The sequence below is a fragment of the Tauraco erythrolophus genome, chromosome 2, assembly GCF_009769465.1.
Source record: "Tauraco erythrolophus isolate bTauEry1 chromosome 2, bTauEry1.pri, whole genome shotgun sequence".
Lineage (NCBI taxonomy): Eukaryota > Metazoa > Chordata > Aves > Musophagiformes > Musophagidae > Tauraco > Tauraco erythrolophus.
The window spans coordinates 42,531,105-42,805,670 of record NC_141466.1 but is presented as its reverse complement, the minus strand read 5'-3'; the positions used below and the strand labels follow the sequence as shown (position 1 = coordinate 42,805,670).

Genomic DNA, 274,566 nt, shown 5'->3' with positions numbered 1-274,566 from the left:
TTGCAAGACGTTATCACTCCAGCTGTCCATTTCTGCCCTCTCGTGAGACAATTGCTAACTTAGCACTAAGTGGCAAAACCAGCATGCCCACAAATATTTTGATCATATTCACTAAATGTACTTCTTTTTCTAGTTTTGGTTTTACTTGTGACTTAGAACTAAAGTGAAAAAGGAAGGGATTGATTCTGTTCTGCAAATTTTTGGGAGGCTGATACAGCTATGAAATTGGAAATAATTTGTTTATATCACATTTCTCATTCTCTCTCTATGGGTATGAACATACAACTTCTTATCATGCTCCTGCCTTGAACCTTCCCATTTGTTCTGAAATGAACTGGTTTGTCAGCCCAGTATTTCAATCCTGCTGTGTCTTCTATACCTTCAGAAGCACACAAATAAACCGTTTAATCCTTTAAATACCATGGAAGTGTTTCTGCTTGCACTTTTGCTACGCTTTATTATCTTTGCCATATAATACTTGCTTATTCAAACTCTTTGCAACCATATTTCCTTCCCAATCCCTAAGCAAAAGTGTAATGCAACGACCATTCATCCCATCTTTTTGTGTTAGGTTATTAGCACTGAGATGTTTGCAATCACAATATGTTGGCTACTCATCTTGTTAGGACTTGAGAGACATGAAACATCTCACTGCCAAAGCAGGTCTCCGCTATACATTTTGATAAACTGCTAATAAACGTGTTTTTATAAATGTAACCATACGTTCTGAGTAGCTGGTAAATACAATAAAATATAGCTGCATGTTGGTGTCTTTCAGATGCTGGTATGTCATCCAGAACAGCTGCCTTCTAAAAAAGTTCTTTGCTTAGACATAGCTGGATCAGTCAAACCACAACATTTCCCCAATAGTATTATACACCAAATAGCAAAGACTCTGAGATATAGGGCTGGTCCAGTGAAAGTATATACTTCTGCTGATGCCTTTTATGTGTGTCCCTTGAGAGATATTAAAACCATATTCAGAATCCCATTGCTGTGCTAGGGTTGACCATGGTCTTAGATATTCCAGAATATCAAGGTGAAAGAGCTCACAGCAGAGCATGGCAGGAAATTAAACCAGTTCTCCAAGACCTAACAGGCTCAAGTAAAGAATTGCTAATGGCCACTCATTCTTCCTTAGCATGTAATACACAAGAATGTCACTGACCCCATTTGAAACTTCTGCATCCGTTCACAACCCTTACAGCACAACTATCTGCTAACATTCATTTTTCTCTTTAGAAATTGAGTGGAATGAGGATGGGATCAACCCAGGTGGTGGTGAAGTTAGCAGGTCCCAGCCAGCCAATTCCACACAATTTCCATGCTGTAAGTGTCCCAATGAGTTCAGCAATGATTCAGCAGCTGGGCACGTGTCAGTGCTCATATGCTTGAAATGGAAACATCATCACCTGCAAAAGTCCTTGCAGCACAGTGTTTATGCTCTCACTCCTGCCAGGTGGGAAGTGAGACAAAAGCAGTGGCTACATCTGGTAGCCAGTTTACAGTGCAGCTGTGTCCTGGGGCAGCAGCTGAGCTCTGAAGCAAAAAAAGCAGATATAAAACCACTGGATATGGAAGATGTGTAGAAAGTAAAGGGAAGGTTGGACACAAGACAGCCCAAAAGACCACAGAAAATACACAAGAAAAACTGGCACAAAAGCATAATATATGATCTTTCCAATGCAGGCAGCGACCATTCATGACCTGACCTTGCAAGTATATATTGAACTGGCTTTAATCTACTCTAGCAGATAATCTGGCACTGCACAGATATGGCATAACTGCTTTTATCATTAGACTTCAAAACTATGTGTAAAATCAAATAAACCCTATGTTCTCAAACCTGCAAGCTTTATAAATTCATATTAAAATTCCACCAGAAATAAAGACTGTCTTGCTTTAACAGAACACTGTGGATTAACTTTCGTTGAGATTCATACTTATTAAAAATTATAACATGAGAAAGAGCTTTTGCTTTTATATCTTTTTTCAAATATCAACTTGAGAGCTTTTTCACTGACTAACAAACTGTGTATATATATATATGTATATACATACACACACAAATATATATATATACATGGTAATCTTCTGATGCTATGGGAATTTCAGCATACTAACAAAACAATAGGAAACAGGCCTGGAAAGGACCTCAGAAGGTCATGCAGTCTTTCCCTCTACTGCAGTGAAGGATCTTAGAAGGCGGACTTCGGCCTCTTCAAAGACCTGATGGGCAAAGTGCCATGGGAGGCAGCCCTGGAGGGACAAGGGGCCCAGGAAAGTTGGCCCACATTCAAGGAGCACCTCCTCCAAGCTCAGCAGAGGTGCATCCCGATGAAGAACAAGTCAGGCAAAAAGACCAGGAATCCGCGTGGATGAGCAAGGAGCTCCTGGACCAACTGAAAATGAAGAGGATAGCCTATAGAGGGTGGAAGCAGAGACAGATAGCCTGGGAGGAATACAGAGAAGCTGTACGAGTGACCAGGGATCAGGTGAGGAAGGACAAAGCCCTGAAGGAATTGAATTTGGCAAGGGATATAAAAAGCAATAAGAAATGCTTCTATAGGTATGTAGGGGACAAAAGGAAGTCCAAGGAGAATGTAGGCCCCCTCCGGAAGGATACTGGTGCTCTGGTTACCCGCGACATAGAGAAGGCTGAGTTACTCAATGAATTTTTTGCCTCAGTCTTCACTGATAAAGCCTCTTGTCTTACCGCCCAAGCTGTGGAAAGAACTAACAGGGACTGTGAGGATGAGCCACCGCCCACTGTACTTGAAGAGCAGGTTCAGGAACATCTGAGGAACTTGAAGGTGCACAAGTCCATGGGACCTGATGAGATCCATCCGCGGGTCCTGAAGGAACTGGCGGATGAAGTTGCCAAGCCACTGGCCATTGTATTTGAGAAGTCGTGGCGGTCTGGCGAGGTCCCCGATGACTGGAAGAGAGGGAACATAACCCCCATTTTTAAAAAGGGGAACAAGGAGGACCCGGGCAACTACAGGCCGGTCAGCCTCACCTCTGTGCCTGGCAAGGTCATGGAGCAGATTCTCCTGGGAACCATGCTAAGGCACATGGAGAGCAAGGAGGTGGTGGGTGACAGCCAACATGGCTTCACCAAAGGCAGATCGTGCCTGACCAACTTGGTGGCCTTTTATGATGGGGTGACAGCATCGGTGGACAAGGGTCGACCAACGGATATCATCTACCTGGACTTGTGCAAAGCTTTTGACACTGTCCCGCACGACATTCTTCTCTCTAAACTAGAGAGGCATGGGTTTGATGGCTGGACCACTCGGTGGATAAGGAATTGGCTCAATGGCCGCACTCAGAGAGTAGTGGTCAACGGCTCGATGTCCAAGTGGAGACCGGTCACGAGTGGCGTCCCTCAGGGGTCCGTGTTGGGCCCGGCCCTCTTCAACATCTTTGTCGGTGACGTGGACAGTGGCATGGAGTGCACCCTCAGCAAGTTCGCCGATGACACCAAGCTGTGTGGTACCGTCGACACGCTGGAAGGGAGAGATGCCATCCAGAGGGAGCTCGACAGGCTGGAGAGGTGGGCCCGTGTCAACCTCATGAAGTTCAACCAGGCCAAATGCAAGGTCCTACATCTGGGTCGTGGCAATCCCAGGCACAAGTACAGACTGGGTGGTGAATGGATCGAGAGCAGCCCTGAGGAGAAGGACTTGGGAGTACTGGTGGACAAGAAGCTCAATATGAGCCGGCAATGTGCTCTTGCGGCCCAGAAGGCCAACCGCATCCTGGGCTGCATCAAGAGGAGCGTGGCCAGCAGGTCGAGGGAGGTGATTCTCCCCCTCTACTCTGCCCTCGTGAGACCTCACCTGGAGTACTGCGTCCAGTTCTGGAGCCCCCAACATAAGAAGGACATGGACCAGTTGGAGAGGGTCCAGAGGAGGGCCACGAAGATGATAAGAGGGCTGGAGCACCTTTCCTATGAGGACAGGCTGAAAGAGTTGGGGCTGTTCAGCCTGGAGAAGAGGAGGCTCCGGGGTGACCTTATAGCGGTCTTCCAGTACCTCAAGGGGGCCTACAAGAAAGATGGGGAGAGGCTGTTCAGGAGGGCCTGTTGTGATAGGACAAGGGGTAATGGTTTTAAAATAGAGGGAGGTAGATTCAGGTTGGATATTAGGAAAAATTTTTTACCATGAGAGTTGTAGAACACTGGAACAGGTTGCCCAGAGAGGTGGTGGATGCTCCATCTCTGGAGACGTTCAAGGCCAGGTTGGACGAGGCCCTGAGCAACCTGATCTAGTTGGAGATCAGATATCCCTGTTCCTTGCAGGGGGGTTGGACTAGATGACCTTTGAAGGTCCCTTCCAGCCCTAATCATTCTATGATTCTATGATTCTATGATCAACTTTCTCACACTTGACTTGAGGATACTGATGGATGAAAAGCTGGATATGACCAGGCAATGTACATTTGCAGCCCAGAAAGCCAACCATATCCTGGGCTGCATCCAAAGAAGTGTGGCCAGCACGTCAAGGGAGGTGATTCTGCCCCACTACTCTGCTCTTGTGAGATCCCACCTGCAGTACTGCGTTCAGTTCTGAGGTCCCCAACAGAAGAAGGACATAGAGCTGTTGGAGTGGGTCCAGAGGAGCGCCACAAAAATCATCAGAGGGCTGGAACACCTCTCCTATGAAGCAAGGCTGAGAGAGTTGGAGTTGTTCAGCCTGAAGAACAGAAGGCTCTGGGGAGCCCTTATTGTAAACTTTCAATACTTAGCACGACCTGTTGCAATCAGACAAGGGGTTACAGTTTTAAACTAAAAGAGGATAGATTCAGATACAAGGAAGAAATTTTTTACAATGAGGGTGGTGAACTAGAATAGGTTGCCAGAGAGGTGGTAGATGCCCCATTCCTGGAAACATTCAAGGTAAAGATGGATGGGACTCTGAGCAACCTGATCTAGTTGAAGATGTCCCTGCTTATTGTAGAGGATATTGGACTAGATGACCTTTAAAAGTCACTTCCAACCAAAACTATGATTCTGTAAGAAACAATAGAACAACAGCTAAAAGAAGGGCCTGTGTTGATGGCAAAGGACAAAACTGACAGCAATCAAACTGGAAAAGACTGAGGAATGTGTTTTTGTCAAGATCAGAGGGCCCATGGTCTGCTAACAGGAGGATGGCTATAAAGATACACCATATTGCATATATCATTCCTGTTTCTTTTATCCTAACAGGAAAGCAGACTGTAACCTTAAATATACCTCGAATGAGGAAACAATTACAATAGGCAACACATTGTCTAAGATTCATGGAAAGTGAAATTAAGTCTGAAACAGAAGAATCACCCTAAAATAATTTTCATTGCTAAACGGTATTGAAGAGCAGTCCAAAAACCTGTTATCATCAGTAAAGAAGAAGTCAGGAGACACAGTAAGGAATCAACAACCAATACTCTTTTTCATCCACATAACACACAGATGATTATTGCTAGATCACTTGGACATACATATTTCTGTGCTTGTATGTGGGTACCTAGGGCTGACTGAAATCAGTTTTGTTTAAAATAATTTTCTGTAAGTTCTCACATTGAGGTTTTCTACATAAATCTCCCACAAAGCTGAGGAAAAAGGGTTGTTCACATTGAAGTGGTTGTAAATGGTCCCCAAAGAGAGACTAGCTAAAATTAAATGTATAATCACTTGAGAACAGAACTTAAGAAATTTGTTCTTTCTGTGAGTGCCTTGACTACAGGGCAAGAGAGTTGTAGTACTGACTAAATTATTTCTTGATAAGTGAATCACTATTATCTCTTTTGTTAGCTATGTTTTCGACAGTAGGGCTAGAGCTTTGATTGAATTTGAAGGATCTCAAAGCTTTACGTGGAGTTAGGCATATCTAGAGCAAGGTTTTCAGATCAGATCCCTCTGAAGTCTTAACAGCTTTTGGCTAGGTTTTGGATCCTAGTATAGCAAAGTTGGAAGTCAAGCACTGAGCTGCTTGAACTGGGACAGTGCAGAAATAAAAACCCTGAGTACCAAGGAAGCAATCAGGATGACTTGCTGAAATGAACCACTTAACAGCCACCACATGAAGGTTTTTGATGTATGACTGCACTGAGCATGAGATTGAGACACCTAAATTCAAGTGTTAGAGGTATCTAAGCTGTGTAACGGTTTTATTTGCTAGTAAGGTCATAGCCTTAATGTCTCCTTTACAAGGAACTGAACTGCTTTTTATATCCCAACTGTGTTGATTAGATTTCTGTCAACTATGATGGGACTGTAGGCATGTTTGTATGTGTCTAAACACAAAAATCTAAATTTAAGGTTCTTAATGTCTAGCCAAGTATCACTGTCATGCATATGTCTTGCTCTAGATGCCATTGGTTTTTCTTTGTATATGCCTCTAAATCACATTTCTCCAACAGTTTTTTTATGAATGTCCCTCTATTTTTCATGATTGACATTTTTACTGTGACCAATTTGTGATATTTCTTTGTTCAAATAACAGCAGTAAATATTGTTGACTCATTCTTAAATTATATATTTCTTAAATTATATATTTCTTGAATTAAAGTTTCATTTTGTGTAATAGAACTCTGACACAGTTAAAAAATGGCATATTCGTAACTGCTCCAGTTGTTTGGTAGTATCTATGCGTAGCTTAACAGGATACCATACTCTAGGTTAATGTTTCCTCTAAATTTAACAATGGACAGGCTACGTGACATGAAATTCAGTATATCTGGAGCAATTACGTACTGTTTAGCTTCCATAAATTTTCCATTATTTACAGATAACGTGCCATGGAAAAATGTTCATATATTTCTATTGCAACAGATCAGATTGCACTTTTTATAGTGAGAGTAAACTCTTGTTCGTGGAAGTCTTGACAACAATGATATCTGAAATCTCTTGTTTAGTCACATAGCAACATTCATATCAAAAGGTAAAGTAAATTTTCCTCACATTTAGCTGCTGATAAGTTCAGTGCAGTCAATAAAATACTTCTGGTTTCCAAATAATGAGAATAAATCTACTCTTTTTTTCATGCTATCCGTGTTTGTCAGCTTACTATGACTATACAGTTGTTAGAGCACAAGTAGAAATCAAGACTTTGGGGTTCTATTAAAAGTTCTTTGCTGACTGTTCAGACCTGTGCAGTCTCTTAACTTCCATTTCTGTTTTTGTTTGTGTATGATGTTTATCGTATAATCCAGAATCTTGTACACGAAAACAAATTTTAAGAAATGTTGTAGATGTCACAATGTTGCTTTTTAAATCTATTTTATCCATATTAAACATCACTAAGGTGTTCATCTTTGAATGAAGTCCAGATTATTCTTTCTGCTGTTGTACACAAACACCTTGCAAAACTTCATTTTGGTTGTGTTTATGTTTGCCCTGATCTGGGTCACTTAACAGAGCTCCAGGAAGAAGCATCTGCTCTGCTCCCTCCCAGTAGATACGATGGGAAGCCCAGGAAAGAATGCTGCGCAGGTAGTGCAGGAGGAGCAGTCCCATAGGAACGCCTCCTCCCACACAGGCACCCCTCCTTCATCCTCTCAAACGGAGCTGGAACCTGTGGAGTTTTACAGAGGTCTTAGCCTCCTTCCACCCACTCACCTTTGACAGAGCTGAACATGTCTTCTTTGCTGATCCGAGCAATGTTTTATTTCTTTCAGGTTACATCCAAAACACATATGTCTAAGTGTGACCATCTGGCCATGGTGCAGTGCATAGACAAATTTTAAAGTCTTGTCATTAATTTTTCATGTCTGTCAGGAGAAGCGTGATGTAAAAAACAGCTATGGAAAATGTAAGATGAGTGGCATAACATGAAACTTTTTTTTCTTGATTGTGGTAACAGATTTGGGATATCCCGTTGCTATTTAATTCTGTCAAAAACGTCAAAAGTCACCATATAAATTATCCTCAGGATAGATTGTCATTAGCCTAAGGGCTGAAGTGATTCTTTCTCTGTTTTGATACATCAGTATCTGTTAATGTTTCATACCTCCCTACAATGATTTTTGAAATATGTGATTTTTTTAAAAAAATGCAGATTTTATCTTCTGCTTATGTAAATTGATTTTAGTGGGTTTTTTTTTTTCATTTTGCCTAATACAACAGCTGAAAGTGTTACTTTGCAAAGTTGTTGCAAAACATACAATATATTAAAACAGAAATCTAAGCCTGACTCTCTCAGTTTAAAAATACCCTGTTGTCTTTTCTCTCCGCACCAGTTCATAATTACATTATAAAAATCAAATTATTTCATTATTTTTTCTCTCCCCTATGTTCTGTTGATTAAGGTGTTCTCACATAAAAGGGGAATACCACTCCAGATCCTGACGTATTAAAATGAAAATTTGAATATACATGTTTTTCTTCTCACATAAGTGCCCCGACTATTGTATTTTTGGAGGGAACGTGTATATCCACGTGGACTGTACAAGTCTTTATTGTGCATTAGAAATTGTGTGAGAGCGTCCTCTAAACTGATACAGTAAGAGAAGATAGCTGGGAAGATGTCTGATTTGCAATTCTGTCAGAAGATAGTTTTCAGTGTAGGTCCCCAAGCAATGACATCGAGCGTAAGGTGGCAGAAGCACCTTAGTGGCAGAAATTCACACAGTACATGAATTTCAGGATTATGTGTCTGCAAAGTTGAGGAAGTTGGCATTACCTGAGGGAAAGACTTTTGCATTAAGCATCTTTTGGTATTAGACATCTGCCCCAGATAATGGAGAGAACAGTCATCTTCCCACCTTGCAGGGATTGTGGGGAAGTAAATGCCTTAAAAATTGCAAGGCTCTGGGACCAAAAGATAAATAGTCTTTCACGTAGCTTTCTAGGATAACACACTATGTTCAGGACCTATGAGAAAATGCTTAGTCTAAACAGATGGACAATGCAAAATCGTGGGGTGGAAAATCTACAGATGGCACAGAAATATTTTGAGGAATGATGCCAACATTTTCAAGTTTAAATCCTCAGAAGCCATACATACAGTGAAAGAAGCATCTTGTCTGAAAGAAGCTGCTCAGAAGTGTCGGCTCCACCAACACAGATTGCCCCTGGTTATTTATTTCAGGTTTAATTCTAGTTTTAGGACTTAAGTGAGCATTCAAGCTTGAAAATGCTCATCTGTTGCTCACTATAATGCTCCAAATCAGGAATAAAGTAGGTCAAGCAAGTCATGCCGTGAAATATTCACATAGTAGTTGCTCATAGAGTCAGACTCCCAGGTATCACAAACACTTTTCATTATCTAAGGAGGCATTAGAGCATCAAGCACTTGTTACACATGGGCATCAACTGATTGCTTTGGACAAAAATTCGTCCCTGGAAAAGAGCAAACATGACAGTCCGTGTGAAAACAATCAAAAGATGTTATAACAAGATTCTCTCTCTCTTCTTTTTTCCTCTTCTTTCACTCTCTTTAGTTTATCTTTTCTATTTTGCTTACTCCGTTTTCTAATCTCATTTAACCTCCTTGAGAAATTGTATTCCCAAGCAAGCCTCCTATTTCCCTAATCCTCACTCAGTAACTCCTACAGTGGTGTGAATCAGGTTTTGGAATCAGTGTACTGAAATCGTCCTGTGATTGACAAGTCAATGGATCAACTGTATTCAGATTTCTGAAGGCGATATTTCCTATCTCTGACTGACAGAATGAGCTCAGGATGGGTGATTTCAACCTCCTCTCATTTTTTCTTCTTGTAACCGAGCCTAGATTTTTTTTTTTTAACTTGACACCTCCTAAGATTAAAATTTCTCATTTCTCTTCCTTTCCTTTTCCTGTCTTCTTTCCCAAGTGATGTCTTCCCAACCTTATCTCTTAGCTCTGTTTTTTTACCTTCTATAAGAAAAAGAACAAATTAACTTACACTACTTCTTCACTGGTTTTATTTGTATTTAAGAAATAAAGCTGTCTGATGGTACAAGGAAGGACTTTTTTACTTGAATACAATCACACATTTTTAGAAATTGATGACAAAGAATGATACAGTATTTCACTATATTAGTTTATATAGTTCACAAGACAATGTTATACACTTCAGACAACGTATCAAAACGTGGTTGTATGTATACTATATATACACACTATACACATACACATATACACATATATGTGTGGAAGGACAGGCAGGTGTATGCATGTGTGTGGATATAAATTACCATTTTTAAAAAAAGACTCAAAATATAAACTGGAAACCAGACACAGAAACACATAAAGCCCCCAAATGGCTGAACTTTTACTTTCCAAAAAAGCAACTGGTTTATGATTAATTCCTGCATTTACTAAAATAGAATAGAGTGGTTATTAATTTCCACCCATAAATGAATGCCTTTAAGGCTTTTTTTTTTTTCTGTGCAGATCAAGTATCAGTACATTCATTCTTTTTGAAAATAAAGTTATGAATATCAAGAAGATTTCAATATTTTACTAAATTTGGAGCAGTTTTGCAGTTGCTGAGAGTAAATTCCATGTATTTTCAGTAGAAGTTTTCCTGGAGAGTTGTGGATTCAGTCACAGTGTTTCCAGTGTCTTACCATGATAGACAGAGTACATTCCAGTCATAAATAAAGCCATGTAATTAAATCCATGACATTTCTTAAACGATGGCATATTTGAAAGGCATTTAATTTACTATGCAAAAGCATCCAATGTGAACATATGATCCTTGAAATGAACTCCCGAAGTATATTTGGACACAGGTAATAATATCGCTGTGTGGAAATAACTAAATTTTCTAAATGTTGCACCTTCTATTTTAAAGCTATTGTCAGCATGTTTAGAACAGCTACATGTCAGAAAGTTATTTAAAGGAGGATGACAAATCAACAATGTGTAATTCAGAAGGGAACCAGAATACCGTTGAGTTTGGAAACCAAGAGAAGAAAGTGTCTCTTCCCCACCAATCTTTGCCTCATTCATGATTGCTACACAACATCAGTACTCCTGTTTCTTGGCAGTAAGATATATTTTTATGGAACAGTTAGTTGAAATGGCATTTTCGTCTTTCACTGACTTAACGATGATGAAAGAATTGCAAACGTAAAACTATTCATGTAGTAGATATTGAAAAAATTACTTCATCATTTTTCTGAATCCTCTGTGGGTCTTGAGCAAGCAAGTCAGAGGATGGCTTTAGAAACTGCCTGTATAGCGCACATAGGATATGTATTCTCTTGATGGAGGAAATCCAGGAGGAACAGCAGAGCTGACATTTGACACACACTGGTTATTAAACTACATCTCAGAGAGCGTACCAGAAGTGGACTTGACAGCCATGTCACCGTTAATAAAGATGAACTGCAATAGCTGCTGTACTTAGTAACTATACTGGAAAGAAAGTTAATTATTAAGATTACATGGAAGACAATTCCATTTGCCAATAGGTCCTGCCCATGGGTCAGGACAATCCCAAACACAAGTACAGGCTGGGCGGAGAATGGCTTGAGAGCAGCCCTGAGGAAAAGCACTTGGGAGTGCTGGTGGATGAGAAGCTCAACATGAGCCGGCAATGTGCGCTGGCAGCCCAGAAAGCCAACCGTATCCTGGGCTGCATCCAAAGAAGTGTGGCCAGCAGGTCGAGGGAGGTGATTCTGCCCCTCTACTCTGCTCTCATGAGACCTCATCTGGAATACTGCATTCAGCTCTGGGCTCCCCAACAGAAGAAGGACATGGAGCTGTTGGAATGGGTCCAGAGGAGGGCCACGAAGATGATCCGAGGGCTGGAGCACCTCTCCTATGAAGAAAGGCTGAGAGAGTTGGGGCTGTTTAGTCTGGAAAAGAGAAGGCTCCGGGAGATCTTATAGCAGCCTTCCAGTACTTAAAAGGGGGCCTACAGGAAAGCTGGAGAGGGACTTTTTACAAGGGCATGTAGTGACAAGACAAGGGGCAATGGCTTTAAACTGAAAAAGGGTAGATTTTGATTTGATATAAGGAACAAATTTTTTACAATGAGTGTGGTGAGGCACTGGAACAGGTTGCCAAGAGGGAGTGTGGATGCCCCATCCCTGGAAGTGCTCAAGGCCAGGTTGGAAGAGGCTTTGAGCAACCTGATACAGTAGAAGGCATCCCTGCCCATGGCAGGAGGGTTAGAACTAGATGATCTTTGAGATCCTTTTCAACCCTAACCATTCTATGATTCTATGATCACTTTCATTTTGATGTGGAGTCAAAAGAAAAACAAGTCGATTTTTTCCTAATTGAAATTCTCTTGAAACAAGTCTTTAAATTTCAAGAACTCAAGTTGTGTGATCACTAGAAGTAATCAGAAAACCCTGCCAGAGATCCATCATAATATTAAATTCTGCTGAAACTTCATGAAAATGAAATCCAGGGAGTGGAGCATCTCCCTTATGAGGAAAGGCTGAGGGAGCTGGGTCTCTTTAGCTTCGAGAAGAGGACACTGAGGGGGGACCTCATTAATGTTTATAAATATGGAAAGGGTGACTGTCATGAGGATGGAGCCAGGCTCTTCTCAGTGGCATCCAATGATAGGACAAGGGGAAATGGATATAAGCTGGAACATAGGAGGTTCTGCTTAAACATGAGGAAGAACTTCTTTCCAGTAAGGGTAACAGAACACTGGAACAGGCTGCCCAGAGAGGTTGTGGAGTCTCCTTCTCTGTGGATGTTCAAAACCAGCCTGGACGCGTTCTTGTGTGATCTGATCTAGGTGGTCCTGCTGAGGCAGGGGGATTGGACTAGATGATCCTTTGAGGTCCCTTCCAATTCCTAACATTCTGTGATTCTGTGATTCTGTGAAAATGTATACATCCAAGAAATATTCTAGCCATGGCAAACCTGGATATTTCAACATCTTTCCATTTTATTGAAAGTAGTTATTGTAATTATGTAGAAAACTAACATGAATGCTACCACTTTTCTCTTACAACAGTGCAAGCAAGTTATTAGTAACATGAATCCAGTTTTGACACTTCCAAAGGAAATTGGTTAAAACAGATAGAAAACAAATGCAATCGAAAACAGAGATATTTTGTGATCATTCTTCACAGGTTAATTTAGATCTCTGTGTTCAAATGCATATTTACTTCAATGAAGGGTAAGTTTCAAAAGATAGGGTTTCTCCTTTTGTGCCCTTAAAACTGCACTGAAGAAGAAACCTTGATACAGGAGACTGTCAACAGGATAAAGTAAATTAATATTTTAAAAATTATTCAAGTAGACTATATTTTCACTATGGCCCATATTCTTGGGATAAACTAGAGAAAGGAAGGACATGACCACTATGCCAAACCATGATCTCACTGAAAAGTACCTAATCCAATGTTGCCAGAGTGTCTGACGAGAAGCAGCTAGGTCTCACTCTTTTCTTCTCCCCATCAACATTCCTCTTTCTATTTTATTAAATGCAGCATGAAGAGCAAAACCAGAGTTCTCATAGTCATGCTGTGAAAGGTAAGGCAACTTTCATTCTTCTACATCTAGAGGAACTCCAAGTCAATCATACTTTCTAGGAGATTTTCTGTTACTGCATAATCTTGACTCAGCATTCTCATGTTAGTTAGATTTTTAAAAATAGAATATTAATATAAAGGGTTGTTGATTAAAATTTGCATAAAAATAGCCACTGATCAGCTGGTTCCAAGTGATTTAGTTATTTTGTATTAATTAAGTTTCATAATCTGGGGCAATTACACTTCTTATCCATGAGAAATATTTGACTTCTGCCAGTCAACTGGGTTGGATTCTCTTTTATACTGGATTTTCTTCTGGCTTACATCTTTTTGAAAATCATTTATATTTATGCTTGCAAATAAGAACTGCATTTAAAATGCAATTTCTTTTTATTTCTTTTATCACTCTCTTTGCAAAGATAGAGGTGGTTACCCCCATTGCTAAAAAGAAGATACTAAGTTAAATGACATTACAGCTGGTAAATATGCAACATCTGAACTCACGCACTTCTAAATGCTTCTCCTCTGTTAAAGACCATTCACCAAGAACCCAACTCAACAGCAACTGAAGTCAATATAAATATGCAGTTTTCACCTACTATTGGATCAAGATAGGAAGGTGAACACTGACAATATTGTTCTATAGAAATAACATTAAAACCTCCCAAAATACAGGTAAGTAGGTAAGTAAAGAAAATCTCACTGAAGCAGGAAATAAAAGAGCACTAATGATTTTGCCTGTATACTAGGCAAACTGAATTTGTTTGAGATATATCTGTACTGAAAGGGACATTTGAGGCCAACTCAGGATATATGGTCACTTCATATAAAGTCTTCTGCAACACATTTCTAACCCTTAACAGAAGGATATAAGGTCTAATGGCAGAGGTGAAGAATTTACCAAAAGACAAAATGCTTGGGTCATTCCCAGAGACTGAATTAACAGCTAGCAGGAAGAAAACATATCACTTAGATCTAATATCTAAAGTATATTTCAAAATAATTTTAATATTTGCAAATGTTTTTCTACAATAGCTATGAACAAATTATCTACTTAAAATGTGTTATTTATAAATGTCATTTAAGTATTCATTATTCTTTCTTGAAGAAAACAATGAAAAATTCTTTTGTCTTTTCCATTTAGATGTGTGATGAAAAATTAATACAAAAAACATTCTAAATTATTATTTTAGAAGGTCATTATTAAGATTATATTTGTTTAAAAAAATAAGGAATTAAAAGGTCTTTGACTAGAGCCTGTCAAGAACCTTTTCAAATCAGTGGGAAGGAAGACAGTATCTTTCTGGATTTCTATTCAGATAATGCTTCCTTGAAATTAAAGTTATTATTTTCTTTGAAACATATAACAGTAATTCATATGTGAATAAATTGTACAAGTCTGAGGAAATATTTCAGCTATTTAAACACATTATGGTCATTCTGTAAAACTCACACTTTAAGTGACTGTAAGTAGCAGGTAAGCATTATCTGTAGCACATAATACACAATTACTGGGGATCGATATCTTCAAAAGAAAGTCAATTTGTTAACTTTGTTTTAATGTTTTCCATAAAATTTATTTATAAAATCAGTTTTGCATATTTATTTGTAAAGCCATACAGTAACATGTATCACTTCTCAATATTCTACCAGTATTATTTCATTAAGTGACTATGTTATTTCAAAAAATTAACCATTTTCAGAAGAATATGGGTGATGCAGAAGGGGAGCTAAAGCCTCTTATCCTTGTATATTCCTTCAGAAAAAGAAGCTAACTCCATACAACTCTCCCCTTAGAGTTCATAGAATCCTTGACAGAAGCCAGTAATGCCTATAATGCCTATAATGCCAAGCATTTCACAATATGCCTAAAATTTTTATCAGTTCCTGAAATGACTAATTACACAAGAGTGTAATACGTTTTCTGTGCATTTTTCCTACTATTAAAGCAACATGATTTTAAAATAAATTAGTGTTTGCATGAGACCTGAAGTGGACTAATAAGTTTACTAGCAAAGAAAATAGACTGGATTTTTCTGTGAGAAACTAGTAAGTCACAATTTGAAGAAAGGATCTAAGAAAAGTAAGACAGCTGCTGCTATGACAAAAAGCCACTGCATTATATATGCATGAAAGCTTTGACTTAGCTCCAGATACATACAAAGTTCAACATACCATCTGAATACTTCTGACTTCCAGATTAGTAAGAAAATAAAGGCAACAAAACCAGGATAAGAGTCATCCTAGTCTTGCTGACACTGTTGTGTTTGCTACAGCAGAAGTAAGGCAAAAGTCAGAGTCCTGATTATAATTCTCCATTTAAATAGATTTTTTTTCAATGGAATTTGCCTAGAGAGAAAAGACACTCATAGATGCCTACCTGCTTACTTTAGTGTGCAAAAGGAAAAAAGAAGGAAAAATATGCTTAATTTATCATAATTTGTAAATTTTTTTCAAGTTCAAACTCATGACTGTGCTGTCCTCCTCTTTATTGACATACAATTAAGTATTATCTTCTTATCTGACTTGGAAGTTAAAAGTAGAATAGAAACTGTCCTAACAGTGTTAATTCCATGTAACTTCATTAGAGTTAGTGCTCTCGTCTCATTTGCCCCAGTTCTGTATTTTCTTCCATGGCACTGAAATAACTGCTTATTTACACAATAAAAGTGCAAAAGATCTCTGGTCCTTTGGCATGGAATTGTTCTTTTATGAACACCACTGGATTTCATTCTACAAGATACATATCCACTTCTCCATTTGCTTTAGCTAAGGGAACGATCTGGTTTTGGAAAATAAAAAAGATCTGATGTAAATTAAATTGCTTGTCTGGGATTTCTGTTTGTCGGGATGCACCTAATTGATGGCAAGCTGGAAAACTGTACTGGTTTTGGCTGGGATAAAGTTAATTTTCTTCATAGTAGCTAGTATGGGGCTATGTTTTCGATTTGTGCTGAAAACAGTGTTGATAACACAGCAATGTTTTCATTAGTGCTAATATAGAGTTGTCGTGGTTTTTTTTAGGACTGAGGGTCGAGACAAGAACCGAAAGGGAGCACCCACCAAACATGGTCTCGGGCAAAACATGACTCAGGCTTACTTCTTAAAACGAAATAATTTATTAACAGTTACAAGAGACACAAGGAAACAAGAAAACCGGTTACTTGAGAGGAAAAAGAGAAAACAAGGCCCGATCTTAAAACAACACCTCCCCACCCCCTATTTTCCTTTCGTTCCTGGCTCTGTCTTCCCCCCAGCGGCGCAGGGAGACAGGGAATGGGGGAGTACAGGTCAGTTCATCCATGTTGTTCACTGCCGCTCCTTTCTTAAAGGAGGAGGAGTCTTTACACCATTTTTCCCTTGCTTCGGTGGATCCCCTACTCACAAAGAAAAAGTCCCCAAACTTTTCCAAAGTAAGTCCTGCCCGCAGGATTGCAATCCTCCCCATGGATCGCACCAGTTCGGGCTTTACCAGTCTCGGCCTCTTAGGGAGCTGCTGCCACTCGCGTCGGCGTGGGTCGTCCCACGGTCTCCAGATGCCTCCACGACCTCGTCGTGCATTCCATGCCCCATTATCAACAGTACCTGGTCGCGCATCCCCTGCTCCACGACCTCTCCTGGGCTCAGGCATCTCCTTCCCGACGTGGGTTTCTCCACGGGCCACGAGTGGGTCGCTGCTCCGCCGAGTACACCCTGGCTGCAGGGGGGCCGCCTGCCATCTCACACCGATTTGCAAGGGAAGCCTCAGCTCCAGTACACCTCCTCCTGCTCCATCTTTGCTGACCCGGTCGCTGTGGTTGTCTTCTCTTAGATATTAATCCTCTCTGGGGGAGCTCGGCCCGGCGGGCACCCCGGGAGCGGGGCGCTTACCGAGTCCCCCATGTGGCTCCCCCGGCGCCATCTTGAGCACATGGCGCCGGCCCGGGCCCGAGCGGCCGCTCGGCCGGGAGCCGGGAGCGAGGGCAGCGCCCTCCTGCTCTCTCCTCGCTCCTGAGCAAAAAGCCCTTTCCCGCCCCTTTGTCCCAACTTAAATAGGGCAATTCGCAGAGGCGCCAATTTGGCTCAACCTCCCCCGGGGGGGATGGGACTCAGATCTGGTGGCACAGGGAGCAAATCCCCTCCCCTGCCACCAGAACACCCCCCCACACATCAAACTATCACAAGAGTCAAGGTCTCTTCTGCTTCTCACATCACCCCACCAGTGAGTAGGCTGGGGGTGCACAAGTAGCTGGGAGGGGACACAGCTGGGACAGCTGACCCCAATCGACCAAAGGGATATTCCATACCCTATGACGTCATGCTCAGCATATGAAGCAGGGGGAAAAAGAAGGAAGAGGGGACATTCAGAGTGATGGTATTTGTCTTCCCAAGTAACCATTATACGTGATAGTGCACTGCTTTCCTGGAGATAGCTGAACACCTGCTGCCGATGGAAAGTGGTGAATGAATTACTTGGTTTGCTTGCTTGCATGGCATATGCTTTCCTTATTAAACTGTCTTTATCTCAACCCATGAGTTTTCTCACTTTTACTCTACTGGTTCTCCCCTTCCATCCCACTGAGTGGGCAGTGAGCAAGCAGCTGTGTGAGGCTTAATTGCCATCCAGGGTTAAACCACAACAAAAACGAACCAGGCGTCCTCCTAGAAAAACTGCCAGAGTGTGTCTAGAAAAGCAACTGGACCTAGAAATACTTGCTAAATACTTAACGATGCAAAAAAGCCATATTTCATTACCTAATTTTCAGTTGTTCATTATTCACTACTTCTATATTAGACACTATGTTTTTCTTAACCGAAGAAATTATTTAAAACACTTTTTATTTTGACATTATTTTGATATCACTATCACACTGGTAGTTCTTTTACAAAAATGAAATTATTTTGGACTTGTACTGTTGTAATTCAGAGCAGAATGAGGCCCTTAGAATTACTGGAAGGGCAGGTGGCTGAGATAACCATAGCAGGTACTTTCCAGTAGAAGAAGTTGGATATGTTATTTTAACCTTGCCCAACAATAGTTGATTAAGATGACATTTTCCATATTGGAAATCTGACTGAGCCTGGAAACTTTTAGAAAACATTACCAATAACATTTTGATTATTTGCGAGAAGAAAATAAGGAAAAATAGGTTGTTTTCTACATATTTTTTAAAAAAAACGAGATCTTTTCTTGGCAATATTGTAGCCCCATCTCACTCTTCCACTGTCTTCTCCTCCTCCATACTTTGTGCCCCAGTTTTGAGCATTCCAAGGATGGGCCTGTCACTGACCTTGTGAAATACCACCTTAAATGGCCACATTATAAAGCTTTCAAGTGCCGCTCACACACACCCATAGGCACCTGTGAGATTTAACAGTCAAAATCCTTAGAAATTCCGTACTCACTTAACACATTAAAGCTTTACAAGGCTTGCAGTGATGAGTAGGCTGTTCCTGCGCCATCTCCATAAAGTGAATGACTGAGCTCATTACACAGTTTTGGAAATGTTTCCCTTTCCTGGCTGTCCCCAGCTGCTCTACCTCGCAGAGTTTCTGGTACAAGAAGTGAAAACTGCAACCACATAGTCTAATTTTTAAGTATTAGGCACTCAGACTGCAACAGTTGTCAGAGGGACCTCTGCTCTAGACATATGAATTGCTAAAAATACTATCTTATTTGAAAAATGAGGCCTCGGCCTTACCAGTTAGACACATGAAATTAATGGATCCTGTTGACCTTAACCTCTCCATACTTCAGCTTCCTACAAATCAAACAGGGATAAAATAGTCCATTATTTCACATGGGCATTGGGAAAATAAATTAATGCATTTTTGTGGTGATTTCAGATGCAAGTGATATATTTCATAGAAAAATCTGTGAGAAAGGTAGTGGATTCAGAGAAGAATTTAAATACCATGCACTGTTAGCTGTAATGAATTAGGCAATATTTTAAATATGTGCTTCTATATCCTAATAAATAGGCACGTGGATGCGAAATTAAGGTTGCAGAAGCATTTTTCGTTCTGGCACTTCCAAACTTTTTAGTGCTTGGTTTCTCAACCTTGCACTTTAATGTTTGTGCATATGTTTGCAGTCTTCAAAACAGTGAATTTTTCTGCAGTAGCACTTTAAGCCTGTAGTTAGTGGCAAATTCTACAGCCTCTGAATGGAAAAGGACTTATTTCTGTCTGCCACGATTGTTTCTCCTTATAATTGTTATTAATTACTGTTGACTGTATTTTGCTCTTACAGTCTTTTTTCTCACTGTACGCCTAGCCTCGCACTGTTGTAACTCTCGTGAGAGTCGAAGAGTCACTTCAGAAACCCTCCCTTGTTGTGCTGCAACATGCTCGCTGCTGTGTAGTTGTGCTACCTGAGCACAGAGCTCTGTTTGTAAACATGTTAATCTTTCAGTTGCTAACCATCATGAAAAATAAATTACCAATACACTAGTGGAGCAAGGGTGCACTGCCAGGCTTTTGCCTACAGGCTATGAAATCGGTAAATGAACAGCAGAACAGACAACAGTTTACCATTTCTTGTCCTGTGTCACCTCTAAGGGACATTTTTACTGACCAGTTTGTTTCAGCATCACTTAACTTTGAGGAAGGTTAGAAATTTCAGTCTTGTGTTACATGTCAATACACTTAATAACATTTTTAACTGTTGCCAGCTAAAATAAGCTACATAATTATGTCCTTGATGTTAAATCTAGAGATGTGAAGGGAGTTAGCAGGAAGAGATTTTCTACTTTGTGTTACCACTGGCATACTTTTACAGGTGTCTCTCAATTAATAAAAGAACAGATTTACTTGCTAAGAAAGTGCCATATTTACATAAATATTGTGCGAGGAAAGTCACAGCTTGACATTTTAACTAGAATTTGAATAAAGTGAAAATTGTAGTATCCAATAGCTTGGAGTTAATAGCAAAGACAACATGCCTATACATTCATTCCAATACCATGGTTAAGTCCAACATGGAAAAACACCAAGAGAAATAGGTGCTGTGGCAAATTTTGCACATGCTCAGAAAGGAGACTCGAACTGTTGTTTTGTTTGTATGCTGTTCAAGCAGGCAGATTTCTAGAAACAGTCTTTTAAAAAAGAACATAGACAAAAAGGCTGAGTCTGGACATTGTGACAGCCAAGCAGGTCACCAAGAAAACAGCAACCCGACTAATGTAAAACAGAAATAATCCTGAAGATGAAAACTAAACAAAAAAAAAATCAGGGATCTAGCTGAAGCAGTCATTTAAATCCTAAGGAAAAAAAAAAACCACAACAAAAAACAAAAATCAAACAACAGGTTATACAAAACGATTTCTCTAATAGAGGTCACTATAAACCCAGATCAACAAAGACTAAAATAGAAGCAAGAGAAATTCACCGTAGCAAACCCATTTTACACAGTAAAAGTCCTTTATCTCAGTGATAAACTAAAAGCATGCAGGAGAAAATCATACAAAAGAACAACTGCAGTATTTGGCGTAATATATCAAAGTTAAGTCTGGAATACTATTCAAATTTTAATAACTTTAAAGATCACAAATGTAAAGAGAACATACAATTTTTGATGAATCCTGAGATCAGCATAATTGAGTGTACCAAATACAATATGTAGGTTAGAAGCATCCCAAAACTCCAGTCAGAAACAGAATCTGTACAAAAAACATGAGATCATGATCACCATTCTAAGCACTGCAGTATGAGCAAGATACAGACTGAACTTGTTCAATTCATTGGAGCTTTTACAAAATAAAAATGTTGGGGTTTTTTCATTACATTTGTTGCACTGCTGCAAGTTTATCCATAACGAAGGTTCTACAAATTATGAGTGTTATACCATTCAAATACATGTGTAGGGGTTAATTAGACAGAGCAAGCTGCTAGGGACCAAATACAACATCACTGTTCCATACATATCACATAAAAGTACAGTTTTTGAACATTACAGCCTAAACTTAATAAAAGCTAAAATTCAGTTAACTGTGCACTGCGTTGCGGTTCCTATGTTATATTAATAATGGCAGTACGTTTTAAGCTTTCCTACAAAATACATAGAGATCTAGTTGCTTTACAGTCAGAAGAGAGTTTGTGTCTAACATTTCAAGTAGCATTAAAAAAAAAAAAACGTTCTATCTTGTGTCCTTTTAAATGCTCCATCAGAATCCCCAAAAGACAAAAATTACAGGAGCTTTTAAAATATACTGAAAGATAGCAGGACCATGCAGTCAGAATTGTTCTCTATAAATTCAATGTAAATGCTAGACATGCTGTGGCAGGTCTGACTTGATCCCAATTCTAGTCTGCCTGTACTTTTCCAAACCTTCCTCCAGAGATCCAAACTGTTTCCTTTTGTCACAATATTATCCAAAACCTGTTTCTCCTATACCTTTTTCTATTCACTATCTGTATCAGATAACGATTGTGATTCCCTCAAGTCATTGTAATAATGTTTGCAACTTCAAATAACTGCCATCAGTTTTGTATAACACCAGAAAAGCTAAGTAGACAGGATGGACACAAAGAATTCTGAAAGGTCAAGCTCTAAAGCCAGGTTCTAGAGAACCTTTTTGTCATCTCTGCAGTTTTCAAAAGATGGTGAGAATTAAATTTGAATAAGCTTTGTCACATGCTTTCTTAACTTCTCCTGATTTACATACTTAAAACACAAAATTGATTACAAATTGGTGATGAGTTTCACTGAGATAACTCAAGCTGATCGGGACTAAAGGAACTAGTACACACTATGTATGTATATATGCATTAGGATTTATTTATTCTGTTTGTATATATGAAAGCAGGTCGTTCAGATTAAGACTTCTGAAACACTGACATACCATTTCCCTTTCACAAAGAGTGATTTGGACCTGAAAAATGGTGGAAAAAAAAGTTCTTATGCCTTCACTAATCCTTTACTAAGAATACTGTATATTTCACTACGGGTTTTCATTGATGTAAAAGATCATTTGAGTTTGTATACATATCCATCTATCTACATAAGTCGTTTCTTATCAAATGGTTCTCAAATCCTGCCGCTTTCAAATCACGTCATGAAAATCAATAAATTATGAACAGATATTGAACAATGTGGATCCAGCTGATCCAGCTGCTAGGAATTGTGGAAATTGTAATCAATTAAACAATTAGTCAGCTACCTTGAAGTTAAGGCCCTTCCTACAAAAGGTGGGCCATTTCCTTCTGGCTGTGGGAGAAGTGACAACCTGCTTTAGAGCCACAGCCTGAAGCCTTCTTCTGGTGAGTAACATCTGGCGACCCTGGTGTGATAACAAAGAGAAAAATAAAGAGACCCTAAAAGAGACCCTGCTAGTGCCGGAGCCTGAGCCACAGCCAGAAGAACCGGAGCCAGAGCAAGGATTCCTTCAACGAAGATGGTAAAGCTACCCTGAAAGAGGGAAGTGAGAATTCTACTGAATTAACTGGGTCTCTGCTCACCATGAAGTTCTAAAAATTAGTAAACAAAAAAGGGGGAATTGTGGATTCAGCTGATCCAGCTGCTAGGAATTGTGGCTGCTAGGAATTGTGGAAATTGTAATCAATTAATCAGCTACCTTGAAGTTAAGGCCCTCCCTACAAAAGGTGGGCCATTTCCTCCTGGCTGTGGGAGAAGTGACAACCTGCTTTAGAGCTGCAGCCTGAAGCCTTCTTCTGGTGAGCAACAGAACAACTCTGTAACAAACAAGAAATTACTATGAGGTTTAGACCTGCTAAGGATTTGATATCTTAAAATCAGTGATGTAGTCATAAAAGCAAGGATATGTTGGTCGATGAGAAGCTCAACATGAGCCAGCAATGTGTGCTTGCAGCCCAGAAAGCCAGCCATGTTCTGGGCTGCATCCAAAGAAGTGTGGCCAGCAGGTCGAGGGAGGTGATTCTGCTCCTCTACTCTGCTCTCGTGAGACCCCACCTGAAATACTGCATTCAGCTCTGGAGTCCCCAACACAAGAAGGACATGGAGCTGCTGGAGCGAGTCCAGAGGAGGGCCATGAAGATGATCCGAGGGCTGGAGCACCTCTGCTATGAAGACAGGCTGAGAGAGTTGAAGTTCTTCAGCCTGGAGAACAGAAGGCTCCAGGGACACATTCTAGCAGCCTTTCAGTACTTTAAGCGGGCCTACAAGAAAGCTGGAGAGGGACTTTTTGCAAGGGCATGTAGTGATAGAACAAGGGGTAACGGCTTTAAACTGAAAGAAGGTAGACTCAGATTAGATCTAAGGAAGAAATTCTTCACTCGGGGTGGTGAGGCACTGAAACAGGTTGTCCAGAGAAGTTGTGGATGACCCATCCCTGGAAGCGTTCAAGGTCTGGTTGGATGAGGCTTTGAGCAACGTGGTCCAGTGGAAGATGTCCCTGCCCATGGCAGAGGGGGTTGGAGCTAAATGATCTTTGAGGTCCTTTCCAACACAAACCACTATGATTCTATGACACTCAAAGACAACTAAAAAAATTGACAAGACAGACTCCTTTTGAAACCTTTGAAAATCTGAGGTATGATCATTAAGCAGAGCAGCATTTGTTTTTCTATCATGCATTAACGATTTAGCCAATCAGATTAGAAGACAGTAACAACAGGAAAAAAGCAAGAGTTTTAGTAACAACACACAAATCTCATTACTTTGATTACTGTAAAGATACTTAAACATAGTACAGAACTAACAGCAAGGTACATAAGTGAGAATGATTGTAAAGAGCACTGGACCAACTCAGCTCATAGGGTAACATAGATTTGTAGAATGTGCTTCTAAGCAACAAACTTCAGAAACAGATTCCCGAAGAAATTCCTATCCCGTTCTTATCTTTTTCTATAATTGTTGTCTATTTACATCTTACTGACTCAAGTTCTAAGGTCCTGTCTCAGTAAGCTCTGATCTCAAGAGAAAATCTTCGATGAATTATCTGCACAAAATCTCCTTTGATTCTTCTAAATTAATTCAAGGAACTAGCACGCACAGTCTACTCCTTCAGCTACTCAACAGCTTATTAAAATTATGCTAGTCTTAAAATATGTCAGTATTTGCTTTTCCCTCGGCATACAAATGATTCTTCCTCAGCCTTATCCAGAGGCATGAAGATCTTGCATAGTACTAAGGAAGAGCAATACAACACATGTACAAGCACTGGTACATGAAAGCTAACTTTAAGCTAACTTGGGCAACAAGTTCATAAGCTGTCAGTACTTCACTTCAGTGCACTTAAAGGCCAGTAGGAAGACTTGCATCTGATTACGGACACTGAGTCCAAAACACAGTCTTTGGATTCTATGCTTTTTCCAGCCCCTAGCAAAGGTTTGGAGGTCTTTGCTATACATCACTGACCTGCATTAGCATTTAAGCATGTAGACAGCATAAATAGATGAAAAAATTGCTGAGTTGTTTAGAATACTTTCTGTATTTGTAGCTTCAGGATGTTAAACAAAATATTAGATTTCCCTTCACCAAAGAACAAAGATGAAAGTTAGTTTCAACGAGGCACTTTTACACACAGATAGTTTTTTTTCTTTTAGTATAACCACAGGCGATTAAAAAATCTCAATAAGAAAGTTAGCTAATTAATCTAGCCTTGTTACTAGACAATGGCAAAAGGTGACTGGCAATTATTAACTGGAAGTTGTCCGTACTTGTTTTATATTTTAAAAGTACTATATAAGCCCCATCATTCTTAAATGTCCTTTTGCAGAAATTGAGAAGCTATCATGTTCTTAACTATATTTTCCTAATCATATCCACAAAAGTGTTAAAAACAGTAACGACTCTGGTACTGACTCACTCTCCATTGCCTCCAAAGACATTTGTGTTGAATGAGTACAAACAGCAGGTTTAAAAGATATTTTACCCATGAACTGAGCAGAAATGCATTGCTTCTAATTCCAATTCCAGGAGGTTGTAAATAAAAACTGCAAATGCCTTTTCCGTAATTTTAAGAGGGGGAATTAAACATGTCCTACTGTTATTTTGTTGGTATGTTCAAATAAGAGGCAAGTACCTAGCCAAATTTGAAGAAGAGTTTCAACTGATTTAAAAAAAAATCTTTAAAAAATCTAAAAATACATATATCTTAATATCTATTACTGTAACATCTATTTGGCAAAAGCAGGTGGTGCATTGGGTTGCAGGTTTCTGTCCTAGTAATAGAATCTAATAGCTTGGTAGGAGCTCATATTGACATTAAGTCAATTTTTTCCTAGCTAGTATTTCTACAGTGTTCTATCCCAGTGCATCCAAAACGAGAGAAAAAGCTTTTATCTTTCTCTTTTTTTTTTCTTCTTAAAAGCCAGCATTTTCCAGGTAATAATTCCAGGCCAAACTGCTCCAAACCAAACAAACACCATGGGTCTTAGTGGCAAATGCGCTAGAGCAGAATTTTTTTCTAGAAAGTTTTGAAATGATACCTCCCTTGCAAATAGTAAGTAAGATCGGAAATTTGAGGTTCCCCACTCCCTCCTGCAGTGTTTTCTTTTTACCTAGAACAAAAGAAAGGAGAACGAGAAAAATAATATCTGAGACGCTCATTTGCAGGCACATGCAGACCTGCTTAGAACTGTACTGTATTTTCTAAAATTGCAAGGTCTTTGGAAGACATGTTTTTTCCCTTAATGCATCTACCTGTCCCATCCACATCCCTGCTCTCTCCTCAAAACAACTCAGTATTGTTAACAACCACCTTTGGGCTTTCTCTTGTAAACTGCGTATATTTTCTGGTGAACAGCCTGTCCTATTGACTAACTTCACATTGCTAAAATGAAAGGCCAAAAAGCTTTACTCAGCTTTGCTTTACTCAAATAAAAGGGCTTTTTAACATAACCTGGTTTATTTTTATATGTAAGAAGAGATAAATCACATGAAGCGGGGCCTGTGTCTGGTAGACTTCAGTCCCCAAATACCAGTAGTATTACAATCATAAAAATAGGGTTTTGTAGGAGCCATCCTAATTTAGCTAAAGTATTGCTCTCCTGACACTGTCATTACATGAACACAAAGGCCTTCCTATTCTCAGCTCCCACTTGCAGTTTATAAATAGCTGTGGTGTTCTGCGCAAAAACAGGTTGCAAACAAGATGGAAGGAATCAGTAGTGGGAAATAACCTCCCTTTTTGCTGGGGTCTTATCATTGTTTGTGCTGCTGCAATGACCAGAGTCAAAGCACTCGAGTGCCCTGTGTGCTTTAGAAATAAACAATGTCCTTTTTATCTTCTTCAGGATTTTGTGGAAATTATTGATAAATCAGTATTAAAGTGGAGTTCAGTAATGGTGTGTTGATCAAAAGAATAGTTGAGATTAAAAATAATTTTCCTTATTTTTTTTCTACACTACTGCTTCACGTTTCTTCAGGTAACATTTCTGCCTGGCACTGACACAGGAAGAGAAATCTTGGTGGGATGAGGGCAAAGGAGCACACATCACTATGGCTATTAGGAGGTACCCAGAGCACTCAATGGCAAAAGCAGTACAAAGAGGACCTCTCAGCTACAGCTGTCAGCCCATAGCCCATGTGATCTGGTCTGCATGAGGAAAGGCGCTATCAAATTAGACTTTGCCTGACCAAGATCTGTGGGACAAAGAACAATTTGTATAGGAAGCAATGATCTTAAAAATCCCAATAGAAAAATGTTGGACTTCTGTCAGAAAACTCAATGTAGTTTCTATCAGGTCTGCTCCTAAGAATACAGTTTGCTCCTGTGCCCTTCCTGCCCCTGGTATTTTCAGCGGGAAAGCCTTAGCTTAAAACCACATTGCATCCTCTATTCAAAGAAGATCTGAAAAGGGACCCAATAAAAATACTTAAACACTTGTAGGTTTCAAAACTGAGGATTTGGAATCGGTATGACATATATAGCAGAGAGCAGTATGTAAGTGACTTAGAATGACAACACTAAAATTTGACACCCTCCTGCCCAGACAATAAAAAATGCCAAGGACAGTGACATGTCTGAAATCCATCCTCTACAGAAATGTTGCATGTAATACCAGACAACAGTAAGACATTCCTTTCCACTCGTGATCCACAGTCATGAATTCTTGCTTGACAGTAGGCTGGATCCAGATTTATTCCTTTCCTTCTAGACTGCAATGGAATGGTTTCTTCATAACTGCTTTGAGGTTAACACGCTGCTAAGGGAAGGACCGCCTTGGGCTTAAAATTTGTCTTCAATCTCAAACTCATGTTTCCTATTTTCTAGAGAATTTTCTAATTGACATGCCGTCTGTAGGCAGTAAACAAGGTTCAAGAAAGAATTATAACACGTTTTAAAAGCAGGCAGAGAGGAAATTTATGAACTTATGAACTAGTCAGCCAACTGCAATTCTCAGAAAAACACTGCAATAAACAACCAAACAATTTGAAGGTCTTTTAGGGATAACCAAAGAGATTTGTAAGGAATCCCCTGCATTAAACCAATTTCATCTCCTTCTAAACCAGACAATAGGCCTTGTGGGTAGCAGATAAGCAGAAAAGATCACATGTAATAACTTGCAAAAAGTTTTTTGATACTTCCATGACACTATATTTCAAGCATCAAAGAAAAATACATTGATGATGATGAAATTAAAGTAAGATGGGTGCAAAAGCACTCAGGAAACTATTTTAACTATCTTTTAAAAGAAAATATAAAATGAATAGTTCTTTGTCCAAAGGGAGGGATGATTGAGTATAACATCACAGAAATTTTCCTTACATCTGGTACTACTCAATATTGTGTAATCAGTAAATTAGATTATCAAATAAAAGAGTAACTTATTACAGCTGTATTTTATATTAGGTTTTGGAAAGTACATAAGTAGATTGAATGACAGAATTAGAATCTGGATGCTTGAACAAATTGGAGAAAAGATCAATGCAATAGAAAAAGAAGACAAGTTCAAAGCATTATTCTGTTTAACGGTTACCAACAGTACAATTGTAAGGTGACTAGGCAGAATTTCTTCAAAAAAGAATCTGGGAGTCACCATGGTTCATAAGTCAAGGTGAAGAAACACTGTCTTACTACTGTGAAAAAATAAGCTATACTGGGATACATAAACAACAGCGTTGCAGACAATGCAATGTGAAGTAGCATTTCTACTCTCACAGACATGGTGAGATGCTTGAATTGAGTACTGCATCCTGTTCCGGGCATCTAAGTTCAAGAACGGAGTTGGACCAACTGGAGCAGGATAAGAGGCAAAATATGTATTCTGGAGCAAAAGACTGAAGGAACTGGGTTTGCTTAATTTCAGAAGAAACCTAAACCTATAGAATTCCAGAAATTATTCAGGTGGACAGTTTATTAATTGCTCTATAAAATGACCAAAGCTGTGTCTGACACGTTGTGAAGTATTAGGTTCCTTCCATTGTCCTCCTTCTGAGTGAGAAAACCCAAAATGAAAAGATTTTCTTTGGGGTGACATGTCACCCATATCTAAGACTGCAAGGATATTATTGCTACTGGATTGTCTCTTTTTTTTCCTGCTTACCATGTCTGGATTTCATAAATAACCCCATTATTAGCAACATAAAGTCAGCACAAAATGCACAGAAGAACACAGCTAAAGCAGACATTCCAGACCTCGAAACAGTAAATGCAAATGAAAACCGATCTGGAAAAAAAAATGTAGTAAGTTTAAAATTAAACATAAACTAGGGAAAAAAATAATATTTAAAATATTTAATTATATCTGGGAATACATTTTAAAACATCTGGTTTAGCCCTTATAAGCTAGAGGAATATTCATTGAAAATCAAGGCATGTGTGCAGCAGGCACATCATCTGGTTTTTAACCAGATGACTAACTACTACCAACAGGAAGGAGGGCATTAGCAAAGTCTTCCTTATGCTGTTTAGTTCAGCAGAACTTTGACACAGAGCCATTAAAAACATTAGTTTAAATATTAATACATAATTTAAACTTTTTAAAAATTACATTTCATATTTAGAATGGCCTTAAATCAAAAATCAGAAGTTACCATATATTTTGTCCAATTAGCAGAAAAAACTGTTTACTTAAATAAGGAAACTTTATTTTGGATTACTGGACTTCTTCCCAAATTACAGGGAGATCTCAGACATTACTAATCAACAAACATCATTTTTTACAGGCATCAAAATGTGTGGAGAATGATGCTTCCTAAGGTCTGCATTTCATGCTAAAAGACATGACAAACGTAAACTCCCTGTTCAAAATAATATCTGAAATCTTTTATTTCAACACCATGTACAATTTAAACCATATTTTTAAATAAATATTTAAAGACTGAGCTATTGCACCTTCTAGATAAGCAGGAGAAGACAAGGATCCAATTTGGCTGAATGCTCTCACCAGAAGGCAGTATCCAGAATCCAAATTCCTCTTTTTGTGTCACACTAACTAAAGTTATGTCCATAGTTCAGGTGAAGTGTATTCACAGCACAGAGACCCTATGCATTAACCCTACAGTCTAGAGTTTTGTCCCTTCTGAATTGACATTAATCTCATTGCCAGCCTTTTAGTGTTCAGTCTTGTATCAAGCTGAATTGCTTAAAATATGTTTGAAATACACTATACCTCCTTGCTCTTTTAAATCTAGCAATAAGAAATAAATTACTAGTTGTTAATGCACTATCCTGGAATGTTTGAGGCTTCTGTTTAAATCATTATCCAGAAATAAACAGACTCAACTTAAAATCCTGTTTCTTTAATCACTGGCCTATCCTGGACCATCCTGGACCACCGATGATGTTGCTCCACTTTGGATATAAAGCATAAATAATCAGTGAGTCAGAGACCAAAAGAGTAAGAAGGTAGACGCTTAACTAATAGGTACAGGACATGTGTTCCAGCAAAGGTTTTTACATCTTGTTAGAGAGTGGAAGAGCAACAGAAGAGATCAAGAGGCCCTAGTCACCCACTAAATACTAGAGATGCAGTACAGTCTGAGGATTAAGGGACTCTTCTAAGAGATGCAGGCTCAGATCCCAGAAGATGTAAGACAGGATTAATTTTACGTTCTTGTAGTCCTTAACAAGTGCCCTGACCCTGCAGCATTAGGCCAATATCATGACATGGTTGTATATGGTAACCATGCGAGGCCCTTCATTTATTTTGTTTTTCTTAAAAGTGTATAAATCATTTCAGGCCTAATGCCCCTATTAATGCTGTAAAAATGAAATTATGATGGTTTCTGTTCCTTATGGTTTCTAAATGCTTTCAAAGTAAGGATAACAAAGAACTGAAATAGACGTCTAAGAGGTCGTAGTATCCCAAATATTGAAGCACAGTCAGGACAGATTAGAAAAGCATTTGCAGGAGTGACATGCACTGCTCCATAACTCTTTGGGACAGGAAAATGGACTGGGTATTTCCTAAGGTTCACAGCTAGCTCCATTTTTCTCTGATCTTCTATCCTTCATAAGGGATCAGGCTGGTTTTAACCTTAGCAAAAGCAGTAATTTCTCCCACAGGCTTAAAGATTACAAGTTCATTTGAAATATAAGAAATTTAGATTCAACTGCATAATTTGGAATATGGACATATTTTTTTAGAGCCTGCAAGTACCCTATCTGTCATTTGAACTCGATATTCTAAAAATAGTATCACTGTTTAACTTCAGGATGAAGAGTTAAGAGAATGTATTGAAATCTTGCAGAAGAAAGGTAGAAAATCATGTCCTGTGCAATAGTACATACGTTGTGTCAACTGACTGAACATATTTATCAATAGTCACATTTGACTGTGCTGCAATTCTGTTGGTTTTCACAAGGTAAGTGGACTAAGGTCTACTTGGCACATAGCACAACTCAAAGTAAAACATCAGGCAGAGTATGGGAACAGACACCAATGACTCAGAAATATGCTTTCCTGTGACTCAGAACTAAGCCAGACACCTAGCATGATTTCAGATATTGATGGGGTAATTTTTTCAGATGAGTGATACAGTAAAGCCATTGTTAAGGAGAATGCACGTCACTCTAGATTGGCAAGACTTGGAGTGTCACTTTTGGCATGACACCCAACCCCACATAAATGCTACAGTTTCAACAAAACACAAAGGTGGTTTATTTTCTTCCTATCACAAGTTATTGGGGAGACTTATGATGCAAAGAAGCAGCATCACTTCAGTATGGTTATTGTTTGCATATCACTATATTAAACGCTACACGCGGTAAGCATTAGATGTATGCAGAATGTTACAATGTAATTTTAGAATTTTCCCTTTACTTTTAGATTTATTTTTTGCTTGAGACATTATCTACTATTATAGTCAAAAAGGAAAAATCTTTTTAATATTTATGGCCACTAATTTAAAATATTACATGTAGTTTGACTCACTGAATGTGTACAGTTTAACATGAATAAATAGTAACACAAAGCTAAGGAGTAGTACAAATACGACTATAATTAGACAGATGTGGAAATACCAGAATTAAATATCAGAAGCTGTGTGCTATTGAATAGTCTAACATTTCTTGTCAATCCTATAATTTCACCAATTTAAAAAATTAGGCATTTGAATACCAAGGACTCATATGGAATGGAGGGAGACTGCCTCTTTAGGAAGGGGGATTCGCCCTCTATGTAAGAGAGCAGCTGGAGTTCATGAAGCTCTGCCTGGGAATGGATGAGGAGCCAAATGAGAGTTTAGGGGTTGGAGCATCTCTCATGTGAGGACAGGCTAAGAGAGCTGGGATTGTTCGGCCTGGAGATGAAAAGACTCAGAGGGATCTCATCAATGCCTATAAATACCTGAAGGGAGGGGATAAAGAAAACGGAGCCAGACTCTTTTCAGTGGTGCCCAGCGACAGGACCAGAGGAAATGGGCACAAAGTGAAAACACAGGAGGTTCTGTCTGAACATCAGGAAACACGTGTTTACTCTGAGGGTGACTGAGCACTGGCACAAGTTGCCCAGAAAGGTTGTTGAGTCTCCATCCTTGGAAATATTTAAAAGCCATCTAGACAAGGATCTGGGCAACTGGCTCTAGGTGGCCTTGCTTGAGCAAGATGACCTCCAGAGGTCTGTTCTAACCTCAACCACTTTGTGATTCTGTGACATACTATGGAGGAGTTTCTATAACCATCCACCTTAAGGTGCCCACAGGGGATGGACAGGATTCATGTTACCTCATGTGAACAGTTTGAAATATAGATGCTTACTCTAATTGTTCCTTCTTTCAATACAGTCAAGAGAATACTGCTGAAAAGCAACTTATCCCGTCTTAAACACTTATTTCAGAACAGGATTAATGATCCTCTAGAAGGGCTTCTGTCTCTCTCCCTGAATGAGGAAGCCTAGACCACTAACTCACATTTGACACCTAACTCACGATGGCAAAAGTTAAGTGGGATATATCCTACTACAGCAGGTTTCTAAATAAAGTGCAGCTCAAAGTTAGGTGACTGTTTTTCCACTTAAGGGAAATTGTTCTGATTTAGCTTGAGCTAAATGTCTGAATTTGTGTGAATACTAATTCATAAATTTGCTGCTTTTCAAGTCAGTCCTCTGATTAGTTTTCTGTACTTATCATTTTGTTTCCTGTTTTACATTATATCTTATATAACGCAACACCAGATTAATGAAATTTCTTGTAATTCACTCTCTTAAGGCAATGACAGCTACTTCGAAGACAACATTTTACACCATTATTGCCATATAATAACATGGCAGAAGAGAGACCATAAGGAAATCATATAAATACATAGACAGGAACAGACAGCTCAGGTCAGGGGAACTAGGTAAAGACAGTACAGAAGAAATACAGAGCATAAAGGAGAGGAAAATCAACTGATCTCTAAGACTAAATATAAAACTAAATTCCTGACCATTCAGGAGAGGGAAATAAAGTAATACATTTTCATCTCTGCTTCTAAGGTTGAAAACTGCAATCCTTGAAGAATGTTCTTGAGAAGATTGAGGCAGCCTGGTGCACAAGATACAGGACTGAGATCGCAGGAATAAAGCAAAAATAAATATGTAGCATTGTGGCAAATAAGGTGAAGAAAACAGTATTGTTACTACTCTTGGGCCCTATAATGCCAGCAGAAAAAAAAGCAGAAGGAAAGATTGTCAAACACAGACGAGTGAAAATACTTAAAATAAAAGAACTTGCACTGCAAGTAGCGAAAGTAGTATACAAAAATAGTTAAGATGCTACATAATTGTAATAATGAAGAATGCATGTTGCTTTAGTTTCTAGAGAATAAATGTATTTGAGTGAGGCACTGTGGAAACAAGAAAATTAGAAGTAGGAATCTTTTTCTTTTTTTTAATACTCATGACTGATGGATAAGGAGATAAATGAAAACATTAATTTGTTTCAAGCAGTATTATCTTCACAGTGCTACACAGACTGAAATGTACTTACAAATTGACTGGAGTAGCCATTTACTTTGCAGATAATTTTTTTCACCTGCAGGCTGTACTGATAGCTCTTTTTCTTAACTAATGAGCATTTTCAGTAAGTTTTTTAGAGGCCATAGTATGTTTTAAAAATGTTTTACTTTTTAAAATATTACTTTCATGATTATGTTCAAGAACTTTTGCCATGTTCAAGAACTTTTGCTCCCATGTTTGCCTATTTTCTTTCTTGTTTTGATTGCAGCCTGACTAAAGAAAGTCAGCCTCATCCCCCAAGACTTGGTCAAGTTACTTAAGTTTTATTGCTCTCCTCTACATCTTTTGTCTGCTGCATGTCCCAGTGAGCTGTGCTGAGAATCCTACTGATTCCATTCTTAGTCTCCTAATTCTTCTCATGTTTTGAACACGAATCCATAATACCTAACTAAAAGTGTGAATTCCCTTATGCTGGAACCATCTAAAGCTGAGAATCCCCAAGTAATTATTGCCTTGGAAAACGTGACTTATGCTCTGAGATAATTTAGATGCTTTTGAAAAGTAATCTTTTAAACTAAAGGCCAACCTCCAAAGGCAAAACTTACCTTTTTCTCAGCTCTTAATCAGGGATGAAGTCATATTTATTTGTTTCCAAAACTAGTTTCATACGTGAGAATGTGCCTGAACAAAGCAGAGTAAAAACTGAATAAAAGCTTCAGGATATTTTCTGAAAGAAGTCTAAAACAGGGTATCTGTTGTTCTTTCCTAAATTAGGATAATGAAAGCACACAAAAACGGAAAATAGCATAGCAAAAAAAAAAAAAAAAAACAACAACGAAATACAAGCAGTATTTATGGCCAGTTATATTCACAATGGTACCTTCAAAAAGAGTCACGACTCCCACATTACCTTTCACTGTATTTTGGTCAATCCAGAGAGAGATGGGTAGCTTTTATCTTGTACAAACAATGCTTGGTTCTGAAAGCTTCTGTTCAAATCTAGACTTACTGACTCACTAACAGGCTGAGAGGCTTCAGAGAACGCATGGTTCACAGAGCTCCTTATGAGCCTAACAATACAGACAGCAGAGGTTTTCAGGCTTTTATTTGCATCCACTGAGCAGCATAACGTGCTCATTTTCAGAAGTTACCTCCAAAGTTCGTAGCATTCATTCTTAGGAACAATGTCTGTACAGCTCTGATATCACATTTCCCAGACTTTTGAAAATGTCTCCAGACTGTTTCTTGCTCACTTACAAATGATCAAATAAAATTAAATCTTGAAATGTATCTTTATGCTCAGACATTAGAAGTTTTGGAATCTTATGATGTTTTCTACAATGGAGTTTATTTAAAAACTGGAATTCCTAATAAAATGACAAGCTACAAGAAAGACATGAGTAAAATTTAGAATTTGGTTTCTTTAGAAAGTATACTGAGTCGGCTCCTAAGCTTTAGCTATTCTAAAGTACTGCAGAAAATTTTTTATTATTAATTTTACATTCACCTTGTCTGTATCTTAAGAATTTTCTTCTACTTACTAAGAGGACTTTGCATGGAGTTTCTTTTGCTGTAGTGTAATCTTTCAAAAGAATCTGAGGGAGACTCTGCAGGAAATATTGACTCTACTTGCATCTCGAAGAGCTACTTCACCTTCTTCTGTCATTGCAAATATTGTTAGATTTTCTGAGTTACTTGTGTTCTATTTAGTAAGACTTACTCAATACCTTTCTCCTCTTTTTCCTCTCTTCCAAAGGCCAGCTTCAAGGAGGCAAGTCTCATTATATATGTTTACTCACAGTGGGTATGTCCACAAGACAGAGTATTTTCATATCTAGTAAGGCAACCGTAAACCAAACTAGCTCTGATTATCTATAATTCCATAAACTGAGTATATCCTGAATACTCACTAGTGCACTTGCTTACTCCAGTGGTTATAAAGGTATATCCCGGTTTACCTAGTGCCCTTCTGAGTGCTGTGTCTCTAAGAACAAAGCAAATGGATTATTTTTCCTTTATGGCTCTAAGAACAATAGTTATTTTAGCTTGCTACCACTCACACATACAGTACTTCCAGCCTTTATAGTTCTTAATATTCTCCATTTGCATCAGAGTCACATTAAATGTGCTGCCCTCAATTCTAAGTGTTTATGTTATGGAGACATCTGTGTGATGCTTGATGCCTTTTGGACAATACTAGAACGCGAGAAGATGCTGAAAATCAAAGAAATTACTACCATAATATTTTCACAACAACTGGACAGCCATGGAAACTGCTGCAATTGTTACTCTGTCCCCAGGTATACGCTAGTGTTTCAGGGAGGAATTGTGCAACGGGAACATTTACACACAGATAGGGAATAGTTGCAGTGGCTCTGTTTTGCATCTAAACAGATGCAGAAACAAATGCGTCCCACTCTTCTTGGTGTGGAGATGCTAACTCTCATTATTATAAAAACCTACTCATGTGGCATCAGAAATATGTTGAAGTAATAGCTAGATTCAGAAAACAGGATTATTGCTGAGATGCATATGCCTACATCTTGCATTGCTGAGAACACACATGAACACGTCGACTGCAACAGTATTACATCCCCTGGTTTTTGGCTTGATGGCAGGTTCAGAACTACTAGTTGGAAAAATTTAAAAAGATGCATGGCACTAGGGGTACAAAGGAGGCCTTTCCGCATAAAGAAACTTGGACAAGCAAACTACAAAGTATTCAGTCATCATATTCTCAATAGGGTACAAGTCCCTGCTATTAGTTTGGTATGGATTACTTTGGTCAACAGTCTTACATGACAGTAATATTCTCACTGTGCAAGCCCTGGGAGAAGACATTTTAATCACACACATAGCAAAGGCTGGGGCAGAGTTCATCTGGCAGATTGAAAGCAAAATAGCATATGGCCTACCCTACCATTTGAACATCAATGTTGCAAAAAGTGCACGTTTATCAATAGTCTGATACATTCCACCCACTGCAAGACCAAATGGAAGTCCTTTTTTATAACAATGACTTAGCATATTTTTGCCAGTTTACTCAACCAAAGGCAGAGGAAATTAGGGATCCAAAATAATCTCACCATCGGATCATAGTTCTCAGATGCTCTCCTGTTTAAAACGTAATAGAAAAGCCACTAAAATTTTTTTAGGAAGTATAGAAAACTAGTAATCTTTTCCCTGTATTGGCTTACAGCTTCCATCTTGATTTTTAAATATATATGATTTTCTCCATTTAAAGTAATACTAGTTGATCTCTCTGTGTTTGTGGTCTTTGGATCATAAGATTACACATATTTTGTTTTGGTGATGTGCTTTTCCTGTTAAATTCAAAATTTTAGAAGTATGAATACAGGTATATATTTTCTAATACACTGACAACTATTGAACTATACACAAAAGAAATGTTCACTAAGCAAAAAAGCAACAGAAGGACATGTATTATCTAATAAGAAAATATCTTAATTTATATTTTCTATGACATATTCTAAATCTCCTATAACAATTTTTTCATAGAATAGAATAATTTCTGTTGCAAGCGACCTACAATGATCACCTAGTCCAATTGCCTGACCAATTCAGGGCTGACCAGAAGTTAAAATATGTTAATAAAGGCATTGTCCAAATGCCCCTTAAACACTGACAAGCTTGAGACATCGACCACCTCTCTAGGAAGCCCGTTCCAATGTTTAATCACCCTCTCGGTAAAGAAATGCTTCCTAATGCGCAGTTTAAACCTCCCCTGGTGCAACTTTGAACCATTCCCATGTGTCCTGTCACTAGATACCAGGGAGAAGAGCTCAGCACCTTCCTCTCCACTTCCCCTCCTCGGGAAGCTGCAGAGGCTGCATCAATGCTAAATACATGAGGATAATCACCTCTTTTGACCGGCTGGTTATGGTGTTTGAAGCACCCCAGGATGCAGTTTGCCCTCTTGGCTGCCAGGACACACTGCTGACTCCTGTTGAGCCTGCTGTGCACCAGCACCCCCAGGTCCCTTTCTGCAGGGCCGCCCTCCAGCCACTCCTCTCGCCATTTATACTTGTGCCCAGCACTACTCCATCATAGGTGCATAATCCGGTTTGTATTACAGCATGGAACAGAACTACAAGAGAGCTTCTGTCACCAGCTTTGGCTTCCATCTTTCAATTTTTAATTCAAATCTCGGAATTAAAATCAAAGGCAACAATCTTCAACAATAATGAAATTCCAACCATAAATGACAAGACAAATTTTGAGTCTAGTGACAGTACAGCATATCAGTTGACAGAAGAATACAGCAAGTTATACAAGCAGATCTGTGAAGTTTTCTTGTCTCGACAATTCGTTATTTTGCTGCACAAAAAAAAAAAAAAAAAAACAAAGAAAAATCAATGAACATTACTCCCTAGCAACGGAGGGGAAAACGTCAGGAGCAGTGCTGAGAGGATGTTGAACAGGCAATGAGTGACTGATAGAAGGAAAGAATAAGGTGAAGTCTGGGAACTTTTCTACAGATGTCTTTTAATCTACATAAACCTGGAATACTGAAAGCTCATGGTAGTTCTGCAAAAAACTCCACATTCCTGCCATCTCAACAGACTGCGCAAAGAGACTGCTGTTTAGTTCTGGCTGCAGCACTAACAGCACAAGGCAATAAAATCTGTGGTTAACATTTTAGACCAAAAACACAAATGAATTTTCACAGTCATCCAAAAAACTTTTCAAAAGGGAATAGTTATGAGTCCTTGTGTAATTGCCATATGCTCTTGTAATTGTCACTAAAATGTCAAAGATATTATTATTAAAGTACTAGTTTAGCACTTTTGATGGGTAGCATTGTTGAAAGACAGTAACAAGAAAAAAAAAAATCCGTTTTGTAACAGTAGCTGTATAGGACCTTTACGCCACAATTTCCTACATACACAATCATAGTAGATATGGAAAGCACTATTAGCTCCAAAGTCTCTGTTCGTTGTCCCTATGGCTAGACTCTCATTCACCTTCTAACATGTCTGGAGAAAATATTCCCAGGCTGTCAGCTTGAACAGCTTGCTGAGATAAGTGTCACGATACATCTAGAATGTCAGATCATTGGACTTTTCCAAAACGAGTGTTTGCAGAAAACCTAACTTAAATGAAATCAAAAAGGTTCAGCTTTCCTAACATGTAGGCTTAATCTATTTCAATACGAATAAATTATCAGAGATAATATCATCAGAGATAACACATTATCAGAGTTCCAGAAAGAAACTGAAATGACCTTCTGTTTCAAAACCAGAAGCAGTTTTAGGAGCTGAAAATGGAAATCAACTTTCATTATCACTAAAGCATATAGACAAGATCTAGCCCAAGATCATGATTCTGTTCCAGAAACCTTTAGTATACCACACCTTGTATATGAAGTGCCCATTTACATTCACGGGTGAAAAGCTCTGTGTTAAATCCTCATATTAATTCAGTGTATTATTTTATAAATATGCATGGCCAAAGAAACCAAACAAATATGACTAATCCACTCTAAAGTCTTTCTGTTTTGACAATGTGCTAAAGCAACACAGGTAAACTTCCTACAATAAGCTTAATTCTGTATCACTCTTCAACCACTTCATTCCACTCAAAACCACACATACATCAAATATATCTCCAGCACATCAGCACAGAAATTTCCATAGCAGAAAGGTTCTCCCCTCTAGCACAGAGCACAGGGTCTGTTCCATCAATCTTCTGCTAGAACAGTTCCTTAGGTGCTATATGCCAGCACTGTGCTGTCACCATGCGGGCCCAAGGCCATGGAAGCAGAACAGGCTGCCTGTCTGCACTATAGAGTGAAACTTGGACTTCGGAGAGAAATGAACTAATGTTTAACACTCATAAGACTTTTTAAAGGAGTGTACAAAAGGATGCAGTTTGAAAACAGATTCTGACTGAAGACGTCCATCAAACAATAAAGAGGAAAATATGCTAGAGGGGGAACAAACGAGATTGAGCCACAGAAATGAAGCTGACATAGTAAAAACTGACGAGAGCAAGAAACTAAGTAATTTAGAAGAATTTCACATACACAGAGAAATTATCATCAGTGAAAAAATATAAAGAAGCACTCAGTTAAACTGTAAGTATGAATGAACTTTAGAAATATTAAAAGTCAAATTTCCAGGTAAGACAAAATTTAAGAAATTATACACCTCCATTGCGGTATAAATACCATGAGGAATTTGAACTAGCTAAAGAAACTCAAAAGGATCTTCTATTAAAAGCCTCTTTGTCCCATTAAATTCTTACCTCAAGATGTGAAAACCTGTATTTCGTAGTTGATGATCTCCTTTGCATCAGTGTATGAAATTTCACTCAGTGATTCCTGTACTGAAGCTAGTAACTTACATTTGTCAGAGCATGTGAATGTCAAGACTTTTATCATCCATTCCACCTTATTCTTCAAATTAAAAAACCTTAAGCAGCCTATTATTTTCCCCTTGTGAAGTACCGCTGAATCTACATTCTGAGTTAAATAGGGAGAGTATTTTATAAGTTTCACAGTTTCCAGTCTTTGAATATGTTTTGCAGCTCAGCATTCTCACCAATACGTCACTCTCTCTTCCAAGACATGGTTGTGGATCTACCACATCTCAAACACAAATTTTACAGAAAGTTAACACTGTCCTGCAGTCTTTTCCACTCCATTACCCTGTTCACCAGAAAACCAGAAGATCACCCAGAAGATCACAGAATCTGAGAGACACCACGGCACTGAACCTAATCTGAAGAGGAAGAAGAAAAAGGGCTAAGAGTAGGAATGGTAAGTGTAAAGGAAGGAGTAGGGAATAAGGCACATGAAAAATGCACAACAAGCTCTAGACACGTTGGCATTTTTTTATATCAGAAAATGAAGTAACTTGAGAGGTCAACAGAATCCACATGGTATTTCAAGAGTTACTATTGATAGTATTTAAAAATAAAAATCTCTCTACCCCTTCTCACAATTTCATGTTACATATCTAAGGATAACATAAGGATCATTTTTACTGTTACCACAGCACTGCCCTGAGAGTTCATATCGACTTACTTGTCCATTATGATCCCTGGACACTTTTTAGAGTAACAGAGGCATTCTTAAAAACTTAGGAATCTTGCTTATGTTCCTGGTTCTAGCTGTATGAATTTGCATGTGTCTGTACTAAAATACACTTCTGAGCAGACACAAGCTACTAATCTAGATTACTCCGCATGACTTCGTCGACATTGTCGTTACTTGCTATTCATCAGTCTTTGCATCAGTCATGCTTGTTTTTTCCAATGATCTGACTACACTCCTTTGATAAAACAGTTCGAAAACATGTTTAGTGCTACAGCTATGCAGTTACTTTTATGCCAATCTTGTAATCTTATCAAAGCATTAAGTCAGCTTTCTTTACAATACCTATTTTCCCTAGAACTACATTGATTTGCATTGATTATATTCTTATCCTTTAATTCTTTTCTGTTTTAATCAGGTTAGTCATGTATGAGTTTTCTATTAGATGACAGTCTAACTCAGGCATAGTCAACTCACTTCACCTTTTCAAACACTGGCATGACATGGACATAAACAGTCTTCTGAAATTTCACCATAAAATTCTACAGTTAGTATCAGCAAATTAAAGATCTAACCAGCAGACCCCTAAGTGTTAATTTCATACACACAGAGTAGTAATGGTCATGACATCAATATGCATGTAAAATGCCCCTGATTCCATTCAAATTTAAAAAAGGATTAGTCCACATACACACAGTAAAACTACATCCAACTGATACTTAAATAAATTCAGATTCTGGTATTTCTTTCCAGTACACAATTGTTTGGGTTTTTTCCCCTCCTGTTATGACACAGAAGACCCACATGTCAGGGACAACCTACTTCTGTCTAGAGGGACTAAGGAAGTCAATTGTCTGCAAAAGACAAGCACATTAAGAACCAGTATTTTTATTTAGTCTTCCAGTAATATTTATATTAGTTGATACATAAAGATACATATTTCAAACATAAGATTTTAAAGTTTAACTGTCACAAATCCCATAGAAGCAGCGTTTTCAAACCAGAACACATGTACTAGCAATAAATTAGTACAAACCACTTCAAAGCAATGCATGGACACTGTGTGACTGCACATTGAAGACTACTTCCTGCTCTGGTCCCTCTGGGTAAAAAATAACATAATGGATTTTTTGTAAGTACAGGAGGGTTGACAAAGATGATCAGAAATAAAAAATTGTTTCCTAATTATTTTAGAATTTCTCTTCTTGACAGAAAAGGCTAACAAAGCATATAAAGTATATACACTTTTACATAAAGGAAATAAATAGGGAATTTTTTTCACTCTGGTACTCAATAAGGCAACATCAAATTATCAGGGATTACAAAATAGCAGGTTTTATAAAACAAAAGAAAGTAATCATAAGGTACAGCTTACCATTTTGATTTTTGAAACTTTGGTATTCTTTAAATGGACAAGTTCCTATTAAAACTTTCAAAAAATATTGACAGTAGTCAACCAGGTAAAGGCTGGACATTCAGGCTATGCCCAAATTTTATTTTTGACTCATACTGCTTCAAAAATATATTCAAACTTGGTCCTACTATAGCCTTTTATCATAAAAGTTTTATTAATCTTCCCAGTATCACAATGGTGATGTTCACATCTTTGCTTCTCAAACTGATAATATCAGTCTCTTCTGAACTCGCCTCACAAGTTTCTCTTTACAAGCATTTCTTTTTTTCTTATCATTGAAGTTCTTCAGGAGTCTCGTCTCTTTCTGTTATTTTCTGCCTCCTCAACTCACTTTGTTTCATCAGTTTACTAGTTGGCACCTTGTAACTATCAGCTTGTCTCTCTCTCCTATGTTATATGAAATAGAAGACTTTATTGTAGTCTATTTCTCTCTAACACTCCCAAGCATCTCTTGTCATCTCAAAGCATAAAATACAGGGACTGCATCTTAAGTGCCAACTAGTATTGATATAATTAATCACAACTAGGGGGTCCAGATAAAGACTATCATAATAAAAATTAATACTAAAGTTAAAATGACGCAGGCATTCTTTCTTCAAAAAAACCACAAACCATGTGTTTTTAGGCTAAAAGCTTTCTGAGCTAAATCCTTTCTTCTTAGGGAATATAATTTCAAAGAAACTGCCAGTGACTCTTATTTCCAGTGTAAACTGCTGTGCTATAGTACTGGAAGGATGCTGCAGCAGAAAGTAATTTGATCCAAAAATCCTGATCAGTTCAACGTGCAACGAAACAGTAAACAAAAGCTTGCACTGTTGGAGAAAAAAAAAACAACCAAACCGCATGGATTAAAGCAGGTAAAGAGCTGTTTGTCTCAGAACTCTATTCGGAGCAAATTCCTCAAACTTCACTGATGAGAGTGAGAAGCTGTGTTGGATTTTTCTCTTTTTTTTTCCCCAAAAACCTTCCTAACATTGTAACCACCAACCAATAAACAATATTCCAAGCAGTCATTAACCTTGGGATCATCTTATTATTTTCTAGGATTCTGAGCACATTTTTAACAAGTTTTACATGGAGAAGTGGAAATAGCTGCAACTTTGCCAGACGCGTGCCCAGTCGGTCTGTAAATACAAAACGCAAATGTAAATAAATACAGGCTAGATATATCTATAGCCCAGAAAAGCTGCATGTATTATCCTAGCAGAGCCATGTCCCCTGGGCAGAAATTAGATTATGCCCACCCGAAACCAGGTACCGTGAAAGGTAACACAGACATCTTTTGAATAACACCTCTCTCACGTCAGTTAAAACAAAAACCTCCTCTGTTCAAAACCATGGTTTCTGCAGGTTATAGAAAAAAAGAAAATTTGGGCGAAAACACAAACCAGCGACACCTCTGTACAAGTCAACACAAACTGCTGAGGTTCAGAATTGAGCTGTTTAATTTTTTAGACCAAAACCAACTGCGGACTCTTGTAATCCCTATAGTAACAATAACGTAACATGGAGAAGAAAGGCTTAACTAAACATAAGTAGAACAGTATCAGACTAACTGAAGCTAAAAATAGCCTGTTATTTCATAAAGCTAGCGCTGACCCACATTAAGGTGTTTTCCAGGTTGGCGGTGCCCCTCTGGGGACTGACTCCCACGCCTCTACCAGTTACACACGGCAGGGATACCATCGGTGTTCCCCACGATGGTAACATCACCCACGAGATGTCTGCCTTTCGGCAGCGCCTGTGTCTTGCCAGAGAGTGTTTCCAAGGAGCGAGCGAGAGCACAAGGCTGGGAGACTCCATGTTGTTTCCCACACCTCTCCTGGCCTGCTGGGCTGATCTCCCACCTGCAAAACCATTAACTATGATTTTTATCTCGACTTAAAAGCACGCAACAATCTGCGGCCAACGCGCGCTATTAGCATTAAACTCGCAAAAGCGGTTTGGCAGCCCGAGAGCGAAGGGGCGTAGGGATTAAACCACGCACGGAGCCGCCACTATCCCGGCGCCGCGCTCCGCGGCTGACGCCGGAGGGCCGCAATACGCCACCCCGCCTCCAACCGCCCTCCCGGGAAGCGGCGCTCCCGCCGCGACGTGCTCCTCCCGCAGCGCCCCGCGCTGCCCTTGCCGCCCTCCCCTCAGCCATCACCCCCGGCCCGGGGACAGGCCGCCGCGGCAGCGGGGCTCCAACCGGCCGTCCCGAACCGGGGGCGCGGGGAAGAGTCCGGAACTCGCCGCCCCGGGGGAGCCGGAGGCTGCGCCAAGCAACGGCCCGCGCGGGTGGGGCTACCGCGCCGGGTGGCCCCGAACCGGCCGCTGGAAGCGATCGCCGCGCCCGCCCCCGCGTCCCGCTCTGCCCCCGCCGCGCCGCGCCCCTCCCCGGCCCCGCCGCCGCCACCCGCTCCATTCACTAACCGGTTCTCGCCGGCTGCCTCCGCCTCTCGGCTCCCTCCCGCCCCCGCCCAGCCCGCCGGCGCCACGCCCCGCCAGCGGCCTCGCTCCCGCCCCAGACGCGCTGGCGGCGCCGCTAATTGGGCGGCCGCGCCGCTCGTCGGCCGACGTGCGTGAGCGAGGGGCGGGCCCGGGGGCGCTTGTGCGGGAGGCGGCGCCGAGTGTCCCTCCTGGTGCAGCCGCGTCCGCTCCGCGCCAGCCCGCAGAGCCGCCCGCCGCCGCAGCTGTATGGTCCATCCTCGCTCCGCCGCTGAACCCCCTCCGGCAGCTCCGCGGCCTCCAGCGCCTCCGCCTCCTCCTGGTTCTGCTCCTCCTGCCCCCGGCGGTGGCGCCCGCACCCCGGCTGTATGATCAGGCTACAGTCTTCAATGAGTAACCATATTCCTGTGAGTGCCGCCCGCCCGCCCGCGCCCCCCGCCCCGACCCGCCTTCCCCCCCTCGCCCCGCTGGGTGTGCGCCGCGCCGGCTGCCTGCCCGTGTCTGGCTCCCGCGCCTCTCCTCGCCCCCCTCCCTTCTTCCCCCCCACCCCCACCGCCTCCTCCATGTTATCTCTTTGTTCTGTCGCCCGGGCCACGCCGGCTCCGGGCGGCTGCTCGTAGCGCCGGGATGCGGCTCCTCGCCGGCGGGCCGCAGGGCAGCTGAGCCAGTCCGGCCGCGGCGCGGCTCGGTCTGTCTCCCGCTCTCGGCGCCCCCCTCCTCCTGCCCCCACCTGCCGCTGCCACCTCTCCCTTCCTCTGCCTGGAGTGGAGGAGGAGGAGGCGGCAGTGACCTCTCCGCAGTTCCTGAGCGGCCCGGCTCGGGCACAAAGCCGCTTTGTAAGCCTGGGTGCCGCCGGCCCCGCCCGCCGGCCCGGTCTCCTCCTGCCAGCGTCTGTCTGGCGGCGTCTGCCGGGCCGGGGCGGCCGCCGGGAAGGGCAGCGCCCCTGCAGCCGAGGCTGCTGCGCCCTGGGCCGTGTCAGGCGGGCGGCGCGGGGGCCGGGAGCCCCCTGCCGGGGGGAGGCCGGGGCCGGGCGGCGGCTCCGGGGGACAAGATGGCTCCGCGTCGGGAGCCTGATCGAAGCGTGACGGGAACCCGTGACCGCCGCAGCTGGGGCGACGGCCTGGCCCGCGGGGCGGTGTCACGGCCGGGGCAGCGTCCCTTCGCCGGGCAAAGGCAGGCGGGCCGGGAGCAGGGACGCGGCGCTGGAAGCGGCCGGAGTCCGGGGCCGTCTGGGCAAGCCGGGGCTTGCCCGTGGGCGCACGTCTGCCCGGTGGTGCGGCCAGGCCGCGGCGCTGGCGCGGCCGGCGCTCGCCCCCCGCCGCGGCCCCACGTGTGCGGCCGCCGCCGGGGCGAGGGCGAAAGCGGCCGAGCGGCTCCTTTGTCTCCGGCGTGGTCGGGCGGGGAGTAAGAACCGGCTGCGAGCGAGGACGTGAGTCCTTTCCAAAATGAGCTTTATGCAGCAGAGGTGGGGTATGTCCGGACTCAACGTACGCAGCTGCCCTTGTTCCGGCTGGGCTTTTCGGTGGCTCCTCAGCAGAAGGAAAAGTCCGCAGAGGAATTTAAGTACGTGTTGAGGTGGATGTTTCTGTAACAGTCCGCCATTGACGCTCAGAAGCTCACGAATGCAGTCAAATACCTTAATTTTCACCGAACCTGCTTTTAAGGCCTTGCCATCTGCTTTTTCAAGGAAGGCATTTCCTTCTAGTAGTGGAACACAGCTTAGCATCAGAAGTTTTCGCTTTCCTTATAGGCTTGCTGCCTTTTTTTTAAAAACAAACAAACAAAAGCCCCTCCCCTAGTAATCTCAGCGTCTGTGCTGCCTAACTTGGGTGACCACAGAGCACAGTGTGTGTTTAAGCATGAACAATGCAAGGCTTGCTGGTGGTAGTATGCCCTCCAAAAGCAGGGAAGAAAGACAGACAAAGCATTATCAAAATCAAGTAACTTATCGTATGGTAATAGTAGAAGCAGAATTAGTGGTAGTTATGTGCAGGTCTTGGCTGCTGTCTGATAGCCAGCGACATACACTGCAAATGTTACGAGCTGACAAATGCATAGTCTCTGTGGCATGAGGGTCCTGTGACTCTGGTGTTTCTTATTGCTACTGGACACAACTTCCCAATATGTCTAACTGCGTCTGCGGTGTCTTTTCAAAGTGGTGACTCAGAAGTATGAGCCCCGTCTCCTTGTAATCTCATAAAACTGTCAAATCAAAAAACCTGAAGGTGACACTTAAATGTCAGCTCTTATTTTTCCATTGGTGGAACAGCAAAGGGTTTTGAAATTGTCTTAATAGGAACAAAATCATTTCAGGGAGAAAATGTGGAAGAGGCAACACAGAAACTGCATAGCCATGGGAGGAAATGAGAGTAAGAAAGAAAAATGAGTGACAGATATAGCAGGAGCCAAGGGAGAAGGATGTCATTGTCTTACTGAAATTAAATGTATCAGTAAGGCAGTAAATAAATAGAATTTAGCCTTATCTAATAACTTCTATCTTGTGAAACCTTCCTGTTCTGACAGAATACATGCCACGTAAGAATGCTGGATCTATTCCAGTGTGGAGGCTGACTGTAAGTGATCACTTCTCTTAAAGATTAACCAGAATGCCTGGCTCGGAGTGTTACTGATTTCTAACCTAGTAGCAGGTTGTCACCTTATATTTAAAAACTGAAAACTCACTCTTATCAGATCAATACAAGAGGTACCCTCTGTGTTAAAAGTAAGTCCATAACTCCTTACAGCTTTCTTCACAGATGCTACTTCTTGTTTGGCACTCACACCTTTATTAGACTCAGTAAAATACAGCAATAACTGTCTTTGCAAGTATATATGGAATTTCTCATGTTATTACTGGAAACATATCGGAATAATTTTTGAGTAGGTTGACAGGTTTTACGTAGTTTGCTGTCGAAGTGACAGTGTCTAGTCATTTTGAGACTCCTTGGTTTAGAAACTCGAAAGGTAGATGTGTTAGACAAGGGAATGGAAAGATTTCTCTGATGTCTTATTTTCCCCAATATTTGTTAAGGCTTTTTTGCAATTTATTTTTTTTTATGGTCCAAGCAGAAGAACTAGAAAGACAGACACATGGCCTCCGTTTCATCATCTCTGGAAGTTGCATTGACTTGTTATACAGGAAGTTTTGAGATATTTTTTTTTCTTCCCCCTGAACTGCATAGTTAAGCCACAAGAAACATCCTTCCTTCACAGAGCATGTTGTAACACATTTACAGTAAACCTTTGGAATCTCCCATCTGTGATGCATGAGAGTATTTTCTTAGGCCATGGATTGCTTTCACTGGTCCAAAATGCGTGGTGCTATTATTGTCGATATCATAATACAGGCATTCATGTGCCCAGTAGATAGGAGGTGAGTCTTGTCAACAATACATGGTGAAGATGAGCCTCTACCTTGCATAATGGCTCTGCAATTTGTACCCCTTGCCCTCTTACTCCTCCTTGTCTGCCTTAGCAGTTGCTACTTAGGCCTTGGGTAGCAAGAGAAAGTCAGGGTTATTTGTCCCTCTGTCCTTCAGGTAGCAAGTTAGAACAATGAACGTACTTGCAGGTGTTCTCAAATCGTAATGAAATGTAGTTTATTTTAGTTTTCTAGTTTTGATCCTGTGGTTTCAGTAGGTGAGTGCGTGGCAGGTCTTGACTTCAGAGAATGTAATACCACATAGTTGGTTCTGGGTATAAATGTTTCCGGTCTATGAACAGATGGATTGAGAAACTGCGAACCATCTTGCACATCTACTGTAGGTAGAGTGAAGTGTTATGTAACTGGGCTGTGTAACAAGCACTTTTGTTCACGTGTTTCTCAAGATGCTACTGAGTTGTGGACAAGAATGTCGACAGCATGAGATAACCTTGCACCTTTCTACTTTCCACCTACTGGTAACAATCTAATAAATTACTTTCGTAAGCAGTTTTTGCCAGACACAAGTGATTGTTTCAAACCCAGAGTTAAAATACACGCGAATCTGTTTGTCAGTGAAGATAGATGCTTCAGCTTCCTCTCCTGAAGAAGGGCGTAAAGTAAAGCTTTTCTTTTTAAGGTGTCGTCGTCTTCCTTGAATAAACTAATCTCTAACTTCTAGGATAAATGATAGTAGATGGTACAATCATAATTAACATGACTTCATCCCTTATTGGACAGGATACCTTCTCTATATGCTATCTTGACTTTTTGGGTAGCTTACCTACCAAGTAGTTAACTGTCTGACACACCGTATTAATTTTAAAGCTGTATTTCCAAGCCTCTCGAAAGTTGCTCACATCATTTGAGTTCCCCCTAAGCCTAAGGCAGTTGTAGTTACAACAACACTATTTTTATAGCCAATTCCTATCTTCCAAGTCTTTTTGCTGAAGATGGGTGAAACCCTGTACTCTGGCTTAATGCCATAACACAAACAGCATGCCAGTGTACTCCTTGTCTTTAATTTTCATTTGACTCCTCGAACAGAACTAAACCAGGTTGGAGAAGCTGTCCTTGGATAGTACAGTATGTTACTGCCTTAAGGAGTTGGTCTGCATGTGGAGCTTTCAGGCCAGCAGTGGTGTGAAGTGATGGCTTTCACATCAAAGGAAAACATGAGCTTTTGCTCCTTTATAAAGCGGCAGCAGAAGCTGCCAAGGCAAACAGTGAGACTCATATACATGCTTGGTTAGATCCTTAGTTGTGTGAATTGGTAAGGTGCTGATGTGTCTAATTGCTAGCTGTTAAGTCAGTATTAAAGAAATGAATTCATTTGTAGGAGTTAATTACACATAGGACTCAAGCTTAACATTGTGTAATGTACTTGCTTCAACTTTGTATGAGAATTTGAACTGTGCACCCAGTTTCTAGATGTGATTAACAATCTGCATTAAAAAAGTAGGATTTATGACTTAATAATGCTTTGCTGCCTGCTCTCCTCTTTACCCCCATGATGAGTTCGTCTGGTATCGTTGTTGAGTGCTCCTATTTGCACACTAAAGGCAGCCTGCCTACCAGGCTGGATGAATCCTGCTTCTTTCTTACTTTCTGCCTGCCCAGGTATGAGGTCCTGTTAACTGTTTCCAATTGCTCTACATTCTTTTCCCCCTAGATTGAAAGGTCTTTTGTTTATCCTAGTGACCTCATTCTATCTCGAACTCACTTGTGTGCTTTTCTGTTTCTGACAGCCTTCACTCCCTCATCATCCTTTACCAAGGAAAAGGATGGCTGTGAGTCCTCTTAGCAGGCTTAAGAAGGGATAAACATGAGGTCTGCCAGCGCATACGAAAAGTGGCACAAGACCTTGTGCAGCTGTATCTGCTTAAAGCTGTTCTGTCCCTTTTCGCTGTTCTGCTTCTTAAACTAATTGAAAGTGACTTTAAATAAGCTATCTTCAGTTCTTCTTTTCTGTTGCTATTTCAGGTGTTCCTGAGCTGTGGTCCTAGGAGTCTTTTTAATGCACATCTACCTTCTGCTAGGGCATGACTGCTGTGTCAGATGATGATTCTTAGAGTTCTTCCAAGTCTGAATTCTCCTGGTTCCTGTTACTCTGCTGACCTTTGCCTTCAGAGGATCTTCTTACTCCTTTTTCATGCCTGTTGTATTCAGAGTCCTCACTGTCCCTCAATTTATCACAAAGAAAAACTGAAATAGTTTTTTTGAGAGTAACTGGTAAACTTAGTCCTACAGTCTTAAAAGAAATGGTGATGGTAGTATCTCTGGTGTGGCAGCAAAGTGGATGTGAAATTGTCCTACTGGGTTTTGTTTCTGCTGACTTTGTATTGATCAGCAGGTTTTTTAGCAAGCCATGCCTGTGATTAAGGTGCATCCTTAACACTTTTTACCAAGAAAAGGATGCCTGGAGGCGTTTTGTCTGCTTTTTCTAATGTTCCTTTGTAGCGTCGTGTGATGCAGCTCTACTCATCTGCTACTGTCCAAACTCCTAATGATTTTTATTTTCTCTGTTACTACCACTCCGTTACTGAACTTCACCTTCTCTGGATATAGGAATGGAGCAAAGCCGTGTCTACAGCATAAAACGTTGCAATTCTTTAAATTGCAGTTTGCTTTAAGAACACCTCTACTGCTAAGATACATCTTACAAAACTCAACAATTGTTAGACTTGATCTATTATAACTTCTGCTGGATACTAGTCATTGTTAGACTGACTCACTATAGTCTTATGGTATATGATTTAGTGCCTGCAGTGAAGTCTCGGTCTGACTCCAAATCCTAGATGGTAGTTAGCAACCATGACTTATTTGCACGTAGTTTTCTCTTCCTGCCATTTGGTAAAGTGTGTGAAGACATTGGCTATTATCAGGACTTACTGTACAGTTGTTTTCAGGACCTGATCTTTTCAATTTACTTTATCATGGTTGAGAAGCTTTTCAGCACAGGCTGATTCTTTCATGGTCCTTTGAATGGAAAGATTTGAGTGTAGAACACTGAAATACTGTCTCTTCTTATTTTCTCACTTACCCTGATTATATATTTGGATGGGTGCATAGAGCTGGTTTGTAGTTCAAAAAAAAAATCTCAACATTGCTACAATGAAGTAACATCTTCTCTTTGATAGAAACTAGATTTATGAAGGCAAAGAACTGATATTACTGTGTCCCAGCTAGCGAAAAAAAAAAAAGGCGATTTTTAATAAAGTCCGTGATAGTGATTCTGTGACATTGAATGCTTAGCTAATCTATTTCCAAAGTGTCTTGGACAATATTTTGTTTGGGCATAGAAATAAATGAATTCCTTCCAATGTTTGGAGTTGACTGACTGATGTCAGTCTTTTTTTTTTTTGTGTGTGTGTGCTGAATGGTTATAGGATCAATGACGTTTCTCTCTAGTACCTAAGTATATTTAATGGGCATTTGTTTCAGCTTGTACCTATCTTTTGGGAAACAAAACTCCTCTTTTCTTCCTTCTGTAGGCAGGTATTGTTACCAGCACTGGAACTGTGACTGGGCACAAAACTAACTGCTCTGCTGTAAGGTTGCACACTACATAAAAGCATACATTCTTTGTTCATTTGCATAGCAACATCTGCAAACAAATACACAACTGAGAGCTATCGGTTCATCAGCCATCTACTTCCTGATTGTGTGTCTTGCAGTAATTTTATATGTAAATTCAACCACAGCAAAACAGCACACCACTGGGCAGGAACAACCTGTTTGATCGACTTGCTTGTGTATGTTTTTAGCTAGGCTGTTATCCCTATGTTGGTATATTAATAAAGTCATGGTGTAGAGAGGCAGTTAAAGGCAGATGAAGGTTGCCATGTGTTGTCTTATGTGAAATGTTCCTTAGTTAGAAATCTCTGCGCCTTGAAAGTCTCGAAACACGTTCAAAAGCTCACACTGTTTTGTCAGACCACAAAGGCTTTGCGCTTGCTTTCAAGGCCTCTTATTTGAAACAGGTGGATTTAGATGCATTTTCTTCAACTGGCTGTTCTGTATGTGAATTAAGGATGCTTACACACAAAGTCAGTCTTTAGCCTTCAAGACAAATAATTCTGCATCTATGTAGAGACGGGTAGTTTTGTTTAAACGCTATAAACTGTCTTACACTCAGTTTGAATATTCAAAGAATCTCATCCTTGCCTTCATGGGACTATTTAAGGTCAGTGTAACTTTAGTAGGTGTTGCGATGCCTCCCAGTTCAGAATGGAAAATAAGTTTTGTGGGTATACTGGAAAAGCTATGTTTTATATAAATACTGAGATTTTTAAAACTTGGTCTCTTGTCGCTATGTTTAGCACACTGGAATTGGTGTTTTAATACATTTCAGTTTTTGGTGTTGAAACAACCTTATTTGGAAACTTTATATTAAGTAAATATATTTATTTTCAAGTAATCCTTTCTAAGAAAGGTAACAGGATTCTTATGCAAACCCAATTCTTGAATTAAAAAATAAACCTTGTGAAACGACTTAGTTGCTTTGCTTGTATTTTTTCATTTTATAATGCTTGTCGTCTTCAAAATAATCTTGCTTCACCTGTGCTCATTGTGCTTTTTTGTTTTCCCCCTCTCTTTACAGCAGTTCTGTGGTGTTCTTGGTCACACATTTATGGAGTTTCTGAAGGGCAGTGGAGACTACTGCCAGGCACAGCACGACCTCTATGCAGACAAGTGAACTGTAGAAATTCATTACTACTCCACCAAGAAGCCCCCCTAAGAGTGGTTGACCAGGATAAGAAGTATTGAATTGAAATTGGCAGAGCATTTAACAACAGAATTCAGACCTGGATGGGGTAAACCTCAGTGCACTGCCTTTCTTTTGCCTCAGTATTACTGGATTGAAGAATTGCTGCTTCTTGTTAGGAGGTTCATTTCATTTCCCATTGCTCCCAATTTCATACTTCCAAGCACTGAGAATTTCACGTGGAGTATAGTGAAGTAGACTTCAGTTTCTCTACATCACTTCTGTATTAGAATTTTTTTTATCCTTTCATAATCTTGTTGCATGTTTAACTAAATCAATATGGCCCGAATGAACCGCCCAGCTCCTGTGGAAATCACCTACAAGAACATGAGATTCCTAATCACACACAATCCGACCAACGCAACCTTAAACAAATTTATAGAGGTAAGGTCAGGACAGAATTCTTACTGATTGTATTTTTTTTAATGCCTGAACAGCATGCTATATTAATGATTTCCTGCTTTACTAGTTGATAACAGCTGTAGAAGCCCTAAGAAGAGGTACCGAGACTGTTCATATGTTGGCTTTGTTTTAAATACTGATGCCATGTTTCAAAGACCTACAGACAAATCTATTCAGATATACTTTGGCCTTCACCAAAACATGCTTCTTAAAGTGAAGCAAAGAAATAATTACAGTACATTGTTTAGGTCTAAAAACAGGACTTCCCTGGCAGTGTTATCTGTAGAGCAATACGAAGATCTGCTAGTGGTAGGAACTCACATTTAGATTCATCTAAAGCAGTGTAATATTTCCTTGCACCTATTGTATAATGATTAAAAAGAGACTAATTCGCTATGCATTGTGAATTGGGACCTTAGGAACAAATAGTGGGATTTAAATGTGCTTTTACTGCCTGTCTCCCTTCAGTACTAGCAGATCATAGTTCTAGTGTAGCTTGAGAGAATCTAAGTGTCATAGTGTCTATTTTAGTGAAATTTATGGTGGTAGGCTTGCTCTGCATCCAGAACTGCTGAAGCTATTTTAAATGTTTGGTACATGCTGAAATTGTTTACTGACTAAAGCCAGGTGGCTTGGCATATATTTCTAGTATCTGAACTTGTCATCTAAACCTTGCATCTAGTATGTTGGAGCTATAAAGTGCACTGTTAAAAGTGTATGCATATATGCTGATGATAGGTTCCTTCAAAGTTACCTCCTGGTAAGGTCTGAGTTTGTAATGCAGTCCCTCATTAGCAAGATTTGAGGTGTATTATACCTCTATTTTGCATTCAATGTGGAGATAATTGACAAGAAATACAGTGAGATAACATTTGCTTGCCTTTATACTCACAACTAGATGAAGTATGCTTAGGTTATGCTTCAATCATTACCATGACATTTACAGTGTGAATGATGGGTTTTTGCAGGGAGAATGAAGAGTGAATGCCTTTTTTTTTAAAAAAAAAATGGTTAATAGTAAAATGGAAAGTTAAATTCTGTTATCCTCTAGCTATAACTCAGGAACTGGAATAAGTTACGGTCCTGTGCTCGTAATTCTTATCAGTAAGAGGTGTTACAAACCTATTTTAAGTAGAGGGAGAGAAGGGGAGGATCTAAACCTCACTCAAGAATGCTTTTAGTGAAGTATGTAGATTTGCAAACCAGGAAGCTTCCTGTTCCTTTAAAAGGAATGACATTTTGGAGATGGATTACGTATTTCATCAATGTTTATCTGGATTTGATTTTAAAAGAAAAAAATCTGATCCAACATAACAAAACTTAATCTTCAGAAACATTTACAGAAGAGCTCAAAGGTATCTGGCATTAGCACACAAGTTATTTCAGCTTTTTGTGTTCTTCACAGGGTGGCAAGCATTTGTGCGAGTTTACTTACTGAAACTTTTGGAATGAGTTAATAAGCTAATATATTGAGAAAAATAAATGGTAATTGAAGTCAGTTTACTCCTAAAGCAGGTGGTTTTTGTTTGGTTGGTTTTTTTCACTCCTTAGGAACTTAAGAAATATGGTGTTACCACAGTGGTAAGAGTGTGTGAAGCTACTTACGACACTGCTCCGGTGGAAAAAGAAGGCATTCAGGTTTTGGTAAGTAGTGTAGACGCAGAGCTTAAAACCAACCCATTCCCTCAACCTTCTCCCAAAAAATTTCTTTTGACACCACCTTACTAACTCTACAGGTGTATTCCGGCAGCTGACGGGGGCAAAAGATGTACAGACATCCTCTCTTGTCAGGAAAAATATTTGGTTTTAAGCAAAATCAGTTGGTCAATAAAAACAGATTGAAAGGAATATATTCCTAATATTGCTATAGTTATACTACTGGAAAACCATAAGCTTGAGTGGTTCCTTTAGCTGTCAGCTCTTTGTTCATTGCGTCCCCTACTTTTTTTGTATGCACACAGCATACAGAGATAGAGTTCTATCTTTATTCATGTATTTATTCATGTGTGTCGTGCTGTGTTCTAGGATTGGCCCTTTGATGATGGTGCTCCACCATCCAACCAGATTGTTGATGATTGGCTAAACCTCCTTAAAGTTAAATTTCGTGAAGAACCTGGTTGTTGCATTGCTGTACACTGTGTTGCTGGTCTTGGAAGGTGGGTAAAGTTTTAAAGATGTGTTGAATTACTTAACCCTGAGTCAGACTTGCTGAGATGTAGTACAAAAGTTTATTCGAGGCAGATGTAAAATAGTTACATTTCCATTATTGGAATCACACTTAAAAGTAGTTCAGATGGCATGAAACTATCGTATGCATGTGTTGGATATAAATGCCTTTTAGTCAACAGATTATGCTGTTATCACAGCTCTTGCACAAAAACCACTAAGTGAAGTAAATACGCTCTTGTACCAAGCACGTTGATGAGTGTCTCATTGATATTTTTTGTTTTGCTAAATCTTTTTTTTTCTCCTAATGGGTTTGGTTTTTAGTGACTCACCTGTAAATTTCCTCTTCATCCCTATTTCAGCAGTATTGCCAGTCTAATTGTACCAAGGGTATTGTAACCATTAGCCACAAACAAGTAAGGTGTTCTGGCACGTCAAGACCAACTTGAATCCCCTTTGGGGGATGAAGAGTGTTCTCCAAAGTCCCAAAGCTCTGTTTCTGTCTCACAACACTGAGCCTCAAAATTTTCATGGATAATGCTGAATATTCTCCTTTCCTTCTGTCTGCTGCCACTATCTTAAATACAATTCCAACAGTTGTGAGAGCATAATGGTTCTGCTGCTATTGCTCTAGACTACCTGGAAACTAGATCTGTTCAAAGAGCAGTTGCCGTTTTCTAGGCAGGCATTTCAGCATTTCCAATATAAAATGGAGGATTGTGGTCTTCCTGTCGTAAACCTGGCTGTTCCTCTGTGTTATGGCTTCACTTGCAACAAAGGTGACTGTAGTGGTGAACGCTATCAAAACAAGTTCTCTTCAGCTGCTTACAATGATATCTATTGGCTTTTTCCTCAAAATCTGGCAGTTAGCTAGTTGAAGAGAAGATCCTGGCTTTTTGTCACGTAAGGTTTTTTTAAATCCCTGAACATACAGAACCCCTTAAGCTTGCTACTAGATGCAGAAGTCTGTTGCTAGTATATGGCATGGGGTTTTGTCTTGTTGTTTTACTTGGGTTGTTGGTTTGGTTTTTTTCGCCATACATTGGTAATTTGAGTTTGTGTCAAGCTTTCCTAACGAAAAACTGTGTTCTATCAGATGAAGAATACTGTGGCAATCAAGAAAATCCTTGGGGGTAGGCAGCAGCCTATGGACTGCATCTGTTCTTAAAACTCGTGATACTAGTTCTAGGATTTGTCAGCTCTTTTTGGACCTAACCCCTCTTCTGATTTCTGCTTTGGGCTCCTGACTGCTTCTAAGGATGCTTGTCTGTAGGAATAGAAACCCTATGCAGCTCTTCCCCAGAATCAATTTGCTTTGAAACAAATGGGTAAAGATTACTTGCATTTTATTCCTGCTGTCCTCTGCTATACCTAAAGTCAGGTGAACAAAGCTAAGGTTTACCAGAGTTAATTTAAACTCCCTTCTTAATGAGAGTGGGTAGCTCAAAAGCAGATGGTGTGATGGCTCAGTTAATGCAGAAATGCCTTCTGCTTGTCTTTTTTGCTTCCCCGGGGGAAGAAACATCAGATAGACACAGAAGGACAGAAAAGAGAAATGGGGAAAGTAAACTTTCTTCTAAGTATGCAGTGGGAGATGCTAAACTGATGTATTATTTTTTTTAATCAGAGCTCCAGTCTTAGTGGCTCTTGCACTGATAGAATGTGGAATGAAGTATGAAGATGCAGTGCAGTTCATAAGACAGTAAGTATGAAGCTAACATCTAGCTGTTTCCGAGATTTAACACATTGATATATCCTTGGGCACTAAAAGAAATTCTGAATGCTTCTTGTCTTTTACTCTTTTTTTCTTTTTCTAAGATATTTAGCACATCTGAACTTTTTAACACACATACTGCATACAGTCAGTGTTGTAGGACTTGGCCTGTGGAATGGCTATTTTCTGTTTCTGTGGAAACCAGAATCAGTAAGTAATTATTTGAGCAAATCAACAAAAAAAAAACAAACAAACAAACAAAAACAAACCACCACTATAAAGTTTCAGTTAGATCTGCAGGGTTGTCTTTACTATTTCTACATATTAAATACAGAATATTTTTGAAATTTAGATTCTGTTTGGTAGCTAGAGCTAACACTCATTCATGTTTGTGGATCATTTCTTCTGTATTAGATCAAAGTGTGCTAAGCAGTTCCCCCTAGTCTTCTCTGGTAGTCTACCAAAGAAAAAATATTTCCTTGGATTTTTTTATAAGTATACGTAAGTTGGATGGGAATGATTTTAGTCTCAATGTCTCAACTTTGCAGGTTTCAACTATGTTTAAAAGAAGCTGCAGCTGATATAAACAATACCAAAATACTTCTTGCATAACTGCCAAGCCTTTAAAGCATTAAATTCAACTTGTACATCTTAACAGGCTGGTATATATAAAGTGAGGAATAGCAAGCCAGGTACATATTCCAAACACTCAACAAAAACGTACATCTCTTTCACACACTTCTGATTTGAGAAATCAAGAAAGCTCAATTTCTGTTCAACTTTTTATTACGGGAGTGAAAATGTTTATGTACTTTCTTAATATTGTGCTATTCTTTCTAAGTATTTTAAGAGACTGAGTAACTTCAGCTTCTTGAAAAGACTGTATCACATCTGCTCTACAGCTTCCTTTTGAAGTTTCTTCTAAAGATTTTAATGTAAGATCTCTGGCTTGTGTATATCGGGAGCTAAAACACTAAAGTTTTAGGTACTCCTTTGAGCATGTGATCCAATGAGGTACTTATGAAAGGAAGCTACCACCCTCTTTCCTGGTAGTTATCTTGTAATTACCTTTATTTTGGTTACGATCTTGCCTTAATCGTGATTTTTTTTTTTTTTAAGTGACCTGAAAATATTTTTCTCTGGTCGGTGATATTATTTCACTGGGCAGTAGATTAATGTTCTGTTTAAAATGCTTTTTCCTCCTTCTAGGAAGCGGCGTGGAGCTTTTAACAGCAAGCAACTTCTGTACTTGGAGAAATACCGCCCCAAGATGCGTCTGCGTTTTAAAGACTCCAATGGTCACCGAAATAATTGTTGTATTCAGTAAAGCTCAACAGCCTATAGTACTTCTTTGGGATTAAAGGATGGAAACTAGAATTAAGCAGACTGCATGCCAAAGACATGAGTCTGATATTTTTTAGTAGTAAAGGAAGCTTCCTTAGGAGTATTTAATAGGCTAAAGGCTTAGTAGAAACCAACTTTAAATAAATATCCATCTGTTTGGAGACCCAGTAAATGTTTTTGCTGTACCCTGTTTCTGAGCTGTCTCCTTCTTCATTAATCACCAGTTCAAATACCCTTTAACCATGCCATTGGGTCTAGTTTCAACTACTAAAAATTGGGGTACTAAAATAAGTCGATCTGTAGAGAGATTAGGTGCCAAAACACTCAGCATATCAGCTACATGTTTTTCCTTATAAATGAGCATAGTTCTGATGACGTGAGAACTACCAGCTTATCTGGACCTTACTATCTTTTTTCTTATGGTCATTTCAATATTGAAGAATATGGCCTCTAAGATAGTCTTGCCTGCTCACTGTATGTTTTGTCTCCCACAATCGCACTAGAATTACCAGGATTTGCACAGTCTGTCTTTTTAATACTATGAATTACAGCAACTTTTTACCCCAGTGTCTGTACTTTTCTGTTATCCAAACCTCTCCATTTTACAAATCATTACTCTCTGGTTACTCATGTAGAAAATCTTTTAAATTGTACAGAAGCACACAAGTCTTTAATGTCTCCAGACAAAAAGCCTTACAGTAAAATTAATGTTGGCACTTCATGTGCAACTTAACAGAGGGCCTGAAAAGGTTGGGAGGGGCTATTTAATATTTCTAGTAAAATGTTGCCTTTGTCTTGTGCAGGAAGTATAGAATATGCCCTTTACTTCAGTAAATATTTTTTTAAAATGTAGAAATGCTTTGTTATTGTAGCTAAAAATTCTTAATCAGAAAATTTCTGAAAATTCTTGTAGTTTTCTTTTACTGTACCTATTGAAAGTTGTTTACCAACTATTGCTTTGTTGAAAGTGTGATTATTTTTTTCTTTTGTTTTTCTTCCTTGAGTTTCTGCTATGACTTGGGCAGACCTCTGTAATATTTTGTATGCCTTTCAAGCTGCGTAACTTAATATTTGGATACTTGATAATTTGTTTTATTATGTAATTGATAAAATGGTGATGTGTATTAATGTTAGTTTAACCATATATTTATACTGTCTTGGGAATGTGTGGTTATAGTTCTGTGGGAGAAATAATTTTGCCAGTGTTCACCAGCTTGTAAAATCTAGTGCGAGAGCTTAAACATCTAAATAAATACTGAAATGCACTTAACGAAGTTTGCTGAAACGCTCATGACTTTCACTTATTTTTGTGTACTTTGTCAGCAATCTTGAGGAGCCTAAATTCAGAATCTATACAGGCATCTGTTTTCTTTTTTTAAATCTGGGCCTGAATGTCCCCTTTGCTGTAGTGTTTGCTGTTTGTTTTACTCATAAATAAATGTGGACAAAAATTAATAGCAGAAAGTACGGCATTTCTTTATGTAGCTTACTTGTGACTTCCCAGTACTAAAATAGGATACTAGCTTAGTGTTCTTGAAACTCTTTTTGCAGTACAGAAGTACACTTAGCTGTAAAGCTTGGAGAACACTTGTATTGGTAGCACTAGAATTTAATTAAAAAATAGGATGATACAATGCTTCATTGTCGAGACTGAAGCTATGTCCAAACAGAAGATAGCTCACATAATTTTTCAGCTAAGATCTGTGCAAACTGGAGTTCCCAGAGAGTGGTGACCAAACGTCCTGAGGAAAAGATCAAAGATGCTTTTAGTACCCAGCTGAGGTGCTGTTCTTACTGGGGAGTATAAGCTCAGGCCCATGTCTGCTTAAAATTAAGCTATGGTTAAATGTATCTTGCCTTTCTAAATGGTGAGGTGGGATGCTATATACAACGTAAGCGTCAATGAGACTTCTGAAGGATTGCTTTTGGAAAGGTACAGTCTTACTATGAAGAGCACTTTTAACTTCTGCATAATTTAAAAATGCCTGAAACAATATAATTGAGCTTTAATCTGTAAAGAAGTAAAATAAACTCTTCACTAGTTCATCTTTCCTCTGGATGTTAAATTTGGATTTCGATTAAAGGAATACAGCTTCATTTGGCTGAGGAAATAAGGCCTTTTCTTTTGCAGTGACATCCAAAGGCATCGATGTTTCTATTGTCAAGACAGACTAGGCTTTAGGAACAACTGCAAAGACAAAACCTACAAAAATTCTGTAACTCAGCAGTTCAGTGGGCTGACACAAGTGATAGAATCATTTGACTTGGAAAAGGACCTTGAAGATTACTGAGTCCAAATGTTAATCTAACACTGCCAAGTCCACCACTGAACCATGTCCTGAAGCACCACATCTACATCTCTTTTAAATATCTCCAAGGATGGTGACTCCACCACTTCCCTGGGCAGCCTGTTCCAATGCTTGACAACCTTTTCAGCGAAGAAATTTTTCCTAATATCCAATCTAAATCTGTCCTGGTGTAACTTGAGGTCATTTTCTCCTGTCATATCACTTGCTATTTGAGAGAAGAGACCGGCGCCCAGCTCACTACAACCTCATTTCAAGTAGTTGTTTAACACAGATTAACATCCAAATAGACTTAAAAATGTTAATTTGGTCACTCGTGGAAACAGGAGGAATCTGTAAAACAACTACTGGTAAAATGCCTGTGATTTTTTTACTTCTTTAAAATTCTTAGTGCAATTTCTGTACATACATCAGATTTTGGTGTGTCTCCACAGGATTTACACAGGTAGGGAGGGCTGCGTTTAGGTGAGGAGCTCTAACAATGTTAGTGATGGGAGCTTGGTCCTTTGAACTCTCAATTTGAGACTGGGCTTGACTTTAGTTGGTTTGAGTAAACTGAGATTTCTAAAGAGGAAGAATTTTTGCATAATGAGCATGCATCTGTTTAAACCAAAGATCAAGTCAACTCCTGAACTGTTTCCACGTTTAGACATGAATCCCTAAGGAACAGAAAACATCTTTTCTCTAACAACTCTTGTAGGTTTTAGGCACTAAAATGTTGACCATATTCAAAATATGAAGATAAGCTAGTGGATAGAAGTACATAAAGCAAGTTAAATAAAGTTCTATGCAATTTACATGAATTTGCAAATAATAGGGAAGAAAAGCTTAAATGGAATTACTATATCTTCACTTAAGGCTAAAGCTCCACATGGAAGACGGGCTCTACTGTTTAATTTTAGATGCTCAGAATTACCATATAACTACTTCGTCCTTTCTTCAAGAGTTATGTTGGGGCAGTACGTAATTACGTGATAGCACATTCTTGTCTCCTAGACTACATTTTGTGCTGTGGACCTAATGACTTGGGTGAGTATGGTTTGTAAACGGTGTGGTATGTATAGGGTTCCTTAGTGTGTAGCAAAAGTTAAATATGGGAAACGGAGAGAGGGAGTGCATAATCTTGCAATTATTGCAGCAGAAAACTGATGGGTTCTCTATATTGTTCAGTCATGTAGTCCCTGAATAATGCTGAGAAAAGATAGTCAGGCAAGATATTCTGTAACTGGATATCCAAAATCTGTGTCGTGGTTTAGCCTGGCCGGCAAATAAATGCCCCACCCCTGGGGAATGGAGAAAAGAATTACAAGGGGAAAAGGGAAGGAGACTTGTGAGTTAAGAACAAAATAATAATTTAAAAGTAATAATTATAATAATAATATATATAAACAAGGGATGCACAGTGTAATTGTTCACCATCCGGTGACCGATGCCTGTCCTGGCCCAGCAAACAATCCCGAAACAGGTAAGTCCCAACACCGCAATCCCGGACAAACGAGAGGCCTGAAAAGAGAAAGAGAGGGCAGCAGCGGAGGGGGCGGCAGAGAGAGAGAGAGCACTCGGAGAGTCCTAGAGATCCCTCGGAAGAGCAAGAGCCCTTCTTCCTGGTCCACCCTCATCTATATATTGTGCATGACGTTGCATAATACGGAATACTCCATTGGCCAATTTAGCCCTCAATCCTAAATCTAAGTTCAAATCATAAGGGGAGTTGTGGACCCTTTGTCTGAGCCGTGCTCGCCCCAGCCTGTTATTCTGCACACTGACAAAAACACAGCAAGCTGAAAAGTCCTTGAGGTCTCAGTGCCAACTATAAATATCAGTGTGCTATCAACATTCTTCTCATAACAAATCATAGAATCATAGAACAGTTAGGGTTGGAATAAAACCAAAACAGAGCTCTTCTAGCTGCTGAAAAGAGAAACTAACTCTACCTCAATCAAAACCAGAACAATCAGGTAAAATATTAAAGGTGATTCTCTTGACTCTGACTCAGAAATGCTGAGTCCGCTGTTTCAAATGAGGTTTGTGTAAAACCGTACTTAAATATATATGAAATTATGTAGTACTACATGTTTCTGGACAGTCCTGAAGCATTTCGGACTGAGTGCTCAAAACTAGTTAATATTTCTGATTGTTAATCTCCCTGGTCTTCAGTTCTCCATGCATAAAACCCCATTCATTCTAGTCCTCTCATAAGGTGGGCAGCTGTGGAGGTAAGCAGTAGTTTCTGAAGTAATCAGACCCACCTGTAATATTGCAGAAGAACCAGTAGGAAAATGTGTAATTCTGAATTGAGTACAAATTCTAGATTAGACTTAAGATCTTCTCCGGCCATAAGAAAAGTAATAAAGTGCTGCTCATTCATATGAGCATTGTTCATCCTTACAAGTGAGATGGGGGAAAAATCTTCTGTAATTAGGTATTTGTGTTTGAGAGGGCCAGACTAAAGTTTCACAGATGACCTTACCGGTATCATTTTTTAGCTTCTGAATGCTTGACTGTGCAGCATTAATAATACTGTTTTTCAAAAGTTTTTTAAATATGTGCAAGATAATTTAAATAGTTACTGAGAGGTAGTATTCAAAATAATGTTTTAGTTTTGTTGGGATTTTGCTGTATCATTAAGCAAGTATTTTCCCTAACTATGGGAGAGGTTATCAAACTGGAGATCACAGTAATCTATTTGGAACAACATTATCTCGCAAGTATTTGTGTAATCCCTACTGAGGTTATCACCACTGTAATAAAAAGAATAATTATAATCTGCAAGTTGAATTCAAATCTTAAAATTGGGCTGCAATTTGCTGGGTTTTTTTAATAGCTGAGAGGGACTCATCTAAGTAAATATGGACTTTGACATGTGAGTAGAGGCTTGCCTTAACACTCAGTGGAAGTGATTTTGCACTTGTCAGGCAACTACCCATATCCTAAAAGAGGTACCTAAAATAGATTAGATAAAAAGCTCTCTAAAGGTGAGAGCATAGTCTGTAAAGGAAGCATACGACGACAATTTCAGTTTGCAATGTTGGTATCTACAGATAGATGTAATAAATCTCACTCAACTTGTCTAAGTGCAATAGTTCAAAGTATCAGGTAAACTATTGGGTATTTCTCTCAACGTAACCTGCTCTTAATGTGTAATAAACCTTGACAAATATAACCTGATTTGATTTTTATTGATATGGATTTATGCTACAGGTAACCACAGCAAGCCTTATTAGGCATTATTTTCCTCTTGATGATCACCTGCATGAACACTGTTAATTTGGATAGATATTGTTCTAATGTGTTCTATCCTCAATGCATTGATAATTAATTATCTCAATAACAACACAAGTTACTTATCGGTGGAAAACATCTTTGTGAGGCAACAGTGGTTAAACAGTAGTCTGACAAGAAACGATAAGGACAGTGCCAGAAGATCAAGTTGCCTGCTTCCATTTCTGATTCAAATGAGAACTCTTTCAAAGCGTAGCTGAAGAAAACCAGATACCACAGTGTTTAGATACATGGGAATGCTCAACATAGAAACACTCAAGTAGTAGAAGAGATTCGCTCTCGATACTACATGTAACGTGTGTCAGTTAAACCTAAATAAGTATATGGAAAGAGTATTTTCTAGTGGGCTGGAGTCTTAATTCCACTTCATTGGCGGAATAACAGCAGTAGCGGATCCTTATCCTTCATATAAATTTGCACATGACACAGTGAGTTTCACAGATGCTTGTTCTAAAGAGGACAGAACTTGAATACATTTGGGCTTTGGAGGAGAAATAATTGAAGACAATAAACTTCTTCCCAATCCACAGGACCATAGTTATGATACTGATCTGAACAGGACAGTGCTGCTTCAGCATTGTCACTTCATTGGCCGGTACTAATAGGAGGCCACACACTGCCTAGTTTGCTTTCTTCAATTCCCCGGTAAACCTGTGCGTCACAAGGTAGGGCATGCAAACCTTGCCGAACTTACCTTTAACATTTCAATTCAACTCTACAACAACTTTCAACTGATCCTAATAAAAGAAAATAAAGGCAATGGGGGCATACCAGATCTGCAAAACCATGAAGGGGTTCCCTTATGCTGCACGTACAATCATCGCTTTAAGCTTGATATACAAAGTTTTCTACAGTAACACACACCCCTCTCACAGGGATGGGCTACCCTACTTTCCTCTCCACTATTTGGTATGGCAGGATTCTCACTTTTCCCTTCCTTCTAACAGGCAGCTCCTTGTAGGATGTATGGAGGACAGGTGTCTGGCAGGAGCTACATAGCCTTGATGGTCTTGGGCACTGCCTCAGGTCTCCACACACAGAGTGTCTCTGCACCATGTCTTTATCCCGTCAGGACTGATTTGGCTAATGGACAAGCTTTTTTTCTAGGTATACACTCTGTGGCTGTTTCCCATTTTAATCTAATCAGTCTGACAATATTATAATATCCAATCACTTTGTGTCGTGCCTAGTCAGGTTTTTCCTGGATGCAATTTGCTGGTTTCTCCCATTTTTTCACCGTGACCTCCTGTGCTGGATTTATGTGATGGGGTTTTGGTAGTATGGGAGGGGCTGTGGAAATGGCCCCTGTAATTAGTTTCACGGGTTCCAAAACTGGTTGGACTGGCCTCTGGCCAGGTCGGACCCCCCATCCCCTCAGGCCAGGGCCGAGCCAGTCAGCCCCTCTGGGAATGCCCTATTTAGGATGGGGACAAAAGAGCCTGAAGCAGGGCTGGACCTGCACTGGAGGGGGGAGGTGGGGGCTGCCCCTCAGCCTCCCGGGTAGGCAGTTGCCCACCTGTGTTGGGTTGCTGCTACCTGACTGGAGATGGCCACGACAGCACAGCTTGGAGAGCTCCAAAGCGCCCAAGGAGCTCAGAAACAACATGTGACGAACTGACCTGCAACCCCCCATTCTCTGTCCTCCTGCGTGGATGGCGAGGAGGTAGAGATGGGAAGAAGAGACGAGTGGGGTAAGGTGTTCTTAAGATCCAGCTTTGTTTCTTGTTGCCCTCTTTGAATGAATCATTAACGAATTAAATTGATTTGTATCCAAGCCAAGTCTGTTTTGCCCGGGGCCATGGTCGGTGGGTGATCCCTCCCTGTTCTTATCTCGACCGTCAGTCCTTTTGTTAAATTTTTCTCCTCTCCACCTCACTGAAGAGAGCAGTGAGAGAGGGACCTTGTCGTGGCTTAGCCGCCAGCTGGGATAAACCACTACACCTCCAAGAGAGTCTGTCCCTTCCCCTCTACATCCTCCTGCTAGGTAGTTGAGAAAGCAGTAGAATTCCCTCCTCAGCCTCATCTTAAGGGTGAAGAAACACAGATCTGTCAATATCCAAAATGCTCCAAGCTTCTAATCATCTCGGTGATCCTCCATCAGGGTTCACTCCAGTTTGTCAATATTTTTCTTGTACTGGAGAGCTTAAAACTGGACACAGTACTCCAAATGTGGTCTATAATCACTTCTCTCGACCTGCTGCCTGCTCTCTTTCTGATGCAATCTTTCTATTCAATTTATCCACCAAGTCCTTTCTGCAAAGCTGCTTTCTTGCCAGTTGATCCCAGTCTGTACTGATGCATGGGCTAATACATCCCAGATGCAGGACTTAACAACATAAATGACATCTGTTGCTCTTCCTTCATCCACTGAAGCAATCATCTCATCATATGATATCATACTGGTCAGACATAGCTTGACCTTGGTAAATCCAAGTTGGCTTGCACACAATCCCTTCTTTTTCATGTGCTTACAAATGGCTTCCAGGAGGATTTGCTCCACAACCTTCCTGGGAAAGGAAGTGAGGCTGATGGGTCTGCATTTCCCTGGATCCTATTTCTTGTCTTTCTTGAAGGTGTGCATGAAGTTGTTCTTCCTCCAGACATCAGAAACTTTCCCAATCACCTTTCAAAGATGAGAGCAGTCTCGCAATAACGTCAGCCAGCTTCAGCAGTACCCTTGCATGCATCTCATCTGGTCTAGTTGGCTAAATTATTCTAAAAAATTCCTAAACTCCACCTTTCTCTACTGTGCTTCAGTGTTGAACAATCAGAAGAGGACAAAGGCTACAAAGTTTACGGAAATAAGGATGTAGAATGAGGATACTTCACATGGAAGAGATTCCAAAGAGCTTTATATTTTCTAGTTGGAAAGACTGGAAAACGTCAACTTCCAAATTCAGAAAAAGCTGACTCTTTGCACTTCGAGTTTAGAGGCAAAAAGTGCTGATCTCTTCTCCCTGGCATCCAGTGACAGGACACATGGGAATGGTTCAAAGCTGCACCAGGGGAGGTTTAGACTGAACATCAAGGAGCATTTCTTTACTGAGAGGGTGGTCAAACACTAGAACAGGCTTCTTAGAGAGGTGGTCAATGCCTCAAGCCTGTCAGAATTTAAGAGGCATTTGGACAATGCCCTTAATAACATATTTTAACTTTCAGTGAGCCCTGAAGTGGTCAGACAGTTGGACTAGATGATCATTGTAGGTCCCTTCCAACTGAAATATTCTATTCTATTCTATTCTATTCTATTCTATTCTATTCTATTCCATTCCATGTACCATGACAAAGTCAGAGGCAGACATCTCGGGGCACAGTTTTTTGCATCTGTTGTAGATGAGGCTAGGACTGAGCCATGAAACTGCAGTTGTCTCCCTACATACCCAGCCTCTCTCCCTGAGGAGCACCAGGAACAGAGGTCCCTCTGTGTCAGCAGGACACCGAAGCTAGGGATGGATGTACTGCAGAGCTGAGTGATGCACAGTCAGCATCACTATGAGTGCTCCTGCATCATATAACATTTGTGATGCATAGCTATGTAGGTTCCCACTCACTCAGACCGCAAACACAGTACTGTATCGTTGGAGATTAGCAAGTTCAGCATTTATACATAAGAATGGGGAAAATATTTGTAGGGCAGCTTTGGGCCTGTGATAATAATGACAAATTCTGAGGGGAAAAACATAGGTGGAATAAAATGCAGAATGGATTTTCCAGAGGTCATTATGTCATATGAGAATTATCAGTTAAACTGTAGAAGATTTTGTAGGGCAGTTTTAAGGTAGAAAAAGTAGAAGACAATAACAGATAATAACGGAAGGCTGGAGAGAGGTTGAGTGGAATTTCTCAACAATTGATTTGGGAACTGCATTTTTTTGTATATGAATATATAATAATAAATATACAATACATAATATGTAAGCCTATATATAATATATTAAAAATAACATATATATAACTAGTCAATAGTATTATATAAAGCCTGGAATATGATCAAGGATTGTGCTTACTAAGGAAGATCAGAATGGCATGCACAGTCCTTGTTATGTTTGTCCAAGACGGCTGAATTCAAACTAAAGGGTGCGCCCTTAATAAGATTTCTTCTCCAACAGCCTGGAGGACTTTTAGCAATATCAAATCAAAACTTTGAATCTTTCAAGGTCTTTCATTTGATTTTGCTTTCCAGAGTGATCATATATCCTTCATTCATAAATGAATTTATTTTATTGCATTTTTCCTTAGTCTTTATTTACATTTTTCTTTACCTAGAAACATGGGATTAAGAAACAATTCACTTATTTCAGTACAGTGGTCACCTTAAGGTCTCTTGGTTCTGTGCTCTCATATTCAACAGAACAGCCTCACAATTCAGCAATCCCAGCAAAAAAGGCATATTGCCAGTCTGTACTTCCAGCACCATGCCCATGTCCCTGCTACCTGATGCAGTATCACACTCGTTGGCAGCAAAAACACTTAAGACAACTCGTTATTGAACAGACATAGAGTGTAGGGATGCATGGAGAACATGTGTGCAAAAGGAAACAGAATGCTCAGCCTTACTGGAAAAGCAGAGGTGAAATCTCACAAGTCAGAAAACAGCCTTACAGAAAACTTGTACAGATTCAACATATATCATGTACACACTACAACGCATATGAATAAAGCTATAGGAATATATATATAAAATTACTTATATGAATTAATTTTTTAAAAAATAATTGATGCTCTTTTAGATCTCACCTTATGAATATACAGAAAAAAAAAAGGCCCTGATAAATTATCAAATAAGCATTTATTCAAAATAAAATTATTTCTTACAATCATTTACCACCGTATGATAGTCTCCACAGAACACAAAAATTAAGGTGAAAAGGAGTGAAATTTCAGGTATTCAGAGGATTAGTAACTCTAGCAGCAGTTCCACAGGCAACTGCCCAAACTAGTTTGGGAGATAAGTCTCAAAGGCCTGTTTTGTGCTAGCTATTGTAGTTTGTTTTCCTCTAGCGCTCCAAAACTTAACTCAAGGAATATTTTTTCCTTGTTTATACAAATTTCTGCAAATAATTGCAACTCCGTCTTGTTTTCTGGGATAAAGTGTCTTCTTCCAGTCTTGAATCTGCGTATTCTGTTGGATAATTCTTAATAAATAGCTTGTAGCTTCTGTACATTTCGTATCTCTACTAAAATCTGCCCTTAGTCATCCAGTCAATGGCTAAACATCCTTTGTCTTCAGAACCTTGCCTTTGTTCACCAAGCTGCATTGTCTGTTTTAAAATCCACCGTCCCTTTCACCCGTGGAACTGAATGGTTTTCTGCTGCTTTCTAAGGCATGACGTGGAACTGCCGTTTGATCCGACGACTGGCAGCTGCTAATAAGTCTTTATGTGGGGAAAGACAATGATGTTATCTTAAACTCGGCGGAAAGTGGGTAAAGTGGAATATGTCACAGTTCCTGTACTATCTAAAGCAAAGAAAGGTGGGCAATGAAAGGAAAAATAGTGTCCAAATCAGATAGTCTTAATAAAAAGATGGGCGTTTTCACTATGGGACTAGAAAATTGTAGATTATTGGCTGTTAGTGTTCTGCATTTGAAAAAGTCAAAGAATTCTTACTACAACAAGAAATAGAAAAGATCCAATGAAGTAACAGTTTTAAATTTTGCTAAGGATACTAGTTCACAATGATTTACATCCAATAGGCTTGACGTGAGCTAACTGTGGAGATTCCTGAACTATTGATATTGGCAAATCCTGGATGTTGTGAACAGGCATTCTGCTGTTCACTCTTGGAAAAATCATGGCGAATGTGGTACAAAAGGCCGTTACCTCATTATTAAGAGGCGCAAATGTAATATTTATGACTTTTCAGAAAACAGCAGGAAAAAATAAGCTTGTCCAGTGTTGTAAATTTGGCAGACAAATGCAACTGCTGCTGTAGTACATCTTTCAGAGGTCTAATTCTGCTTTGTATGACATTCTAAGAAGTTACATAATTTACAAAATAAATGCAACCCTCGGGTTGCATCATTTACATCATTTAAATCAAGTATCTAGAGAAAATTCAAATAGACATACCCAGCCAAAAAAAAAAAAAAATGTTCCTGTAAGACTTTGCTTGAATTGTTATTGGCCTACTGCTAAAACATATCTCAGCTTTTGACAGTGGCAAATACTACCCTGCAGCATGGGAGAAAACCTGTTAGTCTGCTACCATGCCCAAGGACTTCTTTATCCAGATAAGCGTATGGAGCCATCTAATTCCCTCCTACATTTGACAACTTCAGAACTAGTAATTAACACTCAAAAGTGAGCCATGTTTAAGATCAGTACAATATCTGACTGTGTATAGCATATTTTCAAAAATACTGTTTGGAAACAAACATAGAGGGGCAGGGAAGGCCTGTAAGGAAAATCATTCACGAACCTCTTGGAAAGAGTTGAGACTGAAAAAGAGACTTGGAACTATACGCAAAGAAACTGCCTTCTGCTGCTGCTGCTTTCTCTTGTGTTCAGGGCACTGGTAGACGGTTTCCTGAAAATAAATAGGTTGCTTTCCAATAGAAACAACTTGCAAGATCTGGACTACTACCAAGTAGCTCATGTGCAAAAGGATGACATGATAAAAACATTGCTAGGAAAGATAGCAGATGGTGCAGTTGTAATTGTGTATAGCTGATCTGTCATTGTATACAAGTATCTTGTAATACCTATTAAATTGTCTGTTGCTGTGTTTTCTTTTTCTGTTGAGTTTGGGTTGTTTGTTTGTTTGTTGTTTTTTTTTTAAGTGATAAATTAAACCACAACATGGCTACAGGTGGGCAAGTTTACTACATATGTGACAGGCAATTGTGGCTACGAAGGGACTGGCACGGCATGGGTCATGGCAAGAGAAGTATACAAACTCTGTTAAACTGAGATGGGTCACTGGAGTTATGTGACTTTTGAAAGTGTAAAGAAAGAACTGAATAGGACGATGGACAATGATCAGATTACTAGCAGTGCTTTGATGCTCGTGTCAAAAGTGATGAGATCAAAAGGGTTGAATGCCAGAAAACTCGTGTGATGTAGCGGGATGCAAATGTGTTTAACTGAATTTCACTTCAGACAGTAATTTCTTAGTATAATCTCAACAACGTATCACAGGTTTAGTGCCTTGTTGTAAGACTGTCTGAAAAGCCTGTGAAAAAATTAGTCCCATCAGCCCAGTAACTCAGTTCTGCGTCATTGTAAAAAGGCAGTATTTTTTTAAAGATGCTTGCCTTGGAAAGGAGAGAGAACTTCTGAAACTGGGAAAGCATAGGAAGAAATAGGGAAAAAAAAACCTTGTGGTGATTTGCATAAAGGTGATTTAAGAAGGACAGAGACAAAAAGGTTTGAGTGGGTTAAAAACCGTGTTGTTTCAATTGCGTCTTGTTGCAACTATGGTGTGTAGCGGCTGAAAATGTCACTGTGTTACCGTGTCTTCAGTTTAAAGGCTCCTTTTGTACTTTGATGGTAGAAAGAGAAACATTTAATGTATTTCAGCTTTTATGGCACCACAAAAGGCTCTAAGAACACGCATCATAAAGACTCAGAATAGAAAAGAAGAAAGAAGAGGAAAAACAATCCGTCTTAACTTCCTCACCTTTTTATTTTTTTTTGTCCTGACATCACAAAACGTTTGCATTTCATTACAGAATATGCGGAATATGTAAAGGCAGTGCTAATATACAGCCATGCAGAAGACTTGATTGTTAGATATAATGTTCAAAATCTGTTTCTCTTTTGGGGATGTAATTAATTTGAAACTTGATATATGCAATAAAACCCCAGTACCGCACTTAATACCAGCCATCCGGCTGGAAGGAGAATAACTTACGTTGCATTTAACTAATGCTATAATTAAAAATAGAGAGTCTTTTTCTTCGATTAGGCACTCTATTACTTGAGATTTTGACGACCTAATAAACTCGCATCATAAAAGCCCGTTTGGTGAGGATGTGCCTCAGGTACCTACAGCGCTCATGGAGAAATCGTTACCAGAAAAAGGAGAAGGCCGAGGAGAAAACCTGTGCGCTGAGAAGCGGCATCAGACAGGTTCCCCCGGGACCGACGGGCGCCGGACACGGTCCCTGTTCAACCTGTAGCGACCGATGAACCCGCTGCACCGGGAGCCGAAGGGACCTGCCCAGGGCCGCCGGCGCCCAGGAAGGATTGTCAACGAGCAGGCTGCGCTAGCACGGACCGCACCGGGATGGGTGGCAGCTGCCATGTACAGACAACGGCCGCAGAATGACGCGCACCCGTCCGAGCGGGGCCGGGCCGGGCGGCCCCAGCGAGCGCGACAGCCGACCGGGTGTGAAGGGCAGGCCCTCCCGGCGGCCTCCGCCGACCCGCAGGCCGAGGCCTGCCAGGCGCACGGCCCCGCCCGCACAGCTGCGGCGGCAGCGGGGCCGCCGACCGGCGCGTCTCACTGTTCCGGCCCCCCACCCCGGTGAGGGTGCCCGGGACCCCCCGGGTGAGCCACGGAGGGCGGCTCCGGCGACGGCGCCTTCGCGGCACCTGGCACGGGCAGCGGGCCGTGAGCGCAGTTATGCCCCAGCGCAGCGGGCCTCGCCGGGAGGCGGCACAGAGTACCCGACACACCGCTCTGCCCCTCACGCCGGCCGGCCGGCCCGCCGCGCCGCCGCCGCGCTCCGAGCCGCCCCCAGCCCGGCCTGACTCGGCCCGGCGCGGCGCCTGCGCAGCGGCGCTCCCGCCTCCCTCCCCCCGGTAAACAGCGCCGTCACGTGAGTGCTCGGGCCCGGCGCGGCGCCGCTCGCCTGACGCCGCGGGGGCGCGCCTACGGGGCAGCGGGCACGCGGCCGGCACGGCGAGCCGGGCCGGGCCGAACGGAGCGGGGCCGGGCGGGGCCACGGGCGCCGGCGGACGGGAACCCGCGCGCACCGCCGCTCCCCACAGGCCGCGGGGCTGCGCGCGCCGCTGCCTCTCCCTTCGGCGCGGCCGCCGCGTCCTTCTTCCGCGGCTCCGGGGCAGCGCTGGGCGGCGGAGCAGGGTGAGTTACCGCCGCCGGGCCGCGCCGCGGGCTGCGGCGGGTAAAGGGGGGAGGGCGAAGGGGCCCGTCGCGTTGCGCGGCCTCGCCTTGCCTTCGCCGGGGCGCGGCGGGCGGGCAGGGCTGGGCTGGGCCTGCTGCGGCGGCGGCGGGGCCGCGGCCTGGCTTAGCCCGGCCTGGCCTGGCCTGGCGGCGAGGCCCGGCGCGGCGGGTTGGCCCGGGTGGGGCGCGGCCTGCTTCCGCCGCGGCGCCGCCGGCACGGGCTGGGCGCGGAGGCGGTGCTGCCGCTGGCCCTGGCGCAGTGGCGGCCCGCGATCTGGGTGTAGGCCTCAGGGGCGCCCGCCGGCCGAGCCCCGGCTGCTCCGCTCTGCCCGGGCGCGGCCCCGTGGCGCCGACGCTGACCTTGCGGAGGCGGCGGCCCGCGGGCCCCGGGCCGGCCGGGTCCCGGGCTCCTCACCCTGCTGCCTGACATGGCGCTCTGGCCGTTTCCTCGCTGCCTGCGGCGGCCTCTCCCGTCCCTGCCCGCCTCGGCGTCCGTGCGAAATCCTGCCGCAGGCTCCCTGCCCGGAGCCGTGCTGCTGCCGCCGGCTTTTCCGCACCGCCCTCCCTGCCCCGCGTTTATTACGCCTTGCCCGTTCTTGGCAGTGCTTGTCCCTTGTCACTTCTGGAGCCGCTGGTGCTTTCTTGCCCCATACAAACCTAAGGAACAAACACCAATTTAGACCCTGCTGTCTTCCTGCTATTGGTCTGACCTGTTCCGGGCTCCTCCTCCCGTCTCTCAAACTTAGCATCATCAACAATTTCTGTGTTTAACTCTTGTGTATAGTACCCACTGTAGGAAGCGAAGGAGAAAACGTGGTCCTTGGTGGTACCCGGGGATTCAGTGGCCTAGTGGTATTTCCGGATCCTTTTCTTGGACGAGATGCTTCTTCCGAGGCAGCGTATCCTCACTTCTTGCTTAATAGTGGAATGCAAGTAATTAATATCTATAAGGCTTTAGAAGAGCTATTGCTCATGCGATTGCGCTTTCTATGTGGTCTGCACAATGGAGACCTGTTGTAGCCATTAGAAGAGGAGCACGCTGTCCATTGTAGGTTGAGTTGTTAGAAATAGCCTGCAGAATGAAGCATAAAAGTGAGGAAAGGAAGGCAGGAACAGGGGATGACAACAGCTGTACTGTACCAGTTGTAGTTGTGGTGGTGTCTTTTATGTGGCTGTTAATCCATTATGTAATTTCTATATGTCTGCTTTTATAAAGATGGATGCTGACGTTACTAAACAGTGGAAATATTGCAGGATTAAACGTAAGGATGATAAACATATGGCATCTCTTTAACACAGCTGATTCATGGTTTGTTTTGCTTATCAGTATGTTAAGGTTCAGGACACACTGTGAGGGAGATCTTGAAAACCTGGATTTTATATTTCTTGGAATAATTTAACTTTGAATGGTTTTTACACTTAGTGTGTAGCCCACAGTCAAACTGCTGCTCAGCTCTCTTTTTGCTTTACAAAGTAGCTTCTGGTTTTAATTTCTGTGGTTAGCTTTAAGGATTATACATATAAATATGGAGTTCTCAACACAGATTTTTTTTCAGCTGTCGTTACCTGTTACTCAGTTTTTATGTGTGTTTTATGTTTGCAAACCCTCATGAATTTCAAGCAGCTGGAAGGGCACCTCACTACAAATGGTGTTGGCTAGATCTAATTCAGTATAGTTAATTGAAGTAATTCAGCACAGTGGTAAGGTGTTTCTAAGAAAACAAAAGCTCTAAAAAGTCTGTAATTATTGTCTGCCGTTCTTCTGTGACCTCCTCTTTTTACAAGATGTAGATCCACCTCATGGAGTACTACTCATGTTGTGCAAAGAGTTGAGCTGATATATGCTGTATGAATTTTTTTAGCTTTTATTTTAATGAAGTTTTTATTTAAAAAAAATAATTTTCCCTGGTCATCTTATATATTGTTAAATCCAAGTCTTAAAAATATGAAGGGGAAATAAATTATTTGTAGGAAATAATAAAGATTCATTGTTTTATTACATTATTCTGGTGTATTATGTCAAACTTTTTTTTTTAGGGCAAAAGAAATATTTTGAAAGGTAATTTTATGAAGTAGCAATGACAAAGTCCACTAAATTGGGATATGAGTGTTCATTATATGGCAGCAGAAACTGAAAAATATGGACAGCTTGTGACATCTGTTTGAGTAGTGTCAGTATAGCTACATGATGGATGGTATATTTCTGTGGAAAACTTCACAAGGCTTAGCCATTAAGCTTCTAACTATTTCTGAAAAAAAACTAATTGTAATGTATGTTCCCAAATTAATCGTTATCAGAGAGACATTGAGAAATTCAAAAGGTATTACAGATTAAATTTTTCTATCTGAGGTGACTGACAAATAATCGGTGTAACCTGTTACACAGCTTAATGTTTATACTTTGTTCTAGCTGAAAATATTTGAAACAATTCTTGAGGAACTTGAGAGTGGGAAAGAGTTCAAGAGTGTAACAGTAGTAGTGGAAAAATGATCTGTCCTTGTCTTTTCAGGGAAGTGTCTCTTGGTAGTGAGCTTACCAATTCTAGAGATATATGCAGTGATGGAGAGATTAATAAAATGGGGTATAATTTTGGATTATGCTTAATTTTTGTGGGATTCAAGAGTATTCATTGATGGGACAGTCCAGCAAAGGAGAACAGTCTACGTTATGAAATACATTTGAAAGATTTTGCAATGTAAAGACTTTTTTGTGACAGAACACAACTTCTAGTGCGGCATTTTGTGCCTCTTCTAGCTTTAAAGTGGGGGTGAGGAATATGTATTTTTTGAGGAGAGGTTACTTTGTTCAAAAGTAACAGTTATCTTGTATGATTAAGAAAAGGTTTCTGTCTACTTTTTATGCGCTTTTTTGTCTTAGAATTAAATCCTTTGAAATTTACTTTTTCGTCCTGTTCACTGAAATGAGGTACAGTTCTGACTGGTGAAAGTAATTATTTTGGCTAGCGAAGGTTTAATAAGTATCTCAAACTGTCTGCTCTTCTTTCACATACTGCGATAGGAAGTAGTAAGGGATTTGCTGTGTCAGTGAGAGGAGCAGCATGTACCTTCAGATTATAGATAGGGTTGGGGATGTAGTTATTATTTGATGTGTCAGACTATTGAGATTTCAGTAACAGGGCGTTGAGATTCGGATCAGTTAGTGTCTGAAGACTTTACTGTGAGTGGAACACAAAAATAGCATAGAAGAACTGCTAAGAACGAATGAAATGCTCAGATTTACATTTCTTGTTCTTTGATGTGTGGCAGGGCTTTGGTGCCACTAAAAGCTAAATCTTTAATTTTAAATGAGAAATTAATATAATAAATAGAGGATTTAAATAAAGGAACAGGTGGCAAATGGATACTTACAGGTTGCTGTTTCTGGCATGCGGCTCTGTTAGTGTACCTCGGCCTCCTTCACAGCAATATTGATGTTTCAAATAAAACTGCTGAGTACCTGTTGCTGTTAGGCAGGTCTTTGACAGTGTCCTGTTTGATGGCAGATGGGCGAAGGAGAAAGATCAAATTTGATGATGCTTCAAGGCTGAAGCTCAGCAAACCATATTCGATCAAAAGACACTGAAGTTTTAACAGTTCTAAAGATGTTTTGGTGGCTATATTGCAAGTCATATGCTCATAAATCAAATTGCTTGTCCTGTCAAAAATGTTTTGTCAGTTAATTTAATTCTTGAAGACTGCCTTAGATGGTGGGATTTGAGCCAGTGTGCACCAGAGTATAAAGTGCATCAGCGCGAGAGCTGCAAAGTTGAGGTTTTCTTACCGACTCTGCCCCTGCTGCACTGTCTGGTATTGATTTCCCTTTTTATCCCATGATGCGTTTGGACTGTGAGCTCTGTTGGCCAATATCTGTTCCTATGGAGGACCTGGGTCTTGGTTGTGGCTTTTGGTGCTAATATTTATGTATTAGTAGCAGTAGTAGTAAATTGTTCTTATCTCAACCCACGGGTCTCTTTCCCTTTTCTCCTTTAATTCTCTTCCTCATCCCCGGGGCGGTGGGGGAGGGTGAGTGATCGGCTGTGAGGAGTTTGGTGTCCGGAGCCACCTAAACCACGACAAATATCCATTAATGTTTTAAGAATGAATGCAACTTCTGGTGCTTAAAACAGGGACACATGGTAACGTAGTATTAGTATTCAGTTAGGGACTTGTGACTTTAAACTTTAAGGTTTTGTGTACAAGGAAGAGGGAGGATGATAGTGAATCTTGCCTGTGCTCAGCATCAGCACTTTGGAGTGACATTGATTGGTAGGTGGGTTTTAAGTGTCAAGGTATTAGTGGGCGCATGGGGTGGTCTGACATCACAGCTCCACTGAACTAAGATGGACATTTGATTCCTTTAGTGCTCTGTTTAGGTACAGTAATTACCAAAAGACTCAGGCTAGGAATTAATTTTTTTTTTTTTAGACTGCCTATGTTGTTAGCTAACTTCATGTCAATTAAGGGGCAGTTTCCTTCTTTTGTGGAAAAGTTTTTGCCAGTTTGTTACTTTATTTCATTCCTCTGTGACAGTGCTGAGTCAGCTTTTCCCATTTGTTTTGACGTCTAAGATGCTCTTCATCCAAATAGCTCTGTTCCTTTTCTGGCCAGCATTTATTACTACTGCTTGAAGAAATAAACGTAGTACGTGTTTTTTTTTTTATGGAGTCAGTTACTTTTGTTAGGGCTAGTCCTTGCTCTGAGTCATTTGGAGTGCATAAGGTGAAGGAAGGTGTTTACAGGACAACAGACCAGGTCTTATGTTTTGCATGTTGCAATATTTCCAAGTTGGTCTGGTCAATAACGAGATTTACAAGAGCTTTTAAAAGCACTAGCCACATTCAGTGAATTGGAAGCAACAGACACTATTCAGAAAGGTACACAAATCAAATGGAAGGAATTGTAATGTTACTATGCTATCTTCAGCAGCTTCAAACTCACTGATTCAGGTAGGTCAGTAAAGTAGATGAGATCTTCAACATCTAGGATTTTGAGTATCCTAAATAAGCAGTACGAGCTTTTTTCCTTTCTTTGGTTAAGTTCCTTCAGATTTTAACCTCACCTGGTTCCCAATTTAAGCTTTTGTTTTGTTTTAATTTCTTTGTAGAAATACTTTATTTTTCTGAAGTCCAGTTTCTGAAGACTTTCATAAACCAGATTTCTTGGTAAATTGACAATCATTGAAAATACAGGAACTTATATTTTATATTCTTTAGTTTAGAATATAAACTAGTACACGAAAGTCAAGTTTAAAATGTAAACTAGTATATGAAAGTCACCCCCTGGACAGAGAGAGGAGGAGAGAAAGTAATTACAGTAAACGTTATTTAGAAGTGTGAAGCCTAACTTTCACTTAGGAAAATAAATGGTGTAGGAATACTATTAAAACTGAACAAAGCGTATGTAAAGGAAAATAATAAAATATCAAGGCAAATATATTTAATGAAAGTCCAAACATGTTGTTGGAAAACTAAACACTTGCATATATCTAGTGTTTGAGAGACTTAATTTAGAAGGCAGTCAAATACACAGTATGCTTGGCCTGTACATCAGCTAAGAAACACTTGGGACTTGTAGTGGTAGAAACAATTTGTGATCGTCTCTGCTTGAGGTGGGTTTTAGATAAGATGGTAGAGACATACTGATGCAGCTGGATATCTCCAGCAAACTGTTTTGCTCTGTTCTGATGAGAAAATAATACAACAGGAACTGCAGTCTTTTTTTTTTATCACTTTCACAGACAAACTAAACAATGTGAAACCTTAAAGTGTACAGTATCTCTTGTTCAGATATTAGTCTTCCTTCCCCTCTAAGGTTAGTTTGAAAGGATATGCTTGTTTGTGATCTCAGTTTCTTTCCTTAGTGATCATTCTGGCTATTTATCTTTTATTTGGAGAGTCATTTAGGGCTGCTAGAGATGCAATGAAAAAGTAGTAAGTGAGGACAAGATAAAAATCTGCCGTATCAGATCCTACAGCATGTTTCTTTCATACCGATATTTGTTAGGATTTGAGGCAATATTATGATGTACTTAATTAAACTAATTCAACTACTGAAAAAAATGAGTTTTATAAACTGGAAGTCTCAGACTGAAAACGAAAATTATGTTGAAAGCATGAAGAGATTTTGTTGTAATTTCTTTGTAGAAATTGTAACATAATGTAGGAGAAATTGTAAACATAATGTGGGAGAAATTCTGGAAGTCATGTTTAACTGACATACTTTTTCTGTTTAACAGGGTTAGTTTTAGTGATGGACCTCTTAATACTGACAGATTTTGGTTGGTGGGTTACTTCTGTGAGTACCTATTGTTGCAGTGGGAGGCTGATTGAAACAAATCAGTGGCAAAAGCAGAAGAGAAATCTACTTTATTTAAGGAATTGAGGTGAATGCTCTCTTATACCTTTAGCTTTTCTTAATAGTCAGATCTCATTGCACTCGCTCTCCTGTATCTTGCTGTGCTGTGTGTTGCAGCAGTCTCAATGCATGCCCTGATGCTCCAGGAGCGAGTGGGTGGGAGAAGTTTCACAACTGTCCAGGCTGAGCCTGTCTGGAATTTCCACCTCTGTTGTTTGCTCCTCCTCTTCTTGCTGGTTCTCCATACATGAGACTTTGCATATTCTGTTGCTTCTGATTAACTACCCAGTGGGAAAACACCTTTGAATTATTGCACGATGGGAGTATGCTTGGTATGTGCAATTTTGCTGTGTGTGATGCCAAGCCACTGGCCTTTAGGGTTCAAGTGGAGGACAGAGCTGTGTTCCAGGGGAACGTGATTAGAGTTATCTTTGGAAATAAGTGACCATGCAAAACTTAACTGTGTTTCTACCTATACCTCTGGCTATTTTTCCTGCTGTATGAAATGTTTCAAGTGCAAAATAAACCATTCAAAAATGATAGAACTATAAAATGTTTAGGGTTGGAAGGGACCTTAAAGATCATGTGGTTCCAACCCCGCTGCCATGGACAGGGACACCTTCCACTACACCAGGTTGCTCAGAGCCCCATCCAACCTGGCCTTGAACACTTCCAGCGATGGTGCATCCACAGTTTCTCTGGGCAACCTGTTCCATTGCCTTAACACCCTCACAGTGAAGAATTTCTTGCTTATATCTAACCTAAATCTACTCCCAGTTTAAATCCATTTAAATCCATTCCGTTGCCTTAACACCCTCAGAGTGAAAAATTTCTTCCTTATATGTTATCTAAATTGACTCTCAGTTTAAAGCCATTGCCCCTTCTCCTATCACTCCATACCCTTGTGAAATATCCCTCTCCAGCTTTCTTGTAGGCCTCCTTTAGGTACTGGAAGACTGCTATAAGATCTCCCTGGAGCCTTCTCTTCTCCAGACTGAACAACCCCAACTCCCTCAGGCTGTCTTTATTGGAGAGGTGCTCCAGTCCTCTGATCATCTTTGTGGCCCTCCTCTGGACCCACTCCAACAGGTCCGTGCCCTTCTTGTGTTGGGGACTCCAGAGCTGAATGCAGTATTCCAGGTGGTGGGTCTCATGAGAACAGAGTAGAGGGGCAGAATCACCTCCCTCGACCTGCTGGCCACGCTTCTTTGGATGCAGCCCAGAATATGGCTGGCTTTCTGGGCTGCCAGTGCACATTGCCCGCTCATGTTGAGCTTCTCCTCAACCAACACCCCCTAGTTCTCCTCCTCAGGGCTGCTATTGATCTGTTCTCTGCCCAGCCTGCTTTTGTGCTTGGGATTGCTCTGAATAATGTGCAGGACCTTGCACTTGGCCTTGTTGAACATTATGAGGTTCACACAGGCCCACACCCCTCAAGCCTGTCAAGGTCCCTCTGGATGGCATCCCTTCCCTCCAGCGTGTCGACCATGCTACACAGCTTGGTGTCATCTGCAAACTTGCTGAGGGTGCACTTGATCCCTCTGTCCATGTGACTGACAAAGATACTAAATAGTACCAGCCCCAGTAACCAACCCCTGAGGAATGCCATTTGTCACTAGTCTCCACTTGGACATCGAGCTATCGATCACAACTCTTTTGAGTGCGACCGTCCAGCCAATTCCTTATCCACCAAGTGATCCATCCGTCAAGTCCATGTGTCTCCAGTTTAGAGACAAGGATGTCATGCCGGACAGTGTCACATGCTTTGGAGACATCCAGGTAGATGATGTCAGTTGCTCTTCCCTTATCCACCAATGCTGTAACCCCATCGTAGGAGGTCTCCAAATTTGTTAGGCATGATTTGTCCTTAGTGAAGCCATGTTGGCTGTCACCAATCACCTCCTTATTTTCCGTGTGCCTTGGCATAGTTTCCAGGAGCATCCAGCAGATGCTCCATTATCTTGATAGGCACAGAGGTGAGACTGACTGCCCTGTAGTTCCCTGGGTCTTCCTTTTTTCCCTTTTTAAAAACAGGGGCTATGTTTCCCCTTTTCCAGTCGGTGGGATCTTTACCAGGCTGCCATGACTTCTCAGATATAGTAAATAGTAGCTTAGCAACTTCATCTGCCAGTTCCCTCTGGATCTGCAGATGCATCTCATCAGATCCCATGGACTTGTGCTTCAAGACCTTAGATGGTCTTGAACCTGATCTACAATGGGTGGTTCTTCATTCTCCAGTCCCTGCCTTTGCCTTCTGCGACTTGGGTAGTATGGGTAGAGCAATTGGCAGTGAAGTCTGAGATGAAAAAGTCGTCAAGTACCTCAGCCTTCTCCATATCCTGGGTAGCCAGGTCTCCCATTTTCTTCTGGAGAGGGCCCACATTTTCCCTAGTCCTCCTTTTACCACTGACATACCTGTAGAAGCTTTTCTTGTCACCTTTGGCATCCCTGGCCAGAATTAATTCTATCAGGGCTTTAGCTTTCCTAACCTGAACCTTGGTTGCTCAGACAATTTCTCTGTATTCCTCCCAGGCTACTTGTCCTTGCTTCCATCCTCTGTAGGCTTCCTTTTAGTTTTTGAGTTGGTCCAGGAGCTCCTTGTTCGTCCATGCAGGCCTCCTGGTGTTTTTTTTTCCCCGACTTCCTCTTTGTCGGGATGCACCGCTCCTGAGCTTGGAGGAGGTGATCCTTGAATATTAACCAACTTTCTTGGGGCTCTTTTCCCTCCAGGGCTTTATCCCATGGTACACTTCACCAAGCAGATCTCTGAAGAGGCTAAAGTCTGCTTTTCTGGAGTCCTGGATAGTAAGCTTGCTGATTGCCCTCCTTGCCTTCCTAAGCATCTTGAATTCCACCATTTCATGATCACTGCAGCCAAGGCTGCCCTTGAGCTTCACATTCCCCACCATCCCCTCCTTGTTGGTGAGAACAAGGTCCAGCATAGCACCTCTCCTCATTGGCTACTCTATCATTTGGAGAAGAAAGTTATCATCAGTGCGTTCCAGGAACCTCCTGGATTGCTTATGCCCTGCTATTGTCCCTCCAACAGATATTGGGGTGGTTGAAGTCCCTATGAGGAGATGTGAGGCTGCTCCTTTCTGTCTATGGAGGGTGCCATCCACTCAGTCTTCCTGGTGGGTGACCTGTAGCAGACTCTGGCTATAATGTCTCTCCTATCCCTGCCCTCCCTTTAATCCTGACCCATAAACTCTCAGTTGTCGCCTCATCTGTCCCTAGGCAGAGCTCCATGCACTCTAGCTGGTCATTGACATAGAAGGTGGCACCTCCTCCTGCAAGTCCTTCCTTAAGAGTCTATATCCTTCCATTCCAACACTCCAGTTGTAGGATTCATCGCATCATGTCTCTGAGATGCCAGTAAGATCATAGCATTCATGCATTTTAGGCATTGTGTGCGGGAATAATTGTGGGTTTTTTTTGGTAGCAACTATTTCTAGCAATTGACTGTATAGCAGGAAGTGTATCTTTCATTGTCAGTCTCTGGAGATTCTGCAGTTCGTGTGATAGTTAATCTAGTAATGCTAGAAATAGTTTTCTAAGCTTGGTACTGTACAAGTTGTGTAAAGAATTGAACAGTGGTGTCTTGAACCAGGTAAAGCAAAATTTTGATTCCTTGGACTTGATTGGCATAACCCCTCTAAGAATTTGTTCTACAGTTTTTAAAATAATTTAATCTTAGATTTTGTTGTGGTAGGATTTTTTTATGCAAAACCACTTTATTTATATCCTTATAGTGACTTTTTCATGCAAAATTTGGATAGAACTGACACTTAATCATTGACTTATGCTCCAGAAATAAAGCTTTCAATAAAATTCCTCTAAAATTTTTTAATACCTAATTAGGTGTCATTGAAGGTGGCTGTGGCCATTACATATATAGTTGCTTTGAAAGTTATTTTGCAGTGCTTTTAATATTCTGAATGGCTTCATGGTTGTCTTGTAAAGTAGGTGTTCTCTTTTCATCGCTTTGCTGAAGACAGAGGTTAGTTTCTGTCAGCAGCAATTTTTGTAGCAAGAGCTAACGTTCTCTTTGAGCTTTGCTACTCAACACTACTCTTAATGAAGTGGCCAGCACTACTTTGGTAACAGCAATGTTTCAGTGACAGTTACGTAAATGTTCCCCTCCTATCCATGAAAACACTTGAGATATATTATTGTAAATGTGTTCAAAGTCCCTGCCACTCTTTTGTATCTAATTTTGGGTACAAAAAGTTTCTTACAGTATTTCATGAGTGTTCTGTTGCAGCGTCCTTGGCAGGGTTCACCATCGTTTTATCCTGTGTCTGTTATTCTTGTGCTTGTGTGATGCTAATATGAAAAAAAAAAACCCCTGTCATTACAGAAAGGTGTTTTAAAGTACTAGATTGGGTCATTTGTAATTATTGTCTTTGAGCTACTGCAGCTCTTGTGGTTTGTTCTGTATAGTATCTGATCGTTGTAACTACATGGCATAATATGGATTGTACAGTGTAGCATAGCACTTCCGCTGTTAGTTTGCTGCTTTATTTGTTGCCAAATTTGGAAATTACGTTGACAACTGTGAAAAGAATGTAGACTGCTGTAGGTACTAGTCGGTGTGATGTGTATACAGATGTACTGCATTACTTGATAAAAATAGCCCATTTTTTGGTATAGAGGGCTTTTAAATGATAACATGCTTGCTGCTGTAAGGCTGTTACCTACTTACTAAATGCACCTGATTTGGCCTGACTTTCCTTCTTGCTGGCTGTTTGGTCAGTAAAACGTTGTGCTTTGTCATGGTTAGTGTGTAGATACCATGTAAAGACACCATGCTCTGCAAAGACATAATGCCATACCTGACAGTTGTTTTCTTCTGAGCTGCCCTATGGGAGAAGGAAGAAAGACCGTCTTTTTTAAAAAAAAAAAAAACAAAAAAAAACCAACCCACCAAACACAAAATGAAACGTATTTCATGCTCACCTCAAGTTTTTGTCAATTTATGAAATTAAAGGAATTGCATCAGTAGGGTTGAAACTGTAGCAGAGCTCTTACATATATGTATGGCTAGGATTTTCCCTGTTTGCTAAACCAGAAATGTCCCATTAATGTGTATAAGGAAGCATACTCACTGTTCTAGTAAGCATGAGTAGATACTGGGTTTATTTAGTGCCAGGTTGCTGGAGTAGGAATCTAGGAATTAATTCAAGCACTACGAACTCTACATCTCGCTTCTCCTCTTCCTTTGATGCGTTCATTCAAAAAAAGTAAGCCTACCTAATATGTGGGAGAAGGATGATGAAGGAAGGAGCAGGAGAGAACATATGCTGGTTTTCTGTTTCCAAAAGCTTGAATAGTTTTGTGTGCACCAAAACTGGTCTCGCAGACTTTCCTGTGTGCCAGATCAAGCCAGGTGCTACTGCACTTCTCCATTTTTCTTGCCTGTGTAACCATATTTATTATAATTATCTCTCCCCACTCTTAAGTATCTGCCTATGTTAAACTTCTGAAGAACATTTTTGCTGACTCTTTTTCTATTCTGTTGTGTAGTTATACGTTCTTATTAGTTGAATCTCTGCTGCTATAGTTGCATATCTGCTATATCACGAAGTAGCAATCTAGAAGATGGGGAATCCCTGCTTGTAAAATGTAGGTGTTATCTTTGAATACAGTTCCTTAAGTTTTACCTAAACCTCAAAACTGAAGTTTCTAAAACGCTCCTGGCCTTTCTGAAGCCACGTTAGAATTCTCCTATGCTTGATTGAAGTCAGATTTGTATACAAAATTTCTGTAATTTTATGGAATGTAATAAGTGAAAAATAATGGAGATAAGGCCTTGCTGCTTAAAAATAGTTACTTGTTATGAGGTACTTGGTAGTTCCTCTGTGAACAGAAATACAATCCTTCTCAATTTTGGGCCTGGTATGGCAGGCTCCTGAGCTTTCTCAGCTCCAGTGATGTTAGTGGAAGCTGACCACACGTTTACATTTAAAGGTAAAGAAAGATGTGTGCCCATAGTGCTGCTAACCAGGTTGGCTTGTTCTTGATTTCGTCTTCCCTCTGGTGTCCCACTCCCTTGGATTGGTTAAGGTTTAAACAAATTTTAGAAAGGAGGTGTTTTAGTTAACCCTTGTTTTACACACTCTGTAGGAGTGGCAGAACTCTGATGCTTATAGCTGAGTTTATATCAACTTAGCATGGGATTTCTTTTAAAAATTGTCAGTTAGAGAATTGATTTTTAGATATGTAATGGGCCATACTAAGCCATAAGCAGATTTTTTTTTTTTTTTTTGGTTACAATTCTAAAATACCTTAAGCAGTCTTTATAAAACACAACAGCCAAAACAATTTGCTGGTTTCTTAGGTGTTTTACAATTTGTAGCTTATTTTCTTATGGTATTTTTCTTGTCTTTCTATAGGGCTGAAAGACACACAGGAGTCTTCATGGATATAGTTGATACATTTAACCATTTAATTCCTACTGAACACTTAGATGATGCCCTATTTCTAGGATCCAACCTGGAGAATGAAGTCTGTGAGGATTTTAGTACAAGTCAAAATGTCTTAGAGGATTCGCTGAAGAACATGCTCAGCGATAAGGATCCTATGCTAGGATCTGCAAGTGCCCAGTTCTGTTTGCCTGTTTTGGATAGCAATGATCCCAATTTCCAGATGCCTTGTTCAACAGGTAAATGTTACAATTTTTTAAGATTACAATTTAAAATACAGTTATACTCTAGTACCAACCCTTTTTCTTAATGTAGAAATAATAATTTGGGATTCTGTCTCCTTCCTGCCCTTTTTGTTGCGCTGCTTACATGCCTGGCATGTAAACCATGTGCAGTTCTTTTTAACTCGGTCGCGTAACAATAGAGGAAGGCTCCTAATCTGAGTCAGAAGTAATTTAGGTGATTTCTTTAGTGTAAGTACTGTACTTGATCAGTGAAGTTAATAGTTGTCTTAAAAAAATGCGGTCATTCTGGATTAACAGCAGGAGTGAGTTGTACAAATTACTGCTCTGACCTCAGATTTATTCTGTTAGTGCTAGGCCTTCTAGGACTGGGCAGATACCAGATTCTGAGTGTTTTGCTTTGGTTGGCTTAAAACAAAACCCTAGAATGGTAGTGCAATTCTCGTTTACTGTTTGGGAACACCTGATCCAGAATGAATTTCGAGCAAAATAAAAATAATCTTAGGAGTTGTGGAGTAGTTTTGGAAGATCAAAAGAAAAAAGACGTATACAGTCCCTAAAGTTATTGATGAATAGTTGGAATAATTACATTGAATTTGGTGTAAGAGACAAAAATATACTCTATGCTTAATATTATTTTTATTTAGCTGGAAGTTTAAAAAAAAATATTTTTTTTAAGGTTCATTACTGAAAAATGTTGTAGATAACTGATTATATCAGCATTTAATTTTTTTTCTAGTAGCTTTTATGAATTGTTTCTGGAAATTTTGATAACTTCCTGATATAATACATACTTTGTTTCTATTAACAGACTAAATTCTCACCTTCACTACATTAAGTGGTATTACAATATGGAAAACCAAATCTAAGATTATATTGACTGACGCAATATGAAAAAGTGAGATACAAAGCGAAAACAAGATGTTTGAACTTTTTACTACTTTAGTGGAACTGTATTTGAGATCATCTGTAAAGTTTTTGTTGATTGTTTCTGTAGTCTGTACCGTTATACATTTTTGTCTGTAACTAACCAAACAAAATTCTTTCACTCTTAATGTACATAAGACTGTACAATGTACACAACTAAACCAAATTCCTCCTCTGTAATTTTTTTATTTCCTTCCAGTAAAACAGTGATGCAGATTCTTGTTTCACACTGCAGCCTGTGCATCCTCCAGTAAACCTACACTGCATTTAAAATTTTCTAATTAACTCATAGGGTACAGCTGGATATTTTGGAAGTTATGGGGAGACTTATGAGGGCTTTTTGGCACATATTTCTCCTAGAACTGATCAGCAGTGCAACAATTAATACTATTGATACTTAAATATAATAATAATAATTAATTTTTAAGGTTGCTGTCTGTTAAAATAAGTGACCTAACTCATTTACTTGAGGGCTGCTATTTCAGGCTGTCTGCAGACTAGGGGAATCAAAATGGATTTGATTTATGCTGAGTTCATGAATTTAATGTAGTGGTTTTTTTTAAATCTGAAAGCAAGAGCAGAGCTACATTTCAGTAAGTAAATTAAAACATGTAATTTGGAATTAATGTATAGAATCATAGAATGGTTTGGGTTGGAAGGGACCTTAAAGATCATGTGGTTCCAACCCTGCTGCTATGGGCAGGGACACCTTACCCTAGATCAGATAATGCTCAGAGCCTCATCTGACCTGGCCTTGAACACTTCCAGTGATGGGGCATCCACAACTTAATCTGGGCAACCTGTTCCGTTGCCTTAACACCCTCAGAGTGAAAAATTTCTTCCTTATATGTTATCTAAATTGACTCTCAGTTTAAAGCCATTGCCCCTTCTCCTATCACTCCATACCCTTGTGAAATATCCCTCTCCAGCTTTCTTGTAGGCCTCCTTTAGGTACTGGAAGACTGCTATAAGATCTCCCTGGAGCCTTCTCTTCTCCAGACTGAACAACCCCAACTCCCTCAGGCTGTCTTTATTGGAGAGGTGCTCCAGTCCTCTGATCATCTTTGTGGCCCTCCTCTGGACCCACTCCAACAGGTCCGTGCCCTTCTTGTGTTGGGGACTCCAGAGCTGAATGCAGTATTCCAGGTGGTGGGTCTCATGAGAACAGAGTAGAGGGGCAGAATCACCTCCCTCGACCTGCTGGCCACGCTTCTTTGGATGCAGCCCAGAATATGGCTGGCTTTCTGGGCTGCCAGTGCACATTGCCGGCTCATGTTGAGCTTCTCCTCAACCAACACCCCCTAGTTCTCCTCCTCAGGGCTGCTATTGATCTGTTCTCTGCCCAGCCTGCTTTTGTGCTTGGGATTGCTCTGAATAATGTGCAGGACCTTGCACTTGGCCTTGTTGAACATTATGAGGTTCACACAGGCCCACACCCCTCAAGCCTGTCAAGGTCCCTCTGGATGGTGTCCCTTCCCTCCAGTGTGTCAACCACGCTACACAGCTTGGTGTCATCTGCAAACTTGCTGAGGGTGCACTTGATCCCACTGTCTCTGTGTGACTGACAAAGATACTTAACGGCACGAGCTCCAGTAACCAACCCCTGAGGAATGCCATTGGTCACTAGTCTCCACTTGGACATCGAGCTATTGATCGCAACTTTTTGAGTGCAACCATTCAGCCAGTTTCCTATCCAAGTGATCCATCCGTCAAGTCCATGTGTCTCCAATTTAGAGACACAGGACAGTGTCAAATGCTTTGCACAAGTCCAGGTAGATGATGTCAGTTCTCTTATCCACCAGTGCTGTTACCCCGTCATTGTAGAAGGCCTCCAAATTTGTTAGGCATGATTTGCCTTTAGTGAAGCCATGTAGTAGCTATTCAAAAGGACATGAAGTGTTCTTGCTGTTGCTTGCTCCTTGTAGGTCCTGATAATAACTGTCATTATTTTGAGATGGTGAGACTGCAGTGTGTGTTTACAGTTTTTCAGTTGAGAATAATTATCAGTTTGAAGCCAAGTTTCTTTGCTTATGTTTTTTCCTCAAGTGTTCGTTTAGCTCATGAGTTTTGATTTGTCTGAGACTGTTGGTGATCTAACACAACTTAGGTAGTTTGCTGGTAAGACTGCAGTCATGTAGGATGATAGTATCCTTGGTAAGAATTACCCATACAAAGGCTGTTTTTTCCAGACATCATATGTGAAAGCTCATCTTTGCACCAACCTCAATTTGTCTAAAAAAGAAAAAAGCATAGTTCATCCCACAAAACTTGCCTTACATCCTTAGAGCTACAACGCCATTGGTGTATCATACAGAATGATAGCTGTATTCTGATCCTTCCATTTCTTTTTTTTCCTTCTCTTTGTATAATCTCACTGTGAGTTTATTCTGTAGTGCATTAAGCAGTATGATAACAGAATGGCTGAGTTTTGACTCTTCTTTTAACATTTTCACCAGGGTTAGAAGTGTACCTAGCAAAGTGTATTTCAGTATTGTTACCTAATTATGTTAGGCAGGGCAAGACGTAGGAAATACTGAAATGGTAGATGGTAGTATTCCTTACACTCTTGATTTCATTCCTGAAGAGTTATTTTCCAGAGGCACAAATTCATTTACCACAATTTTAGACCTTTAAACAGTGTTCTGCATGACTTGTGCCTAGACCATAGAACAGTTTAAGAAAAGGAGCAAAATGCTTATGGAAATTAGTTCAGAGGGTCAGCAAAGGACAGATTTATCATGCTGGCTTCTCCATGAATAACTGGAACATACTCTATTCTGTCCAGTTTTTAAAGTGGTGAAGATTTCATGCTACAACTTATTTGATTGCTGTGAGCAAGCTGAAGAGATAAAGGTAAGAGTAGTTGGACTGAGGAAGTGATTTGTTTAAAAAGGTATTTGGTCTCATAGATAAAATGGAGGAACAGAAGGCATGACTCACTAATACTTATTTGAAAGCCTGATTTGAGCAGAGTTCAAGAGTATTTGTCATGCACAAAACAAGATACTATCTTTATATTCTTTCAACCCAAAGAACTTGTGCCATCTTATAAATATGAAGTTTCTTATGGGAACATTAGTATGTGTGAGTGGCAGGAGCTTTGAGAAAGGCTTGTTTCAGGCCTGCTTACCCACATACCAAATTTCTCAGGATTGTGACAACATTTTTCTCTGCTTTACTTTGGAGATCAAGTCTTTTTGTCTAAGAACCCCTTCTCTCTTGCTCTTAAGTTGGTTTTGGGTATGGCTTCGTCTTTTGCTCTTTTTCTTACTGCTGTATTGACATTAGTTCTTGTTGGGTGTTATTTACAGGCCTAATCTAAAGTTATTACTGATCAACGTGATATCTGTCTGGCTCAGCTTTACGGTTTATTTTTCACATCATTCATGATGAACTAAGCTTTTTTGTTAGTACTAAGCTCTTTTTATGGTGAATTACCAGTTATCTGACTATGTGATGGATACTGGTTAATTGGTTATATATCCTTTAAAGTACCTGTCTGTAAGACAGAAACACGTAGATGTTTGTGAGTTGGAGTTTGATTTGTAGGCATTGTTTGTTAGACATCTACCCAGAAAATGCAAGTTTTTTAAGTTGGCTTATAAATGCTTCTGTTGTGGAGAATAGTAGCATAGAATGGTTTGGGTTGGAAGGGACCTTTAAAAGTCATCTAGTCCAATCACCTCCACAATGAGAAGGGACATCTTCAACTAGGTCAGGTTGATCAGAGCCGCATCCAACCTGACCTTGAACGTTTCCAGGAATGGGGCATCTACCACCTTGCCGGGCAACCTGTTCCAGTGCTTCACCATGTTCATTGTAAAAAAAAAAAAAAAAAAGTCGTCTTTGTATTTTGTCTGAATCTATCCTCTTTTAGTTTAAAACTGTTACCCCTTGTCCTGTCACTATAGGCTCTACTAAAAAGTCTGTCGTTGTTGCTCACCAGCCTGGGCTGCGGCACCAAGGACACTGTTGCATCTTCCGCAGCCAGGAGGAAATGGCCTGCCTCTTGTGGGCAGGGTCGGTACCTTGAGTTGATTAGTAATTTATCTCAACTCAGTCCAGCTGGGTAATAATGACTGGATGCCATAATTCCCCCTTTTTGTTTTACAATTTTTGTTTTCACAAAGGCTTTATGGTGAGCAGAGACCCGGCCCATTCATCCAACTCCAGCACGCTTCCCTCCTGCGAATACCACGTCGAGGCTTGCGGCTTTACCTTCTTCTCCGAAGGACTCTCGCTCGGGCTCCCGGCTCCGACTCTGGCTCCAGCTCTTTTGGCTCGGGCTCGGCTCGGGCTCTCGGCTCCGGCAAGGGAGTTGGGGCTTCCCAGGGTCTCAAGGATGTATCACGCGGGGGTCACCAGTTGTTGCTCACCAGCCTGGACTGCGGCACCAAGGACGCTGTTGCATCTTCCACAGCCAGGAGGAAATGACCTGCCTCTTGTAGGCAGGGTCTGTACCTTGAGTTGATTAGTAGTTCATTATATTCAGCTCAATCCAGCTGGCTAATAATGACTGGATGCCATAATTCCCCCTTTTTGTTTTACCATTTTTTGTTTTCACAAAGGCTTTATGGTGAGCAGAGACCCAGTCCATTCATCCAACTCCAGCACGCTTCCCTCCCGCGAATACCACGTTGGGGCTTGCGGCTTTACCTTCTTCTCCGAAGGACTCTCGCTCGGGCTCCCGGCTCCGGCTCTTTTGGCTCGGCTCGGGCTCTCGGCTCCGGCGAGGGAGTCGGGGCTTCCCAGGGTCTCATGGATGTATCACGTCGGGGTCACCAGTTGTCGCTCACCAGCCTGGGCTGCAGCACCAAGGACACTGTTGCATCCTCCGCAGCCAGGAGGAAATGGCCTGCCTCTTGTAGGCAGGGTCGGTACCTTGAGTTGATTAGTAATTTATCTCAACTCAGTCCAGCTGGCTAATAATGACTGGATGCCATATGTCCTCATCTTTCTTATAGGCCCACTTTAAGTATTGAAAGGCTGCAATAAAGTCTCCCTGGAGCCTTCTCTTCTCCAGGCTGAACAGCCCCAACTCTCAGCCTTTCTTCATAGGAGAGATGTTCCATCTCTGGGATTATTTTTGTGACCCTCCTCTGGACCCGTTCCAACAGGTTCATGTCTTTCTTGTATTGAGCATCTCATAGTCAGCAGCACTGGTGTGTGACAAATAGCAAGAAGCATGAGAATGGATGTCTGTTGCCTATCTGTTGATAGGAGGAACTGTATCAGTACTAGTAAAGCAGTCTTACGTTCATGTCTTGGCCTGAATCCAGTTTGTGCTGAATCGAAATGATTTCTTTAGTTAGATAAAATGATTGGTCTTTGTCTACTTGGTGAGCTTACTCTGTAATTGCCACTGTATAATAGAATGAGGTTGTCTTGTTTAATTTTGAATAGTTACGTATTTGGAGAAGACAAGAAGATTTTTTTCCAGGTGATCCTGGTAATAACTTTGAGCAGAGGTAGAAGTAACTCTTCATGAGTCTCTCACAAGCTGGAAAGGGTGTGGGTCAAGTTAGCAGATGTTGTGCTGAAATCCTTTTAGGATGTGTTTGTGGAGTGGCTGCTAAACTGTAAAGATGTAGTTGGGTTACTAGTTTGTGGGGTTAGACTGAGCAGGTTGCTGCTCTTACAGCACAGCTAGGAAGTTTTCTATTATTTCAGTGAATCGAGGTGCAAGCTATCCACAGACCTTATTTGCTGCAGCTCATGGGAGCTTAGCGGTAATGGAGACCATTTACTGTGCTGAAGTGTGTATTAGCAGAAAGATGTAGTGGAAGTTGATATAACTGTTCTCTTTGCCAGTTGAAGGACAGAATTTGACAAAATGAGACTTTTTGAGAATTACATAGAACCCAAGTTCTTGAAACAATCAGAAGCATCCCATATCATGTTTCAGGTGTCGCTGTGCTTCTGTTCATCAGTGTGGTCAGGTGGCTGACGTTCAGTTCTTCCAAGAACTGAATGACCAGCACAGGAGGGTAGATTATGTAGAACAGCTCTTGGGCATCTTTAATGTTTGAGTGGTGTGGGTGGGTGTGGATATGCGGTTTTGGGGTTGTGTGGTGGTTTTTATTTGTCTATTCTATTCTAAGCAATTCCTTGATCAGAAGTGGAAACTGTGAAGTTTAGTATATGACATAACTCTTGAGAGCAACACCATTTTTTGCACTTTGAATGGTACCCTAGTGATAGGTTTTCTGTTTTCTTCTGCTACTTCTTGCTGGAAGACATGCTCAAAACTTGTCCACTAATTTGTAAGCTTGCGAGCATAGCAGGTCAGACTAGTCACATGCCAGTGAACTAAATAACCAGCGTTCATGCTAAATTGGTATTTCCCAGCTGTCATGAGTTCTGTAGCTTTTCAGAATGTCATTTACTGGGGCAGTTTGGTTTATTATACATGTAGTAGAGGGAGTGGAATTTGAATTGCCTATCGTCTGGACACATTTCTGGATTTCATAATAAAATCAAACTTTAAACCAATTTAGCTTATGGGTATATTTATCAAATCAGGTATTTATCATAAATGATGAGGAAGACTCACCCCGTAAGAGTGTACAAAGACTGTTGGGGACATCTTTTTAATTGCCTTTGTTTCTTCTGTCCCTCTGGATTGCTGCTGGGAAAGTGTTTCTCCCAAATGAAGTCTGTTCTTAGTTTTAGCCTGTGTTTTCATGAATAATGTTGAAAGCAGCATTACCTCTGCTAAAATCATGATCACGTACCGAATCTTCGGAGCCAAACCAATTTTTCTGGCTACAAATACTTTTCTTTAGCTAGTGTCCTGTCTGGCTGTGTTAGCCATTTCAGGCTCTTTTCACTAAAGCCAAATGTACATGTATTTTTCCTCCTGCATATGAAGTAATTTTGAATGTAACCTTCAGATTGAAACTCAAAAATGGATCTACAGTTGTTTCTCTCAGTTTTCTTACCTCTTTATGCCTTCCTTCCTTTAAGCTGTCCATGTGAACAGTTACACAGTATCTTGTGACCAAGGTAGTAACTTTCCTGTATAAAATTTAAATTTACTGTATTAATATTATATTGAGAGCATTTGTTTTGCACGCTTTTCTGTTTGTAGGTAACAAACTACCAGTTTGCCCCATTTTAGGTCCTTCTGAAGACTTTAGTTATTTACTCCTTTGGATCAGTTTTATGGATGGAGAGAGCTTGGATCTGTAATAGGATTTGCAAGATAGTTTATATATTTACAAATCACAGAGCTCATCTAAAGGGTCTCTTCTTAATAAAATCATTTGATTTAAAGTGCTTGGTTTGGTGCTGTGTTTTTACTTTGTTGGAATTTGTGCTTTACTACTCTTTATTTCCAAAGTAACAGGCTCCTGTGGCTAAAGAACCATAAATCAGTAGCCCTGTGATGTAACTCCATCTTTTTTAAAAATGGGAATTCAGTCCTCTGCCAAGATACATGCTGTATTAAGTTTATTAATCCTAATTGATTTTCATGTTTTTATTCTGAAGACAGGAAGAATATCTCTTTACAATTTAGAGATTAATGGAGAATGGGATTAAATGTTTAGTTAGTATTTCACATGGAATACTATGGATTCTTTTCTTGTGCTGGGCAATCAGTGCAAGGTACTTGCAGGCATATTCTCAGTTAAACAGGTTTGCAGGCTTACAGGAAGGCTTTCATGAAACCACTGGAATTTGGTGCTTTCTTATGTAAGTTATATCATCAGTGGCCTTATTTCTCTTGAAAATATATATTTTTTTCTAACAGTATTTTTAATTCTGATTCTTGAACATATGCGTTGCAAATGTCAATAGGAAAAAGATTTTATGTAAAATATACCGTCTTCATTTAAAGTCTTGATTTGGTGATGTTTTTTAGTATCAATATTTCTGTTTCATTGCTTTGCTAGAGTTTTTAGCTCTTAAGGCTTACAGAGACATATGTTAGTTACTGCTTTAGACTGTTACTGTTCTTTTAATTGAAGCATAATGTTAGGTTCTTATGTTACCTTCTCCATGTAGCATAGTAGAAATTTTAAAATGTTCAACCATTTCCATATATTTTGTGATGCTTGTAGAATTAAAGCATGGAATGCCGCCATGGACCTGCTTAGTCCTGCTGTTGGCATGATTCAGGTGAACATAGCATTTACAACAGTGCAAAGCAGCATCAACAATGGAGTTCTGTTCTGTTTGGTTAGCTAAGCAAAAGAAAATCAGGGCTAACATCTACAGAAAAGAAATTAATTTCTACACTTGAGATTTACCTTCACCAGTGTGTCAAAAACTTGAATATTTCTATCTAATTTTGGCTGAAGATAATCAAGGGAAGACTTAACGTTAATAAAAATAAAGATTTGTAAATATCAAAGACTGATATTTTTAGGGGTATTTTCTTCTCCTTCCCACCTCTTCCCCCAACAAGTAAGGATTGTTTTCCTCAGTTTTACATTACTGAAGAGTTAAAAAGTGGTTACGCTTTTGTTTTAACACATGGAAAATTTTACTTTAAATTTGCAAGTGAACTATTTTTACTATATGTTATTCTATGATTGTATAACTTATATAAAAATGAGCCAGTAGCACAGCACGGTAGTTTGGAAAATTAAATACTTTACAAGTAATGGAGAGACTCAGAATATTAACTTGAAGGCCGGTGGTGCCTCTTCCGGTATGAATATGTTGAACGTGATTCATATTTTCCTTATTTGCAGCTTGTTCAGCTGTACACTGGTGTACAACTTTTCTATTCAGATATGTTTTTTCTTTATTTTTTCCTTTCTTCTGTTTTTTATCCTTCTGTCTTAATTTCTATATTTATTACTGACATAATATTTAGATATTTATTACTAAGATAATCTCTATATCTTTTTCTTTAGTTCTGTCTGGTTTTGCTTTTGTTGGTGTACTTTTCCCAGTGCTGTTTCTCTACTTTCACTTCCCTTTCATAGTTTAATTTCCTAGTCTCATCTGTATCTATTACTATTCTCTGTCACTTTTTCTCTTCCCAGCAGGGTCTGTGTCGAATGCTCCTCATCCGGGGGCCTCATGGGTCTGTACTAGCCGAGTTATAGCTCAGGTGGTTTGAAATTAGCAAGATTCTGTGCTTCAAATTCCTCTGTAAAATTAAAGCTGCAGCACAGAGTCTTGTAAGTATGAAAATACTTTAATTCTAATATTTCAAACTGTCTGTCAATAGTAGACTGAATGTGTCCCTTTTGTTATTAATGAAGGAGAGTGTGTAAATTCAGTAACTTGAGCAAGAATATTGTAAAACCTTAGACTCTAATGGCAGCCATGAAATCTACTCCAGAGCTGTTTCAGAAGTTGTCCGAGTAGTTTTTATTTGTCATATTGTCTTCCATAGCTTAGTAGTTCAGTTCTACACTGAAGAAACAGAAGAGGATCTGAATGGAGTCTGCTTCGTCACAGTCTGTTCCTGAATACCTGTTCCACGTTTTGTAGGAACACTCTTTAGTGAGAAAGCTAATACCAAAGTGCAGAGCGGTTGGGAGGGCATATTCTTTGAGAACACAGGAATGGGCAGCCAGAGGTAGGATGAGGGTCCATCTGGTTCAGTTTCCCATCTTGGACAATGGCCAATATTAGATATTTAGGGGAAAATAAAGTCTAACAGGGCAGTTATAATGCCAGTGTGTCCTTTTTCCCCAACGTGTGGCTTATAGGAGATAAGTGGTTAAGGAACATTTGTATGAGCAGAGTAAGACCAGTATTATCAGTCCTCTGCAGCTTGAGTGTGGTATTTGTGTGTATATGTACACACGCACAGGCGTAAAGGTGGCTCTGTGGATTGGAAGGCAAAAGCTGCCAGTAATTTCCTGAAACACTACTTCTCTGTAAACTGGTGCATACAATGCAATAACTAAAAATTATGGTTAAAATAAAATTTATAATAATAAATTGTCAGCTCAAGAAACTCCTTGTTTTCGGCTCCTGACAGCCATCTAGTTACAGAAGTCCGGAGTGCTGATTACCTGGTACCAAGGTGAACCTTCCTTAAGAGGCTGTTTGGTTGGGATTTTTTTAATGCTTCGTTACAGGTGGTTGTGGATTGAATTACAGTCTTGATAGACTTGAGTATTCATCACTGTTTGGCTTTAGCAGTGTTTTACAAGTTCCAGTTTTTGGTTTTTTTTTTTAATGTATGCTCACTATTGTAGTTTCTTCACAAAAGCATTATTTTCTGTTGCAATAACCTTGAACTTGAAAAGGAGCAGGAATTAACAGATTTTCTGAGACAGTCTAAAAATTCTATCACTTTTTAATTTCTGTTAACTTCTTGCTTACTTTGATTTCTAAGATAAATTTATTAATTTAAATCAGTTTTCAGTAAGCAATTGTTAGAAACTTTTAGAATCCTTATTTCTGTCATGTGAGTTAGTTTATCTTAAAAATGCTTCTAGGTAGGTGCCTGAATAGTGAAAAATAGACATACTTGGTTGTTTGGAGTCTGTGTTGTATTTTTCAGACCCTACTACATGTTTTGTAAAATCACTTGGGTGTTTGGCTTGACCTCACAAATTTCGCATCCTGCAGGGACCAGAATTCATTAATCACACATATGATCTTGGGATAGGAAAGGCTACCATTGCAGAACCAAACTTAGAGAAAGTGAGGAGAATGGCTGGTACAGTGGCCTGACTGCCTCTTAGGAAACCTATTTTCAGGAGCCAACCTCTGGGGTCCTTCTCAGGTTAGTGGAGGATAGGAATTCAACAATGTTCTCATACTCTCCTGGGAGACTGGTGCATGCTGCACTTAATGCTCCTCCAAAAAGCGGTTGCAGATGCAGATATGTGATGTGGGCGGGACTTAGAGTTTTAAAATTGTATCTTGTGAGAAAACTGTGATTTTTCAACTCTTTGCTCTTTTGGATCAGCTCTTTCTGCTGTTTACCTTTCTTCACTTTTTCTTAGGTGGGAAGGGACAGTGAGGGACAGCTGATCCTCTAAGACTGGGGACCTTCCTGTGGCAAAAAAACAATAAAAATGTGAGTCCACCAAAAAGCTATAAGGACTGTCTACAGAAATTTTAAGCTTTGGGTGACAGCTTCTTCTACACTAAAACTACCTCACATGGAAATTTTCTGTCTTGCCTTTCTTATTCCCCCCCCCCTTTTGTTTGTTTTTAGATGGCCAATTTGTTTATTTTTTCCCTGTCTCTTCCCCTGTCTTGCTCAGCATTGCAGCTGCAACATTTTTTGATCATTTTAAGTTTTAGGCTCTTTCTTGTTTGTTTTTTTCCAGTTACTGGTCTTGATGATATTATGGATGAAGAAGGAGTTAAAGAGAGTGGTAATGACACCGTTGATGAAGATGAGCTTGTTTTACCTAACAGAAATTTGAGGAGCCGTTGTGAAGAAGCATCAGTCACATCACCAAGAAAATCACCACGTTTAATGGCACAAGGTGATCATTCACTAGATTATGTGGTTTGGCAAATTTGAAGTCAATTGAAATTTTTATAATCCCACCCCCTAAACATTTATAAACTTAAAGCTTTGCTATTTGGTTGTGCAAATTCAAGTACAGGTACTTCCTTTTTTATAAACTGGAGCTAGAAGTTGGTATCCATAGGGTACTACTCAATTTGAATTCCTCTTTGATAAATATTTGATGTCTTCCCTATTGCCTGTGGTCCTTAAACTCATTTTTGAGACTTTGCATAAGATGAGCACTGTGGTTCTTCACCAACAACAGCATGTTGTATTTGGAAATGGCATTGGAATATTAGGTTAGCTTGGCTCTTTATTTCCAATTAAAATTTTAATTCTATTTATTTTTATGTGTGTATTTTATTTTTGTTTTAAATTAAGTTATAGTAGTTGCAGTCGTAAAGTACTTCATCAAAATATCTCAATATGCTTAATAAGTATTTTAATCAAATATTTAAGTTCTGTGTGGTAGCTAATTGATCATGGTTGGGTTTTTCTAACTTGCTAAACTGTTGGAATTATTGACAGCACTGCTTTTTACCCCTAGAGAACAGGCTGAGTTAAAAAGATAAAATTACTTAATAGGGAAGTCAGAATTTAAATAAGAGCCTGTGGTACAAAGCTAGTGAATATGCTTTTTAAAAAAGGCACTGGAATGGTTTCTTGTTTAGAAAATGTAAGAGATGTCATCAAGTGAGGATGTGACTGGATCTCAGATTGATATACTATATTCTCTGAAAGGTTTGTGAATTTCACAGTTATACTTCTAATCACAATATAACTCACTTGTGTAATTTTTACTTGAGATAGAAAAAGTTGAGTGGTAGAAAGGCAGAGTGGGTTTTGATTGTCTTTTTATCATCACTTCTGTTTTATATATACTATTCAGAACTTTCATAGCCATTGAAAAAATGAGATTTTACATCCAAACTGTGGCAGTGTAAAATTGAAATGCAAGTAATTGATAACTTTTTAGAGTAGACAGCAGCGGTGTTTGGGTATTTTTTTTTTTTTTTTAAGTTTAGTAAGTTTTAAGTTCTCTTTGTGCCACTAAGCTAAATCAGTTCTATTCTAGGTAAGTCTCGTGTTTGCTAAGAGGAGGACGCAGTATAACTAAGACATTTTCTTTTTCCCTGTCTAGAACCAGTACGGAGTTTGCGACAGAGCACGCTAGCCAAGCGTTCGAATGTTGCACCTATTGTTAGTACCAAGAAATCATCTGTAAAAAGTGGATCTGCTCCAAAAACTGGACAGAAACAAGAGAGAAGTCCAGCTAAAGAGACAGATGTTGCTGCACCCTTGAAAATAGAACAGCCTAAAGAAGTTAGGCGTAGTACAAGACGATCAGGACAGACAGAAGGAACGGCAGCTGCGGTAACAGCATCCCAAAGTAATACAAAATGTCTTCCTGATCCCGAAGAGGTGAATGAAATAAAGTCAGAAACCCTTGAGCAGGCAAAAGTTGAGGAAACATCCCAAGAGTTAAGTTGTGCTAATTTAGCAGAAGCCACCTCTTCTCCTGGAGAAACTAAGGAGGTAACAGAGGTTGCAACAAAGACTGAATCTGGGAATGTTGAGTCATTTTGCTCAGTATCTGCAGATACTGCAATTACTGCAGTTAAAAATGAAGCAAATGATATGATTGATTCAATGGATTCTGAAACTTCTTCAGAAGAAAAGACTGAAAACAAAACAGAGGAATTGGAGAAGCAAACAGAAGAGCATGATCAAATTGGGGTAACTGGAAAACCTAATGATCCATCTAGTGTTTGTGTGAATCCAAGTGAAATTTGTGAGACCTTTTCAAATTTGTCCAGCTCTGTAGAAGAGGGGGTTGATTGTAGTTTAGTTTCCCACAATGTGGAAGCTCCTGATGAAAATACATTGTCAGTAAAGGAATGTGTAACAGAACCTGTAGATGATGACAACGGAGTGGAGAAAACTGTAGCTTCATCTGAGAAACTATTGGACAGTACAGAGTTTGATAATAAAGACTTGAGAAGCGAAGAGTTTACTTTTGGTGACCCAGGAAATAGCATTTTAGAAAGCACTGTTCTTGACCAAACAAGCCAAAATGTACAGCAGATCAGCAGAACTAAAGTAGAAGGCCTTGAGGCATCGAAATTTCAGGATGATGATAAACAAATTAGCACTTCATCAAAATGTGACAAGAACATTAGGCCCCGACACAGTAAATCTGGAATACAGAATAAGCAAAATCTGACTCCAGATACTCGACAGAAATCAGGTACAGTGCAACAAGAAGTAGCGCGTTCAAGAACAAGAGCTGGTCTTACTGTTTCAGGTCTTCATAGTGCATCTTCAGCAAGTCTGAAACGGAATGCAGATGAGCAAGAGAGTAATCAGCATCCGAATAACCCAGTTAAAATTAGGAAGAAACAGTCTGATCTGGGTTTGAAAGCAAAGAGCTGTGTTTCAGGGGTGACAGTAAAAAAGCAGACCAATACAATGCTGAAGAAAGTACCCCGAGTCCAGGCTTCTGGGCAAGTACAGAAGTCATCAATTCAAAGAGCAAGTGAGAAGTCTCCTACTCATCAAAGTACCCACCACTCCGTGCACCTGTTATCAGGGCATGTTTCAAATCTTGGCCAGAAGCAAGCCCAGGGTCAGAAACACCAGCTTGCAACTGTGCTAAAAACAAATAGCTCCACAAAGGAAGAAGCAGAGACAAAAGATCCCCTGATAGTAGAACATCCGAAGGAAGATGATAAAGAAAAATACAAATCAAAAAGAATTGATAAGAATCTCCAGCCTCGCCAGAGAAGAAGTAGCAAAAGTCTTTCACTCGATGAACCTCCGTTGTTCATTCCAGATAACATTTCAACTGTTAAGCGGGAAGGCTTGGAGCATACCTCTGCTAGTGAAAGCAAATATGTCTGGGTGCCCAACAAGCAGTGTGGCTTTTGCAAAAAGCCACATGGCAACAGGTGTGTGTGGCTTTGTGTCTGAGGAATTTATTATTGGTCTCGGAAGATAATTTTTTTATTTTTCTTCCTGTCTTAGCAAATGTTACTGCTGGTGCCAAAACAAAAAGACATAGGAAGCTTGTGTGTTACATTGCCAGTTAGTGTCCTTTTCACTCAATATACTTTTTAAAAAATCTTTTCTATAGACCATTGAAAAGTAGTTTGGCTGAAAATTTTTACTACAAAGGTTTTATTATAGGAATAATTTTTTTTGAGGAATGTGTAATTCTGCTCTGCTGTTAAAATATGTGCTTTAAACTTGACTTTTTTTTCATAGAAAAGAAGGAAGACTAAGATGTGTCTGTTCCAAATTGTCATTTCCTTCTTTCCAGAGACCTCTTAAGTGGAAGGATCACCATCAACCAAAACAATGAAATAGTTGTTTGCATGTGACTTTTATCTGGTAGAAGCGTGATTCTAATACCAAAGAGATTTAGATTTTTTTTCAATTTGTATAATCATTGCTGTGAGGCTTTCTTGTAACAGGAGTAATGAAGGGGAGGGGGTGGATGGGGAGCAGAGAACTCCCATGTGGGCATATCTGAAATTGCCTTTAACTAAACCCAGTAATGAGGTTGCATCTGAAGTTGATAACGTCCCTCTGTGACAAAAGTTACTCTTCTGCACTGTAGGTGAGCTGAAAAAGGCCGTTGGGTTCTACTAAAAAACTGTCAATCCAAGAATAAGAATTCCTTTGTAACCACTTCTTATTTTCTCCATTTAGTATTGAAGTATTTTTTCATAGTTGCAGTTTTACTTGCCAGCCTTTTTTTTTCTTTTTTCTTAAAATTCATTTCAAATTGAAGATGTTTCTGATTAGTCCTCTGCTTACGTGAGAGAAACTATTAATAGTAATTTTCAGTGAGTGTCCTATAGAACTCAAAGTCAGAGTGAAACATGGAACAATTACCTTTGGTATCTGAGGTTTTTGTAGCATTCATTTGTATATAAGAAGAGCCCTTGGGAATTTTATTGGCTTGTTATATAATGTTTGAAAAACAAATAGATAAAAACCATTAACTGCAGCTATAGTAACTGCATCAGTGGCCTATTAAAAGAATTAATGCTAGGTTTGCTCTGCTTGCTTCGTGAAAATTACCTGATTGAAGGGACACTCAAACTTAGTTCATTGTGGGGCGGTTTGGTGGTGTGTTTTTTTTTTTAAATTTTAGAATCATTTTATTGTTAGGACTATCTCTACCATTTATGCCTCTATTATAGTGTTTATTTTTATGCAGTTTGTGTTTCCTTAGTTTTTATCATCTCATGTCTTGCTACAATGATAGAAGTACCTGGGTAGCCTGTATTTCAACTAATTCTTTAAATTCAGAAAGACTGTTTCATGAAAATGTTTCTGTGGATGTTTTTAAAGCAAAATATGTGTATTTGGAGTTTAAACTGCTTATTATCTGTTTAAAAAATCAGCTTTGAGTTGAACTCTTCCTGTTTTCTTTGCTAACATTTGCTAACATTTTAAACATTCTGTGTTTTTTTTTTATTCTGAATGTCTTGTTAGAGTTCAGAAAGTCTCAATTTTGAATACTAAATGGATCTAACCAATACTAGGAAGATAACAGCAGTGAGAGCTAAATCTGCTTATTTTAGTTTATAAAGTCAAAGTAATGCTACAGAAGATACACGTGCTATGCATTGATAGAGGATTAAATGCAACAAACCAATTTTGCATTGCCAGCTCTTACTGCTGCTAGAAAAATAGTATAATGTATATATATAAACCCTGAATTTCTGTATCTAAAATGTGACTAAGACACAGGAGTGGAGGGAGGAAGCTTGCAGTGTTGAGCCCCATGCTTAATAATAGAAGACTTAAGACTGTCAGTCCAGCACTTTTTATCATCACTGTTCTAAAAAATGAAGTTTTAATTTCTTCAAATTACTTTTATTTCGTAGTTGTATGCTGCAAATAACTCTTATAGCTTTCAGAGCACTTGATGTCACTAAGATACGAGAGGAAGCAAAACTGGTATCTCGAGTGCCTTGGTGTTTTTGTACTTGTGTAGTTACTGGTGCAAGGACAAGAAAATGATTTCAATACAGTGGGGAAAAAAAAGCTAAATGTGATAAATGTCACTTTTATCACCTGGAAAAACATCAAAACTATTGAAATTGACTATAGTGGTAAGGTTTTTTTCATTCACTTTGTGGATTGCTTTTCACGGAATTTTTGTTTCCCTTCTGTAATAGCCTAGCTGGCCAACCTATTTCCTTTTTTTCCTCTGTTCATGGTATAGGAGAAAAAGAGAAAGTGAGACACACAAACATTGTCAAATGACAGTAAGTTTAACAAATATCAAAGGCAGAGCTAACATCTGAAACAATATTTGTGTTTATATCCTGCTTTATGACTATTTAAACTTTGAAAATTTTTATCAATGCTATGGTACAGATTACTTGTAGAAAAAGAAGTTGAACTGAGGTTGCAGCCCTGAGTTGGGAAATAATGTGCATAAGAGCTTTGCAGTATGTCATGTTAATGAAGCACGTTTACAATTCTCGCTCAAAACAGTTACTGGAACTTTTTGTTTTCCCTACAATAAACGTGAAGCTACTAACATTGTTAATGTAATACTAAGCTTGGAAAATTGTTTCAGGTCGAAGATAATGTGTGGAGATCGTTTCATCAGCCTTGTTTGTGTACAGAATTCCCAAAGGGCAATGCTTACGTAGGTCTTTCACAGCCCCAGAGTAATCTTACCGTGCCTACTAGAACAGCAGAAGAAGGATGGTACTTGTGCGTTGTTTAATTTCAGAATCAGCACCTGACAAATGAAGTCAATTTGTATCTTTAGGAATACACACAGTAATTTGCTGACCACATTTAAAGTCAAAGCACGCTTGCCTTGCACTGCAAATACAACACCTGGCTGGGAAAGGAGGAATCCTTTTTTAAGAACTTGTGACTTGCATGATCAAAAAAGCTAACAAGTTATAGCCTGTCTTGTTTCTTTCTGTTAATAGATTGCCATTCTTTGGCACCTGAGCTTTGAACAGTGACTATTCGTGCTGTTTTCTACTTGTCTTGGTGCTTATAAACTGGAACCAACAGGGTGGTTTTGTATTTTATATCTGCATTACCCAGAGAGTTGGATGATCAATGTTTGGCTTCAGGACTAATTGTTACAGTTGGTTTGCTTGATGTATGGTGTTGATTTTCATTCAGAGATTTACCTTTGCAACATTACTAAAAAATAATTGCTCTTTCATATGTAAACTAAACTCTATGTTTCTGGACAAGTCAGATAATTGCAATGTAATTTTTTGTACTTAGTGATTTTCAGCACCTCTGAAACAGGTGTAGGGTTTTTTTTTCAGTGCAAAGTTTGAATTGTTGTTGCTTTTAGTATTGCATTTGACTTTGCTATTGTATTCTCATTGCTGTCAGATGTTTTCTCATCAGCTAACAACATACATGATGCATGTAAATTTTCATTCACGTATAAATGAAATGTGTGTACGGATGTGCGTATCACACAAAAATGTTACAGACTGAAGTTACTGCTTCAACTTCTTAATGAGTTCAAGTGATCTTGAAAATATTAGGCTTTGTCACAAACAATAGTTATTCTTCCTGAAGACAGATCAAAGATCTTTAAAGATAGTTGAAGAAAAAAAATAATATTTAATTTCTTGGCATAGAGCCAGGTGAATACGGTAGCTCTGCAGACATTGAGAAATCTGCCACAGTAGGATTTTTTTTTCTTGTATGTGTCATGCATTCTTCTGATGTAAAGGCTCATTTATAAATTTCTCTAGTTTTCACTGTAGATGTTCAAGCTCTCTGCGGGCTGGACAGGCTGAGAGAGTTGGGGCTGTTCAGCCTGGAGAAGAGAAGGCTCCAGGGTGATCTTGTAGCAGCTTTCCAGTACCTAAAGGGGGCCTACAGGAAAGCTGGAGAGGGACTTTTTACAAGGGTGTGTAGTGATAGGACAAGGGGCAATGGATTTAAACTGAAAGAGGGCAGATTTCAATTAGATATAAGGAAAAAATTCTTCACTATGAGGGTGGTGAGGCAGTGGAACAGGTTGCTCAGAGAAGTTGTGGATGCCCCATCCCTGGAAGTGTTCAAGGCCAGGTTGGATGAGGCTTTGGGCAACTTGGTGCAGTGGAGGATTTCTCTGCCCATGGCAGGGGGGTTGGAACTAGATGATCTTTGATGTCCCTTCCAACCCTAACAATTCTATGATTCTATGATTCTAACTCATTCTGTTCTTGTACAGATAGACAAAACCTAACTGGTGTTTTGCAGATTGTCTCCCATGTCTTCACACTGTCTTCTTTAACAGAAGAAGTTCCACCAGCTTCTGATTAATGATTCATAGTACATAACTTGACATACTCTGTTTATAAGCAAATTTTCTAGAAAGCATTATCTCACGAGGGAAGTTTGTAGCTTTAATTTGTTGCTGGCGACTTCATCTTTTGTTTTCTACAGTTCTAGTAAGGGTTTTTTAATAGGCTGTGGGAGTTTGGGTGTTCTCTTTTGTTGTTTTGAGGGTTTTTTGGCTGTTTGTTTTGTTTTGTTGTTGCTTGGGATACGGTCATGCAGTTTGTGTGTTCAGACGCACACTGGCCTTCTCAGAGCTCACAGAAAAATTAAGCAATGCAGAACCAGATTTTCACTTAGGGTCTTCTTTTTCCCTATGTTTCAATTCTGCTTTAACATAGAGAAAAAGTTAGTAATATTGTAAAAGACAATTAATTGGAAAGTGCAGGAGTTGGTTTAGCAAAGATAGAGTATTCCTGATCTCTTGTATACATGTAGTCACTAAAAAGTTTCTGCACAACTGTAATGCAGAAAATTACTTTGGCTGATGGATAAAGTTAAAAAAATAATCTGAAAACTGTTTTTTCCTGTAGTAAAGGTTGTTAGTAGGACATGTGTTTTTTGAAAATAGTGCTAATACTTCAGTAAGCTATTTTGGAACCAGGTGATTGTATAATTTGCACAGCCAATACAAAAGAGAATAGTTGAGGAAGGAGATTAAGGCTCCAAACTTATAATCACCCTTAAGTTAAATTTGCCTTTTTTTTTTTAAGAGTGAATACATACACAGCAAATGAATCATTGTTGTGACAACATTGTTCACAAGAAACAGTAATTAGAATAATTATAATGCCTTAGTTGTAGAACATGTTCATTGAATAATACTGAGTATGTTAAAAGGCAGATCATGGAAGATGCCATCAATTTATAGTCATGTGTGATACTTTGAAGTTTTCTGCTTCTGTTCCTGCTTTCTTCCACTGTGAAAAAGCCTTGCAACATTAAAAGCTACCATCCATGTCCACCCACAGGTGTAGAAAAACTGAATGACAGTATAAACACAATAGCATTATAATGTATAATTAATGAATAGACAGACTCTACTGTGTTTTTATATTTACGACTGTATCATTTTATTACTAGATTTTTATACGGATACTAGATTTTTACTATGCTGCAATATTGGTAGGATTCTTCTTAATACCAGTACCATTAGGAAGTCAGGCAAATGGATAGTGTGAGTTGTCTAAAATACATGGTTTTATGAAGAGTGTGTGTGTGTATATATGTATATATATATATATATATGCAGTTAATAGAACGTATGATCCTGATCCTGCAAGATGCAACATGTGGGTAGAATCCACTGGTAATGGAGCTTCCCTTTTTTTTTTTTTTAACAGATTTGTGTTTAATGTTATGAGATGTATTGTACACATGTTTTTTCAGGGTTTTCGAGAGTTCAGTGATTCTAGTTTTCCTGTTTTGTTGTTGGGCATGTTTCGTGCTTTCACCTTTAGTTCAAAGAGCCTAGGATTGCTTGTCTCCCTGCTTGCTTCATTTTTTGGAGAGGTTCATATAACAAAAAACAAAACAAATGATGCCTTAAGGAGAAAAGAAAGTTATATTACATAAAAGATATGGACTATTGAAATTTAATACATAGGAATTAAGTTTGCAGTTTCTTTTTCCTCTGCTGCAAATTCCATGTAAAGAGATCTGCTTATAGTGTTTCTTTGAAGATAGCTTGTTCTTGTTTCTAGAAGATCAAAACCTGAAAAATCACCTATGTTAGACTTGTACAAAAAGCAAACACGAGAAACTGCTCATGTATATCTACTCTGACAAGGTAGTGCTTTTTTTGGCAAATAGTCATTTCTCTTGAACTTTGAATTGATCCCATACAACTTCCCTGGCGTGGAACATAGGCTCTGCTAAAGCTGCCGTGAATATCTTCTCTAGTAGTAACATCTTTATTAGCTGAAGGAAAAAGTTACCTCCATGCAGTGTCTCTGCTTTAATGTTGACTGCACTGTAGCATCAGTGCAGCTGAGACACAGTTGTAATGTCAATACAAATTTATAGCAATTTTTATAGAAGATTAGTAAACAATGCCATTGGGGGAGAGGGGAATGCAGGTGTGGGACATGCTTTAAGTACTGTAAGTATTTTAAAAAGTACGTGAACAGTGGTTTTACTCCTTTTAGGTGAGTTTGGAGGTAGGCTGTTGTTTCGAGTAGTTTGGCTTTTTTTTTTTTTTTTAAGATTCAAGTCTCATTGCAGTGTTTTCCCTATGTACCACAAATGCAGAGGACTAAAGAGAGGCAATTATTTCTCAAGTAGATGATTTTCCGTTGCAGTGTACCTCACATTATTAATTAATCCTACAATGCTGATTGCTGGCCCACACTGCACTATTCCAACAGCTCCCAATTTTTTGTCTTTTATTTTACTTGTAAGTATAGCTTTACAACAAACAATTGTTTTATGAATAAGATGGTTTCTCTCCCTTTTACTTGTAAAATCTTATTTCACAGTAATGGATTTGTCTGGAATCTTGCTTTTGTTACATAAATTAATTGTATGTAAATGAATTTTAAAACGTGGCCTGTATATTTTGAAAATAAATCGTCCAAGCCTGTGTGTTTCATCTAACAGATGGATTTAATTTACTACAAATAACACACCAAAGAAAAATCTCCCAATTCAAAGAGAAATGGTGGAAGGTTTGCATTAATTATTGTCTCTCTTTATGTATCATCTATTACTGTCTGATTTTAAATGCATCTTTTCATGCTGATATGTGGACTACCAAGAGGATTTTTCAAAAGAAATGAAACAATAATATACTATATGCGAAGGTCCCAATGAACTATAGCACTGTCTGCTGTCACCTGTCAACTCTCTTTAGATTTTTCTTAAGCAAAATTTTGATTTTTATATTAAAGTCCAGTGAAAGCAATTCTACTATTGAATATGGCATGATTTAATATTTTAAAATGCATTTTTCTTTCTCTTTCAGCTTTACATCTTCCAATCCAGCCTTACAACATGGGTAAAACTCCTGCACTTCAAACTTGAAGCAGTCTACAGTCATAAACTTTGGTGTTTTAATAGTCCAAGATATCAGAACCTCTTCAGTCACAACTCTGACAGCTGTTCAAGAGGACATCCTTGATCCTTCAAGCCAGGCTTCAGTTTCCCTTGACTCCTCCTTTTAGTCTTTGAGCATTGCCCGTTACGCAATTACAATTGCTGTTACAAAGCATAATTGTGTTTTGTGTGCAGATGAGAGAAACAGATAAAAGATGTAAAAGTGGCCTTATTGTAAAAAGGATTATTTACGTTACTGCTATCAAAATCAGTATGTTCTCTTCCAGTCTTAGAAGTCACAGTCTTGCAGTTGACTAGTATGAAAATAGTGAATTTTTTTAGGCAGGCAGCACCGGTATTTTTATTACCATTTTGTGTAATTAGGTTTAAGCAAGACAATTGTAAACACTGTTTTATAGTATGAGCTTCATGGACATTTCCAGATTCTCTTTGTAGACTAAGTTTCTGAATCCTGAATTCTGAAGTTTTATTGTATGTGTTTAAATATAGTGTAATTGAAATCTTATTGTGAAAACTGGAATGAAGCCAAATGGATATGCCATATTCAGTAGTTTGCTTAAGATGGCTTGAATGACATCTGTCCATCGTGGTGTATATTGTTAGGGAAGAATGATCTGTTTATGAGCCAAATTCATTATAAAGGTTTTACTTTTTTTTTTTTTTAGTAGACTTGAAAATAAAAATGCAAGACTGGATGCCTATCTGGTACTTCACTCATCATACACTATCCCTGCTGCCCACTTACTAGGTGTGAGCTATGCTGAAAAATTCTACACGATGTCAATTTAAAGTTGAAGATGTGCAGCATCTTGTGTATTTTAGTCTCCAGAGTTCATCTCTCCTTTTTTAAAAATTTAGTCTGTTTTCTAAATAGTCAAAATTTTGTTTTTGTTGCTAAAGGTTACAGTCTGCCTTGCTTATTTAACACATTAGTCTCCAATGCCTGAATTTCCAAACAGGAGAAAAAATATGTATATTTTTAAAAATTCAAGTAGTAGTTGTGGCTTCAAGATGGTGTATTCTTGGTTTCCTTCTGTTTTTAACCAAAAGACATTCATTCACTAAAATATCCTTTGAGCAAGAAGCACTTGTCGGTATGCTTTGATCTTATTTCAGCTCTGTAGAAAAATCTGATGTTTGGCATTTTTGTAACCAGTTTTGGTATTCCCAAAGCTTTACTAATATTTTCTTGCTGTGGTGGAAGATGTATCCTATGTAAAGTATCCTCTAGTGGATCCTTGCAGTTGTGAAATAGGCACTTGCGTTGTATTTCCTGCCATCTGCCATCCTGTGTTTGGCTCTAGGCTCTCAGAAAGGAGCAGTCATCTTTGCGTTGAAGTCCCGTCACTACTCTCGTGTTTTCCTGTTGCACTTATGAATGTTACGATATTACTCTGGTAAGACCATCAGAAGCAGTTGGCCCCTCATGTTACCTTTCTTGTATCTTAACTTTGCTGGAACATGGATCTGAAAAGATTGAGATACTGACAGAAACATGAAGGAACCTCTGCCTCCTTAATTGAAACTACTAAATAGATGAGCAGATACTGTTTGCTAGTCATGACTAGTACCAAAAATGTATTTGCAGCTCAGAAAAAGAAAAATAAAGAGAAAATAGTTTTCTTCACAAACTAAATTAAAAGACTGGCTTCCTCAAATCTAGCAAGCAGCATCATAGGCTAGTGAGGCTGTAAATGACCTCTTTCTCAAACTCCCGGAGCTTTAAAACTTCTCTCACTCATTTTGCATCAAAATGCTGTTTACTTCAGCAGAATTTAATCCTGATTTATTTTGGGTAAGCAAGGGCAGAGCATAAAGCCACAATATTTTCTTCCTTCCTTCTCTTGTGTTTCAAACATCTGCTGTTAAATAGATATTTCATCTCTTGAGATACCTGTAGTTTTTTTGCATATAATACCTGCATCAAACCATCTACAGTTCTGATGAATGAGAATTCCTCTAAGCATGTTCTGTAATATTTGAATGGGTTTACAAAGTAGGTAAGTCAGCAGATAGCAGATCCTAGCCTTGATAGGGACATGCGTACATTAGAAATCATTTTGCTTAGAGTTGTCATGAAGGAGATTTATAGGATATTAGATTAAAGAAACAGGGTTTGCAGGTCAGTATATTTAGCTTGCTGAATATATTGCCTTAACAACCAGCATTTCATTGAATTACTTTTGTCTTCTATGGAATTTAAAAACTAATAATCCAGTAATTTTTTCAGTATTAACAAAGCATTCACACTTTTGATAATACACTTGCAGTCTTTATGGATTTTCTTCATACAGACAATATATGTCATAGTACATGTATTTAATGTATTTTATGTAAATATACAACAGCAAAAAAAAAAGAGGGAGGAACATGAGTGGATCTTCCTACATCGTTCAAAAGCAGATCTTTAGTAATGATGATTCATTATTATAAGAAAGGATTGTAAAAAATAATTATTGCCAATTAAATCTCCTGAAATAGATTTATTGGGTTGTTTAACCTGTTTAACTTTGAAATTCTACATCCTTCCAAAATAGTTCCACTGCAAATTGTACCTTTCAATGCAATTAGATACTAGTGATACCTAGTAGAGTTTCCCGAATGCATCTGCAAAAATAGTCAGAATTCATAGTTTTATTTTAGACCAAGTGATCTTTCCAACACTTTGAAAATACTATCTGTACCTAAAGTTACTTTGACTTTAAAAATAATGAAACAGTTTAAGTGACTAGGAGATGAAAAGCGTTCTTTAAATTATACTTGTTTTAGCATTTGAAACATTCTTTAAATAACTACTACCTCTGAATAAAACAGCTGAGCAACACAAAAGTGACATGCACCTTATTTAAAGCTAAAAGATTGGTCTCTGTGAGCTAGCAAGATGTAGTTGGAAGCCAAAGTCTTGTCCTCATATTCACTAGTAAAGAGTCAACTTTCTGGAAGTAATTCAGTAATAACCGTCTAAGGAATGTGATGTAAAACACTAACTCATTTGGAATATCTTGATGTTTCTGTGCTGATGGTATTTGTCAAAACTCTCAGACGTCTCTTTCTGCTATGGAAGAGTGCAGCTGATACATGTCTGCTGTGAGGGGATTATATTTGAAGGAAAACAGGGATAATATGCTCTTGCAAGAAAACTTCAAGTCTTTTCAATCAAGTTTACTAGTTTTAGCAGTTGCGGATTTTTGGTGGATTTTTTTCCTTTTTTTTTTTTTAACAGTAGTCTGAAACAATCTTGTTGGTAGGATTTGGGGGCAGGTTACAAAAAGACATAATGAGGTTATGATATTCTCTTGGACTATTGCAAAAGGCAAAAAAACCTGTTTCTCAGGAAGGTCATACCATGTCGTAAGGCTGGAGCTGGATGTAAAGCTACAAAGAAAATCACTTACCAGGTAAGAAGGAATTGTTGAGATGTAGAAATCAAAACAAGTATGGTACATTGTGCTTAAGTTGCTGTATCTTCTTTCTTAGTCTATACACTGACTTACACCTGTCTTTGTTTTCAGATTTATGGTAGGCTGTGGTAGATGTGATGATTGGTTTCACGGTGATTGTGTTGGACTGAGTCTTTCTCAAGCGCAGCAGATGGGTGAAGAAGATAAAGAATACGTGTGTGTGAAATGCTGTGCTGAAGAAGACAAAAAAATGGAGTGTTTTGATCAAAGTGTACCAGATACTCAAGTGAAACTTGAAATCCATAGAGAAGAAAAAGCAATTGAGTGTGAAAAACCAGGGATGTCAAAGCAAACACCTACTTGTAATCTAAATATGACAACTGAAAAAACAAAGCAAGCAGAGGACACTGGGAAGCACAAAGTCAAAATCTTCAGACGGGTGAGTCTTACTTAATACTTAAAGTTCTGTTAATTATTGGGGGTAGAAGGAGTTTTCTACTAACCTCCTGCCATATTTCAAATGTTTTTGTGAATCTAATTTAAAACTTCTCCATTATTATTTCTGAGAGTTACTTCATGTTCTAACTGACTTAACTCTTTCAAGGTGATATTGCTGAACTCCTCTTACATTGAGCAGGGTTATGTGCATGTCACGTGTGTGTGTGTGTGTGTATGTGCACCTACGTGTATAGGTTTATATAGAAATGGTGAAGAACTTTGTGCATTTTACTTTCAGATTTCTGTATGCTTTTACAGGACATCAGTCAATTTGTTGTATGATACAAACTGCAGATCTTTTAAATATCTGTAAACCAATATGAAATCAGTATTTTAGTTTTGATTGTTTAACTTCAGATTGTATGCAGAGGAAAATTTTTAACATTTTAATTAGAGCCTTTCTGCTTTCTTTGTGTCTTATTTTACTAACCAAAGGATAATTTGCAAGAGCAGTGAGATGTTTTTACTGCAGTTGTTAGTTAAAAGACTCTGTTACTGCAGTCTTTTAGTATATAGCATCATACTCGTCATAAATTAATCATCAGTAATCCTTTTTGTCTTATCTCTGAAAAGTAGTATTATAATTCTGACATATAAACTATTATGTTTAGTTTTGGTTTACATGTGCTTTCTAATCATAAGTGACTTCCTGTGGATATGTGACTAAAACTGATTAAGGGATGTTCCTTGGTATCCCTCACCTTTAAAATAGCTGAAAATATAGTGATTTTCAACACAGAGCTTAACTCAAACTGCCCATGATGTGTCTTCGGCCAGTATTTCAAAGGGATTAAGCAATACTTGACAGTAATTTGGGATATTGTTCAGTAACTTTTTAGAAAATATTGTATAATAATATAAAGATATACATCCAGGGAATTACTTATACAGTATACTTGACAAAATGGGAAAAACATGTGATAGTTACTTACTGGTTCATTGTAGCATTCAGTAGCGTGCTAACATGTAAATATTTCAGGAATCTGGTGATGGGAAGAACTTGTCCGAGTCCAGAGACTCAGATGCTAAAAAAGGGCAACATGTTCCTGCCCGTAAAGGATCACAAGCTGCTGTAATTCCTCGGCGATCCCCGGAAGATAAAAACGAAAAAATAAGTAAGGAATTCCTTAGTATGGTTGAAAGGTCCATGAAATCAGACAGTGGTGTAATTCACATATATGTACAGTGAAAGATGATTTTCTTTATAGTACCAGTTTTTCAAACCACATTTCGTAGTGCAAGTGATGGTGATCTGAAGAGCTGTTTGTTCCCATGATGTTTATGATCTTTTATTTCTCATTTATTTTTGATTTTTATTTAGCAGGTAAATGTTTCCTGTGCAGATACGTGAATGTTTCCTGTTTAAATAGTAGAGGATGCTTATGTAATTGAGACTGGGAGAAAAAGTACACAGAGACATCTCTGTATGAAACTTTATTTCATGTTGCAGAAGACTTTGAAATATTCTGTCATAAAATACTGTGAAGTACTTAATGTCCATAAAAGTGTTTTAATTGCTTACTGATGTCTTTTGCACAAATTGACAAATAATTGTGTCAACTCATTTCAAAGGGGAATGTTATATTGCATGCTGAGCCATCAGATTTTCATCTCAATTTTATCTGAAAGGTTGAAGGGGCATACTTCCCCTCCTAGCAACCTCCGTCCCCTTCTTTGGCTCCCTTCCAGGAAACTTATTCTTCTAAGATTATGCTAATACGAAATCGTTGTCATTACGGACTGAAATCTCAGCAGCAAAGGTAGTGAGATTTCTGTGTGAGAACTGTTTCTTAAACTCCTAAACTCAAGCTTTGAATTCTTGTCTAAAAAAAAAAATAAATAAATCTGCTCTTCTGGTCTTTTGTCAATGCTGATGCATTCTAGAAACTTTTTGGTGGAAGAAAACAATGGAAAATGTCAGGGTTAAATGTAAATCTAAATGTAAATATATTATACTGAATGGTGTCTTTTAGACTTCAAATACATCGTTGTTCAACTTTGAAATTCTGGATCACAAAATGATTGACATCCTTTTTAACTGCAAACTACATAGAGTGAAATGAGTTTGGCATCTATGAAATAATTGAATTGTTCTAAAATATATTTATTGAACTAGGAGATGACAGAGAGTTTTACAATGACAATTTCAGAATAGAAGTTAATGTTAAAAATGATTTTTAACAGAGAGGAGGCTTGGCAGTCTCATTTAGGACAATTAGCATAAAATTATTAAGCAGCACATTTGTCTTAATCTCTTAACTGCTTTGAATTATGCTTATGGTGGCATCGTTTATTGCTAATCTGGCCAATCACTTCCCTGTTACGTGGCTGTGTTTTCAGGTGGTTTAAACTTTGCCAAAATCTTGCTGGCATGTGGAGGTTTTCCATTTCCCCTGACCCCCTCAGGCTATGTTTTTTTGAAAGGTTTTAGTCCAGTTCTTCATCCTCCTTCTGAGGAGCAGATGAGCAAAAAAATGTATTGAGCAAATACAAGCATTATTAGAGCTGCTTTGCTTAACAAGCTTTGCATATGAATCCTGTAGATCACAGCGCAGAGTGACAAACAGCTGTCTCAGGTCTCTGCCACTTTGCTGATGAGGAACGGGAAGTCAGTAATTTTGATAGGAATTATAGTTGCATTAATGAGAGAGTTGATGATCCAAGCCTGGTTGGTCTGCCCAACAGAAAAGAAAATCTGTTTTTATAGCTGCTTTAAAACGTAACTAGTTTGCTTCTGATATTAATACGTTTTGAGTTGCACTCAATAGGTGAAAGTAATAAATACTTCTTTTTACCATCAAACGCTCAAGTTAGATCTGTATCAGTCTTCGATTTGTCTCTTTTTCAGAGCAGAAAGTGAATAAATTTTGTTAATTTCCTATTGCTTTCGTAAATAGAATGCTTCTGCTCTAAGTTAGTGACATGTTCATGTGCTGAGGCAAATGAGCTTTCAGTTGATACTCTGAAGATTAAAGTTTGAAGGAATTTGGAATTTTTCTTTAATGATTTTAATTTGATTAGTAATTTCCATTATTTGTAATATTTATGACGCAAACCTTACAACAGCCTTGTTTAAGAGTGTCTGTTACTGAATCAGAAGCTGATATTATTATAACTGAAATAATTTTGATGGCGAACAGATACAGAAATGCTAAGTTTAATGAAAAACACTATTTTAAAGTAGAGTTTAATATACTTACAATAAGTGCTTCCCAGTATATTAGTTTACCCATGGAAAAATTAATCTATGCTTTTACAAAAATTCAGAGTAAAAAATCCTACTTAAGATCAAACTAGAACTACTCATCGTCTCGGTTCAGTGTAGAAGAAAATACCTTAAATCAAAGGGCAAAAGTCCTATTTGTTTCTGCTAAGGAAGTTTTTCTGGATTAATTTATGTAGTACAAAATCCAAACTAAAAAAGTAAAACAAAAAACTTAGGAAAATGCACCACTCTGTGAGTCCATTATTTCTCCTTGAAGGTCAATTCTTAGCAGTTTAAAAATAAAACTTCATGACATCCAGCAAAAGTAGAAGTTTATAGCACTGGCTTGAGTAGCTTACAATTTTTAACTGTATGTGTTTTGATAGGTGTTCATGAGAAACAAGAATCTAAGAAAAAGAAAAATGAGAAAGGATCTATTAGTGCAACACACTTGCCAGCTGTGCCAGCTTCCAAGCCTTCTGCTGATCAGATAAGACAAAGTGTCAAGCAGTCTCTTAAGGAAATTCTGATGAAAAGGTAAAGATTATTAAATGAAATTATTAATATGTGTTTGTATCTTATTTTCTTTCAGAAGGCAGAGAAAAAAATGTTAATTATTTGGAAGTATTTGGTAATTTTTGCCCTTGTGTTCTCTCACAGATTGACAGACTCCAGTTTAAAGATTCCTGAGGAGAGAGCAGCAAAAGTTGCCACAAGGATTGAAAGAGAGCTGTTTTCTTTTTTTCGGGACACCGACTCAAAGTATAAGAACAAATACAGAAGTTTAATGTTCAATCTAAAAGATCCTAAAAATAATGTATGTATTATTTGTCTGTTTTGCTTTTCAGAAATCTATTAGTTGTTGTAGATTAAAGGAACAGTTTTCTATGTACATACATTATTAATCCTTTCACAATTTATCCTCTTTGTTATTTTTTCGGTAGGTTTCCTCATCTCTTTGATGTTGTTTGTCCTCCTACGTGCTCAGTGTTTTCTGAGTTTTTTTCCCTTCTTCTCCATCATTAATTCTTCAATTCCTTGCTCCCAGTGTACTTTTTATAGTGAGGTTTCAAAGTGTACTGGGTACAGCTTGCCTAGTTTGAGTGTTTGTCTTTATCACTGATCTGTTGTTTGGGTGTCCCTGTCAAGCCTCATAACTCTTTCCTGCTTGCTACACTTATTTTTGTTTCTGTCCAGTGTCTTTTTCATACCTGGATTTAGAATCATAGAATCATAGAATCGTTAGGGCTGGAAGGGACCTTCAAAGGTCATCTAGTCCAACCCCCCTGCAAGGAACAGGGATATCTCCAACTAGATCAGGTTGCTCAGGGCCTCATCCAACCGGGCCTTGAATGTCTCCAGGGATGGAGCATCCACCACCTCTCTGGGCAACCTGTTCCAGTGTTCTACAACTCTCATGGTAAAAAATTTTTTCCTAATATCCAACCTGAATCTACCTCCCTCTATTTTAAAACCATTACCCCTTGTCCTATCACAAATGGCCCTCTTGAACAGCCTCTCCCCATCTTTCTTGTAGGCCCCCTTGAGGTACTGGAAGACCGCTATAAGGTCACCCCGGAGCCTCCTCTTCTCCAGGCTGAACAGCCCCAACTCTTTCAGCCTGTCCTCATAGGAAAGGTGCTCCAGCCCTCTTATCATCTTCGTGGCCCTCCTCTGGACCCTCTCCAACTGGTCCATGTCCTTCTTATGTTGGGGGCTCCAGAACTGGACGCAATACTCCAAGTGAGGTCTCACGAGGGCAGAGTAGAGGGGGAGAATCACCTCCCTTGACCTGCTGGCCACGCTCCTCTTGATGCAGCCCAGGATGCGGTTGGCCTTCTGGGCCGCAAGAGCACATTGCCGGCTCATATTGAGCTTCTCGTCCACCAGTACTCCCAAGTCCTTCTCCTCAGGGCTGCTCTCGATCCATTCTCCGCCCAGTCTGTATTTGTGCCTGGGATTGCCATGACCCAGATGTAGGACCTTGCACTTGGCCTGGTTAAACTTCATGAGGTTGGTACGGGCCCACCTCTCCAGCCTGTCAAGGTCCCTCTGGATGGCATCCCTCCCTTCCAGCGTGTCGACGGCACCACACAGCTTGGTGTCATCGGCGAACTTGCTGAGGGTGCACTCCATGCCACTGTCCACGTCACCGACAAAGATGTTGAAGAGGGCTGGGCCCAACACGGACCCCTGAGGGACGCCACTCGTGACCGGTCTCCACATGGACATCGAGCCGTTGACCACTACTCTCTGAGTACGGCCATTGAGCCAATTCCTTATCCACCGAGTGGTCCAGCCATCAAACCCATGCCTCTCTAGTTTAGAGAGAAGAATGTCGTGCAGGACAGTGTCAAAAGCTTTGCACAAGTCCAGGTAGATGACATCCGTTGGTCGACCCTTGTCCACTGATGTTGTCACCCCATCATAAAAGGCCACCAAGTTGGTCAGGCACGATCTGCCTTTGGTGAAGCCATTTCTCAGACTTGGTCTTCATTCTCTTTTCTGTTTTTTTTATTAGTCCATTATTCAACATCATTCTCAACCTTCTCAGCTTCTATCTTTTGTCCTTTTATCAGTTACTCTGATCAAGTTGCTTTGTCTATAGTATATTATAATTAACCAACTGTAAATTATATGAGCAGGTTGACTTAAGTCACTGGCTTCTCTTTGCTCATACTGCTAAGCTAGGTGGGGTTTTATTGCCCCAGGAATTCAGTTCAGTCAGTCAAGAAGCATAGACATCTTCAATGCTAGCTTCTTTCTGCTGTGTAATACAGGGGATTTGTATCTTTACACAAAACCTCCACGTTAACTGCTGCAATGGGCGTAAACTCACTTCCTCCTTTGCAACAACAGTTAATTATATATCTGATCATAAAGGGTACATACAGATACAGTCTGTTACATAGAATAAATGGAGCTCTGGAGTTAAGCTTTTTATCTTTATAAAATCTCGTACCGCTTCCTACAGTAGGAGATAATTACAAAAGCATACGTTCCATATAGCTGTACAGAGTATGTTGTATGTTTCTTCTCTGAATTTCCTGCTGGTTTTGTCTTGATAGCAATAGTTAACTTTTCTCCTTTCTTCTAGATATTATTTAAGAAAGTACTGAAAGGAGAGGTTACTCCAGACCATCTAATAAAAATGAGCCCAGAAGAACTGGCTTCCAAAGAACTGGCCGCTTGGAGACAGAGAGAAAACAGACACGTGAGATTTGTCAACTTATGTTGTTTAGTTGACTGCCTAAGCGTATTTAACTTCTGTTTTCAGGTTAAGCATATGTAGAAAGGACAGAATGCGTGTTGCACGTAGCAACTCTGACTAATCAGGAAGATCTCTGGAATTTACTTAGTATTAAATACCCAAAGTGGTTGTTAGGACAAAAGCAAAAGAAGTGTAGTAAATTCCTGCAAAGGGGAGACCATGCATTTTCCTTTGCCATGCAGCTTTGTTGCTGCTTGCTCGCTCTTTCTTCTGTCTCAAGAGCAAAGGCTGCCTTGTCCTTATTTCCAACAAGATTTTAAAGGACTAGCTGACGCTTTAAAGACACCAGTTTCTTAAAAAGGGAGAGACAAACCAAACTGAACTGGTGTTGTTTGACTTACATACTGATGGAGTGTGACCATTCACTCTCTAAGAAGTAAACCTGAAGCTGAACACCTGATCTGCCAGGCTGAAAAGCAGTCTAAATGGTAAAAAAAAAAAAAACACAACAACAACAAAACCCACAACAAAGTGTAGGAAGTTTGTTAGGTTAGTTAGAACATTACTTTTCTTGAAACAGAAAGTCACACTATATTTATAGCTGTGTTGACAGTTAGGAAGGAGAAGCAGGAATATAAGGAGCTGTATTATTTTTATAGAAGATGCCTTTTTCTTAGATATTACCCTGTTTATTAGGCAGTTAGCAGCTGCAGTTTATCACTCATCAGACTTAGAAATGTCCAGTTTACAGCATCGGGTTTTCTAGCTTACAAAATCTGGATTTGCGTTGGCAGAATCTTGAGTATTTATATGCCACTTCATAGAACTGAAAGGCACAAAATTTGAGGAGTGTTAACTGGTATCCATTTTGTGTTTGGATTTTATGATACTAGGAATTGTGGGTTATATCAGATGACTTCTGATAAAAAATTAATGAGTTGGTACTGTAACATAGAATAGATGGAAATTCATCCTTTTGAACTCTGCGTGCTCAGAATGAAAGAATATCCAGTGATAACTAATTCAGTACAGTGGGATGCTGTTTTAGAGACTGCAATTTGCATTGCAACATTAATTATTCCTGTTTTTTTCTTTGCATATTGTGAATAGACCTGTTTGTGCATCATGACAACTTTTTGCTATTTCCTATGCAAAAACAACTGTTGAATTACTTGATTATCTCAGAGTTGTTTTGAGAGCCTAGAAAGGCATGAAAAATTTGTTTATTTTGTAGCTATCTAAAGCGCATCTTTTATAGTACATCTTCATTACGTTTATTTTTATAAACATCAGTAAAATACTGAAAACATCAGTAAAATACTGAAAACAGACCATATAAAACAGTATTCCACTGCTACAACTTCAAAACAAAAGCATATGCTGCTTAAAAATTACTGAAGGGTCCTAAATATTTCAGATAAGTATTTAAAAATTTCTAGAAGTTGAAATGGAATGCAAATGTAAAGTAAATATCAGGGTATTGTGTCATTGTAACTTTAATGTTTCTGTTTAAGCACAACTTCGAGACTGTTATTGACTAATTTTTTTGAAGTCTCCCCGGTGTGTTCAAAAGTAACTGTAGGTATTTGGCAGACAGATAAAGCAATCACAGAATCCTTGTTTCCTTTTGAAACCAGGCTTGAAATATTGGGGACAGCCAACACAAACTGTTTCTGGTTTAAGAAGTAGAAAAGTACTTTCAGAAGCAGTTTAGAAATAATAGTTTATGTTTCATTTTTTGCGATAGAGCAAAACAGCAGTGCTGATCAGAATTAGCATATCAATTGCTTTAGGAATACATTTAAATGTTTTTATTGAGGTAGAACATTAGGTTTATGTACTCAAAAACAAGGTCTGGAAAGATGATACAAATCTATTTGTATTTATGTCTTGTATTGTCCCTATTATTATGGGAAAAGTGCTGATGCATTTTTTATCTTTAGCTCTTGGGAATCAGAATTACCTATCTTAAAATTTAGTGTTGAAGGTCTGCCTTATAACTTGTTTAAATACATACCTGATAAGTACTTCCTGCGCTGTAGATGAAGTTTGACCTGCTGCTTGACACTTGCAAAATAAAAATGTTTCTTTTTTCCCCAGAGGATTTCCTAGTTGCAGTCCTATATTCTGTTGTTATATTTGTGGATTTCCATTTTTTTTTTTATGTGGAAGTAAATATATGCAACTTCCTCTTTTTACAGACAATTGAAATGATTGAGAAAGAACAGAGGGAAGTTGAAAGAAGACCTATCACAAAAATTACTCACAAAGGAGAAATAGAAATTGAAAGTGAAACACCAATAAAAGAACAAGAGGAAGTTATGGAAATTCAGGTAGAAAAGGCAACACAGCAATACAGCGTATTTAGGTCATAGATAGTATGGTTGTAGTGGTTTGTATATGATTTTGTTACTCAGATCTGTAATTATATGTTAGGTCTTGTTTGAGTTTAGTTTTTCTTTTATCTTTACTGACTTTCACTTCTGGGCTGTGTGGTTTTGTTGGTGTCCTCTCCCCCAGGTTGTGTCCGTGACTGTATGATTAATTTTGGCAATAGTAGAAAATATTCTAAATCTTACCAAAGAGATATTTAGGAATACCAATTCATTCTCTTAATACATTTGTAGATTTCGTGATAGCCTTTTAGGCTATACAGCTGAAGGGAGGGTTTTACAGCTGAAGGGAAGAAAATGCTGTAAAATATTTAAGTAATATGAATAGCAATATTAGGAATATTAACAGAGGAAAAAAAGACTAACTGAAATGTGTTTGACTTTTCTTAGGAACCTAATATGAAGTTATTTGAGAAGTCAGAGGAAGCTGAAAAAGATAAAGAAGTAAACGAATCTGCATCTCCAGACACCACAAGTCAACATAAAAATCATCTCTTCGATCTTAACTGCAAAATCTGCATAGGTAATTTTGAACAGCACATCAAAATAAATACATTATGCTTGTGTAATGCTTTTTGGTCATACATCTCAATATACCTCAATAATGTAAATAAATGTGTGGGGTTTTTTTCCCCCTAGTGTGCTGACAGAGGTGTGAAAGCAGTGTTTTACTTCATCATTTACAAAAGATGCAGTATTGAAGTGACAGGCTGTTGGCATAAAGTTGTCTTCTACTTTAAAAAAAAAAAAGACAGCTGCAGAGAAGGAACTCTCTTTAATGAGTGTAGATGCTATTACTGGTTCCTCATTTCTTTATCCTATCCCATTACAGTGGCTGGCAATATCGATGAATAATGTTGTATAAATATATACAACGTATAAATTTGTACATTGTGTAAGTATGTATAAAATGTATAATTTATTTATCCTATCCCACTTCAATGGTGATACGTAGTATTTATGGTGCGTCTTCCGTATCTTCAGAGGAAGTCCTCTTTAGTTTCTTTAATAAAAATAAAAAACATTGCAATTCATTCTCTGCAGGCCGAATGGCACCACCTACTGATGATATTTCTGCAAAAAAAGTGAAAGTGTCTGTTGGAGTTGCACGGAAGCAGTCAGACAATGAAGCAGAGAGCATTGCGGATGCGCTTTCTTCAACATCAAGTATTTTAGCTTCGGAATTACTGGAGGACGATAAGCAAGACTCATCGAAATCGTCATTCACACCTCTCCCAAAGTAATATAAACTGTAGAAACAATATTTTTGAATGAAAGATGTTATTAATCTTGTTAAGTCATGATGACTAAAGCTAAATTTTTTTAATGCCATTTCATTAAGCCATTGGTGCAATTGAAGTTGTATACCTCCTTAGGAATGAGGTTCTCTGCTGGAGTTAATGATGCTCTGTGTTTATATAAGTAATGCTACATATGTGGTTGTGATTACAAATTTCTAATTACCGCGTTGTCTTGTGGGGAAGAGTAAACTGCCTTGATTTCTAGTGCAGCAAGGCCTAAAAAGATACATGAGTTCATATTAAATAAGTCAGAAAATAGATTTCATATTGTATTTTGCTATTAAGAAATGTAATATGTACAGTGCTGCAATTGAATGAGAGTGTGTGCATGTATAGAGCTAGGGAATTTGAAATTGCTCTGAAAAGAGCTTTACACTGATACATCTGGATAGTTTCAAATCTCATTTTTGTAAAAGTTACAGTTAACAGCAGATTGTTTGATGTTTTGCCATATTTGCTCTCAACTCTCTCTTAATTTTCTTCCACACTCTACTATGCCACCCACTGAAGAGGGAATCACAATTTATGAGGCTGTTTTTTTCTGATTTGAGGAAGGAGTTTCTAGAAAAATGACTCCCAGTTATTTAGAATTGACCAGAGTTCATGCTGCAATTCAGCCTTTATCAAGACAATGTGATCCTTTACCAAGGACAGTGGACTTTTTTTTTTTTTTAATAGTTTACTGAAGATTTGAAAAAGTAATTTCTGGTGTAGACAGAAAGACACATAGGTTACTGTGTTACCGTAACAACACAACATCTGGTACTACTGGGCAGCTAGCTGAAAACTGCTAACAGCATGCCTAGAAAATTCCGATAACAACGTGCTGGGAAACACTGAAATATGGCTGTAACGTTTTCCATGAGGAAACCCCCAGGCTGAGAAACATTCTCCTGAAATTATTTAAGTCTTTCAGTTTATTCTTTGCTGCTGCTTTATTGACAAAACTGGGGGGTTTTTTTGAACAGGTGATTTGAACCTGTTTTGTACAGGTGATGAGGTTGGAATTTGGGAAGAGGCACCCACAGAAGCAGTGAAAGTGATGCATGGGTGAGAAGAGATGCAGGGCCAGCTTGTGGGGCAAGGGAAAGGGGAATGCAGGTATTCAGGTGGTGGACAGACTGTTGCAACAAAACGTAGGAGCTAGGAAAGCAGAGTTAAGATAGGCCAGCAGGTAGTATGTTGTCTTCTCCCCGCCTCTCTGTGGCAGGGAAAGATCTTACTGGATCTACAGCACCTATGTGTGTTTGTGTGTCCTGTTCAGTAGCATTTAATAACTCTTGGACTAAAGTTCTCCAGTCTCAAAAGATAACAGCAGTGAACTACCGTGCTGCTTATCTGATGGTCCTTCATGTAACAGATACCTGCTCCACTGAAAAGTGAGAAACATGGTCTGTCTCTTTTCATTGACCCGCAAATATGCTTAACTGAAAAAGAAAATTCTTAATGACACCTAATTTCTTTTACAAAGAAATATTATGATTTGCATGATCTTGCATGATAAATCATGTTCTAAACAAAATGGCTTTTTGTTTGTGGTTTTTTTTTTTAGGTCAGAAACACCTGGTACTGTGGAATGTGAAAGTCTGTTTCTGGCACGTCTGAATTTCATCTGGAAGGGTTTTATCAATATGCCTTCAGTGGCAAAGTTTGTGATTAAGGCTTATCCAGTTTCTGGCTCTTTTGAGTATTTAACAGAGGTATTTATATTTACTGCAAGAATGAAAAATTCATTTATTAACTTTAATGACTTGTTTACCTCGTAGGCTAATAATAGTGTAATGATGAAAGGCAGTGAAGCATCATCGTTGTGCTGAGTAAAGTGTTTGTGGGAGGACATGGATTAGGCTATGTATTTGTAAGTAAAGTATTCTTCAGTTGTCCTGCATGGACCCGTGGTTCATCAAGGTTCAAGTTCTTAGACGTATTTTAAGATGTTTTGCTGTCTATCTCACTGTAAGATGTTTCTTGAGGATGAGCAACAATATTTCCAGAGCTGGTTTGAACTGGTTTTTGTTTATTATGGAGCATCTTCTGTAGTATAAAATAGCAGGGAAAGATAGGACAAAATTTTCTACTGAAATAACCACTTTGGTGGCATCCATTATTACAGGTGGGAAAATTGTAGCTTAGTTTTGAATTCAAAGCATTAAACAAGTCAATACCAATTTTTGGAAGAGAAATGTCTACTGGTAGTTTCTCTTGACAGTGCTAGAAGTCTTCTCATCTTCTACAACAGAAACCTGTGTAACAGGGTTTGTGGTGGGTTGGTTTTTTTTGCCTATCTGGTGACAATTCTGGTCCTAACATTCCATTATAAGGCTAAATAGTCCCTAAAAAAACCCCAAAAGTTTATGTAGTGTTTGTTCTCTCCAGTGTCTGAGAGGCAGGAAAAGGATGCAACTGCTTATAATAGTTGTCCCCATGGCATAAAATAAAGATTGGAGAGCTCATAAAGCTCCATGTTACTTCTCACCAGTGACACAGGATGCATCAGCTTTCTAATTAAAAGGACTTAGGCCTTTTATTAATGGAATTATCTTTGCTGTAAATCTTCAGTGAAGTGCAGGTCACTTAAGGATAAATACTGAAGGATTGTTTTATGAATATGATACACACGTGTATTGGTTATGTTTTTCCTTTATGATGAAAATTCTGCAAGTTTATTACGTGCCTTCCTAGGTGTGGGACGCTCATAGCAGTTTGATCTTACAGATAACTTGAGTGTTATCAGAGCACAGTACAGTTATGTTTGCAGTTATGTTACTAAAATAAGTATTTCTGGAGAAGGTATAAATGAGCAGTATTGAGTGATAACTAATTTAGTACAGCTCATTAGCTTTTCACTGAAAATCCTAATTTAAACATCCAAAATTTGAATGTAAATTAATTTGTTTCTACTGTCATAACTTCTGCTGATGTTTTAAAAATATAATTTAAGAACTATAAGAATTAAGTATGTTTTGAATATGTGAAATGGATGGTATATAAAGGATTTACCACAATTTTTATGTTGGATTCGGATATCTGTTGTCTTTTTCTCATAGGATTTACCGGATAGTATTCAAGTTGGTGGCAGGATATCTCCTCACACTGTCTGGGAGTACGTAGAAAAAATCAAAGCTTCGGGGACCAAGGTAAGAATTTTACATATTGAAGGCTTACTGTTTAGTATACATCCTATTCACCCTAAAGATATTTTTTTTTTTTTTCCCAGAACGTTTGTGAAATAAGTGGCACTTTAAGGATAACTGATGGTTATGTTGAGTGGGATGGATGGCAGCTGATGGCGTTTATTTTCTTACTATCTAATAACTGTTCTCTTAATATCTAACTATTTTCTAACTGTCTAAGGTTACTATCTAACCTTAACTTGTCATTTGCTGTTTGAGAATACTTTTATTGCTTTGAGACAGTAACTCATCATGAAGATTTGGACACCACTTCACATGTCTCAAGTGTTGCTCTTCAGTTTCAGTTCTGTTACAGTATGCAAAACCATCTCAGTGGTCCTCTGCTAGACTTGTCTCACTGTATGCTGGTTGGCCTTGCACTGAGGAGCCCAAAACTAGATAATGTTCTCCAAGTGCTCTCTCACAAGTGCTGGGTAGAATGGAATAATCATTTCCATTGGCCTGCTGGCTGCTCTGGTTCTGACACCCAGCATGCAGTTGGCCTTCTTGGCATGAACACATTGTTGGTTCACCTTCAACTTGTCCACCAGGACCTCCATGTCCTTTTATGCCAGGCTGCTTTCCATCCAGTCAGTGCCTCGGCCTGTCCTGCTGCATGGGGTTACTTCATCTCAAGGTGCAAGATTCTACATTTGCTTTTGCTGACCTCCGTGAAGGTCAGCCTGTTTTTTCAGCCTGCTGAGGTCCCTCTGAATGGCAGCCCACGCTTTTCAGCATATTGACCGCTGCCCCTAATTAGGTGTCATCTCAGTTTTGCAGCGGGGCTCCTGTCCCATCTTCCAGGTCGTTAGTTAAGCCATTAAACAGCATGAGCCCCAGCATGGACTGCTGAGCTGGTCATAATTCTGGGATTTGAACGCTGGTCTTCCCCTAGTGTTAATGGGTATCTCGGACACAAAATAAAGCTTTCTAGTAATCTTAAGGGTGGGAGGGGAATAATTGCTTGGAAGCTGCCATGCTTCCCTAAATCTTGTTATTTAGCTGACTGATAAAATGTTGGCTTTTTTGTCAGGCACTGTAATACTTTTTTTGATAGTAAACGCTTTTTATTTGTTTTCTCCAGTTTTCCTTAATTATTTTTGGCCCCGTTACTGCTCCTTCTGTCTCCTCTGTTTTTCTCTGCGTTCCTGGGGAGAATTCTTTTTCTCCTTCTCTGAACTGTGCTTTTAAACAAAAATCAGTCTCTAAAACAATTAAAATTTCATAGAAAAATGTATCTAACCATCTTTTTCTCTCTCCTTTTTTTTAACAGGAGATCTGTGTAGTTCGCTTTACTCCTGTAACTGAAGAGGATCAGATATCCTACGCGTTGTTGTTTGCCTATTTCAGCAGTAGAAAACGCTATGGTGTCGCGGCCAATAACATGAAGCAAGTGAAAGATTTGTACCTCATCCCTTTAGGTTCCTCAGATAAAGTCCCGCATCATCTTGTGCCTTTCGATGGGCCTGGTAAGTACAGCTTGGAATTTGGAACTTAATCATAACACTACTTAAAAAGTTTGCAGCAGAAATGTAAGAGAAAATTAAATGTAAAAATGCCAGATACTCAGTTCAAACACATCATGAGTTTTCCATAATATTACATTAGCTTCCTTGAAAAGACGTTAATTTCCCATTGTAAGATTATTCTGATACTTTAAAGTATTGTTGTCGAAAAAATTACTGTGTGTAACTTTTGTTTCATGTTTACTACATTATTCCTCTAAGCCAGGTGACTTTGTAGGTTACAATCTCAGTAGATTTGGTGATGCAAGTGAACAATGGGTAGTAGTCATAGCGAGTTCCAAATTGGTACTGTAACTTTAAAATAGTATTTTTCATTATTCGAATGTACTAATTCTTTTTTTCTCAAGTGTTCCAAATTTCCTTAAAAAAAAGGACAATGGAAATTTTTAAGAACAGGTGGGCAAGGAAGAAAAGATCCTGAAACCGCTCTCAGTTGTTCTGCTTACACCTGAGTTATTTTGTATCAATTTATTTTGGTTACAAAAATTTGTGGCTGATTGCTGGATCAAAAACTGGCTGGACAGTCAGGCCCAGAGAGTGGTGGTGAATGGAGTTAAATCCAGCTGGCGGCCGGTCACCAGTGGTGTTCTGCAGGGCTCAGTGTTGGGGCCTGTTCTCTTTAACATCTTTATCAATGATCTGGATGAGGGGATTGAGCACCCTCAGCAAGTTGGCAGATGACTCTAAATTGGGAGGTAGTGTTGATCTGCCTGAGGGTCGGGAGGCTCTACAGAGGGACCTGGACAGACTGGATCAATGGGCTGAGGCCAACTGTATGAAATTCAACAAGACCAAGTGCTGGGTCCTGCACTTGGGCTACAAGAACCCCCTGCAGCATTACAGGCTTGGGGAATTGTGGCTGGAGAGCTGCACAGCGGAGAAGGACCTGGCGGTGCTGGTCGACAGCCGATTGAACATGAGCCAGCAGTGTGCCCAAGCAGCCAAGAAAGCCAACGGAATCCTGGCATGTATCAGAAGCAGTGTGGCCAGCAGGAGCAGGGAAGCGATTGTCCCCATGTACTCAGCACTGGTGAGGCCACACTTGGAGTACTGTGTCCAGTTTTTGGCCCCTCACTTCAAGAAGGACATTGAGGTGCTGGAGCGGGTTCAGAGAAGGGCAACAAAACTAGTGAAGGGTTTAGAGATCTTGTCCTATGAGGAGCGGCTGAGGGAGCTGAGACTGTTTAGTCTGGAGAAGAGGAGGCTCAGGGGGGACCTTATTGCTCTCTACAATTACCTGAAAGGAAGTTGTAGGGAGATGGGGGTTGGTCTCTTCTCCCACGTTATGAATGACAGGATGAGAGGGAATGGCCTCAAGTTGCGCCAGGGGAAATGTAGGTTAGATATCAGGAAGAATTTCTTTACAGAGAGGGTTGTGAAGTATTGGAGCAGGCTGCCCAGGGAGGTGGTGGAGTCCCCATCCCTGGAGGAGTTTAAAAACCATGTGTTGAGCAACATGGTTTAGGGACCCTGACAGTGCAGGGTGAATGGTCGGACTCGATCTTGAAGATCTCTTCCAACCAGATGATTCTATGATTTCGTCTTTCGAGAAAGGCAGGGTTGAAATGAAAAGAGGATGAGCTTCAACTCATAATTTTTTTGCAAGAACCTAAATTGTACAGAACAAAATACATAGCGAAGAGAGAGTTTAAGAGTATACCTTGAAACACAGTGCCTTCCTGCAATGACAGAAGCATTTTGGAAAGGAACTCTTGGTAAATCTTTGGAGAAGTATGTCTAACACAAATCGATTAGGAGACTTTGTGCTTGCAAGTGTGCTGTTTACTTTTTTTTTTCTCTTATGCTTTGCTACCGCTGTTACCAGACTGTAGCTGAGTTAGACTAACAGGATGTTTCACTTCTGTACTTATGTGACTGGATGTCCTCTATAACCATCTCATATTCTGTATTTGGAAGGTATAGTGGGTGATAGAGTACCTAAAGCAATTTTAATTTGCAATGTTTGAAGTAATAATTTTTATGTTGGAAATACATTTTTTGATTAAATATTTTTGCAATGTATGCTTTCTATAATATATTTTAAGAATATAGGGGTTATTTTTGTTAAAATTATTGCCTTAGCCAAAACATAAGGAGATGATAAATTGCTGTTACAATTTTTGTACAGGGATTGAAATACATCGACCAAATTTATTACTGGGATTGATAATTCGCCAGAAAATGAAGAGGCAGATTACTGCTGTTGCAAGCGTTACCAGTAGTTTTGTGGATGAAGCTTCTGAAAGTACTTTGACTAACTTGCCACCAGAGAAGAAAAGCAAGCCAAACAAACCTGAAGTCTCTCATCATGAGTTGGCACTAGAAGAAGAAGAAGAAAATGACTTTTTTAATTCCTTCACAACTGTGCTACACAAGCAGAGAAATAAACCTCAGCAATCTAATATAGATGATGTTCCAGCAGTTACTGAACCATTGGTGGAAAGTACCAAACATGAGCCACCGAAGCCTCTCAGGTTTCTTCCCGGAGTCCTGGTTGGATGGGAGAATCAGCCTTCTACTCTGGAGCTTGCAAATAAACCCTTGCCAGTGGATGATATTCTCCAAAGCCTGTTGGGTACGACAGGGCAGGTGTATGAACACGGCAAGTCAGAAGCGAGTCCCAGTGAAGACATACCCTTACTAAATGAACAAGCAACCTTAAAAGAAGAAAACATGGATGTTACTGAGGTAACGACTGAAGTTAGCGAAGCAAAGACTGGTTTGGATGATCTGCAAGAATCCACTAACGCGGCTGTAACTGCGGATGCAGCAGCTCTAGGGACCTCAAGTTCTGCAAGAAGTGCTGGGTCTTTGACAGGGCTGAGTCTTAAAGGAAAACCTCCAGATGTCTCCACAGAAGCATTTTTAGCAAATTTATCTGCTCAGTCACAGAATGAAGAAAGTAAAGAAAATGACCCAAAGCGGCAGTTACCCGACAAGGATAGCACTTCACAGGAAGTTAAAAGGACCACAAATTCCAGCTTTTCTTCTTCCTCATCAAATTCAGGGAAAAAACCCAATGAGAACAACGTTAATGTGGGCTCTGCTGAAGGTACCACTGCTAATACCTCTAAATCACCACCATTTATTAATCTTAAGAGAGACCCACGACAGGCAGCTGGGCGAAGTCAGCAGACTAACGCTTCGGAAAACAAGGAAGGAGACGTCAGCAGAAACGAAGACCGACAGAATGCTTCAGGAAATGATCAAATGGAACCAGAAAATAAACAGTCTTCTGGAGAAGCGGAGTACAGTTCATCTGCAGCAAAAGCAGATAACGCAGGTGCATCGCAAGCAGAAGATACGAAACGCTCACAGGAAGACGCGCTGATGCAAAACGTTGAAGCAGTGAACTCCTTTAGAAGAGGACCAGCAGCAACTTCATCTCATTTTGAAACGGAAAACTCTTCTCGTTCTGAATTTATTTCCAAAGTCCCAAGCCCTGTTACAAGCGGCAGCTTCTCATCTGTTAGACCTCCACAGCAGAATTTTCAGCATCCTAAATCTAATCCACCTGGATTCCAGTTTCAGGCTCCTGCACCTCATAACTTCCCTCCACAAAACAACCCTATGTTTGGATTTCCTCCTCACCTACCACCTCCACTTCTTCCTCCTCCAGGCTTTGGCTTTCCTCAAAATCCAATGATGCCATGGCCACCAGTAGCTCATTTATCAGGTCAGCCACCACACTATGCTGGACCCATTGCACAAGGGCTACCGGTGGCTCACAAACAATCCAGGTTTTTGGGGCCAGAAAATTTCTTTCAGGGTAAAGACAGTAGGAGACCAGAAAGACGCCACAGCGATCCTTGGGGCAGACAAGAACAGCATTTGGAGAGAGGGTTCAGTAGAGGAAAAAATGATCAACATAGACAGAGATTTTACAGTGAATCCCATCACCAAAAGAAAGACAGACATGAAAAAGAGTGGAACAACGAAAAATACTGGGAGCAAGATTCTGAAAGAAATAGACGCAGAGACAGAAACCAGGAAAAAGAGAGAGAGAGGAAAAGTAGAGAGGAAGGACAGAGAGACAAAGAAAGATTGCGATCTCCACACAGTGATAAGGCTGCTGATGGAAAAAGCCCCAGAGAGACTAGAAATCCAGAAAAAAAGACGGAGAAGCCTAAAAGTGAAGAACAGGCGCAGGAAAAAGATAAGGAGAGGGAGAAAAGCAAAGAGAAGCATAGAGAACGAGAGGGTGAAAAGAACAGAGAGAGACATAGGGACCACAGTGACAGAACTAAAAACAAAAGGTAAAAAAAAAATGCAGGCAGTCTTTTAAAATCCTATTTAAAGAAACTGTTAGAGTAATGTCATAAAACTTTGTATAAAAAAAAAAAGCCTGCTAGGATTGTGCCATCTTTTTTATTCAGTGTTGGTGTTTTGCAGAAACAGGTCTGTGTTTTGGTACCACTCGATGTACCAATACTCATCCTTTTTTTTTCATTGTACCAACTATCGCTAGAAGTAGGAGTTTAATATTTTTAAAAATTTTACATTGCTGTATATTCAAAATTTTAAAGATTTCTTTTATTAATATGCAATAAAGGCTTAGAAATTTTCTTAGCTGATAAAGTTGGCTTTAGTCAAGTCTGCAATATAGTTGCTGCCTTTGGTAATTTGTGCTCTCTTCTGTTTTAAGATGCTCTGATAATTTTAAAGGTGGATTTCATACAATAACTTTCTTTTTAAATTGCACTGTTTTTAAAGACTGTAGCAAAGCCTCAGAATCCACACACATTACAACAAAATACAATATGCTTGGTGGTGTGAAGAGTTTTTGGTTTTTTTTTTTTTTTTAAATTATTCAGTAGTACAATAAAATAATTCAAATGTGTTTCATTAGTTTTTCAAGTATTTCCTAAGCATCTGAAGCAGTCTGTGACCAGAAATTGGAAGGCTGAGCTGCTCGAATGTTATTGCTTTAAACTGCACTTGTTTTAATGAGAAAGCATTTTAACCTAAATTCTTGAAAATATGATTTGTAGTAGTAAATTCATTTCTCCCACCATTTCCCATGCTTCAAAAACTTGAATACCTAAGCTTGTACATTACTTTGTGTTTTACTATCCTTTTTACTGTAAAATGTAAATATTTTAAGGGATATTTTGATTCTGAAACGATAAAACTTTCTCACATACCGTGTGTGTTTGATTTCATAGATGTGAAACCGTAGGCTGAATGGATATAGCAGGCCGAGTAACAGAACGCCACATTCATTGGATACTTTGTGGCTCGGTCGTTTGGCGTTTCTGGGGGCGAAGAGGGGGAAGAAGGGCAGAGGGTGTGTGTACCATTGGGAATTCTAGTAAATTGGTACTTTGTAGCGACTGTCATCCACTGATGCTAAAGAAAAAGCACCCCCCCCCCCCCCCCCCAAAAAAAAAAAAAAGGCAAACCAGTAAACAAACTAAAATCTCCTGCATTTATACTACTTAAAATACACTGGTCGTTTTGCTGAGTCTATCAGAAACAAAAAAAATATTCCACTATATAAAGAAAAACTTAGGTTTATTGTTCTGATTTGCAGTGTTTTGTTTTTCACTTTGAGTACATGACCCGAGGTGCGCTTTGCTGTAGAAAATCCTCCTCTTTCCAGAAAGGCCTTTTCCAGTTTAACACCACACTAAGTGTTACTTTTAATTATGAATACGTTTTGAGGTAAAATTTCATTTGGGTACCTTGCAGGTAGCTTCATGGTCAAATGGACTACAGTTAAAAATCTTACACTGAATAAAGGGAGGGGGCAGTAGGCTTTTATTAAGTAATGTTTCTTAGACTCATGGTTGAGAAGATTCATAAAGAAAAAAATCATCAGTTTGTTAGTAACTAGAAGCAATATTTAAACTTTTATAGCATGATGACATGATGTGATTAGTTTAATCTTTTCCAGACTAATTCAGTGGTCTGTATAGCAATGGTGCCACAGACTGTATCTGGAAGTATTATGCATGTGTGGTGACATTTAAATATTTACACCAGGGTTCTTTAGGCATAGAAGTGCTCCAAAGCATTGTTCTGGTTTTCTGAGTAGGTTTCAAGTCAGCAGCTCTGCTTGTGGAGATTTTCTTTGGGCCTGTTCAAAGTGATCTATTCCCAGTCCACTGGTGATCAGTCTTTCACATTCACATCCATCTGTGCTCTAAAAATAAACTGGGAGCAATGAAAACTGCAACTGTCTGTATGGCAGGGAGGGGAATGCTTTCTGCCAGAACTAGCAGAAATAATTTGTTTGGAAAGAATATGTAAGTATTTTCCAGGTTTGTCAAGTGCTTTGCTACCTACCTCTTGTATGTGGAACCCAAAGAGAGCCACAGTGAAACAGCTTTTGAGGGAGAGTTTTGTTAAGAGTTTAAATTAGCAAGCAGCAACAGTTTCCAGGATTTGGTCCTGGAATCTGAGTTAGTGCAATGGGAATAAATCCTGCTGCCACGGGAATAAAGGATGTTGTCTTCTCCATTGCCTCCATTCACTCTCCTTCCAACAGTCGTGTTAGCTGGAAGTGCTCCAGTTACTTGTTTTACTCTGAATCACTGCTGAGGCCACAAAAAGCAGTGTGTGCTGATGAGGAACTGGCAGTACACCCGGAGCCCCAGAGAGAACGGATAAACCCTAAATACTCTCCCTTCCCCAGCATCACATGGCCATAAAAGGCCCTCCTAAGAGAAACTGGAAGAGGAGAAGCATCTGGGGCCAGCTTGAACGCCAAGTGGGCCTCCTGAGCTGCCTGTTGGGAAGAGGGGAAGAAGCTCTATTGCATCATGCTGATCACTTGAGGGCTCAGAGCGGCTGAGGATGATAGAAAGAACCTCACAAAGATGTTTGCAAATCCTTATTAAAAGATCTCGGGGTAGTTCCATCACCCCCTCCACCTTAGTTATCTGCAGGTCACTTGTAACTGACTTGGCAGTACATTCATCGTGGTTGTGTGGAAAGTAATGGGTGTCACCTGGTTTTACTGTGCTTATTGTCTCTGCTCCACATCTGCTTTATGGAAAAAAAAAAAAATCAGAAATAGTTACTTGTTTCTGATCGGTACCCACTGAAGACTTGTATTTGGAGAATTTCCCTGCAAGGAGGTGATGGTTTATTGTGTGTTTTTGAGCAATGGTAAAGTAAAAAAGGAAAAGATAGGGATCAATCACTGTTATTTTTATTTAAGTATTTTACTTGTACAGTAAGCCAGCAGTCGAATGAAAAACGTAGATACCATCATAAATCTTTTGTTTAAGCACATTAGAATGTAACTCGATTTGTTTTATTTTACTGCTAACGAAACTAGAACATAACTGAGCTTTTTCGGAAGGAAGAGAGTTTTGCATTTATATGTTAAGAGCTCTATTTACTTTTGAGATTAAAAATTCATGAAAAATAGAGTCACAGGAATTCAGTTTACTGTGGCCAAAACCTTTTGGCTAGAAAAACTTCAAAATCTCAATTAGGGGCATACAAGCCAGAAAAGCATAGCTAAAGCAAAGCAGTTACTGGACTTTCTAGTTTTTAAGCTGTTGGGAATAGAGGTTATTCATAGACAGACTGCCATGTTCCCACATTGTACTTGTGAATTGTTAAAACAACTGTTCATGCAGTCAAACAGGGGACAGGTCTGCTGGAGAAAAACAGCAGGAGGCATATTTTATATCTGTTCAATTTTAAAGTAAAATACCTCCTCTGCTCTTAAAATCATTCTTCTTTAAGTGTAATATTTGGGTGTGAAGCCAGGTTTAAGTTCTGCCATTTTACGTAAATGCATATGTGGTGGGTAGACTCAGCAGGGAAGGAGAACAACTTGGTCACCTTTGTGGAATTTCAGAAATTCTCATTATAATCAACAGATACTTTTTGCCCCAAGTACACCTTTTCTTTCCTCCCAATTTCAGCTTTTACGCTTGCCCTTAATGTTACAAAATCATAAAAGAGAAACTCTGCATTCTAATAAAACGTCCATGTTTTGGAGAAACAGGTAAGTCGTCTGTTCTCACAAAGCAATGAGTAATTAACACTGGAGTGACAGTTGGCTTTATAAGCTACTTACTACCCATTTGTCTACAAAACTATTTCCAGCACAATAAAGAAAAAACCTGCAGACTTCCCCATTAGTAATTTTATGAGTAAAAGATCTGATCGCATTTCATATATGCTATTAATAAGATTAAAAAAATCCAAAGGAATGGGGGACAATTTTATTAAGTGCTCTCTTATGTGGGTTCCTGAGTCTTACGCTACCAGCTAACACAAGAAACAAGGAAAAGGAAATTCATCGCTTTTAAAGAGTCTTTAAACAGTTTTTCAATTAATTTCCGTAATTTCCATTATAAACATTATACCCTTCTGCTTTCATTAGCGGAATCTTCTTAGAATCTTGGAAGAGCACAACATCTTTAATTTTACCAACAAATTCCTTCTGAAAAAGCCCTGTGGTGACTATATTGACTCTCCTGCCAATTTCAAACCCACCAAAATAGCAAACGCCACCGTAGTTTAAAGCAGTGTATCTTCTCTGTGGATCAATGTCTTCAAAAAGAATTAGCTCCTCATCAAGATACACCTTAATACAAGTTTGGTTTTGAACTACTGTAACGAAATGCCATCTTTCATCACAACAGGTGAAGTATCTGCTATGAATCAGAGGAACAGAGATTCTTTCTCCAAGATTAACCACAACTTTGAGTGTTCCATTGGCAAGCCCAATGGCAAGGAAATCATTATCTTCATCTTCACCTTTTCCCATCCATACTATTAAGCCTTCAGTTTGACCAGTAGTAAAATTTACAGAAATGCGGCTATGCTGGAGGTCTCTTTTTCCATAATAAGGATCTATGTATTTGATGTAGGAGTTGCCAACAAACTTAGCTGTAAAAAATTTGATCTTGCTATCGCAGTACTTACCTGACCAGCCTAGTGCGCATACACAGACATACGAAAACGAAGTAGGCTGAGGGATACAGAGAGCTTGAGACCCACACCTGTTCTGTGAACAGTGAATAGATTGCTCACATGTGCTCCCTGTCCACTCTGCTGGGCAAGAACAAGAGAAGCCCGAGTTTTCAACTTGACACGTTCCGTTATTTTTGCACACTGCGTACCCGCAGACTGTTCCGTCGCAGTCACCGATGTTGGCTCCCCCTTTGGGATCAGTCACGGTAAGCTTCAGTTCCCTGTTGTTTATAACAATTTCCCGTATGCAACCTGTGAAACTTGTGGGTTCGTTTTCTACTGCCATTGAGTTAACGAGGTTTAAGGAGGACACTCCTCCAACGAAAAAATCTGTGTGCGTGTCCAGCGCATTCATTCCAGGACTAGCTTTTTGAGTAATGTTGATACCATCCAGGTCCAGGTAGCCTTCGTTACCAACTCTGCCTGCTTTGAGTGAATGCCATGTATTTCCATTTGCATGGACCTTCTGAAAGGTCTGTAGGATGACAGTCTTGTCTCCAAGATTGTAGCGCAACTGTATAAATCCATTTACTAATGATATACATAGAAAGTCACCTGCAAAAATACAGTATGAATTAGTTTTACTTTTTAGAGGCAGCAGCACATTGAACAGCGTATCCGTAATCCTGATACTTTCATGCCTGTGCTTCCCCAGCTCAGTCACTTATTTTCAGTAGCCTTGTACCGTCATCGTACCTAAATCATACAAAGGGAAATGTTCCCTCAGGAGCTTGCCGTGGCCTTTTCTTTGTCCCTATTATTGGAAACTGAGCTCATTTTTCCTTGGAAGTAAAAAGCCCAACCATCTGAAAAGCTCTGCTTTGGTGCAGAGACGAGATAACTGTGAGGTAGGAGGAAACATGATCACTACCATCCAGGGAATGCGAGTTGGTGTTTCTGTGAAAAAGAATAAAGTTTTGGCCAAGTTACAAATGCCAGAATACTCTCAATTTCCATATGCTGAATAAAGACTTGATGGATTTGTCAGTTTAACGCACTGAAGGTTTGTCCGCACCAAACATCCTCTGCTTTCCCTGAAGCTGCTTTTGCAGTGGGGATGTTTTGGGTTTAATCACCGGACAGCTGTAGGAACATAAAAGCTTTTTTGAATCGTTCTTCTGGAGACCTGCATGACAGGGCGTTATCTTTTCTTGCACTACCGGTGTTTCTGGCCTTACAGGCAGTATAAAAGGGGAGAGAGAATCACTTCGAACTATACTTACAAACACGATGAAGAAAAGCTGGGAAAGGTGAGGGAACGGGAGCTGGAAGGAAGGTACGTAATTAGCGCAGAGATAGAGTCTAATAGGGGAGTATGACAGGTGGCAGGAGAGAATGCAAATGAAAGTCATGTTTTCAAACTTTTTGATGTTTGCAATTTAACTTTTTTTTATACTGCTTTTGGAAATAGTAGGCATAAGGTGTTGGGTTTTTTTGAAGTAAGCTTATCAATTAAATTGATAAGTATGTTTTTTGCATTTGAATGTAAGCTTTCTCTCCTAATAGTTACCAGTAACTTAAGTTTCATGTAGTATTTTACTAATGAAGGAATACTTTTTAAATTTGGAAAGTACAATTTCCTTAAAGATTGAGCATTCCTAAGGGCGGACCTGTTAGTAGAATGATGAAGTTTGCTTTCTTGGGGGTTTAATTTTTGAGTGTTTCTAATCCTTGAATTCCATTGCTTTTACTGAAGTTAAAAATTAATGGCTTAATTTACTGGAGGCTTATGAAAGTTACTAAAATTATACCTCTCTTTTCAGTAATTGTTCAGGTTCCCATTCAGGCAGGGTGGAGATGTTTTAGTTGCATTAGTGGCTGTAGAGTGTGTGCTTCGTGCCTCATCTTCCCTGCCCCAGACACCCACAGGAAAATAAGGCGGCTCTTCCTTCGCTCAGCTCCAGTCCAGCGATGGCAGAGCACTTCCTTCTAGCTCGCTAGTTCCAGTTGAGATCTTTTCTACTTAACCTGTTTAGAGTTCTTTTTTAGTACCTACTTTTTTCAGAAAATGAATGTAATTCTCTTCACTTGTGGTTTCTCCTGCTCAGTGATGTGCCTTTAAGCTCGCTTAACTTTTCAGTGCATAGTTTGAATGTGCTCATCTCATTTGAGCAATGTACGCAACCTGCTTGTCTATTTCTTTTATCAGGACCTCAATCCTAGGGTAAGAAAGGAGCATCAGGAAAAGTTTCTGAACTCCCTCTTTGGCAGCCTTCACTGCCCGCTCCTACCCAGACATGCAGGCTTGCCTAAGGACACGAGTACTCATTCTTCACTGTCTAGGAAGGAGAGCATCTGACAGGGTCGCTTGCTCATCTGTCTTGTAATCAAGAGCTGGAGAAGCTGGAAGTTCTCCAAGACTTCCTGACCTGCAGGGAAGTTTTTTGGCAGCTTTGCACATTTGACAATGATCTGTCTGAGATGACGTTAGAGAACAGAGTTTCAGTGATGTCTCGGAAAAAACGGACACGGTTTCAGCCGTTAGTCATAGCGGCTCTGACTCCAGCCTAACCATGTCTGTTGCTGATCGTCTTGCAGTCAGTTTTGGAGTCTTACTTAGTCTTACAACAGGAGCAAACCTGTGTTACTGCATCTGCTATCTACAGTGTAAAGGGAGGTTATGGCTGAGTACTCTGGATTATATTTGGCACAGATTTGAGGCTTCTCTTCAAATGGGAGTAACTTCCTTTTCTGCTAGTTGTGAACAAAAAAATTAAACTTTCTAATTTCAGCTCTCCCTGAGGCTCTCAAGGCACTTTCTTACTCCTTTGGTTAGATCCTCTCTTTTCACAGATGACGTGGCTGTTTTAGTCTTTGGCAAGAACAGCAGAGTGTTGAGATAAAATTTCATTATGTGGACATTGATCCCAGGGTTTAGCTCAGTATTTCTCCATGAAATTTATCATGCCAGAGGTACCGCTTGGGGACAACTGGCTGAAAACATTTTAGGACTCTAACTGTGTGCTCAGTGTCCATGAAACTTCCTCTCAAAGTAAAGGCAAATTACGGGCTTGTCTTTGTTCCTCTTCACTTTAGCAACCAGTGACATTTTCAACAAGGGACCTCAGTCTGCCCTGACTCTGAGGGACAAGTGGCACAGCTGAAGCCTGTGCAGGCCTATACCATCATAGGAATTGCATCACCATTTTAAACGAATGGCATCCTTAACACTGGATTTCTCCTCTCAGCAGTCCTAGTATGGGAGACCATGAAGCAAAGCAGTTTCCACTGTTTCAGTTTGAGCATGATTCCAACTTGTCCCATATGACCCTATCTGGCACCGAAGATCTTTCTGAGGGAGTTTGCTTTTGTTAAGCATGAAGGAGATGACATCCTCAGTTTTTCCAGGACTAGACTTTATAGCTGGTCCCTACTTCGTAGAAAATACGACCTACACACAGGACACATGACTTTGCTTCCAGCTTTTCAGATTAGTGTCTCATCTCATGTGGACTATTTATCCCCATCAGTAGTGTCACAAAAAAGCAGAGAAACTCCTGAGGTAGGCACTCAGTCATTATTTTGTTGTGCACGCAAGACTTTGTCCAATGTGCTGGATGGTGTGCAAGGAACTGTAAGGCAATCTGTCTCAATAAGGTTGAATTTTCTTTGGAAATAGGCCATCGTAGCTTAGCTGTGGCTTGAAACTGCAACATGTCAAGACCCTGGATGTTGGAACAAAATCTTCAATGGTTACAGCATTCAGTTCTGTTCTGGTGCACCTTCCTGCCCCTGTCATCTTCCTTGTTGCAGGAAAGTAAGAGGATACTTTTATAGTCCAAATGCTAAAAGACTGTTTCCTTGTCTTCTCAGAGGAAGGGGATTTTGTAGCAGGTGTTGCTTTAAGGAAGGAACTGTTCTGGACTTAAAATAGCACAATTTACTTGCAAACCCTAGTTGAGGGTTTTAACCAAATAGCTGAAGGTCAAAGTTGCTCCACTTCAGGGTGGATTGTCTCTGTTCCATAGTAGAAGCCAGCACTGCAAAACAGATGTCAATTTTTCTTCATCACTTTAATTTTCAGGTCTTCATTATGTGCACAAGTCTCACGTGCTCCCGTATCAGATGTCAGCATTCCCAGAAGCCAGGTCAACTCTATGGCCTGAGCAGTCAGTTCCTAAAACTGGGAGTTAATGAAAAGTCTCCTGTAGGTACATCCGACTACTACTGTGAGATCTGGCTTATCCACGATGATACCTGCTTCTGTGACTTCTTGGGATGGATTTTGAATGCATCACAAAAAATTTCAGCTTACCACTAGTCTGAATAAGTATGTAAGCCTGTAAGCAAGTTGGTTACAGTCACACAGTCAAGTTTTAAATTCTCTGAAGTGATGACAATGCGCTTTCATGTTCAGTCTTTATCTAGGCTTGCAGGTGTGTCTGTACATCGCCGTCTTGAGAGGGCATCATGCTTAAGCAGCATCAGGTCACCATGTTTTTATGTTACCGCAGGAAACTCATCTACATCGTAATGTGTCAAAGCTCTGTGCGGTTTTAAACGTATGCTAGGAATGCCGCGCTCTATTTTGAGATGTCCTGTTCGTGCCAGAAGCGTGACCATGCGTAACAAATGTGTTACATTTACACAGCTGCGTTGGGCAAAGATCTCTGCAGTACTGCCCTCACTATCAAATCTGCCTAATGCCGATATATTTCCTAGGAGGACTGAATCAATGCCAGAGGATCTTAGGCTGACAGATCATGGGCAGGGAGGATATCCTGGATAGTATTTTTAGCATTTCCCTTTCAGGGTCTCTTTGCCACAGTGACTCGAAGTCTACCCTGGTGCTCCGCATGTATGTGTATAAGGCAAAGCCTTTATTACCTATCGGAGTACTTGAATTTATTCCTACGCTTCATTGCAAATTGGCAATAAGGAATTCCCACTGGTTTTGAAGGCCAAAGGAGCTTCCAGACCATCCTTTTAAGTAACTTTGGAAGCAGCGGATGCTGTCTTTCAGTCAGTGGTGTTCACCTTTTTGATGCTGTTGTCATGTCCCCAGCGATACTGAGATGCCAAGTCTCTCTAAAGGCTCCCAGTTTGCTCAAAACTCACCGATTAGTTCCTGGGCTGCTGAAGGTCTACATTCCCTTACAAAGACTCACAAGCCATCTGCTCCTTGTTGATTTTCTCGTCATGTGTTGCTAAGCAGAAGCCTCTATGCCATGATATTCTGCTGGGGACAGGCTTTGATGAGCTCAGTGCTTCAGCAGCTTCTGCAGGGTAGGTTCCTTAAGAGCTCAAGGCACTGGTTTCCTGGTTACAGAACACCAATAGTCTTGGTTCCTTCAGCATTTCAGAGCCCTGAGACAGCATCTCTGGATGTATGTTTGCTGGCCTCAGTCTATGCCTTCTGCTGCTTTTATCTCACCTTTCCTTCTCTAGTTAAAGGCCACAATGCCAGTTTCTACCATTGTGGTATTGGGTAGCATTTTTCCCCTGCCTCTTCTTTTTTCAGAAGCATTTATTGATCATTGGCACTGTCTCAGTGACAGAGTGAACGTTTGAACCTTATACTCTTACAAGCAGTAACATTCACAGGAATAATTCACAGTTAATGAAAGGCAACTCATCTTCACTCTAAGTTGACCCCTGTAAGCCACCATAATAAAGTGTCTGTGTCTCCAACAGTATTATGGCCTCTTGTTGGCATGATGCATCTTGTAACCATCATACCTCCAGATGTATCTTTGCTCACTGCTCTTCCCTGCCTTGCTGAACTCAGTTCACATTGCCTCCTTTTTTCATCATCCTGTTCTTCGCAGTTTTCCTTTCACCCTGGTATCCTGTATGATTTTCCATGGACCCAAATCATGTCCTCTTACGCTGTGACCCTTTATGTATTCTTCCAGGAGCAGAACTTTTCTTGTCTAGTAGGGGTTGAAATAGGCATGCCAGCCTCCAGCTGAATGGCTGTACTCTATGGCCAAGGAATGTGATGCACTGTGGTCTCCACATGAGAGAGAACCTAACTGCCCAGTAGCTGTCCTTCACAACTGGTCTCCTGAGCATTTCCAGGAGCCAGAGTAAGGCCCAGGGCCAAGGAGAGAAAGCAAAGCAGAAGAGGGAGGGCTATAATTGGGTAGTGATTATACAAGGGAGCAAAGGATGGAGAGAAGAGATGAGCCTTATTCCCACCCTTCTGCAGCCTCTGCCACTACTTGCTAACTATAATGTGTGGACATGGTTGAAGTTTGTTGTTCTCAGCTTAATCTGTATCTTTTGTTGCCTCCTTTGTCTTTATGTGTTTGCTGACCTTGACTCTGCCTTTGCCATGATCTGCGTGTGTGCACACAGCTAGGTATCTGTCAGCTGATGGGTTATAGCAGCTTGTTGCAGCTGTTGTAACTTGATCTTTTATCTAGTGATAACCATAGCCAGTGCCTCTAATGCACACTTACAGGAACCGCCCATGGATATGCTTTCATGGATTATTACAAAATGATTCTACTCCATTTATGGAGCCGCATCTCACAGCTAATGCAAGACTGAGAACAGGTATCGAGCCAAGCTTGTAAATCTCTCAAACCATCTCAAAAATCACTATGGCAATAGGTGGATTCTAGGTTCCACTTGGAGCAGCATCCCAGAGCAGAAGGACATAGCTAGGATCCAGAATAACCCTGCAGACAGAGTGATGCTCATGCAGCTAGAAGGAGTGGGCCATTATCTATTTGTAGGTTAGACCATTCAGCCTCACCTTTCAAAAATGCTGCTTTACTTGGTGAAGAAACCTTTTCTGCTTCCTTTAGTCACCCTGGCATGTTTTGGTGGCTAGAAGGAGTCACCTTCCTTGAGCAACCTCAGTTTGACAGCCTCAGTTTTGTTTTGCTTGCCAGTGGCAAACAGGTAGCAACAACACTTCACAGGCAACAGATTTCAGGACAATGGAGATGGCTGTTCTGTCACTCAGATAGCTGGTAGTTCTGCTTCCTACGCTGCTAATTTAGTCCATAGAAATGATCTCAAAACTAGTAACAAAGCTGAAATTATGTCCCTGTCGGCTAAGGAAACATGGCTGCCAAGAGAGAAGACTTAACCACTCTAAGTTTCTCTTCTAAATGTGGGTGGATAATCAATTTGTTTCTGATTAGGAAAGCAACACTCTTCCCTTGTGGTTATTCTAGAGATTCTGAATATTTGCAAAGGATTTTTGCCCAATTCCATGATTCAATTTTCACAGTAAACAATGTCTTAGAAAACCATGCAGACATCACACACCCATACTGGCTATCTCCTATTTTCATGCTTTAGGTTTTTAAACGGAAATGCCTTGAATGTCAGGAGTTAAAGTACTGACGTTTCTCAGACCAGGTAGGTAACATAATCCTGTTAAAGAGAGACAGAGCCCTGGTGTTGCAAATGTTGAGTATTACATTTGGCGTGAGTCATCCCATTCTGTTTGTTAACCTGACTTCCTCCTCAGTCGCCCAGCATAACTGTTCCTTCTCATCTCGTCAGGGAGCAAACCTTTCCATCACCCTGGCCTGAACTCTGGAATAGTGCAGACAGTCTACAGCATATTCCACCTTCACGAACAAATGTAAAGCTTCAGTAATGCTGTGACTTGATGAAAAAGTAATGCTACTTACTGCCTTTTACGCAGAGTGCCAAGGCCTTCAAGTATATAGAGTGGCTGTGATGTAAATGGACCGAATTACACATTGTTCAAGCAGCTGACGGGCATCCAACAAACCCTGTCTGAATTAAAGGCTACAAGTAATCAAAGGAGGGGGGGGGAAGTCCCCTTGTCATTCTATCTGCAAGTTTCCAAACTAAAATATGCATACACAGCTCACTTGGTGTTTTGGTTTTTTTTAACCAGCTCATTATTAATATAGCTGGTCACTTAAAATTTTGCCAAACTTTGGAAGTTACTTTCTTAGGGGGCTGCAGAAATCAGTACTGCCAGACTGAAAGTCATGATACACGTTCAGAAACAGCTGACGAAGCATGAAAACAAGTGACTGACAGAATTATAGGAAATTCTGCTAACAGATAAAGATTCATAGGATGTTTTCCATTTCATGACAATTAGCCAGATGTTTAAGTGTGTGTACTGAAGTAATCACATTGTTAAGAGGAGTAGGGGCTGGAACCAGCATATCAACTTTCACGTCAGGAGACTTAGCTACCTACTCACCCTTTCTAGAAATGCATGTAATGTTCTTTGAAAAGAACAAAGCAAGAATTAAATGTTTCAACTGAAGTCTCATGTTTATTTCTTCACCTACTGAAGATATTTTTTTTAATGATGGGAGTATTTTTCAGCAGGGGCATGCCGGAAAAGTCCCAGTGTCATGTTTATGTGGGTGACAAGCCAAGCTAATGTATAACTATGCCACTGTGAGATGCTATAACTCAGTATTTTTGCTAAATTAGCTGCGCAGTCAGAGCTCATTTCTTTTGAAAAAACAGCATTGCCTAGTGAGGAGGAAAAAAAAGTTCTAATTATTTCCTGTTAAAAAGGAATTTTAGAAAAAAAAAATCCTGTGGTTTTGACAATCAATTTATTATATCTTACATAACTGTGTAGAAGAAAAGGCTTTATATAAAGTGCTTTCTAAACTAATCCCCAACAGAAAGCTCTTTCACATCTGCTGGCTCCGAAGAATACTTCTGGGTCTTTCCTCAGTCTAATTCTGGCTGGATTTGACAGGTTTGTATGAAGGCAAATATAAAGAGCTAGATCATTAGCTTTTCCTAAATCTTTCAAAACTTCCAGGCATTGAAAATGGAAGTAGAAATGTGTAAAGAAATTAAATTACTCTATAGAATATGTTTTTTTATTTTGAAATTAAATTTATATGAGTCTAGAATATGATTTAAAGAAAATATTCCTTCCTGTTGAAATTAAACATTCATGAATGGCAATAGAACGGGGCATGCTCATGCTAAACCACTCCTGGCCCAAGTTAAACAGACTCAGCACTTTCTTTGACGCTTCCAAAGAGATATTTAATTTCTTTATATGCTAGCTGCTTCCATGACCTCTGACTATTCTTTTGAGAGAGATCCTTTTTTCTCTTCTGTTTTTCGTGGCCCATGTAATGCTTTAGTTTAAATGGGAGAGATCTATTCGCTGAGAATCTCAGAATTTGGCCTGTAAGTGATAGAATTATAAAAGATTCATTGTAGAAGACGGAGTTCTTTTTGCAAATAAATGTATTTGTATTACAGATGTTCCATATATTTTTCTTTGAAGCTGCTTCTCTTTATGTGGTTGTAATTAGAACCGGGCAAACAGGAGGTGCCAGCAGTGTACGATGTATTATCAGTCTTAGCAAACAGCAGCCTGTTAAAATATCTGTGTACAGAATAAGAAGGTGGTAAATTGGGCACGTGTGTTTATATGCATGGGCGGCTGAATGTGTTTATTGAAATGTCTCAAAGCTTTAGGCTTTGAACAAAGGAATGATAAATAGTTAAGTGCTTTTTTTGTCCTGCAAAGGCCCATTTTTGCATAATGTACTACTTAATACAAGCAGAAAATTTACTCTAAGATCATGTTATGAGTGATACGTAATGCTTCTGTTTAAAAACGCGCAAGACACCACATAGATGGAATATAAAGATGAAGTATGTTAATAAAGTAATTACAAAAAAAATTACACCTTAAAGACTAAATTTTAAAATGTATTTACACTGGTTGGCAGATTATGTTTCCTTGCCATGAAGTTTTGGGAATGTTAACTCAGTAAAGTTTAAAATACTTTTAAAAATAGTAGAAATATTTTATTTAGATTTGTTTGTCCCTCTGCATATCTGGCAAATGCAGAACTGGTATGTTTTGCATGCTGCACCAGCAAGCTTTTCAGCATTATATAATAAAAAGTTAAACTTCTGATGAACCTTATTAGCGCTCTCATAGTCTGTTCACTTTCACTTAACTTGTTTGATCCGTTTTTATATTGCTTTATTTTTGGTCAGTTTAAAACGCTGGGCCAAATGCCCAGACTATGAATCTTAGTGTAGCTGCACTGAAACTGTGGGAGAATATTAGTAGATGTCTGTTGAAAAGCTGATTACTGTTACTTTTCAGGGGAAAATAATTTCCTGAACCACTTCATTAACTACTTGCTGGATTTGGACTTCTCCAAAATTTTGTTATGCATGTTTTTTCTTGTGAACTTGATTATTCACAGTTCAAAACCCAGTCACCGTGGACAATGAGTTACAGAGACTGAATGCCTGAATCACTTCAATGTACTGCCTTCAAAAAAAATACCTACGTGTTTGGTACCAGCAAACTGGAATATCCTTACCTGACTGAGTACCCAAATGCTGTGCAGTGTAAAACAGGATACCATCTGGAGACAGAGGCTGAAACTGTAATTTGATATGGGTCTTATGCCGGATGTAAAAGGGTGCAAATGACATCCATGATGATTCGTTACTTCTGAAAGATGGATCACTAATGGAAATATCTGAAAAATACAAGAGGAAATGTCTTCTGAAAGATATTTTGAGAAGACTGCATTATTATGGCACCAGTTGTCTATAGTTATTTTGTATAGTTCATAAATGCTGTACATAATACTTCCAATTCTCCCCGTTCCAAAGACTGAAAATAACCTATATACAGAATAAAACTCAGATAATAGCAAATCAGTGCCATTTTGTCTTCTGCTTGTCTTTTTTTTTCATTAACAATCAAGCCCGTAGTTGTAATGCAAACTATATGTGATCTTGTTAGTATTCATTTTCAAATAAATGTGTGAATTTTACATTGTTTAAAAATTCAAACAAAATACTTTTGCAGGAGTCAGAATAAACATTTATTTTTTCACCATATGGATGAAAACATCAGTGGAGGTTTTTTTAATGAACTGCTTTGTGTGTCTTAAGTATGTACATGTTAAGTGGAACATGTTCATTAATTGCTGCTGAAATTTGTTTTTAGGATAGTCATACTGAGATGTTTGATAATTCAAACTGTCCTATCTCATACTGAAATGGAGCACTTTCGCACAATCACAGTGAAGATACAATGTACACTTTTGAGCTATACACAACTTCTTCATTCTGTCTTACCACTTCTCTCAGTGCTGATTTTTCATATACCTCTACAAAATTGGCCAGCTAAACTTTCTTCAGCCAACTGATAAATGATTGTACTTTTCTGTGCTGTTTATGTCACTTGAAACTGTTTCTAATTTTTCCCACTCTAACAACATTACATATTTGAGATATGTTAGTTATTAGCTAATTCATTATCTTTTGGTTGTTAGTTTGCCGTATTTGAGGGTTCCCTGGAATAAGTCAAGCTATTTAGATGTGCAGGGTACATTCAGACCTGTGTGTGCTAAACCCTTTTTACTACGTAGTTAGCAACAGTACTAAATACCTGAACTGTTAGTGCTGCTCCCCTCACTTTTCACAGTTCTCCTGCTGAAGCTACGCTGTTTCTATTTTAAGAGGCCAACATCTTTCTTCATTTTGGGTCCTCCCAGTTTCATAGTTTTATAGTAACTTGCTTTCAGTCAAATATACATTCAAGATGTCCTCGTGGTGCATTCCTAGGCAACCTTATGCCATCTTTCCACACTCAAGTTTTCTGTATAGCGTCTGCTTGTGAATCTGCCTGGCATCCAGTTGCACCTGGCATTGCCTATTGCAGATGGGCTGCAGTTATTAGATTGGCATACAGTCAGCATGCTGCAAGAATTTGTAATTTGTCTATTATTTGTCATACCACCGCTCTCAGAATAGGATTCAAGGTGTTCCTGGTGGAGTGTGTCCAGCGGATGGATGCACCATTACAGGATCCAAATCTCTCCCCTGTTACCAGCATAATGACTTGAGGATGCCTCCTGAATGGGTAGTAAAAGTACAGCTGGCCTTTTGTTCATTTCTCCCCCTAGATTACAGTTAATACTTCTGAGGAAGTTGTATGGATTTAACCTCCCAAATTCTCAGTAGGTCTAAAAGTAGGTTTTAATCTCTGGAATATCAGTTATAATGGATTTATGAAATGCTCGAATGATCAGAATCAGGCTTGTGATGCTATGTATATATTCTCATGCAAACACATCCCATTAACAAATCACTCCCATCCTAAGCATTGTAATAGCTGTTAGGATATCAAGGCTATGCAGTGTCTGTAGTAATATATCACATAATATCAGAAATGTGAAGTTCCTGGATACTATACTTGAAAGCTGCCAGAAATAAAAATAGGTTTAAGAGCAGCAAATACACTGGAAGATAAATAGTAATAAAACTTACGATACAGATTAGGTAATGTACTGTATATCACTAAAACTTACAAAAACTAGCAGGTACAAAAGACAAAATAATACTTCATAATTTTCATATGGATTTTTAGGTGCTTGTATTTTTTTTCAGTAGGTAAGAGACAGTGTTCTCCATTAGTAGTTAAAGATGTAATCCTTATACTGATGTCTTCATATTTGAACATCACTCAGAAATAATAATTTGTTTTGTGCACAGACATTTTTGCTTTATGCATCATTTGGAAGACAGTTTCTCTTAGCAAATTTTTGCACAGTGAGACTTGCATATGGAGCAACTGTGCCACAGCGGTCAATCTTATATTAAAATATGCTGCTGCTTAAAGGGTCGTACCAGGTGAAGTGTACAATGAGGCATCTGAAAGTCTTCCTGTCAGATTCAGTTTCACTTTGTCGACGTAGTTAATTCTTTACTGCTTGTGAAGGAAGCATGGACAATGGCTAGTGTGAAAGCAAACAGCTGCAGCAGGATGGAAGTGCTACATTGCTTATCATTGGAAGGTATATGAAAGGAAGATTGCTGTGATAAAAAGCCTTGGAGCAGAGAGAAAGAACAAGGATGAAAAAAAAGGTGATCACTCAGGGAATGAATTAAATCCATGGCTTTACATTACAAACAAAATATTATAACACACACATCTTCAGCAGCAGCTGTCAGAATGCTTTAGAAAGGCGGTATTATCCTGATTTATAGATAACAAATAAAATACTCTACTTAATATACTTCATTCTGAAACTTCCAAGGTGCAAGTATTTTATTCCCATTTTGCTAAAAAAAGTGGTTTTATTCCCAATAAATATATCTGAACAAATGTCAGAAAACAACATATTTTGCCACAATGCAGCAGGACTAACTACAAGAAGTACTAGAATGACTTCTAATTTGCTTGTAAATTATCTGTAGATCGTGTAAGTACTGATTATATTCATGGAAGAGATTTTACTGCAGTGTACAGAAATGATCAGTATAAAATTTCATTTTTGCAAAATTGATCTATAGACAAACTTTTAAGGTGAAGAATAAGACAGTTTATGCTTTTCAATTTGCTCTTATGGCAGGCATATGAAAAACTAACGTCCCAGTAAATGCCAAGGTGCTTTACTGATGTTTTCTTGGCAACAACCTTTTTTTTCTCACCTAAGATAAGAAAATAAGAAGCCTGGCTAAACTTGCACAAGACAGTTCCTGTATTACACATGCTTACTCCAGAGAAACTCTTTGTTAAAACAAATGAGGTGAATGGATGCCTTTGCCAAACCCATAAGCTAAATTTGTAGAACTTGTGCTGTGTAACTACTACGGTACTCACTAGGGTGCTCAGCACTGTGTGGTGCATCGTAAGCACAACAGGCTGTTAAGCAAACATTTCTGTTCTGGATCTGATAAATGACTTGCTTTTCTAAGCTGAGTACTAGTATCAGATGAAGCTATGCATTTCTAAATGATGCCAAGGGAAACTCTAAATCTCTTTAGACCAGTTAGAGCTATGGGAACACAAAGTTCCCATAAGTATTATTGCTCAAGTGTGCTTTTCTTTCCTTCTACTATGCATTAATACCTTTCTGGTTCCTCCTGCATTATTATTATTCCTCATTTGAGGATAATGCCCTGTAATGCTCACACACCCTATTCAACTGTTATGAACAAAGCTTTCTAGGTTATTCTTGCAGCTCAATTCCCATCACTGAAGCAGAAGTGCTTGTACACATCCCAGTCTACATTTTGATGGCATTACATTTCAATAGTTTCTTCAAGCAGCTTGTTGCCTCAAAACTTTCAGCAAGCCCATTTTGCTATTCAGTACATCAAGGAAACTTGCAGTGGAAAAGTAAAACAGTCAACATGAAAAACCTGATCTAAAACTCCAAGACAGAAGCACAGAGGCTGTGGAAACAGGGATGGGCTACCCAGCAGGAATATAGAGCCAGTGCCCGAGTTGAACAGGGATGGAGTTTGAGTCAAAACTCAGCAGGGGTTGAAAATGGCAAGGGGTGCAAAGAGAAACAAGAAGGCTAAGGAAAATGTGAGGCTGCTCCTCAAAGGAGTGGGGACCTAGTGACAAAGGACATGGAAAAAGCCAAATATGGCTGTATGGAAATCTTCATCTTGAGATGCAATTTGCCTAAGGTTATAGCTCAAAGATTACTGATATTGCAAGGGCATGTTTTTCTTCTGTTTAAATATTTGCATAAATTGAAAAAAAAAATATTTTCACCTTATCTAAATGGAAATGTATTTTTCTGTTGAATTATCACTTTTTATTTAATCTTTGGAGAGCTGATTTTTCATAACTTACAAACTAATTCATGTATAGCAAAAAAAAAGAGTATAGTTCAACTTCCATTTTTAACGCAGTAACATGCAGAGCGTGTTAACAAAAGTATCGATTATTAACACAACTCGAATAGAACGGTTAGAACAATGTCCTTATGAAAGTCGTGATTTTGTCAAACCTGCAGCCATTAGTAATCCTTGCTGTCCCTGAAGAGGAGAGACTGAGGTAATTGTTATTCTGAGCAATAATGGAACAAAAGATTACAGTTTTGTAAGTGAAGTCGACAGTTCTGTTTGGTTTTGTGACAGTGCAGTTGTAATCTCTACTGTTAGCTAATTAGAGACCTAATTAGCTAAGAAGTAACATCTAGGAGCATATGGCTAAATCCCTAAAGAGATCTCTGGTTTTCCAAAGCCTAAAATAGCTATTACTAGCCAAAGTCAAAACAGTAGACCTCAGCCTTTCAGTACAACACATATTAAGAGATGAATGCCCAAGACTAAGCCATGTGAGCCAGCAAATTGTACTGGGAGCAGCTGTGAAGCCTCAGTACTAGGAAATCAATTGGACCAGAAATCTGAACCTGATTCTCCTGCATCTGAGGATTCAGTTGCTTAAACATGTTTGTCATTCGCCACTGAGGTGCTTTAGCATATCCAGGTCATCCACATGGGCCTGACTGGTAGAACAGCAAACACAGGGACCTGCTGCAGTTGGCAACTGGAAGCTGTGAGGGATATATGGCAGCATGTAACCAGGTCCTATTTTCAGGCAACTGAATAGCATCACTATGCAACATAGTAAACGGATCTAGAAAGAGATTCACCTTATCCTGAAGTAGCCTCCTCGAATGCTCTCTTTTATTTCTTAAATGTAGGAACCTACTGATATTTTTTCACAACCTCTATTGCCTTTACCTTCACCTACCATTCCAGAAAGGCACAGTTGTCCAACAGGTCCTGTGCTGTATGTATGAAGCTTGTCTGGATGCTTTTGGATACAAGTCTGTATGCCAGGGCATTACAAACAGCACCAAGCATCTACAGTTAAAAAAGCTTATCAGCTAAATAGCTTCACTGACTATTGACTAAGATGTTCATTAACCATAACAGGAACTTACATACTGAACTCACATGCAGATACGTAAATCTAGGTGCCTTGCCTTCACAACCAGTTCCTACCCTTGACACAGTTTCTAATGCTGAACACCTTCACAAAGTAAGGTGAGTGGCGTATTTTCAGCAAATTATTCATGCTCACAGAGGAAGTCTGAAAATAATTCCAGAGCCATCCTGCTAAGTGCTATTAGCTGGTTGTATCTTGTTCTTACTCAATTGGGTACCTAGAGGGAATGGTAAGTGCATGGCTGAATCTTTACTGGGACATCATGTCACTCATAGCTGAACTGGGGTGGAGGGCATTACTGTTGACCTGCATATCAATTCCTTCATTTTTTTCATGCATGACTTCCCCTTGAGTTTATATACGATTGATCCTTAGCATGTATTTAAGTAGGCAACTCACTTTATTCTACTTGACATTTTAAATTATACAGATAAATATTGCAAATGCATGTTTTCTTGTGCCTACCATGAATATTAAGTTTACTGGATTGTTACTGATAAATCCGAAAGTTTAGACTGCTTTTTAGGTAAAACTTTAGGGTTTTTTTATGTTTAGGTAAAATATGTCCTTATAGGACATGACTCCTATAGCTACTATTTAAAGATTTTTCTCACATATTGCTGCAAGGTTTCAAAAAATGACAGTAGAAACAGAAAGCTTGCTGGGACCATTGTTGCTTAAATGACTAAGAGAACACAATAGTCACTGTGGCTCAAAACCACAAGCTAATAAGTGCCTGAAGTTTCCTTTAAATGGTTAAACACAGAAACACAAGTTTCTAAATTATAACTGTCAAATAGTTTGTGCGTTAGGTCAGCAAGTCAGATAAATCCAGCATAGGTGTGCATGCATGTATGTGCTTGAGTGTCTGTATGTAAGGTGTCTTGTCATGTAAAAGCCTTGATCTAAATCATACTGTGAATTAATTTGTCTTACAAGAATAGTCAAAATATGTCAAGTAATGTTCCAGAATACGTAGAAAGAAAAAGATACTTATAGCAAAAACTAGTCCAAAAGTCAGTTTCTTCCATTTTTCATTCATTCATCATGACTATGAAGATGGATTAAATAGCTACAGAATTGTCGTTACTTTTTTTCTTTTATGTCAGTTTATACGGTCTTTTCAAAAACATGCTGTATTTTTGTATCAGAATAATGGAATTTGACATCAGAATGCTATCTAGAAAGTTGAATTGAGCTGATAAACATGGCCAAAGGAAGATGTTTGTCATTTTTTTCATCAAGGAAATGGCTTTATTACTTGACAAGTATGTCATTAAATTGAGGACAGAACAATGAAAAGCTTTACATTTGCTTTCTTTTCTTCAAGAGCTGTACATTGACAGGCAGTATTTGTAACTATGGAATTCAGAGACTAATATATAGTTGAAGAAATCTATTAACTTACTTCTTTGTGAAAAGGGTAGTCGCACTTCATTATAATGCCTTGAAGTCACAAAAAAAAAATTAATAGATTTTATGAAAGTATGTGGCACAAACTAATCCTGCTAAAGAAAACTGCTGAATAATTTAAAATTTATAGAAATAGTGTAAGGAAAACCGTGCTTATTTTATCCACTGGCAATTCTTCTCCAATACTGCCATCTATAGACTCTTTCGAATATTACATGGCTGTCTCCTTAAATGTAAATATTAAGCAGGTCAGTGAAATCTTGCAATTAACTAATCTGAGATTACAGGTCTTCTTCATTCCTCTGCAAAATCGAGTAAATTACATAGGATATCAATTTAATATGCTTAGTATCTAGTGGAATACTAGCTTATGTAGAAACATATCTCAATGCTTAACAGATGTCAGAGGAACTTCATTGACTCCAAATTTATTTTTGTCCAAGTTTTCCACTGCCTTAAATGATATTGTTTACGTTAAAATGAGAGGCTTGATTTAATCCATTAAAATAAATGGGAAAAAAAAGAAAAACTACAAATGTTTGGATGCTATAAGACTACTTCAGGGAGATGTCATATCTACTTGCTGTGTTAAACTTTTCTCTAAACCTTCATTATTGGCCACTGACGGGGATAGGATTACTGGCCTCACACGGGAACACTGTTCTTCTAAGAGGAATAAGCTCCTGAGACACAATTTAGTAGAGATTAGAATATAATTGCTGACAGTCATTATGGATAACGTCTGTATTTTTAATGTTCACAGCTCTTAATAGCTACTAGTTATTTAAAAATATATTGTGTTCACATATATAATCATGATGTCCTATAAATGAAACTATCTACAGCAAAATGGTTTTACTTCCCCAAAAAGAATCATCTTTGACATTCCATCTTGGTCACGTTTTCTCACAGTAGTAATCACACTGAAGCCAACAGGTCTACTACATGCTTTCAGGAGGCTGGAAACAACCAGGTCTTCAGAAATCCTTTGAGATATCTAATTACAAAGGTACTCATTGGACCAAACGGAATAATCTGGAATTTGGTATTCAAAGCCGTGCACTAGACTCCTCAGAAGCTGAAACCTCTTGTTGGTTTCGAACATTATGTGTTAATGAAATAACTAGACTAAATTACATGCTGCTCTGAGCTGAAGCTTCTTCATCAGAAGACAATTTAGAGTTGTCTGGTACTTCAGTTGGAAACTTTAAGTCGAATGAACAAAAGGTTTTATTAACATCATAGTTTAATGTCCTGGAAAACATAACCTTAAAAAAAAAAACCTCTAGGCAAACTACTTCTCTCATATTCCTAATCCTTGCGATTAAGAGAGTGCTAACCAAGAATTAACACTATGACAGACCTTTGTAATGTTTGGTTGCCATTTGTGCACTTCAAGATTTGTGCTGGTTTTCCCGTGTTACTGTTACAGTTGTGACCTTTTCGAATCATTGGAACAGAATTATCTGTTGCTTCACATATCATGAATAGACTTAGAAGCGTTCTGAGTCTGGATGGCAATGTTAATTCTAAGTAAAAAAGACTCCTGCATAAATTTTCCATTTCCTTCCCATTTCATTACAACCATTTTTATTTCTGGCAGTATAAATTGATCATTTTTTGTTTGTTTACATCAATGTTATGTTTAGAAATCTAACACACTTCAAGAACCATCCTGTCTTATGGCCGTTAATGGGTTCAGGAAACACAGTACACCTAAGAAGAGGAGCTTTAAATTATTCTAGAATTAATGTATTACTCTGCTTCACCTGACAAAGGTTTGTTCCCTGGACCTATTCAGATCTAATTTCCAACTCTCTCCTCTTTTCCTCGTGCTCCTTATGGGTGCTTACCTTTCCAAAGTAGATCTTAAATTCCATAGGCATCTTCCTACTGCACTTCAGTCACCAGTGTGCTACCTTGCTGCTAAACGTCTTGATCTTTCTGCTAGAAAAGCAAGTCTTGGCACTTGCTTTGCAAGCTGAAATATACCATGAAATACTTGCTCTGAGAGTATCAGGCCAAAAAATACCCATTATTACTTGCTGAATAATAATTGATCATGTATAGCTTATAGGAAGTGCAGGGTAATTGAAAACGCTACCCTCTCTTCGTCAAATGGGTTGACTTCTTCTAAATTCCTCTGAAATATTACGATTTAATACACATCTTACTGCAACCTTCTGAGAATATTGCTCAGTATTTACACTTTGGCAGTTAGCATCAAGAGAGTGGACCAAGGAAACACTGTGAATTTCAGGGCATATGAGCCATTAAAACCATGTTCTTTAACTGATCTTGCTCTCCCTGGGATTACTCTTGTTCTAACTTAGTTTTCCAACTACTGAATACTTGTTAGTGCAGCTCTAAAGCTAAACCATAATGTACCATATCTCTGTGCTGACAGTGATTGCATCCTTGGTGGTTTGAGTCGCTGCTTTAAGCAGGACACATCACATCACTCTTTAGGAACAGTGATGTCCTCATCTGCACATACGCTTTCATCTCTCATATACACAGTGCATTAAGAACCACAACCATTTTTAGTGCTTGCTAGGCAAATTAGTGCATGATTATTGTCAGTTTATCTTTAAGTACCCTTAACATTTGCGGTCAGAGTACTCTTCTTTATTATTGTGGTTCTACCTCTACTGTCCCATTTACTCACTTCACCTGACTTGTTCTTGTGCAATTCATACTGTTGTACTGTATTTACCAGTTGCTACTACTTGGTAAAGCCCTATTTGTTCTTACTCTTTGTTATTCTCCTCGGCTTTTTTGCCTCATAATCTCTTCTGTCTTTTTCTCACACCGCTTTCCTTCTTTTTTGCACATTCATTAGTCTCCATTATTTAATTTCCTTTTGTTCTCTCCTGGTCCCTTGGGCTGTTCATTGCTCTCTGTCTCTTTTTCTTTGGCTCCAATACCACCATCAATCCAGAGATGAGATATTCAATCTGATAAGCAGCTGGTTTTTAGCAATTTGCCATCCACTAAAAGTGCAAACTGCGCTTTTGAGAATCTCATGATAATTCATTATTCTGCCAGAGTAAGGTGAAAAGCAGGGCAAAGAGTTTGGTCAGGACCCATAGTCCCTAAGAAAGCTTTTGAATAAAACAGAGAGAAATCCTCTAATATGTTTGCCAGGTGGAAGAATTACTAAAAGGATGATAATCTACAAGAAATAAAATTTTCTGTGGCCATCACAAGAAGATTCAAATCTACTCTGAAACTAGAACACAGGAGTGTTTATCTGATTGATTACCTTCTTCATGTATAGCATGTGTGCTTGTCATCAGTGTCCTGAATCCAGATGGCATTACTTTTGAAAATTGCACTTGAAATGAGAATTCAAAGTTGAAAGTTCACATGAAGAGCCCTAAAAAGCTGTTGTGGCAGAGGCAATAGAGGAAGCACATTCTTACAGAGAATAAAGAATTTAACAATGGCTTTCCAGAAGCTATATTTGAGCTTACCAGTTGCAAGTGCTTTCTTCATTGGGATTTTAAAACTGTATCTATTTATAGGGTGAGGACTGCGAATCAGGTCAAATGCATTTCTGCTTGTCAGTTTTGTGTTGGAAACTCGCTCTGTAGGCACAACAAGGGAGGCTGGACCTTGGCAGACAGTTTGAAGAGAGAGCTATTTAACATTAACTAGAGTTCTCCAGAAGATGTAAAGAGAGCTTCTCGAAGGAAAAACATAAGCTTGTACAATATTAACTCGAATCTAAGATCTGTGGAATAGAAAATGTGGACTGCACTACACCCCTTGCACACAGAGGCACTTCATACACTTACAGGAAAAGTCCCTGAGCTTGTAGCACCTGTGTATCCACATTGTTGAATATTCACTTGTGCAATCTCTCACAGAAGAAACCAGACAGCCAAAGGATTCCTATATGTGAGGGTAGGAAATGCAAAACCAGCAAACTGAAGACAAAGGAAAATAGACGCTTGAAGATTATTACAGTGATGTTTGCATCTTTTATCATCATTCTCAGTACATCCCTACCCAATAGCTGGTGAAGTCAACAGGAACATCTCCATTAGTGTCAGTAGAAATTGGATAAGGCCCCAGATGCTTCCTACTTCTGGATTGTACTTAGAAGTGTACTGCTGATTTCTTAAGTGTATTTCTTAACATACTTCATTATGGTGAGCTTGGGAATTGAACTAAGCACTATAATGCTGCTCTGTAATTGTTGTGCGTTAGGCTGCTCCAGCAACCAAACCACCCCCCCACAGTCGTTGACTCACCCTCCCCCAGCCCCAGGGACGAGGGAGGGAATTAAAGGATAAATGGGATACCCATGGGTTGAGATAAGAACAATTTAATACAGATGATTTAATACACAGTGTAGATGCTCACCACCCCCACTTATCCGCAGCCCGTCTTGTCCCGAAGCTGCAATCCCGGACGAATGCAAGGCCCCGAAATAGAGAGGGGCAGAGAGAGAGAGTACTCTGAGAGTGGGAGTACTGGGAGAGAGAGGGAAAAAAAGGCAATAGAGCAAAAGCGCAGCAAGCGCAAAAGAGCAGAAGCGGCGAAAAAGCCAAAGCGCAAAAGCCCTTCTTTTCTTTCCGGCTGTCCCTCACTTTTATACTGGGCATGACGCTGCATGATATGGAATACTAATTGGCCAGTTTGGCCCTCAGTCTTAAGTTCCACCACAAATCACAAGGGGAATCGTGTCCCCCTTGTCCCGGCTATGCTCCCCCCTTATCCCGCCGTGTTTCTGCACTCCGGCACACTGAAAAGTCCTTGGAGTCTCACGTCCAACCACAAACACCAGCTTGCTATCAGCATTCTTCTCAGAGCGAGCCTCTGAGTAAAACCAAAACACGGAGCTCTTCTAGCTGCTAAAAAGAAGAGCTAACTCTGTCCCAGCTAAAACCGGGAGAGTAATGCCTCCTGTCCTCTCAGTATCTGACAATGCTGTGCTGCTTGTGAATTTGGTTGAATGATTTGAAAAAACTGAAGGAACAAATGGTGTTAAAAATAAGCAGAGTCAGAAAACACTAACAATTCATAGCTTTAAATTACTTGATTTTTCTAACAAAAAGGAGCATCCTTTCTTAAATACAATCTATTTTGTACTTTGTGTCTCTATGTCACATTTCATGGATATATTACAAAATACTGTGGTTTTCTGCCTGGGCACTACCACATAACTCAATGCACAATGTACTATCCATTGGACATACCTTGTTCACAATAGGTACCGGTTGTTCCAAGAGGACAGTGACACATGTAGCCATTCGGCAGCGGCACACAGGTACCGCCTTGCTTACACAGATGTGGAGGATCGTGCTCTGGTTCACATACTGACACTGTTTCTGTGCAAAATGCACCTTTCCATCCAGTGAGGCAGTCACAGCTAAGTAAGGGAAAAGAAAAAATGCAACATTATTATCAAAATAAATCAACATGTCAGAAGCAATGTAATCAAGATTTTCAAGTTTCAACAGAAAACCGTTAAATACAGAATACGCTTGGCATCGACGTCAAAAATGCTCTCCTTACTAAAAAAAAAAAAATTTCAAGATATTAAAATGAAATGTAGACTATTTGTATTTTATAATTTAGTGACACTTTATGATAAAAAAAAATAGTTCCTCTGAATAAAAGCACTTACTGATTTTTCCCTGGAAGTTTTCTCTCTTAAGGCTCAGAATGAAATCTCGTATATTTTGGTTGATTCTTAGCCCATCTTTTCGTATATACGCAAAATCTTGAATTTTCTTCAAACTCACTGATCTACACTTTCTCGATTCATCAGCTCACTGTTTCTGGGTAAAACATAATGAGGAGTCTGTGAAACTCTGCTGTTTCACCAAACTTCAGATCAGACAACAACACGCAGGCAAAGCACAGCCTACAAGCCCTTCAGAGTGATAAACAGCTATTTAGAATGAAGGGGAAAAGAGGACTGGACCTTGCAAAAGCAAAAGCACCTCAGTTCATCAAGTCAGCATGAGAATGCTTTCTCTCTCAGCTATAAATGTTATGCTTCGCTGAATGAAAGCTACTGAGAAGGGGAAGTAATTTAACTCCCTGAGTGGCACACAGAAATGTCCATTTCTTAGGCTATGAACAGTGTTCGGAGCTCAAGCTGCTCCTGTTGGCAGCATACACAAAGGTTCTTCCCCTTTACCTTGCTTGTGTCTTCATATCTCTGTTTAAGTTTCTTTTCATTCTTGTCTTTTAGGATCTAATAAAAGGCAGGTTTTTAAATTAATTGAAAATTATTTGCACAGAGCTGAAAAATGTTTGCTGTGGCATACAGTGGTAAAAGTCTATGAATGAATGCAACCTCTTTTACTTCACACTCGTAAGCAAGTCGGGCCAGGGTTGAGAAGTCAAGATCCAAAATTTACTAATCTTTAGAGAGATAAGGGAAGAGGCAGCATTTCAAACCCTTTCCATCATGCGGCCTGCCATGCTGGTCTCGTTTTCTCTATATTCCTTGGTTGTGGTTGCTTGTTGTTTTTCCAGACCTGGAGAACCTAATGGCTTACAACATCACCAGTGCTTTGATTCTCAGGTATTTAAAGACCCATTTAGAATCATAGAATATCTCAAGTTATAAGGGACCCATAAGAATTGTTGAGTTCAACTCCCTGCTCCTTGCAGGACTACATAAATCTAAATCACATGACTAAGAGCATCATCCAGACAGTCCTTGAATTTCTTTAGATATCAGAGGTGAAACTCATTCTGAGATCAAGACACCTAATTTTATGTTACTTTAGGTGCCCAGATGGCCTCCAGTTGACTCCCTTGAGGTATGTGAGAGGTAGCTTGAGACCAGGGAGGCAAAATTCTGATAAAGATCACTGAATGCTCAAGTTCAGGCAATGGGATCCCCAAGTAGGTGCCTGAGCTCATATGCTAATCACTGGTGATCCAGCTGAAACAGTCAGGGAACTGGAGCACTATCCATTCCACAAACCAGTACATGCATGACTCTAATGACCAGGTCCTGCATTCAATTGCCTCAATATAGGCATTTAGTGCCGTCTGACATGCCATGGTGTATCTGAGAGATCTGTGTGAAACTAGCAGATAAGACAGAAGAACTGCAGAAGACTTGTGCTCTTTCGGACACTGTATGAAGAACAGGAAAGGTATGCCAGGGTCTGTGCCAGTAGAATGCCAATATTCAGACAACTGGAAAGGTCTGGATCTCTATTGACTGTGACAGAATCTTACACGTTTAACTCGCCTGGAGACACTCTAAGTTTATGTGTCTCATTAGGAGCTAATCTCACTGCAAGATACTTTCCTATTTCAGGGCTTTTGAAGAATGTGGATTAAATTGATTCTTCTATACTCCAGCTTTTGAGTTTCTCAAGAGCAACTGCCAAAATATCTGTTAATTTTTCTATAGCATATTTTTAGGTGGAGAAGGGATAGGAAGGCTTTCACATACAACTTTGATAGTGTGTCTGAGAGGAAATTGGATAATCTTGATTCCTCTAGTTTTGCAAAGGATTCTTAATAGGGTGCACTTCACAGCGTATACATGGCAAAGTCAGTGAGTTCAGGAGCAAGAGCTCTCAAAGTCACAGCTCCCAGAGAAATACAGAAACAAAAGTTCAATTTCAGTTCTTCTAATTTCAGATTCCACTTCGAGTTCTGTAATCTTTGTATTTAGGAAGTTAAAGTATGGCTTAATTTAATGTCTTTTTCTTTTCTTATTGTTTCTTGTTAAATGCTAAACAGTGTCATGCAGTGTTCACAAAATGGATTTCCAGGCTCAAAGTCCCTTACCAAAGCCAAACCGAGCTCTCAAATAAGTAACACAGTTTCTACATAAGTATGGACAAGTAGTTTATGTCACTGTTGATTATGGACCAAACCCTGAAATTTATTATATAAAAATTCAGGTAACATTTTTAAAAAAACCATGAAAAGTAATTTCATTTTATAAACTATGCAAGCAAAACATCTGTATGTTACTACACAAAATCCTATTAAATCCAGAAACACTTCTTGAACCTTACAGGGAAACAACTAAAGGGCCTCAAGGATTTTTGTGAAGGAATTGGAAAGTTTGTTTAGATGCAAAGTGGTTTCCTAAACTAAACAAAGATCATTCTTACCTTAAAAGCAAAAAAAATACCATGTTTAAAATGCCGTGCTCAATGCTAACAAACCTGCAACTTCCTATAGTTATGCAAATGTGGTGTCAACTCAGACAAATAATCTTATAGTGGTAAAGGAGGGATTCAGCCCTGCAAATTCAGACACCTGAATTTAGGTCTCTACATGTAAGATGGGCGTATACTCAGTGGAGATCAGAGGCTGAATTAATTTACTTAATTAGTTAGGCCAACTGAGACCAGACAGATGTTTAGTGCTATCTGAAACTCCTGGGGTATCTCATCTGGCCTCCAAGTACTATTCCAGAAGGAATTGTCACATTTGTCAACATCATATGGCTGTCTTGGATACTGCAGCACATCTCAAATTAATAATAGCCTGTGCTGGTCACATCAAACTACTCAAACTGCTGCAGATTTCTGAATATATTTCTTAAATTTGTGTTGTATTGGAACTGAAAGATGCCGAGTAATGGAAGAGACTTCTAAATCAAGTGGCTTTAGATTCAGGCAGTAGAAAACCAGAGCATTTAACAAAAAGTCTATTCTCAAGCTAGAAGGTAAAAATGGAGTCTGAAGAAATTAAAATTGAAAGGAAATTAGCTATAATTAAACAAAGAGAACAATGGAATGCTGTAAAAATGTCCTGTTAAAAAAGCCAAATCGGATGACAAGTTTTAGATAGCAAATCCACCCCCAAAAGTAGAAACTTTTACTGATCTAAATCACTACAATTAGATAGTTTCCCTTACAACCTATAAAAGTGTGTCCTTGCATTAAAGATTGGTTGCATACTTGCACTGAAAATTGGTTCTAATCGAATCTAACCTAATAATGAAGAACAGCAGCTCATTTCGTGGGGTACCCCTCCACCATATAGAGGTATAATTGAATTTCCTAACCTAAGTGGCTAGTGCTATCCGAAAGCTATAGGGTACTGGGAAATCCACATGAGTCTTGGAGATATGACAGAAGACTCATGCGAGGCTTAAGCTCTTCTGAAGCAGCAGCTGAAGGCCCACTCAGGGATATCTAAAGTGACACTACATGCTTACATTTAGCAAACTGAATCCTGCCCATTATGTCTTATATTCGGTTCTGTTCATACTTTTACTTCAGCAACAACAACAGCTATAACACATAATAGACAATCTTGTTATATATAATTTTCTATTGTGTATGATTCTGTGCCATAAATAAATAATGGAAAGACATTATTGTCCCTTAAACATACAATTCTTCATTTTATTATTAAAATATTTCCTCTTTGTTTTGTTAAAACATAGTTGTTGTGCTCTATTTGTTGGCCAGAATGTAAGGTTTAATGCTGTATATTTCTCCTTCTATTTAAATCAAAGCATTATCCCTATAGCAACTGAATCTACAGCTCAACGGCATTGCACACTTTCTGGCAGGGTGGTGAAAGCAAGACACAAAATAGCTCAAATGAGCAACAAAACCTCTGGAGAGGTTTTTCTTCTTTTCAGAAGAAAAAATATTTGAACACAAATCAGTTCCCTCAAGGACTCTGCTCTTCGAAGGAACACACATGATTTGAAAATAGAAAGAAGTTCCCTCTGAGAAAACGTGAGATGTTGTCGACAGCTACTCTACATTGACAAAAATGATATGCATGCTACATCCACACCTCTTTGCTAATGATTCACTTTCTTGTGAGAGGAAAAAGTGGTCATTATTGGTAAATGTAGGCATATATATATATTCTGTGAAGACCCAGCTGTCCTGAAATATGGGGAAAGGAATATAATTTAGTGGTAGGTCACTATAAATTAAAACCAAACAAACAAAACCCAGGAAAAAAAACAAATTACACACTGGTCTCAATTTTATAACAGTCCCTAAACAAATCTGAAATACAAAGTATGAAACTATAATGATGAAAAAGAACTTTGCCTGTAATATCAAGTTTCCAATGTAACTATGTCACCAGCTGCCACTCTAACCAGCCTCTTGCTTTCCAAATGTTCTCTAGAGCTTGCTGGTGGTGGCTCTGTGTACCTCATAGACAAAAGATGACTTAGCACTCCCAAGTAAGTTGCGGAAGCAAGGATTCAGGGTGGTGTAGGTGGAGAGATGCAGTGGCATGCTTCAGCCCACGTTTCTGATATTTTTTTTCTTGCAGTTTTGGTTTTGTATCTCTTCTGGTACGCTCATAAGTGAAAAGAGTGCAATTCTCCTCTCTCATTCCTCAGAAAGATCAAACACTCTGAATGTCACGGGTTTAACAGTTCTGGAAGGATCCTGCAAAGTGCAATTGTTGGTATGTACTGTAGCACAACAATGGGAAAGCAATCCCAAATTATATCTTTCAAAACATTTCCCTCATTACTGTATTTAAGAGAATATAAATACACTGATAAGGGGAATGGGGAGGGAACTGCATGCTGCATTTCAGGGGTGAATTTTCCAAATTTTAGTACAGCCTTACTAGCTTTAGAACCACTAGTTTTGTACAGGTTTTCTTACAGATGAAAATTTGTCTCAGGGGCAGAAAAAACAATTACCATAAAATTCTGCCTCCAGCACATAGTTAGCAGATGGTTTTTAGCTTGACAGGTATGCAAAATTTTTCTTTGTAGCACACAGAAGGACAGGTCTTTGTTGTTTTGAAAAAGAACCATACACAGAGGCTCCACAGTGCAAAGTCTGTCTTTATTCTTATCTGCCTTGCTGTCTGCAGGGTTTTCAGTCGGTGGCCTGGTATCTTTTAAATCAGCACTTTTCTCTTTTAAAAAAATTATGCAAATAAGTGTAAATAATGAACACATATGCACGACATGAGGGGAAGAAAGTATAATTAATCTTGGCAGATACTTTTCAAATCAAAAGCGCTCCTCAGCAAAGGTTTTACCGCTGTTACAAAGTGTTTGAAAACCAGATTTATTACAATGGGAGTGTTGACACACAACAGTAATTTGGAATTGCAAATAACTTCCTTCTTGTATGCCTTACAGTCTGGACACTAAGATCTATCTACACTTACTGATAAGCATGAAAGACCATAGACTCGTCATCTGGACCAGCTGTCCTTGCCACCACTTATTATACCATAGATTAGCCAGGTAAACAGCTATATGATGAACTGACGTCATCAGTTTTAACATCACATCCTTACTAACACACCTTGTTTTGTTTGAATTGATTAAGAAGATCTTACATGAGGCAGGCCAACCAGCAGATCTGGAAAGGCAGTGATGAATGAACAACTTGAGACATGGCACGGAGAGTGACCAGGGAAGGTGCACTTGAGAGTCAGGAAAGTATCCACAGAAATCACAAACTGAGGCCCAGAGCACTCGTGTGTATGAAGACGAGTACTGAGCAGGACTAGAAGGCTGCAGAGGTGCTATGGTAAGGGAGCTCCTAAGGATTTAAACTGTCTCAGAACTTTCTGATGTTCGCCAGTCAGTGGTTTACTCCAGAAAGGGGTTCTTAGATGAAAATACTGATTTACAGGAAACAGAAGTCAGCTATTTTTTGCCCCATCAACCATGTTCAGACAATAAGACAGTCAAGCCTCCCCTCTTCGCTATTTGTTCTGTGCTAGCTAGGCTGCTCACTTAGCTTAAAAAAAGTCTGTCCTAAATACCTAGGTTTTTCCCATGCACTTTGTAGTAAGTCAGGATTGACGGTGACTTCAGCGGAGCAGAACTAGCCATTGGAATTTCATAGAAGAGTTCCCCAGGAAGTGTTCGAACATAATGGTAATATTTTAGTTCTGATTTTATTAATGTAAGATTAAAATTCTCTGTGTAAACTGAATGAACCCCTCAGCAGTTTTCTTTCTTTCTAACAAGATGACAGGCTCCGGAGACTTCTGTTATCAAGACATTAAATTACTGTAGTTAGTAGTCTAGAGAACAGTCTATGCTTGTAGTTTACAAAAAAAAAATTATACTTCTAAACCGTAGAGCCACCTTCTCTGCACTTCCCCCCATTTCTGCATTTTATTAAACTGCATGGGGAATCTTTACATTGTCCAACACTGCGACCAGAATGGGGTGACCTTCTGGAGTCCCTGGTGATCTAAACTCTTGATCCATGCTGGTGCGAACTTGAACATCAAAAATGCAACCTCAAAAGTAGAAAGAAAAAGAAATGAAGTTTAAAACAGATATAGAACTCAAGACAAACCAAACAACAGGACAGTGTCAATCCTCGATGAATGGGTTCCACCAGAACATCTGCAGTGGATGGGCAATCATACCATCTACATGAGTTAAAGGTGTGCTGGCTACTTTCTGTTCAGGCAAATGAACAGATGGTTCTAAGTTCCGTCATTTAATGATAGGTAAAACAACAGAAGTAATTTCTAAAGGAATAGACAGAATACAAAATCAGTGACTACGGATGACTAGACACAATTTTGTGTTTACACAGTGTGCTCGTACAGGAATGCATCTATATGAGATAAAACGCGGTCAAAAAAAAACCACCCCCAAAAAAGGAGACAGAGGCCAAGAGTCTGTTTAATGTAAAATATGTAAGAATCCAGAGAACACTGCCTAAAGTAATGCAGGCAGAGAATATGGACTTGAATTTCCTTAGCTGAAAAGGACTCCTTCAGGGAAAGACCCAAGATTCTCCCCTTCTTAATGTGATACTTCAGCCCCTGGTACATACAGATCGTTTTACATTTTAAAGTAGGCATATGCTGCTCCTTTAGGCCTTTAATCTCAGAAAATAATTCAAAAGTTAATTTACACTAGCAAGGTAACATTTCCAGGTCTGTTACTTGGTCCTGCGGGCAAGTGACCTGGTATAGTCATGATTATATTACCAAACTTTTACTACTTTCCAGAACAGTATAGCTTCATCCAGACTGCTGATGGGAAAATGGTCTCTAGATGATGTCAAATCCTAAATACACCAAGAATTATTTGGGAAAAAACTAGTTGTGACAGACCAATATTGTCAGGGATCATTGTAAAAATTTATTGAGAGTGATTGAGTGTCAGTGCCTGGATCTATACCCTGACATTTTTTTAATTGCTAATACATTGGTATCTCAAGTGAAAAGAGGAGCCGAAGCTTCAGAGTGAAGCAGAGATTTTCCCTACTCACTACCTCCAGGCAGCTCCTGCTTATCCTGTGGGCTTTCTGGGATTGCCCTTTGGATAGTCTTAGATATTCCTAGAGACTGCACAGGGTGGTTAGACTCAGGTCTAACTTAATTAACCAGTATTTCTTAATCCATTTCCGACCACGTGCTTATTCATGTACTGCAAAAGCTGAAGATTCTGCCATATATTACATCTTTTAATATCAAACCCTAAGTAACTCTCAAAATACACCTAAACATCCAAGTGATTTAGAGTCACATTTAAAGGTAGCCTTAAGCACTTCTGAAATATCATCCAGATCTATACATAAATGTACACGATTTTAAACTAAAAATCAGGTTTTTAACCACATTAGTTAAAACAGTACAGTAATGTATTTGGAATGCTCATATCTTTCTAAACCTGATTTATACAACTTAGCTGAGATATGGTGAGTTCCCACAGTGATGTGAAATAATGAGAATAGTAGGTGTTCAGTAGTGCATGCCAGAGGTTTTTTCTGCTTATTATTAAAAGCAGGGAAAAGATATGATATGGAGATTGCAAGTAATCATCAATACTGTTTTTTTAAAAAAATCGCCTTAATATGAGTTTTTGCAGGATTCATGAAATCATACTAAGGAAAAAGACTTGCACCTGAAAGACACAATGACTGTCCAGCTGTGATTTTTTTTTTATAATCCTTAATTTGTGATTAGTTTTGAAGGAAATATAGGTAATACAGAACGATAACTATTTTAACTATAGTAAGAATAATGTTAGCAAAAGGAGCTTTCTTGGACCAGTTTTTTCCATATTACATACATTTATAGTTCTGTTTATACTGCCACGTAACTGGTAAGGCCAAAATTCATATTAAACAATTTAAAAATAACTAGCTTTGATGATTATTTGCAATCTTCATATTATGCTTCTTTGCTTTTAACGGTGCCGGTTTTAGGCCACTATATGCTCAGTAAATCCTAACCTAATGGTTCATCTGTTTATCCGTAGCAGATAAAGCATGTTCTGTTCTCCTGATTCTTGCTGGAGCGCTAAGAAAAGCAGCCCCGAGCCCTGTGTAAACATGGAAAGCACAGTGAGTACCTAAGAACTGGTAAGGTCATCAGGGAAAATAAACTGGCATTTGTGTTGATGACTAGTTTAACTGTACCGGCAGAACACCCAGGTTAGAAAGCAGTTCTTGGCACTTCGTAAACAAAGCATATCGTAGGTACAAGAGGATTTTGGCCCTGCTTTGTGAGTTCAACTGAATTTTCTTTTAAATTTTCTTTTTCCTGCTAATTCTTGGTCAGTGGGATGCAGATGAAGGCCTCAGAGCAGCAAATTTGAGCCTGTTGTAGCAAGCACTATACAACCTTCGCAGAGAGATTAGCTAATGAATGTGCCTTCTTTCTGACCTGAATTCCCTTGCTTCGCCAGTTCTGGGCCTCTTTTAATGAGAGGCTTGCCAACTATTCTGAGTAGTGGAGAGGTTTTCTGACAACAGTCAAGTTTGCATGAGGAACTGAAAAGAAGTTTTCTGAATTTGCGAGTAAACTTGGTTTGATCCTGAAGATTAGAGTTTGATGCAAACAAGCTGAAATCAGATGCAACAAGACAGTGCACTCACAGAGAATTCTTTTGTTCGTACTCTTTTATCTAGTTACTCCTTAGAACACACTTAAGGCTTTCTGTCAAGCAGGTTTTTGTACTCTCGATGTTAATTATAGCTTTTTACCCCAGTCAAGCAGAGCTCACACACCGCCCAAAGAGCCACCAACAATGAATTAAGGAAACTTCAGAGATTATAATAAGAATATGACTTGTTACTCAGCTTTACTTTTTTTTTTTTTTTTTTTCCCTGGATATATCCTTATCATACAAAGAGTTTTTTTCAAAATTTCTCACTAGTCTCCCTTACGTGCTTGCAAGCACTTGGTACTAATTTGACTAAAAAAAAATACACAAAGCAGGCATTTTCAAGCAAGATGTACTAAAAATGCAGCAAGAGAACTGCCGGAAAAAAATACATAGATAACTGTGATCTATCTGAATGCAGGTCATGAATTTAAACATTCTAAATTTCTACCTGTCCTAAAGTGTTTTGCTCTTTCCCCTGTTTTTCTGACTGCTTGTGAGTAGTGGGGTGTTTGTCTAGAAGAGAAGATGGCCCTACAGTGATCTACCCAGTCCTGCTCTGAGGGTTAACTCAAACACCAAGAGGGCCTGTATATATCATACCAAACTGTGATGCAGAGTCAACACTGATTAAAAACTACCTCAGAGGTCACTTTCCTGCTGTGACATCTGTGATGCAGGTACATAAAGACCACAAGGCTGTATTTGTATCTATTTGAACTCAACTGAGTTTTGGGTTGCTTTATTTTAAAAAAGTGACTGCAGTAGCTGGAATTTTTATTTCCTTATTTTGCAGATTGTTTATGTGAAGAAGTGGACTCTTCCAGTGTGAAAGAGGTTTTCTCAACAGTTCAGCTTATGGTGAGGCTTCTTCTGCCTTTTTACTCCTCCATTTAATACTGTTTGCTGTCAAACATCCCATGCTTCTGTAGCCATAACTTCATCCTATTTATGAACAAGACCACAGGAACAATCCATTGCTACTCCTCCTCTGCTCTTCACTTTTTATAGATTCAGCCCTGGCTCTCCATCAATTGCTTCTATGGCTAGAGATCACGTCCTGCCGTCATGGTAGCACACAGCATGAAACATCAGAACTTTCCCTCTTTTTTTCTTCCTGACACCAGATTTTCTCTCTTCCTGCCTTAGAGATGTGAGGTCTGGAAATTCAGCTGTAACTTCTGGCTTTTCCAAATAATTCTTTACCTCATTTGTGTGAGTCCATAGCGTTGAGCTGTGCAGACCTTAACATGAGGCAGTTGATTTTATACTCCGTTTCAGATTGTCCATAATGAGCAGGTTGAGTCTCTTTGGCCACAAGACTTGCAGCTACCTAAAACCCACACTGACTTGTTAGAGCAGCTGCAAGTACGCTCTGCTCACACCTTCAGAAAGTCTCAAAGGTCCCTTATTACACAGTTAGTAGTACAATGAAGAAAAGCTGGACCACTTAAGAAAAACTATCCCATCAGTTCCCATTTACAAAAGGCTCCTGTAAGCCCACAAGGAGCTACAAATTCAGACCAAAGCTAAAAGTTCAGAGCCTCTCAAACTCCACATAAACTTGGCTGCTTCATCTGAGCTCTAACTTTACTAGTTTCTTCAGCTTCTCACAGGGGCTGAAGGAAGTTTTATAAATTGCACAATGTACCATCGAACATTCTTCGGCCTATCAAAAGAATCTGTAGGGGATAATCTCCAAATTTCCTAAACTTAAAATTCTCAATCTTTTGATTATTAAATTAAACTTTATTAAATACATTTATTTTCAATTTCCTCTTCCCTCATGGAAATTACTTGAACAACTGCTGAAGACCTGCAAGTAAGGGAGGAAATGGTCTGAAACAGTAGCTATATCGAGTAAAAATCCTAAATGATTGCACACTGACACTGGGGACAGTTAATCTGCGGCAGCAAGGCTGACCTCAATGTTTCTTGATCCAATAGTGATTGCTTACAAAAGGAGAGGTACACTCTAGTATTAGAAGTTAATGGTTTTAATAAATCATGTCTTTAAAAGCAGCCAACAGCAGCTTTCTAAAAGTCTGAGTGGCTTAATCAACTATGTGCTAGATAAATTTATCTTGACTGTCACTTTCAGAGTTTTTCTGTGGATTCCTTATAGCTGCAGACTGGCTGAAGTAAAATGGTTCAAAATTTTCTTTTGTGTTAGTGGTATTGCAGTTCCCACTCTGGAGAAGAGCTACGGAGGTTTATTTCTGATCCAGGGGATCCTGTGAGCTGGAACTGGGGAGATTTCTGTGTTAGAAGAACAAATGAGATGCTGACTACATAAGAAAATGTTGTAGGAAACTGGTCATAGGAAAGCATAGCTTCCTTGAAAGTCAATATGCTCTGGAGAACAGAGACAAGCTGCTACTGGGAACTGGAGCACGGAATGAATTAGTGAATATAGTAGGATTAATGGTGTGAATGATAGGGAAAAAGAGAAAACTGTTTGTGTGCTACACATTTGACAGAATTTTGAGGTAGACTTGTTTCTAAACAGTAAGAAAAAACCAATAAATAGTATGGTTACTAACAGCATATGAACTTTGAAATATTTCTTTTTCTTTTTTTTTTTTTTTAAGAAATTCATCCTGCATTTGTAGAAATTTGGCCATTGCTATACAGTTGCAACATGAGGAACCTGTAAAACCCATAAAAGTTTGTGGTTAAGATGAAGCACCAGAGATTCCTCTTGGTCATTGTAGGATACCAACATGGAAGAACTGTTACAATCTAACACCAAGGCTATCTTGTGACCCCCTGGAACAAAGAACTGGTTGCTTGGAAGGGTGCAGACAATAGCAGGAGACAAAAATTCGATAAGGGAACAGGGCATGGAGATTCCCTGAGGCTTTCTGAGGAATATCTCAAACACTCACAAGGTGCAGAAACCCTGAAGCAAAACTCTCTGAGCTCTGCCCTGAGATAAAACTGCCACCGGGACAGAGGGGCAGTCCATTGTGAACGGCAGACAGAAAAGGAGGAGGCCAGTGCCATCAGGTGGAACTTCTGGACAAGTGCTCCTACACACCAGAGACCCCGGTTGGCTGGACCAACGCTGGAACCTGGACCGGTGATCTCTCTCCCTCCCCCCCTCTTTCTTCTTCTTTTATCTTCCTTTTTATATCTTTTTTTTTTCCTCTCTAATAAGTAACACAAAGTATAAAACTCCATACATGCAGCAAGCAATAAGTATTTCTACTATCCAATTATTTACCAATAAGCCTAACTATGGAATAAAGGTTTTTGTTTACCCACAGACCTTGAGTGTGTTCTCACTTTAACCCACACAGAGGGGATCAGCAAATCTGAGTCACCTCTCCCTCCTTCTTGCCACTGTATCTGTGGACCCTTAACTGAGATGTGATGTGGTCATGGGCAGATACTTGGGATGTGACAGTCACCCCCAACATTAACACGTCTATAACAAAAAGTCAGAAACACTTCACAAATATTGACACTATTAGAACAAGTGCATATACATTACATTTTCTGATATGCAAATTGGAAGCTGTTAAGAAGCTATGAAAAGCATAACTATTCAACCCGTACTTCCTGAAAAGACAGAGACAGATGAAATGTTAATTATTATGGCTTTCTGAGAGAAAAGTTGATTATAGCATAAGAAACTTGATTATGAGGAAGTTCCTGTGTAAGAAGAAAAAGTAAGGTGACAGCTAGAAAAGAAGCAGTTAAGTGATTTTAGTGGCAATAGAGCGTAGTAGCATATGAAAGTGAATTTTACTGCTATGCTTGCCTTTCAGAATGTGCCCCAATTTTATAATTGAGAACTCAAACTTTGCTCTGCCATGGCAAGATGCTTTCTTTTCATTTGAAAGGCTTTCCATTTCTTAAAATAAACTGAAGTTTACTTCACAAATATTGAGCACATTATTTCTATAGAAGTAAGTGGTGTGAACAAATCCTTTGCTTTATTGCTGATCTGATTGGTAGGAGTTGAATTAAGATTTCTACAGAGCTTCAAATATCAGTTTTGAGCTAGGAATTATTATCTGTTAAATAGCTGAAATATTCCTAACAGGAATTACTTAGGTCCTGTTTAGAGAGCTAGATCATGATGTTAGGAAAAAAAAACCACCCCGCAGATTTCATGATGTCTTATCAGAAAGAAGCTTTCAGCATAAAAACTCTTACTCAAATTAGCACTGCCAGTGGCAATGGTCAGAACTAGGTGGGAGAAGAATCTAAATTACTTTACTGCAGAAAAAGAAAGCCCTTTTGGAGTGATGCTGTAGAATAGGGGCAGATAAGAAATGATATGATGGCAAACTTCCATTTTTATCAGAAACAGATAGTATTAAAAATATTTACCATAGCCTTTCTTTCCATCATGTTTCTTAGTTGTCATAGTGAAATAATGAAAAAGTCACAGGAATCTCAGCCAAGGAGACTGTAGTTTGTTTCCTTCTAAGACAGAAATCTTTATTTCACAGGCAACTGAAACAATCTGATGATTGCTTTAAAAGGAACTGAAAGCAGTATAATATTTACCTTGAAAGCCGTTCTTAAATCTGGATCCCTTTGGTAGTAGCTCTGGAGTGTACTCGCGATAGCCTCCTAAATAAAACTCACTGAAGACATTGAGTCCAACTAGCCTCCCAGGAGAAGTGACAGTTTTATTCTTCTGATCATCCACCTTTCAATGAAACATTTATATTTGTTACAACAAAGGAATTCACCTTATTTAAGAACTCCTCATGAACACAGTCCTACAAACTTAACAGGGAAACACAAAAGTAATTTTTAAATTTTCCATATAAAATGTGAAAAAAAGAGAACATTTTCATCTAAAAGCTATCCTTGTAAAGGAAATATTCTCTTACCTTCAGCCAGCCTTTTTGGAGATATCTGCCAAGATGGATAACATGAATACTGAGTGTCAGATCAAGTGGTTTACTAATGATTGTTGCTGTGCCAGAACCTAGATTGTAGCTATATACTACTCTGCCATCACGGAGGCCTAACACCAAGAAATCGTCTCCATTCAGACCTGAAAAGACAAAAATAGAAACACTACTTATTCCAGGATTTAGTGAATACTGATGCATAAAATATTCTCCAAATCCATTGAAAAGATATCAGTTTAGGAAAATTTTAGCCAGAAAGGTTTTAAGTTTTGTATGTATTTTTAATACTCTCTGTTTAACCTGTAATGCTATTTCCTGTTTTCCTGTAAATTTAAAATAGAAACTGCAGAGATTTTTAACATATTTACAGGCTTTTTGAAGGAAGTTCTTTTTCACTCTAGAGTAGGTTAGTGACATCCACAAAACCTGTTGAACCTGATGTATTTAGCAGTCATTGCTGTTCCCTCCCCCTGCAACATGAAAAAATTTTCAACTTTCTCCAAAATCTTAAAAAAGGCAAATTGAAATTCCAAGTTGCATGTAAGGTTAGCCAATGATTTAATTCTATTCTAGCATGCTTTCAGCTTTCATGGTGGGTACTCTAACAGCCTCAAAACTTTAGGGCATCTGCTGCTACAAGGTAAGGGGGGTAACAGAGATATGGGCCTGAAGAAGCTCTAACAACTTCTGACAAGCTCGGTTAGCTGCCCTTGACCCAAGAGTGCCTGGAGACTTTATTGCAGCTGCTCCTTATTAGGGAGGCTCTAGAGTATTTGTTACTGGAGTTCCTCTGGTCAGAACAGCTATATGCTTGAATTCTCTGAAGTCTTCTTAAACTTTCAGGTTTGTAATGGTTTGATGTGGGGGGAGGTTCTGGTGGCAGGAGAGGGGTTTTGCTCCCTGTGACCACCCAGGTTCTGGCCACCAGATCAGACTCCAGTGCTCCTCAGAGTTGAGCCAATCAACGCCTCTGCGAATTGCCCTATTTAAATTGGGACAAAGGAACCGGAAAGGTGTGCCTTTGCCCAGGAGGAGAGAGGGGAGGAGGGCACTGCCTACACTCCCCTGTTTCTGGCTGGGTGGCTGCCCGCGCCGGGCCGGCACCATGTGCTCAAGATGGCAGCGGTGGAGTCGCTTGGGGAACTTGGGGAGTGCCCCACTCCCGGGGTGCCCGCTGGGCTGAGTTCACCCAGAGAGGACTAAGACCTGAGAGAAACGGCCACACCGACACCAGGTCAGTGACGATGGAGCGGAGCGAGAGGAGGTGTGCCGGAGCTGACTTTCCCCTGCAACCAGTGGCGAGACGGCAGGTGGCCCCCCTGCAGCCAGGACAGACTCGGTGGAGCAGAGACCCACTTGCAGCCTGTGGAGAAGCCCATGTTGGAGAAGAGATGTCTGGGCCTGAGGACGGTCATGTTGAGATGCACGACAAGGTAGAGAGGCATCTAGAATCCGTGGGACAACCCACGCCTGAGCAAGTGGCAACGACTGCCTAAGAATCCGAGACTCTGGTAAAGCCCGCACTGGAGCAATCCGATGGGGAAGGATTGCATCCTGTGGGTAGGACTCATGCTGGAGAAGTTTATGGATTTTCCTTGTGAGTAGGGGATCCACTGGAGTAAGGGAAAAGGGTGTAAGGACTCCTCCTCCTTTGAGAAAGGAGTGGCAGTAACAACATGGGATGAACTGACCTGCACTCCCCCATTCCCTGTCCTCTTGCGCCACTGGGGGGAGGAGGTAGAGCTGGGAAGAAAAGGAAAGGGGGGGGAGGGGGAAGGTGTCATTTTTAAGATCTGGTTTTGTTTCTTTTTATCCTCTCAAGTAACTGGTTTTGTTTGCCTTTGTCCTTTTAAGTAACCGTTAATAAATTGTTTTGAGAAAGCCTAGTCTGTTTTGCCTGAGACCATGGTCAGTGTGTGCTCCCTCTGTTCTTGTCTTGACTCTCAGTCCCTTTATTACATTTTTCTCCTCTCCACTTCACTGGGGAAGGAGTGAGAGAGCAGTTGTGTGGAGTTTAGTTGCCAGATTGGCCTAAACCACGACAAGGTTAGAACTCATTCCTTTGCAAATTTGCAGTAAATAATTTAATTTCTTTTTACATTTAGGACTACATGCCATCATGTAGTCTGTGCTTTTCAAGTACCATACTGTCTTGAACACTTTGAGAGAAATTGTGGATGCCCCATCCCTGGAAGTGTTCAAGGCCAGGTTGGATGAGGCTTTGAGCTACCTGCTGCAGTGGAAGGTGTCTCTGCCCATGGCAGGGGGGTTGGAACTAGATGATCTTTGAGGTCCCTTCCAACCCTAACCATTCTGTGATTCTACGATTCTATACTATAAAATTTTATTTGAAAGATTTTAAGTTTGACATAAAGCCTGTGAGTAAGAATTCAATTCCTGGACCAATTCCTCATCATCCAAGTAAATGATTTTTTGCACTGCCATCTTTGAAGAGAATCCAATCCCTTATGTAGGCAAGAGTGGAACCATCGTTAGTTGGAGAAAACATGATGAACTTGTTTCTTTTAACAAACCCCACCCTTACTTTTGCATGTACTCTTACTATTGTGAAAGAATTGGGATGCAAACAACAGTAAAAGGGAAGAATGTTCTCAGTCTTGGATGAAGATATCCTGAATTGAAATGAAAATCCATCAATTTCTTTTTACAACTTGTCTGTCAATTCAAGAAACTCAGTGCTCAATTTCATGCCCATGAACTGTGTTTTGTTTGATATTTTCTTCTGTTTTCATAAGGCTATCTTATTTAGTATTTGTTTTAAGGAAGGTCTCTTATTTGTTCTTGCAGTGTCATACGTTGGCCGTCATTTCAGAAGTGTGTCTTGATGCCCCTGCCCCAAGTGTGTGGAGAGTTTGCTTCATTTGCAAAAGGTAAAGTGGGCTTCTCCCTGCAAGAAGCAATGATACATATGTCTCGTTCTCTGACTGAAGCTCTGCATAATGCTGTTTCACGGCCAAAACTGCCATATTCCCCTTATCTCACATAGCAATGCGGGAGAGGGTGGTGGAACAGTACTCTGCTTTTTCTATACAGAAGTTTGATTTTTCTATACACTTACTATTTTGATGCAACATGAATATATATATAAAAAAAAGATTATTCCGAAGAATTTGAATGCATAGCCTCTGTACAAAATGTGCAGTTAAATTGAGTTGAACAGAACACAAACACTGTTCATTCTTATTACAGTGATTTGTTCATGACTGAATGAAACCCTGTTGCCTTCAGTTTCACTGGCACATTACCAGTGAAGGACTTCCAAACTGTAAATAACAATTTTTTTTTAATCATTACTAAGTTGCTATTTTCAGCACCGTCCACAATGTACTTATGCGAATTGGCCTGCATAACTAGGGGAGGCATATTAAAGACAAAGTGTTGTTTAAAATGTTGCCTGAATTTTTAAAACGCTTTCTTGGAAATGAAGTACATAAAAGAAATGCAACAGTGTCAGCACTCTACAAAACTGCCCTGATGGTGAAGATAATGTTAATTAATAGTCTGCATAAATGAGACAGCTTTTAACTGTTGAGTTGCTTTTTGATTTTTTTTATCTTATTCCTTGTCTGTACCAAGAATGGAAAGGAAAACAGACTCTCAAGTAGGCTTCAAAGAAATCAAGCTGTCTTAAATTCACATTCTTTTTGTTGATTTCTGATCCGCTTGTTTAGGGATTCAATAATGATCGATTTCTACTTACTTAGTCTTACAATAGCATAATTTTATTGATTCAGTTTTTCTTACACTAATATGCAAATAGAATCAGATCCCAAATGTTTTAATGTTTTACACTTTCAAGGTTGTAAGTTAAGTGACTTGACTATCTTAGCTATGAAAACCAATGGTGGTTATTTCGTAGAGTATACACTAATTGATGGATTTTGAGGAGGAAAAAATTCCCACTTTTTAGGCACTTCTATCTGTTATTATCTCTAGAGTATTTATTACCGAAGTTTCTCTGCTCAGAAGAGCTTTAATTCTCTGAAGTCTTAAACTTTCAGTTTAGAACTCATTTCTTTGAAAATCTGAAGCAAATAATTTCTTTACATTTAGGACTAAATATCCTGTCATTGGTAAAAATCCTTTAAAAGAAAGATTTTTTTGGGAGAGAGGAACAAGCACAGTATCTTTTTATTGCAAGAGGGCAGCAGATGAAACTTGAATTTATCTGTTTTACATTATTTTTTACTGTATATATTTAAACCGTGCAGCTGTTGAAAAAGCACACTTTTATACATACCAGTTTTAAATGTCCTGCAATGCAGGACTCGAGTTACATCCTTTAAAAATAATTTACACTGAGAGAAAAATGTTTAGTATGTATAAATAATCTCATGCTTTAGTTGCAAAGAGCACACTCAGCAGTACTTTCTTCTTGTTAGATGTATGCTCTTTGAAACTATCAGTGTTTCAGTGCTTTTAGTTTTGAAGACCTTTATAGAATCATGGAATGGTTACAGTTGGAAGGGACCTCAAAGATCATCTAGTTCCAACCCCCCTGCCACGGGCAGGGAAACCCTCCACCACACCAGGTTGCCCAAAGCCTCATCCAACCTGGCCTTGAACACTTCCAGGGATGGGGCATCCACAACTTCTTTAGGCAACCTGTTCCAGTGCCTCACCACCCTTACAGTGAAGAATTTCTTCCTTATATCCAATCTAAATCTGCCCTCTTTCAGTTTAAAGCCATTGCCCCTTGTCTTATCACTACACCCCCTTGTAAAAAGTCCAGCTTTCCTGTACACCTCCTTTAAGTACTGGAAGGCGGCAATAAGATCACCCTGGAGCCTTCTCTTCTCCAGGCTGAACAGCCCCAACTCTCTCAGCCTGTCTTCAAAGCAGAGTTGTTCCAGCCCTCGGATCATCTTTGTGGCCCTCCTCTGGACTCGCTCCAGCAGCTCCATGTCCTTCTTGTGTTGTGGACTCCAGAGCTGAACGCAGTATTCCAGGTGGGGTCTCATGAGAGCTGAGTAGAGGGGCAGAATCGCCTCCCTCGACCTGACGACCATGTTTCTTTTGAAGAAATATTTACTGTTTATATTATTATTATTATTATATTCACTGTTTTTCTGTTTCCTGAAAATGATTTATGTCTAGTCAAGTGAATAATATAGGTTTTCTTCTTTCAGACTTCCTTTTTTTCGGTCTGATAATGAACATATCCATATTTATACATATGCATAGATGCCTCCTCTTTTTTCATGTAAAGCATTATACTTACAAGTCTTTGGAAAGGATAAGATTTGTTTATTCCAGTTTGAAAGCAAAATAAGTTAGCATGTATTCAGCCTGAATTGATCCAAAATTCAAAAATCTTGGATTCAGCCAGGCAGAAATATTGGAATTTAGTAAATATAGGTAATTGTTTAACAGAAACTGGAGAATAAAAGCTACCACACTTTTGCAGTACTGCTATCTAAATATTCCCAGGGCAAGCGATACAAGTGGATTTGCTTTTGCTTTTACATTATTATTCCGACTTATAAAAGACGTACCAAACAACTATTTACACAAGCTTAACATGTTAAGGCCCAACTTCACTCCTTCATTCAGGATTCCTCTTCCGCACAACACCAAGCGGTGCATGAGGGTGAGGGTCTGTGGTCAGTACATGGTGGTTTCTCTCTGTCTCTCCTTTCTTCTCACACCTTTCCTCTGCTCCAGTGTGGGCTCTCCATGGGCTGTAGTTACTTAAGGGAACATCCATCTGCTCTGATGTGGCATTCTCCACAGGCTGCAGTGTTGGTAATCTGCTCCTCTGTGGAGGTGGAATGAAGCTTGAGCTCCTCCTCCTGCTCCTGCTCCTCCACCTCTGACCTTGTGTTCTCTCTGCTGTTTCTCACTCTTCTTGTTCCTTCTTCCTCCCTCTGTGGTGTTTCCTTCCCTATTTGAAAATACATTTTCCGTGAGGTGCCATCACCTTGGCTGAGGGGCTCGGCTGTGCCCTGTGGTGGGTTGATTGGAGCTGACTGTGTCTGGCATGGAGCAGCTCTGGCCTCTCCTCACGGAGACCCCTTGCAGCCCCTTGCTAGCAAAACCTGGGCACCTGCACCCATTACACATACAGACAGTGGCAACTTTTGTCCTGGCCTGTGGGAATAGGAGATGTTCTTCTGGTATTCTAACCCAAGCCTGGGGTCAGCCATAGCCCCAAGACCTAAAAAAGAGGGTGTGTCCACCATGATCAGGGGAAATTGGGAGTACTGTTAGTTTCTGGCTGTGAGAAGTTCGGTATTAAATTAAGCAAGCTATTAGAATGAGGGTGACTTTTGATTTACAAGCATTGTGGGAGTAAGAGGAAGAAGACGTTACGCATCTCTGCATCAGACAACATTTGATAGTATCTCAAAAGAGGTTAGCCATGACATCAGCGTCCGTGCTAAAATCTTAGTACAAATGTTGTAAGTAAGTTTATATAACCTGCTTCTCAGCTGTGTTAGTCAGACCAAGCTGAATACTTTGCTACACAGATTGTAGCACAACTTATTCTTAGCTTGGGTTAACTTGCATTGAATGATCTCAGGGGTTAGGGTCTCATATTTTACCTAAATAACAGAGTCCAATTCTGATTGCCACAGGGCTGGATTTCTGCGTTGAGAGTCCTGTGGGCCATGGAAGTGCAGCCACTGTGACAACGGCAGCAATTTATGGCTGCTCCTGCGGCAGGTTGTTTGAGAACACAGGAAGAAGAAATGGCAGGGTGGCTGTGGCACGTTGGAAGGATGGATGGATTGATTTTCCAGTAAAGTATCAGTGGATAAAGATTTGAGGCAGCATCTCTCAAAACTGGGCACCAAATAAATGAAATCAACAATGAAATTTATGTTTACAACTGAAAAGAAAACAATCTTCTGGTTTCCATTTATTTTGTTCAGAAATATGCTACCTCAAGAGCCAGATTAACTGCTGACATTAATTACTGGAAGCAGTTTACTGATTGTTTACTGTGTGCTTACAAAACAATAAAGTGTTGAAGAGATTATTTTCCTCCTAATGAAATTGTATCCTAAAAAGAATCAAGAAAAAACTATGTATGCTTTTATCCTACTTGTTTAAGGAATATTTAAAAGCTTATAAAGATAGGTAACAAAAATAAATCTTACCTTGGCCCTTCTGTCCAGTGAAAAAAATCAAGTTATCTTGTAAAGCTGAGTGGTGGTTTGCCAACTGAAATTTCAAGCGGAATTCATAGTAGAAGGCAATATTTGGAATTGTAGAATAAGCTAAAAATGAAGTATAGCCAAAGGCATCTGTGCCACTGAAACTAGGTTGGCTAATATTAATACCTGGATTTAAAAAAAAAAATCAGAGTTAGGGCAACTTCTCTAACATATGTATTCACAAGTTCTATTTAATAGCTCATTTTAGAACTTAAAAACTAATAAATGATACTGATAATGTAATATGTTGTAATGTTTTACACACATGAAGATACAGTTTGGCTTTCTGCTAAGTGTAATCTGTTTATTTTTCAGATTTTGTAAACAGACTTCTTTTACCACTTAATTATTGGCAACTACTGCCATCTCCTGGATTCCAGATAGCATTGTTACAAGTAGAAGCACACTGCGATATTTACTTAAAGCTCAGATAGATAAAAGAAAATATACAAAGAAATTCTCCTTTTCAAAGAAATGTCATCTCTGACGTGCATCTGAGTGAAAGTGAGTACAAGGATGTGCTGAAGACGTTAAGGAATAATAATTCTTCACAGGTAGAGCAATAACAAAAAGAAATATCATAAAAGGATGTATTTGCAGCACAGTGAATAGGAACATAATGAATTATATTATTCACATTATTTGCTCCATCATTTGGACTGTCTGAATATTCAGGAATTGAATATCCAAAAATGCATAATTTACAGTACTGACAAACTATTTAACCGTTTTTTTACTGTCATTTATGTTCAGTTTAATGACAATTTCCTTATGCTGGACTCCTGCTTCCTCCCAATCTGTGAAGGCTACAAGTGCATTCAAATACCTTCTGGTTTTGTGATGCAGAAGTTTATAATTTATGCTGAGAAAAACTTTGAGATTAAAAAAGCAAATAAAATTAAGTCTATATGCATATCTGTACTGGTGAACAGTCAATAGAGCACTGGTATTAAGCATCCACATAGCCCCAAGGACTGCTTGCTGGAGCCGAACAGGTGGGCTGCCGTAGTTAAATCTTGTAGTCAAGGCACAGAGCAGAGATAACATAAAGCTCATTGCTAATATGGTTTAGTGAAAAACAGGATAGAGAGAAAGAATAGCTGAGTAAAGCTTAATCCTGCAAGACTGGGTATGGGGATAGATTTAAAAGATTTGAGCAGTTATCTGCAACCAATCTGAGCACCAAAGGTGGCTGGATCCAGCTTTCCTAATGAAGGCAGTAGGAAGGATCAGGGGAGGAAGGAATACGTAGCTGCACCATGTACAAATCAGACTGGGAAGTGCTAGTAAAGAATTATAATCTTCCCTGAGCAAATCTATGTTAGCTTAAGTACCTTTAAACATCTGGCCCTAAATACTTACAGTGTGGGAGAAACAATCACACCTAATTGTAGAAACGATATCATCATCTCTGGTTTGTGGAATCTGTTTCTAAATTTGCAGCCTGGGAAACCTGCCCTATTGGCACCGAAGTGGCAGACATTGTCTTAGTATCTGCATCTGAAAAAGGTGTAGAGTAGGCTCCGACAAACCTTTTCTAGCACAGACTTGGAGTCTGCAGCAATACAGAGTGTACCGTCCCATTTAGTAAGCACTACTTCACACACGTGGCCTTGTTCTGTGATCTTAAGTGGAAGCCAGGAAATTTCCATATGAAACAGTGGTTTTGTCCTAATTAGAAGAAAACTGTCAATGAGTTTGTTCTCAATCTAGTCTGACTGAATGTAACCTCAAGTCTCAGACCTTTGTGAGTCATGTGCATTGAGGAAAAACACAACTCTTTCATATTTAAATACGATGCTGGCTGCAATCCACTAGTATTTCCTCAAATTACCTGAACATGCCTGAGGGAGGCTCAAATTATGCATTTTTTGCTTCTCGGAAGCTATGAGGGACAGGCAACTCCTCTAATATGAAGTATTCTTCCTTTCATAGAATCATAGAATGTTTGGGTTGGAAGGGACCTTAAAGGGATCATCTAGATCCAACATGGCAGTGACACCTTCCACTAGACCAAGTTGCTCGAAGCCCCATCCAACCTGGCCTTGACCACTTCCAGGGTTGGGGCGCCCAAACTTCTCTGGTCACCCTGTTCCAGTGCCTCACCACCCTCACGAGTGAAGAATTTCTTCCTTAGATCTAATCTAAATCTACCCTCTTTCAGTTTAAAGCCATTCCCCTTTTCCTGTCCCTCTATGCTCTTGTAAAAAGTCCCTCTCCAGCTTTCTTGTAGGTCCCCTCTAAATACTGGAAGGCTGCTATAAGGTGTCTTGGTTTCTTTTTTTTTTTTTTCTTCCCCCTTTGTTTCTTTCTATTCATTTACTAAAACACAAAATATTTAAGAGGCAAGAAGATTTTATAATAAAGGAGGCCTTTGCATTTGTTGTCTTTTTCTGCTTCCCTTTATAATGGGAAAGCCAAATTATATTATGTACCTCCACAGAGCCAAGTGATTTCATTGGCTGATGGAGATCACTGAAGAGTCTGTTCCTGCCAGATGATTCCCAGGATGACGTATGCCATTGTCTCAGCTTTTTCTTGGAGCTTTCTAACTGGGGAGTTATTTTCTTGCCTTTCTACTTGCTACTTTCAGCATTCCCTACAAACATGTATTTGAACATGGACAAAGGAATGTCCTGTAATGGGATGTACAGCAGTAGGACTTTGACAGTAGAAGGATGCTACTCCCACTGACCAGGTGCTGCACAATATAGAGAAAATTGTTATATATCCATATTCTTAGATTATTACTACATACCAGTTTCAATTTCACCGCAACTTTGACACATCCTAGAACAAAAGGCTCAAAGATCTCAATTCATACTTACAACTAAAACTATGTATCATTTAAGCAAGAAAATAGCAGAGTACATAATTAACCACGTTAGGTTAGCTCCCTTTTCCTGCCTAGGCACCATCCAAGCTGATTTCCACTCATGCTCTTGCAGTGTACAGTCTGAAGTAGTGAAGAACAGAGATGTGTCTTAATGGCTCTGATTATGAGCCATGCAAAAATGCACTCCAAATTAACACTATGCCTAAAACACACATTGCTCTGGCAGAACGCTGAAGCCTTTTATCAACTTTTTGCCCTTGATCTTGTCCTGTGTCTCTCTGTCAGTCCTACACCATTCATCATTGTCCTTTTCTGCATTCCCGGTACTGAACAGGTAATAAGGCATGATATGTCCCATTACCTCACAAACAAATAATGACAAATTATCCCATTATATAAGTACATTAATATGGTTGGCTACCTACTTCCCTAACATTGTACATTTTATCAGAGGTGAGCATAAAAGTGGGAGGTAAAAAAAAATCAACTATAGTTTGAAAGAAATCTTAACAAAGAGGGGAGAATAAAGTGGCAGAGAAGAAAGAGAATAATGGTTTAATTATCTTTGAATTTTCTGTTATGAGTTAAAATTAATGTACCTTTCAGCGTTCACTGTCAATACTTCTTGGACCACAGCTTTACAATACATTGCAAAAAACAAGACAGATGAATGGGATAGAAAGAGATGAAGACTTCAGGTTACAGAATTACATTCAGATAATCCACTTCTTTATATTATCATTGACTAACTGTGAACAGTTATCAGCTCAGTGTCTAGCTCCAGGATCAGCAGCCATATACACTGTGGGATGAGTATTATTCAGTTCTCCATAATACCAGCTCACATATTTGCAAAGGCAATATTGAAAAAGGAATGGAAATCACTGCCAATACATTTTATTGTATTTTCTAGTCTTCCAAGCTGCACAAAACTCTTCAGAAAAATGCCCTTTGTCATCATGAAATTCTACAGCCACTGTTTCTTTGCAGTATAGCTCTTAATAAACAAAAACTTGCTCTTGAGCACAGAAATATTGATGAACAGAGTGCGAAATGTTTTCTTAGTTGAGATTAGAAAAATATTTTTAAAAGCAACTGTCTATTCCTCCTCATACTCATTATGTTTCTAATGAAGAAGCAAGAAGATTAGACATTTGAACTACATCACGTGCTCCTGATGGAAGTAGCTCACTTAATAAAGCTATATGAAGCAAATTCCAAATGCATTTCTATAAATTCATATATATTTACAATCACCTATTTTAAATACCGATTTGCATGTAGACCTCTGGCATAAGGTTCTGGTAGGAACCTCTCTCTGTGCGTTGCAGTACAATAGAAGGTATTAGATGAGGGACTGCAGGACTACAGGTGAAGGGAGAAGACTTTGATGCTACAATTCCCCTGTCCTTTGTGGCCTGGAAAGACACAGATAGATACAGAACACAGGGACCTACCCCAGGACAACCATGGAAATGAGGTGGAAGGCTGCTGTCAGACATGTAACCCTATGTAACCTAACTTGAGGAGAGGCAAGATGAGGGAGCTAAGCTGGCATTTAGTTTACAGGTTTTACATTAAAGCTGTTTTCCTAACAGGCAACCTGCTTTCCTCACTGGAAACTCTGGGAAGAGCAAGGATGAAAAGATAAGGGGTGCTGGAGCTGCTGGGCGGTGCGGTGCCAGGGGAGAGTTCAAGGCTGTAGTAGGAGACTTGATGTCTGGAAGACTATTGTATGAGGAGTCAGTGATCCACACAATGGGTAATTCAGGTGTATGCCTTCTCCTCCCCGCCCTCAGTAAATACTTAGCTGTTCCTTTTATTTGTCTTATGGTATCAGTAGTAATGAAGCCCATGGGCCCTATCACTGTAGGTTATTTCTGTAATCCTATGGACTAATAACATGTATTTCTGATTGGAAGCTGAGATTTGAAACAATAAAAGTGATTTCACTGCTCAAGGATGAAAACATGAATCTGAAAAGCTGATAATACAGAAGTGACATTAAGAGTTTGTGTGTGAGTGTGCCTATGTGTGTTTTGTACAACTTTACGATATTCCTCACATTGGATGGGAGGAGAGATTAAGGCTCAGGTAAAAGAAAATGACCCAAAAAATAAATTCCCTTGAACAGGAAAAGAAGCAACCCCGATCAGCATTCCCCAAAGACTTTTACCACTTACGAGAAACCTTGTGATGCAGGTTGTTTTTTTTTTTTATCTGAGGAAATCCCTTTGGGCATCTGCTGTCACCGAAATGCATGATTTAGTCTGCAGACCCAAACAACTCTGAGGTGACATTGTGTGCCAAACATAGCAGCACAGAAGCAATTCGCTTGCAGGCTGATTTTCACTCTAACAGAGCTTGGAGCAAGTGAGTATTCTCACTTCAGCACTTTGAAATGAATTTTACACATGGGGGAATACATGCTAGAGAAAACCTGCTGGAATCCTTTGGACCGTGAAAGCAGTACCATAAACATTGCTCAGAAATATTTTGAGGAACATACTTAAAGATTGCTGTGAATGTATGCTGTGGATGGCCCTTTGAGGTGTGTGTTTATTAAATACAATGTCACAGTTAGGACTTTGTTTTATGTTGTCACATATGTATGTATGTCAACCATAGTGAAACTAAAACACAGAAGTTGGTCTAAACCCCTGCGATTGGCACAATTGCTCATCTCAGCAGTGCACGTTCCTTCAAAATTCTCTGGTTTTAAATTTACCGTGGTGCTTACAAAGCGCTTGTTCTCGATTCCTGACTTAACAATATCTTCATATTATGACCCACAGCTTCCCAGAAGGGCCCAGTTTCTTGTGTAACATAATTAACAACAGCTTCAAGAGTTTAGAGGTCCAGATGTTCATTTCCATTGCTGGTGAATGAACCATTTCTGCTTCACTCACATTTAGGAAGTCATCACAACTCTGCAGTACAATGATACCCTGATATTTCTTCTCTAAAATTTCTATGTCTTACATATCAAATTTCCTTACACTCAGATATTTCAAACATACTGGCTTTATTTTTACAGACCATATCAGTTTCGTGTACCAACCAAGGAACGCCCCCAGTTGTACTCAGATGAAAGTGTTAAAAAAAAAGTAGAAAAAACAAAGACTGAATACAGAAATGGTAGCAATTGAACAACTCTTTTTTTCTTTTTTTTTTTTTTAAGTACAAGAACAGTGTCCTATATTCTGCTTATTTTGGTGAGCTATAACACTAGTATTTTTAAAAGTTTAGGCTCATTAAAAGTATTTTAATTTTATTTCATGTTAACAACAGTGATTTGGCCACATTTATATTCAAATAATTATGATTAGAATGCTCCTTTATTTTTAAAGAGTTGCAATATGGTGATACGGACATCTCCTCTAACTGTCTGAACTCAAGTTTTCTCTTTGGATCAAGCAAGCACCACAGATTTTTGTTTTAAGTCTTAGATCTTATGAAATGACAAACATCCCCGGATGACAGGCAGTTCTAGTGCTGACTTAATCCTCACTTGCTTCCATAATTGAGTTGTTGATATGTATTTTCCGATCAACTTTTAAAGTAGAAAAATAAAATATATAAGAAGTATTTTTAAAAGCATTTTACAGAAAAAAATGTTCATAGACTGTTAGAGAATGTGTATTCATTTGTTCTGAAATGGTGCCATTTGTAAACACTTCCATTCACCAGTGTGATCCCCCAAATACTGGAGGAGATTCACAATCTGCAAGAAACACAATGCAAACAACTTTTGCTAAATTAAATACAAAAGGACATTTATCAGAATGTTGTAGCTTGACTGTTGGCTGCTTCATACATAACTACTGAAAAGCGGAGCTCAATAACTGGACTTAAGGTAATGAGATAAATCCCTTTATGTACAGCCTAAAAAATCAAAGTCACTTGGGAGATTGAGTCAAGCTGCCCATGTAGACATAATCTCTGTTCCAAATTGTTGCATATTGGTGATGTGCACTGCTAAATATTTTCTGTTTTCTATTTTAGTAAGTGACTAAATTCTTGTCCTGGGCAACTCCACCCACCTGAGTCGAAAGTCATGGGGACATTTAACCCCTCAAATCAACAGTGTTTGGTTATGTGATAAACGCTCGCCTGCACATCCACACAGCAGCACAGAGAGGCAATGGCAGGTGGGGGAACTCAATTAATACCCTGCCCCAGCTACTCCTAGCCCTATCCCCAGAGCCATCAGTCTACCACAGGTCCATCTCCACAATCCCAGAGGAGCAAATGCAGATGGGAAAACAAATTAAGGATTCAGAGGAAGAGACACCCTGTCCAGGTCCTTCCCACGGCTGTCCCAGGAGTCTCTCAGCCCCAGTGTCCAAGTGTGACACCCACCACGACGACTGAACACTAGAGCACCTTTTGGACAGAGGAGTTTAACTGCCATGGAGTATGGAACACATTAGTTGATGTAAGTGAAGAGCATTTTGGAATAGCACAGGACTTACAGATGTTTAAGGAAGGAATCAAAGGTGGGGAGAGGGAGGGAATTAAGTAATTTGGGGAGGAACAAGTGTGGAAAAACCAGAGGGATACAGGAACAAAAAGGGCTAGTTACATGTAAATTGTTGGCTGTTCAGTACGCTTGCCTGGCCATGTCCTTCACCTGATCAGTGCAGCTTGTCCTCTCTTCTAACTTATATTATCGTCCCTCATCCCCGTTGGTCCATTATGCCTTAACTATGTGGCTTCTCGAGAGAGATTTCAACTTGCAGTCATAATAACATGGTCATCTAGTGATAAAAGCAAGGAAAGACTTGTAGTGGGAGATAATGCATTTTACTATATATATATGGAAAAACAGACGTGCTTTTAGGAAGCTTTTCTTGATGTCTGAAACAAGCATAACATAACTAAGATAAACTCAGAGCAATTGTTCCCAGCCTGCTTAGACTGCAGTATGCTCCTTACTGCTTCAGAAATGGAAGAAAATTCCTTGTTAGCCCCAGGAACTTGTCTGTTTTTCATATTTATATAGGCTTGTCTAATAGATTTTACTATCTGTCCTTAATTTTTTGCCTCATTTATCATATTTATGGTAGCCCTATAATTTTCTCACTTTTATAATGTTGTCATTCCCATAAAATATTATATTTTAACTTTTTATGCCAAGTATTTCAGTTTTATTTTTTTTATTATTTAATAGTGGAAATCTTTTATTATCACTTTTTCTTACACATTTGTAGAGATTGATATTGTTCTTAGCGTGATTTCCAACTCTGAATAGATGGTAATTTGAGCTTTGTATATGGGCAAGAGACCTGTAGGAGTGGCTCATTTGCGGCTCTGGTCCACATCTTTCTTTGTCCTTACTTAGCCTTTTGCAAATAATCTCTATTGGTAGGAGCAGCAATGCCGGCATAGAAATCTGCAGTTTCTATTTGCTATATTTGTTATATTATTTTATCAAATAATCTCTGTAACATTTGCACATTTCTTGTTGATGAAGACCAAATATTATTTGGTAAGCATTTGCGAGAAACAAGCATTCTTCCATGTTTCAGGCACAAAATAGCATGTACTTGGTTACCAATCTTAATAGTAGAGACAATATTATTGTATATCTTAAACGGGAGATGATTCACTAAAAAGTGTGCACCCAGACTCTAAATTTTATGGGCCATTTCTTTCTATAAATGTATTATCTAGGCCCCTCAATTTGTTATAGTAAACAAATTTGTCTTCTGTTTCTAATATAATTTACACTGTTTTACCAGTGTAAATGGTAAAGAAATCTATCGTTTTCTTCAAGTACCTCACCAAAGGTATGGCTTTGATGCTGCCAGCGCTATCCCTAAGACTGCACCCAGACTTCACTCCATTGTGGCTCTGTTTATCCTCTCTTTGTTCAGTTTTAGTGTATGTGATAAAAAGGCCTTTTGCAGCTTATTTTGTTCCAATACAAAGTCCAGCTTAACAAGACTTCTATCTGTGCTCAGTTTATTTCTATTCCTTCTAAACACTTAAGACACAGTTCAATACAATAATATTTCATAATTCAGTACTTTTTTATCTTGTGGGCTTATTGACCCTAGATTTATATTCTGTCCTGTGAAGCTGAGTGTTCTCCGTTTTGCTCGCTTACAGTGACAGATGCAGACAGAGTTTTCCCCTTTCCACTCAATAAATTCAGTTCTTTCTGCGCTGCCAAAGCCTTCAGCTCCGTAGTCTAATCAAACTAACAAATTTGTGTACTTTCTCTTCACTTAGGCTATCTCAATTTTTACTCGGACTTTCAATTTAGCGAGCGCTAACTACAAAGAGCAGCGGAGAAGCCTCACTGAACAACTACAGGGAAAAAGCATTAGATGATACTCAGTGTTGACAGATACAAATTGAGGTAGATTACAGAAAGAGTCTCAGCCTTAGATAGAGAATGGTGGGCTCTGAACTCACCATCAGCATTCAAAGAAGAGGTGTTAGGAGTTTTAATAAGCAGTTTCATGAAAACATCAGCATACTTATAAAAGGAAATAGAATGGAAGAAATGGTTAAGAAAAGGACAGAGAGTAAACCAGAAAAATGTCAAATACTACTGTATAAAGCAGTGGCACTATCACACCTTGAATATTGTGGTCAGCGTTGGACCCTCATTTTAAAGAGGATGCAGTGGAACAGAGAAGGAACAAAGAAAGGCAGCCTCGATCACTAAAGATACAGAATTCCTGGTGTCCCAAAATGAATGAATCAACTCGGACTATTCAGAAATAATTTTGGGAGGGTTAGAATAAGGGTATACATAAAATCAGGAGAGACATGGAGAACGTGAACAGGGAAACATTCATAAAACAGAGAACAACTGTGAAACATCGGTTCTAACACCGAAGCTTCAGTCATCAATGTCATTAGTAATTGACGCAGTTAAACAAACAAATGGAAGTACTTCTGTGCAAGCTAAATACTTAAGCTCTGGAGCTCTTTGCCACAGCATGTTGTATATCAAGTTTTCATGGACTCAAAGACCAATCAAAGAAATGCACGGAAGAAAAGAAATCTATCAAGGGCTAACCCAGATACCAACCCCAGGACGTTAAGTCCCAATGTCTCGTGCTGCTGCAAGTTAAGAAAAATTACCAAAGAAGTATCATACATGTTTCATACACTTGCCTACATATTTGCTATTGGCTATCAATTATCAGGATTAGATGAAAATATAGATAAAACATAACGTTTATCTACTGAAAAGTTTGGAAATTAAGATTTTAAATAAGAGGTAAGATGTATATGATATGAAGAAAATGTAGACTTTGTTCCCGCCTGAACATTGCTTAATATTTGTATACACTGCTGAATGATCTCAGAACAAATGATTATTTTCTATACACAGATTTTTCAGTCATTCCTTCTTGGTACATTAAGTGTTAGTCGAAAAGAATACCCTGGATGTTCACACACAGGAATTTCTCACCTAGAACAATCATTATAATCAATGCTTGAGGAATAAAAGCCCTTCATTTGATAATGTTAGTTAAAATGACCTATTTACTTAGCTTTACTAATTTTACTTCATCGTGTCTCCAATTTCATAGCAAAGCACTTGGTAAATTTTAATTTGTTCCTCTTTTTGACCTGAGAAATGAATCAAATTTTAGCACCTGGTGGTATTTTAGCAATCTACTCCTTTTATTTACAAAATGTACAAAATGTGCTTCCCTAAGTGGAGGAAAAATTAACCTACAGGAGAAATTAATTTCTCCAAAGGAGCTCTCAGTTAGATCTCTCTCAGCTTTTATCCATATAAATCACTAAAACATCAGACACTACCTTGTATTTCCTAGCTTGTCTACTCTCAGCTTCTTTGATCCCTCTGTCTCCCTTTCTCTGGCTGACACTTTTATGACACAACACACGGGGAGGGTGCTCAGCTCAGACATTCTTTGCTTGTGACTGGATTTTGTCCCATGTTTGCAGGTGGGGAGGTGGTCACTTCCAGTGTTCTGCCTTCAAAGCGTTTGGCTTGTTTCTTACCACAGCTTCTATGAATGATAGAAACTATGAGCAATACATGAAGAGTATGGTTCTTACCATCACTGCAGAGGATGCCAGATCTTCCGTATGGACAAAGGCAAACAGCATCTTGCCTGGACTTTGGAAAACATGTAGCACCGTTTCCACATGGATTTTCTTCACAAGTTGCGAACTGGCAGAGTTTTCCAGAGTAGAGTTTAGGGCATTCACAAAACCAATTTTCTGCATCACTGACAAATTTAAATTAAAAACAAAAAAATATGTATAAGTACCAAAACACATTTAAAAAACCAGGATGAGTTTTATACTCACAGAAAATCAGTAACATTTGATTTATGGTTGTAATACATTTTTTCGTTTTTACTCTTAACTTCTTTGTTTTGCTCATGTACCTGGCATTAGAGATGCCAGAATGCTTTATGGATGACTTGAGTTGACAGGTTATTTTGTGTTTAATTTTATATTTTAATTTATCTTTCCTTTCATGGTAAGATATGTGACTTTTCTAAGTCTTTTCACTAGTTATTTGTACTGCTGCTTTCACAACAGTCAACTGCTACAGAAAAACAGCTTTTCTATTATGTCTGAAAAAAAGGAAAGAAAGTAAACCCAAATGTGTAAAGTTGCTGGTTTACTTTGCAAATGGAAACATTCAGATATTACATATAGCTTGTGTCAACACAGTTGGATGTAAAGAAAAAGTGAAATATTGAAATATGAATACTTACAGCCGCAATTATATTGAAATTGAACCAGAATAAAGAGGTAATATCTCTACCTTCCTATATCTATGTTCTCAGTCATAGAATATTAGAATAGACAAGTGAAAACATAAGTTATAATCAGTCTTAAGGGGTGATAAAAACAAATGTTTAGAAATATATGTATTCTGTTTGTATGAATTATCTTTTTTTAGTATACAAAGATAGCACAATGGCAGACGCAGTAAGAAAACCAAAATCAGACAAGAAAAGCAGGAGAGTACGACATTCCCATCTATCGCTTATTATAAATATAATTTAATTAAAAGTCTTATTTAATTTTCCCCTTGTTTTATGTCTGAAATTAGATGACAGCTAGATAGGTCAGTTCATGGTGATTACTATGCATCCTCGGTATGGAACAAAAACATGTCTGTCTTACATTTGATAAGGTCACATGTGCCCGTGGGTACCAATGCAAAGGACATGATGTGAGCTGTATCAAAACACAGCCATAATGTTTTTCCAGATAATAGCATAATCATTAAGATGTTCGGTGATAAAATGTCAAATATATGTGATTTCTAAAAATCTGTTCACTGCTTATAATATCCATGCAATCAGGATAGAGAAAATAATCTGGAGCTGAGAGGACTCCCGTATTTTTTAAAAGAGGGAAATAAATAAGTCTTGCGACAGTCTTTGTGCATAGCAGTTGATTAGTGTGTTTCTAAACTGACTACCCGCAGTTCTGGGGAGCGAGGATCTCAGCTGGAGAGTCTACCAGAATGAATCTTATGAATAATGCCTCCAGACACCTTTGCAAAGGAAAATTGCTATCAGCTGCAATAATAAATTTCTGTGTGTAGCCTATTCTATTTATAGATCTGCTGCAGACACCAGGAGAGGAATGTAAATGAGATACTGGATTGCTTTCATTTGTGCAGCATCGAGAAGCCTGCTTTCAATGGTTTTCATATCAGCATTACACTGTTCAGCTAATTAAAAAAAGCAATAATAAACCGAATTCTTCCTGGAAATCTACACTTGATGGTGATGATCTCTAAAACTAGCCATCAAATGTTTCTGTTTATTTATAGAAGAGAAGACGGATCATTGCTGCTCACTGCCAAAACAGTCTTTAGTCTTCACCTTTAAAACCCACAATTTTCATATGTTCTTCTATTGATCTGTATAAGTCAACATTGGCCATTTCTTTTTATAGTCTTACTTTTGCTATTGTGGAGAAGATTAAATATGATTTAATTTTTAATTTTAATTAAGATTAAATTAAGATTTTTAATTAAGATTAAAAATAAATTTGTTATTAAAAATAACAAATTGTGAGATGTTTATTGTTATCAAAACAAGCAATGTTCTAACATTTCACCACTGATGTTGTAACATCGTAATAACAAAGAAGAGTGATTCCCAATGAGGCAAAGAAAAGTTTCTGAAATGTTCTACAAAATAATACAAAGCTTGAAAATAGAACAGCTAACCACACAGGAAAATTATCACAGCCAATTCACAAGAATTAATATACTGAAATGTGAAGTCCCCAATGACTTATTATTCTCTCTCAAAGCAGTCTGTCACTGTACTTGGTTAAGAAGAGGACAAGGTCTCCCATATTCTGCTGAATTAATCTCTGCTGCAAGAAACACATAAATGCTTGAATGACCAGGGACTTCTCTCCTTCCAAGTGGATTTCACAATTTCATGATATCCTGCTATCCTTTATAAATGCAAGAAGCAAATGATAGAGAACAGCAAATCAGAATGTACATCTGTGAATGGCTCCAAGAAAAAGTCATTAGATAATTGCATACATGAGCTGAAGAAAGTGAATAATTCATGAAAGAAACAAGGAAAATATCAGAATTTTGAGACTGTAAAATTAGAAACAAATTTGGAATGATTTGCTGAAATGTGTTATATGTCTATATTAGTGTTTGAGTTCAGATCCAGAGCGTGGTTTTGAAGCAAATGTCCTTGTTGTCCCTAGTTGAAATGCGTTGGTTCACATTGTGGAGTGGTCTCAGGAGTACATGAACTCAATTTCTTTCAAATGAACCTACAGCAGAAGGTTGTCTCACATTTCAGGTATTCCAGTTGCTAATGGGCACTCAGTCCATGGGGCCAGACCAGGTCTAGTGTGAGTAAAGCTCCCTGAAACAAGAATAATGAGGATGTTGTATCCTCAGCACTAATCGATTTGCCCTTTAAATCTGCTCTCGTTGAACTACATTATCTGCTAATAGGGATGCAGATTTATAACCCATCAAAATAAAATCAGGCAGCAGTGGTGTACATTACATATCAAAAAAGGATCCAGATTTTAAACTGGGGTATTGACAAACTCCAGAAGTAGATAGGGAAAAAAGTCTATCCAGAATCATATGAAGGAAGAATGTCACAAACAGTGGGAGAAAATGGGAGAAAAGACAGAAATAACGTAGAAAGGGAGGGGAAGAGACAAGAACAATAATCCTAGAGCAGAACCACCTCACATCACCAGCCTTATGACATATGAAGAAACAACTGCAGGGAAGCTGAACTGTTCTCTGATGTTCTTATAATTCTCCTCTTAAATGTTAAGGGACATACTTTTTGTTACCATTTCCCATGTTAAAATATTCCTTTGATCTTTGATTTAGACATTAGACTGGAGAGAAAATCATCAAGAAGCACTTACATGGTATGACATGATATTGGTAGTTCAATAATACAAATTCTTCTCCTTGAATCAGTGCTATATCAGTGACCTGATTCAATGAAATCAAAGTTTTGTAGAAGTTTGACGCCTTTAGGATGTCAACACAGATTTTGCTAACTTTTTTTTTTTAAATATTACACAATGCAGAGTAGACTATTGTTAAACATAAATAATAGTCACAGCTGTGTTTGACCACAGTTTTTGACTCTTAAACTAATTCTGTTTTTAAAATAAAATATTATAATCCCTCTGTACAATGTGTCATAGACATCGTTTGTACTCTAGTGATACAGTGATGTGGTTCTCCAAAGCTTAGTACAATTTTCTATATGACTGTGCTTTTTCCATCTCTAAAGTGGGAACTCTCTGAAAACACTGTGCATGCCATTTGTGTAGTCGCATGTGAGAGGACTTCCCTGAAAGGAAGCACACTCAACACCCCTTAATCATGACAAAAACTATACGTTGCAGTGGGTTCAATATTTAGTGACACAAGTTCTTGTAGTGCTCTCACTATATTGTCTGGGATAAAGCTATGGAAGTTGGAGTGAATAGCTTCCCAAGCTTCTTCAGCTGATAAACAATAGATGTAATTCAGTCTCTTTTAAAGTTGTTACTATTATTTATTCCTAGTGCCATTTTGTTTTACTGGAAACTGAAAGGAGCATCATACTTTATCAGTTTAAGCTTTAAGCTGAATTACACTTCATGCAAAAACTCTTTAAATCTCTTTCTAGAAAATACCAAGATAACATAAAGGTGATTAGGATCTTCCTTTGAAAGCTTTGTATAATAGCCAAATCCACAGAAACTCATGGCAGCCAGAAGGATAACCTTATCTCATCAATAATCTTAATATCAAAGGACAATATATAAAGGAGAAATTTCTTCCTTGTGCACAGTAGGCATTTTTCTAGTATATAATACTAGAAAATTTCCAATCTTTCCCAGCTCCAAAAAAATCAATTCAGCTTTCCTGCTGTTTTAGTACTTTGAACTATTTTAGTACTTTGAACTAGATTTCCTCAATTATGGTATCTTCTCTAGATCTGAGTGCTTTTGTTAGGCTTACTGTTTTGAATTCTTCCTTTCCCCTATCAGGAATTATTATTCTGCAGCCTCTGGTGATTCACTTTAAATTTCCTTTCCTTTCACTGAAAGCACTTCCTACACTGCTTCTCTTTATATAAACAATCACTTACAGGCTCTCTTTAAATAAAGTCTAAATCAGTTGTGAACTAAATTAGTTTTGAAAACTCCTAGAGAAAATATTTCCAGATTGGTTGGGTGCACTCTTGAAAAAAGGTTTTGCTTTAAATTTTCTTTGAGGCAGGCTTATACTCAGAGTTATACTGGTTTTAGCACGGACTAAATAGGAGCTCACATTTAAATACTACTTCCAAATGCTTTGATCCAGGATAAAGTATTGGAGTGGGAAGGTTCCAATTCCACTTCAAAAAGGATAACAGGAGTGACAGAAAGGTTCCAGCACCTCGCTTGTCTGCTGCCCACATACAAGAAAGAGACCATTGCATACAGAAAATTAATTCAGAGGACTCAACTAAGAAATTTTAATAAATAGATGCTTAGTCCATCCCAGTCGGACAACAATGAACATCTGTTCAATCTTTTCATGAAGCATAGTATATGAGTCTCCTCGAACAACAATCTACTACTGAAACAATACCGAAATCTTAGAAAGTTCACTGGAGTTGTGTTTGAGTTAATTATGAATTGGGAAAGACAGAATTTGGTTTATGGAAATGATGAAGGAGGAAAAGCTCTTGTTTATTGGCAGAATATCTATTTCAGAACTTCAAAGATGTCATTATTTTCAGGAATTTAGGACTGTTAAAATTTATTTTAAAACGTACTAATTCAAATGTCTAACAAAGTACTGCCTAGCCTTTCAGGATCACAAAGACTTTTCTAGAGTCGTTTACCAAGCCTCTAACTTTTGTTTTCCACTCAGATGGTCAATACACTGGCAATTCCTTATCAAGTGAAGGATACGCATCCATTAACTAATATGATGTATAAAAAGTCCTGTCTTGTAATGAGACAATTATGACCAATCCTGTCACACAAGAGGATACACAATTGTGGTATCAAGCACTTCTGAACACATAACATTTAATAGTGGATGGTTAAAGATCCCTCATGAAAAATACAGCAAGCAATGGTTGGTGAGAACAATTTATGTGGGCAACAATCCATACCCTGGAAACATTTGGGGAAGAGAAGCAGTGGTCTGTCCGACTGAGTTCATTGCAAGGGCTGTAATTAGCTCTGACACTACTCCTGTCCCCAATGTCCTCAGACTTTTCAGTTAAATCTAAATTTTCTCTTTCCTTCTATAGTATGGGAAAAATAGTAAATAGATGTTATAAACTGCTAAAATGTATCCATAAAAATGATTTTTTTTTTTTTAAGTCGAAAAGCTACAATTTTAATTATAAAAATTAGCATTTTATGGAATATGGCCAGGAAAGTACATAAACATTTTCAACAGCATAAGGTAGAAGTCAGATCTCCACCTCTCACTGAAATCATGTGCTGCTTAACTCTTATTTGTCTTTTGAAAACGTCTCACGATTCCTTATGATAGAAAGTTTCCAATTGCTCCCAGCAGTCCCTAGAGCCCTAAACAGTCTTTGCTTCAAAACATCTATTACTTGCAGAAGTACTCGTGAGGGCCACATCCAAAGCAGTAACACTGAACCTTAGTGTGCAGAATATTGCTTGTTGCACTATTTTCGTTAAAGATGCATGGCATATTATTACTCATTTCTTTTAGAATTTTAAAACAATCTTTTAGCACAAAAACATTCATTAGTTCAATGTTAGATGAATTTATAGGTTGCAGAACTATGTAACTTAGTAATTTCCAAGATTTCAAAGTGTCCCCACCTCACAGAGCATAGTAGTTAGCTACACTGATCATGAGGAATTACAGAATCATAGAATAATTTAGGCTGGAAAAGACCTTTAAGATCGTTGAGTCCAACCACTAACCTAACACTGCCAAGTCCACCATCAAACCATGTCCCTAAACACCACAGCTACATGTCTTTTAAATATCTACAGGGATGGTGACTCAACCACTGCCCTGTGCAGCCTGTTCCAATGCTTGGCAATCCTTTCGGTGAAGGAATTTTTCCTAATATCCAATGTAAAACTCCCCTGGCACAACTTGAGGCCATTTCCTCTTGTTCTATCACTTGTTACCTGTGAAAAGAGATCGACACTCACCTCACTACAACCTCCTTTCAAGTAGTTGTAGAGAGCAATAAGGTCTCCCCCGAGCCTCCTTTTATCCAGGCAAAACAACACCAGTTGTTTCTTCTCATAAGATTTGTGCTCTAGACCCTTCACCAGCTTTGTTGTCTTTCTTTGGATGTGCTCCAGCACCTGAATGTCCTTCTTGTAGTGAGGGGCCCAAAACTGAACATGGTATTCCAGGTGCAGCCTCACCTCACCTGCTGAGTACGGCAGGATGATGACTTCCCTAGTCCTTCTGGCCACTGGCTTTCTTGACCACCTGGGCACACTGCTGGCTCATATTGAGCTGGACATCAAACCAACACTCCCAGGTCCTTTTCCACTGGCCAGCTCTCCAGCCACTCTTCCCCAAACCTGTAGCATTGCATGGGGCTGTTGAGACCTAAGTGCTGGACCCAGCACGTAGCCTTGTTAAATATCATACAATTGACCTTGACCCTTTGATCCAGCCTGTCCAGATCCCTCTGCAGAACCTTCTTACCCTCAAGCAGATCAACACTCCAGCCCAATGTGGTGTCATCTGCAAACTTACTGAGGGTGCACTCAGTCCCCTCATCCAGATCACTGATGAAGATTTTAAACAGAACTGTCCCCAATACTGAGCTATGAGGAACATCACTTATGATCGGATGCCAACTGGATTTAACTCCATTCACCACAACTCTTTGGGCTCAGCCATCCAGCTGCTTTTTTACCCAGTGAAGCATACACCCATCCAAGCCATAAGCAGCCAGTTTCTCCAGGAGAATGCTGTGGGAAACGGTGTCAAAGGCTTTACTAAAGTCTAGGTAGACAACATCCACAGCCTTTCCCTCATGCACTAAGCAGGTCACTTGTCATAGAAAGAGATCAGATTAGTCAAGTAGGACCTGCCTTTCATAAACCCATGTTGATGGCCTGATCAGCCCACACTGGGCTGCCGTCACTCGACAGGAAACGGCCACAGAAATGTGGCTTAGAGAGCTCCGAAGTGCCCTGCTCCCGGAGAACCCGCTGGGCAGAGTTCATCCTGCTGGGACTGCTGAGGTTCATTGGGCTGGTTGGGCCCGGTGCAGCTGCAGCAGAGAGAGGACTGAGGTCTGAGAGAAACAACTACACAGACATCATGGTCAGTGAAGACAGAGCAGGAGGAGGTATGCCGGAGCTGAGATTCCCCTGCAGCCCATGGTGAGATGACAGGTGTCCCCCCTGCAGCCCAGGGGAGAAATGGTGGAGCAGAGATCCACTCACAGCCCATGGAGGATCCCATGCTGGAGCAGAGATGTCTGTTCCTAAGGGATTTTGTAGACTGTCTCCATGGGAGGGACCCCCCCATACTGCTAGAGACTCAAAATGAAGCAGAGATGCATCTGAAGTCTGTGGAGGACCCCAGACCAGAGCAGGTGGCTGTGCCCTCAGAAGCCGTGAGAAAGCTCCTGCTGGAGCAATCTGATGGGTAAAGATTACATCCTGTGGGAAGGACTCATGTTGGAGAAGTTTGTAGACTATTCTTAGTGTAAGGAGAGGCCCCAGTGGAGCAGGGGAAAGAGTGTAAGGAGTCTTCCTCCTTTAAGAAAGGAGTGGCAGAAACAACCTATGATGAACTGACCGGCAACCCCCTCCCTCAATTCCCAGTCCCCCTGCACTGCCTCAGGGAGGAAGCAGAGTCGGGGAAGAAGGGAGGGGCATGAGGGGGAAGGTGTTTTTAGGATCTGGCTTTATTTCTCATTATCCTCTCTGAATGAACTGTTAATGAATTACATCAGCGGAGTCTGTTTTGCCCATGGCCACGGTTGGTGGGTGCTGCCTCCCTGTTTCTGTCTCCACCCTCAAGCCGTTACATTTTTCTCCTCTCCCCCCCACCAAGAGGGAGAAGTGAGTGAGTGACCATGCGGTAGCTTGGCTGCTGGCCTGCTGGGCTAAACCATGACAGTAGTATAAAGACTTCCTACAACAACAAAATACCATTTTTTTGACTTCCCAAACAAAATGTCTCTTAAAACTTGTGGGTGTCTATCCTCTGTCTGTATTTTCTTCCCACTTCTTTGAGACTCACTTACTTCCTCACTGTAGTCCAGATATCTTGCTCTACTGTAAGGAATAAGAAAAGAGAAGAAAGCCACAGCACTGTCTTCTTATGCAACCTTTCCTGCCACAAGCTCTCAGAATCACTGTAGCACAGGATTTCTGTTTGTGCGTTAACTGAACTGTAGGAGGTTAAGGAAAACTTTGTAGATTCCCCTTGCCTATGGCTCTATCTGAATATCTACAATTAATTCTGACTAAGCTATTTCTTTAAATGACATCAATGATAGGTCACAAAAACTGAAAACAAAAACCAGTGAGGAACATAAGTGCATTTGAAGGACCAAATCTTGACCTGTCTACCACATTTTTCTCCTACTGCAAATTAAAGGTAACACATGGAAGACTGGCCAAACCTTTTATGAAGACTAATTGCTTAAGCTTGCACAATTATTTGAACATAAGAAGTACAAGAGAAGTGCTGAGTACTAGAACTACTGACAATAGTGACTGAAGTCAAAAGTTAGCAATCACAGCTTTCAATTATTTTTATAATGTAGTCTTTATCAATAGCTTGAGTTGTTCTGTCTCATAGGTTGACCTTTTACTTTGATTGCTGCCTCAGCTCTGAATTTCACACTTTCCTGGATGATGGCTATGACTTATGAAGGATATAAGGTGCCCTAAAAGCTGTGAAATCAAATGCTATAAAACTGAGTGATGGCATTTTTCAAATGTGCAAGAACTGTAACTGTTAGAGTTGTTCAACTGTTGAGAATTAGTATAGTTAGGTGACACACCAGGCTAAACGAATGCAGAATGCAACAGAAAAAGTCTGTTTTGCAGCTGACCTTTGTAATTGCTACAAAAGGTTATTTGTGTACCATTTTCTCAAACAGATCTAACTTAAAATGCTATGAGATTAGTCTTTCTTCAGCTTGCACTCAGAAGGTCAGATAAACCAGGTAGTCTGACTTATTTACAGCAAAAGATAAATGACAATCTTGAAAAAGTAAATTACAGGAGAATTTATGCTAGAAGAAAACCATTGTATCACAGCATCATTAGCAGTACTGCTATTTGCTTCCAGACTTCCTTAAAGGAGTCAGTTCCTCTTCCTTGATATCATGATGCCAATCCATTTCTTTATATTTATGCAGAAGAATACCAGGAAGTTATCTTCCAAAATTCAGGGGAATGGAAATAAGTTGTTCTTTTAAATAAGACACACTTGAACTTACAAATGAATGACTAAAGCAACCCAAATTCAGACCAGAAACACATACAAAATTTTTTACATTTAATCATAGCAGTGTTTAGAGTAGTTTTGTGGAAAAAGCAGACATACGATTTCATATTGTTTTCTGGATATAAGGTGTCTATAAATAAGGCCTAGCGAGATGGTGTCTGTGACAATATTGACCTTTGAACGTAAACGAGCTTCTTCACCTCTTCTGAACATTTTTTATTTTCCAGTGTGTATCAGTATGATGTCAATCCATGTAAAACAAAAGTACTGGAACAATTGCTAATAACAATCTGCTATTACACTGTCTCATTCTAATGTCTGAATATTTTCCAGATATGGCTGTTAGCTGCTGGGTGGCATGAGTGGTGCTTCAGTCTGTAACATACGCTGTACTCTTCTGACAAAAAGATTTCCACCCCCCTGATTCAGTAGCAAGGATGGTGATTTGAAAGGTCTGTTGGTATTTTTGCCATAAAGTTTTGAGGCTGTGTCTACACAGCAGAATGAGGAGATCATGTAAGTAGAATTAGACATATATGACTTAGCTTTAATCTAATTAGCACTGTTACCACCTGCAGTGAAAACACGGTGAGATGCTTCATCCTGACTGCTCATCCTTCAAGGAAAGCAGGGCTTTTATCCAGTTTACTAGCATGTGTTGATATTACTACTCATTCTATCTTCATGAAAACTATTTTAGTTGTGCCTTTTCTACAACCTAATATCTCTCTATTTGGCTTTACAGGCATGCCCTCTGTGTATCCATAGAAACAAGCACAGAATGAACTGTGATGCCTTGTGGTCACAGGTTTGTAGGTTTGTTTTGAAGTTACCACATAATGGAAGTGAGAGTGCTTTCAAAAAAACAACAACAAAAAAGCATGGACAAAATATGATAAAGGGCTAATGCAGCCAGAGAAAAGAATACATTTTAACCCTTCCTGTTTACTTCCTTCAGTCAACTTATAAAAAACATAGTTACCAGATCCATATTGGCTGCAATATTAATGCAAAAATTTCTTCCTTTGATATCAATATTCCTGTAAGTGAAATGCACAATAGAGCTACTAAGCACAATTGACAATTTACACAGCTCTGTCAATAGGTTGGAGAAGAAAGTTAAACATCCTGCCTGCGGGTACACAATGATTTGGTAATGATAGTAGGTGCTTGGAGTTTTTCCCAGCTTCTAGGTTTAGCTGGCCAAATCAGGACAGCTCTACTGAAATCTGCAGTGCTCTTGAAAAGTCACAGCTTTTCGCACAATGTGGCACACATAGGCCTAATTAGAATCAGAAATTTAACTTTGGGGTGCTCAGATGGAAGACGGCAAACTGGAATCCCATTCTCTACTTGTGGACCGTTTATGTTTTAATATTAAAAATTTATTAACAAAAAGAAAAAGTAACCCTGGAGTACCAACTAGAAACTCAATTTCTCTATGACTGTGATGGTTTAATGTGGAGGGTTCTGGTGGCAGGAGAGGGGATTTGTTCCCGGCGACTTCCCTGGTTTTGGAACCGGGTCAGACCCGTTTCTGGATGCCAGATTGGACTTCCATCCCACTAGGGGTTGAGCCAATCAGCGCCTCTGCGAATTGCCCTATTTAAGTTGGGACAAAGGAACCGGAAAGGTGTGCCTTTGCCCAGGAGCGAGGAGAAGGGAGGGGGGCACTGCCCTCGCTCCTTGGCTCCCGGCTGGGTGGCTGCCCTCACCGGGCTGGAGCCACCCGCTGAGGATGGCCGCAGTGGAGCCTCTTGGGGAACTTGGGGAGTGCCCCGCTCCGGGGTGCCCTCTGGGCTGAGTTCACCCATAGAGCACTGAGATCTGAGAGAAATGGCCACACAGACACCAGGTCAGTGAGGATGGAGCGGGAGGAGGTGTGCCGGAGCTGAGTTTCCCCTGCAACCAGTGGCGTGACGGCAGGCAGACCCCTGCAGCCAGGAATGGACTTGGTGGAGCAGAGACCCACTTGCAGCCAGTGGAGAAGCCCATTTCGGGGAAGAGATGCCTGAGCCTGAGGACGGTTGTGAAGCATGGGACGCACGACAAGGTAGAGAGGCATCTAGAGTCCATGGGACGACCTGCGCCGGAGCAAGTGGCAACAGCTCCCTAAGAATCCGAGACTGTGGTAAAGCCCGCACTGGAGCAATCTGATGGGGAAGGATTGCGTCCTGCGGGTAGGACTCACGCTGGAGAAGTTTGTGGATTTTCCTCATGAGTAGGGGATCCACTGGAGCAAGGGAAAAGGGTGTAAGGACTCCTCTTCCTTTAAGAAAGGAGCGGCAGTAACAACATGGGATGAACTGACCTGCACTCCCCCAGTCCCTGTCCCCCTGCGCCACTAGGGGAGGAGGTAGAGCTGGGAAGAAAAGGAAAGGGGGGTGGAGGGGGATGTTTTTAAGATCTGGCCTTGTTTTCTCTTTATCCTCTCAAGTAATTGGCTTTGTTTCTGTTTGTCCTTATTCTTTTAAGTAACTCTTAATAAATCGCTTTGCTTTAAGAAAGCTGAGTCTGTTTTGCCCGGGACCATGGTTGGTGGGTGCCCCTTCTCTGTTCTTATCTCAACCCTCAGTCCTTTTATTACATTTTTCTCCTCTCCACTTCACTGGGGAAGGAATGAGAGAGCGGCTGTGTGGAGTTTAGTTGCCGGGTCGGCCTAAACCACGACAATGATTAAAGGTAGGGGCAGGTCCCCTACTGATTATTCCTGATCCAGAGCAACAGACTCACTCTTGCATTGCTGGCTGCAAAGTTCTTCACTTCTGAAGAGATGCTGAGAAATGCTCCCAGAAAGCTTCTGAAAGACTTGAGTTAACCTAGAACAGGGCCTGGAATCCAAAACTTATTTGATACCTCTACCATAAATTACCCTAGAATCATGAGAACTTGATAAAATCTGAGGTTATGTAGCATTTTTATTTCACAGGTCTAAAAATTAATAATACAAATGTCATCTATACTAGCCAAATGAATTATATAACTATTAGTCAAAGGAGAACAATTTCTGTGTTAAATGACTCCCTTTTCTGATATGCTTTATAAAGCCTTTTTAAGAGATTCAGGACTGGATGACAATTCCCTGGAGTTGAGGTCCCTTCACAACTAAATAGCTTTCACATCAAAGAATATGTTTCTCTTGAAACTCCTACCTGTGACTGAATTTCCAACACAGTAGCTTTTAATGTGTTAAAGAGTCAGACCATGGTGTGAATGTTCAGCTTGTGTCTGAACCAGATGACTGGTTTCATGAGGATCATAATCTTCAGCACAGTGGCAGATGCTTTAATGCAGACAAAGATCTCCAGGAAACCACTTAGCAACTACAGAAGCTGGTAAAACAGCTAAATTCTTTGATGCATGTGCTTCTCCTCATTGCAAAAAAAAAAAAAAAAAAAAAGAATTCTTGCTTTACTCAAGGTCATGTAATCCTGAAAAATTAATACTTAAAATTATGCTGCTGTGTGACAAATCAGGATGTGATACAAAGCAAGTGCTTCCAAAATCAAAAAAAAAAAAATATTGGATTTATAGGCAGAGTCAGTAATGTAATATTTTTTGGTGTTGGATATTGAAGAAAAGGGTGCAAGAAGGTGAGAAATCCTAGTGATGAACAGCTATGATCGAATTGTATTCTCTGCAGTATATAACCTCTGTACTAAATTGAGGTGTGCTCAGAGGTAGAAAAGTCATAAATGATTCATCGTCATCAAAACCAGGTATAGTTTTCCATTTGCTTTCATTTTAATTTTTTAAATTCGATTTATGAAATCCTGATTTTGTTAACATTCACTTAGAACATTTTATATGTGGTCTATGTAAACATGGAATATCATAATCAAGGACATAAATTGTTAGGTCAGTTTGACATTGTATTAACTATGAAATAAGGGCTTTAACAGATCTTTAACTGCAACTGATATAAAAGAGTTGATCATAAACATTTATTAACCATTTTCCTACTGTATAATTTGAAATGTAAAATCAATTAGAGTTAGTACCTTCTATTATATGATGATCAAATTCCTTTAAAACCTCACTTTCCTTTTCTACCTATGCTACTGTTTCTTTTTTAAGTTGTCAAAAAGATGAGTCACTGAACTGGTTTAAGATATGTTAATATTCATAACTTTTAATTTGTCAAACAGCAATAAAATTTGTGCCACAGTGGTATCTGTGGCAAGGGGTCCTCTGGCAGAGGCTTCTGCTATGCAACTGATCATAGAATATCTTCACTGGGATTGCACCTGCATTGTAATTGCAAAGAAAGCAGAGAAAGAACAGTTTGTGTTGCAGTTGTAAGAAGCTAGCTCGAGTCCTCCAAGATTTTGCACTGCGCAAAATCTTTTCTGGCAGAAATTTCTGTAACTCGGATGGCTACCCTTAAATGTATTTTCTGCGTATAATATAATTCTATGTCTTCTAGTATAATCTAAAACTCTGTTTATGTCAAGGTATCATTTACGTGTTTCCTGTGTTCCAGCAATTGCATTTATTTATTATAATATATTTAATTTATTTATTATAACATATTTAATTTATGCTAGACTGGAAATTGCAGTACTGGAAGAATGAAGTTATTCATTGCTAGGGTGTTTCTATGGTAAGCTTTTCCACTGCTGTAATTGTTCAGCTCCACAGGTGGTAGCTATGGCAGCGTCACTTGTGCAGAGAGAATACCATGCAGCTTCTGATGTTTAAAGGAAGATCAAATTTTTTATTGCTAAAAGCAGTCCTATACAGCACAGTACTTACATATGTCATTAATTACACTGTTGCTTTAAAGACTAACGTGCACAGTGAGAGTATCTAATAAATGCTAAAAGTAGAAAAAAAAAAGATAGTATGGAGTGACTTAGTTAACAATATTTCAAGGTGTACGAGTAAAAGTTATAAGTAGAAGACACATAAAAAGTGGTTGACATGGCTTAAAAAAGGTCTATAATATAGGCAACTGTAACTGAGATATTGGTATATTTGCTCATTTTATCTAAGAGTCATCTTTATCTCCAAAGTGGTGCAGTGATGCCTCAAACACGCAAGATAATCTATTTTATACAGGACCCCATAAATCTCAAATTTTAGGGAAGACAAGAAAAACATAGCTTTTGTGGAGTCCCTTTAGCACCCTATTGGTTATTTATCAAATACCTTTCTGTATAGGTAGCTAGCTGGGCTGCCGATGTGATATAACAAGACACAAGGAGCACTAGAGCTCTGAATTCATCTGAGAATCACCATCATAAATCATACAGGATCATAAACCGTACATTAATCACTCCTTCCTCATATGTCACCACCTGCCAGGGGACGGCCGGTAATGTGCCCTCTCTCATTCTCAAACAGTTGCAGGCAGTGCCTGAAATAGTATTATGCCCTATTTTATGAAGGTTAAGTATCCTGGAGAAAAGGCATCGTCCTCCTACTACCCAAGCTATTAAAAAGCCTCATCCCCCCATTCATCATCATTTCAATGGATACGTTGCTCTGTAGTCACTGTGCACTCCTGCCTGCCAGGGAACGCAATCCTCTGAAGAGCACAACCTGCAGCATATTCCTACCAGCTGTCATACTGCAACAGCAGAGTTTTTCCAAATGAATGCCAGAGACCCTGTGAGAAAGCCCCAAAACATATTTTGTTGCAGCCAATCTGATGACATGAAAAAAAATAAATTCTTTCCCACTGTCCCAGAAGAAATTAGCGCAATGTTCACAGTGGCTCGCAGAACTCACAGCTGTGCTCTGACCTGTGAATGAAAACTAGCGATCTCCCAGCAAAAGAGTTGTGGATGAGGAGGCAATATCACACACACTTTCTTTGCTGAGATATGAAAAAGAACTGGTGATCTATCTGACTCATTTTTGACATGTCTTGTTCACTTATGGGAGAAACTCAGAACCCTTTCTTCCTCCAGGCAGACAAAGCCATACTCCCTTTCAGCTTACATGACGTGCATTCTTTAAATGGAAACTTTTTGCTTCTAACACCTGTCCTGTGGCCAAGACACGCTGATACCAGGCTACGCCTCTTCACTTGAAACAGTACAGGATAGCAGAGACATATGCCATTTTTCTTCTTTCACTACTCTGGTAATTTTGAAATATTATGAGTGGCAAAAAAAAAGAGGTGAAAAGTGAAAAGCATAGTTATTACACTCCATCACCTTCAGCAGCAAAATAAAAGATTCTTTTTTTTCCCAGAAAATGCTTTCAATTAAAAAAGCTGATATTTTAGTTGAATTTTATGTAGGTTTTTGTTGGGAACTAGCATTTGCTAGAGACTAGCTAGGTCCCTCATGTGTTAGATTTAGGTCAAGGTTTGTACTTCATTTGTTCATAGTCTCTCACTCCCATCAAAGAAGCCAATTGCAGCTGAAGGTACAAACAAACAGTGAGGACATTCTCCCTCTAGACCATAAACAAGACATAAGGCAGGTGGATGTGGACATTATTTATGATTTTATACATTGACCTATTACTGAAGTGTCATCTACTGGATATTTCATAGTTCATTACTGTTGCAACAGATCAGAGAATCAGGCTCTCAACATTTATTCTAGCTAACTGTACTTTGTTGGGCAGGGTAAGAGTTAATTTCCTTCATAGCAGCTTCTATGGTGCTGTATTTTGTTTTGTGACCAAAGCAGTGTTAAGACATCAATGTTTTAGCTATTGCTGAACAGTACTTGCACAGCACCAAGGTTTTCTCTGTTTCCAGTCTGTGAGTAGGCTGGGAGTGGGCAGGAAGTTGGGAGGGGACACAGTGAGGACAACTGACCTGGCTTGACCAAAGGGGTATCCCGTATGATATGAGATCGTGCTTGGCAATGAGAACTGGGAGGTCGACTTTCATAGAATCATAGAATGGTTAGGGTTGGAAGGGACCTCAAAGATCATCTAGTTCCAACTCCCCTGCCATGGGCAGGGAAACCCTCCACTACACCAGGTTGCTCAAAGCCTCTTCCAATGTGGCCTTGAACACCTCCATGGATGGGGCATCCACAGCTCCTCTGGGCAACCTGTTCCAGTGCCTCACCCCCCTCAATGTAAAAAATTTCTTCCTTATATCTAATCTAAATCTCCCCTCTTTCAGTTTAAAGCCATTGCCCCTTGTCCTATCACTATATACCCTCTCCAGTCCCTCTCCAGCGTTCTTGTAGGTCCCGGACCTTCAGGTCCTTCCAAAGTAGCTGTTGCTTGGAGACTGGCTGGGCGATGCAATGCTTTGCTGGGGGTGAATGACTGCTTTTGCTTTACTTGTTTTTTTTTCTTCTCTGTTTTCCTTCATTTACTAAACCATCTTTATGTCAATCCACTAGTTTTCTTGCTTTTGCCCTTCCATTTGCCCCTCATCCCACTGGAGGTGAGTGAGTGAGTGAGTAGAGTGAGTCAATGAGGGTTGGCTGGGGTCAACCCACTCACCGAGTAACTGACAAATTCCAAATGGGCCTGGGAGCTACTGTAGCAGGAACTGCAGCACAGTTGCTCTGGAGGAGTTTGCATTTGGGATGCTATTCAAGGACGAACGATGTGGCCCAAAGACTGGAAAATTCGGACTTTGCAAGGGACATTAACTTCCCGCAATTCTTCCCCATTTTGATAGCAACAAGCATTTGTCAGAGTGAGTTCACTAGCAGGTCAGGATTTGTGTGACAACCAGGCTGCAACACATTTAATCAAGAAATAGAGAGCAGAAATCCTGCACATCCTTAAAGGCTTTCACTCTTTATTTTTGACTCTGGTCCTGCTGGCCCATGGAACACAGAAGACTCCTTATGTGGGTTCTGTGATGGCAAATACAGAAAACCCACTCCCCTGGAGTCAGTATGAATTCCAGTAACATGCCCACAGAACTATGAGTGTGTTCTTGAAGTTGACACTAAGAGGGGCTGAGCAGTACACCAAAATATGCAGAGACTTTTTGGTCTGGCCTAGATATCCAGGAGCAAAATGGACTGCAGGGCAAGTGGGCTGCATACTATCAAGGGAATCATCTAAGATGGGGAACACGCATCATTATCAAGCCATTTAGCAACTCTTACCTTTGCTTAACATCGTTGATCTTCTCAGAATAATTGTAAGCATTCTTGTACAAAGAAATACTGGAGGGTTAGACCAAACAGGATGGACCAAAGCACACCAGGAACTTGATTCTGTGGAGCATCTTGTGGTACTTAGAGATACTAGCTTTGAGAAGGAAGCAGTGTTGCTTCACATATTATTTGTAAGAGTATTCGAGAACATTCAGAATTAGAAAATGGCTTCCAATATTGGAAAAAGCTGGTCAGTTAGAGTTCTGGACTTGCTGATCTACACTGGATGCTAGGTGTGTCTACTGTCTAGGACCAACAGCTTTCAAAAGCAAGTCAGTATTGTCTCAAGATTTTTAAGCAGGCCAACCAGCAAATTACAGTGACTTGCAGGAAGAAACATAGAGCAATGCTATACCTGGTGCAATTATATAAGAAGACAGGAATGTAAGAATGGTCACACTAGGTCAGATCAATGTGCATGTGTGCCATTATCCTGTCTCTGACAATGGACAAAAGAGGACAGTTATAATGCAACATTCACATTCATCTTCTTGTGATTTGCAGCAAAGCATGCCTAGAAGCAGATGTGTTTCACAGTGCTTAATAGGTATTTTTTCTCCACGAGCCTGTCTGATCCCTTTCTAAACCCATGTCAACTTTGAACATCTACGTTGTGCGGCACTGTTCCACTGCTTATGTAAGAAACATTACTCAAGTATCTACTTCTGCTCTGTTTGAATTTGTCTCATTTTTTCAGGTGATGCACCCAAGTTTTTCTATTAGAGGATGAACAATTATTGTCTATTTGCTTTTCTCATGTCTTTCCTGATGTTGTAGACATCTTTCATAATGCACCTCAACCATCTCTTCCACACTAGAAAACCTCAAGCTAATCTGTGGAATGGAGATATTCCATTTCTTCAATCCTTCTTCTTGCCTTTTTTCCTTTAACTTCATCATTCTCCTTTTTGAGATGAGAGCAAAAAATGAGAAAAAAAATGGGGCGTAATGGAGCCTTATCAACTAATATTTGTGCATCATGATGAGATTTTTTCTTTTTTTCCCCCTCCCTTCCTGAGGATTTACTCTTTGCCTTCTTAATTGCTACTGAGCATAGAGCTGGTGTATTTCATAGATTATTCAAAAACTGTTTCAGAGAGTATTAGAACCTATGAAGTTCCAAAACCTTTCCTGAGAGGTAGCTGCTGACTCAGAGCCACCCCTTCCATTTGCAAAGTTAAGATCTTCTCCTCTTTTGTTTTCCTTCTCAGTCTGCGTTAATTTTCTTTATATTGAATTTCCATCCACGTTTATTTATCACTCAGTCACTCAGCATTGTAAGAACTCTCATACAATTCTTCATGGTTGTCTTGGATGGCTATGGATCAGCCTTTAGTGGTAAAGGATAAAGTAATATAAGCAAAATGTTAATAGTGGACCTCAAGCAGGTTCAAGAACCAACTTGCAGGAGGGACTATTGTAAGGATGGCTTATTTACCACGAGCTTTGGGAAAGACCGCAAAATTTCTGTATCTAGTGAACAACATCCCCTAATTCTCTGCCCTAAGTGGAATAAAGTTTTTTTATATATATTTCAAATTCTAGAATATGAGGGAGAACAGGTAAATAACATTAATGTACCGGACATGCTTATGCCTGATTAAAAGATATGTCTGTTATAATGCTGTTGCCACTTTCCCTTTTAATTTCAGGTCATCTTTTATGTCTGTATTTCAGTTAATGTTTAAAAGTGATTCCACAATCATTAAAATGCATATCCAGTTAAAAATTATGAATTAAAGAAAGTTAGAAAAAGGTCACATTCTTTCTAGTGAAAGCAGTGAAAATGACATCTTGCTTATTATGTCACATCCTGCTGGCTTTATACCATTAAAATGCCCATTTTAGAAAGCTGTTAATTATATTCTAAGATGCTCTGAAGTAAAATAATATTAAGTCTATTTCTAAATGTGTTTCCATTCAAGGCAGATTAAGGCAATTTATCTCAATGAGCTGTTGTGCAGAGATGATAAAGATACAAACACATCCTAACTGTAAAGGGCCATCGGCCATTTCTGGAATATAACAGAAAACATGAGTTCAGGTTGAAAATAGTGATTGATAGAAAACATGACATTCACGTGGAATTCCATAAATTTACATTTTCATCTATCATGCCAATTTTCCTAGAAATCAGCTAATAGAGCAGCTAAGGCAGACAAAATTGATAAAATCTAAAGTAGAATTTCTGCTGTCTAGTGTTCAAGTGTCAGTAGCAATACATTCAGTGTTATGAATGTCCTGAAGGTACAGATGTCTCCCATTCTGACCACTGTGATATGTCTCATTTCTCAGGAAGAGTCGTTGCCATTGAAAATTACGTTTTAAAACTGGTATATCTCTAGAAAGCGAAGAAAAAACATCAAAAACAGATCACTGCTGAGCAGTCATCTGTGTTTTCAATAAATGCTTCTGATGGTACAAGGCTCATTACTGTTCTATTTCTAATTAGTCCTGCTGTATTTATGCAGAAGATATGGTAGGAATAGAATGTGCTAATTTGTATTGGAAAAATCTTTGCTTTTCCACAGATTTTCAGACCTTGGGCAAATCTCTTAGATGTTTTCACTGAAGAGCATACTTAAGACAGCAATAGCTTCACTATGACATACCACCTACCAAGCAGCCTGATGGGATCCCTCTGCTAGTGCAACCAACTTGAGTTAAAAGGACCACCATACATGAATTTTTGGTAGGAAAGGGATTCAAGTTACTGGCAAGACTCAACTTTGAATCTGAATAATTTTTCACCTAAGGGAAGACAAAAGTTTTTCTACGCTAAGGTTCTTCTTCTGCTAAATGAGTATAACTTTGTTTTTCTGGGTGGGTTAAAAAGATCAGCGTGAAGCACTCTGGAAATATGATCCAGATAAATCCTTAAAACATATTTTAAACAAATTCTATTATAATAACTATATTATGTTAAGTCTACTCATAGGCTCAATCAACACTAGTGATTCAATTGAATGAACTAATATTTTTATTTCCTTTTAGCAATATTTACTCCTTGGCCTTAGGTTCAGAGTGTTAGTGTACTGGCTGGAGAGAAACACTGTTTTATTGTCTTTCAACCTTGAAAGATTTTAGTTTGGAAAGGGAAGCTGAAAATTGTTGAATGCAAAATTACTTCTGAATTAAGGAAATTACTATAATTATTTTTTTTTATTTGTATTTGGAGTCAGACTCATAAATGCAGGATTTCAGAAGCAAAACCAGTAATACGAAAGCATTCCTAAAGTTTCGTAAGGTAAACTTAGTAAAGATATTTACGTGCAAATGGGTGCGTGACCTCCCTTGCATTAGCATGCTGAAAATGACTTTAGTGCTAGCTGAACTAGCGAAACATCACTGGTGTAATAAGGACTTAAGGACATTCCCCAAAAGTCTGCTGGAGCCCTTAGTACATTCCCAGAAAACTTTTCTGTAAAACTGTATTCCCTTCACAAGTTCATACACAAGCCATCTAGCTTTGATATATCTGCTGATGTTCCACCATGTTTAACTGTTGTTCTAGTATAAACATACTTTTTTCCTAAATGAATAGGAACCTGAGCTATTACGAGAATATTTTTTTTTTTACAAATAAGCTTATATAGAACAATATAATTCTGCTTACAAGCAATCAAGTAAACCTCCAATAGTCAGACTTCTAACTCCAGGCCACTGCTGACACCTAATACAGATCAGAAGGGACAAAAGTGACAATAGCTAGTAGGCAAGTATCACCATCACAAGCAGATATGCAAACTTATCCAAAAACCAAGCAGATAAACCTAAAGCTATACATGATGATATACTGGATGTAACACTGTAGAAAAAGTTTCCCTTCCACAACTTTCTTTGAATAGCTGTCAGTCATTTAAAAAAAAAAGAGTGGCTGTTTGAAAATGCCATAAATGCTGAATGATGGTGAAAGCTCTATAAAAACAACTTGCAAATAAAGACTGACAGTAAGTGGAAGAAAAAAGCTCACCCCCTGAAAGAATACTGGAGTTCATTTTTCGAAAGTCATAGTTGTGGAAATTCAAAGTAAAAATGATACTAGAAGAAATTGGCTTAACCAGTCTGTTTTCAGACTCTCAAAACTAAAATTAAAATAGAACTGAAAGATTGAAAAGTAGATTAAAATCACTGCATTGGCTTATGGAAATAAATAACTTCTATTTACTTTGCTTCAGGTTCTCTGTTGAGTCTACATGAAGACTATTGGTACCATATGCATTTAATTCATTTTGAGAAAACTCTGAGATGGTATGCACCATAACAACAAATCACCCTTGTAATAGCCTCTTAACATGGTTAAATATTATTCATTTATGCCTCAGTTTTCTTTTTATTTTTCCATATTTAGAACAAAACACACACCCACTTCAATCTGAAGTGATACATCAATGAAAGTGCATTAACGTTACAAACTAATGATCACTTAGGCAGTGCCTTGTGAAGCCATTGAGGACTGGGTCCTATTATGGCAGGCACTTAACACACAGAAAGAGTCAGATCTGGCAATACGATATTTGAACACCATGGTAACAGATCTGTTCATGCAGTTGCTCAAATACTACAGAGATGTCAATGTCATGAACAGAAAACCTGAAGATGCCAACAGCTTCGTAACTTTTACAGTTCCTATGTTCCTTTCTCTATAGGCTGGAATCTCACTGCTCCCCTTTTCCTCAAATTTATCTGTAAGGGGGAGTGACAAACCTCACCCACATGTTCCTTAATACAGTTTATACTGCTGAGCGTTTTTTGTATATGCTAGGGGTTCTCCGTGTCCCAAAAGCCTGAGAACAAGATTTGTATCACTAGACCACAATTTGTAAGATTGTTTCATTGTGCTTAAATGCTTGAAAAGTTAAATAACAGTCTAGTAATTTCATTTTAGGTACAATTGGGGAATGAACCATTCTAGCAAATGAAAGTCTGCCCAGCATGTTACAAATGTTTTGTGTATTTGCAATTTGTTATCAGAGTGTAACTGGCTGCTTCTAGCTTTGGTATCCACAGCAGTAGGCTTGAGCATGAGGCAGCACAATTCAGAGTCTTCATCAGTCAAGTTTCAGAATTGCTTTATGACAATTTGCAATGTTTACGATTCTGGCAACTGTCTGTAACGCAAACTCTGTGATCATCAGGATAAAATAGTGCTCTTATACTAATATGATAAATTAAAACTACTATAGAGAATTTATTACATATATTATGATGCCCTTGGTTTAGCATTATCTTAATGTACTGTGCTACAATAAGGCTCTGTACATTTGCAGCAATATACTGCAATTTTACACAGTTACATAAAAGCTTTATTGAAATAATACTGCACAGCATTTTTACGCATTTCTTAAAATAGCAAAGACATAATGTAACCCAAAAATCATAGGCTATTTAATAATGCATGAGATGTTAAAATTATGCCACTTTTGTGTTGTAAATTGTCCTTTTTTTCTTCTTCTTAGTGTCTCAGATGTTCTCTTCAACACTGTGCTTCTTCACCCTCCTTCACTGATCTTAATGCAAGGAAGTATCATTTTACAGCACACTATTGTATTTTTCCTAGCAATCTATAAGGTATTATAAGAAGCACTTAAAGAATAAAGGAGTTCCTTTTGCCCCTGCTTCCCAATTTTCTTTGCTTCATTTGCACACATTGAGAAAAAGCTGAAGGAATGGCCATGTTTATCTTGCTGAATGCTATTTCAAACCTTATAAAATCAAGGGAGAGATTCAGGGGCCATGCTAATCTTGCACATAATTTTATTGTCCTTCAGACACCCTTATTAGATGTAAAAAGCTACGTTCAAAGAAACTAAAGACTTTATCTGCCGGTCTAGGTGTCTGTTTTTCAGTCAAAATAAAGATATTACAGAAGTCAGTGCTCACATAGTTTACCAGAAAGGCATATCCTTGCCTCTTCAACTCCTGAAGTAGGCAAGCATTGTCTTAAGTGTACAACATATTTCTGTCATGAGGGGACCCTAAAGCAGTACAATCCTGTTGCTTAGCAATATCAAGCAAACAAGATTAAAAACAATTCTCTCCATCCTATTTTCCTCTGCTCCGCACTTGTTCCTCTTCTGAAATACCCAGAGGCATTTGTGACTAAGCCATACTAAGCTTATATTCAATATGATAGCCTATATTTTCTAAAATATGGAAAAGGCACTTTTCTGAAATCCTTTAACAGAAATACTAGCCATTACTGAATGTTTAAAATTATTAGACTGCTACTGAACCAGAACAATCCACCTAATGATGTTTGTGGGGAAAAAAACCCCGAGCTGTCAGCTTCAGATTCCTTAAAAAATAATGGAAATAATAGTATGCCAGAAGCAGAATTTCTTGTTCAAAGACCACAGAATTAGAGAACGGTTGAGGTTGGAAGGGTCCTCCAGAGGTCACCTGGTCCAACCCCTCTGCTCAAGCAGGGTCACCTACAGGCATTTGCCCAGGATCATGACCAGACAGCTTTTGAATATCTCCAGAGATGGGAGACTCCACAACCTCCCTGGGCAATGTGTATCAGCATACATTTAACTAATAATGTGGTAAAAAGCAAATGGCAACAACTTCAGAATATATTTTATTGCTCATTTCATTCCTTATCAAGATTGTTAAAAGGAAAACTCAAAAAATGTAGACACTGGCAACCTGACAAACAATCACTTTAATTCCAAGATAAATTTTAGCTATTACTAGTTACAGCAGTCAGTCAAATGGAAGTCACTTACACAGGTGAAATAACATAAGAGCAGTCCAAATAGACAGTGAAGGATGTTCACTGGATTTTGTGCATTTTCCACACTGAAAATGCTTACTTGTCAGTTGGCTAGTTTGCATTTATCATCAAATTTTCAGACTCGCTGTGCCTTGCAAACAAATGCCAAGTAACACATATTTTTTGACAACTGTAACACCCAGCTATTGAACTGAATACTTGTAATTTGAGAATGTTCAATTTTCCAACATTTTATCAAATAGTTCAAATTACAATATTTCATCTTCTACAGGAAATGGAAAGATTAAAACAATATTAATAAAAATATTCCTAACACTTAAAAGTTTGCACAGATTATGCACGAACTGAATGGCTATAAAGAATTAAAAGAATTTCTTTAGATAAGATAAATGATGCTGAATAAAGATGGAGGGTCAAAAGAGCAGAACGATGCCCAGGAGAATATACAGCACATAGCGAGAACCATGTTACACATGGAAAAAGTGTTTACTGTTAGGAAAATATAGCCTATATTTTTCTTCTTTTTTAATGATAAATACAAATCTAATCGCTTTTAATGACATAGTCTCTTTTACGAAATTTTGAAATTTAGCTCGGCTATATACTATAAAATACACTAGATGGCAGCAAAAAGTAAGCTAACAAATCTGCTAACATTAAGGTACATACGGAGACTCGGTACAGAAAAATCTCCATGATTTCAACAGGGAACAAAGGTGAAAGGACAGAAATTCTAGTCTTTTTTTGTGTATGTATTTTCCATTAAACAGTGCAATGTCGAAGCAAGTTGTCCTTCGCACTATTTATTCTATTGCAACGCCGAGGTGTTCGCAATGGTCTTTCGAGGAGAATGAAACACCATCACCACTACGTGGCTCAGTGCAAAGAAAGTCACTAACAAACCCCGTGGTGTTAACAGAAGCACAAATGACTATGTCATACTCTCAATACTTTGGGTCAAATATTTTAGTTAAAATGATATGCCATAGTCAAACACAAGAAAGTGCTGAAAATATATGCCAGAGTAAGGCTCTGTTTTCCAAATTGTTTGTACTGCTGCCTCCTCTTCGATATGTTTTAGTTTCTATAATTAGGATTTCAAACTGTCATCATGTGGAAGATTCCCAGAAGATTTACAGATTGACCAGTATATAGTCTGATTAAAAGTGGATTTCTTGCCTAAAGAAAAAGGCTATGTAAAGCTGTACTACTTAAATCTTATCTAAAATGGCTGCCAGAATTTCAGGTATGATACAGACAACCACTGTAATGACATTATACTCTGAAAAACATTTAGAGGCTGTCATATAGTACTTACCATGGCTCCCATTAAAGTTAATTACGTACACCTGTTTGCTTGCCTACACAAGAGATAAAAAAAGTTACAACTAACTAAGAAAAGACGAATACAATTCTTGTTATCTCACAAGAAGGAATCCCTTATAAATGTTGCCCTATTAAATGAAGCAAGTAACCTGCAAACAGACTAAAAGAGGAAAACAATACAAATGCAAACATGGGCAAAACGGACAACTTGCTATTTTATAACACTTTTTATATTTTTATCCCTTCGTAGCTTCACTTCTATCACAGTACTGCAGGCAATGAACCATTTTCAGTAGCTCATACTTTACATCCCAACATGCTCTCCTGCATATCCATGTCCCACAGGGATTGCTTTGTCTAGGAGAGGAGGAAGGAAAACAGACCAGAAGACTTTGCTTAAAGATCACAAGAGTGACTTATTGAATTTCAGTTGCATTAGTATATATATGGATTAAATAATCTATTGAATAATTCAGGATCAGACATGACAGAACTTTGTTGCAAACTTGTATTATTTGGGAAATTCATCATGCGTAAGAACACAACAACTGTGTCAAAATGTGGTTTTTTGGCCATCAGCTGAAATCCCAAATAACCTATAGACTGTAAATTTAAACTACAGAGCCTGATGAGTACTGTGGGAGAAAGTAACAACACTGTAAGAAAGATATTTGTTGTGGTTTAGCCCAGCCGGCAACTAAACGTCACACAGCCGCTTCCTCACTCTCCCTTACAACCAGGGGATGGGAAAGAGAGTTAAAGCGGAAAAGGGAAGGAGACCCATGGGTTGAGATAAGAACAATTTAATGATCCAAAAGTAATAATAATGATATATGAATATATATATATATAAAATGATAACAATATATACAAACGACCGATGTACAGTATCCTTTCTCCCAAGAGAGTTCCCAGAAGAGCAAAAGCCCTTCTTTCTGGTCAACCCTCTTTTATATGCTACGCATGATGCTGCATGATATGGAATACTCCATCAGCCAATTTAGCCCTCAATCCTAAATCTAAGTTCAAATCACAAGGGGAGTTGTGCACCCTTTATCCCGGCCATGCTCCCCCCAGCCTGTTGTGCTCCTGCACACTGGCAAAAACACGGCAAGCTGAAAAGTCCTTGATGTCTCAGCACCAACTCTAGACATCAGTGCGCTACCAACATTCTTCTCAAACAAATTCCATACCAAATCCAAAACACAGAGCTCTTCTAGCTGCTAAAAAGAAACCTAACTCTGCCGCAGTCGAAACCAGGACAATGTTTCAGTCCAAGTGTGAAAGTAAACTGATCTTAAATATCATCTTTAATATTAAAGAACACCAATTTGAAACTCCCATTGTTCTAATGAGGGTATCATTTCATATCCAAAGAGGAATTTGATCTGTAATGTTTATTATGTTATTGTAGTCAAAAGCATTCTTCATCAAAATGTTTCCATCCTTAATACTGTGGTTATCCATCCGTGTTTTCAGAAGGGCTGATAAAACTTTCTTACAATATAGTAACCGTCCTAATCCAAACACAATCAGATTGCTTCTGGTGTCCCTGTTTCCATGCATGTGGATATAGATCTATGTTCTCTATTCCTTCCCTGAGCTTTCTATACCTTTCCCCATGTGCAGAGCTTGCTCTTCTCCATTTCCGTGAGAGTTTCTTGCTGATGCAATTTTCACTGAATTCAACTAGTTGAAAGGATATTTCTATTGAAATAAGTACACAAACAAACACACAGCCATATTGTTTCTAAATGGCTTCTAATTAACATAAATTTTCATGATTTTTTTTTCAACACAAAGTAGCATTGTTTAATTTTTCATTCTGGAAATACAGTTTTTCAATGATGGCTAAAATCAAGATTTTTTTACAGAGAGTTCCATGGGAAGTTTTCCTATTTTGAAATGGTTAATGGTTGCTATGCCTATTTGGATGAAGTTATGCTATCCTCTGGAGAGATGAGGATTACCTTTTCTGCTAAGTCTGACATGAATTCAGAATCACTAAACAAAGCAAACTTTTGCAAAAGTTTTTCACTTTTGCAAAATAATATTTTCTTCAGCTACCACTAAAAGGAATAGAATCCCAGTTACAAATAATTTGAAAAAAATAGTTTTGCTACCACCTCCAAAGAGAACTAACTCTTCAAATATAGTCAATACAGAAGATTTCTGCAAGTTTATCTAGCTAAGAGGTTTTGCTGTAGTTGGAAAAAATGTTCCAGTACAACAATAGGTCAAAGGACCTATTTAACATTAGTTTAATTAATATGTTTAATTTACCAAAAAAACCTTGCACTTTTTAATCTAAGTAGGGATATAACTTTGGTGATAAATTGTATTCTGACTATATTCTGTATAATAAAGTGACTGAATGCCTTAGTAACGTGTGAAGCTCATTGTGGCTTAAGCTACGGAACACTAAACCACAATTTCTGAAGTTAATAAATCAAATTGAAAAATATACTTAAAGGATCCCTTTCTGTACCACTTCAGCGCAGCCTTCTTTAGGAAGGAAACCAAAAGTGGCTTAATGAGAACTAAACATCTGGGCAGGAAATGATCATTTATTTGGGTGTGCAAGCAGAACTGCAAGAATCCATTTTGTTTCCCAGCCAGTAGATTACTTCTGTGCAAATCTGTCGTATGTATTTTTGAAGTATCAGAAAACCTCTAGCAACTGGAATTGAGTAAGACTCGTACCCAAGGTCTCATTTGTAAGAGAATCACTGCGTTCCTTAACATCAGACTAAGACATTTAACCAGAACTGATTTAAAGAGAGTGTTGCCACCTGGGTTTTCTGCAGAGGTTTCCTATCTGAGCACCGAACCAGCATCACACAGCTTGACAGTTCTGACAGTTCCACTGCAAAATACAATAGGTCTACAGAGTATCTGCACCTCTCACATTATTCTATGACCTTTCTTTCTGAAAGGCACTTATTTAGTTGTCCCTCTGCTTCCCTTTTTGGGTCAGGTGGACCTTGCAGAGATCCTTTACCGATATAGTGTTGCAAACCACAAGGTCTGATTGGGTAAACACATTTATACGTGCAGCTTTAAGATGCTATGTGAAATTTTTGCACGTATTTCAGCCGCTTCCTCAGAAGGTAAGTACATAAATCTGCATTGAAGAAAATTTATTTTTCTAATATATCAAATAAATTGAAAGGAAGCTGTTAGGAATGATTTTATAATCACCCTTGAGGCAGAAAACATCTAAAGCAACACTAGTAGCATGCAGGCTTCATACAAACTCAAGAAAGCATTAAGAACAGCTATGATTGTTGCAGCAGAAGTCCAATTTACATTGAGTTAAAGTGAATGCATGACTTGGAATTACCAAGTGTGCGGATAAGTTGAGCAGGTCATAACAAGATCAGTGTTATACCTCTGGGTATGTCAGAAGTAATGTGTACTAATGTATTATTTAAAGGATTTTAATGAAAACGGAATCAGATGAATTGAACTGTTTCTAATCTGATTTTCACTGTCAGGCTAAGCCCTACACTGTGATAATAAAGCCCATGAAATCTAAAGAAAAATAAATAAGCAGTAATCAGCAGAGTGTAAAAAACTTCAGTCTGCAGGGCCGAGATTTAAGCAGTAACTTTCTCTTATTAGTTGGTTCCCAACTTGCCAAAAGACTTACTAATACTTTCAAGAGAAATTAGCCATCGGTAAAAAAATGTCACTTTTTTTTTCCACCAAGGGCTGTCAAGAATTACAACCCCTAGTTAGGATTTCTGAAGCAGAATATACATTATTAGTTTCTTCTCTTCCCCATCAAATTCTCCCTCAAAACTGGCACTTCTCAGCTGTAATTAGCAAATGGAATGCAAGGTAAAGTACCACAAGTCTCAGTTGTGCAAGTAATGATGTGAAATTGCTTCCACGGGCTCCAGATCTTTCAAGGATAATAAAAAGGCTGTACTATATAACCCTCTCCAAACCATCTCAGATTCTATTCCTGCTTCTCTCCTACAACACACTCTTCTGGGACCTTGGAAGATCGTGAATTAGTAACAGTGATTTTTAAAGTGCACCAATATTTCTACTAAAAATCCTTTTTTTTTCCTGTGGTCTGTTAGTACTTGTACAGTCATCTCAAGCAAGTTGGTATGAAGAAAAATTAGTCTCAAGAATGCAATTACAACATGCAGGGACTGGTAACTGGCACTTACATAAAACAACAGTTACTTTTGCAACACCAGGTTAATCTTTGGCGAATTTCAGCCAAGAAAAAGGAACATGTTGGCTTTCCTTGACCTTGGAGAGGGACTTTTTACAAGGGTGTGTACTGATAGGATAAGGGGCAATGGATTTAAACTGAAAGAGGGCAGATTTAGGTTAGATATAAGAAAGAAATTTTTCACTCTGAGAGTGGTGAGGCAGTGGAACAGGTTGCCCAGAGAAGTTGTGGATGCCCCATCCCTGGCAGTGTTCAAGGCCAGGTTGGATGAGGCTTTGGGCAACCTGGTGAAGTGGAGGGTTTCCCTGCCCATGGCAGGGGGGTTGGAACTAGATGATCTTTAAGATCCCTTCCAACCCTAACCATTCTATGATTCTACGACCTAGTGACTTCACAGACTGACCAATTTAGAAAGATTTTGCTTGAACTGACCACTGACCTTTACTGGTGAGAAATACATGTTGCTGGCTTCTTTCCTTGCAGCATTTCATTTATCACATCTAAATTTTGAAACCTTTCTTACTAAAATTGGTAAAGACAAGGTAAGAGTGAATGGTATGGCTATTTTCTACTCTTAATGCCTTGTCTAGTCGTAGGAACTATATTCACACTGTTTCTAAATTATGAAGAAAACAAAATTTTCTCTCAGTTTCCCAAGAGTTTCAGACTATATTTTAGACTAATTAATCCTAATTTGTCTCTAACCTTGGCTTCTTATCTATTCTGCTGGCTTGTCGTATTTCAGCATCTTCTTACATCAGCCTCAGAGAGGTTGATCCAGACCTTCATATGTGAGCACCACACTCTTTTGAATGTTGCAGCTTGTAACACTCAGTTCCAATTATTTTTATGCAAATAGATATGACAACAACCCATGTCTATCTTACCTCTCGCTAATTAGATTCTAAGTTTTTAAAGGCTTTTTCAGCCTTTTTAACTCTGCACCATGCTTGAAAAAACATTATTTCTGTAACATTGCTCTTCTTCCAGCACTGCAGCCCAGTCTTTCTAATAGTTTCCAGATAATTCGTCCTTGACGTGTTCCTGCTATATGATATGTCTTTCCCTCTGGGCTTTTTAAAGGAAAAACATTCTCCACAAGGAGCTCAGGAAGACATTTACTGCATAGCTGTAACTGCCAAGAAATTACTATTCTTACCATATTTCTGCTTCTACAGACAGGGTATGACACTTCTTTCTATAAACTCAGACATGCCAGTTAAAACTTGAATATCCAACTTCATTTTTATTTTATTAATTTTCTCTTTGGGTCACAAGCTTAAGTTTGACCTTGTTCTACATATTTATAGATCCATATAAGATGCAGTGCCATGAATCCTTGATGACAATGCAAAAAAAAAAAAATATTCTTACTTATGTTTCACAATAATGGCAGTAAACATTTCACCTTCTATCTGTTGTATCCATAGCTTCCCAGAATGCTAAGTGAGATATAAGAATAGTGTTTCCAGGCTCTACGTTTCCATTTGCATGCAGACTTTCAACAGTTAAGAGTCCAGATTCAGAAAAGGATTTTCTGAAATATGCCAACATATTTGTGTGCCTCGGAGAGGCACTGTACATGTGCCAAATGGACCAAAACCACCTGAAAACAAGTCAGAAATCCTGTGTGATAATTAGCTCGTTTCTTGATGATCAAGAAAGGGAACAAACCACTAATGGAATGTCAATATATACTGCTAGCAAAAATTAAAAAAATAAATTACCCAAACTTTCATTGATTTCATACACTAAATCTGTTCCATTAAGGTATAAATATTAAGTGATGGTCAGGAATGCAGTAATAAATCCTTCCAGCTTCTGAGAAGTTATATAGAAGTGTCCAATTATGGAGAAGTGTCACCATTATGAAGTCCAAAAACTTAAGTGCAAAATGTAAAATCCATGTAGGTAAATTCAGGTCTTACTTAATAAAATGGTAAGGCTTAGCAATGAAGACAGAGAAATTACTGCAACATATTAAGAAAACGTAATTGTGAGCACTTTGCTGGGTCAACAATTTGCACAACTGTTAGCACTAGCAATTCAGCATCACAATTTAGCAATTCCAAGGAAAAGGACAAGAATTCTTCAGAATGTTTTGAAATATACAAAGATGGTGGAAGAAGGGACTTCATCATAATTAAGAAAAAATTATCCTCTCCAGTTACATACCGACCTCTAATATCCAACACTCTCCTATACTTGTGACATGGAACATTCATTAATTTTAATTTCTGACCCAGAAAAGCAAGAGTCAGTAACTATCAAACACAACATTGTCAGTGTCAGTCTTCAGCACAAAATAAGAAATTTACTTCAGTTAAGTATGTAGCAAAGAAACATTTCCTATTGTTTACGGATTTGTCCTACCTGGCTTTTTGAATGTCCAAGACAAAAAGGAGCTCTTTAACCTTCCCCAGATGTTTAATCTATGGCACATTAACTTCATATTAATGGACATAGTAAGTAAATATCACCAATAAATAATAAAATATAGTTAATGGAGAGATCAACATTAACTGAAATTAAGTTACTCTTTACTGGTGCATAAATTTAAAATCTAAAAAATAGCCAATCTTTTCAAACTCTTAAAAAGAATTCTAAATTGCTGATAATCAACTCACTAAACCCACTAAGTAAAGATCCTGTCTTATCTGACATGCCTTCATCAAATCTTCCTAAGCATCCAGTAGAGACATGTATGTATGAATTCATACTCAATCAGAACTCCATAAATAGAACTGTATGCCCAGATATTTATATTAATATACAGAGAAACAAAAATATTTGTATTCAGTTTTTATATACAAGCAAATAAATTGAATCTGAAATTGAATACTCTTTTGGCCTTCAGACAAGAATTTCAACTGCATTGAAAGTCTGAATGTGACATCAAAGTCACGACGTAGATTAGAACTGTATTTAATTTCAAATCAGCTACTGTCCATATTTCATATTATATGAAACAATACCTGAATACACCCACCCATATGACACCCTTCTTCACATTCTACATGGAAAATGATTAAAAATGGTTGTCAGAAAGGAGGAAATACAAGGCAGATGCAATCTTTTTTAGTAGAGAATAAAACCTCAGCTTTCAAATACAGTGCTGAATTGTATTTACTGAAGAAAGTTTGAAAGAAGAATTAGATGTTACACGTCATTATAAGGCTAAACCCTTGACTATATCTTCTGCCTTGAGTGAAGAGTAGCACTGCTCTTTCTTAGGAAAGACAGAGGTACATTAATGAGTCTCATTGATTGCAAATATTACCAGTAAATAATTTTTGGTGCTAAAGTAGTGGCAGAAAGCACAAATTATGTTGGAAGAGTAAAAAGGACTAAATGTATTTTAAGGGATATGCTACAGCTAAAGTAAAAATAACAGGCATATCAATAGACTGCAATGAAACTCTGTTGTCTATGTTATAGAGTATCTCAAGCTAGACAGTCACGATGATCAGCTTGGCATTAAATCCATGGTTTTGGTGGACTTACAAATATGATAAAGTACTTCAGTTATTCAGGATATAAAGAGAATAAAGTCAGGGTTACACGAATTTGTGATTTTAAAAAGAAAACTAGCAAAATCCCCCCAAACCTACCAAAAGAAAGAGAGGGAGGTAAATTACTGTCCTACATACAAGATTCTCTAATATCTGCCTTTCACGCACTTCATAAACAGTCAAATTGGCTAAAAGTCTCAGCCCCTCAGATGTCAGCACCACCTCGTTGGAGGCAACACCACTGACGGACAATTGGTAGGACAGAATGTGCAACCATGGTTCAGTTGCTCCTCTTCACAGCTCAGTACTTTAATATAAATCCACCTGGCTCACACTAAAATGCCAAACTAGGTGCTGAGGTGCAAGTATACATTCCTTCATCTGACACAGAAGTGGAGCAGACAGCTTGAACAGGCACTGCCAGCATTATCTGTCAGAGCTCTGAATGAGTTCATCTGGAACTGGAAATTTATACAGGACAAGGGCAAGTTTATGTGACACTTTTCTTTTTGCACTCTATGGGTGTATCTAATTCGGAAAACAAAGATGAAATGCTACCTTAAATAGCCAAATAACATTCATGCAAGTGTATCTGCCTACAGTTTCAGTTACAAATGTTACATTATCATCTTCTGCATCGTTTCTGCTGCTATATATACATTATCTGGTATCTCAGAGTATGTTCCTCTGGTCTTTCTTGTTATGCAGTTGGACTAGATGATTGTTTTATATCCCTTCCAACTGAAATATTCTATAAAACTCCACAAACTTCTACTATAACTTATTGCACTGTTATGCTATATGTGATGTTACAGAATTCTCTTTTGAAAATCTCCTTCAAAGTTATTTTTAAACAATGGACTCTGGTGCTCAGACTTGTGTATCAATCTCCACACTGTAAATGCTCATTTTATGCACTATAAACAATTCTTGCAGTTCCTCTATTGATTTTAAAGTGCAATTCTTTTTTGTTGTTATTTCTCAATAGTTCTCCAATCAGCAAGATATCACTTCAAAACTGAATCAAATGTTATCAATATGCCTTGCTTCTGATGTTTTGTGTGGTGCATAGTAACTGCTAAGACATTGATTCACTACATCATCAAAAAGGGTGAGAATTCTTTCTTTTAACTTGAGTGGTCTGAAAGTTAAGGCAGCTAGACCAAGCTAATTATCCACATGTCCTTGACAGTCAAATAGGCAGAAAAGTACTTCTGGAGAAGGCTTTATCAAGTACTAAGACACATACCTAAGAAAGGTGGTATGTTCTGCCGGAAGTGCCTGCAAGTCTGTGCTTATTAGGGAGGGAGCACACACACAACTTAAATCAGACATCTTACTTGCTGGGGTCCTATATTGGTATGGTAAATCCTATCCTAGTGGCTCACTTGAAGGTTTAAGGAAACAACTGTTATCTGAAATTCAAGATTAGACATCTTGCATAGTCTAGTAATGATAGCTGGTTCTGTAGTGATTTTAAAATCAAAATTTTAGGGTTTTTCTTTACGATTTTAAAAATCAGATATCTTAAAAATTATTGCAAAAGCTTAAAACACAAATCGTAGTGATTAAGTAGAACACCTAAGAATCATAGAATCATAGAATCATAGAATGGCATAGGCTGGAAGGGACCTCAGAGATCATCTAATCCAACCTTCCTGTCATGGGCAGGGACGCCTCTCAACTAGACCAGGCTACTCAAGGCTCCGTCCAACCTGGCCTTAAACACCTCCAGGGAGGGGGAATCCACAACTTCTCTGGGCAATTTATTCCAAAGTCTTACCACCCTCGTACCGAAGAATTTCTTCCTAAAATCTAATCGAAATCTGTTCTCCTTCAACTTAAACCCATTTCCCCTGGTCCTATCAGTGGACACTCTTGTAAAAAGTCCCTCCCCAGCCTTCCTGTAAAAGTTTGTGTGAGATGATTTAATAAATTAGCAGCTACTTAATTCTGGTGAATATAGCACATTCAATGAAAGTACAGTTACAGAACAAAAAGTTGACATCTTGATAGCTTCAAATATCTTTCATAATAAGACATTCAATATTGCTATAATTTGCATTTGGATAAACTATGACTTATGTTATATAAAATACATTATATGAGCTGTTTCACGCCTCTGTCAGAACTATAAAGTCAAAGAACACCACTTGAAATCTGTCACACCTGTCACATTTTAGTTACCATAGTAAATACCCACTGAGAAAGGATTCTGTATATTTTAACAATGAGCTATGCTGGGCCATTAAAACCAAGAGTCTCAGTAACCGCTCCTGAAGATCTCACAGAAGAAGGTACCTTTGATCCAACAGGAATGCAAGGGCATACTTACAGGAAGCTTCCTCTCCGTGGCATTAGAAGAAACCAAACCACACATCCTGCATTGTTACTCATTGTTTCCATGGATATTTAGGAAGTCTGAGCCAATTCATTGCTGATGTGAGTAGATGTCATTCTACTAAAGAGAATTCTGTCCTATCAACAGTGAATTTGGCTCTAATCGTAACAGCCAAAATAGTCCATTTAAATATAACTGCAGAGAACAGCTATGAAATGCAACGAAAACCTTTCAGATTCAAGAGAAGGAAGTTAAAGGTGAGATGAAGTCACTAGAATTGTGTAGTTTCAGAAGAGGTTTGGAGATGTGTGGTTATTGGGAAATACCTGCAGAAAGAATTTTCTCAGGTGATTTGTGATGGTTTTGGCTGGGACAAAGTTAATTTTCTTCACAGTGTCTAGTATGGAGATATGTTTTGGACTTGTGCTGAAAACAGTGTTGATAATACAGGAACGTTTTTGTTATTGCTGAGCAGTGCTTACACAATCAAGGCCTTTTCTGCTTCTCAGAAGCACCCCACCCCACCAGCAAGTAGGCTGGGAGTGCACAAGAAGTTGGGAGGAGACACAGCTGGGACAGCTGACCCCAACTGACCAAAGGGATATTCCACACTATATGACGTCATGCTCAGCAATATAAAGCTGGAGGAAGAAGGAGGAATGGGGAACATTCGGAGTTACGACATTCATGTTCCCAAGTAACTATTATGTATGATGAAGCCCTGCTTTCCTGGAGATGATTAAACACCTGCCTGATGATGGGAAGCAGTGAATGAGTTCCTTCTTTTGCCCTGCTTGCTTGGGTGGCTTTTGCTTTACCTACTAAACTGTCTTTATCCCAATCCACAAGTTTCCTCACTTCTACTCTTCTGATTCTCTCCCCCATTCCACCAGCGGAGGAATGAGTGAACAGCTGTGTGGGTCTTCGTTGCTGTCTGGGTGTTGTGGTGTGTATTTGGAACAATGGATTTTTGACTGCATCTGCCAAACCCAAAATGAATAAATAAACAAACAAGGGACACATTGGGATATCCTAGTTGCATATAAAGAAAGCAAAAGTAGGGAAGCAAAGACACTCTAATCACAAACTAATACCAGCAGTAAGAGGACAGCAGCAAGAAGAAAATATAATTAATAGCAAGAACAACAATCAAGCAGTTTAGTTAGCAAAATGATTGCATTTGAACTAGGAGAATGGATATTGGCAGTGGGGAAAATAATGGCCCAGGAGGACCCATCCTCAGGGTGCATGTGGGGCTGGTGGGGTGCCTGCCCGTGCTGGAGCACCCACATCTCCACAGGGTCTGCATGTAGGGGACCCACACTTTTAACTGTTTGCAAAATCCACAGCGCCTGTGAGGAGCTGGGTGTGCACACCCTGTGTGGGTGTGTGTGTGCACACGTGTAGATTGGTTAAAGGAAGTTGCTTTGAAATCTGTAGATGTTTATTAACATTCTGCAGTGTCTAATACTGTGGTTTATCAGTGGCATTGCTGATACTGATACGGAATATTTAGTTCACATATTGCCACATTATTAATAAATCAATAATTACACATCATTAATATATCAATAAATGACTTTGATCCCAATTTAAACCCCATGAATTAAGCAGCTTTTCCCTGTGACAAGTATCTGTAAAAATTTTAAGATGAGAAAAGAACTGCCAGTATAGGCTGCATCTAGCTTCTTATACTACATTACTCTGAACATGCACAGACTGTTGTGCTGTTGTTTTTAGGAAACCGTAAGTCAAAATGAAGGTACCAGCTAATTTTACACACCTCTTGGAGCTAGGAAGTGCTTGAAAGCAATCAATCTGAATTACTGTCTGAGACTACCTAAAGCTTGTCTAAATTGAGAAAATAGGTGTATACAGAAAAAAATTGCACATGTGGACATCCAAATAATTACCCATATTGCACTGTGGCAGATTTGTTTCCAGCTGTATCAAACACTTAATGGGACAAAATCTTTAAAGCATTTAGTTGGCTAAAACCAGACGCAAAGATTCACGGTCATGTTCTCTGTAGAATAAAGGAGAGCCTTGAATTAGATTCCCACATTTCAGACAGAACTAATTGGTTGTTACTTAAGATTTCTGTTCTCTTTTCTGATTATTGAAAAAAATGAGCCCACTTTCCTTTTTTCTTGAAAAAGCATTATATTTTAAACAGAATGAATAAGGCAAACATAATGCTGTTTACCAGTAGCTATGGTGACTGCTTGTAGAAAAAGGTAATATGTTCACAAAGGAAAAAAAAAAATACACCTCACTGTCTCCTTAGAGTAAAATCAAGCCAAACCAAACCAGTTCATTTGTTAATATATGTTTCTTTACCCAAGCAAGCAGAGTGGGAAGGGAAATAACTTCCTGTAGTTCAATGCATTAATTGGAAAATTGTTCTAGGGAGAGTGTCGTAACACTCCAGGAATTCTATGTGATACCATTGTATCATCTTTCTGTGCTGAAGAACTCTGTAATAGCTGACAGCTTTGTAATAATTAACTCCTTCCAGAAAGCAGAATAATAGTGAGGAGGGAAAATGTTAATAGTTCATGCAATGGCTAGGATTATTGGCACACTATCATTATGAATAATTGAATCAAGTAAGTCTCCTGGCTGTAACATATCCTTGAGATGTTGGATCTTGTTCACATTGATGTGGTTCTGGGACACAATATTGATTTAATCATCCTTTTCTATTAAATCAGTGTTGAGAAAACAGGCCAGGTTTATGCTCCTCTACATGTTCATTCCAAAACAGGGAGATCTGAAAGTGTTTATTTGCAATCGCCCTCTCTGTTTGTACTGCACTTATTCAGAAGACATTTTTAACCCGGAGTAAAAAAATGCTGTACTGCTTAATCATGAGCTCGTATGCATTCAGCTAACGGTGGGCTCTAAGGAACACACCAAGTCATTGTATTTCAGCAACATCAAATACACATTAATGCCTGAAATACTGAAAAACAAACGTGACAGAATATTGACTTTATATTAGTTCAGAGTTTACAGCCTATCTCTGCCGTTATTAAGCAGGCCTGTGTGGATCACTTAGTCGCTCTAAGCTAAGGGTTGCAATGTCACCTCAAGATGAAAAGACTTTTTTTCAATGGGTGAATTCTCAGACTTCTCAGCAACACACATTCCTCTACGACTGCTACTGCTAGAGGTACAATAGGTTTTGCCCTTTTCTTTGTCTCAGAAGTGAGAGGCAAGTGGATTTCTCTTTTCCCCAGTTTCAGTTTACACTGACATCCATAGTGACACATGCTGGTAGCAACAAACCAGTGACACCACAGCAATTTCTCTCCTACAGAGCCATTCATCCAGCAGTCTGAAATGACTCAAACAACACTTCATTGCTCTGTTTTCCATCTGTCATTATACCACCTTGTCACTCCCCTTCTATCTGCCTACACTTGTCTGATAAGAATAATAAATGCAAAGTTGGACAAATTTTTAACTAACAGGACTGCAGTGGTCTTGGTGGTATTCCCCTAGCCCCTAGTCTTTACCTTCTATCCATAGAAGCTATATAACAAGTTCAAGACATTTTTATGCATGCTCCTGACTGCAGGTCCATCATTGATTTCTAAGGATGATCCAGCCAAGTACGGCAATGAAACAAGCACCTTAAGAACTTTTATTAGTTTCTAAATGAGACACTGTTTCTCAGATTTCCCTCCTGTTGTTTCTGTTCAGTTCTATAATGCAGATCAATACAATCCAGAGTTATCCTGGGCGAACAAAAAGTTGTTGAATGTATCCAGCTGTGGGCTTGATTAGATTTTCACTTCGCTGGTATAAATCAGAGTATCTCCACATAAGGCAAGGGAATCTCAGCACTCTAAAATGGTGTAATCTCAGACGTAAAATGAGCTCCATTTTCTTTCTTTTTCCGCTGGCAGTGTAAGCTCCAAATCCAGTGTCAGAGGATGAAACTCCTTTACATATAAATATTGAATTGTACAATTACTAATTATTAATGATTACAATATTTGGGCAGAGAGGAACATGCCCTTAACATCTGCTGGCAACAAAGATAATCAGAGATGCTGCCTGAAAGAATATATACTTTTGCCTCTGTTACTCATATGTCAGTGCTTAATTCCTGTTTGAAGAAAGGTAAGTGTTTTGAAGAAATGCTGGTTACTGGCATAAGATAGCTCAAACAAAAGGCAGGCCTGATAGATGGCTGGAATACGCTGATTTTATTTTTTTAATAGCATAATGTGTTCCTGTGTTTTTTCTTACGCTCAATCTACTTTCAAAAATGAAAAAAAAAGTCTCAGGCTTAATTCCTATATTATAAATGCAGAATAGAAAATAAATTTTCTGTACTGTGAATGAAAACAAGGTAGCAGTGCCATGCAGGCCATGTACTTACACACTTCACTGCGCAAGGATACCTACATAAACACAGCTTTTCTACTAACATACATAATTCGCTAAATCTCACTGGAACTACTTACATAAGAAATCCTTTTGGGAGTGAAGTAGCTCGATCAGCCCACATAGTGCACTCTTCTTAAATGTAGCATAGAAAGGGAAATTAAATCAGGAAGAATATAGGAAAAAACCCTCAGATATCACAGTTGTAGTGAAAAAAGAGGATATACTTGAATGGAAACAAACAGCAGCAATTTCCCTTCCTTCCCACGCATGCAGAATTTTTCATGCCAATATTTACTAGATTAAGCAGCACAGAACAATTATTAGAAGTAAGCAACCCTGAATTTTCCTTATTGAAAAAGATGCTGCAATGAAGTACAGAACAAAAAAGGAAGGAGCAGTCTCAGAAAATGGCACAACACTGCTGGGCATTATTCCTCCTGTTCTCCTGAGGTCTTAATTTAGCGCATGCTTTTCTTTTTTTTTTTCTTTCAGAAAAAAAACAACTGCAGAGATAAAAATGCAGTGGAGAGGAGGGACTAAGGTTACAGGAGACAAAGAACATTCTAAGCATCTTAAAATAAGTGCAATACACAAACCCACAATGACTAAATAGGCCCCAACACAGCACAGTCTTATCTTTTTTTTTACTTTTCTTTTTTTTCTTTCTGGTAAATCTCAGAGCATTTCAAATGTTAGCTGACATAAGGATTGTCAGAAGCTGAGGTTTTTTCTCCTCTCTATGAAATTTAAACTCTCTCTTTCTGCCAAGCTACTGCCAGTAGGAAGGTGCTTTTATGAGAAGAAAATTGCTTGAATATGCTACTGGGGGATTTACTTTCTCTGTAGCCCTAGTTTTATTTAAATGTCATAAAAAACTGGCAAAACCCAATTACTACCAGCTCTGCAAAGTCCTCCTTTAGCTCGCCTCGAAGATCTACTGCGTTTTATCCACAGGGGCCTTAGTGCAAGGTCCCTTTCTCTAGCTGGGAGTGGGTGGCATTCCAGCCGTAGGTGGCAGTAGCCCACAGCTGTTCCGTTTCAGAACCTACTGGAAGATGAAAACCAGCCCAGACACACAGAACAGTGTTTCACTCAGATGCAGCAGAACACTATAGGGATAATAAGGATTTTTCCCAGCCAAGGATCCCAGGGTTTTCCTGGCAAAGAAAGAGTTTTTGAAGCACCCATTTACTTGAATTATGATCTCTATTTTTTTAATACTTGGTACAAATAAAGTATTTTTCTTTATCTCAGCTTATTTTTTTTTTTGTGGTGTTTTAGTGGATTTTGTTTTGTTTTGTGTTTTTTTTCTTTTGAGAAAATGGGTATACTCTTGGATAATGTATAATCAACTGTCTGCAGAGTAAAAACATGAAATTTGACATAAACCCAGCCTTTCTTAATTTGTCTCCAATTTTATTTTTGTAAATATGGGTAATCTGAGGTGGGTGAACTCAGGATGCTCTGGGTATTTCTTTTGGGTTTGTGGCTAAGGTTACTGTGTTCTTGTCTAAGTTAATTGTACATATACCTAGCTGCTTAGTGTAAGATGATAGAACACACGTGATCTGTGTCAAGGACTTGAGAAAGACATATATTCACAAAGTTACTAAAAATGCATATTATCAAGACTAGCCTACAGAAAATGGTTGCAAATTTAAACATCTAGGACATAGGAACTGTCCAGTTCACACTGAAAAGCCCACTCCAAAATATAGACAAAAACGTATCGATAAACAAAATCATTATATATTCATACATACCAATTTATCTATGCTTATGTTTATATAATAATGCACAACTTTTTTTTCTATTACACAACTATTTATGATAAAAAATGAATCAAATCTGAGGTTTTAACTACATTAGTTCTAGGCAAAAAAAAAGATGTGTTCATTTCAATTATCATTTTGTACACATTCTGCACCTAGCAAGATTAGTTCATACATCTGAATGCCATCCTGTTCATATTAAATCACAGCATTTTCCCACCAAAGTACAGGGCAAACATCCTCTCATTTTAAAACTAAGTCTTATAAACCCACATCTGCTCCTAAATCATCAACCCAGTTTTAAAGACTTGCTTGAAAACAAACAAGCGACTGTCCATAAATAAAGAGAGTGTCACGATATTGAATCCTGCTCCATCTCAGCATTGGCTCTTGCCTTGCAGTAGTTCATATGCAAAACATGCTCTCCTACAGATGGAATCCACTTGTCCTTGCTATTAAGCGAAACACAGCAGGACCCAGAGAGCATTTGCTGAAGCTGAAAACCGACTTTATAATTTAGCCTTGAATCTTGAGCTAGCATAACTATCACATTATAAATCTGGACGCCGAGTTTCTACACTTGTAAAGCAAATAAAATAAAATCCTGATTGCTTTGTCTTTTTCATTGCAGTTTAAGCATACACACTAAAGCTAGATTTCAATGTTAAAAACATCTTATGTTTGTCCACTCAAGAATTTCAATGCCTCACAATTAAAGACGTATCTGCCAAGAGTAAAGCAAATACAGTTTGTCTACTTCAATGTTTTTCAAAGCAGGGAAAATAGTAAAGATACTGAAAGATTGCATCAGTTTTTAAAACATGAGTGGCTACATTTAACTTACTGTGAAACTAGATGCATGCTTGTACATTGCATTCTCACTCCATCATCCCTGAAACAGAGACAAATCAAGGAGCTGTATTCCAAGGGGCAGTGCAAAGCCTGTGTCCCACTTCAACTCTGCTTCCAGGGTTTAAGTGAATCTTAAGTAGGCAAATTTCACTCTGGGGAAGGAGAGGGTATAAGAATCATGCTGACAGAGTCAGAAGCTGAGAGAAAGCACCAGGAAAAGGAAATGGATCATAACTCTGTTTCCAAGTACTCTCCAGGCTGTGGGGTGGCATTTAGACCTTCTGCCTAATGGACAGGTTAGGTACTACTCACTAGGAAGATTTTTGTTAGGATACTGTCTTTTGGATAAAAGGAGAATAGGGCTGTATCAGGCATGAACTGATGGAAAATAAATTTCATCAAATTATTAGCTGTAAGTGCATCATATAATTTGGAGTAAAAGCATCTTATGGACTGTTTCTGGGGGAGCAGAAGGGGAGATTACAAACCTCTGGCAAACTTTCACCTTACTTTCTCCATGAAATCTGCTTGGGAGAAAACTAAAAAAAGATTTAAAAAGCTAGCCACCTTTAAAATACACTATTTATTTAATGGTTCTTAACTCCAAATAGCTTTCTGTCCAATTTACTCTAGATTTTTATAAATAGTTTATTCTCTCCATTACATTAGTGTATTTATCCAGGTAGTGACTCTGATCCATGTAACAATATCACGAATATTAACGAATGCCAAGAAAAAAATCTGGATTATGTAAAATGATAACATGATGAAAACAAGCTTAACTTGAATTTTTGGACTTAAATCAATCTCTGAATATTTTGGTAAGGTGTGAAGTCCCTAATTAATCCCTAAAGTTAACTAGGAAAGAGCTTAAATCTGGGTTAATGAACTACCGTGCTTGGTTTCCAGCCTAGAAATATATAGCACTGTTTCTCAAAATGCTTTACAGGATGGAAAAGTGGATGAATAATTGCACGAGTCTGACAACTGAAATATAATGATACTATACTATCATATTATATACTACTACAAAAAAGAATAACTCTTGGATATTCTTCAGCCTACAGATAGTAGTAGTCTTCATGTTTTAATTGAAGATTTGTGTTCAAAATGTTAACTGATAATAACTCAAAACACTTGTTGTTAAGAATAATTTTTTTAGGTTCAACACCTCTGTTAGTGATGCCATATCATCGTCTAGTATATTTCTGTGTATTTTACAGTGACTTTTCTTTGGCTTTTCCAGGTCCTGCTTTGAATAATTGTGAAGAAAATAAACTCAATTCAAGCTATGAATAGTTGTAGGGCTAAGACTGTCATCAAGAAATATAGAAAAAAAAGGTTATTTATAGGACAACAATTGTGCATCTTGAACGAACATTATTGTTTGCCGCATCTGGAATATTGTGTCCAGTTCTGGGCCCCTCAGTTCAAGAAGGACAAGGAACTGCTTGAGAGAGTCCAGCGCAGGGCCACAAAGATCATTAAGGGAGTGGAGCATCTCCCTTATGAGGAAAGGCTGAGGGAGCTGGGTCTCTTTAGCTTGGAGAAGAGGACACGGAGGGAGGACCTCATTAATGTTTATAAATATGGAAAGGGTGACTGCCATGAGGATGGAGCCAGGCTCTTCTCACTGGCATCCAGTGACAGGACAAGGGGAAATGGATATAAGCTGGAACATAGGAGGTTCCGCTTAAACATGAGGAAGAACTTCTTCCCAGTAAGGGTACCAGAACACTGGAACAGGCTGCCCAGAGAGATTGTGGAGTCTCCTTCTCTGGAGATGTTCAAAACCTGCCTGGATGCATTCTTGTGTGATCTGATCTAGGTGGTCCTGCTCAGGCAGGGGGATTGGACTAGATGATCTTTTGAGGTCCCTTCCAATCCTAACATTCTGTGATTCTGTGATTCTGTGATTATTCATTTATATTTCATTAACAGTATTCACTCCCAAGGTACTCCAGTTTGCACGTCTGTTAGGGATTTTACCTATTTTCTAGGTGTCCTCATCTTTACAACTGGGTAGAGACACAAAATAAACCAAATTGCCCTTAGCACCTTCACCAACAAGGTATTATAGAACTCCATGGTATAGCAAAGAGAAGACAATTACGAACACAGGAACAATACAATACCTACAGCACAAATATAGCACAACCATATAATTAATTTGTTTTAATGCATACACATACACACGTGTTTGTATCTGTATTCCCACACAGATATTTAACTCACACTTCACTGATTCCTGATGATTGCGGCAAAGATGATGACATTGTAACTAAGTTATGAAACTTCACGTCTTATCAGCAGCTTCAAAGGCTGTTTGGAAACAGGAAAGAGATGCCATGACCAGAGCTTCTGAAACTGAAGACTTACATACCCCTCTGTAATCTTGAGAAAATTTGTAGAGGAATGGAGAGAGAGTTCTCTAATGTAAATAACAGTGCTGCACAGAGGAGTCCTTATAACTGACAGTTTCAATAAATGTTTAAAACATCACTCCTGATGCTGAGTGACTGCTCCCTGTCTGGGACATTTCACCTCGGGAGATTCCTGAGGCGCTTCCTCCCATTGGACTTTTTCAGAACTTGATCTTTCTTCTATTACAAGCTATGCAGCCATGAGTGTGAAAAACTGCTAGCACTTCTGTATTCTTCTGTATACACACCAGAGTAAAGTATCTGTTAAAGCACTTTATATGTAAATATATGTTGTAGTGATCCAGATACAGAAATAAGTAGAATGTCCAAAAACTCATACAACTATTTCATATGGCCCACTCCAAATGTCACAACCACATTAGAAGTTAGTAAGAAGAACCAGCATGCATGGTCAGTCTTCTATACAGCTTGTCTTCAGAACAATGAAATGTTTTCTTAGTGGTCTGTAAAACTCCTTACTGAGGCAATGTCAGAAGAAATCTACTGCACACACTGACCTCCAAGCCAGATGAATTTTCCAAAGCACACAATAAGGCTAAATTGATGGGCATACCAAGAAGGTGACCTGAATACAAGAGAACGTAGCACCCCTTACTGAACTCTGACGTCTTGTGGAGTAACACAAATCATGCCTTAACTCCCTGACCCTCTAACTTGTAAGTTGTAACCACTATCAGGTTTTGAAACAGAGAAGAAGCAATACCAGCTCTACTCTGACAAGCACACAAAGAGCATGCTTTAACTGGGAATGGCTAATAATCTGGTAATAATACAAACAGAACTATTAAAAATAAGAGTCTGTCCCTTAAGGAAACATTAAGCCTTTTAAAGCTGTGCAGGACTTTTTACTTTGTAATACGGTATTCTATACAGGAAATTGAACAGAATTTGCACTGAACAATAAATAAACAAGACAGGCAATAGACAAGAATAGGCAATAAACAAGATAGGCAATTACTACTGAAAATAATGACATCAGCATTCAAGGTGCTGCTCTTAAATGATTCTTTTTGTTCCACAACTAGTCTACAGCAATGCTAGATGTCTCCACGGGTTATGGAAGATGCCAGTGGACTCATATTAGGCCTTCTGCTGACCTCTTCTGCTCTAATTTTAGGTAACACAAGGAAGGCCCTGGTGAAGGACAAATTTCGTGATTCTAGGGTCATCTTATCTTCATATTTCCTAACATATTATAGGTTACAGAGAATCAGTCTTCAAGAGCAGTTATTTCATACACATTTTTGTCGAAGATGGTATTCTTTGAAGAGGCATGTATGAATTCTCTAGGACACCAGATGTTTCTCAAGTCTCTGGATTCTTTATGAATAACATATGGATCTTTTATCCTCCCCTTCACTTAAGAATAATATGCAACTGCAATAGATCTTCCCCACTCCCTCCATTACAACATGTGAGACTGAGAGTTAATCCAAAATAACTGGAGCCAGTTGTGGGGAAGGCTGTACAAGCACAGCATGTATTGACCCATGACAACAGGCAGTGAGAAAAAAGTGAGGGACTAGTGAGGTTACCTTTGCCTTGAATAGTCAGCTGGACACTTGCGGACACTGTGGGTGCAGGTAGAACATCTCCTCTATTTCTGTCTTTTCTCCTCCCTAAAAGCTATCTTTTAGCGAGGTTTGGCTAGCTAAAAGAAGCCTAATCTAAATGCATCATATGCATGTACACACAGCACGAAATTCCCATGACTATGTGGGTATCACTCTTTGTATTTAGCTGTACGTATGATCACAAAGTTGGCTTATTTTACTAAATCCAAAAAACAAAGGTCACTGGTAAAAAAAAATCCAGTTTCCTATCTTTCTAACAAACAAACTTAAATAAATGCTTACTGGAAAGAAATAAAGCAAGAAAATCAAATTTAGTAACACAGTAGCCTTCTTTATCAAGATGATACCTCATATCCAGACTTCTCAAATTCCATTTGACTATTAAGCATGTATTCGAATTCAACAAGATATCAAAGGCAAAGGTTCCTCTAAACCATAATAAAAACCTGTTCTGTTCTGTGACCTCAGATAAACTTCACTCTTCCTTTCAGTGATAAGCTCACCAAAACAGGGATTCAGAACAATGATGTTCTCTCCCATTCAATCTCCAGTCAATCACACTAGTCAGGACTGAAATTTCAATTTTTTTTTCCCCTTATGCAATTTTCATTGCTTGAAGTGCAGAAATCTATCACTAGTTAGGTTAGCAGCAAAGGAATAAATGTTCTAACATATATTACAGATAGTGCCTTATTCATCTTCCGCAGTACCAGTCTTGTAATTTTATTGTGATATCTTACTGTAAGCAGCTGGAGTGTATAGCGGTCCTTATGGACAACTTGTACATTTCACTGAAAGAATTACCACTGTGGAATTTTGGAAAACCATTAGTACAACGAATATGGCACATTTATCATTTTTCATACACATACTACATATGATGCAACTTAAACAGTACCAGCTATACTGTTTGTCAGCATTTATAGTGGAGTGAAATTCTTATAAGAATCCATGCACTGCTTCTCCAGTTGGAAAAATATGTATGAACAGTGTTTTGAGTATTTCTATATACACTTAAACATTCCACTGGCCTTGGACAAAGATAGCATGTAATTCATTTTGCTGATACGCTGTGTTTGAAGCTAGCCCAAATAAGATACCCCTTCTGGAATCAAAGTTATTAGAAATGCTGATTTGGTTGTGCAGTTATTCTCAAAAATAATGTTTAGCATTTCTGGGAATTGAGTCAAAACATTCTAAGGTGGCTGGTATTAAAATGGCACTTACTGGTATTTCAGTACCCACACTAAAATTTTAGCCATGGCAGCTTCTCTGATTTAAGTAGAATTGAGATGATGTATAAACATCACGTTTAATACATTTTGTGCACAGCTTGAACGTTATCTAAACAGTCAGGAATTTAAAGTCCTGTTTATATTTGGATTCTTGATTTTCCTGCATGCTCTGTTTTCAGTGTGTTAGTTGTCACACTAATCAAATACTAAATCTGCAGATCTGAGAACATAAAAAATTGATTTTTCCACAGATATTTTTTAATAGAACCACCACCATACTGTCTAAATTAAAAATAGCGAAAGGTTTACTCTTTGATCATCACTTTTTCTGACTTGTTTGCTTGGATTTATTTTTCAACTGTCAGAATTCGTTATTTCAACAATAGCATGATAAAATGACATTCTGAAGCAAGCAAATTCTGAGGAGTGTACCACATTTTAAACATTAGTAAAGAAGCTGCATATTTTAAATTAATTTAAATATAAATTATGCTTAATTAAGAAGAACAAGAGTCAAGTACTAGTACATCCAAGAATATATTTATGAGCTTCTTTTTTGCCATTTCCTCATACATTATCATTACACAATTTCCTAGGGGTTTACAGATGTTTTGTCTAAAATGTAAAACATCAGCTCTTAACACTGCCAACTTAATGGAACACAGCTTTGATTTCTTTGTCAAATCTCTTCTCCATATTACTATAATCTGAGGAGTATAATGCCTAAGAAATAAAATAGAATGTGTTTTTGATGCCGAAAGTGAGACACACCTAGTTCAACTAGTTCAGTCTTGAAACAGATACCCCAATACAACTGTGGATTAGAGCAATTTACTATCTAAACTTCAAGGGCAAGAAGCTGGTGGGAAAACTAAGGTGGGAGAAATGTAGATTTGGTTAAGAAAAAATTGTGGAGTTTTTATATGAGGCTTTAGCCAAATGCAACTCCTTTTGCCAGAAAGATCAACCTGGCTAAATGAATTCTCTATGCATTAATATCTAGTGTTAGGAAAATTGGAGATGAAATTTTCTCTGTTGCTTATTTGACATTCCTGTGAAAACATGTTATAAATGCATGTTCAACGGGATTTTGCTCATTCTGAGAAGCTCAGTGGTGTAATCTTTCATACTCCTCAAAAATTACACAGAAAATTTTTCTGAGTAAATAATGACATTATTTTACCCTAAGATCATATGGAACCCGAAACAATGAACAATCTTTCTGCCAGATAAAGAAAAGTCTGGAAATAAATTTAAACTAATTCTTTTCTTCACCAAAGCCGGATGTGAAGTAAGAATTAGAAAAAACAATCGATATCCAAAAGTGAATCTCTTTCATAAGTACCAAACTCCAGCTATACTAGCTACCTAATCTCATTAAAAGTACAGGATACAAAAAATTCAGGCCCTCAAACTAGTCTTCCTAAAAAATGGTGTGTGTAAGTATGAATCATAATAATAATATGAAACATAATAATAATACCAGCAGTTTCTGGAGTTATAAAACACGTAAACATCTTTAGTATTGATAGATCTGTCCAAAAAACCAGTCCTTTAAATGGAAGCAGGTTATCTTCTTCATACAAATCAGTATTACATAAGTGCATTTGGTGCAAATTGTGAAAAGGTGTGAGAATACACAACTCCCATCTGGAAATCTTTCTTTGCAAATCAACTAAAATGAAATTTAATCTTTTTGTTTTGTTTATCTTTCTGCAAGAGCTGAATATAGTGAAACTTAAAACATTAGTTCTGGACTTAATATGGATCTTAGTGAAGTTAACTAGGATTTAGTTAACCTCACCTACACCTAAAGCAGTGATAGGAAATGCACGAGCAAGTCTAAAAATTTGGTCTGTAACGCTGTTAGCAGTTTTGGGAAGGTGCTTCAGTGCTCCTTGATTTGAAAATGGACGTTTACTCATTTTCGTGTAACAATTTTATCTTTAGTTCAACAAACACACGAATCAGATTTTGTGACCTGGAAGCAAACTGCAGGTCTGTGCTAGAAATGTGAAAAAAGCATTAATAAGGGCATAAAAGCTTATCCTTAGATGAATACCTTCAGCCAAAACCTGACATAGCATGCATTTTTGTCTTACGAGCACAAGGAAGCACAAGAAGCATTTCTGCCACATGATTTAGGAAAGGTTCAGTGTGACTACCCTCTGAAATAGAAAATGACATGTAAAAAAAAATTGAAAAGAACATTTTGGTGTCTCCACAGTCTTTAGTTTGAGTATCTCCTTTAAATTTTTTTTTCCTAAACCCAATCATATTCAACCATATTCATAGAATCATAGAATGGTTAGGGCTGGAAGGGACCTTCAAAGGTCATCTAGTCCAACCCCCCTGCAAGGAACAGGGATATCTCCAACTAGATCAGGTTGCTCAGGGCCTTGTCCAACCTGGCCTTGAACGTCTCCAGGGATGGAGCATCCACCACCTCTCTGGGCAACCTGTTCCAGTGTTCTACCACTCTCATAGTAAAAAATTTTTTCCTAATATCCAACCCGAACCTACCTCCCTCTATTTTAAAACCATTACCCCTTGTCCTATCATAACTGGCCCTCCTGAACAGCCTCTCCCCATCTTTCCTGTAGGCCCCCTTGAGGTACTGGAAGACCGCTATAAGGTCACCCCGGAGCCTCCTCTTCTCCAGGCTGAACAGCCCCAACTCTTTCAGCCTGTCCTCATAGGAAAGGTGCTCCAGCCCTCTTATCATCTTCGTGGCCCTCCTCTGGACCCTCTCCAACTGGTCCATGTCCTTCTTATGTTGGGGACTCCAGAACTGGACGCAGTACTCCAAGTGAGGTCTCACGAGGGCAGAGTAGAGGGGGAGAATCACCTCCCTCGACCTGCTGGCCACGCTCCTCTTGATGCAGCCCAGGACGCGGTTGGCCTTCTGGGCCGCAAGAGCACATTGCCGGCTCATATCGAGCTTCTCGTCCACCAGTACTCCCAGTCCTTCTCCTCAGGGCTGCTCTCGATCCAATCACCACCCAGTCTGTATTTATGCCTGGGATTGCCACGACCCAGATGTAGGACCTTGCATTTGGCCTGGTTAAACTTCATGAGGTTGGTACGGGCCCACCTCTCCAGCCTGTCAAGGTCCCTCTGGATTCACTTTTTCTACTGTTTGCTTCAATTAACACTGAGGATATATGCCAAAAATAGACCACAACATGTGCTCAGTATCTGTCACATATGGGATTCTATCACTTAACCAAGTTCAAATATAAAATTTCCTGTAACTTACAAGAAAGCTAACCTAGAAGTCATTTTGTAACTTTTGAAAAAAACGCATTCAAATCCTTATCAGATGAACTTTAGGAACCAGTTTGAATGAAATTTTTCATTTGGTAATCAGTTCTTTAAGGTTTAAGAAGAATTGTGTGATGCCTCAGCATGCAGAAAACAGTTTCTGAAATACGATTTAAAATATGTTTTTTCCTATTTATAGCTGAAAAGATACTGTCCAATTGAGACCTACATATATAAGAAAATATTTCCTTCATTATCAGGGGATAAAAATTGAAAAATTACATTCCTTGAGTATTTTTGGTGATTACAGCATTCATGGAGGTTGAAATCTGAAGATAAGTGTCTCTCTATTGAAATTTATTGCTAATTGAGTTTGATTTTTCAGTCTTGGTTAATCGATTAACATTAATGGATCCATCTGCTGCACCAATACATGGGGAACAACAACAGTAAGAATAATCACTGTGAGAATAGTTTGAGACACTGGAAACGTGACTGTTTGTTGGAGCAATTAACTTTCAGATTGTACTCTGCACTATAAAAACTAAGCTTGTCTATGTATACATTTTCTTGAGTCTTTATATAATTTAAAACAAATGTATTAATCAACTTTTTCCAGAGCAGTGGCTGACAAAATTGTCAAATCATTGGTGAAGTAATTTCATGAGTTTATTTCCCACACACAGATGTGTCTTCTTAATTAACACTAAGCTTGGTTTGCAACATCTGGCTCATACGATCAGCGGGTCACACAGAATATTAAGAGCTTCCTAGGTTAATCTTTCCATCTTTTCAAACACATACTTTCAAATCCAATGAGCTTTGAATTCACAAAATTAGTCACAGAACTATATGACACTCAAACCCTAAATTTACTGAATAGTTGATGTTTTTTCTTCTGAAATAAACCAGTCTCGAATTCTACAGTAACATGGATTTAAAGTGCAGTGAAAGAGCTAGTGAACTTGCAAATGTGCTTCTAAAAGCAACAGAGCATTTACGTAGGAGAGAGAGTATTTCATTTTCAAAAACTAATAAAATAATAGCCATGTAAAGAATTAAAAATTGCTGAACTACTACTCATCTGATATGGCTTATGTTTAAACACTCTTGAAACACAACGGCTTTTGCCCTATACACAGACAGACCTTTCAGTTAAAATATAAATGGAACCTAGATAACACTTTTTTTTAAATGAAAGTGGAGCAGATATTAAACTAAAAAGAATGAAGATAACTAGAGATTTCCAATTCCACAATATGATACATTTAATAATTTCACAGCAAAACGGTGTTCGTGCAGCCGGCCCCCATCACCATGGTCCTGCCTGGCCATATAGAGGTTGTGTCTGACCCTACTGCTCCTCACTGGGCTTGATCCTGATCCCTCATCAGTGGACCAATGTCCCAGCCCTGCCTCAGCCCGTCCCTGTCCTCAGGGATGTGCCTGATGCTCAGGGCTGTCCCAGTGCCCTCTGGCTGCCCTGTTTCTGGCTGGGGCAGTGGCATGGGCCCTGGCTGCCAGGCCCTGCCCTAACAGACCCCTGGAGAGGACCAGATGCAACTAACGACCAGATCACAGGTTGCTGCTGGCCTCTGCTGCATCCTGAAATCTTGTATCTGAAAACCAGGCACATACTAATCCCTGTCTCTTGCTACCAAAAAGACAAAGAAAACATACTGTTTCTGCCAAATAGATTTCTTCTGCATAATTATTGTAATTCATAGGATGACTACTACAATAGGATTTTTGTACTCTAATGATGAGAAAAGGCAAGAAACTTTCTTTTAAGAAGGACTGTAAAAAATGTTTCTTGTGAAACACACCTGTCTGCCCAGCAGTATGTGTTGACAAGCTCCAGTGTTCAGTATAAAACATGGCTGAGATATTTGCTATGTAATACTTCATGGCCTTTCAGAAGCAAAAGCTGTAATTGGTTGCCAAGCACTTGAAAAATCTTTTTTCTGACCACTAAACAGTGTAATTGAAACAACTGGCAACATCTTAAACAAATCAATAGTAGTTTTCTATGAATCATCAAATTGTTGCTTGTTTCATCTGAATTTTTTTTTAAACACAGCTGGTTTTTTTCCGTAATAAACATGCAAATGGCCAATCAATGATGTAGATCAGCATATTTTTAACACTATAGATTATTTATGGCTCTCATTGGCTCCAGTCGCATGAATATAAACTCATTATTTGAAGATAACAAAGTTGTAGAGTCCACATGCACTACTTGAACACTGGGACTGAAGTCTGGAAAGTTTTCCCCATAAACTATGCACAACATGTCCACCTCCAGTTTTTCAGTTCTCCTGCTCCACACATGAGATGGTGTAAACCACTACAGGTTAATGACCAAGTAATTAATCAAATAGTTGCTAGGATCAAGCAACTAATAAATTAAATTGGAGCAAGGGGAGAAACTCGTATCTTTCAGCTACAGTAGGTACCGAAGGAAGTTTGTAAGCAAAGCACTGAAGGAAGGTGACAACAAGCCCAACACACATAAAATTGGTCTATTTACTGAACAGTTTGTTGCAGCATGCACATTAACTAAAGAGATTCCTCATATTAGCAGGCACTGCCTGGAAAGAAGTGCAGGAAGAGTCTATAGTGTAGAATCTCTCATCATTTCTTTCGGGAGATGCTCCATCCACTGACACACTGGACTTGGTTTTTAAGACAAGAGATTCCAAAGAATAAACTTTGCAGAGTGTTCAGGTCCAGATGAAAGAGATTCTGGAGACAGACCTGCCAAGGCTGATCAGGAGGTATGCAAGTAATTGTTTCCCCATATCTCCTCAATCCACTCAAATCTGTGGAAAATGGAATTGGTATACAGCAAACCAAAGCATTCCTCAAAGCAGTTTCTGACCCTGGCATTGTCAGGCAGATTCTGTGTAAAATGCCTGCCAGTACTCCTGAAAAATGGCTGCTAGCACAGGCAAATTTACATCCCAACTTGCCACTCTGTTTTCATCCTCAACAAAGAAATTGGTGCAGATAGGTAGATGACTTATCAAGAAGCGAATCTTTTAGATCTCACACTCCTCAGCAAAGCAGAAGTGATTTGGTTGATTGCAGATTATACAGTGATGGAGAAGTCTGTTCTCACATATACGTTTAACTCTCCAGGAAAGAGAATGTTGCACATGCTGGGGACAAAATGAAGCTTCAGGACTTTGGGATGCAGAAATTGCTTCTGTAAAGACTGCTACCTAGTAATCTATTGAAGTGAGATCTCCAAATCCTGAGAGATAATCTGTTGTGAAAGCTTTTGTTGGCAGCCTTGATCAGCCTCTGAAAAAGCAAATTCTATTCTGGAAAGTGAATGGTATGAAATCAGAGCTGCAGAACTTGGACGTGAAACATGGCATCTAGATCTTCCTAGAAAGGTGAAGCTTACAGTTTGTGAAGTGACTGAAGAATGTATGTACATACATACAAAAACCAGCAAACCAGGTGAGAACAGAGGGAAAGAATGACCTCCCTTGACCCATTCTCTCTCTCTAATGCAGCCCACAATGCTGTTGGCTTTCTTTGTCACTAGGGCACTTTCAACTCATGTTAACTAGCTGTCCAACAGAACTGGCAAGTCTTTTTCTGCAAAGCTGCTTCCTAGTCAGTCAGTCCCTGGTCTATACTGGTGCCTGGGGTTATTCCACATCAGGTACAAGACTTTGCATTTCCCTTCGTTGAAAAATATGAGATTCTTGACTCATTTCTCCAGCTTGTTGAGGTCCCTTTTAATGGCAGAAGACCCATCTGATGCATCAATGACTCCTCCTTGCTTCAACTGTTTCTGGGGTGCACTCTGTCCCATCTCACAGTTCATTGATGAAGTTAGAGACTTGGGGTACTCTGCTAGTGATCGGCCTCTAGCTGGAATTTGTGTCGCTGAACCCTTGTGCTTTTTGAGCCTGCCCTTCAGCCAGTTTTCATTTCACCTTGCTGTGCACTTACCCAGTCAGTACTTAATCCGTTTGTCACTAAAGATGTTATGGGAGGCAGAGCTGAAGCCCTACTAAAGTTGAGTAAACAACATCCAGGGCACACCTCATCCATAAACCAGTCATCTCATTGTGGAAGGCTATTAGGTTGGTTAAGCACAATTTCTCCTTCATAAATCCACAGTGACCACTCCTAAGTGCTTTCTTGTCCTTTACATGTTTGGAAACAGTTCCAGTACAATTTGCTGCATCAACTTCCCACAGATCAAGGTGAGGCTAACCATCCTGTAATTCCTCAGATCCTCACTCTTGCCCTTCCTGAAGGCAATCTTCTAGTCATAGAATCATAGAATGGCATAGGCTGGAAGGGACCTTAGAGATCATCTAATCCAGCCTTCCTGTCATGGGCAGGGATGCGTCTCAACTAGATCAGGCTACTCAAGGCTCCGTCCAACCTGGTCTTGAACACCTCCAGGGAGGGGGCATCCACAACTTCTCTGGGCAATTTATTCCAAAGTCTCACCACTCTCGTACTGAAGAATTTCTTCCTAAGATCTGATCTAAATCTGTTCTCCTTCAACTTAAACCCATTTCCCCTTGTCCTGTCAGTGGACACTCTTGTAAAAAGTCCCTCCCCAGCCTTCGTGTAGGTTCCCTTCAGGTATTGGAAGGCAGCTATTAGGTCCTCCCGAAGTCTTCTCTTTTCAAGGCTGAACAATCCCAGCTCCCGCAACCTGTCCTCATAGCAGAGGTGCTCCAGCCCCTGGATCATCTTTGTGGCCCTCCTCTGAACACGCTCCAACAAATCTATGTCTCTCTTATGGTGGGGACACCAGAACTGGACGTAGTATTTGAGGTGGGGTCTCACAAGAGCAGAGTAAAGGGGGAGAATCACCTCTCTTGACCTGCTGACCACACTTCTCTTGATACATCCCAGGATGCGGTTGGCCTTCTGGGCCGCATGAGCGCACTGCCGGCTCATGTTGAGCTTCTCATCTATAAACACCCCCAAATCCTTCTCTTCAGGGCTACTCTCAACCCACTCTGTTCCCAGTTTGTATTTGTGCCTAGGATTGGCCCGACCCAGGTGAAGGACCTTGCATTTTGACTTGTTGAAGCTCATGCAGTTTGCACTGGACCATTTCTCAAGCCTATCAAGGTCCCTCTGGATGGCATCTCTTCCCTCAAGTGAATCCACGGCACCACACAACTTGGTGTCATCAGCAAACTTACTGAGGGTGCACTCAATGCCGTCATCCATGTCGCTGACAAAGATATTGAACAGCACTGTGTTGCTCACCAGCCTGGGCTGCGGCACCAAGGACACTGTTACATCCTTCGCAGCCAGGAGGAAATGGCCTGCCTCTTGTAGGCAGGATAGGTACCTTGAGTTGAGTAGTTAATTAGTAGTTCATTATCTCAACTCAGTCCAGCTGGGTAAGAATGATTGGTGCCATAATTCCCCCTTTTTGTTTTACCATTTTTTGTTTTCACAAAGGCTTTATGGGTGAGCAGAGACCCGGCCCATTCATCCAACTCCATCACGCTTCCCTCCCGCAAATACCACGTTGGGGCTTGCGGCTTTACCTTCTTCTCCGAAGGACTCTCACTCGAGCTCCCGGCTCCGGCTCTTTTGGCTCGGGCTCTCGGCTCGGCGAGGGAGTCGGGGCTTCCCTGGGTCTCACAGATGTGTCACATCAGGGTCACCAGTTGTCGCTCACCAGCCTGGGCTGCAGCACCAAGGACACTGTTGCATCCTCCGCAGCCAGGAGGAAATGGCCTGCCTCTTGTAGGCAGGATAGGTACCTTGAGTTGATTAGAGTAATTAGTTCATTATCTCAACTCAGTCCAACTGGGTAAGAATGATTGGTGCCATAGCACTGGACCCAGAACAGACCCCTGAGGGACACCACTTGACACTGGTCTCCATGTAGACATTGCGCCATTGACCACAACTCTTTGAGTGCGACCATCCAGCCAGTTCTTTATCCACTGAGTGGTCCATCTGTCAAATCCGTGTCTCTCCATTTTAGAGACAAGGATGTCATGTGGGACAGTGTCAAACGCCTTGCACAAGTCCAGGAAAATGACATCCGTTGCTTTACCCACATCAACCAGCGCTGTAGCTTTGTCGTAGAAGGCCACTAAATTAGTCAGGCACGACTTACCCTAGTGAAGCCATGTTGGCTGTCACCAAACACTTGGTTATTTTTTATGTGCCTTAATACAGCTACCAGGAGAATCTGTTCCATGATTTTACCTGGCACAGAAGTAAGACTGACTGGTCTGTAGTTTCCTGGGTTGTCCTTGGTCCCTTTTTTAAAGATGGGGTTATGTTCACCCTTTTCCAATCTGTAGGAACCTTACCAGGCTGCCAGGACCTCTCAAATATGATGGCTAGTGGCTTATCAACTTCAGCCACCAGTTCCTTCAGGACCCGTGGATGTATCTCATCAGGTCCCATGGACTTGTGCACCTTTGGGTTCTCTAGGTGTTCCTGGACGTGATCTACTCCTACCCTGGGTGGTTCTTCACTCTCCCAGACCCAGCCAACATCCTCTGTGATGTGGGTGGTGCAGTTCGAGTGGTTGCCGGTGAAGACTGAGGCAAAAAAGTTGCTGAATATTTCAGCCTTCTCCATGTCCTCAGTAACCATGTCAGCCGTATCCTTCTGGAGAGGCTCCACATTCTCTCTCGTTTTCCTTTTTTCTCTATACCTATAAAATCCTTTTCTGTTATTTCTAATATCGCTGGCCAGATTTGACTCTGTCAGGGCCTTAGCTTTTCTAACCTGGTCTCTAAGAACACAAGCAACTTCCTTGTAATCATCCCAGGTTACCAGTCCCTGTTTCCATGCTTTGTGTATTCCCCTTTTGTATTTGATTTTAGCCAGGAGTTCTTTCTTTATCCATATTGGTCTCCTGGTGTTTTTGCCTGATTTCTTCCTTTTAGGGATACAACGCCTTTGAACTTGGAGGAGATGATCCTTGAAAGTCAACCAGCAATTTTGGGCTCCCAGTCCCTCCAGGGCTTTATCCCATGGCACACTACCAAGGAGGTTCCTGAATCACTTGGATCTTTCAGAGATTATCAGGATTGATCTTGCTATGATATCACATAGCTCCCTTAGCACTCACGTGTGAATCCCATCAGGTCTCATGGACTTATATACTTCCAGTTGGTTCAAATGTTCCCTAATCTGATCCTCCTCCACCAAGGGTAAGTCTTCCTTGCTCCAGACTTTGTCCCACAGGTCTGAGAGGAATAAGATTGCTGAAGGTCAGTCTTTTCGGTAAGACTGAGGCAAAAAAGGCACCGAGTATTTCAGTCTTTTCTGGATTCTTTGTCACCAGAACACCCGTGTCATTCAGCAGCAAGCCCATGTTTTCCCAAGTCTTTCTTTTGCTGCTGATGTACTTGTAGAAGCATTTGGTTTTGCCCTGTATGTCCTCTGCCAGATTAATCTCCAGATGGACTTTGGCGTTCCTAACCCAGTATCTGCATATCTGGACATTTTGTCTATATTCCTTCCAGGTCATCTGGGCATGCTTCTACATCTTGTATGCTTCTTTTCGATGTTTGAGTTTTGTCAGGAGCATCTTATTCATCCATGAAGACTTCCTGCCACTTGATTTCCTGCTCATTGGTATGGATAATTCTAGGGCTTTGAGGCGGTGAACCCTGAGAATCAGTTGGCTGCTGTAGAAAATCAGGAAAATCATGCTTCTATAGAGCTGCTTATCCCTGGTTTGCACATGCACAGTCTTCCATGACTTCTCTGGACAGAAGAGCAGTGACCCATTTCAGAACAAAAGCATTTCTGAAAAGGGCTGAGGCCAGCAGTTGGAAAGCAGAAAGGCAGGAAACAAATTCAATGGTAATGAATTATTCAGGATTCAAGCTTTAAATGAAACAGTATTCCATAATGGTAGATGACAGGCCAATCAGTAGAATAGCAGAGATACAGCAAGGAACAACAGAGGGAAAAACAGACTCAGTACTTCCAAGTACGCACTCAGTTTCACCAGTGTGGTAGGCAAATTGTGTATGTTTTCATAAAGTTGCCTTGATCTCATTTGTGCTCTAGGCAAACAAGGCTTAGAGATCAAAAACCTATTTGGTGTTCTTTGTGTGCTCACATCAATCAAGAGAGGCAGAGAAGCAGCTCAAAACTTCAAGGTCTCCCCAACCTAAGAAACACACAGTGGTCCAGAGCTTTAGAAGAACTTTAGAGTATGTTCTGTTCAGCATTTGCTTTGAAGCTGAAATACAATTTTTAAAATAGATAAGGCAGACACTTCACTAGTTCTATAGTTTTAAACAGAAATGTGGTTCCTAAATGCTAAGTGTCTTAATGATCAAGTTACTATGGCTTAAAAAGTTACTGTGCTCCAACTGAACCATCATTCAACAGAACCATCATCTTCTTTGCCTTTAGCCCATGTCTCTTTTGGACCCCACTTGCTCTTTCAGCATGATGCACTTTAACTTTCAAAGGTTCTTTGACAATACTTCTTCACACATGCTGAAGATGCTGACTTGTTAGTGTTTTCATAGCATAATGATGAGGGCCTATGCTGTGTACCCTGGAGCACACCATGAAGATGGGTGCGGGTACAAGGCCTAGTAAGATAAAGAGTCAGTAGGCAGAAGAATGAGATCTCATGTGTTTCTGTCCATACTATCTATACAAAGAGTATGATTTAGTCACCGAGCCTTGTAGTGGAACTGACCTAGTTGACAACAAAGGAATTCTGGCAGCAACCCAATATTTATGCAGTGTGGGCAATGTAATTACATGTAATATCTCTTTTCATGTAAGCAAATAAGGTATAAAATCTCTCCGGTTAGGCATGAAGATGCCACATTTTCTATTTAATATTATCAGGACAAAAGATTGACGATTACTTCATTACACAGAAAATTATAATAATAGGATGAACCTACCAGCCACAGAGTGTAAATAGGTAATAAAATTATTAAAGAGGTAACTCTTACCTGGTGCAGGTCCCACCATTGCGACAGGGATGATAATCACATATTGGAACATTGCAGTTCTCAACATTCCTCCCTCCAAGAGCCTCATCTATGATGAACAACTCTTTGTTGTTAACTTGAAAATCCCTAACACATCCTTTATAGCCATGTATCTGCCCAGCACATCGATGAACCTCTTCATGAACAGGAACATTTCCAAGGAAGATTGATCCAAAGGTGATCTGCAGAAATGGAATCATCAGAAAAGAATGTGATTTGTGATATTACTGTAATAATAATTAGAGATAAAGGCAATAGTGATTACTCGAAGCTGGCCAAAAACTATGATACTTGTTGAAAGGTTTTTTTTTGGTTTTTTTTTAATGTGGTTCTTTAAAAAAAGAAATAATTCATACAAAGAGAGTGGTTTAATGTGTTGGCGTATCTTCAAACGTGTAAGTCAACATACATCCCATGAAACATGAATTGGAATGCTTAGCCTTAACCGCAATGAACAAGGTAAAGTTTTCTCATTGCTTCCCTCATTCTATCCTATGAGTTTTACACTCATGGTTGAGGGTTGGTGCAGGAACACAGGAGAAGCTGTAGACTTGAAGATTAAGCTTTTCTTTAGGATCTGGGACCTACAGGACCTCAAGATAAGGGGAATACAGAAAAAAAGATTTTACTTTTTTTGGGTGCATGACAGAAAACAGACCACTCTACTGAAGCCCAGGGGAAAAGGGAAAGTTTTAGGTAGTAAATTCTAGAGCCACATATGCCTAGAACATCCTTATAAAGGTGCCAAAGAAACACCCACAACTATTTCATACTATGACTGACCAAATCATATTAGTGCTCAGTACGGTATTTCCTGTGTTAACTGCCCTCGGAACTGCCCTCGGAGTCAAACCCTTCACCATCACATATGAAAGATCTGTGACTCGTTTAGCACTGTGAATTCCACTCCTCAAGTTGATGCCTGACTTTCTGGAGTTCTGACATTGAGTTTCACCACCCCAAGTTCCTTTGCTAAATGGCTGTCACTTTTTTTCATAAGTGCATCACACTGTGATGCATTCATTTGTACAACACCATCAGTCCAGAAAGCCAGCGAAAGCCAACTCAACTCAAGTAGGAATAAACCAATGGAATAAAAATTATATCACAGTATGTGTAAAACAAAGGATAATTTATGTGAGGAGATAATTTATAGTGAAGGGGTACTTCACTATCATATTCAGACATCAACTGTAAAGAACTAGGACCAGGAGAAAAATATCCAATTGATTTATCTGGAATTCAAACATTCCTATGATTTTGCTTTACTGTTTCCTATATTGCTTTTATCAGTCCTGGAGCTATGTTGCTGACAATTTCAAGTGAAATTTGGAGATACAATGAACATGAACACCTCCAGATATTCTTCTACTTACAATGTCTTTAATTTAGAAGGGAAATTAAAAAAAAACTATTTCTTTTAGAGCATGGATAAAATTCAATCAGCTTTTTAATGTGGAAGGAATTCAAAGACATCGGCTCAGCACTTGTCAAATTCATTTCATATCACTTGACTTTATCTCCTCTCAAACAAAGCCATAAACCAGCATAGTTACAGACAGGATTTGTAAGTAGTGTTTGCAGATAGACATATTCTGTCTGGTTGTGAACCTGTTACAAGAATTAAGCAAAGCATTGGACTGGAATGTAAAGTGCCTGTGATTAAGAAAAGTGTTTTTAACACTCCTCTTGCAACGTTTGGCTTATTTTACAAAAGCACTGACCTTGAGGGCAGATCCAGTGTACCACTAACAACTTCAGTAGGCTCTGCTCAGTTTCTCGCATCAATGGATTTTATCATAATGTGTTAGATGTTCAAACTCATGCTAGTATACCATAAAACACATTCCTGTCCTGAATTTAACTGAATTAACCAGAATATATTTTAAGGAAGCACACAGGAAGAATTCCTGCAACTCTTGTAAATAACATAACAGGCTTAATATAACGCTATATTAAAATTATATGAACTTCTGTAATACTCGTGCTCAACTCTTCAAAAGCAAATTTGAAAACGTCCTTCTTCCACTTGGAGTCTGAGTGGTAAAAGGATCAGCTTGGCCAGTAATGAAAAGAAATTCATTATTTTTCCTAGAGATAAGAAATTTCTTTTTTTTCTTTCTCCGCTTGTGTACTTTGTAAGGAAAACAGGGGGTCTGGGAAATTAGGAGCAGATCTGCAAAGTGTAACAGTGTCAGGAGGGTATGACATTCATACTCCATAACTTGAAATGGGTTATTCTGGATTAAGTAAAATTTGGTGCCATGAAATACCAATTAAAGATTGCGGTACTTAAAGTAATTTAGAGAGCATCTAAAGAGATGCTTATCTCTTAGAGAGATATTATTATGTTAATAATAATATCTTATTATGCTCATCTCTTAGAGAGCATCTTTTGTACTGTTTTACTCTAAAAGAATTGAGCTGGTATGCTCCTGGATGGCTATGCAACATGAACCAACATGTGGTAAGCGAGGACGACCAGAATGTTCACTTCAAAAACCCCCTTGTGATACAAACTGAAACTTAACTGTGGACCTCCACAAAAAGAGACAGAGAACAGTTGTGGACTGTCTTTGGAACCAAAAAAATTTCCTGATTAGGGGCAGAAATATTCTGATGTATGACCTTGATGCATGACATCAAAGGTAGCTACCTATAAGTTTTTCTATGAGTAAGGTATTGCTGGCTTCTCTATATAATTAGGTACTGATGGGTAAGTTCTTTCCTCAGATTCTCTATGAAGAAGCTGCCAATAGTGTTAGCTTTACATTATTCCAGAATTAAGAACCTGAAACTTAAAGGGAAAGACAAAGGAACCTTCTGCAGCAGAATGTCAGGTTGATCATCTGGCAGTTATGAACAGACAGCTGATTGAGCTAATAGCAACATCTAATACGAGTTAATTCTTTGTGTCAGACTGAATAAACACCTTGATATTGACTCAGGGAAGAAATAGGGATGAAATTCTTAACTGGCAGTGCATACTGTGAGATGCACATTACAATTAGCATCTCCACAGCTAACTGTCCTGCCTTCTAGTGAACAAACTTACAAAGTGAGCTGTCAATCACAGTTCAAATTCTCAAGTTGAAAAACATTTAAAATGTATCACGCAGAAATAATCATAGAATCATAGAATGGTTTGGGTTGGAAGGGACCTCAAAGATTATCTACTTCTAACCCTCCTGCCATGGGCAGGGACACTTCCCACTAGATAAGGTTTCTCAAAGCCTCGTCCAAGCTGGCCCCAAACACTTCAAGGGATGGGGCATCTACAACTTCTCTGGGCAACCTGTTCCAGTGCCTCATCACTCTCAGAGTGAAGAATTCTTCCTTATATCCAATCTAAATCTCCCCTCTTTCAGTTTAAAGCCATTTCCCCTTGTCTTATCACTACACGCCCTTGTCAAAAGTCCCTCTCCAGCTTTCCTGTAGGCCCCCTTTAAGTACTGGAAGGCTGCTAAAAGGTGTCCCCAGAGCCTTCTCTTCTCCAGGCTTAGCGACCCCAACTCTCTCAGCCTGTCTTCATAGGAGAGGTGCTCCAGCCCTCGCATCATCTTCGTGGCCCTCCTCTGGAATTGCTCCAGCAGCTCCATGTTCTTCTTCTGTTGGGGACCCCAGAGCTGAACACAGTATTCCAGGTGGGGCCTCAGAAGAGCAGAGTAGAGGGGCAGAATCACCTCCCTCGACCTGCTCATCTTGTGATGAGAGAATGCATAACAAAAAGAGACAATAACATGGAGACAAAGAGTAACAGAAAAACTCAAGGTTTAGGAAAGCTGGCTTATCGACCATTTAGAATGAGTCTTCTGATACCAGTTTTAAAATGGAGACAGTCATTTTTACAATATTATCAGAAGTGAAGTCTTAGCAACAATACTGGCACCAGGTTAAGTCACTGATGATTCATAACTGCCTACCACTAAACAGTGTGGCTTGCAAATAAAAAGTAACCAGAATTACTGCTTAACAATGTCTGAATAGTTTCTTGTAACACCATGGTCTAGTTGAATGGCATTAGTAGCACATTATTTTTTCTTATTGCAGTATCAGTGTCCTTTTCATGGATTTTAGGTAGTTGAAATAGAAGTTTCAGTCGGGTAACCTGAATAAATTAAGAGAAATAGTATAGATGCTTGAATTAAAAAGATATATTAAAGAAAAATTAAGTACATATAATGATATCTGAGGAGAAATTACATTTCCTCCTTTATAAAAGTTAGAATGCCTATTCTCCTTTGAGAATAACTAAAGTACACATGCCGATGAAATGTTCAAAGCAAATAGCTATTTTTTGATGTTTTGCAGACTCACCTGAGATACTTGATATGATAGAGAAAGTCTACGTTGTACAGGACGATTTCCATCTGCAGCCATTTCAATCATGCAGTAACCTTCAGGACTGCTCACAGGCAACATATAGCTGGAAGGAAACAGAAGATCTCATTACTGTTTATGCTGCTGACAGCAGAGAATTCAAACCTCATACAGCAAAGGTAAGGTGAAAAAGATGCTTCTGCCTCCATAAAAGATGACAGTCTTTGGACACTAATAATTCCAGTTTCATGGCTACTTGGACTACCCAAAAGACAGAAGATGTAAGTTTCTTCTACTAATGTCCCTCTTCAATTTGCTTTCCTACTGTTCTTGACTCTAGTGTTTGAAATGTATACAGAGACAAAGAAGAAAGAGATCTTCACATGCATAAGTGGGTATTGATGAATTGTAAGTGCTAACTGCGACTGACATATGGTCTCTCTAGTACAGAGGGTTGTTGGACAAGTAGCATCAATGTTGAATGATGCTGAACTCCCTAGGTGGAAATTTCCTTTTCTTGCCCTACAGGGGAAACAGAAATGGAATAAGAAATGAAAGGCTGCATACCTCTGAGCGGCAAGATTACACTGTGATATAGTTATCGTTACTTGGGAAGCGTGCTGTTAATGTAAACTCTGGTACTGAGTCTCAGAGATAAAGAAGAATATAAGATTAAGGGAATTTGTAAAGTAAATACTAGTGAACATTCAGTAAAACACTGGGAATTCTTCAGGTTCTTTCTATGATGAGAACTGATGAAATGCTATTAATATTATCAATAATAAAAATTCAATCCAACAAGATGATTTTCAAATATACTGCTTTTGTTTTTGGAAAAGAAATTTGCATAAACATTATCGCAGCAATGACAGAATAGGAGAACAGTAGGTGACAGATTTTTTAAAACTAAGCTCTGATATTTATTTGGAAGTACTTCCCAATTCCACTTTGCCTCAGTTTCAATTTTCACATGTTTTAAAAAGAGAATGCGATGGGCCTCCTTTTGGGAAGCATTTAAGGTTTACCGACTACATGCACTCTGCATGTGAAACTCTGCTCCATCAAATCTATATAATTAGATTTCCAGATTAAGGCCTTTAACAAGAACAATGTTACATTTTTATGTAACCTTTCGCAAATGTTACACAACAGATTTTACAAAAGATTCTGAAAAAAAATATACATTTACATGGACTGCCAAATTTTCCATTTTTTAGCTGAACAAATGCTAAATGACAATGACAGGAATCTCATAAACTGCTTTGTATTCAGATAGATGAATTTTTACATTAATCCACAGCCATATCAAAGAGTGAACATATTTTAAAGCCCATTATGTCCGGAACAATAGAAGCGTGTATTACTAATCTTAGAAATGGCTTCAGCACTGCTGAGGACAAATTCACTCCTGGGTGAACCACATCAAGACCTACCATGCTCTCAAATGCCTATCTTTTCACATAACGCCACCTGGTTGGTTGTGTGCAGCTACCACAGTATGATTTATCCCATGTTACGTCTTCAGCTTTGCTTTTTTACTTCTGTGTCTATGGTCTTACTATTTTATCCTCCTGTCAGTAGAGTCAGTATGAAATTTAGAGTCAGTTTTTACCTCTGAGGTTATTGGGAACATTGTATTGACATAAATGGATATAGTATTAGGCCCCTAATGAATATTTATAACATTCACTGCAGTGCAGTGATTTCTGAGTGAGCAGCAAAAAACCAGTGCATCTACTAACACTAGTCTCATAGGCAGTATATCTATTCCAGCAGGTGATGCACCCGTATTAATAAATCCTGCCTTTCCAGTGGTTATATTGCTTCTGGTTCCAGAGCTAATTCAGTCAATACTAACTCCTTGACTTTTCACTGTTCTCTGCTGCATGGGGTTGACACATGTTAAACTATTTCACCTTTGTAAGCATGCAACATTTTTCCTATTTTTAAATGAGGAACAACAACGTTCTAATTTTTTTTTAAAAGACTGAGATATTTGAAGGGCATCTTCTATTATCACCTTTTGAAATGTGACCTAGACCCCTAGACTATTCAAATGAATTTGAAAAATGTTAATTTTTCTTTCTTATTTTAGGTTAAAAAAATCATGTTGTTTTAAAATATATTTAAGTTAAAATTCTTCTTATGTATTCTAAACATAGCATAACATTTTGATTTTGAATGTAGGGGAGCCAGAATCAACGTCTGCTGTTCTGAAGATCAGCTAATTTTCACAATGTCATTATAAAATGTGAATTAAGTAAACAGAAGTTCTGCCTTAATAAATAATGGATATATTGACAGATAGTTTTGTGATCTTTTTAGATATTCAGAATAAGGACAATTTTGGAGAAAGTACTTCCATCTACTGTGATTTCCAACAAATTCTTGATATGTGAAATATACTTTGAATGTTATATGTTATTCCTAACTCATATTTCAGCTGCTGGGAATTGTCTAGGTAAATCACAGTGCATAAAGATAACTTTCTCAGGTAAAAGAAATCAGCTCATTTAGGATTCTCTTGGGGAAAATCAACTCATAATCTTTCCTTGATGCTTTCTTCTTTGAGTGGACATTGTAGTACAGACCTAACATACCCATGGAAAGGCCTACTCTCTACGCCTGTCTTGTCCTTGCTTTTCAGGAAGGTTTCTGAAGTCTGCATCTGCTGACACTTCAAAATCAACTCAAGGTTTAACCCCTTCTATCACATATTATAATAGTCCAGCCCACAAAGAATAAAAGTTTAAGCAATGTGGCAAAGTTAATAAAAAAGAATATTCATCTAATGGGAAATAAAAGAACAATATGGTCTATGTCAGTTTGATCATCTTCAAGCAATTAACCATCCAAGCTAAATACACCATTATAAACTTTCTTTGCAAATTCTGGTAATCACACATTCTCACTGTTCTGTGTACATAAGGTTGCCTTGTTCTGATTATTTGCTATGGGGAAAAAAAACATGGCAGAGTAAAAATAGGTGGAATTAAAATAAGCCTTAAACATTACTTAATGCTGATATGGTCTTTATTGTGGTATCTTTATATAGACAAGCCCAAGTATCCTAAATTCATACAGATAATAACACAGTCATCTTTATGCAGGCATACTTGGTGACCCATTCTACGTTTAAAGAAATGTGTCAGAAAAAGAAAAAATAAATTTCAAAGGAAAAAAACCCCAGTCTCTATAAACAGCAGCTATTACACAGTGATTTTGATCATTAGGTTAGGTCTCAACTTTACATAGGACACAAAGCTACCTTTTTTTTTTTTTTTTTTAGGATGTAACAGTGAAATCTCAAAGAAATGACCTGATTTGTTTGATGTCAGCCAGAAGATTAGTGACCAAGCTGTGAGGAAAAACCGCAGGTTATAAGCAGCAACCTACTGCCCTGTATTTTGGGACATGCATTAGGAATGCTACCACTACTTTCTTCAGCATTTGTTCTTTTCTCTGCAAGGATTTCCAAGCAAGTAATAATTGACATTTCTCTCTGTCTCATGTCACAGAAAGAAAAAACTGTCATTTGAAATGTGAACAAAATGAATATTTTTCATGCTTACATTACCACAAAATTAAGACTGTTTGAATTTGCTAGATTACTCAAAAATGCTTAGAATAGCTTTTAGAAAGAGACAGAGCATGGAAAATTACAGCCCAAAAGACAGTTTTCTGAGAAAATTACAAAAATAATGAAAAATGGCAATTAAACAGAAATGCTGTCTCTGTCTTTACTATACCATTTAAAACTACAAAGTGCTACAATATGGACATATGCAGGACATAATTATATTAGTTTTCAAAAACAATGATGGAAAAAAGAATGTGATTAAAATATTCTGCAGCAGAAATGACCTGAACTAAAATACCATTTTATGTAGCTCTATAACTCGATAAAATCTTTCTTATGAACTAAGATTAAACTGTCTTAATCTTGCAACTGGATAAATGCAGTTGTATTACTGTACGTATTTTATACAAGACTTAAATCCATTATCCACATTAGAAAAGATAAAATCAAACTGATGATTTATCCTCTTGACATTCTTTCTTTATTTTTCTAATTAACCTCATATTATGAGACACTGACCTCACATTAAGAATACCTGAGATGAAAGCGGCTAATCACTGATTTCTTTAAATTTTGAATTATTTTTAGTTCAGTTGTGCTTTTTCACTCATTTAGATGCTGAAGGCATTTCAGCCCATCTGCCTCACATCTCAGTGGCACATTTCAGTTGCATTCAAAGCCAGTGTATTTTTTCCTCCAGAGACAGTGACAGGAGAGAATGCAATATGATTCCTATTGCAGGATTATTTTGTCAGGCACCAAAATTGTGATTCATCCACATCACACTCATAATGATATAAAAAGGATTCACAGAGCAGTAGAGAACTGGGTGTGTGGGAAGTAGGTATGGGAAATGGGTGTGTGGGGAGGACCTATGGGAATGTTACGCACAACAATCTGAACAGGTCTGGAGCCATGTGGAGCCCAATGTGTTCCTGTAGATCTAAGGTACAGGCTTGAGGTAGTTGAACACTTGTTTCCACAGATTTGAAGTAAGATGAGGTTCAGCCTTTTCTTCTGCACTTGGCTTAGAATAACATGTTTTTGTTTTTTTTTTGTAGCTGCTGTGGATTTTATATAAGCTCATTAAGAACAAGAATTAACAAAGGATTTACTACAGGGGCTGTTTCTTTACAAAAGGCTCAAGGACCTCAACAGATGCAAAACAGAAATTATATACAGTGATTAATGCCATTACTAGTTACACCTTGATTAATTATGTGCATGAACACCGAATTTCTAACAAAGTGCAATGTTTACCTAACACGCTCATACCTATGACACAATTGTGGATATTAAGTATTGGAGTAATTTAGGCATGGAAATGATGTTGAAAGAAATCCTCTTAAACTACCTAGGATTAAGGCACTTCTAAATCAAAAGTTACTTTGGTATAATCTTGCTCAAGCAACTGTTTTATCTTAAATTATTACAGTTACATCTCCACATCAGAAATGCAATCATACATTTGTGGGTGGTTTTTTTCCTTCTTTCAAGCTAGTCACCAGGTGGCACTAAGGAGCACAGTAGAAAGCATCAACACAAAATTCATAGTAGTGCCTCTGCTAATCATGGGAAAGACTGGCTTAAGCCCTAATTGATAGCATGATTGCTTCAGCTTCCAGTTATACCAAGGGAAACACAGTAAAGTATCTTAAACTGATTACATATTTGACAGTATAGATGAGAATAGGTCCGGAGACTGGAACTTCTGGAAGACTTTTAACTGCATTCATGCATTATAATATCTAACGTAATCACACGTAAAAATGGCGCGTTCATGGTTGTGTAAACATACTTAAGAAAATGTAGTTTATAGCAATTATGTTTTCTATACAGTGCTGAAGGTGCATCCGTATTTCTAACAGATTAAAGAGATGCATAACAAAATTAAAATATCGGGTCATTGGGTATAAAAAACCCCAAGCATTATAAGGAAAACCAGCCTCTGTTCTTATTCAAGATAAATTATCATGGTTAGATTTTTTCTGAACAAAGATCTCACACTGATTCACACAAACCAGGGTTTCTGGTCTTCTGGAAAATGATTACAAAGTAGTTATACTACTGTCCATTTTCTAATGCCACAATTGGAGGATTACATTTAGAACTATTTGCTATTTTTCTTCCTATAAGCTGACAAACACTAGTCCAACTGAACAGCACATCATAGGAAAAAATCCTCTTACTGAAAGAGTGTTGATATTAAAGACACCATCTAAAATGACTTCTGCAAAACACTGAAACAGTGGCTTCATTTACACCCCTGATTAACCAGAGCAGTTGTCAAGGGAACATCTAACCAGCTGTCAAGCAATATAGGAGATTTTTCAAGAACAGTGATTTTACTTTTGACTGAGCACATTCAATTCACAAGTGTGAAAATCTGTACTCCATCTTACAATTTTACTAATCTCTTGTTACTTCTTTCCAAAATTCTTGCACTTACTATTTTTTCCTGAAAAAAAACCCACAAACAACAGCATTAAAAACATATCTTCTCTTCCCCAAATTAACTTTGACATATTGCTTCCATGGAAAATGTTCACATGTCTCTTTACCCTCTTCTATTTCAACAAGGTCAAATTTTGGTATTTCATACTACTTTCAGTTACAACACTAAGAAGTGATAATTATAAAAACGAATATTTCATTTTATGTCTGACATTTTATTTGAAATCAATGAAACATCTTTCCTAATCTCCAGTCATTCAACACCAAATTTCAAGTTTTCTAGTTGCTATGAGCTGACTAAACTGTAAAACCTACCAGTAGGGGAGAGGGGGAGAGACAAGGGGAGGGGGTAGACAAAAGCACGGAAAATGAAAAATCCCAAACGACTTTGACCCCTAATAGTATCTTACAGTAATCCCTTGATTCAATTTTCTTTATTAAAAAAAAAAAAGAAAAGTTGTGTGATCTTTTGGAATACATTAGGGAATGATAAACTTCCAGTTGACTCTGAACTTGAGTTCGAGACTTGCAGCTCCAGCTGGATGTGCATAAATCTATGCAGCCCAATGGAATTTATCCCAGAGTACTGAGATAGCTGGCCAATGTCATTGTGGGACTTCTTTTTATTATTTTTCAGCAGTCTTGCGAGTCTGGAGAGGTCTCAGTCGACAAAGCTGGCAAATGTTGTCCCAATTTTCAAGAAAGGAAAGAAGGATGATTCTGGTAATTACAGGCCTTTTAGTCTCACTTCAGTGCTTGGTAAAATTATGAAGAAGATTATTCTGGGAGTTATTGAAAAACACTTGAGAGACAACGCAGTCATTGGTCACAGCCAACACGGGTTTACAAGGGGACAGTCCTGCTTAACGAGCTTAGTTTCCTTTTCGGACGAGGTTACCTATCTAGTTGACCAAGGGAAGCCAGCAGATGGCTTTGGATATCAGCAAAGTGGTTTTGGATATCAGCAAAGCTTTTGATCCTGTCTCTCACAGTATCTTTATGGGTAATACGTCCAGCACATAACTAGACAAGTCCACAACACATTGAGCGAGCAATTGGCTGACATGTCAGGCTCAAAGTATTATAGTAAATGAGGCTGTATCAGGCTGGCGGCCAGTCACCAGTGGGGTTCCCCAGGGCTCAATTTTAGGGCCAGTTCTCTTCAATGTTTTTGTAAATGATCTGAATGCAGGAATCAAATGTACATTAAGTGAGTTTGCTGACAATACCAAACTAGGAGAGCTGTGGACTCCTTTGAGAGTAGAGAGGCCTTACAGAGAGATCTGGATAGACTAGAGAGCTGGGGAATCACCAACTTTAATAAGAGCAAGTGCTGAATTCTGCACCTGGGAAGGGTCAATCCTGGTTATACATACAAATTTGGGGACAAGAGTCTGGAAAGCAGCCCCACATAAAGAGATCAGGGGGCTTGGGTTGATGGCAAGTTGAATATGAGTCAACAGTGTGCCCTGGCAGCCAAAAAGGACCAACTGTGTCCTGGCATGCATCAAGCACAGCAAAGTTAGTCAGTCATGGAAGGTGATTGTCCCACTCTACATTGTACTGGTGTGACCCCACCTTGAGTACTATGTGCAGCTTTCGTCACTTCAATATAAAAAGGACATTAAACTATTAGAGTGTGTCCACAGGAGAGCAACAAAAAAGGTGAAAGGTCTCAAGGGCAAGACTTATAAGGAGGGGTAGAAGTCAGTTTGTTCAGAGTGGAGAAGAGCAGGCTGAGGGGGCACCTCACTGCAGTCTACAACTTCCTCAAGGGGGGCAGTGGAGGAGGAGGTGCTGATCTCCTCTTTCTGGTGACCAGCAATAGACACAGGAAATGGAATGAAGCTGCCTCAGGAGAAGTTCAGATTGGACACCAGGAAAAGGTTCTTCACTGAGAGGGTGGTCAGTCACTGGAACAGGGTCCCCAGGGAAGTGGTCATGGCACCAAGCCTGTCAAATTTCAAGGAACATCCGGACAACGCTCTTAGTCATATGGTTTAGTGTTAGGTAGTCCTGCAAGCAGGAGGGATTTGGACTCGATGATCTTCATGGGTCCTTTCCAACTTGAGATATTCTATGACTTTATGATTAGTTGTCAGAGGTCTGGGTTTGGAGGAGAAAAGAAATCCTAACTATTAAAGACTCTTCTGATGGGGCAGAAAATTTGACAATTTCGCTGATGTTTTATTTTCAGTGTTTTCTTAATTGGGCCTTGGAGTGTCTGGTATTTGTGTAGATTCAAGAGCTGTTCCTAACTGTGTGAAGAAAACCATTAACAGTCTGGCAGTATTACACTGAACATTACATTCTCTGTTATTGCTGACACCTTCACATATCCACACATCGAAGGCTATTCCTCCTAATGATGCTAAAAATAGATTCTGCTATTTGTACTTAATTCCTCCCTTATTCCTATTCCTATTCAGTTTTACTGGACTATGTAGGAAAAGAAGAACGTAGAAAAATATACAAAGGTGAACAAATTTGAGACAGTGAGCCTTAAAGACAGCAATTAGCGTACATAAGAGCAGACCTAGTAATGCACATGAATATTTTTCGGGGTCTAGCCCGCCTTATGAATGTAAATTGTTGCTCTGATACATTTGTACCCAATAACAAGGGTACTATAGCTAGGATACAGATAGGGAGATTTTGATTAGATCTAAGGAAGAAATTTTTTACATTGAGGGTGGTGAGACACTGGAACAGGTTGCCCAGAGACATTGCAAATGCCCCATCCCTGAAAGTGTTCCAGGCCAGGTTGGATGAGGCTTTGGGCAACCTGGTGTAGTGGAGGGTTTTCCTGCCCATGGCAGGGGGTTGGAACTAGATGATCTTTGAGGTCCCTTCCAACCCAAATCATTCTATGATTCTATGATCCTTTATTACTCGTCTATCTCTATATAGCTTGGTGTGTTTGTATGGCATAGTGGGTCATGCAGTACTGCACTGATTTGTCTTGATTCAAAAGAACCTTAGAGGTCCTGCTACTGGCTATGGCAGAATAGGAAAAATATTTCAAACTGAACTGGAGTTTTTTCTTACTATTATACATAGCTCTCTGTCTTCAGCTCAGTTTGTTCCTAAGTGCTCCATATTGCATTGTTGTAAAATACTACTTACTACTTCCAATTAAAAGACTTGCAAAAGGATCACTTAAAAAAAAATGAAAACTGAGTTTTTAGACCATCAATCCAGTTACATTGACTTGAAAGTCTTCCAAACTCTCCATTTCTCATTCTTCATTTTGGTTGCAACCAAGGAAATATAAAAGGAACTATCTAGCTGTTGTTTGAATTAGATACACAGTTTTATGGAAATACCAGTCTTAGACACAACTTTCAACAGCAATTTCCTTTTAATTAAATGTTCTTATTTGAATTTGATTATAGATTTATTGGCAGGGTTGTTTATCCACAGAACACACTTGATTTTCTCCTAGACTTCTGAATTTGTCTGTAGGAAATAACATTTCAGTCAACACTCAAAATGTATGAGGAAGTTTGAACTGAACTGTACGTATGATATTTATACTAAAAACTCCTATGTAATACACAGAGTCATTTGCCCAGTAGCAACATAGTTTTTTTTGCTAAATACCTCCTTTGCTCCATTTTTCCGCATAAATCTTTTTAAAATTTTCAAATTGGCATGTCTGAAATGGGAAAAGCAACCAGAAACAGAAAAATCTTATAGCTCTTTCCCATGTGATTTTGCATATTCCAGGTGTCATAAATTCTTAACAAAAATCTTACCATATTAATAAACTGGTGTTATGTTACCATTTCAAATCGTTCTTACAGACATTTTATACACTTCCTGTAAAGATAATACAGAGTTTGACATTGAAGAAATACTATTTGCCTTTGTTTCTTAGAGACTCTCAACTAGCATAATTTGCTGTACATTTGGACATAACATTTGTCAAAAATGTTGACTTTGAAACCTGCCATGACAGTACTTGCTGGGCCTTCTGAGAGCAGGTCAAATTCTACTAAAGTGTAACACGTCAATGGACTTGCATTAGCACATGAGAGAAAAACATGTCCAGCTCTTCCTCAGTTCTGATTAATCCAGGAAGAATAATAGCATCCTTACACGGCTCTCATATTAAAGTTACTGAGCCTTCTCCAGTCACACATACATCAAGCTGTAAGAAATGAAGTATCCATAAGAGAACAACATTTCTTGGCTTTCCATTATTAGCATTCTGTGAGAATATAATTTAAATACTATCAATGTGAACTTGCTAAATTTCAAACCTGTTTACCACATGTGTGTTTCCGTATTACCCAGTTTTACTATGAAAAGGTTAGTCAGTCTGACACTGATTTTTTGCTATTATTTTGTTGGACAGAACCTTTTTTTTTAAGTTGAAAGGTATTTAAAAAAATAAAATGTATGTTTATTCTACTCTTCCATTCCCATTATATTTTCCTTGATTTAGAGAGAAATTAATATAATAAAGATTTACCAGAAATCAGCTTGATGCAAATCATCAGCTATCTTCCAGTTAGTTTTTAAGCGAGTGTTTTGCTAGACTTGCTGTCAGGTCCCTCCACATAAACCAGTAATAATTAATCTATTATTAACATAATGAATGTAGTACTTAATATGGCATAATAATTATAAGGAAAACATACTTCACAGTGGATTTGAAAGCTGCTAGGACTTGGAAAGAGTTATAGAGCTGATAACTCTATACGATAACAGCAAAGATCCTTAAGAACAGATGACAAGCTGAAAATAAGTCAACAATGTCATCCTGTTACAGAAAAGATAAGAACAATAATGGGAAGTATAAATAGGTATAGAGACAGTGGACATGTAAAGCATTTTCTGCTTTCTTTCATGATAAGGACAATGAATGATGTCATATTTCTTAACGACCCACTTTATTAATCAGCAGGAGTTTTGCTCAATCCATTTTCACTAATCTCTGATCTTCCGTTCCCTTACTATCATCAACGTATTTGGTACCTGCCTTCCCTCATTTCTACTGTTTCTGATACATAAGGCCTGCTGAGTAGCCTTCAAACTGTGCCTCCCATTGAAGAATATGGGGGCCAAAAGAGTCAAGACAAGAAAAGTGCTTCAAGAATGACTGGAGATCTGGAAAAGTGACCTGCCAGATAAGTTTAAATCCAAGTTTCATCAAATCCAAGATATATCCTCTCGTTATTTGCATTTTTGCAGTGGATACCTGATGTTGATCATATTAGGAAAATCAAAAGAGCTGAAGAAGACAAGCCAAATCAGATGCACAATATATCTCCAAGTATGTAGAAGGCTGCTACAAAGAAGAAATAAGTAATCTTTCCTTTGTCTCCATGTCAGACATTATAAAAATATCTCTAATAGTATGGATACGGATGAAGATTGCACAGGTTTGTACAGGCTCCCTCGCTGAAGGTTTTTAAGGACAGGTTAGACAAATATCTGTCAGAAATGGATAAGGTATGACGAATATGGCGTTAAGTGTGCCCTACTAAAACAGTAGTGTAGAGTAGTTGATCGGTCCTGGCAAGTCTTACAATTCTATAATTCTAACATTCTTTCAGAAGAATTACAGTATGATTTAGTGAAGGAATGTTAACACTGAAAAATTTGTCTCAGATTTGGAAAAAAGTGATATTAAAATATTATGATATTTCAATCTTTCAGATAATTGAGCTCATTACAAAGTAAAGAGAGTGGAAGAGATCTTGCAATAGACAAACAAGATTCTACTAGAAGTAACTGAAACAATCAGTGTCCCTGGATCTATACAAGTCTAGATTCTATTATACTCAAATCTAATGCAACCTACTTAAGAAAAAATATCTTTCTAGAGAGTGCTGAATAAAAGGGAAGAAAGCAAAATGCTTTTGTTCACCTTCGAACTGTATCTTTTCTCTTTTGCTGTGGAGACACTGTTAGAATTGGATAGCAACAGGAGAACAGATACACTTTATCTTGCCTAATGTTGTCTACCTTGCACAGAAGATGCAATTTCTTTACTTAACGTTGGCACGCAGTTTTTCACACGTTATATATATATTATATATATATTATATATATATATATTATATATATAAAAAACTCCCAGAAATTCATGGTTGTGTATAAGCACATTACTAGCTGAAAATTGGTAATATTTACTTTAGGTGAAACAGATATAGTTTGTGTGAGGTTGTACTTAGCTTGCTTTATGCCTTACTTACTCCAGCTCTGCCAGTCCAATAGTCAAGTACATGACCCTTCAGAAGACTGGTTAACAAGACTCTTTCTGTTGCACGTATCACAGCATACTACAGTCAGCATGCACCCAAGGATCATTTACTTCAGTGGAATGCTTTGCTTCAACAGGTATATTTTATGAATCATAACTTTAAGATATCTGTTCTCAGCCTGGCTCCTAACAAGCAAGTGTAAATTCTGCTCTCAATATACTCTGCCATTCCGCTGGCTTCACGGAGACTGAACCGGTGTAAACACAATATATCAATGCACTGTGACAACAGACTGATAGACTGTGACATCTCCATTTCACACATGCAAAAATGAGAATAGCACACGGATAGTGGAAGAATGAGCATTAACATTTATGCAGAGTTTTTGAAGCTATAACAAAATTTAATAGTTGTTATCATCATCATTGCAGTAGTTATTGTCATCATTATTCATGATCATGACAGTACTGGAAGAATATATTGTTATAAACTGAGCCTGACAGTAGACACCAAACTCCTACAAAAATCTTAGATTGTATTCTGGTTTCAGGACAACCTGTTCTTACTTAAAAGGATGGAGAACATGTACTGTGCTTGTGCTTATGTACTGACTATTCTCTGTTGGATCATAAGAGGCTTCCTCGTGTGTTTTTGTGGGCTTTTTTCTGTTAGATGAATTCATGGAACCACCAGTTTCTACTGCTGATAAAAACCTGTGTTTTAAACCCAGTCATCCACCTTCAGACCGAATACTATTGCTTTCTCCAGTTTCTGACAGCATTGCCTCAGGTTCATGTACCAGCTGGGTATTTGCTGTACCCGAACAAGGCTGTTTAATTTTCATTAGGGCTACCTTTAACTTTTCTTTGAGCTACATTATACCAAAGAGAAAGACTTCTACTCTCTGGAGCTCTAGAGATGAACATTCCTGTGGGAAGTGCTTGCAGTCTTTGCACAGCTTGCTCTTACCCTCTAATCTGGCTTCTCTAATTCACTGATTTTTAATATAGATGTAATTGCATTCAAGTAATTTTATTAAAAATTATATAATGACAGAAAGGAAGGTTACTTTATCCTTCAGTTAAAAGCCTCCAGTTAAAGCTTACGCAACACCTAATAAAAGTGTGGAGAACATATGGAAAAAAATGAGGAAATTCAACTATAATTTTCACTGATGTGAAAAAAGTGAAACCTTTTATATGAAGAGTCATTACATAACAGTTTTTGATCTGTTCTTTCTTCAAGTGCAGATGAAACCATTTCAGCAAACAAAACGGCAAACAAGCTCAATAACACTGATCTATTATCTCAAAAGTCTTATGCTTTCCTCTAGGGGAACCGAATTAGGTGATATTGTTAATTTAGAAAAAGTCAGAATAGTCATCAAATGCAACAATGCAATATCATATTGATGAAGGGTGAGTTGGGAAACTTCTGCTAAACAATGAATAAAATTGAAGCCTAAATTTGACTGCATGGAGCAACGGAACATAAACTTTACAGAATATTCCACAAAATACATAATTTACCAAGTCAGAGATCTTTTATTCTCAAGAGAATGTGGCTATCTGTCTATTATCAGCCACATGATTCTCTTTAAGTACAAAATCACTTGTAGTTACAGTGATTTTGAACACACTGAAAAAGTGTGTTGGAGTGTTCCATTTAAAACCATAATATCAGCAGAAGCAGAGTTTAACTTATATAAGAAACATTCAGCATTACCTCCTGGTGAGCAAACATTGTTGAAGTCTGGCAAAATATGAAACAGAGCACTTGGTAAAACCTCAAATTTTAAAAACTATGTGGATATAATCTACACTGTTGCATTGTAGACTGTGATACTGTCTTAAAACTCTTTGTCAAACCATGCATCTACCTACCACCCGAGTCTTACACATTTGAAAATATTGGTGAAAATAAAGAAAAATATGAAACCAGTGTATGTATGTGTAGAAGCAATGGTCTCTGTGAAATGGCTATGACATACAAAGTTTGAAGAAAATACATGCATACATGACAATTTGCCTACAGTGGTTAGAATTTTTCTGTATATACATAAATTGTGCTTGTTAGAATGGTTAAAATAGAAAAAAGAAAAGAATAAAGAAAAAGAATAACATCTGAATTTTTTTTTTTTTTTGGGGGGGGGGGGAGGGAGTTCCATTCAAGACAATAATGAAAAAGGTAAATTCAAACAAATGTTGAAGGTTGAATTGTCCTAACACCTTGCCAACAAAATGCCTCAAAAAGCATTGAAAATGTGCTCACAAAGAGACATAGTAGGTACAGTCCTACCAATTATGCCTTTCCACCTCTGAGCAGGGCTATTACTCCCAGCGGCATAGCAACTCTTCTGGAGTTAGCAGGAGTTTAGTGTTCCACTAGAATATAGGAATGAATGATTATATTGAGTCAACTTCAGATATAGTCTTCCATTTAGTGTCTCACATAAATCTGATCCTATGAATGAAAATTAGGAAGCCATCTAACACACAAATAAAGTTGTATCAATGCAGTGTTGTACAGATAGCAATGCAATACCGCAATGATCTCCATTTGAGAATCTTCTCTCTTCTTACCTATTACAGACAGAAGAAATACAATAATGAGCAACATATATTGCTTCTACCAGGCAGCACTAATTATTTTTTCTTTGCATACTCTGATGGGCTAAAATGAACTCCCTTCTACATGGGAAAACTAAGCCAAAAATAGGTTTAGCAATGTGGTTAATGAGAACTGACTCTTTAACTTGAATGCCAAGAGAAGGAACATTTATATACTTTTACTGGAAATTCTGAGGAGACTCTAAAGAATCAAATCCTTCTATTGCCAACTAGTGAAAATCCTGTTGTTGACACTGGCATCTTTGCTAACACTCATGACCAAGAGACTCCTGCTGGTATTTCAGTTTTTACACATTTAAGTTCAATTAAAAATATATATATATTATTGGTATTTTAGTTTCAGAGTCTTACAGCTCATGTCTTTTAATCCTTTGTAACCTTAAGCCTTTGGACCTTGGAGCTACTCTCACACCATCCTACTTGAGACTCAGGCAAACTTTATGTCCCTGCCTCTCATAGTGATATTCACAGTCTATATGTGGGCTCCACTGACAAGATTCAAGTAATTTCCTTCTTCACATTCTCAGAAGGATCCTAGTCAGAAAAAACAAAAGGCAGACACCTAATATCTGTTATAATTCAGGAACAAACCGCTGAGACACCTATCCTCTACTCAGTTCTTCTATGAAAGTCTGAGACTGCCTTATTACATTAATATCACTGAAAATATGGCAAGAGAATGTGAGTCAGGGCATATGAAGCCCAGGATAGCCTTGTAAAATAGGATACTGAGTTCTCCACTGTACTGCTTAATTTGGAAAATTATTATTTTAGTCTCACTGGAGGTGCAAACATATGCTATTGCTAAAGAAAAATTTTCTATGTTTGACAAGAATTATCACCAATGTTTTATTTGTAGTAAGCATTACTCCTTATGCCGTGATAAACAAAGGGCTAAGCAAACCTGCAGAGTCTGCAGGAAGGGCAATACACCATTTGTAGCCCAGATGAAACTGGGAATTAATAACTGATCTTTCTTAGTAAGTTGTAACACCAATTAAGAGAGTAATCTCTGTGCCTCCAACCTTCACCAACATTTTGTCTGTTACGACATCATCAGTAGGAAAGAAGGTAAGTCCTTGTCATCATATCCCTTTAGGCCCCTTCAACACATGAAAAGAAGAACTGATTTTGGATAAATGAGAGGTGGCACTACTAATAAAAGTTCTAGGCTACTTTCACAAAGCAAGTCAACTGAAGTCAGTAATACAAGGCAAAAATGTTAAACGACAAGCCTGCTTACCAAACTTAAGATTTATTGATTTATGAAGCCTGCCAGGCAATGTAGCCAGTTAACTGCATTTTTAAAAAACCTATTTCTTGACTGATACTTGCATCTTTGAACACACAAAGGAGCAGAATGGAGCAAATCTTTCAGAAAATACTTTCAGAATACATACGCAAATATAGAAGTGCACAAACTTGAAGGTTACAGTTGTCATCTCAACTGCTTAAAGGGTCCACTCAACTTTATCTGGACCAGAGTCATTACCTGTTTTATTGCAGTCTGCTATGATAACATAGATGCTGTGTTTTTCCCGAACATCAAGAAGTATGAGCTTTAGAACTGCTATGTCAAAGAAATTAAAATTCTCATTATATTTTCACAAGTACTTTTTACTTGAAGCTGTCTAAATCACAGCATCCAACACGAACAGCCAAGATCATTTGCTAAGCTATAAGCAATTATTAAAAAAAAAAGAAAAAAGAGATTGCTTTATGATGATATGTTTATATACATTTTAGCTGCAATCTTCTTCAAAGCTACTCTTAAACATACATGAAAGTACAGATTCATAATGCGATTGACTATTTGAATATAAAAGATAAATATAGATTATAATATCATTTGGATGTGTTCAAGAGAAGTTACTTAAATAGCCAGATGTACATTTAATAATATATTACAAATGTCTTGCCTATTTTTTTAATCACTTCGATTAGTGATGTATCTTATGTATATTTAAGCTGAAGTGTATTATTCGGAAAATAAATACTGCACAAAATTTGTGAATATTAACTGCAAAAAAGAAAAATAAGGTAACTATAATCCATTTTTAGCTTATATGAGTAAATATGTGTTCATAGGCCACTCTTCATTAAGTTTTCTTTGTTTTAAGCAAGATAAATTACTTTCATCACATTTTAGAAATAGAAAGTATGAGGTGTTCATGCAAAAGGGCAATCTTGTATGATGTGAAATATTCTTCATGGGTAGACAAAATCTTTCATAGGACAGCAGCCTTTTAACAAGATTCTGTTTTATGAATGTAAGTCATTAAGGAAATTATGGAAGTGTAAACAAACACAATGACTGTTGCTGTGTATGTACAATCTGGTTCTCCTTACGGATGAGGTACTTTATTTCTTCATTTTGATGTCCACTTTTTCACTTCACTGTTATGAATGCAAATACACATATATTGAATTGGGAAATATTAGAAATATTTCACTACAAGAGGAAGACTGAGATTAACTATTTCATTTCAAAGGCGTGCTCAGTGCTATTAACCATGTTGACACTTTAGGTAAAAACTCAAGCACTGAATAAGTTTCAATTATCAGAATAAACATTTCTAATGGACAAAAATTCATTTCAGATTAAGCTGTCTCTGATTTGCAACAGCGCAGATTATATGCACAAATCAAGTCAGAGTCAATTTAGCTATCCTATTAAACAATGTGAAATGACAAAGTTCCCACCTGGAAGTGTGAATTCACTTAGAATTGTTCCCAGAGCAGGAGTGAACACCATTTGGTTGGATCTTACCTTTAAATTGATCTATTTAATAGTAAATCACACTTTCAGTGTAAAATTAAGAACATGAAAATATTTGGAATGTCTGTCTTTTTGGTAAAAACCACATTATGATGTGTTGGGGAACTACAACACAAATGACTGAGTTTATAAACACACAAAATACCATGTTTGTCATAACAAGGCGTATCACGAACTTTACCTTATGTACTGAAACAAAAGTAACATGTTGAAAACCTGAGTCCTCTAGCATCTGTATAGAAGAATAGCTCATAACACATAAATACCAGGCAGATCCAGTAACTGCTGAAACAGTTGGCTTGAGATAGTTTAACAGTTAATTACAAAATAACCAAACTGATACTAAATCTTTTTATTCAGGTGACACTTGGCATCATCAGTCAGCATTCAGTTCATCAAATGAAACAGGATTATTCATAGCAGCTGGACTTTTTTTGTATCTCACTGTGTGAGAGACTGGATGGTCCTCCCTGGTCACCACAAACTTGTCAGAAACAAAGGCTATGCAGAATTGTTCATGGCTGTTAGTTGTAAGGAAGTGGGTCTCTAAGCACGGTTGGTGGGGGAGAAGTCAACCATGTTTGCATGAGATTAGCTATAGCGGGGACACAAAAATAACATGAAGAGTAAA

The 274,566-nt window shown here is 38.9% G+C and overlaps 4 protein-coding genes across 7 annotated transcripts; 3 read left to right on the top strand and 1 right to left on the bottom strand.

Moving 5' to 3' along the window:
* The first annotated feature begins 44,840 nt into the window (after nucleotides 1–44,840).
* Nucleotides 44,841–52,722, top strand: LOC147529173 (uncharacterized). Its single transcript, XM_086608305.1, has 2 exons — nucleotides 44,841–45,005; nucleotides 52,623–52,722. The coding sequence occupies exons 1-2, from the start codon at nucleotides 44,967–44,969 to the stop codon at nucleotides 52,716–52,718; spliced, it is 135 nt and encodes a 44-aa protein (XP_086464431.1). The 5' UTR covers nucleotides 44,841–44,966; the 3' UTR covers nucleotides 52,719–52,722.
* A 341-nt stretch (nucleotides 52,723–53,063) lies between these two features.
* On the top strand, nucleotides 53,064–59,875 carry PTP4A1 (protein tyrosine phosphatase 4A1). 4 transcript variants are annotated; one of them, XM_086608301.1, is made up of 5 exons: nucleotides 53,064–53,171; nucleotides 54,741–54,833; nucleotides 55,254–55,345; nucleotides 56,983–57,057; nucleotides 58,279–59,875. In XM_086608301.1, exons 1-5 carry the CDS (start codon nucleotides 53,067–53,069, stop codon nucleotides 58,394–58,396), a joined length of 483 nt encoding a protein of 160 aa, XP_086464427.1. In that variant the 5' UTR covers nucleotides 53,064–53,066; the 3' UTR covers nucleotides 58,397–59,875. The 4 variants fall into 4 exon arrangements, with proteins under 4 accessions (XP_086464427.1, XP_086464426.1, XP_086464429.1 ...); XM_086608300.1 differs by having other exon boundaries at nucleotides 55,215–55,345; XM_086608303.1 differs by lacking the exon at nucleotides 54,741–54,833 and having other exon boundaries at nucleotides 55,215–55,345.
* Nucleotides 59,876–73,002: 13,127 nt separating this feature from the next.
* Nucleotides 73,003–132,696, top strand: PHF3 (PHD finger protein 3). The gene is made up of 16 exons (XM_086631355.1): nucleotides 73,003–73,031; nucleotides 85,820–86,088; nucleotides 98,271–98,432; nucleotides 99,600–101,406; nucleotides 112,357–112,684; nucleotides 113,723–113,858; nucleotides 116,335–116,485; nucleotides 116,609–116,765; nucleotides 119,046–119,162; nucleotides 121,361–121,492; nucleotides 121,943–122,075; nucleotides 122,597–122,792; nucleotides 124,406–124,553; nucleotides 125,901–125,990; nucleotides 127,300–127,495; nucleotides 129,681–132,696. The coding sequence occupies exons 2-16, from the start codon at nucleotides 85,845–85,847 to the stop codon at nucleotides 131,810–131,812; spliced, it is 6,129 nt and encodes a 2,042-aa protein (XP_086487481.1). The 5' UTR covers nucleotides 73,003–73,031; nucleotides 85,820–85,844; the 3' UTR covers nucleotides 131,813–132,696.
* A 3,152-nt stretch (nucleotides 132,697–135,848) lies between these two features.
* EYS (EGF-like photoreceptor maintenance factor) lies at nucleotides 135,849–191,492 on the bottom strand. The gene is made up of 9 exons (XM_086625295.1): nucleotides 191,322–191,492; nucleotides 189,693–189,756; nucleotides 180,377–180,559; nucleotides 173,229–173,395; nucleotides 172,897–173,041; nucleotides 158,771–158,943; nucleotides 151,943–152,030; nucleotides 146,761–146,922; nucleotides 135,849–137,047 (listed from the first exon to the last, which is right to left on the bottom strand). The coding sequence occupies exons 1-9, from the start codon at nucleotides 191,490–191,492 to the stop codon at nucleotides 135,849–135,851; spliced, it is 2,352 nt and encodes a 783-aa protein (XP_086481421.1).
* Between the last annotated feature and the right edge of the window lie 83,074 nt (nucleotides 191,493–274,566).

Excerpts from the sequence above, each read along its gene's own strand:
- EYS (XM_086625295.1), bottom strand. The coding sequence starts at position 191,492 with ATGCAGAAAATTGGTTTTGTGAATGCCCTAAACTCTACTCTGGAAAAC. Across the intron at positions 173,396-180,376 it reads CACTGGACAGAAGGGCCAAG|GTCTGAATGGAGACGATTTC; the intron begins GTAAGATTTATT and ends TTGTCTTTTCAG. Across the intron at positions 173,042-173,228 it reads TCCAAAAAGGCTGGCTGAAG|GTGGATGATCAGAAGAATAA; the intron begins GTAAGAGAATAT and ends TTTCATTGAAAG.
- PTP4A1 (XM_086608300.1), top strand. The coding sequence starts at position 53,067 with ATGGCCCGAATGAACCGCCCAGCTCCTGTGGAAATCACCTACAAGAAC. Across the intron at positions 53,172-54,740 it reads CCTTAAACAAATTTATAGAG|GAACTTAAGAAATATGGTGT; the intron begins GTAAGGTCAGGA and ends TTCACTCCTTAG. Across the intron at positions 54,834-55,214 it reads AAGAAGGCATTCAGGTTTTG|GATTGGCCCTTTGATGATGG; the intron begins GTAAGTAGTGTA and ends GCTGTGTTCTAG.
- PHF3 (XM_086631355.1), top strand. The coding sequence starts at position 85,845 with ATGGATATAGTTGATACATTTAACCATTTAATTCCTACTGAACACTTA. Across the intron at positions 119,163-121,360 it reads GACAGAGAGAAAACAGACAC|ACAATTGAAATGATTGAGAA; the intron begins GTGAGATTTGTC and ends CTCTTTTTACAG. Across the intron at positions 124,554-125,900 it reads CTTTTGAGTATTTAACAGAG|GATTTACCGGATAGTATTCA; the intron begins GTATTTATATTT and ends TTTTTCTCATAG.
- LOC147529173 (XM_086608305.1), top strand. The coding sequence starts at position 44,967 with ATGATCAGGCTACAGTCTTCAATGAGTAACCATATTCCT. Across the intron at positions 45,006-52,622 it reads CAATGAGTAACCATATTCCT|CAGTTCTGTGGTGTTCTTGG; the intron begins GTGAGTGCCGCC and ends CTCTCTTTACAG.